At 37.2% G+C, this 288,358-nt stretch overlaps 1 protein-coding gene and 1 long non-coding RNA gene across 2 annotated transcripts; one reads left to right on the top strand and one right to left on the bottom strand.

The window, feature by feature from the left end:
- Window positions 1-60,199: 60,199 nt before the first annotated feature.
- Window positions 60,200-199,545, top strand: GRXCR1 (glutaredoxin and cysteine rich domain containing 1). Its single transcript, XM_050791619.1, has 4 exons — window positions 60,200-61,152; window positions 131,040-131,282; window positions 189,537-189,602; window positions 199,256-199,545. The coding sequence occupies exons 1-4, from the start codon at window positions 60,751-60,753 to the stop codon at window positions 199,433-199,435; spliced, it is 891 nt and encodes a 296-aa protein (XP_050647576.1). The 5' UTR covers window positions 60,200-60,750; the 3' UTR covers window positions 199,436-199,545.
- Window positions 84,073-89,739, bottom strand: LOC126955256 (uncharacterized). Its single transcript, XR_007725856.1, has 2 exons — window positions 89,432-89,739; window positions 84,073-84,182 (listed from the first exon to the last, which is right to left on the bottom strand). It is a non-coding gene; the product is annotated as an uncharacterized LOC126955256 (long non-coding RNA).
- Window positions 199,546-288,358: the final 88,813 nt, after the last annotated feature.

The following is a 288,358-nucleotide window of genomic DNA, read 5'->3' as shown; positions in this document are numbered from 1 at the left end:
GGTATTATAAAGGAGAGTTCCCCTGCACAAGCTCTCTTGCCTGCAGCCATGTAAAATGTGACTTTGCTCCTCATTTGCCTTCTGCCATGATTGTGAGGCCTCCCCAGCCATGTGAAACTGTGAGTCAATTAAACCTCTTTTCTTTATAAATTACCCAGTCTTGGGTATGTCTTTATTATCAGCATGAGAACAGACTAATACACCTTACTTCACAACCCATTAGGGAGCTATTGTCATCCCCACAGCAGCTCAAAGCTATTGAGAAGCACAGCTGATATTCAAAGCCAGATCTCTTTCAAAGCCCATGTTTTTATTCACTTGGGGATGATGCTAGTCTTTCCTAGTCCTATTATTTTTTGATATCCTCTACTTCCATCTTAATTATTTATTTATTTAGTCATGTATGCTTTATGTATCAAAATAGTTATGGGATTCTTAATATGTGCCATGCTCTGTGCTACATGCTCTTCATATAGCAGGAATTTTTTGGATACGTATTTCTTCCATTCACAGAACTTACAGTTGATCAGAGGAGACTGAGAATTTCAGAAGGAGTAATAATCATGAAGCAGCATTTATTAATTAGAAAGTGCCCGGCCCATTTCTAAGTATTTGCTGTACAGTCTCTATAATTTTTGCAGGAACTCTTTACAAGGAACCTGGGACTCAGATAAACTTAGTAAATTGTTCAGATATCAACTAGCTATCAAGTGCCTGACTAGGAATCAAGCCTTGGCCTGCAAGACGTACTGCTGCCTCACAGCTGGCTCATTACCATGCCCCTCAATTCTGCAGTGTGGATTTTTCACCAGGAACATAAGTCCCAGTGCCACCATCTTCTGCATTTTTTTTTTGCCACTGTTTTGTTGCTACTTTTCTTCTAGGTCACTTCCCTTGCCAGAATTTTGCATTCTGCACAGAAAGGGACATTTTTGTACAGAGTTATCTCTAAGAGCCCCTATTTTCATCTTCCACCAGAAACATACACACACACACACACACACACACACACACACACACACACTTTGGCATTAGGGGCAAATATTAGGTAAATTAATATTCAATATGTTAATTAAGCAGTCTCAGGAAAAATCAGACTACAGTAGCTTTTTTCTTTACAAGGCACATACATGCAAACCCAAAGCAATCACCAGTGACATAGTAGCCATATTCCCTCTAAATCAGTCTTCTTTTAGGTTGCCTCATAATCTTTGATGATGTGACACAACTTAGATATATCTTTCTAAATCATTTCAATCATGCCTATAAATGTGTCACAACCATATGCTAGCTCTGGCAAAATGATAAATCTCTACTGTAAGCTATATGCTTAGGCTTGTGGAAGTATCTGTCTAAGGAATACATGGGCTACAGGAGTCAGCTTTCTTTACACTATCAGTTCTTTGAAGAGCATTAAAATATTTCAACATATAGTATCTTAATTTAACAAGTAATGCAGATGCCTTAAGTTTCCCTATCTTGGAGTTGTTGGCTGACACCTTCTCCAGAAAACATAGTTAACCTGCTGCATGGCAAAGGGCAAGTTATTCTATCCCTCTGCAAGTTTGAATTTTTATTTACTTTTAAAATGGGTATGATATCTGAAGCAGATTTAACATCTGGCCACAAATTCTATGACATACCTCCCATCAAAAATGTGGATGTGTGTCCCTTCTGAGCCTAGGTAATGGGAGTGATGTGGCTGCCTTCTTAGTTAGAGAGACTTGTTCTTGGAGCTCTGTGCTTCAGTGTAATAAGTCTTATGACCCCAAGGGAACCAGGTACTCCAGTTGACAGTCTCAGATGAACTTAGCCTTCTGACCATCTTCACCAAGGTGCTAGACATGCAAGTGAGGCCACCTCAGACCCTCCAGACCAGCCTATCTGTCAGCCAAATACCACTCAGTTACTGCTATGGTGAAAATGTTTGAGTTCTGCCCAAATTCATATGTTAGAACCTCACCACCAATGGGATGCAGTTAGGAGGTGAGGTACTTGGGAGATAATTAGGTGATGAGGGAAGAGCCTACATAAATGGGATTAGTGGATTAGTGCCCTTATAAAAGAGGCCCCAGAGAGCTGCCTTGCTTCTTCCACCATGTCAGGACATAGCTAGAAGGCATCATCCATGGATAAGAAAGTGGGTTCTCACCAGAAACTGAATCTGCTGGTGCCTTGCTCTTGAACTTCCCAGCCTCCAGAACTGTGAAAATAAATTTCTATTGTTTATAAGCTACCTCGTTTATGATATTTTGTTGTAGCAGCCCAAACAGACTAAGACTAAGACCTTCATCGACATCATGTGGAAGTTTTACCCTCCCAAGTCCTGCCGAAATTTCCAACACACACAATCATGAAATACAATAACATGATTTTTGCATTAAGCTAGCATGTTAGGGGTTGTGTACTATGCATTAATAAGTAAGTAAAACACTTTTAATGTGAAGGTCAGTAAACACTCAACAAATGTTAGCTATTATTTTTATTTCTTCAACATCTACTATGATCACATAAAATATTTGGGGCACAGAAGAGAAGTGTAAGATATAGTCTTTGCTCTTTTACAGTTTGGGAGTGGCAATAATGCTAGAAAAATCTGAAATATAATCTATGTATTGTTAGAGTGGTAGACATAATTGCTGTAAGAGTTTCAAGAAAGGAGAGGTAAGTCACTGTAAAGAAGTGGCTGTTGCGCTGCATCTGAGGCCTCCATCTTTAGGAAGCTGGATGCAATATCTGTTGGACAGAAACATTACAAGATAGTTTGTTTGACTTTGGATGGGGTTATATTTTAGTTCCTGTTTTATAGATTAGGGGACAAGTCATGGATATGTTTTTTATATGTTTTGATTGCTGCCTATTCACCCTTTTGGTGAGGGAGTGACTCCTGCCCTAGGATTATGAGATGATTGAGCATGTGATATTGACAGTGGACAGATGAGCTCCACAGCAGCTTCTTAGTCACATATGTTCACAGTCCAGGGGAAGAGAGCACTGCATGCCATTTGGGGCCACACAGGCTTGCTCTCAGGAACACAGTGAGCAACCAGGGGCTGTGGGAACCAGGCTTTGTAGCATTAGGAGGGTGGGGTGCCCCCTGGTTTCCCACGGAGGATGTGATTTGGCTTATTTGAATAATTCCCAGGTCTTTCTGGGAACTGAAACTTGCTATTCAGGGATAAGCAGAAACTGTGTCTTGTTCCTTTGATAAGAAGTGTTGTTTGGCTAGGGGGATTTATAACAGAGGAGAAGCAGGGCAGGGAAGGCATCTTACTGTTAGACATTTGAGAACCTCCTGGTTTTACCAGATCCACAAATTTAAAAAGCAGCACATGACCGTGAACCTCAATTTTAGTCCTTATTCCACTATGTAACCTTCCCAAGCTTCCAAAGCCAATGAGAAGTGGGGCTTGGATTTGAACCTAAGTGTGTCAGGCCCAGTCTGTTCGTCTGGCTCAGAGTCCACGCATTAGATGCAAATGAAGGAGAGGACTAAGTTTATGAAGACAACTAAGTATGTTTCTTCTTTCATGCCTCTCCGCCTGTTTCATTGAGTTTACTTCATTCCCAAGACACTCAAAATCCTAAAAATGCTTGTGGGTGTCCCCCTATCATTATATAAGATGCCATCATTGAGGGAAGCTGGATAAAGGGTATATGAGACCTCAATAATTACTTCAAAATTTAAAGAAATGCTTCTGGTATGTAAGGCTCTAAATTGTGGTCCCGGATTTGTAGTCAAGCAGAGTCATGGTAGATCTTGCTATCTCCACTAACACTTTTCACTGTTTCTCATCCATCTTGTGTCCTCATATCCCTTTGTTTCAAGACTAATCGCATGGTACATGGTAATTATTTAAATCACTCTCTTGTGTACATTCCTAATTTCCTTATCTCTCTCCCTCTCTCTTCAGCTTCCTTATAGTTAGGCTAAACCACAGCCCTGGTTAAATCCAATTCTGGCTTCTCTGTATCTTACCTGGAGACCTGGATCTTGCTGGAGAAAAGCACAAAACCAGGCTGACTGATGTCATTTTAAACTCATGATCCTGACTCTGTAATGGTTCCTAAGTGTTACTTCTCTCTGCCTTTTGAACCCAAACCAATCAGACCTTTGACCCAAGCACTCTGGCAAAATACATCTCATGCAAGGTCATTGACGACATCCTCATTGCTAAATTCAGTGGTCAATTCTTGACCTTTCAGCAGCATTTGATAGACTTGATCACTCATTCCTCCTTGAAACACTTTCCCAATGTAGCTTCTAGCACATAAGCTCCTGGTTTTCCTCCTACACCAATGGTTTCTCCCTTCTCAACCTCTTTTGCTAGTTTCTCTTATACTCAACATCCTAATGATGAAATGCTCCAGATCTCAGTTTTTGAACCACTTCTGTCTGCCTATACACACTCTCTTGTGATCTTACATAATTTTTTGGCTTTCAGTACTATGCATGTGCTAGGACTTCCACCATTTATATCTCCATCTCAGATATCGCCACTGAACTCTAACTCTAGAACTATGTATCAAGATCTCCATTTGTCTGTTTAATATGAAGATCAAAGATAACATATTCAAAAACCAAAGATCCCATTGTTTCTTCCAAACCTCATTCTTTTGCAGTTTTCTCCACTCAACAGAAACTATGTTTTTCTAGTGGCTTAGGCTTGATGTTATCCAAAAAATTTCTCTCTCTCTCTCTTTTAAACATCCTTTGTCAAGTCAGTCACCTTGACTTTTTGGCCGTATATTCAAAAATCTACTCTAACCTGACAGTTTGTTGCCAGACTCCACTGTTACCACTCTGTTCAAGCCATCATTGCAGATTACTGCAAAAGCTCTCAGTATGGGAAATATCTTGTGTCCCTCCTCCTATTCTCTCATCTCACCTCTTTACTCCAGCCATTGCTTTAGAAACCCATGCTTCCAAGAGTAGTCTGACAGCACCTTCCTCAACTCACCTCTGGTTTTCCAGCAAGGCTTCTTTGCTACCACTAAGTGTGATGCCTGTATGTACATGCTCAGCCATGCTATCAACAGTGGGAGTTCAAGAGAATTAACTCTCTGTGAGCCAACACTTGACCAATGGGGAATGAAAACCGGAGAAAAACTCCCCTCTCTACTCTTTGGGTAGACAATTCTCAGGCATGTACTGTGTAACTCCTCAGAGGCTTACCTGTATGGAGCCCCAGTTGCCCACAGCAAGTAGCTTCATACAGCACTTTTAACTTGCTTTTTCTATTTTTTCTGTTTCCCTCTTCTCAGCTCTCCAGTTCTGTTCCTTGTGATTATTGTACTTTACACAACAAGCTACCTGGGGTAAGCCACAGTCTCAGGCATTGCTTTTGGGAAAACCAGGCTAAGATACCTTCTCATTGGCCTCTCTTCCACTCTCACGCCATACAGTCTATTCTTAATTGAGAAGTTAAAATGATTCCTTTTAAAACATAGGTCCCATTATATGACTTCTCTGCTTAAAGTCCCAATGGCTTCCCATCTGATGAGAGTAAAATGGATCAGCATTATCATGTCTTCACAGGCCCTAGTCACTCTGGCCTCCCTTAGCTTATCTGACCTTCTGCACTTTTATGTTCTCTATGGTCACTTCACTCTAGCATCTCTGGTTCTTTGCTGTTCCTTGAATGTGCTAAAAATACTTTCACTTTAGGGGTTTTGGTGTTGCTGTTCTCTCTTTCCTCAGTTGCCTTCCAGGCTTATTTTACTCACCTCCTTTAGGTCTTTGCTCAATGTCACCTTGTCAGGAAGGTCTATCCTAGCCACGCTAGTTAACATTGAACTCTATTTACCAGCCCAATGTTCTCTTTGCTTCTTTTATCTTTCTTCATAGCACTCATTTCTCTTCATTCCATCAATTTAATAGTTTTAGCATGCTGTTTTTAAATTTTTAATATTTGCTCTTTCCCCACAAGGATGTAAAATTATAAGAGGTCAAAGGTTTTATATATTTATTGTTTTACTTCTGTAATTTCAGTGCCTGGGATAGTGCACGGCACATAGTAAGCAATTAATATATAGTTGTTTAATGAATGAATGAATAAATAAAAATTCATCTCTTTGGGGCTCCAGGCAACTAGGCAGCCATAAAGACGGTTGTGTTAGGAAAATAGACATTTTCCACCTTCTCTTCTTTACATTTTATTCTGTTTACATTATCTCCCAAATTCAGAAGGCTGAGTAGAGCTAATTCATAACAGAAAATCCTATAGAAGGCTCTGGAATTTATTATCCACTGAGTGAAGTATTTTTATGTGTCACCCTGAGAGGTAAAACTGAGTAGAAGGTGGAGACATTTATTATATACGCTTCTTGATTTAAAGGAACCTTCCACTCAGAGTTGTGTAAACGAAATGGTGGAAGACGATGATTCCATTGTCCAAATGTCTTTATTACTTTCTTAAAACTGAAATACACAAGTAGATATAAATTAATATTACAATTTCTGATAAAATTTAATACCTGGGAGATATAACAAACAATTAACAGTTATTTCCAAGCCATCATGAATTGTTTCAAATAATGTTTCTACTCTAGTTTTCATCACATTTTATTTTAATAACTTTAACAAATTTGTCTTTTGTAATAGTTTGCCTTTTCTTTGAGGAAAGTGAGCACAACTGATTGTTTTGCACTTTTCTAGTTCCTAGGACAGTGCCTGGCACATAACAGGCAGTTCCTAAATGTTTGCTGGAAAAAGCAGAGATGTGAATGACCGCTCATGCCCTCACATGTTATATCCTGCAGTTCTCTCCACAGTCTGGCCACATGGGCATATAATACAATTTGAGATGGGAGGGAGTTATGCCTTTTTTTATATGGTAGGAGAGGGATGGTCATGAAATAGGCATTGTAGAAAGAGAGCCAGCATGATGTCTGGACCACAGTCAGATTCTCAGATAGCACAATTTTCGTGAAGTACATATGGAAGTTGAAAATCTAGAAATTGATATTCTTAAAACCACCCCAGCCCATGTACCTATTGAAAAGTGATCCTGCACTCTCAGAGCTATGATACATCAAACGGAAGACTGCTTTTTAGAGAGTAAGTTCTGTCAAGTCTGTTTTAGCCACCACTGTGTCCTCTGAACTTAGTACAATGCTGGACTCATAGTAATACACAAAAACATTCATTGAATGAACAAATGAGATAGACCTATCACTGATGATGCTTTTATCTCAACTCTGTTTCTGGACCAAATCTGATGCCTGATTGAAAATCCCTTCACTAACTCATCTTAATCCTAGGTGTTTATCCTTAGTGAAATCCCATCATAGTAGGGACACTTTATTGGCTGACATTTTATTGAGTCTCTTTATATTTAAACAAAATGATATAATACCTTTGGCCTTAATTAATGGTCTAAATCAAATTAGGGAAAGTCTGTAAAGTAGACTACCTACTAAAATATTTGAGACTTGGCTTTACTGTTCTATTTTTATTCAGATGACATACTAGGAATTATTTTTTAATATATGCCAATTATCTTTGCTGCCTGCAGAAAAAGTCTTGTTGTTTCAATATCTCCTATAGCTAATTCAAATAACCATTGAAAAAGAAAACTTGCACCACTCATTTTACCCTTGAAAGCTTACTCTATTTTTTTATCAAATTACTATTATTGTATTTGAGCCAGCTATTCCTATAAAAAAAAACTAACATTTTTATGGTGTAATTTTTAAAAAGCTACAGGAACCTTAAATATCAATGATATTGTGGCCAAATCATTTGTATTTATAATTAAATTTCAAAATTAAAGTCAATAATTTGGGTCTGATTTATTTGGGATATTATTATTTATGCCTTCATAATATCCAGGGTATATGTCCAATTCTTCATTTTAAAATCCTTTTCAACATCATTTACCATTGATTGGCAACTTCTGAATTCAGTTTGTTTCACCAATCTAGGCCTACTTTGCAGTGCATTCAAAGTAACTTTATTTTATACAAGTTACATGTAGTGAATGAAAAGCAAGTGTGATTTAATGCTCTTGGTTGGGGTAGAGAATATGTCTTCTGACATTCACAATCAGGTTTTCTAAATGTCTAATTATAATGACATCTGCTGTAATCTAAATGTTTGTCTTCCCAACTTCAAATTCATATGCTGAAATCCTAACTCACAAGGTGATAGTATTAGGGAGTGAGATCTTTGGAAGAGGATTAGGTCATAAGAACAGAGACCCAATTGATGTGATTAGTGCCCTTATAAAAGAGACCCCAGAGACATTTCCCCTTTCTACCATGTGAGGACACAGGAGAAGGCACCATCTATGAACTAGGAAATTAGTCCTCGGTGAACACGGCCAGCACCTTGATCTTGGACTTCCCAGCCTCCAGAACTGTGATAAATAAATTTCTGCTGTTTATAAGCCACTTAGTTTATGTTGTTTTGTTATAGCTGCCTGAACAGACTAAGATGTATCTTAAGATACAGAGGCAGTTATTCGAACAAATGCAAATTTTTCCTGAAGGAAGTAGACTGTAAAAGCAACATCATAAAAATACCTTATATATGTGTGTCCCATAATTTTTCAGATTACATAAGCCTCAGAAATTCTACATAAAAATAGTAAAAGCATTCTTTTGGACTCATGCCTCAGCCACCAAGCAGCAAGAAGCTCCCACCCAGATCTTTTCCATCTAAACTGGAGGTTACATGTGTTTTTCACATGTGCTTTAAATACTCTCTTTCTAGACAGAGAAGAATATCCCATTGAAGGGAAGGAGAAAAGGGAAGAATATAGGAAAATGTACTTAAAAATGGGAACACTTGGCCAGGTACAGTGGCTCACGCCTGTAATCCTAGCACTTTGGGAGGCCGAAGCAGGCAGATCACAAGGTCAGGAGATTGAGACCATCCTGGCTAATAGAGTGAAACTCTGTCTCTACTAAAAATACAAAAAAAACTAGCTGGGCATGGTGGCATGCACCTGTAGTCCAAGCTACTCAGGAGGCTGAGGCAGGAGAATTGCTTGAACCCAGGAGAGGTTGGTTGCAGTGAGCCGAGATTGCACTACTGCGCTCTAGCCTGGGCAACAGAGCGAGACTCTGTCTTAAAAAAAAAAAAAAAAAAAAAAAAAAGGGAACACTTGCTCACTGCTGACATTACAGCATAACAGAGCAAAGTATTATACGTTGCCATTCATTAGTACACATGCAATTCTTAGTAATACTATTATCTCCACTATTTTTCTGCTTCACAATGACCCATAGTTTGCTTTTAAACTTTCTTTTAAAAAAGCATCATCCTATCCTCCATCTAGGGTCAGTCAGTGGTGTGGAAAGCTGGTGGAAGGTGGGGTTAGGCAGAAACCAGGAGCACACAACAGTGGGTACAAAAGTTGGGAGCCAGGTTGCAAGGAGATGGGTGAAACTGATGGAGAACAATCAACGTAAAATGATGGCCATAAAGCCAAAGGGTCCAAACCAGCAATTCACCAGGTCTAGACTTCTCTAAGGCAACACTGAGAAGTAGGCAGAGACTGTGATGTTCATTTCTTTTGCCCTTCACCTCCTGTCCTCTCTGTGACCATTCTCTTGCAGTTCTTCTTTTCTCTCTTGGGTGTCTATGATTTTTCCTGGCCTGCAGCTCTCATTGTCTCATCAAGGCTGATTTCCTGATCTCTTCTTTCACTACAGAATGTCCCTGTTCAAGGTCCTAAGCCTTGTGGGTTTGTTTAAGGTCCTAAGCCTTGTGGATAAGTGATCTGGTGATCAATATTGGCTAAGGGGTCAGGAGCTGCTACAGTGTAATGTGTCATCTTTTCCAAGTCAAGTCCATGAAACTACATTGACTCATAGAAGGAATATGAATTTCAGGCAGATCAGAAAGGGAACACTGGGGGGGAATAATTTGTCTTTGATGCCTGCGAAAGCCCATCTTGTAAGAGGTCTCTCTAAAGTGCTCATCATTTAGAGAAGAGATGTACCACAGCATCATAGGATTTTATAGTTAAGAAGGGATTATCTCTGTAATTATTTCTTAATCCCTAACATGTTACCAGTACATGTTATCTACAATGGCTGCTCACCTAGTGCTTGTTAATAAACAACATTGATAGAAATAGAAAATTTCTGTCCTCTAATGACATCTGCTGTCACTATTTGTGATATGCACAAAATTAACTTGATGAAGCTCATATTTGAAATGTGAAAGTTGTTTTTTATAGATTTTGTGGGTCTGAATTGTTATATTGGTGCTTCAGTCAGCTTAATTCAAATTTGGTTGATATACATGAAGCCTTTTCAGAGCAGGCTCTAACTATGAATGGGAGAAGTAAATTGACTACTTAAGGGATTTTAAGGCTGCTGGGAAAGCCCTCTTCCATCTGGTCCCTGAAATACCTCCCTTGCTTTCTGTTGCCTGAAATTCTACAAATGGGAGTTCCAGATTTTCCTTATGCTTTATTTTCCCCATAAAAATAAAATAACAAAAGAGATTTACCCGGAGAGCTATTAGAAAAATCCCCACACTTGGGCTCTACCCCCAGTGTCCATTTTTATTAATCTGGATAGAAGTCCAGGTATTGGTATTTTTAAAAAAACTCCCCGAGAGATTTTGATGTGTGGGCGGTTTTGACAACACTGTGGGAGTGGGACACTAAACCGTATTCATTTGCACCTGGGATATCTACGTGTGGGCATTTTGTTTTTGTTTTCTTTTAAATCAGGCATCTTTCTGAAAAACAGATTACTGGAGAGGAAAAGGACACCAAGGAAAGAGAACTCTGGGCTGTGGTGGAAACTGAGAGCTCAAACCAAAGTTAGACTGAGAGTGGGAGGCATGGGGATTTCAAAAATAAGCACTGTCTAGTTTGCATTGTTGGAAGGCTGAGTGTTGTTAGTATCAGTTGCAAACAATGAGGAAATGACAAATATTATCATCTCTTTCTTCCTTTCTCTTCCCTTCCCTCTGGCATTTAAGGAGCCATCTGTATGTAGGTCGGGGGCCCTGGGAAATGGTTTGCCGAACACCCTTGATCTGTAGGCAGCAAAAGAAGTTTTAAGATGGGGCTGCTACAGTTGATGCTCCTCTGCAAATGCATCAGGGAGATGCACCGTCTCTCCTTTGATTTGAAGTTCCAGATTAATGGGCCTGAAAATTGAATTAGCTCAGTGACTGCTGAAAGATCCACAGTGGAATGAAAATAAGTCAGAATAGTTACAACCTGTGGCTAGTAGACCCAGAAACTAAATTTTAGCTTGGTGTTTTCAGTGCCAGAGTGAATCTGAAATGGTAATACAACATGGGGCAAAGTTGGGGTTATAGCTCAAATGTCAAAAATATGCTCCAGTGTCAAAATGTCATGGAATGAACAACCAATTAGTAGATATTTTTTCTTTCTTGCTATAAATCCTTTGCTCTTCTTTGCCTAAAAACTCTGCAAATTTTTCAAAGCAACAAAACTGATCAAAGAAGAGTCAATTAAAAGTGGGGTAAAGGTAGTCCTTGTAAGAAGCTATCTCATCCTTCTAAATTGCTTGAGAGTTCTAAAACATATTTCTCCCTTATAAGCAAAAACCAAAGCATCTAATTAAATTGGCTCCCTGACATGGCTTTGGGTTGGGTCTCTCCCTGAGGTGGATTTTCTGTGAAGGGTAGAAAGCTGAGGGAGGCTTCAGGGTCACTCACTTGCACTCATCCCATTTAAGGCCCTGGAAGGAGGTCCCCTGGCAATGACTTCTAATGGTCACAGGTTTTGTAATATTAAACAAGCAAACCTAGAAGATATTTTAACAGCAATTAGTTAGGACTACTCTCTCCACTCTAAAATTTCCTTGTACATACTTCCTGTCATGGTGTGTGGTATTAGAGACACTGCATGCATTATTTGGATCTGGCTGAAAAGATTTATGAGATAATTTGCATGGTTTGCAATCACTTCAGAGTATACCTAAGTTATTGCTAGATATCCCAGTATACATGTAGCTCCCAGGAAAATGCACTTTGTGCTATGTGACTCATTCACCATCATGACCTAAGGGTGCAGTATCATGATAGAAACCTTGCTCCTGAAGTATGTTGATAAGAGAGGTGAAAGTGAAGCAAAGCTTCAAATGTGTGGCGCTAGAAACTACTCTATGAAAAATTCTCCCGATTGTCAGACATGTAAAATTGTAAGTGGGGAATCCAGTCTGTATTAATGACTAATGAAAGCCCAAGTTATCTCTAGTTAGTAACATCCCATCGTTTTTTTTTTTTATGGTTATCACATGAAATAGAACTTATCAGAATTCTTGTATTTATAGGAGACAAATCTGTAGCAGCTTGACAAACTGGTGAGCTTGCTTATTTTATACATTCTAATGCATCGAATGGCACCTTAGAGTATCTGACATCTCTTATCTTAATGCAGTTTGGCAGTTCTAGACCAAACGGCACATACTATAACCTTAAATACAGTAAAACAATCATCAACTATGCTAGATGAATGACCAAATTATTCCAGTAACCTCCATGTTTGAAAAATGTTTCAAAATTGTTATATGAAGTATGCAGCCAAAAAATGTAGAAAAAAAAGTATGATAGAGGTATGTGTAATAGTAAAAGGTTATTTATTATATTATTTTTCTGGATTTAAACAATGTTGTAGTTCTTAGTCAGCTCTTAAAAGTTTATAATTCTTTGTGATTTCTTCTCTCATTCAAAACAAATAGTGCTTTTATACGTGATCCTGAGTCCTCAATTTTGTATTCTTTTCATAAAGAAGGAGCTCCTAAATTGTGTCAGGCTGCATAAAACCTGGGTCGGCCTCTATGTCTCTGCTGGAGAAATTTTCACATGGTATGGGCAAGCCATAAATTATAAACGTAAAAGGAAATGTAGTCTCTGAGTTGACCAAGTTTCTCACTTGGTCAGGAGTCAGAAAAGTTGGGTGCTCTTATGAACTCTGGCATTTATTGGTCAGGTGGTTAGGTCCAGCTTTTTGAGGGAGGAAAAAGGGAGAAAAATGCTATTTATTGAACAAACAGTAGTAAAATGATAGAATCATACCAGTGCTTTATATGCATTACCTAATTTAAACCTCACGACAGGTTTACGAGGTTGGATGAAGCTAAGGTGAATAGAGATTTAGAACCTACATCAAAGGAGTGCCCTGCAATTAGAAACTAGATCTGTCTGACTTTATGGACTATGAATTTGCCATGACTTACAGATTTAAGGCTCCAAGTTTCCTCAGTTGTAAGACGAAACTAATTCTATGTCTTTTTAACCTGCTTCCCAGGATTGTGACAGCCATGAAATGAGGGTGCCAGTGAGAAAATAGGAAATAATATTTATTGCTCTAAATATGAAATAACATTTATGGTCTGCAGCCCATATGATTTGGGGTATTAAATTATTTAACATTAACAGCTCTGATATATTTTAGCAAATAGGGATATTTAAATGTGTTTCATAGGTAGTGACATGGCAGTCTGTTTTGTGCTCTTTGGGATTAGCTAGATGTTTCCTGTTTGGACACCAATAGGAAGGTGTCTTTTCTTACTATAGGAGTTCTTGACTCCACACCAAAGCGGAGAACAGAGGTTCAGAACGATGTTTACAACGGCAAAAAGAGACAAAGAGTTGAGAGCCAAATCTGAATGAAGGAATGACCCTTAATACAAAACACTGGAGGAAGTCATCTTCCACCAAAAGCAATTATTAAAGATTTGGTCATTTAAAGAAACCTTGTATCTTTTCCTTCTCAATTAAAAAAAAAGTATGTATTGTATTACACTTTGTTGAAGCATGACTGACATACAAAAAGTTGTATTGTGTTACAGAGCCTCAGAATAACACGCTAAAAGTATTAGAGGTTCAAATATAAGACTTTGAAAGGAGATAAATTTAAACTAGACCAAAACAGAGTCTCTTCTCTTGACCAGGCTGGGTAAGGAATGTTATTATTTTTTCCTCAAGATCTGCCTTTGCTTTCATGTAATTCATTTATTTTTTATACTTCCAACTTTTATTTTAGATCCAGGGGTACATGTGCAGGTTCCCTTACAAGGGTCTATTGCTTGATGCTGATGTTTGGGTTATGGATGATCCTGTTACCCAGGTAGTGAGCACAGTACCCACTAGGTAGTGTTTTGGCCCCTCCCCTCTCTGCTAGTCCCCAGTGTCTGTTGTTCCCATCTTTGGGTCCATGTAAACACGATGTTCAGCTTCTACTTGTAAGTGAGAATATGTGATGTTTGGTTTTCTGTTCTTGTATTAATTTGCTTGGGATAATGACCTCCAGCTGCACCCATGTTACTGCAAAGAAAATGGTTTCATTCTTTGACTTCATGGCTGTGTACTATTCCATGTTGTGTATGTAGAACATGTTTTTTATCCAGTACACCATTGATGGGCACCTAGGTTGACTCCATATCTTTGCTATTATGAATGGTGCTGTGATGAACATACCAGTGCATGTGCCTTTGTGGGAGAACAATTTATTTCCTTTGGGTATATACCCATTAATGTGATTGCTGGGTCAAATGATAGCTCTGTTTTAAGTTCTTTGAGAAATCTCCAAGCTAGCTAAACTAATTTACGTTCCCATCAGCAGTGTATAAGCATCCTCTTTTCTCCACAGCCTTATCAGCATCTGCTGTTTTTGACTTCTAATAGTGGTCATTCTGACTGGTGTGAGATGGTATCTCAATGTAATTTTGATTTGTATTTCTCTGATGATTAGTGATGCTGAGCATTTTTTCATGTTTGTTGGCCACTTACAAATCTTTTGACAAGTGTCTTTTCATGTTCTGTGTCCATTTTTAAATGAGGTTACTTGTTTTTTCCTTATTGATGTAAGTTCCTTGTAGATGCTATGTATTAGACCTTTGTTGGATGCATAGTTTGTGAATATTTTCTCCATTCTGTAGGTTATCTGTTTACTCTGTTGATAGTTTCTTTTGATGTGCATAAGTTCTTTAGTTTATTTAGGCCTCACTTGTCAATGTTTTTGTTACAATTACTTGTGGAGACAGTCAAAAATTCTTTGCCAAGACCAGTGTTGAGAAGGGTATTTCCTAGGTGTTCTTCTAGAATTTTTATAGTTTGAGGTCCTACATTTAAATCGTTATTAATCCATCTTGAGTTAGTTTTTATAGATGGTGAAATGTAGGGGTCTGGTTTTATTCTTCTGCATATGGCTAGCCAGTTATCCCACCATCATTAATTGAATAGAAAGTCCTTTATTCATTGCTTATTTTTGTCAACTTTGTTGACAATTAGTTGGTTGTAGGTGTGTGACTTTATTTCTGGGTTCTCAGTTCCATTCCATTGGTCTGTGTGTCTGTTTTTTTGTATTAATGCCATGCTGTTTTGATCACAGTAGCCTTATAGTAGTGTAGTTTGAAGTCAAGTAGTGTGATGCCTCCAGCTTTGTTCTTTTTACATAGGAATTATTTGACTATTCATGCTCTTTTTTTGGCTGTATATGCACTTTAGAATAGTTTTTTTCTAATTATGTGAAAAATGATATTTTTAGTTTGGTAGAAATAGCACTGAATTTGTAAATTTATTTAGATAGTATGACCATTTTAATGCTATTGATTTGATGCTTTTAATGCTATGACCATTTTAATGTTATTGACACTCCATGAGCATAGAGTATTTTCCATTTATTTGTGTTGTCTCTGATTTCTTTTGCAGTGTTTTTTAGGTCTCTTTGTAGAGATCTTTCACCTCGTTGGTTAGACGTAATCCTATGTATTTAATTTTTTTTTTGCTGGCTATTGTAAATGGGATTATGTTCTTGATTTGAGTCTCAGTTTGAACATTATTGGTCTACAGAAATACCACTGATTTTCATACTTTGATTTTGTATTCTGAAATTTTACTGAAATTGTTTATCAGTTCCAAGAGACTTTTGGTGGAATCTTTAGGGTTTCCTAAGTATAGAATCATATTGTCTGTGAGGAGAGATAGTTTGACTCCTTATTTTCCTATCTGGATGCCTTTTATTTCTGTCCCTGGCCTGATTCCTCCGGTTAGGACTTCCAGCAATATGTTGGTTAAGAATGGTGAGAGTAGGCATCCTTGTCTTGTTGCAGTTCTCAAGGGGAATGCCTTTTGCCTGCTCAGTACGATGTTCACTATGAGTTTGTCACAGATGGCTCTTATTATTTTGAGGTATGTTCCTTCAGTGCCTAGTCGAGAGTTTTTATTATGAAAGGATTTGGGATTTTATTGAAAACTTTTTGGTGTCTATTGAGGCAATTATATGTTTTTGCCTTTAATTCTGCTTATGTGAGGAATCACATTTATTGATTTGCATATGTTAAACCAGCCTTGCATTCCAGGAATAAAGCATACTTGATCACGGTTTGTTCAATTTTTGATGGGCTGCTGGATCGGATTTGCTAGTATTTTGTTGAAGATTTTTTCATCTATATTCTTTGAGGATATTGGCCTGAAGTTTTCTTTTTTTTCTTTGTGCCTCTGCCTGATTTTGGTATCAGGCTGATGCTAGCCTTGTAGAATGAGTTACTGGGGAGCCCCTCATCCTTGATTTTTGGAATAGTTTCAGTAGGATTGGTACCAGTTTTTCTTTGTACATCTGGTAAAATGCAGCTTTGAATCCATCTGGTCTAGGGTTTGTTTGTTTGTTTGTTTGTTTTGGTTGGTAGATTTTTTAAATTACTGATTCAATTTCACTATTTGTTTCAGGTTGTTCGGGTATTTAGTTTCTTTGTGGTTCAATCTTGGGAGGTTATGTGTTTCTAGAAATTTATCAGTTTCCCTTAGATTTTCTAATTTGTGTGCAAAGAGGTGCTCGGAATGAATCTGGAGGTCTTTTGTATTCTTGTAGGATGTTGTAATGTCATCTTTGTAATTTCTGATTGTACTTATTTGGATCTTCTCTTTTACTTTCTTAATCTAGCTAGCAGTATATCAATCTTGTTTACTCATTAGAAAAACTAATAGCTTCATTGATCTTTTGTATGGATTTTTGTTTCTCAATTTCATTAAGTTATTCCCTAATTTTAGTTATTTAGCATGCTAGCTTTGGGTTTCGTTTGTTCTTTCTTATTCTAGTTCCTCTAGGTATAAAGTTAGATTGTTAATTTGAGATCTTTCAAACTGAATTTTGTTTTTTTAAGACAAGGTTTCACTCCTGTCACCCAGACTGGAGTGCATGGAGTGCAGTGGTGTGATCTTGGTGCACTGCAACCTCCACTTTCCAGGCTCAAGCGATTCTCCTACCTTAGCCTCCTAAGTAGCTGGGACTACAGGCACATGCTACCACACTCAGCTAATTCTTTTGCATTTTTTTGTAGAGACAGCATTTCACTATATTGTCCAGGCTGGTCTTGAATTCCTGGGCTCAAGCAATCTGCACTCCTCGGCCTCCCAAAGTGCTGAGGTTACAGACGTGAGCCACTGCACCTAGCCCAAGATCTTTTGAACTTCTTGATGAAGTTTGAAAGCACTATAAACTTTCCTCTTAACTCTGCTTTAGCTGCATCCCAAATTGACCACATGACTAAGCATATGGTCAATCTTATAATGTTTCATGTGTGCAGATGACAAAACTGTATATTATGTGGTTTTGGGATGGAATATTCTAGAGATGTCTATTAGGTCCAACTGATCAAATGTCAAGTATAAGCCCAGGATTTCCTTGTTAGTTTTCTGCCTCAATGATCTCTAACACTGTCAGTGAGGTGTTGAAGTCTCTCACTATTATGGTGTGGCTGTCTGAGTCTTTTCAAAGATAAAATAAGAAGTTGTTTTATGAATCTGGGTACTGCAACATTAGGTACATATATATTTAGGATAGTTAAGTCTTCTTGTTGAGTTGAACCCTTTATCATTATGAAACTCCCTTCTTTGTCTTTCTTAATTGTTGTTGGTTTAAATTCTGTTTGTGTGTGTGTGTGTGTATGTGTGTGTGGCATAAGAATGGCAACTCTTGCTCTTTTTCGTTTGCATGGTAGATCTTTCTCTGTCCCTTCACGTTGAGCCTGTGTATGTCATTACATGTGAGATGGCTCTCTTGAAGACAGCAGAAGTTGGGTCTTATCTTTTTATCCAGCTTGCTACTCTATGCCTTTTAAGTGGTGTGTTTCAACATTCAGAATTAGTATTGATATGTAAGATTTTGATCCTGTCATTATGTTGGTAGCATGTTGTTTTGTAGACTTGATTGTGTGTGTTTTATGGTGTTTGTGGGCTTAAGTGTGTTTTTGTGGTAGTAGGTGTTATTCTTCTGTTTTCATGTTTAGAAGGAAATGTTAATACTTTATTGCAAAGAAAGTTTTAGTGTTGATTGAAATTGTAGCATTATTTATATAAAGTTGTATCTGTTATTCACATTTACAGTACAGTAATATGTATATATTTTTTATTTTAAAATGTGTGATTAATAATATTCAATCAAATAATTTTTTTAAACAATATTAATTTAAAAATAATTCTAGGTATTTTCATAGTTACATATTTGAACTAGGTAGACCTAATTATTGTAGTCAATAGTCTGGTTTCTGGAAAAGGTAAAACTGAGTTAGAAGAACCGCATTAGCAGGCTTATTACTAAATGTGTTACATGTAAGGCCAGACAGATATTAGAACTTAGGAGGCAGGTTATACAACTTGATGCTTTTTCAAAATGAAATTTAAAAAGTATATTTAAAAACTTTTATATACTGGATGTGGGAGAAATATTTTTTCTAAGCAGTTAGAACAGTTACAGATTTATGTATTCATTCATTAATACTATTCAAAATATTAGTCAAACTAGTTTCTATTTTCTCTAGTTCTTGTCTTTCCCTCTTCTTTTATAATTTTTAAATGTGGAGATATTATAGAATTATAGAATTACAAGATGACTTCTTAGAAGGAATAGTAGTATAAGTTTTCCAATTTAGCAAACTAATTTGCTTATTCCCCCAAAGCAGACCTAGGTCTGACTTTTTTTAGTTTTAGAATCTCAGCTGATTTTATTGATATCTAACTCATTGAAATTACCTGTAAGCAGGGGAAAAAATATCCTAAAAGGTAACGTGGTGTAGTAAGGGCTATTTTGCCTTTTGACTTGGCTCCACCTACCTTAATGAGTAACTTTATTCCAGTGATGCTTTTTATCCACTAGAAATAAGTGTTGTAGGCAACCATCTGGCTAGTTTGCCCATTGATCTAGCTCTAGATAAAAGTTACCGGTTTCATTTTTACTCCTTATCTAAATCTCGTCTTCTAAATTATGTTTTGCTTTGTTCTTTCGATCTCTGTTTACATTTTGCTGTTTCATTGCATTATTTTTCTGTAAGTCATATTAAATCTTTTGTGGAGAGTGATAAAGTATAAAACAAATAAACATTGGCTGTTTTAATCCCTCTTGCATTTTGCTTTTGTTTTTATCTCTTCCATCTACCCAGTAGTTATCAGGATTCTGATGAGATGATGGCCAGAATATACATCCCTGTTGCCCTGATATCCACTTCAAACACTAACCCAACCATCAGCTACATCTCCAGTGGGGGACAGGTGCTTGAACTGAAGAGTTTGTGACCCTGCAAGACCCTGACCCTGTCAAGCTGGAAGCTTAGGATGATTCTCACTTCTGGGCCTGGAGGTTGGCCTGGGCTAAGGATTTGAACTCTTTTTTTCCTAAAGAGATATTGGACATCTAGGACTTGTGGATCCTCAAGAGGAAAAGCCATGCCAGCCCACACATGCGATTTTTTTAAGGTATTCAATGTATTTTTAATAAGCGAACAAAGGAGGGAAGAAACACAGGAGGGAAGAGAGGAAGAATTAATTTTTTAATTAAAAAATCAAGTTCTGAGATGACTTGTTTTAAAAAGACTAAAGCTTATCTTTCTGACCACTACTACCAGCTCATTTTCAATAACCTTCCCCTACACTCTCCCCTCTGTCTCTGGGGCAGAGTGGCAGTCATGTCCCACAAAGCATTTCGCCACACATCCATTTTAGGAGGACTTGCTGATCTTCAAGCCTTCTCCCTTTGCCTATGAAAGCAGTAATCCAGTTCTTCTTGAAGTTTGCTGAAGAGATTGAGGACTCTCCAGTTTTTACATTCCTGTTTGTCAACAGTAGTACTTCCTACCACTTTCAGGTTTTCATCACTCTCGGGTACTTTATTAACTCAGTATGAGAATAGACTGATGGGTATGCAAAGGAAATCAAAGCCTATGGGCTGTGAAGAGGAGTCCCTTTGAAGGAACTGCTCTACTGGATCCCGATAGGCTGTGATTTCCTTTGCATACCCATGAGTCTATCCTCATACTGAGTTAATAAAGTACCCGAGAGTGATGGTGATGAGTTAATAAAGTACCTGAGAGTGAGATATATATATATGTGTATATATATATGCACACACATGAATATACAAATACACACACATATATGTGTGTATATATGTATACACCACACACACATATCTATATATACAGACAAACCACACACACATATATATAGACATACAGAGAGAGAGAAAGTACAAGAGAGAGGAGACAGAGACAAACAGAAAGAGAGAGAGTGCAAGAGAGCACCATCCATGGGAAAGCTTCTTGTGTAATAAAACTGTTACAGTAGACAGATGACTACTAGAATAATCACACTGAAACAAAATACTTTTTAAGGAAGACTCAGGGAGATTCTATTATAGATTGACAGAGACTCCTGAAACTTAAAAAGTATAATTTTTTAATTTATAAATTGAGCAGATGAATTAAGGAGAGATAATTCACTACAGAGATTAGAATTAGCAGCCTGGAGGGTCAAGTGCAAGACACATTTCAAAACATAGAAAAATACAAAGAGAATAAAATCTTGAGGAAAAAGACAAGAGATTTGGAGGACAGCATCAAGAGTTCTACAATCTGGATAATAGGGATTCCAAAAGGAGAAAAAGGAATAGATAGAAGGGAAGATAACAAAAAACGAATGGGAAAAATAACACTTGATTGAAAAAAAGACTTGTGTATTGCAGGTTGAAAGTGCCCAGGCAGGACTGATCGTTATAACTGTGTGTTGGAGGTGAGAGAGAAAGAGACAAAACAGGCTGATGGATACAGGCTTTTCATTCTGTTGACAGTCTTAACTCTAAAAAATTACATTGTGTTTTTGTCATGTGATGGAGAAACTTTGATGTCGCCTGATAACACCACCCTTGGGTTGCACTTTAATTTTTCATGTGACATGTCAGCCCTGTTCCATTGGCTACCGCATCAACTATCATTATCTAGTGGATGAAAAAGTTGTTACATATAAGTAAAACTGCCACAGAAGGAGAGTGGCTCCTGTTAGGTGAATTCTTCTGTACTGCTGTGCACTGTTGTGAGTTTGGATATATACACAAACTTGACCTGAGATCTAGGTTTGGGGTTGGGAAATGTGAGCATGAGTGTCTTTGCAATTAGGGAGAATTTAGCAAGTTAGAAACAATCTGGAAAGGAAGGGCGGGATGGTATGAAGCTTGGTTTTGTATCCAGTAAAAACTCCCACAGGAGGTTGTTTCAAAGACAATAATAGAAGTTAATGTCTAATGCTCGGTTTGAAATTGCATTTCTGTGCCATACACATTTTGACTCTGCTCCTCCCTCATTTTCAGTAAAATCTGCCATACTTATGATTATTACTTCATGTATTTTAAACAGAAAGAGGATTAATACAAGAAAAGAGGAGCTTAGAAAATAATTGGATATTTAAAAGAATAACTAGAGAGATTGAATAAAGAGGTCTAAGTTAGGCCTTTAGAAATGTCTTGAGGGAAAATGCACAGCTGCCTCACTAGGGGAGCCACTACCTCACGAGAAACCTCCACTGTCACTGAACATGCCTCTTAATCCATGGAATGAAGAATGGACACTGGAATGCTGACATAGGAAGGTCTTATAATTCCATGACCTTCCTTGCCAGCAACGATAGCTAAAGTCGGGAATGTAGTGGTCTGTCTTACCTTAATTTCTCTGCCTTACCTTAATTTCTCTGCCTTACCTTAATTTCTCTGCCTTACCTTAATTTGCTTTTAGACTACAGCACCTGGAAGATAATTAGTGCAAAATCTGAGAGAGGCAATGCAGAGAATGAAGCAGAGGGCTGATTTTCACAGGACCAGTGAAGTAGGAAAGAGAGAGATCTAGTGTGGGTCAGGAAGATAATTCATGAACTGAATAAATTAGGGGGAAGCAGGACCTGGGGTCAGAATGATGTAGACCCCAGATCTGATCTAGGTGACAATTGTCTTTTGGAGACTTCAATTGTGTTTAGGTGCTTTAGGGCGACTTAGGGACAGGTGAGTGACTCATGGCATGACTAAGCCACTTTGATCCCAACTAGTGATAGACACTGAAAATCTAAAATCACCTCCTATTCCCATGGACCTAAGTATCTTCAATTAAGCTCTTTAAAATTTAATTCCCCAATTGACTGAAGTGGCACTAAGAGAAAAGTGGACCTGATTTGCTACCCTGCTTGTCAATAGTTGTGAAATTAACTTAAATAGTTTCATTTAATTCAATATCACAAAGCTGTTATTGTTTAAAACTTGATGGTAAAAATCATGTGCACTGTACTGTATGCAGTATTATAGCTGCAGGCTATAAATGATATTTTATATTTATAGAATTTATTAGGAGACAGTGACGGTCTATGTATGACTATAGTTAGAAAGTAGCAGGCAAACAACAAAGTGTACTAGGAAAGGGAGGGTGGGCAGAGACTGTCCCTGTTTCAGTGTGATTGTACAGTCTAGTTCAACAGACACGATAATCTGTAAGAATTAGTTGAACATTAGCCCCACTGAAGTAACTTAACCTTAGCCGTTCCATTTTATTGTTCCACATTGTTTATGGTCTTAAAAATTTTAAGCTTTCATCATATGAAAAAAGGCATGAAGAATGCAAACATAAATGTACTAATAGTATGCTACAAACTTTCTTATGTAGAATTTGTTTTATGGGTTGAATTGTGTCTCGCCAAAATTCATATGTTGAAGTCTTAACCCCTAATAGCTAATAATGTGAGCTTATTTGAAAACAGGGTCTTTGTCAATTTAATTAGTTAAGATGAGGTCATTAGGGTGGACCCTAATCCAATATGACTGTTGTCCTCATTAAAAAAAGGAAACATGGACACAGACATGCACACAGAGAGAACTCTACCTGAAATAAAGGCAGAGATTGGGGTGATATATCTACAAGTCGAGGAACACAAAAAATGACCAACAACCACCAGAAACTAGGGGAGAGGCATGGAACAGGCTGTCTCTCACAGCCTTCAGAAGGAACCAAGCCTGCTGATGCTTCGATCTCAGACTTCCAGCCTTCAGAACTGTGAGCCAATAGAGTTTGGTTGTTTATGCCAACATTTGTGATACTTTGTTATGGCAGCCTGAGCAAACTAATATCAAGTATAGGACTTTTTGAAAGCATATAAAGAATACTAAATTGATAAAGTAAAAATTAAAAAGAATGAACATAATGCCATCATGTATACTCTGTATACACTCAGGGACCAATTAATGACACATCACCTTTCCAGATGGTAGAAACTTTGGCCACAAATTTCAATATGACTGGACCAGCTGTAAGAAATTCTATAATGTTATAAATCAATTTTAAGAGTAATTAAAAAATATATTTAGCCTCTTAGGAGTGATATGAAAAGTTTTGATTAGAAATGGAGCATTTGGAGGCAATTCTCACTGAAGGAATCTGAGGCAATAAAGGAAGACGAATCAGAAGTGGAAGGTTATTGTCGTTTCGAAAAGTATAAATGGGCATATTGCTTCACTCCTGATCTAAAATGTCCCCTGTGGTATCATAATAAAAATATAATCAACTTGAAAGTAGTGTCTAGAATTAAAATTACCTGGACTCTTGACATTTAGATTTTCATGTGAGATTGGATTTGTTTCCTCCAAGTAGATATCAAAAGTAGGCTGCTTCTCACTAGTAGTGGTTCTCACTAATCCTATAAGAAAGGGGAAATTTCAGAAGTAAGAAAGTATTTTAACTTTCCTTATCACACAAGAAAACCATGCGTATATATTTTCTTCTTTGGAAAATTTACATGCTGGTAAAAATTACCATTTCAGTACTGTCAATAAAGGCTTATGTCTAAGTAGGAAATTGCTACATACAGAACAATATTAGGACTATTTGCTGTAATTCTAAGAAAGAAACCAAGAACTCTTGGGTAATTTGAACTAGAACTGAAAAAATCTTTTGAAGTGTAATTTAAGTATTTGTATAATAATAGCTAGTAGTAGCTATCATCTGTGGAATGTTTACCTTGCGCCGATAACTGTTTTAATGCCTTTTTCACTTATCTTACATATGAGATTTTCACAAGGACCCGATGGGACTTGTATGTGAAAAGCTTTGGAAACTTGAAAGTTGCAAAGTTGTGTGGAGTCCAATTTTAGGGCGAGAGTCCTCTGCTCACGAAAACACATACCACAGGTTGTATTCAGAAGTTTGAATGTCTTAATCCACTCATAAATATTATTATTAAAGAAACTCAATAGTTTTTAATATATTAGAAATTAATGGTGGTAAACAATGAGAACTGGAATGGTCTTCTGCTTGGGAATAAGACTTGAAGATAGTATTTTGCTGACATTGAGGCAGGTGGGGTCCTCAGGTATATAATACTATAAGACTCATTTGCCCTGTAGGCGTATTCCTTTAGATGAAAGGTAGGAAATCACAAGGTACAATGTGTGCAGAATATAGTAATTTTGAGTAGTTATTTGTTAAAAAATATTCTGTTAGGTTTACATTTGTGTTTGCTAAAACAAAAATGAGGTACTCAGCATAGTTATTTTGAGATTTATCGAAGTCGATACATGTATCAGTAGCTCATTTCTTTTTATTGCTGAATAGTATTCCACTGTAAGGATAGACCACAATTATTATATTCATACCCTGTTGATGGACATTTGGATTGTTTCTAGTGTTTGGCTAACAAATAAAGCTGCAGTAAGCATTTATGTGCAAGTATTTATGTGAACATATGCCTTTATTTCTTTTGAATATATATTCAGTATTGGAATTACTGGGTTACATGGCATGTGTATATTTAATTTAAGAAACTGTCCTGGCCAGGCGCGGTGGCTCATGCCTGTAATTTCAGCACCTTGGGGGGCCAAGGAGGGTGGATCACGAGGTCAAGTGTTTGAGACCAGCCTGGACACCAGAGTGAAACTCCGTCTCTACTAAAAATACAAAAAATTAGCCAGGCACCTGTAATCCCAGCTACTTGGGATGCTGAGTCAGGAGAATTGCTTGAACCCAGGAGGCAGAGTTGCCGTGAGCTGAGATCGTGCCACTGCACTCCAATCTGGGTGGCAGTGCGAGACTCTGTCTCAAAAAAAGAAAAAATAAACTGTCCTACTGTTTTTCAAAGTAGTTCTGACAACTTATATTTCTATCAACAGACTTTCAGTTGCTCAATGCCCCTGCAAATACTTGGTATGGATTTTAATTTTAGACATTCTAAGAGGTGATTAGTAGTATCATACTATGATTTTAATTTGCATTTTCCTAATGATGGATGATGTTGAGTATTGTTCACGTGCTTACCTACTATCAGTAAATTGTCTTTTTCAAAGTATCTGTTCAAATCATCCACCCATTTTTGAAAACTGGTTGTTTTCTTCTTCTTATGTTATTATAGCTCTTTATGCATTCTGGATAAAAGTTCTTAATCCAGTATGAAATTTCCAGATATTTCCTCCCAATGTGTGGTTTTGTCTTTTCATTCTTTTCACAGTACCTTTTGCTGAGCAGAAATTCTTCACTTTGTTGAAGTCTAATTTATTATTATTTTATGAATGGTGCTTTTGATATCTTATCCAAAAAATATGTACCTAACCCAAGGCACAGAAATTTTGTCCTAAGTTTTATTTTAGAAATGTTACAGTTTGAAATTTTACATTTATAGATATGATCCATTCCAGTGCTAGCTTTTGTATATGGTATGAAGTATGGATTGAAGATTTTTTTTTTTGGTGTATAAATATACAATTGTTCTAATAAAATCTGTTAAAAAGACTATCCTTTCTCCACTGAATTGTGTATGAAGCTTTGTGAAAAATCAATTTACTATATATGGATTGGTTTGTTTCTAGACTCTCTTTTCTATTCCATTCATTCATTTATCTACCTTGAGTTAACAGTTTTGTCTCAGTTATGGTAGTTTTGTAAAAAATCTTGAAGTAAGGTAAAAAACTTTGTTCCTTTTCAAAGTTATTTTGTTATTTTAGGTCCTTTGCATTTCTAAGTGAATTTTAGAATCGCTTATCAACTTCCATAAAAACCTGCTGGGATTTTGATTGATTGTGCTGAATCTTTACATCAATTTTGGAAGAATACCAAGTTAACTAAATTTAGTCTTCTGACCTACAGAGATGTCGTATCTCTCCATTTACTTAGGGCTTCTTTAATTTCTCTCTTCAATACTTAGTAGTTTTCAGTATTAGGTCTTGTGTATACTTTAGCAAATATTTTTATGTTATTATAATGGTATTTAAAAAAAGTTGCTGTTTCTAACTGTTGCTAGTATATAGAAATACAGTTGATATTTTGAACATTGATCTTTTATCCTGGAACTTTGCAAACTCAGTTTTAGTAGCTACACAGATTTTCTTTATATATTTATTATCAGAACATCTGAAAATGACTAGACATGTCTATGGGTAATGAGATTGTGAGGGAAATTTGGAGTGATGATTATGTTTTTGACTTGTATTGCTAGATTGTTTGTGGTGTCATTAATGAGAATTCAAAATATAGAATTAAGAGTATGTTTTGCCAGAAGAAATGTGATTAAATTCAATGCTGGATATGTTGAGTGCCAGGTTCCCATGAGAATACAAAGGAAATGTTTAGCAGGCAGTCAGATCCATGTGCTGGGAGCTATCAGAAATGAAGATACACATTTGGGAGTCATCACCAAGAATGGTGGTCTGCTATGTAGAAATATATAAAGTAAAAAGCAAAAGAAGAGAGTCAGGGATAGAACTCTGGGGAGCATCATTTTTAATTTAGGATGGAGAGACTTGGGTATTTTCCTGGGCTGACAGAAAATAGAGGAAATTAGTTTAGAGGAAAACTCTTCAGTTTCCTCTTCTATAGCACTTTTGTTTTTTCAGAATCACTAATATCTATTTCAATTAAGTGAAGGTATATTGAATGAAAAGGCATTTCTGAAATTGCGAATCTGAAGGATAGATTCCAGATGATTGTGAGTCTGCCTGTACGTTATAATGTTTTAAAAAGCTTTTTAGGCCAGGCACAGTGGCTCACATCTGTAATCCCAGCACTTTGGGAGGCCGAGGTGGGAGGATCACCTGAGGTCAGGAGCTCAAGACCAGCCCGGGCCAATATGGCGAAATCCCATCTCTACTAAAAATACAAAAATTAGTCAGGTGTGGTGGCGTATGCCTGTAATCTCAGCTACTTGCAAGGCTGAGGCAGGGGAATTGCTTGAACCCGGGAGGCAGAGGTTGCAGTGAGCAGAGATCGTGCCACTGTGCTCCAGTCTGTGTGACAGAGCGAGACTTTGTCACAAGGAAAAAAAAAAAGGAATTTCAACATTATTAGTTTAAAGTTCTTATAAAATAAACACAATTCCTTAGTGATATCACTTTTCTTTACTATGGCAAATTGCCTTTTGTTCCTGTGCGTGTCTTCTTAAAGGGAGGATGGTTGAAAACACACCTTTAATTTTGTTTCTACTTTAATGTCTTTGCCTTAGGAAAGTTATAATCTCTTTCTGTGTGTGAATGATGTGAGAATGGAGAGTGAGATGATCCTGGCACAAAGTGGTTCTCACTACTTACAAGTTGGCTTTGCCTGTGATCTGCAGCATATGTGGGAAGATGCCTGCTGCTCTCAGAAGTAATCACGCATTGTAGGGTGCTTAAGATGAGGGGCTTAGATTTACATAGATGGAGGAAGTCATTCCAAAGTGGGCTCATAGGAGTCTTCCTCTTAGGATATCAGGGTGTGCTGAATACTGCAGGGGGTTATATTTTACAAGCATGGAATGCCTGGGTCCTGCAAAGGTCAGATTCCATGAAGCTAGACTTTGGTGGAGAAGGGTATAGAAAACTCTCAAAGCACACTTTGCCTTAGTTCAAAGTCCAGTCGTTTTGTGGGCAGCAGGTCTGCTCCCATTTTAATATTGTGATATTCATTCAGTTCTCATGTTTCTCTTTATTATCAATGTATTTGTCTCCTCTGACATTGGTTTGTATGCTGCACATGGCCTGGGACAACCTCAGCCTTCCCTAGCTCAGCTTTGGGCATTGAGATGCCACTCATTTCCTGAGCCAACATGGCATTGCAGAGACTAAAGCTGGAGATTCTAGTCCAGCAAACAGTGGAGGACAAGACAGTTTTGCTGCTAAAAGCCACAACATTGTACAAGCCCCCACTAGACACTGAATTGTAGCTTTATTCTACATTGTTGGCTCTCTCCAGGCAATTGGGTTTCTACTTGTCTCAAGTTAATTACATCGGTCCCTGCTAGTACTGGAGCTTAGTCCTGAATCCTTATGTACTCTGATGGGCCTCAGAAACTGCCTAGTTTGGGCCTACGTTTTGCAACTTGCTAGCTTTCTCTTTACTATTTATGGCTGAAAACAATCTCCCATTTTCTGGGGCACCTGATGGAGTCTGTTACTAAAGAATGATGATTCAGAATCCTGACCCAGTCCTCTCCCCTACGTCACCCTAGCCTTGCATTTAAAATGACCACTGCCTGGACTCTTCTGCTGCTGGGCCCGCCTGCTCCACTCTTCATTGGATATAGGCATCATTGAATGTCAGATGAATTTGTCACACACTTCTGGAGACTGATTATTCCTCCTGGTCTGTTTCCTCCAACCCCGATGCTGTCCATTCCTAGTTTTGTCTCTTTTATCCCTTCGTCTCTCCTCTCCTCGACAGGTCCCTTGTTTGAGCCAGCCTGAATAATGACATTCTTCCTCGGTCTTGACCTTTTCCTTGGCCTCTATCAGGCTTTACTTTCATTCTTGTCTTGCCAAATAAAAGCACATAAAAGCTTTGCATTGTAATTGGAGAAGGGAGAAAGACAAATGACTAGGTAAATTTGGAGAACCAGATGCTGTAGAGCCCAGCAGGTGTGGAATGGAAGGGAAAATAATAGAGAAACAGGTGACCAGCATTTATCAGGAGAAACTAATAGGAAAGAGGATCTACAACAATACTGATAGCCTCAGGTGACTATATATATTCAACAATGAACAGGGTAGTGCAATAAAGTGAACTTAAAACTTAACCTAAGAGTGTAAATATGATCTCATAGGCACTATCGAGAATTGATACCATGAACCAGTGGTAATGGAACAGTGTCTCCACTAAAGCCAGTCTTAGTTTGGGTGATGTCGCTAGCTATTTTTGTGACCACCCTGATTTTTTCCTTTGAAAATGGATGTGACTAAATTTTACCTCTAAGTGCGTTTCTAGTTCTGATATGTTATGAGCATTGTTCACAGCCCATTCTCACAACTGGGCCAGTACAATATCAGTTTAGCCAAGTGATTTTTTTAAAGGCTTTATAGGTGCAAATGTTTCAGAAATGGCAAACAAATTGTGGTTGTTGGGGATGATGGTATATGAAACCAGCCACATAAATTGTAAAATAGTAGTTATTGCTCTGTAGTATTTAACTTTCGGTTTCATAAATATCACAACATTTTGGCATCCAGCTTATGAAAGGTCTACCACTACCAAGTGAATTTGTGCTGCCGTACTCCATTCTGGGGAGTTTAATTTTATTCCATGTGATACTTCTGAAAGGTTCCTAAGAGATATTTGAATGAAATCTTTTTATTGTACAGAGGTCATGGGAAGATGCTGGTCATAGATAAAGGAAACATTAAGAATAAGAGGCATTTTCTAGTGATGGAAGCAAAAACCTTACTCCAGCCAGACATTTGAGAGAAAGGAACATTAAAGAGTTGATCTTTCAGTTCTGACACCATGAGGTCTATAAGCTGAAACGCAAGCTTCAACCATTTGAATCCTAGCTCTGCTTTAATGATTTTGAGTAAAGTATTAATGGCTCTAATCCTCAGTTTTCTTATATATAAAATGAGGACAATGTTACATATTACCTGGGGTTATTTTAGGTCTATACCTATACAGGCTGGAATGAGTTCCTCACTTCAACTTACACGAAGTATCCAGGTTCTAATCTTCAATTAGACTTCAAAATGTAATATTATAACATTTGACTTCTGAGAAATTAAGAAAAATGTGGTTCACAAATAAAAGGGGCCCAGGCACAGTGGCTCATGCCTGTAACCCCAGCACTTTGAGAGGCTGAGGTGGGCAGATCACGAGGTCAAGAGATCGAGACCATCCCGGCCAACATGGCGAAACTCCATCTCTACTAAAAAAATACAAAAATTAGCTGGGCATGGTGGTGTGTGCCTGTAATCCCAGCTACTCAGGAGGCTGAGGCAGGAGAATTGCTTGAACCTAGGAGGCGGAGCTTGCAGTGAGCTGAGATCGCACCACTGCACTCTAGCCTGGCGACAGAGCAAGACTGTCTCAAAATAATAATAATAAATAAATAAATAAAAATAAAAATAAAATAAGTAATAAATAAATAAATAAATGTAAAGAACAAGAATATTTTGACATTCAAAGTAGTAAACAGCTAAACCATCTAAATAGGCTCCGAGAATGGAATATACTTTTATATCTTTCCGGTATGCGAAGCAACTTCTCAGTCGCATGCTCTAGCTATGATGTTCTTTGTAAAATAACAACAAAAATTAGTAGGAACATTTCTATCTAAAAAACTCCTATTTATTGAACAGTAAGTTGCCACTACTGAGCTTTTAATTTGCCCTCCCACCTACTTTTTATTTGTAAATGGAATAGATAATTAATAAAATTGGTAAAAACATCTATTTGGACAAATGATGCTTTTGAATACACGTATGCTAAGTCGTAGCTATATATCCTTCTTTTATAGAAAGTGAGAAATCCCAGCAGCATATATGGAATATTAACTCTTGAGAAGGAAATACTTGGGTTGTTTTCTAATCTATTGCTTAGCTTGGGAAAAAAATAAAAATGACTTAGAATTATTTAATATGTTATAGTTATTTACAGATATGCAATAAATCCGTATTTATAGATGTTGAAAAAGCATGTTTTTATGTGATTGGACTACTATCCAGTTTTGTTTCCATTGATGATGGAACTAAGAAAAGGAGTAAATCATTTTTCTTTAAATGTGCAAGTGACATTTCTATTTAGATTTATTTTTTCCTCAGTAAAGGGTTTTCTTCAACATTCAGGGGAATTATAACAGCAGTAAATGTGATTAATTTTTGGCAGATGCTCTCCCTGACCACCTATGTCTGCTAGGCATCTTATCTACCTAACTTCCATGTTCCTCTCTACTTCATTGATCTCTGTTATGCTGTCTGTCAAATTATACTAGAAGTTTCTGGAGGGCAGGAGCTTATGGAGTTTCGAATCCCTCCTATTTAACATGACATGAGCTCCATATAATGAGTTCAATGAACAGTTGCAAAAATGAACAGAACCAGCGTCTTGGAGGAGAGGCAAGAGGAGTATGTAGGTCCCTGGTGGGATACTGTTAACAGACATGAGATCAGAATTTCCGTTTGGATGAGACGTACTGGGAAGGTAGGTATTTGAGAATCTTAAAGTACCCCAAATGGCCTGGGTTAGGGTTTAGGCCCAACTTAACCCATTTTCAAAACTCTGCTAAGGCTGGAGTGGTCTGGGAGAAATAGAAGATAAATTCGTTCAACCGTTCTCCGTAAGGAAAGCACTGCCCCCTGGAGGTTATTCTGGAAACTGTCAGCATGTTTTCTGGTTGTGAAAAGATTGGGTAGGTGATTGTGGGAGGGGTGTGTTACGATTGTTAGGTAGTAAAGTAGGATCCAGGCATTTTAGATGTTCTGTCATGTGTGGAAGAGCCCTGAAGAGTAAATAAATATGCTGTAACCTGTACAACTCTGTTAGCCTAGAAAAGAACTCCATGTGACATATAAATACAAAGTGTTTACAACATGCAAATTAAAGAGCACAGCATTTTGTTTTGTTTGGCAATTTACCAAAAGTTAGTCGTCATTTCAGAAAATCATGTCACTGATTGCAGACTGCAATGTTGGACATGCAATTGAGCAGTTGACATGACGCACCTGTTAATTTGCATGGGTACCAGTTTGCAAACCATGACAGTTTGCCTGTCATACCCGGTGATGAGTGGTTCTTTGTACTGGTGCAGGCCATCAGCTCACTATAATACATTTTCCAGTGTAAGTCAAGTCTACGTGCTTACATAATGAAATATATAATATATATTTATTTGCTAGGGCTGCCATGACAAAATACTACAGACTGGATGGTTGAAACAGAAAATTATATTTCTCACAGTTTTTGAAGCTGGAAGTCCAAAATCAAGGTGCCTGCAGGGTTGATTTCCTCTAAGGCTTCTCTCCTTGGCTCATTGATGGCCACCCTCTCATTGTGTGTTCACATGGCTGTCTCTGTGCATGCACCTGTCTAGTGTCTCTCTGTCTCTGTCCTAATCCCGGTTTTTGTAAGGATACCCATCATATTGGGTTAGGGCCCACCTTAAATGCCCCATTTTAATATACCTTTTTAAAGATCTTATCATCAAATGTGGCCACACTCTGGATACTTAGGGTTAGAACTTCAACGTATTCATTTTTTAGTGGGGGAGGTGTCATAATTCAGCCAAAAATATATGGCTTCTTATAAATTAGTATTCATTTATTTCTTCTTTATGGTAAACTTAGAGTGCTAGATTGTGTTTTTGTGTGAAGGTAGGTTATATAATTCCAAGATTCCATTACAGAATCTCTTTGCTAGAAATAGGTTTCATTCTTTTTCAGTTTTTAGAAAGCTAATGAAGTGCATATATGTGATATGGTTTGGCTGTGTCTTCACTTAAATCTCATCTTGAATTGTAGTTCTCATAATCCTCACATAATCCTCCCGGTGGGAGGTAATTGATCATGGGGATGGTTACCTTCATGCTGTTCTTGTGATAGTGAGTTCTCATGAGGTCTGATGGCTTTGTAAGGGACTTTTCCTCTTTCGTTTGGCACTTCTTCCTGTCATCATGTGAAGAAGGACTTGTTTGTTTCCCCTTCCACCATGATTGTAAGTTTCCTAAGGCCTCTCCAGCCATGCTGAACTATGTGTCCATTAAACCTCTAACCTTTATAAGTTACCCATTATTGACTATCTTTATTAGCAGTGTGAGAATGGACTAATACAATACCTAAGATAATGTAACACTCAGTGGAATATGGGAGCACTCTGTAACCAAACACAATGAATTTGCTGTAGCAAATATTTACAAGTAGGTGAGATAAATAGAATAAATTGTCCCCATCAGTTCAGCTGAGGAGATGCAGTCATGTGAGGTTTGGCACCAAACTTAGATAAAAGTTTTCAGTTTTCAGAGCTTATTGGGTTTTAGAATTACAAAGATGAAACTGTGAAAAAAAGTATTATCATTGTGTAGATGGAATATAGTGTCTAGGCAGTTCTTTTCAGAATAGTAAAAAAAGATATTAAAATATTTGGTGTAACAGAGGATTTTGGTTGTGATACAGTTAGGAACCATTGATACAATTGAAGAAACTCAGAGTTTTGAATTACCATATGCAGTGAATTATTGACTGAGCTATGACCTAGACTTAGGGTCTGAAATGGTTCTCTGAGGCGAGAACTCATTTGTAAAATATAGAAATGTAAAAGTTGGGCTATTTATCTTTACTTTCTTTTACAATAAGGGATTGCTTTCAGGGCCACTGGTGCTTTGTTGATATGAGAATGTTATTTAGTTCCCTGAAAAAAAAAAAAAAAAAAAAAAAGGAAACATAAAGCAACAGTCAAAAAAGCCAGATGAGCTCTGCAGATTGTCAAAAGGAGGTTTTGTCCTTTTCCATTTTCCATAAAAGCCCAGCTGTGCCACCTTCTAAAACTGGAACTTGTGCATATGCTCACCAGGTGCCAGGGAACAAAAATCAGAAGTGGAGAAAGCTGAAACAAGATGTTTCACAAATAGAAAGACAAAATGGAAATAGGGAAAGAGGTAAATGAAAAGGTAAAAGAGAAAAAACAATCTAGCCATATGGAAACACTTTGATGGGTAAATGCACTTAGAAGTTTATTAAGCAGGGTGAATTTATTGAATAAGAAACAGTCGTTAATCCACTTAATTGTTTTAATTGGGCTTGCTGCTCTTGGTTCATCTACTCCAAGTCTCTGGCTTATATTTTTACATTTAACAACATAGGAGCCAGAGCCAGTGAGTAAGGAAATTTGGAATAAACCCAGACCTACCAATTGTGAGTGCAGTTCTCCTTTTACAAGGAAGATTGGGCTTAAGTGGATACTCTGAGAATAAAGAGAAAGGACATAACTGAGATTGTTTACAGGGAGCACCAGGGAGTTTAAGCCACAATAGTGCGTTATACTAAGAAAGGGGTGAATTTTGGTGAATTTTCCTCAGTTGGGGTTGTTGGTTGTAAGCAACAGAAAGCTATTCAAACCAGGTTAAGTAAAGAGGAGTATTAACTAGGGGTATACAAGGCAGGACCTAATGCCAGAACATAATGCCAGGACTCATAAGGAGTCGAGAGCTAGAAATCCCAGGAATCGAAGCAGTAGTTTTCTCTATCTTGTTTTCTGTTCTAATTACATGTAATTTGATGGGTCACCCAAAGGGCAAGATTATATGACCCACAGACCACTTGGTAGAGCTGTTGGAACTGATCTGTGAAGAGGCATGACTAAGGCAAGCCAATTAAAAATATGCCAGTTAAAAATACCATGGATGAGTCATTCTATTGACTATGTGAAAGATGGTGGGTCCAGAGCAGGTTGGCAGAAATACATCAAGACAACAAATTGGTGAAAACATAGTGCTTTGTTGCATTATCAAAGCATTTTAAGAAAAGATTGGGTATAGACTTAGTCAATTAAATTTATTATTATTATTTCATTGAATAATTAAAATAAATATTAATATTAATATTTAGAAAGGCAATTTGTCTAATTCCTTCATTTTTAGAATTCATGCAGCAAACACTTTTAGAACATCTTCCAGGTGCCAGTCACTGCTGGGATGTGGCATTTATCAGAGTTGTTTAAGTCTTTGTTCTAGTGCAGCTTGCATTCCAGTAGGGGAATGCAGACCATAAGAGACAAAGATATGTGAAATATGAAGAATAATAAATCAGGTTAAGGGAAATAATGAAAGAGGAATATGATTTTATCTATTTTCAGGGGAAGGCAGTAGTGATATGTAGAGTGACGATATAATTTATTGTCTAATGGGGATACTTTGAGTATGAAAGCAAGCACTATTGAGTAATATCTCTAGGATAACAGGCATCAGTTGGGACTTCCATGGGCAACCTGTAATGCATGGTCCCCCTCCAGAGAGTGTGGCTTTTGAGCAGGGACCAGGAGACACCAGAGAGCAGGAGGTGCATTTATCTGAGGCAAAGTGGTCCAGGAAGACGGAATGCTTGAACCATTCTGCCTGGACTGGGCATTGGATATTTGTAATTTTATAATTGTTAAAACAAGGAGAGGTTGTCTCCATGGCACTGCCTTTTCTAGGAATGCCACTTCAAGGACGAGTCTTATGAGGACCGTCTGGACTGCCCTGTTGGAGCCTGACCACTGATGCAGGTGATTGTTTATAGGAGTAGAAGTCTTGCTGGTCAAATGGCAGCCTTTCCAAACTATATTCGGCAAGAGATGGCTTCATGAGGAGACTGCTTTTAAAAAGGCTGGGCTCAATTGTGGCTCTATTTTGAGAATCACTTTCTGTCTGGTGACTTGGCTTGACCAAATCATGATGGCTGCTGTGGGATAGCTGCTGCCTCTCTTTTCTGGGTGTTCCAATTCCTGTACAAGGGAGTCTCTGCTTCTAGGTGCCCTCAAACAGCTTTGGGTGCTCACTCTGCTGCTGTTGGGTGTCATGATTCATGTTATTGAGCAATCTATGGCTGCTTTCTTGTTGCCTCCTGCTCTACACGTACCCTGCTCAGCCCAGTAAGATCATGTTTTATCAAGAAACCCACTCTGGAGGTAGAAGGCTGGGGATCCTGGCAGTTTGGCTCCTCCTCCTCCTCCTCTTCATCGTCATAAAGCACCTGTGGGCACAAGATATTGTGGCACGTGACAAAAACAGCAACATTTTCAGATTCATAGTCATTATTCATGGGGCATGCATTTACCACCTGTGAGATGGGTCTATGCTATTAGGTGGATCTGTGTGAAGTTACTTAGAGTCTATCATTTTGACTTACAGAAATCACAATTTTCTGTAATTAGATCTAATATTTTTTAGGCAAAGAAAGGGAAGTTCAGGGGGAAACTTTTCAAATTCCGATATCTGGACTCAGAATCAGTATTTTAATGCAAGACAGCTGGCTCCTGAGTTCACGGTTCTTCCACTGTGCCTCACAGACTAGATGCTGTATAAAGTAGATTAATTGGTTCTGTCTTTGGAAAGCTTTCAGGCTAGAAACACGAAGCAGAGAGCTTCGTAGAACCTATAAAATTCTGTAATCCTGTAAAACACTGACCCAGTGCTGGAATATCTGGAATAGAGGATGAGACCCTAACATCCAAACTGTGAACACTAAGAAAGCACTGTGAGTTTGGGAATCAAGAAGGGAAATTAACAAAATAGTCAAATGAGGGTCTGGATAAGAAGAACTGCAAGGACAATGCTGTGGTCTGGATGTGAAACAGAAGTCTGCTTGAAGCTGAGCATTATTTCTCAATGAAGGTTCATTAAATCCCAAGTCTCCCAAGACGTCTAGAGATAAATAGGCTGGGAAACTGCCTTTTACTAGAATGGGACTGGAACCAGTCATAGGAATGAGACCAGGAACTAAGAAATCTCTCTTTGTGCTGCCACCGCCCCTTAAACACTGCTTCTCTTTTCTTCTAGATGTGTGCATCTCCTTTTTCCTCTATTTACAAGCAACTTTCTCAGTTTATCCATGTACATAGTGGAAAATTATCACTCCAGGAAAGTCCCTGAATTCTAGTTGCCCACAAAGACTGATGAAAATCATTGCATCTCAATTAGAAATTCCCTGGAGAGACAAGCGAATTGATGATATGGTCAGAGGTAGGTTCTCTGACCTCTGGCTATGTATCAGGTGATGATATATGCACATACTCTCAGAAGGGGACTTGGTACAGGAGGCAAACTGACATGTTTGCTATAATTGGCATTAAACCAAATTGGGAAGCTAGTGATTTTGTTTTCAGCTTCTGTTCTTTTCTGGTGTGTCTGAGGTCATTCAGGAATCATCACAGCCTACCCCAATGTATTTGGCTGCCAACATTATCACCTCTTTGAAAATTATTTTTTTCTCTCATTAAGAAGTTTTATGGGTGATCCTTTTGCAAAACTGACTTTTTCATATTCTGTTTTTACCACCTGATGTGTAAGACATAGCATATGAGAGCTATTTGGAAACTAAAGCAGAAAACGAATGCCAAATCTCATGATCATAACTTTATAATGAGTTGAATGCCACCTGGATAACTTAGTAGAAAATGCTTCTTAAGATCTTTGTCTCAACTGTGCTTAGTCATCTTCTAGACTGTAGAACATCGCTTGATGATCTTTGCAAATTTCTATCAGAAATAAGAAACCCAAATGAAGGAATAAACTTAAAGTTGACAGCCCAGTTTCTGTGACCTCTCATTGACACTTCTTTGGAGTGTACGTCCTGTGCAGGCTGAGCCTGGGCAGTCTTTGATCTATTTTGAACAGATGCCTGTAACAAAAAGTTAGCTGGGCTTTAGGGACAGCTAATGTCTCCACAGGCTGTAGAATGTTATTAGGGCTTGATTGCAATCTCCTGACATGATAGAACTGAATTAAAGAACAGGAACTGCCTGCTTGGCAGCTCTGAGAGCAATTGGAAAGCTCAGAGAAGGCACAAGCATTAAGGAAGAAAGAACGCTGACAGAAGCTGGGCAGGCAGACAGCGTTCTTTAATTCAAAGGAGTGGATGTTAATTAATTTATTTTGGGTGAGGGAGATCTGATTTCTAAGCTAGACTACAAGCTGTTGCCAGTGTAGTTGAGGACAATGTCCTAACAGCTGTAGGAATATCATGCGTCATCTGGGTGGCTGACCTCGTATCATATCCATCTTCCTGTGTCCAGATTAACCATGCACTGGCAGTTGGACCTGAGCAACTCATTTGTCTTACCCTTCAATGTTACTTTTATTTTACGTGCCTGTCTAGTTGCTTATCTCTGCTTCTAGCTTTTCCAAAAATTTCCCTGGAGCCCCAAAACTATTCATGGCAAGTGAAAAGAAAAACAAACATAAATGAATTGGAAATTGTCACTCCTGCTAGAATGGCAGGATTTTAAATACATAAGTCTTAGCTTTCTATACTTTTAAGATAGGTAAAATGCTATCCAGAAAAAAAGGCTAGGCATTAAAATACACTAAAGAAAATGTCAGGCTTATGTGTGTCCTGATTTCCTGTCTGGTCTTCTGCTCTTTTCACTGCTGAAAATTATTTTCCCTCAATTCCATTGTTTCATCTAACAAAGGACATGTCTAATGATGTCCTCCCACATGCAGTTCTACAGAGGCATTTATTATAGTAATTAATTTTTCAAGGCAAAAAAGAGTGTGATGTATTATGAAACACAAACAGAACTGAACGAAAGTTTTTGAGTGATCTTCCAAAGTATTTTGATGGAGTGGAAAGAACACTATCTTTGGGTATAGAAAATTTGGTTGAAGCAAGTCACTTAACAATTTAAGCAATCTTGTACATGTTTGTTAAAAGTCATCAATCTGTGGCATTAAAAGGGTGAATTTTACTGTATGTAAATTATACCTATGTGACTAGAAAACCCTAAGGAACAACTATGTTTTGTTCATTAAATATAAAAAGAATACATGCTCATTTGAAAATACAGAAAAGTACAAAAAAGTAAAACTTACCCATAACACTGCAACCACAGGTAATCACATATTTATTTTCTGAGCACAGTGGGGTGAATTAATTGTACTTTACTGTTTATGGAAAACTATCATTTCTGGTCCATGGGAATCCCCCTGTTGTCCTTCATTCTTTTTTCTCACTCCTGTTTCTCTCCTCTATTTTACATACACCTACTGGATATACTTTGACTTACATTACCCTTGTAGAATATGTGGCATTGCTTCATGCATGAATCTGTTTTTATTCTATGTAAATGATATGTTATTACCTATAGAACCCATTCTATTTTGAAATCATTTTATTCAATACTAAGTATTAAGGACTTATCTGGGTTTGTGTAAATTTAGTTTATTGAGTCCCATTTCTACAAAGCATTTTACAAATATGTTGTTGGCCAGGTTCCCACAACCCACACAATATTGAAACAAGTATCCTCATACATGTCCCCTCATGGTTCTGTGAGACAACTTCTTTGGGTTACACACCCAGGAGTGGGATTGCTGGGTTGTGGAACCAGAATGTCTACATCAGCGTACATGCCCATCAGTAATTTGGGAAGATTCTCCATTCTCTGACACTTAGGTATTTAATTAGCTTTCCCTGTATTAAAATAGAAATTTTCCTTTTATGTAATTTACTTTTAAAGCTGTTTTACTATGGACATTTCTTCATGTTTTAAAACAGCATTCTGATGTCTATATTTAAGGCTAGACATTCATTATTGTACTGTCATCATTTGTTTTACTGAGATCCTTTTTGTTATATTTAGGTAAAACATACTTCTAATATAGGACACAGATAAGACTACAGTAAAGCAGCGTAATTATCAAATTAATAATTAAATAATTCACTGATACTTGGACATGAATAGGGATCCACTTTTCACGAATCTTGGAGTGTTTCTAAGTATAACTCTTTAGTTAGAAGAAAGTAATGAAATGTTGAATGAAGTAGGATAAATGATTCAATAAATAAAATGATGAACTGACAGGACATGAAAACTTGACTTCCAGAGCAATTACGTATTATGACAGTCATGTTGCTGTGCATACATTTGGTCAATGGAATTAAAAAACAACTGTGAAGAATATCATGTCTCTTATGCAGTGGGAGACCAAACATAAATGCCAAGACTCGTTAGCCAGAATTACCTTAGAATAGAATTGTAAAAATAAAATCCTTCAGTTTTAGCAATACGCTTACTTTTCATACGCTAAACCTCCCTGCAGGTTTCCTTATGCAGTTTAGGGGACTTAAGCCAATATTCACATTCCATTCCATTACATAGTGATTCAATATTTTTAGGTGTTTGATGTACATATTGGTTATTCATACCTTCTCTTATGCCATCTCTGATACAAAGCTTTAAGGGCTAGGATGATACTCTTAGACCATCAATGATTTTCCAGAAATGACTTTGGAGAATTCAATATTGACATGTTGAACGAGATATCTCTATGAAGAAAGATTTATTTTAGCATATACAAGTTAAATAGATTCATACGCTTAGATTAAGAATTGTTCTTTAAAAGAGTCTTTAACATTTAACTTCAAAATTTTCTATTATATTGAATACAAAGTGATATATATAAAAAGAATTCCAAAAACTTAAGTGTACAAAACAAACAAGATGATGGTGTTAACTGTAATTCCTTTCTAAAATGTAACTCTCTGCACTTGTTTGAAATGTAGACTTTTATGGGGGATGAGAAATTTCTGAAAAAGATGAAATAAACTTCCATGAAAATATTACTTTTTGATGATAGGATATAATTTGCTATGCACTGTGCTTTGCATCAGAATAATATAATTTATTTATGAGGGACAATTACATTCCTTAAGAAGGGAGCTGAAAGCAGACTATAGACTAGGAAATATCTCATTCTTTTACTGTGTAGTTACTTGGAGCAAAGAGAATTATTTTCTCTGAAGAAACACTATTTTTAGAATACCACCGTTTTACACACAAATGATTCAAGGTAGGCTTACAAACTTTTGGAGGTTAAAATATTCAAGTTCAAATAGTTCTGTGTTGGTATTTGAACTGCACGCTGACCTGAAGAGGAAAAAGCTGAGCAGGCCACTTGTTGGGTGGGCGAGAATTGACTTTGTTCATATACATATGGGCAGGGCCAAGGGCAATGCTATGTACATGAGATGTGCTTAAAACATGTCTGCTGAATAAATGAATGGGTTGAGAAATTAAACAATTGCGATTGTAAAGGGAAAAGTGAAAGAATAAAGATGAAGATTGATTTTCTAACTTTTTGAAAGGTTACTGGCATTCAACTTCAAGTCAAATACTCCATTTATATAGGACACAGACTGGCAGGAATACCATAATAACTAGGACTAATTTTATCTCGTGGTGCCTCACTTTCACCAATCTTGAAAATGAGTATGTTAATATTTATCTTCTATCTTTATTTTTCCTGTGTCTCCTTTCCTCTAGTTGTTTCATAACATAATTTATTTTTACATTGCTATATAAACTACCTCATATGCATTTTTGTAGGCTTCTTTTAATCCATATTAGAATTGGGTAGAGTAAATCTGAATATAAATAATCATAGCTGTTTTGTTTTAAATCAATTCCCCTATAAGTAAACCTTCATAAACTCTTTGTAAACAAATATTTGTAAACATATATGAAAGGTCATTATTAACGCTCTCTCTGCGTATTACTTACTACTATTTTAAGTAAAATATAAGGTTAGTCCCCCCATTGTAAGTCCACAGCTAATGTGATCCTGGAGATCCTCATTCTGTTAGTCCACGTTGGTGTTAGTATGTGACTCAAACATTTAGTCTCAGTTTTCCCATCTGTAAAATGTGTGTTTCATAATTCGCTATTATCAGGAATATTATGAGGCTAAATAAAGTGACAGGCATTGTTCTTTGTCTATTTCACCTATTTGTTCTTTTCCATCCTCACCCCTGCCAGAAGGGATTTCCCCCACAATAAAACATTGTATTTATGTTGTGAGATGTGGTCAGTATTGGCAAGACTTGAGCCTGTTCCTGTTTAGGGGTGAGTGGAGCCTGATGTAGTGACTTTGGCCCACAGAGCAGCAACAAAATGGAGCTTAAGCCCTGGCAGGAGGGCAGAGAGGCAGAGAAGGAAGAGGGTAGCAGGGAGAAGGAAATCCTGAATGCTTTCCCAAGGCTGGTTTTATTGGAGAGAAAGATGACCCTATGGAGATCACAAAGAAAGGAATGGCCCAGCATCTGGATCCCAGTATGTTCCTGATGATATGCTAAGAATGTGCAGAAATAAATAAAATTATTTATTTCTGGTTCATCTGGATGCTGCATGACACTAAATAAAGATTACATATGTATGAATATTGTGGCATATGCCCATGTTTCAGTGGATCTAAGATGCCATCAGCTAAAAGATGCATCCTTTTTTAATGAACCACTGAGAAAAGAAAAAACTCTACTGACTTAACCGCGAGGCAGTATTTTATTGTCACTTGAAATTTTTATTTTAAACATATGCAAAAAAGCTCTTCTGAATGTATGTATACATAGATTTCCCTCATTTATCACTCTTCAGCCTATATATAAAGGCAAATAAACATAAAGTAAATTGATTCAATGTTCCTAAATGTATTCATATTCAGTCTGAGTTTTCCGAATCACTTTTCCACTTAGAGTTATTGATGTGTGTGCTATTTCCCTCAATGTTGTTGGTTCTTCCTGCATTGATGATGTATCATTTCTTAAAATTGTGCTGTGCCATTGTCTCTGGAATCTTCTTCAAAGCCAGTGACACCCAGTCTAAGCTTTAATGTGCAGGCAATAACAACTATTTCATGACTGTCACTGAGTGATCTGAGGATCAGGTGCACACCAGTTTCAGAGATGTTAAACTGTGAAGACAAAATGCGTGCTTTAGAACTGATAAAATATGGGAATAAATACTCAACAGTGCTAGGATCCTCAGGATTCTCCTTTAAGTACCTGAATAGCATTCTAGATTGAGCTTTTCACATGCATGTGCTGGGGAACATATGTTGCAGGATTCCATAGCCTGGTAGAACAAATGATTCCTAAATTAAAATGGCTCTGAACTTTCAACTGACAGATGGCAGAGCCTCAGGTTCCCCTACTCCAAAGCCTCCATGATTTCAGGAAAGGGAGAGTGCAGTGAGTCTCATATGGGAAACCACATAATATTCTGAGCCCAGTCCCATGTGGCAGGCTTTCTGCATTTGGCTCATGCTTAGCAGTACCCAACACACCTGGAGCTGCCTAGAGATGTCTTATGGATGTCAACTGCTGCCTCTGCCCCTTGCAAGGCTACAATGTCCATGCCAAGGGTGCTGTCTTCCAATGCTCCCAGGGATTGCTAATCCCCAGGGTGTCAGAGATATAGGAGTTTTCATACAGAAGTGGGGGCAATAGTCATCTCCTCAACTCCTTGTCTTATTTTATTCTCTGGGTCCCAAAGCATCAAGGTTTATTCCAAGAGTTTATAGAGTCTTCCAAGAGGCTCTAAATTTCCAGCTGCAATCTTAGGGCTTTAAACCATTCCAAGGTTCCAAGAGGGAGACAGATACAAAATATCATCTTCATTATTGACTTGCACCCCACCATCTGAACTCATCAATACCCTTTTTGCTTCCCTGCCTGACCCAATAATACGGGCTCTGCCATCCCTCTACCAATACTTCTTTTAGCCACAAATAGGAGTGATACCCGTACGTTGTAATTTGTGCAAAGCAAAGAGGCAGAGGAGGTATAATGATTCATGTCCTCTCATGCTTGTTTTTAGCCAACAGGAATGAACTTTTGCTCAATTTGTGCACACTTCCCCTTCTTTGTAATGAATTTAAGATTATAAACTACTTAACAGCAAACATTGTCTCAAATATCCTTTATGAATATTTTCTAATGGTGGGCAGTTAACATAATGAAATTTACTTAGTTTCTAGTATGACTGATATATTCATACTATAAAATGTTCTATTTGTGGCCAGGCACAGTAGCTCACACCCATGATCCCAGCACTTTGGGAAACAGAGAAAATAAAAACCAAATCAGTGAGATTATTTTATAATTCCAAGTTTACATATGCAAAGATTTGGAAATTGTACTAACTTATTTTGCAAGAGGCGCTGCAGGGAGATAAAGATATCTTAATATTCTTCAAAAATCCTCTCTTCAGTGTGTAATTGGAACTTTCTAGAGTTGACTGAAAGCCGTAGTTTCTTGGGTGATGTGCTGTTCCAGGCACAGAGCTCCTAATATTTCATCATGCTTTCTCTTCAGGGGAACTTTCCTCTCACTGGCCTCGTCTGGGTACCTCTCATTGGTCTCTTTTGCATGCTCTCAAAAAAACTTTCTCATTTATTTGTAGACTCAAAATTGCAATTCCACCAAAAAGGCGAAGACATCTCTTGATCTCTAAACGAACACAGGTTTTCTCTGGCTTGCCGGTCCCTATTTTCCCTCTGCTCTCCACTTTTCATCTTCATCTCATATGTCAGAATCAAGTCCCCTACTACCTTGGCAATGATGATAGGATAATAGAATTAGAATATCCCAGGGCGCCATTTGAGCATTATGCTCTTTCAAGAAAAGAAAAACAACACAATTATGAAATATAATCTGTGATTCTTTAAAGGCATAGTGTCTACTAATTTTAAATTTGTGGCACTTATTGAGAAAAATATACATTAAACTCAGCGATTTGAAAAGAAATTCAGCCACAGCAATAAAACAGGAAGCTTGTTTTAGGGTAAGGATTTCTCTATCACGTGTTTTCCAGTTAGCTTTGTGTGTTTCTCTTAACATTCTACTTTTTCATCAATTTAAAAATTATGATTAAGAAAACTTATCAGCAGGGCGGCCCTTGAGAGTATTGCTATTTTATCTCAGTAGCTGTGAAAATTCTTAAGGATATTTACACTTTCTACAATCACATTTTCACTATAGAGAAAGAAATTGACTTGACACTCTAGGGACTTACACTCTCAAGCTACCACATTCAGTACTGACATTCTTTTGAAATCTGCTGTTGATTTGAAAGCTGCTTTTCATTTCGTAGGCTGACATTTCTAATAATGCGACTCTACTCCCTTGTTCTCTTATTTCTGTATTGATTCTGGCAGAAACTCAAGAATGAACCCTAGTCTTCATGATATATAGTAGGATATCTTGAATATCTCTGGGTCTAACTCAATATTTCTGGTGCTTTATTCATTAATCGTTATTGTTTTATGACTTGTTCATTCACCATATATGAACTTTGTCCTAGTCCACGGCAGTTGTATTTACTATTTGTATGGTTCCAAGCAGAATTTTGAGAGGCAAACTTCCCATGTGTAGTATGAAAATATACATAATTCCATTCATTGATCATCTCTTTATTTGGAATTAAGGGATGTGAAACCCATATACTAGTGCCAGCATACTAATATACTGGAGTAATAGTGCAGTTATTTTAAAGGTCTTTTTACAATAAACATATTTATGTCTACATAGTGATAGTCTAAGAAGGACATAAAAGATATATTTCTTTGTTCCTTCCAGTTTGAAGAATCTATGCCACACAATACATGATAATTATTTCATGCTTGAGAATTATGTTTGGGCTTTTAGCTACTTGGTGCTAAGAGGGATGGATATTTAAGCCACTTGGATAATATAAATTATAGGTAGCCAAGTCAAGTTTTCAACACTGAATTAGGTACGCTTGACTCCCTGCTCTTTGATTTTCTGAAACTTGGAATCTATAGGAAGAGTTTACTATTTGCTTTCGAGCATTCAAAAATTTCTAAAGGAGTGTAGGTGGTGACTTTAATGGGACCAATGTTATATGACTCAGTTATTTTGCCTGACAAGTAAATAAATGGCATTTCTCACCCAGTAAGTAAACTGGAAGCGAGACAAAAAAAGACGGATGTGATTATTTCCCTCCCTCTTTAGTGTGGGATCAGTTTGGTTCTGACATTAAAACCTAACTTAGTTCATTTTAATTCAGAAAATATTTTTCTAACTATTGAAATACGTTTTTCTAACTATTTATATGCAAAACACTCTCTAAGATACAATGTAGGATCGAAAGGTGAAAATGAACTGTAAAAGTCTATTTTTGGGGAAGCTGTTGCTTAGGGGACTCTTTATTAATCCTCCTTTATTTGTGGTTGTTAATTTTTAGAGAATTTAGATAATTAGCTAACAGAATTGCTGTGTGCATGTTAAATTCACAGTGGAGCAGCCCCAGGACTCTGCGGCAGTCCATGCCCACTCAGGTTCCACAGTGACAGCCTATAATCCAGTACTGAAATCCCAGCCCCCAGCAAAGCATTTCATGTACAGTAACCACTCAGCACACAGATACACAGAGTAAACGAGGCTGTGGTTAGCTGGAGCACTTCTCTAGGTGATACGTGATGACAGACTGGTTAAACCTTGAAGTCCTAAAAACAGTTAGGAGTGTATCTTTTTTTGTTGTTTGTTTTTTTAAGACAGAAACTCGCTCTGTCACCCTGGCTGGAGTGCAGTGGCGCGATCTCGGCTCACTGCAAGCTCCGCCTCCTGGGTTCAAGAGATTCTCGTGCCTCAACCTCCCAAGTAGCTGGGATTACAGGCATACACTACCATGCCGCCTAGTTTTTGTATTTTTAGTAGAAAGGGGATTTTGCCATGTTGTCCAAAGTGGTCTTGAATTCTTGGCTTCAAGTGATCCACCTGCCATGGCAACCCAAAGTGCTGGAATTACAGGCGTGAGCCACCGTGCCCGGCCAGGAGTGTATCTTGATTCCCTGTTGAAGTTAATTACGCTCACCTAGCTCCGTTCTTCTCACTGTCCTCCAAAGAGTGTGTGTATTTAGCTACTTTAGGTAACTGATTGGAATTATAGCTATTGCCTCTTGAACACCACACTAAGCTCTTCATATACATCATTACATTTAATCCTTCCAAACTCTATGCAGTGGGAACTACTATAGCATAGGTGAGGAAACTAAGGCTTAGGGAGATTAAGCTATTTGCTCAAGATCTCTCAAAGGGTGGCAGATCTAAGATTCAAACCCCGTATTGTGTGTACACAAAGCTCATATTCTTAACCACTCATCTATAAACTAATAATTCGTCCATCTTTCTTATCATATGAACAAAGGGCCTGTCTCCAAAGAATACTTTCTTGAATGTATTTAGCTTCTTTTCATATTAGAAATTCTCTGCACTTTAGATTAACAATTGAGCTATGAATTTTGATGTATGAATGCATATTAATTAAGAAAGGTTCAATCTTCTATAAGCCACAAAGTTTCAGGAAAAGCTTATTTTACCTAGTCTACTGATGGCTAGTAAATCTTTTTCTTCTCTAATGACCAATGTAGTTAGAAAATAAAAATTTATGAGTTCTCCCCATCCATACAGAAGTTGTGAGAACAGCACTTGGGGAGTGAGTCATTACTGCTTCTTCAGTGACAAGTGTTGCTGGAGAAAAGATAAATGCTTTGCCAACTGGCAGAGTTTCTGCTTTACTTTCAATAATCTGTTCTTAATGTTTTCAAGAGTAAAAAACAAAATAATGTGATACATATAAAGTAGTAGCAAATGGAGGAATGTTGCATATATTTAGTATAACTCAAGGGATTTAAAAAATTATACACCAAAGCCAGGAATACAGTTAAAACTAGTTCTCATCATGCAATATGATCACATACAGAATAGCACTGGGGGCCAATATTTTGGAGATGAGATAAATAATCATATTTTGATGTCATACCTTCTTTTCAAATAAATAAATAATTAGATATTCTAATTAGAAAATTGACACCAACAAGAAATATCCAAGTTTAGGTTTAGCTGTTAGGTTACTGTTTACACTGAGAATGGAAGAAAAGATACTTTGTAATCTTTAAATTCATCTTTAATAGTATTTTCCAAAGTAGTTCTAGTTTGATTAACACAGCATCCTACCCTCTATATAGCCTTTGGAATTCTATTTTAAATAAATAGATATCCATTGATGTCAAAACTACCTATAACTGTTTCTGTACTGGTAATATAACTTACAGTTTTTTTTGTTTTATATTTTGAAGGGTTATATAAATTAAGCATTATGTTAGAAAGGAAAAATCTTTCTGGCTTTCCTGTCTTAGAAGAGCTTTGTAGAATGAGAGTCACACTTGTCTTTAGCCACTTACCTTTTTTTTTTTTTTTTTTTTTTTTTTTTTTTTTTTTTAGTTCTTTGAACAAATCTACTGGCTTTCTGCTTCAGAACCTTTGCATATACTCTTTCAGCTAAGAAATTATGTCCAAGTACTCCTGCCCATCTCTTAAAGTTTTACGTGTTCAATCTCTTATAATTTTGGTAGACTCCGGCTTAATGTTTTCTCTTCGGAGAGGCTTACTGTGTTTACTTAGTCTAAAGTATGCTCTTTTCTTTTGTCCTTTCTGATTTTATCCACTGTTTTCTTGACAATTTTTGTAATGATTTTTATTTTATCTTTATTTCTTTTTTTAATGATCCAAATGTTTGTATATATGTTGGGATATATATGATATTTTGTTACATGCATAGAATGTGTAATGATCAAGTGAAGGTATTGAGGGTGTCCAGTACTTCAAATATTTATTATTCTTATGTGGTAGGAAATTTAAAATCCTTTCTTCTAGCTCTTTCAAAATATACATAACATTGTTGTTAACTATAATCACCCTAGTCTATCAAACATTAGAACTTACTCCTTTTATCTAACTATATGTTTGAATCTGTTAACCAGTGTCTTTTCCTCTCCCCCTTCCACCCACCCACCCTTCCTAGCCTCTGGTATCTATCATTCTACTCTATACCTCCATGAGATTATCTTTTTTAGTTCTTAATATGAATGAGAATGTTTGATATTTGTCTTTCTGTTTCTGGCTTATTTTACTTAACATACTGACCCCTAGTTCCATCCATGTTGCTGCAAATGACATGGTTTTATTCTTTTTATAGCCAAATAGTATCCATTGTGTCTATATACCACATTTTCTTTATCCATTTGTTATCTGTTAATTAACACTTAGGTTGAGTTCATATCTTTGCTATTGTGAATACTGCTGTAGTAAACATGGGGGTGCAGGCATCCCGTTGATATCTGATTTCCTCTCCTTTGGATAAATACCCAGGAGTGCTGGATCATATGGTATTTCTGTTTTAGTTTTTTGAGAAATCTTCATATTGTTTTCTATAGTGGTTATACTAATTTACATTCCCACCACCAGTGTATAAGTTTCTTTTTTTTTCTGAATCCTCACCAGCATCTCTTATTTTTATCTTTTTATTAATAGCCATCCTAACAGGGATAAGATGATCCCTTACTATGGTTTTCATTTGCATTTCTCTGATGCTTAGTATGGATATTACACCCTTGTCTGACAAATAGTTTGCAAATATTTTCTCCAATTTAACAGGCTGTCTCTTCACTCTGTTGATTATTTCCTTTGCTGTGCAGAAACTTTGTGGTAATATAGTCCTATTTGTCTATTTTTGCTTTTGTTGCTTGTGCTTTTGAGGTGTTAGTAACAAAAACTTTGCTTAGACCAACGTTCTGAAGTGTTTCTTATGTTTTCTTCTGGTAGTTTTAAAGTTTTAAGTTTTACATTTAAGTCTTTATCCAAATTGAATTGATTTTTATGCATGGTGAGGGTAGGGGTCCAATTTCGTTCTTCTGCACACAGTTTTCCCAGCATCATTTACTGAAGAGGGTGTCCTTTCGTTGATGTATGCTCTTAGCACCTGGTCAAAAATCAGTTGGCTGTAAATATGTGGATTTATTTCTGGGTTCTCTATTGTGTTCCATTGGTCTGTGTCTGTTTTTATACCAAATACCATGCTGTTTGTGTTATTAAGCATTGTCATATTTTGAAGTCAGGTAGTGTGATGCCTCCAGCTTTGTTCTTTTTGCTGAGGGTTGCTTTGGCTATTCTGGCTCTTGTTTTGTTTAATACAAATTTTAGGATTATATTTTCTATTTATGTGAAAAATGACATGGATACTTTGATAGGGATTACATTAGATCTGTAGATTGTTTTGGGACATTTTAACAATATTAAATTCTTCTGATCCAGGAGCATGGAATATCTTTCCATTTGTTTGTGTCCTTTTCAATTTCTTTCATTAGTGCTTTGTAGTTTTCCTTGTAGAGGTCTTTCACCTTCTTGGTTAAATTTATTTCTAGGTATTTCATATTCTTTATAGCTATTGTATATGGGCTTTTTATCTTGATTTATTCTTCAGCTAGTTTGTTAGTGTGTGTAGAAATCCTACTGATCTTTTTTTTTTTTTTTTTCTTCTTCTTTTTTTTTTATTTTTATTTATTTATTATTATTATACTTTAAGTTGTAGGGTACATGTGCATAACGTGCAGGTTTGTTACATATGTATACTTGTGCCATGTTGCTGTGCTGCACCCATCAACTCGTCATTTACATCAGGTATAACTCCCAATGCAATCTCTCCCCCCTCCCCCCTCCCCATGATAGGCCCCGGTGTGTGATGTTCCCCTTCCTGAGTCCGAGTGATCTCATTGTTCAGTTCCCACCTATGAGTGAGAACATGCGGTGTTTGGTTTTCTGTTCTTGTGATAGCATGCTCATGGATAGGAAGAATCAATATTGTGAAAATGGCCATACTGCCCAAGGTAATTTATAGATTCAATGCCATCCCCATCAAGCTACCAATGAGTTTCTTCACAGAATTGGAAAAAACTGCTTTAAAGTTCATATGGAACCAAAAAAGAGCCCGCATCTCCAAGACAATCCTAAGTCAAAAGAACAAAGCTGGAGGCATCACGCTACCTGACTTCAAACTATACTACAAGGCTACAGTAACCAAAACAGCATGGTACTGGTACCAAAACAGAGATATAGACCAATGGAACAGAACAGAGTCCTCAGAAATAATACCACACATCTACAGCCATTTGATCTTTGACAAACCTGAGAGAAACAAGAAATGGGGAAAGGATTCCCTATTTAATAAATGGTGCTGGGAAAATTGGCTAGCCATAAGTAGAAAGCTGAAACTGGATCCTTTCCTTACTCCTTATACGAAAATTAATTCAAGATGGATTAGAGACTTAAATGTTAGACCTAATACCATAAAAATCCTAGAGGAAAACCTAGGTAGTACCATTCAGGACATAGGCATGGGCAAAGATTTCATGTCTAAAACACCAAAAGCAATGGCAGCAAAAGCCAAAATTGACAAATGGGATCTAATTAAACTAAAGAGCTTCTGCACAGCAAAAGACACTACCATCAGAGTGAACAGGCAACCTACAGAATGGGAGAAAATTTTTGCAATCTACTCATCTGACAAAGGGCTAATATCCAGAACCTACAAAGAACTCAAACAAATTTACAAGAAAAAAACAAACAACCCCATCAAAAAGTGGGCAAAGGACATGAACAGACATTTCTCAAAAGAAGACATTCATACAGCCAACAGACACATGAAAAAATGCTCATCATCACTGGCCATCAGAGAAATGCAAATCAAAACCACAATGAGATACCATCTCACACCAGTTAGAATGGCAATCATTAAAAAGTCAGGAAACAACAGGTGCTGGAGAGGATGTGGAGAAATAGGAACACTTTTACACTGTTGGTGGGATTGTAAACTAGTTCAACCTACTGATCTTTGTATGTCGATTTTGTATCCTGCAACTTTACTGAATTTATCAGATCTAAGAGTTTTTGTTGGAGTCTTTAGGTTGTTATAGATATGAGAATATGTCACTTGAAGAGGGAGACAGTTTGACTTTCTCTTTTCTAATTTAGATGACTTTCGTTTTTTTCTTTTGCCTGATTGCTCTGGCTAGGACTTCCAACTATGTTAAATAGGAGTGTTGAATATGGGCATCCTTGTCTTGTTCCAGATTGTAGAGAAAAGACTTTCAGCTTTTCTTCATTCAATATGATATTACCTGTGGGATTGTCATATCTGACCTTTATTATGTTGAGGTATGTTTTGTCTTTGCCTCTATTGTTGAGAAGTTTAATCATGAAGGGATGTTAAATTTTATTAAATTTTTCTGTGTCTATTGAACATGACCTTTGTTCTTCATTCTATATATGTGATATGTCATGTTTATTGATTTGCACATTGAACTGTTCTTGCATTCATGGGATAAACCCCACATAATTGTGGTGTATTATCTTTTCGATGTGTTGTTAAATTTTGTTTGCTAGTATTTTGTTATTTTGTGTCTATGTTCATCAGGAATATTGGCCTATAGTTTTCTTTTTTGTTTCATTTTTACCTAGTTTTAGTATCAGGGTAATGCTGGCCTCATAGAACAACTTAGGGAGAATTTCCTCCCTTCACTTTTTTTTTGAAATTGTGTGAGAGAAGTGATGTTTCTTCTTTGTAAGTTTGGTAGAATTTGGCAGTGAAGCCAGTGAGTCCCAGATTTTTCTTTGTTGGGAGACTTTTTATTACTTATTCAATCCATTACCTACCATTGGTCTGTTCAGGGTTTCTGTTTCTTCCTGATTCAATCTTGGTAGGTTGTGTAGATCCAGAGATGTACACATTTCCTCTAGGTGTTCCAGTTTGTTAGTGAATAGTTGTTCATAATAGTTTCTGAAAATCTTTATATTTCTATGGCACCAGTTGTAATGTTTCCTTTATCATTTCTGATTTTGTTTATTAGGGCCTTCTCTCATGTTTTTCTTGTTAGTCTAGCTAGTGCTTTATTAATTTTGTTTATCTGTTTCTTTTTTTGTTTCTTTTTGAGACAGGGTCTTGCTCTCATCCAGGCTGGAGTGCAGTGGTGGTGATCATAGCTTATTGCAACCTTGAACTCCTGGGCTCAAGTGATCTTCTCACCTCAGACCCCAGAGTGGCTAGGACTACAGGTGTATGCTACCATACTTGTCTAATTTTTAAATTTTTTGTAGAGACAGGGTCTCATTATGTTTCCCAGGCTGGATTTGAATTCCTGGGCTCAAGAATCCTCTCATCTCAGCCTCCCAAAATGCTAGGATTACAGGCATGAGCCATGGTGCTTGGCTTTCATTTATCTTTTCCAAAAACCAATTTGTGTTTCGTTGATTCTTTGTAATTTTTAAGCGTTATTTTTGTTTATTTCTACTCTGATCTTTATTAGTTTTATCCCTCTACTAATATTGGGTTAGTTTGTTCTTGCTTCTCTGTTTTTTTGAGGTTCATTGTTAAATTGTTCATTTGAAAACTTTTACACTTTGAAGTAGGCATTTATTACTATAAATTCATCTCTAAACACTGCTTTTGCTTTATCCCATAGGTTTTGGTATGTTGTGTATGAATTTTCATTTATTTCAAGAAATTTTTGAATTTCTGTCTTAATTTCTTCCTTGACCTAATGGTCATATTAATTTTCATGTATTTGTACTGTTTCCAAAGATCCTCTTGTTATTTTTAGTTTTATTCCACTATGATCTGAGATACTCAGTAAGATTTTGATTTTCAAAATTTTTTTGAGACTTGTTCTATGTTCAAATACATGGTCTATCCTGGAGAATGTTCTATGTACTGATGAGAAAAATGTGTATTCTGTAGCAGTTGGATAAAATGTTTTGTAAATGCCTATAGGTCTCTTTTGTTTAATGTGAAGTTTAAATGCAATGTTTCTTGGCTAATTTTCTCTCTAGATAAGCTGTCTAATGCTGAGTAAGGTGTTGAAGTTCCCAGCTACTATTGTATCAGAGGTTATCTTTCCCTTTATATCTAATAATATCAACTTTATATATCTTGGTGCTCCAATGTTGGGTGCATATGTTTAGGATTGTTATATCCTCTTACTGAATTGATCTCTTTATCATTATATAATGATCTTCTTTGTTTATTTTTACTGTTTTGGACATAAAATCTGTTTTAACTCATATAGGTATAGGTATTCCTGCTCACTTTTCATTTCAGTTTGCTTGCCATCTGTTTTTCCATTGCTTTACTTTCAGTCTTTGTGTTTCTTTACAAGTGAGATGAGTTTCTTGTAGGAACATGTGGTTTTAACCATCCAGGTGATCTATATCTTTTTAGTCAAAACTTTCATTCATTTACACTCAAGGTAATTATTGACATGTAAGAACTTATTCCTGTCATTTTATTAATTGATTCAGGCTATAAACAATATATCTTTTGTTCTTTTATTTCTCTCATTGTTTATAATTGTGGTTTGGTGGTTTTCTGTAGTTAACATTTGAGACCTTCCTCTTTTTTATTTACGTGTTTGTTCTACCAGTGGGTGTTATATACATTTGTGTGCTTACATAACAGTAGATCTCATCCTTTTGCTTTCAGATGTAGGACTCCCTTAAGTAGTTCTTGTGGGGCTGGTCTATTGGTAATGAATTCCCCATCTTGTAGGACTGGTCAAGTGGTAATGAATTCCCAGTTTTTGCTTCCCGGGGAAAGACTATTTCTCCTTCAGTTATGAGGAATAACTCTGGTGTGTATATAGTATCCTTGACTGGCAGTGTTTTATCTTTCAGCACTTTGGATGTATCTATTCTCTTCTGGCTTGTAAGGTTTATGCTGTTAGTCTGATGGAGGTTTGCTTATAAGTGTTTAGTTGCTTTTTTCTCACTGTTTTTAGAATTATCTCATTGTTTTTGACTTTTCACAGTTTGTCTATAATGTGCTGTGGAGAAGACTTTTTGAATTGTGTCTATTTGGGGATAACTGAGCTTTTCGTATTTGGATGTTTAATCTTTTGCTAGACTTCGAAAGTTTTTAGCTATTATTTAGTTAAGAAGATTTTCTCTCCCTTTCATTTTATTCTTTGTGTCTGGGACACCCAAAATTCCAATATTTGCTCACTTTTTGGTGTTTCATAAGTCACATAGACATCATTTATTCTTTCGAATTCTTTTTTCTTTACTTTCATCTGATTGAATTATTTCAAAAGACTCGTCTTCACGTTCTGAGGTTTTGTCCTTCTGTTTTATTTATTCTATTGTGAAATATTTCAAATGAATTTTCTTTTTCCTTCAGTAAATTCTTCAGTTCCAGATTTTCTATATGGTTCTTTAAAAAAAAATTGATCATTTTGGTAAATTTATCATTCATATCTTGAATTGTTTTTCTGATTTCTTTGTATTGCTTATCTATTATCCCTTGTATCTGTGACTGTGAGCTTGGATCATGTGGCAAGCCTTTGTCTTACCATAGTCAGGCTAAAATTAGTTATTTTTATCCCGAGGACACATATTATATAGTATATGTACATGCCATAGTATATGTACATGCTAATTGAGTTATTACAATTAAGTGATTATATGTTCCAGATACTTTGCAAGCACAATCTCTGAGGTATATTATTGTATCCATTATTTTAGCAGGAAAATGGAAAATTTAACTGGTAGAAAGAACATTCTCACTAAGGTATGCTGGGAGATGAACCTAGGTGTTTTTAACTCCAAAATCTTGCCTGTGATAAAACACACTGTTTCCAACTCAAAAGACTATAAAGATGGAACTGGAGCAGATTAAATAGGGGCTTAAGACAAAAAAATTGAGACAAACATAGAATTTTAACTTTTTTCCTTATTAGGCCAATATCCAGGATGTCCCCCTTTCAGATCCCCCTTTCAGAATATACTGCTGTATATTCTGAAAGATCTGGACATTTGGAAAAACAATTACATTATTTTTCTTTTGTCCCAATAAGTGTTTCCTCATTTAGGTTCTCTTGTTATACACTTTGTAGAAGATTATATACTCTTTTACATTACTAAGATAAAGCCACTTACACTGTCATTTAGGTATGTGTGTTATATCTTCCTTTGGTAATAATATTAACCTATCTTCTCTCTCTCTCTCTGTCTGTCTGTCTTTCTTTCTGTGTTACATAGATTTCTCTATCATTTTACTTCCCAATTTATTTGTGAGGGAGAGATTCTCCTTTTTTTCTATTTTTCTCTTCATTGTGAGTTCTTTATGAAAACAATATTTAGAATGAAAGTCATCAATAGTGTTCAAAGTTGGGAAACTATAACATCAATGAAATACTGCTCTTCAATTTGGCAAAATAAAAAGAATTGAAAATTGGTAATGTGGGCATACCTCCTTTTATTGCACTTTGCTTTGTTGTGCTTCATATATATTTCACTTTTTAAAATTGAAAGTTTGTGGCAACCCTGTGTTCAGTGTTTATTGGTGCCATATTTTTCAACAGCATGTGCTCTCTTCATGTCTTTGTGTCACATTTTGGTAATCCTTTCAATATTTCCAACTTCATTATTATTATGTCCATTATGGTGATCTGTGTTCAGTGATCTTTGATGTTAATATTATTGTTTTGGGCCAGCACAAAGTGCAGCCATATGATAGCAAACTTAATGATAAATATTATGTGTGTTCTGACTGCTCCACTGACCAGCAATTCCCAAGTCTTTTCCCCTCTCCTCAGGTCTCTCTATTCTCTGAGACCCAACAATATTGAAATTAGGCTAAAAGCCCTACAGTGGCCTCTAACTGTTCAAGTGAAACAAAGAGTCACATGTATCTCATTTTAAATTCAAACCTAGAAATGATTAGGATTAGTGAAGAAGACAGGATGTAAGATGAGATAGGCTGAAAGTGCAGTGTCTTGCACCAAACAGCCAATTTGAGAATGCAAAAGAAAATTTCCTTCAGGAAATTAAAAGTGCTACTCTAGTGAATAGTGAATGATAAGAAAGCAAAACAACCTAATTGCTGATATGAAGAAAGTTTGAGTGGTTTGGATAGAAGATCAAACCAGACACAACATTCCATTAAACCAAAGCCTAATCCAGAGCAAGGCCCTCGCTCTTCATCTCTATAAAGGCTGAGAGAAGTGAGGAAGCTGCAGAAGAAAAGTTTGAAGCCGGCAGTGGGTTAGTTTGTAAGCTTAAGAAGCTATCTTCATAACATAAAAGTGCAAGGTGAAACAGCAAGTGCTAATGTAGAAGCTGCAGCAAGTTATCCAGAAGATCTAGTTAAGATTATTGATGAAAATGGCTATACTGATCAACAGATTTTTCAATGTGAATAAAACAGCCATCTATTGGAAGACAATACCATCTAGAACTTTCATAGCCAGGGAGGAGAAGCTTCACAGGACAGACTGACTCTCTTGTTAGAATCTAATGACTTTAACTTGAAGCCAATGCTCAATTATTATTTGGAAAATCATAGGACCCTTAAGAATTATGCGAATTCTACCCTTCCCATGCTTTATAAATGGAACAACAAAGCCTGGATGACAGCACATCTGTTTAGAGCATGGTTTATTAAATATTTTAAGTCCACTGTTGGAACCTACTTCTCAGGAAAAAAAAAAAGATTTCTTTAAAAATATTACTGCTCATTTACAATGAACCTGGTCAACCAAGATCTCTGATGGAGATACACAAGGGTATCAATATTTGCATGCCTCCTAACACAACATCTATTCTGCAGCTCATGAATCAAGAAATAATTTTAACTTTCTCCTTTTTTTTTTTTTTTTTTTTTGGAAACAGGGTCTCATGTTATCATGCAGACTGGAATGCAGTGACGTGATCTTGGCTCACCCCAGCCTTGACTGCCTGGGCTCAAGTGATCCTCCTGCCTCAGTTCCCAAGTAGCTGGGATTACAGGCATAAGCCATGACACCTGGCTAATTGTTTTGGTCTTTTTTGTAGAGAGGGGATTTTGGGTTTTGCCATGTTGCTCAGGCTGGTCTCTATCTCCTGAGTTCAAGCAATCTGCATGCCTTGACCTTCCAAAACGCTGGGATTACAAGTGTGAGCCGCTGCACCCAGCCTAATTTGAGCTTTCAAGTCTTATTATTGTAGAAGTACATTTTGTAAAGCTATAGCTGCCATAGATAGTGATTCTTCTGGTGGCTTTGCACAAAGTAAATTAAAAACCTTTTGGAAAGGATTTGCTATTCTGGATGCCATTATGAACATTTGTGATTTATTGAAGGAGGACCAAATATCACCATTAACAGGAGTTTGGAAGTTGATGTAAACCCTTCTGGATAACTCAAGGGGTTCAAGACTTCAGTGGAGGAAGTGACTTCCATGTGGTGGAAATACAAGAGAAACAGAATTACAAGTGAAGCCTGAAGATGAGACTGAATTGCTGCCATCTCATGATAATACTTGAATGGATAAGAAGTTGCTTCCTATGGATGAGCAAACGGTTTCTTGAGATGAAATCTATTCCTGGTGAAGATGCTGTGAACATTGTTAAAATGGAAACAAAGAATTTAGAATATTACAAAATCTTAGTAGATAAAGTGGCGGCAGGGTTTAAGAGGATCAACTCCAATTTTGAAAGAAGATCTACTGTGGATCAAATGCTATCAAACAGCGTTGCATACAGCAGAGAAATCTTTTGTGAAAGATTATTGTTGTCTTATTTTAAGAAATTGCCACAGCCACTCCAACCTTCAGCAACTACCACCCTGATCTGTCAGCAGCCATCAACATTGAGAGAAGACCCCTTATAAACAAAAAGATTATGACTTTCTGAAGGCTAAGGAGATAGTTAGCATTTTCTAGCAGTAAAATATTTTTAAATAAAAATATGTGCATTCTATAAAGACATAATAGTACTGCACATTTAATAGACTATAGTATAGTGTAAACATAACTTTATATGCAATGGGAAACAAAAAATTCATGTGACTGTTTATTGTAATATTTGCTTTATTGCAGCAGTCTTGAACTAAACTCACGATATCTTTGAGGTATGCCTGTATTCAGTGTTGGCACTGGCAACGGTGCAGTAAAACAGGCATTCATATACTAGTAGAAGTGTAAGTCATACAATTTGTCTTAAAAGCAAATCGCAATTTTTATCAAGAACTTAAATTTGTAAAAATTCTTACCTCATCAATTTTACCCAAATAAATTTATGTTAAACAACCATATATATGTACACTGATTTTTAAGCAAGAATATTAATTATAGCATTATTTTACTAAACATTTTAAATAATGAACATCTAGCAATCCAGAAAGAATAAAGTAAAATACAACATGGCCATCAGGAGATTTCTTAATACACACATTAAATTTATGTTTCTCAGAAATAGTCGTATGGGAAATGATTCACGTTATAAGGTTGACTGGAAAAAACTAAGATACTAAATAAATGAAATATGCTTTTATATATGAGAGCATATTAATCAGATTCAGTAACGATATCTGCTCTAACAAACAACTCTTAAATTTCAATCTTCATTGCTTAACACAATAAAGGCTTATTTTTTCCCATGACATCATCTAATGCAGGGTGGTCGTGGTTATTAATTTCTCTGTAACTCTGACAAGCTCAGTATAGTGCTTCCAGATTGCTCTGGGGTCATGCAGCTAGCAGTTGAGGCAGGAAGAAAAATAGCATAGACAGGGCAGGCTCTGTCTCAACTGCCTTGGTGCATAAATGATGCATCACTTTTGCTCACAATCATTGTCAAAAGCTAGGCACTTGTTCCCTTTTCGCTTAAATGCAAGAGTCTGGACAATCTGTTTTTGTGAGCCATGGAGCATCTCTGCTGTATATACTGGAAGAAAATACACAAAATTATTAGCATCTCTAGTGAGATTTTTCATGATTTTGTTTTCAACTTCATGCTATTATTTTTCTGAATTTTCTAAAATAAATGTAAATTAAGTTCATAATGAAACTAAAACTATAAAAATTAAAAACGTGTAGTACTTTGTGCAGGTCAGCTGCTTATCCTCCCTCAGGAGGTGCAGACAGCTTGGGGCACTCACTATAGTGTACATATCAATATGATCTTATATCGTAACAGGTTCCTTAGATGCTTGCCAAAGTGATAGAAAATACGCTGAGCACAGCATGAGGAGCACCTTTCTCTATGCATGGGTGATTTGGATATAATATTTATCAATGCTGATTACCTGGATTGCTTTGGCTGATCTGGCTAGCCTGGAGGGTTTTTCCATTCTTCCCTCACTGTTGCATATGTTTTCTTTCTCAAACCTTTCCTCTGTCAAAGAGAACAAGGTTTTCTACTAGCAGAAGGGGGAAAGCAACAAAGCAAAAGTTCTGTCTTTTCAAAAAAGCTAAAAAATAGCACTTTTATTACCAAGTTTGAACATGAAGATAGATGTAAAACTACTTGAACATGAAGATAGATGTAAGTTGGATATTCATCTTATGCAATGTAGATGAAATCTAATTGATGATTTAATAAGAAGTAATATAGATAGCTCTGTGCAGGCATGTAGCATGTTCACTTCCCTTTTGAAAGATGGTGCAGTGTGAGTGAAAGAAGAAATAAGTGCTGTGAGAAAACCGTGACTTCTCTTATCCTACAAACTTGGTTCCACATTTTACCTCTGACCTCTGGTTTGGACAATGAATATTAGGGACATGTCCACTGCTCAGGTCCTTTTCAATGCCCACCATTGGCTTCAAAGTTCAAGCCTTTCATTTTCTTGCCCCATACATATTTTCGGATTCACTGCATGTCACTTTCTTGCACTTGTCCTGTTAAAGAGTCCACCATGGCTATTTAATATTTAAAGGCTGGGATCATTTTGCAGGTTTTAGTTTAAAGGTAACCATAGCGCACACACACACATACATTATTAATAGCAGAGACGCACTGTAAGTCCTTGGGAATCTTCTTTCCTTCTATGTTAGTTTCACAGGAGTGCTGCCATCACTAGAATTGGCTCTGATATTGCCATCTTGCAAGTGGACTAGTGCAATAACAACGGATCCAGAATGCTATAAGCTGTTCATGTGGGTGGAGGTGACCATGCTGAAAAGGGAGATGAAGCCAGAAAGTGACAGACCACGGAAAGTCCGGTTTCGGATCGCGTCCTCTCACAGTGGGCGAGTTCTGAAGGAAGTGTATGAAGATGGGCAACCGTCAGGCTCTCTGGATTCTGAATGTGCCAGTATCTGTGGGATAGATGGATTAAGTGATTCTGATGGACAGCAGAATGGGCACATAGAATCAGAAGGTGATGAGAATGAGAATGACCAGGATAGCTTGCTTGTGTTAGCAAGGGCTGCCAGTGAGAAGGGTTTTGGTACAAGAAGAGTCAACATTTTAAGCAAAAATGGCACAGTCAGAGGCGTCAAATACAAAGTGAGTGCTGGCCAGGCTCTATTTAACAATTTGACGAAAGTATTACAGGTAAGTCATTGCTGTTTCCTTCTCCTGCTCTTTGTTCCTAACTCACCATCTAAACACCTCTCATTTCTCCAGCTAAAGCAATCCTCTCTTATTTGCAACTCCTACATACTTCAAGAGACACTCTTCCACCTAAGATACTGTGCTAACAGCTGTCAATTAAAAATAGGATCATTATGCTTGGGGAAATAGACTGACTTCTCAAGGCCAAATTTCTAACACGTACGTGGTCTTTTCTTCCAGTGTGTGATGACTAAAATAATATGTCTACTTCTTTGCTAAGGAAAAAGAAAAACGATGCTGTTCAAAGCATTTGAGCAAAGATTAAAAGTTAACTTCTGGTTTATTATCCTTGAAATACCAGTGTAGCATTTATCGTTACTCATGTAGATATTAACACCAGAAAAGGTTGAGTGCATGCATTCAATGAGGTTGGGCTCAACTGGAATGTTGTGCAGCAATAAACTTCCTCGCATTCCTGAGGAGGTTGCAGGCTTCATCCAATATCAATTTCTCTATTAAGTTGCCCATAAAAATTCTAGGATGATGCTTGGAAAAATTGCTCCTCTATAAATGTACCAACTGAGATTCAGATTTTATAGTTCATAATTAGCCTTTAAATGTGATAGATTCTGCAGAGTAATATAGAAATATATTATTCAGGTATTGGGGCTTTTGACAATGATCTAATGTTAACAAGTTTTTGAAAGCATTGGTAAAGTGATTTGTTTTATGTTAAAAACAGATGTCATGTCAGGAATGGAATTCATGATTGCTATCATTAAGGTAGTCAATGTTTTTCATTGTAATTCCTTTTTATATTATTCTCAATTTTTAAATAAAATGATCTCATGATGATTCAATGTCTCTATATTATATAAGAATGTCTGAGTGGTGAAGAGAGAGGATTTCAGTGAAAGTACTTAAATATTTTTTATTTCAAAGAAAGTATTTGAAAATATCACATCGGGAGGATTTAAAAAATTAGTTTTAGTTAAAGGATAAAAGCAGTGGAGAGCAAAGGTTCTTTTAATATATGGCACTTACTGGTAAAGAATTTTACATATTGGGGTGAGGTTGGAGACTGAAAATCAGAAACTGATGATTATGTTCTACTAGGTTGGAAACAATCTAGTATCAGTTTCTAGAGATGTGATTATTAGGTTATGATAATCTTAGTGGCCACTGAGTTTCACCAAATGCAGAAATTTTTATTTCTGAGGAGTAGACCAAGATTTTTTGCAACAATTAAGTTTTAAAATGTTTGCGTTCATTATGATTAGTTTGTCATTATTTGAATTGCCTGATGATTTGGAGGGTTGTTTACAAAACTAAAATTTTAGTACTTTGATTTGCATCTGTTTATTCAAATCTCCCCCCCAATTTATTGTTTATGAGTAAATATCTTAAGTCTTTAAAACCTAAAAGAGAAAAACTTTCTTCTCCCTATGTGTTTATGCTGACAGTGCTTTAAACTCACAAAAAAAGTAGAAAAAATTCCAAAATCAAAATGTTAACACTAGATTAGTTTACAATATTTACTTGTATATTTTTCTATGCATAGTTCCATAGCCCCATTTTGAGGAAAAGCAATACAACTGCCTTTTTCTAATAATTTAGCCCCATTCCATGTATTCTCTGTTTTAGAGCAATAAAGAGCAATAAAGATTATTTGCAGAGGTCCTTCAGGGTATTTGGTACTTAATCAGATCTGTCCCTCCCAACTGCCCACCAATCTGGTCCTTTCTTTAAAATGTTGGCAAAGTCATCAGCCTATTGTAGGTATTCACAAATTTTGGTCATTATCTTTAGTTTCATTGTCATCAGCAGCATCTTCATTGTGTGAATGTCCTCTGGTATCTCCAGGACAAAACATAAGTTAAAGGAGCAACTACACTTGGATCAGGGCTGCCAGTGCATTATTGCCCAAGGAGCTCCATTGCCCATTGTCTGCATGAATGACACTCCTTAAAGTTGTGCAATACACCCCACTCAACAATATGTAGAGATCTGATTTGGATGCTTGCCACATTTTTTAAGGGATATTTATGTCATTTGGGGTAATTTACATCTTAGTCTTATGTCTTAGGATGAGAGTGTATGTAATTCCCATAGGCATCCCACAGAGAAGACCCAGGGACTAGAAGCAGAAGTTATTATTCAGTTACTCCTATACCCTCTACCAGATATGACTTTTCCCCCTATATATTTTCGATATCCCTTGCAAAGTAAGCAGTAAACTTGACTGGATGTAACTTAGTCATCTCCCTCAGGGAGGAAAAAGTGAGCAGTCGGTATCTTGGATATTTGATTAAGGTTTCAATGCACAGCCAATCTTATTGAATCAAGGAACTGTGATTGAAGAAACGGTGAGGCTTTTCTTTTGTTTTAAGTTTTAAAACCTTAAAGCACTTAACCTTAAATGTGAAAGAAAGCCCTAAATATAAATAAAATATTTCAAAGACCCTGTCAATCACTTGCCTCTTCTGTATTAGTTTCCCACTCTTTTATCCCTGTCTCATAAAACATTGGCATATGTCCTGCAAAAATTTCAACTGCACAGAAAAAGTCATTGCAATTTTGCCTTAAAATATTTTTACTTCGTAGCAGCACTTACTTAGAAAGTTGTCTGTTAAAGAAAAATCAGAATGAATTTCCATTTTATTTGTCAATTAGTTTACCTTATATAATTCTGGGTATTTGAGGAAGTGCAATATTAATCAAGGTTGTTGAAGGTAGTGATGAACCAGGAGGCAAAAAGCAGAAGGCCACCTGGCTGCTCAGGTGGGCGTTGTAGAGGGTGGTTAATGGTGAAGCAAAATGTCTCTAGCTGTTCTAGATTATGGTGCTTCAGCTCCAGGTGGCTGAATTTGCCAACTCTCCCAGAGATAACAAGAATACAGAGCTTGAGAGAGGCCAATTCGGAAATCTGAAAACCTAGAATCTAGGCATGACTGTGGCTTGGAAATAGGCATTTACTAGAAATTCTTTAGGTTATTCTTACATACACTGAAGTTTGAGAATCATTGACCTAGAGTGTAAAAGGGAAATTCATCCAGTTCCTAAGGGTAAATAAAAATATTAACATTCCTTCTCTCTTCAATATTTAATAAAGAAAATGAATGAGATATACAATGATTTCTTATTCATCTTTTGATCATGTTATATTACCAAAAAGATTTTTCTGAGCCAAAGATGAATAAAGGTTATCCCGACAGCCATGTTGCCCACGAATATTCAAATTTATCAGTTCATTTGAGAACAGGTCCAGAAATCTTACCAATACACTCTGATGTAGTTGTTCTCTTTTTAATACTCTCTAAGAAATTCTGCTCTTAGAATATCTCTATCTAGATACATAAGTTTATTCCTCATTACTGGAAAATTTTTAAAAATGTTTACTTTCTTTAAAAATTAGCCATTGTTTTTTAGTGCTAAACAAATTGCAAAATCACCATATAGCTCATACCTCTCAGTACACAGTTGACATGATTAGATTTGAGATATACTTTGCTCTTAGCAGCAAAATATTTCCAAATTCTCTTAGAGTGGGTCAATGATGCACATAATTAAGGCTCCTTATTTTTGCTAATTTATTCTTATGAGATTACAGACAGCGATTTTTTTCTTGACCTTATCCTCAAACTGTGTGAGTATACATGTTAGAATATTCTACTGTAAGTTCCAGAATTTTAATTCCTTTTCCTTCTCCAAATTTAAAATTACTGTTTTAGAGATAAATAGGTGCAAAGAAGGAAAATAATTACAGCACGTACTATAATTTGGCATTTCCTTTCTAAGAACTCAAGTTAAACGTAAAACCCCCATCTATGCATGTACATGCATATTTCTGGTTAGTATGATTGTATTTATAAGCATTCTAATATTTCAAGATAAATGAAATAAAAATAGTATGTTTGTGGCAAAACCTGAGGACTCACTCTGAGAGATTTTGGAAATATTTTGCTGCTGAGAACAAAGTATATCTCAAATCTAATGATGTCAACTGGGTACTGAGAGGTATGAGCTATACGGTGATTTTGTAATTTGTTTAGCGTGAAGTAACAATGGCTAAGCTTTAAAGAAAGTAAATAATTTTTCCAAAATTTTCCAGTAATGAGGAATAAAATGTTATTTTGCATTTTACACAGGCATGTCACATATATTATTTTAATTAATTGTACCCCAAAATTTGTAAAGTGAGCAAAAAAAAAAATTATTATTATTATGTCTGTTTTTAGATAACTAAGTGTCAGAGAACTCCAGTCTCTGGTCCAAAGCTAGTAATGCAATAACTCTGCCTTTTGCCGTTTTGGCGTTCACAGTTTTCAAAAGTGTTATACTGTATGCAAAAACTCCCAACTTTAAGTTTTGAAATGTCATGATAACAAACATGAAGACTAAATATATTATGTAATAAGACTAAACATATCCTATTATTATATAATCTGGCCTTTTGAATTTTCAACATTTGGTTAGTAGGTTTTACAATTTATCATTTATCGAACATTTGATTTTCATCTAGAAAAGGTTTTTTTATGCAGAGTTAAATAGCTGCAATTCAGCTTTGACTTGTATTTTAAAAAGGTTTATATCATTTCTATAACATCATTTGATTAAAGTGTCATGAGACTGCAAGGATTGACACTGGAAGATGATGACTTGTTTACCTCAAGTATATTGGTGCTTACAGTGGTTCACTATCTCAGGATGGGTAGTGTTTACAGACCTTTCTAGCAGTATTCATTATCCATCTCTGGTTCACTGAATCAAACTCCGATAATAGAATAATAGTTCAGTAAAAACAAGGTGATATTCTTGATGACTCCTTAGTCCCAGTGGTTTATTTGGACCACTCTGGAAAAATAATTAGCATTAAGTACCTATTGAATATTAGACACTGTTGACATTATTTATGTGCATTGATATTTATTCCTCACAGCAACCCTGTGAGGTATATTACTATTAATCAATTAATTATCAATTATGATCTGAGCTTTTTCTCTGTGTCAGAAACATTAATTTATAGGATTTAAAATGTCATGTATCCCGAGAAATTCTTATGTAGTGTTCTGTCAAGACTATCACGTATTAATGGAAATATTATCTTTTTAGATGTTACTAAGTAGGTAAAGAAGCTCTAGGATTTTTGATACAATCCAAATGATGTGAGAAACTACACTAACAGATTAAGTGACTTATGTAAAAAGCATGAAAGAAAAAGCAGCAAAGATGAGTTGGAACTAGTAATATTTATGTGCAATTAAAGAATTTTAAGCTGATAGAACTTAGAGTCCTGTGATCACCTTGCACATACCATCCTTGGCTCTTCTTGCTTGTGGTATTAGCACACATACTGAGTAGGACTTCAATAAATGCTCTTTCCTTGAGTTAATGAATTAAGTGGACCCTCTTAGTGGTTATTTCCCTCTTCTCCATCTCTTCTGGATTTGGAGATTTCCCATATTGGACAGGACTAGAGTTTGCATGGTGAAGTGTTGTTGGCTTACTTCATTCCATTCTTTCTTTTGATCATTTTCAATCATTCATTAATTACTATTTGTTGCATATCTACCATGAAACAAAAAATATGTCAGATAATGTGAGGACTAACACCCAATTCCTGCCTTCATGGACTATCCAGCAGTGTGTTGTGAATGATTGTGTAAAGCAATTCCTGGAGGAACTCAGATACAAAAGATTTTGTTTTCATCCCCAGAAAATTCTCTCTTTCTGCTTTCTTGTTGGCCTACCAGCCTCTACGCATTCTTTAGGCCAATGCTTATATTTTTCTCCTTTTAGTCTTTCTCTTATTGACCAGCATTTTATTTTGGATCTTTTTCTTTAGCTTGCTCTTGCTTTCTTTCTAGTTGAGCTTTGTCTCAAGGACAACAACTGAAGGCTCATCTGTATAATGACTCATTATGATCCTACAAGTCTCTAGAAGTGAATAACAGTGACTCTGACCATGAGCACTGACTTATCCAAGTTCTATTCATCATGTCAAAACTTTCCTTCTAAAGTTAGTTCAATTAATATCTAAGTTGGAAAAATCACATTTTTTCCCTGGTTCATCAGAATCCTTGTATCATGACATTTTAATTTGTGGAACTTTGGTAATTGCCTGAGCTTAATCCTAAGAATCTGTCTGAATTCTGGCTTTAGAACAACCTGCTGAGCAAAGTCACAGATTCTGCAATATGACTTGAAACTACTTAATGAACGCTTATGGGTGGCCCACGATTACCACATAATTAGGGAATTAGCACCTGATGTTTCTAAAACTTAAAAACGCAATTTAACAGCTGAGCAAGGCAAACATTCTTTTGGTGGCTTGCTCGCGCTGGCAGCTATTGCCCATGCTGATACTTTCTCTGAGACCCAGTGTTTTAAATTTTGTATAAAAGTAATATAAACATTTAATAGTCTATATAAACTGACACAGTGTATAAATGTATCAGTCCTTGAATAATTATCGCCTGGAAGGGATTTACAAAATTATAAACAGAATAAGATGTTGTGCAGAAATTTTCAGCTAAGGACAATTTATTTATGTGCACAAATCTACTCAACTAAGATTTGAGAACTCTTTGCTCAATTTTATTTTTCTAATAATTCATTATCTCATTTAATTGCTGATAAATTATGCCTTAGAACATTGCATCAGGAGTGAAGTAATAGACCCTTTTACATAGCAAATAAAGTAAATACTAGGAGTATTGCTTATTTTTTGATTCTTAAATAACACAGTTAGGCTGTGAAAGAATTAGTTGCTTCTTTTGTATTTTTTATGTAATTAATTATATGAAATTTAAGATCCTTTTTATATGAAAACCCTGTGTAAGCTTGACTAGTCCAAAAGAGGGTAGAGTAGTGAAACCCAAAGGTGTTGATTTGCTAGAGATAGATTTTGTCAGAAGAGAAGGCTCTGGGGAATTGTTATTACAGGTCAGTGGAAAGAGAAGAGGGAAACTTAGAGTACCAAACGGGTGGAGACTAACGAGGGTCATCTTAGTTTAAAAGGGGACAAGAGCTGGGTGGTCTGTGACTTCAGGAACATGTGCGGGGCCTAGAGATTGAGGGGAAGGTTTAGAGCAGGGTCAGCAGGGAGAAGCTACTAGGTAACTCTGGTCATGAGGGTCCCAGAACTAACCCATGCCACAGTGCAACTGTTCTTATTTGTGAGTGCAACTGTTCTCACCTTTGGTGAGGAGCCAGGTTCACATGCCCTCTCATGTGTACCTTCCTTTGACATCTGTCAAATGCACAATGCTTGTGGAGCATCTGGCAGAAAGGTTGCCCTCCAATGTCCCAAGATTCTGTGGCTTAACAGAATCTTGTACTGGGCTTAACACCTAGGTGATGGGATGATCTGTGCAGCAAACCACCATGGCACATATTTACCTATGTAGCAAACCTGCACATCCTGTACGTGTACCCCTGAACTTAAAATAAAAGTTGAAGAAAAATAAAGAGTGACTCTAACACATTATTCCTGTAGTGCCAGAAACTTTGCTCAGAAAAGGAGTCATTTGTACCCAAGGGGTCATCTTAATTCCTATGGTCTGATGGAAATAACTATGATCTCAGAGAAGCGTGTAGCTTGTTGTCAGAGCATAAACATTATTGAATCAATTGAATCAATAATCCAGCTCTGGACCTCTAGAACTCAGGAGGCTTCATGTGAAACCCAGAGGCTACAACTGGAGCCCGAAGACTGAAGATTTGCCTCTCTCAGTGCCTGGTGCTTTAAATAGCAGGCCTTATAATACAGTTATACAATGTTTTATTTAAAATAATATTAGAAAATCTACTACAAAATAACACAAATAAACCAATAATCCTTACCAAGGATGCCACCTCTTTCTAACTACACAGAAAACCAAATAATAAAAATTTGGGCCACAGCTTTGTAGATTTTCTTAATCACAACTTTCAGGGCTCTTCCTCTAATTATGGAATTTCCCTTTTCATACATTTATAAATGCCCCTTCCCGTTTTTCTTTTTTTCCCCTAAATTTGTGCTTGCTTCAGCATTTTCCAAGGCCAATGTTTCCTGCTTCAGCTACTCAGTTACAAGCTGATTTTTTTCAGGGAATATTTTTTATATTTCCATGAAAAATTTCTGGAGATGAAATTGTACACGCCCCTCCCAAAAGGTGTTGGTGCTGAGAGCTTATGAGAACTGAAGCAGACCCAAAGCCTATGTTGGACATTAAGTAGCTGCCTGCCCATCCTGCATAAGAGTCTTTTCCTCTCTCCTTCCCTCCTTTCTGCTGGAGGCTTAAATGTGATATGCAACCAACTACTTCAGGGAACATCATTCACCTTGATGTTTCTAAAGCAGATTAAAAGTGGCTCTTGGATGCTCCATGTAGGAATGGACAGAGAGTTCTGTATTAGTCATCACTCAGGATTCTTTCCCCATACATTGTGATCAGCAAGATACATGGGTTCACAAGGGGCCAGAATGTCTAGAGATGATTTTGGTCCATGGATCCTGGTGTCCATCTACATTGCTGCTCCTTCAGTCCACGTGCTACACAGATGCTGCAGGCAGCACCCAAAGCCCTTCACATAAGATGCCCAACTTTTGCTCTTTCCAGCTCTTGGGACTACTTACCTTCATTGCCTTTATGTCTAGACTCTTGAAAACATTATTCTAACAATTATTCTTAGGAGCAAGAGAAGAATTAAGTTCTAGAAATCAAAGCCCACCTTTTCTTTGTGAGAGAAAGAAGAGAAAAATACCTTGTTCCCCAGTAGTGTCTTAAATAATTACTGTGCTCGCTTTCCTTCCATTTATACAGAAGAGCACTATTCTCTGGAGGGAGATGACCTGGTTTCAGATGCAGTCTAACTTTTCCTAGCTGTGTAATATGGCAAAATGTACTTAACTTCTATAAATCCTAGTTTCTTCATTGGTCAAATGGGGATAACGGTTGTGACTATTTCTATGAAATAAATGAGTTATTGTGTATAAAACATGTTTCTCGATGCCTGGTACCTTATAAGTACTCAATAAATACTGTTATTTTTATTGTCCTTCCTCAAACAAATTGTGAATCAAGTACTACTAAGTATTCTGCTAGTCAATGAGAGTGCAAAGATGAATAAAGCATGATTTCTGTCCTCAGAGAATCTAATTCTTGCTTATGAGATACACAAACACATAGTTACTGTAACATATGGCAAGAACTCAAAAGCTTATTAGGTAACAGAGATGGGATATCTGACCCAATTCTATAAATTTTATAGATATTCTGTTCCTCTCAGGTAACATTTTTTAAAATAAGGCTGCGTGGGAAGTCCTGGGCCACTCTGTAAAAGGCACCTTGGTACCACAAGATTTTTTGGCAGAAATCACTTCACTTTGAAAAATCTCAGCTGCCGCCTCCAAACTTGGCTCCACCCCTGCCACACAAACCTGTTGTCTTGAGGCCAGTTCCTCTCTTGGAGATCCTGTCTTGGCTTTGGCCCCTACCTAGGTCTTTGCCTTGGATCCCCTAATATTAACTACCGTGTCTACTTGGCCAAATATTTGCCAGCCTGGCTCTGCTGCAGTTGGCTCTATACCTGTGAACTCAGCCAACCACCCACATGCCTTGTGTCTGAGTATTCCTTGGTAACACCTGTCATCCTGAAAGCCTTGCTTTCGCCTTCTGTGTAAAAACAGAATCAATCTCTTCTTTAGTAATAGCCTGGATTGATTTTTAATACCTTTCACACCAATGCAAGGAATAATTTGTATCTCTATGGAATATCTTCTGCTATGAGCCACACGGTGGACTGCTAGACATGGCTGAAAATGTGCAGACATGTATTCCATCATTTAGGACATTCAAAAGAGGCTGTTACTGAGGTCTTTTCATGGCTTTATATATGATAAAGGACCCGGACGTTTCCTGTTGTTCTGCTTGGCCATTCTTGGCTTGTTGGTTGATGTCCTCTCAAGGATTCAAAATGGATGCCGTAGCTTACAGCCAGACCAGTGTCAAAACTGAAAGGGAGTGTGGCAAAAGAAAGCATTCCTTATAGGCATGACTCTTTTATCAGAAAGGGAAAGAAAATTCCAGAAAATTACTGATGCATTCTCTTATATTTAGTGTCTTACGTTTCATGTGACCATTCCTTGTCATCGTAAGAGGGCAGGAATGTATCTGGCATTGCTTGTTTGGTAGAAGATAGCATGGGAGGATGGGGTTGGAAATAGCTAGTGAACAAACAAGCAAGAGTGCCTGCCACAAAATTATCCAGGAACTTTGCTATGATGTTAATTTTTGTTGTATGTAATTTGGCTCACATTGGGTCATGCTTCTTGAATGACAAAAGCATTTTATAGTAATCTTATTTCATAAACTGTGTACATTTTCTCTGCCTGTCCTCGAGGATTTTAATCTTTCTATTTTTTTAAATCCATATTTTCTCAAGTCCACAGCTGTTCACCTGTTGGGTTTAATTGTTCTAACACAACAACTTTGGAAACTTCAAAAGACAATAGGGCTGGTGAACAGTTTTTCATTAACAGCAGTAAAAGTGTTAGTATATTACTTATCTATTTTACCTGTTGTTATCTATAGTAGTCATTTATTCTCTGTATAGTAGGATGCTGTGCAATTTTTAAAAGATCTGCACCATATTTCCCCCAAGCTGGGCAATCTAAAACAGAAAGAAACTTCCCAACACAATGCATTTGGCTTTATTTTTCTCTCCTGCTTGCTCCATTACATCAAAAGCAAAAAAAAAGGTATAAAACACAACGACTACAGAGCCACAGCCGTCATTCCCACAGCTCTTTCCTTTACTCTTCGCCTGGGATGCCAGTCACCTCAGGGGCTCCACAGTTAGTGAGCTGGAACTCATTTCACATCTGAGGAAAATAATGTTAGAAAAGCTCACTGCATGCAGAGCAGGGCAGACCCGCTCTCAGCAAGCCTTTCAGTCATGCAACTCCAGCTTTCCTGATTTTACTGGTCACCAGTAAGCTTATTTTTATTTTTGAACTATTTAAAAGGATACTAGTAGTATTAACAATACAAGCAACCCTTCATTGAATGCCTACATGTGATGGAAATTATCTCAGGTGCCTCTCTTATAATACTGTTTCTTTAATCCTCATGGCAAATTTACAAGGTAAATATTAATGCATTTTACATGAGATAAACTGACAACAAACCAAAATAATTTAAAGGACAATGAAAAAACATTTGTCTCCAAATATTTTGGCTTTCATTTTGATCCGCCACCTGAAATTCTTTTTATTATTTTCCCTATTTCCATACTCGAGAGATCTCCTTTGTGTTAAATTGAGTTCCTTAGAAGCAGAACCTGAAATTGGATTCTTGTAAAATGTGATTTATTAAGGGAGGATCTCAGAAGAAAGAGAGTGAAGGAAGCAGATTAGGCAGGAAGAAAGCAAAACAAGGTAGTCATCTTGGCTAGAAGCCAGTATCAGCCCGGACGCTGGAGATGGTCTGGAATACAAATTGTAGCACGGATTTGGCCTCACCTGTCTTTGACCACTGGCTGTGAGCTTTTAGCAGCCAATATTTCAGTAGCTGGGGCGGGGGGGGGGGGGCGGGGGCGGGTAGGTCAGCCAGCATTACAAAGCGGTCTGGGAACATTCACTGCAGTTCACCTCTTGCACTGTTCAGATTTATCTGCTTCCTGCCATTAAGTTTATTGCATCCAAGCACAGCCTTGTCACAGTTAATGGGAGAGCTAGTGGGATAAATTACAGTTCCCACACTGCTGTTGGTTTTGAAATGATAGCTGATAATCTTCCACTATCCATTTTAGACACCTCTCCTCTTAGCTAGCACTTCTACTCAATTAAGTGGCTCACATGGTTGCCCCAAATTTTGGGTCCCTGTAGAGTCTGAGTTCTGAGCATTATGCCCTTCTCAGGAAGTAGCTGCTGTACTTGCTGACTCACTGCTAGACCCATGAATACCAAGAGAGGCCCTGAGTGCCAAACAAACATATTTCTCCCTGCTTCTTATATGTAGCAGCAGTTCTACTTCCTCATGACAATCAGGGTCAATTAACCTTGCCGGTATTGTAACTGCTTTTTAGGCTACCTAGATTACTATCATCATGATCCCAAAGTGACTAGATGTCAACTATAGGTTTAAGTTTAGTGGAACTCTTACTGCATTGCTTGGGGGAAGAGCTCCCTTCTGGGATCAAGGACTTGGACTATGAATGCCTAATGTTGCAGAGAAAATCACAATCCTTCAGGTGGGTGATTGGGAGTAATGGTGAATGGGCTCCTGCAGCTTCCCATTGGTTCCTGGATCCATGAATTCTAACCATTGGCAATGTAGCACCACCTAATAACCATTGGTTTAGGTATAAGTGGCATCCTGAAGAGTGATGCTGCCTTCCCACAGCGGGGTCATCTCCCAAACTGATGCATCAGCCACACCTTCAAGATGCTGCTCTAAAGCTCTAGTGGGTGGCAGGTCTGCATGGCATGATGCCTGGCAGGGCCAGTGTTCCTTCCTGTTTGTGTTGCTCACTTTAGCTCTCTGAACCTGCTTGAGCCTGAGCTTAGATAAACCACCTTTATTTCACACTGAATTGCTGCTATACCTGCCTGACCTTGTGAGTATGACAGTATACATGTTATGGTACTGACAGGTAGTTCTAGTGATCTGGTAGGGTAGATGCTGAGTTTCTACCAGGGCCAAGGTCATGCCAGAAGCTGCTTTTAAATACTGTGTAGCTATCTCCTGCATCTTGCCTGAGCTTGATCCAGAACCCTAGGAGTTGGTGTTGTGACTTTTCGGTTGAAGCTGGCCAGAGACTCCACACGGTGACCTTCTTTACCACAGATAACTTTAGTGACATGGGATTTGCAGAATTGTATGCAGTAAGCTTCAGATTTTCTTGTATTTTAGCCTGCAGCTGTTGCAAAGTCTTTCTATTTGTTGGTTTTACTCAAAACCAGCAATCTTTTATGCCTATTTATAAATGGTTTCTAAAACCTGAAGAGGGATGGGGGATGCACATCAAAACATCTACTACATGGTGTTAACATAAAATTAGATTATCTGGAGACAAGAAGGAATGGCGGTGAGTGGAGAAGGATCACAGTTTAGGATACTGGGATGTCTGAACACACCGCATGAATACAAGCAATGAAAGGCAGACACATTTTGATAGAAATGAGAAAGGAGAATATTGGTTGCCAGGGATTCTAAGTAGCCAGGGCCCTTTCCTTTGGGAATTCGCAGTGGTGTGCTGGAGAGAGGAGTGTTAAATATGAAGAAATTTGGCAAGTGTTGTGCCCAAACCCTACTGAGTCCAGTGGAGATGGCACCAGGTTCAAGAAGCCTATGAAGAGATCCAGAGCCAGTAAACAAGACACAGGGTTTATTGACGACTTACATGCAGGGATGCCCCAGTGGCTGCAAGATGAACAGGAGAATCGCAACTGCTTGTAAAAAGCAAATGATTTATATAGCGTCTTCACTTAGCACCCTTTCCCCAGTAACCTCTACGTGGCAACCCTCGTTTCTTAAGTTATTGCTGCAGGTGCATCTGCCATACAGGGTCATTCTTAAGGAATGCTTAAATTATTGCTGTCAGGTTTGTCTATCATACAGAAAATGAGTTATTAAACCCTTGACAGTTTGGAATGGGCCATGGCAGCAGTTTTATATGTCATAAAAAATTAGCAAAGACTACAAATTAGGGCTCCACCACACCCCGAAGTTAGTTTACCCTCACATCTCTGGAAGTGAGGATACTAGAAAGTTTCTAAAGACAATATCAAAAAAGAAAAAGGAGCAAAACAAACAGAAAACACAAAACAAAACACAAAACAAACTCTACATAGTTAATAATTTATCCTGGAGCCAGAGCTTGTCCCTGCACATTTTCCTTTTTCTAAAATGCAATCAGAAAGTGCCATCTGGTTAGCCAATTTTTAGGATGATTATTGTTATTTTCTCATTAAAAAATCCATTTACCTCCTGGTTAGTAACTTTATGTCTATGTTGCAGTATGAAATATGAAGAAACTCTTCCTATTTTCTTTTCCAGCCTCCAGTCTTGCCCTCAGCTAATCTGTTCATCATCCAATTATAACTCTGATCATGTTACTCCCCTGCTAAAAAACAAACCATGTTTCTCTGTCGCGTTTATATATGAAATCAAACTTCTTAATCCGGTGTATTAGCCTGAGTCCCCCTCAAAAGCCAAGTGTGAATAAAGACTTGTGTAGGGAAGGAGGGAGGGATGAAAGCGTTTTCAAGAGGGAAGCAGGAAAAGCCAATACAGATGTGTATTAGTCTGTTCTCACACTGCTATAAAGATAGTCCCCAAGACTGGGTAATTTAGAAAGGAAAGAGGTTTAATTGACTCATAGTTCCACATGGCTGGGGAGGCCTCAGGAAATTTACAATCATGGCAGAAGGAGAAGCAAGTGCCTCTTACGTGGTGGCAGGAGAGAGAAGAGTGTGAAGGAAGAACTTGCCAAACACTTAAAATAATCAGATCTCATGATGAACTCACTATAATCAGAACGGCATGGGGGAAACCACCCCCAAGATCCAATCACCTCCCATCAGGTTCCTCCCTCAACAGCTGGGGATTACAATTCAAGATGAGATTTGGGTGAGGACACAAAACCTAACCATATCAAAATGTGTATTGATTACTGCTGTGAACCAAACTAAAGAACAAACTGTTTCTCTGTAGCATTTATATACAAAATCAAACTTCTTAATCTGGTGTATCAGGTTTGATCCTGGATCCCTCCAGGGCCTTCTAAGGAATATTTGGAATGACTTTCAGAATCTACACCACCCAGCAATAACAGGGAGCTGCATTTATGGACTTCCCCTCATTTCTCTAAAGAGCTGCCTCAAGAGATCTATACCCACTTATACTCCTGGGCTACATATGCTGAGTGCGCTTCCGTGAATGCCCCATGGAGGAGTTAGAAAAAGCACAGGATAGAAAATAAATGATTCAGGTCATAAGCTCTCGGCAAGTTTCTATTAGTATAAACTGCACATAAAACTGTTTATTGAAGCTGTGGCTGGAATTCAGCATGAGGCCTGGAGGGTGTGAGGTGGAACAAAAGATGCAGCTGACCCACGTGGCATATAAGCTGTCCTTGATTTTCCATTCTGACTCCTTCGGTCTTATCCCTAGATGTACTCTCCCTTACAGCACACATATACCAATACAGATATCCTAACTGTACTTTTCTGTTTTATATTGTCTGATTCTTTCTGGAAGGGGAGTGCATGCTGATTTTGATTCTTGAAATGCTGCCACTTTTTTTCTCTTGGTTAGTTTAATCTTTTAGACTAACTCCAGATGTGACTCTTTGCTGGAAGCTTCCATGGTTCTCCTCTTAGTGTTAAGTGCCCCTATAGCTCTTGTAACACCCATATTATAGTTCTACAAAAGTCCTTATTACAACATACTGTAACTCTAACACAGAAATCTGTTTACTACCCAGCCTTCCCACATGTCTGAGAAGGACTGTAGTTTTTATTTTCATATCCTGAGTGCCTAGCATAGTACTTGGCTACATCATAAATGTTCCATAAATACTTGTGGACTAAATGAATGAATACATTCTGATATGCAATGGATGGCTAAGCTGGTATATTACAAAAAAGGAAAATCCAATCTAATTTTAGGCCATTCTGAAGCAATTGAAGCATGAATATATTTTGAAAGAAGTTGACTAGGTTTCCAAATATGCCTCTAATACATATAATCAAGAAAGCAATAGCAGCAAAACTGTATAAAATCAAACAATAAATCAATACTAATGAACATACAACTTCTGCTGTCAAGAATTCAATAGAGATAAGACACAAACATATCAAATGATGAATAAGAATAAAAGAGGAGGAAATACACTGCAATATGAAAGATTGCAAGATAGTATAGGTGAACAGGAAAATAAGTAGCAGAAAATATATATTCTCTGATATCAGAGGATTCTGAGATTTTTCTGGCGATAGAAGGGCAAGTAGGTTTCCAAGCAGCAGATTGGAGTTGAATTAAACAGTATGTTAGTGATTTACAACAGTGACTATGGGGGAAAAAAATCCCTAGGCTCAAACTTCTAGATCATGTACACCCAGTAGCTGTGAAATGTTGGGCAAAATCTAGTTACCGCATATGTAAATTGATGCTAGTAATTATAACTAATTCATGTGGTTAGTGTGAGGATTAAATTCATTAACACATGTATATAGATTAGAATAGTACCTGGCATATAACACTTGTATTACATATGATATAACTTACACTAAAAATGGGGAAGTTAGTCTTTTAGCAGAAACATAAGGTATGTTTAAGAGCCAGTGAGGGGATTAGTTTACTTGTAGCAAAGGGTTTATGTGGGAAAATGATGGGAGATAAAGTTGAAAAGCTGTTTTGAATTCTTAGTGAGGATTCAAAAAGTGAGCCAGTAACAAGAGCAAACAAAGATAGGGTGAATATATATCTTGGTTTTCCCTGGATAATTGAGATTTAATGATTGTCAATTGTCCAGGTATAGTTATCAGAGCTCCTTTCATTATCCAGTGTCTTGTTTTGATAAAAATATTCAAAAAATGGGTATTTAAACAAGAGTCACGGGGATTTGAGGAGATTATCTGGCATAAATGTGTAAGATGCACTGAAGGAGAGCAGTTTGTAGGTTGGGAAGGAACCACTGCACGTTTATTTAAAATCGTATTTATTTGCATAGAATTACAAAGACTTAGTATTGAAAAGGACCTGAAGACAATCTGGTGGAATTCATGCTTCATTTTTTATACTGACACATTGTGATTTGCTTTCAGTATATTTGGAAATGTTCAAAGAAGTATGTGAACTTGCACCCTTTATGGAAGTAAAACAACCATGGGAGGAAGTCAATGCTCATTGCACATAAACTAGCACAGCTCATGTGTACAGGGAGTTTTTTACTTCATTTTTAAATGATAGCCCTAAACAATTTTCATATGCCAGATTTGGAGTTCTGTTCATTTGTCAATAGTTTAGTTTCAGCAATGACAACACCATTATATATTTATGTATGTGCAGTGATTGCAACATTTTCTATACTTTGCCCTTATTATCTTATAAACAGTATTGGGACATTGGGAAACTAAAGTGCTGATCCTAGTGATATGAAATATAAATCTCATCACTTTAATGAGTAAAAATTTAAAATCATTAATGATATGGTTTGGCTCTATGTCCCCATCTAAATTGCACCTTGAATTGTAATAATCCCCATGTGTCAAGGGTGGGACCACGTGTAGATAATTAAAGCATGGGAACAGTTTCCCCCATAGTGTCTTGTGACAGTGAGTGAGTTCTAATAAGATGTGATGCTTTCATAAGGGGCTTCCCTCTTCACTTGGCACTCATTCTCTGTCCTGCTGCCCTGTGAAGAGGTGTCTTCCACCTTGATTGTAAGTTTCCTGAGGCCTCTCCAGACATGTAGAACTGTGAGTCAATTAAGCCTGGTTTTCTTTATAAATTACCCAGTCTCAGGTATTTCATCGCAGCAGTGCAAGATGAACTAATACAATAAATTGGTACCAGGAGTGGGCGCCGCTGTAAAGATACCCAAATGTGGAAGCAACTTTGGAACTGAGTAACAGGAACAGGTTGGAACACTTTGGAGGGCTCAGAAGAAGACAGGAAGATGTAGGAAAGTTTGGAACTTCTTAGAAACTTGTTGAACGGTTTTGACCAAAATGCTGATAGTGATATGGACGATGAAGTCCAGGATGAGGGGGTCTCAGATGGAGATGAGAAACTTCTTGGGAACTGGAGCAAAGGTGACTCTTGTTATGCTTTAGCAAAGAGACTGGCAGCATTTTGCATGTACTCGAGAGATCTGTGAAACTTTGAATTAAGGAGAAATGATTTAGATTTAGGTTATCTGGCAGAAGAAATTTCTAAGTGGCAAAGCATTCAAGAGGAAGTGGAGCATGAAAGTTTGGAAAATTTGCAGACTGATGAAGTTATAGAAAATAAAAACCCATTTTCTGGGGAGAAATTCAAGACTTCTGTGGAAATTTGCATAAGTAACCAAAAGTCTGAATGTTAATAACCAAGGCAATGGAGAAAATATCACCAGGGCATGTCAGAAACCTTCATGGCAGCCTGTCTCATCACAGGTGCAGAAACCTAGGAGGGAAAAATGGTTTCGTGGGCTGGGCACAGGGCCCCCTTCTCTATACAGCCTCAGGACATTGTGCCCTGCATCCCAGCTGCTTCAGCTCCAATGAGGTTAAAAGGGGCCAATGTATAACTTAGACCATTGCTTCAGAGGATGAAAGCCCCAAGCCATGGTGGCTTACAAGTGGTGTTGGGCCTGCAGGTGCACAGACATCAAGAATTGAGGTTTGGGAATCTCTACCTAGATTTCAGAGGGTGTATGAAAATGCCTGGATTTCCAGGCAGAAGTTTGATGCAGGTGCAGAGTCCTCATGGAGAACCTCTGCTAGGGTAGTGTGGAAGAGAAATGTGGGATGGGAGCCCCCACAGAGAGTCCCCACTGGGGCACTGCCTAGTGGAGCTGTGAGAAGACAGCCACCATCCTCCAATCCCTAGAATAATAGATCCACCTACAGCTTACAATCTGCACCTGGAAACACTCAACACCAGCTTATGAAAGCAGCTGGGAGGGAGGCTGTATTGTACAAAGCCACATGGGTGGAGCTGCCCAAGGCCATGGGAGCCCACCTCTTGCATCAGCATGATCTGGATGTGAAACATGGAGTCAAAGGAGATCATTTTGGAACTTTAAAGTTTAATAACTGCCCTATTGAATTTTGAACTTGCATGGAGCCTGTATCCCCTTTGTTTTGGCCAACTTCTCCCATTTGGAATGGCTGTACTTACCCAACACCTGTACCTTCATTGTATCTGGGAAGTAACTAACTTGCTTTTGATTTTACAGGCTTATAGGCGAAAGGGACTTGCTTTATCTCAGATAGGACTTTGGACTTGGACTTTTGAGTTAATGTTGGCATGAGTTAAGACTTTGGTGGACTGTTGGGAGGGTGGGATTGTGTTTTGAAATGTGAGGTCATGAGAATTGGGAGGGGTTAGGGTTGTAATGATATGGCTTGGGTCTTTGTCTTCACCCAAGTCTCACCTTGAACTGTAATAATCCCCATGTGTAGTGCTTGCTTTGGCAGCACATATAATAATCCCCATGCGTCAAAGGTGGGACCAGGTGGAGATAATTGAATCATGGGGGTGGTTTCTCACATGCTGTTCTCATGATAGTGAGTGAGTTCTAATGTGATCTGATGGTTTTATAAGGGGTTTCTCCCTTTGCTCAACTCTCATTCTTTCCCCTGTCACCCTCTGAAGAAGTGTCTTCCGCCATGATTGTAGGTTTGCTGAGGCCTTGTAAGTTCGCCAGCCATGCAGAACTGTGATTCAATTAAACCTCTTTTCTTTATAAATGATGCAGTCTTGGGATTTCTTCAAAGCAGCATGAGAATGAACTAATACAATTAGCTATGTTCAGAGAAACAAACCTGTAGTCTCAGTCTAGTGTTGAGTGGGCACTCCCTGGGTAGCAGTAAAAATGTGGGGTAAACCTGTGGTAAATCTTGCTAACTTCCACCCACTTAAATCTGGTTGGAACCAATGCACAGCTTGTCATCATAGCAGAGAATGGGATGGGAAAGATGCAAGGCCATGAAAATCTGAAGTGGTATGTGAGAGGCATGTGACACAAAGTCTTCTTCAGATTGCACCAGCATTTTCATTTCACTTGCACTGACTGTTTTTCCTAGAGCTCATTTTCTTCTCAGATTTGGAATCAGTTAGGGTGTGTAGGATTGTCTTTAATGAAAAGATATTTTTCTGTTTGTCTCTTTTTTTCTCCTTTTTTAGTAGTTTTTAGTATCTCTACCAAGTCTGGAACCATATCTTAAATTGTGATTTAAAACTTTTGTTTTGTGGTGATACAGGGCATGTCTTAGATCCTGTTACAAAACAAGGGAGTAGCTTGGCTTGGGTCCTATTTGCAAAGCTCTGCTTGTATCTTGACACATCTCATATAAGATGTATTCGTATATATCCAGTGAGATCATTTTTTTTGTATCTGTCATGAGATGATGAGTCATAGCCCCGTCCCATTTCAAGAAGTGAGTCTGGCTTCAGTCCATTGCTGTGGAGCTTATGTGGCTTCATCCTTGCCTATTACTTTGTTTCTGTTTCATTTCTAATCCCTAACATGAACGTAATATTTGGATTTTTAAAGATTTTACTCTTTTTTATTTTACCTCCCATTTCTAGGTACTTGGAACTTTGGGTTGGAGGCATATCCAAACTTAAAGTTACAATGCTATCTTGACTGGACATCTCTTGGAAAAATGACTTTGAGCAGATAATTTTATTCCCAGCCAAACTACTAATCAAGTATAAGAATAGAACAAAAAATTCCTTATGTTCAAAGATTCAAGAGAGTTTACCTTTCTTACATCATTTCAGAAAAAATAAGATTACCGAAGCATGTGCTTTTGTAAAACAGAAAGTTATAAGCAGAGAAATAAGATTTCGAACTCAAGAAATATTGTATCCAACTCAGGAAAACAGTAAGGGAAGATACCATGATGAAAGCCCTCAGCAGACCTAGAGCACATTTGGTCCAGACCGGATTAATTCATTTAGCCTTCATTAAAGGCTAAATGGTAGTAAAAGGGAAGTTTTTGGGCACAAAGAGGACCACCTAAGAAAACAGTAAATTATAAACACCAGGTAAAACTACACAAGCTAAAAAATAGTCATGATTCAAATGTGAAGCAAATGAATATCTATCAGTTTTCGAGATAATATTGCCTTAACCTTTTGTTGTTTTTCATGCCATTGACATTGTGAAAATCATAGGCTAATTATTTGATAGAATATCTTTTAATTTGGATTTATCTGATATTTCCTTCTAATTAGATTCAGGGCAAATAAACATTCTTGTCTGGAATATTATATGAGTGATGTTGCATTCTTCTGGGGGCATAATATCTGAAGGCACATAATTTCCATTTACTTCCTAGTAATATTAATTTTCTTCATTTTATTATGGTATTATCCAACTTCTCTACTGTACAGCCATTTTCCCCAATGTGATTAATAAATAATTTGTTGGGAGATATTTTAGGCTATGTAAATAACATGTTCCTCATCAAAGTTCTACATCCAAGGTTAAGTATCTATTGATTACTTTTGCCCGTATCAGTTTTTAGAATGATGTTTGCAAAATGATGATTTCTTCCCTATAGTTATTAGTTAGTAATTTTAAGTATATACATACATATTGAGTATACATATTGAGGATCAATAGATTGACAAATAAACTGTTATTTTGCCATAAAGGTCTGTGATTGCTTAGGGTCAAAGGCAATCTGAGAGGAAACAAAACCAATAATTTCCCCCTTAAAAAGAAGACTGATATGAAGATGCTTTACGTAATTTGCTTTTATTCATTGTCTCCAGAGGTTGCTGATGGTTTCCCAATACATTTGGCATTTATCTATCTATCTATCTATCTATCTATCTATCTATCTATCTATCTAGTGGAATCCTTGGCATTTACAAAAGTCTAATCTGATTTTATTGCTGAAAGCAGAAATATATGAGAGAGAAAAAAAGTATCCCATCTCCTCTGGTGTTGATGGCACAAATGAAAGCTTAGTGTTTCATTCCAATGAGGTTGTGGCTTTCATTAATTTCACACCCTCAGTTGATGAATGAAATTGTTTTGTTGTGCTAGGCAGACTGCTCCTGCAGAGTAATTAATCCCAAATGAAAGGTTGGAAAAACTGCCAATGAAAATGCTGTATATCTGCAGCTCAGCTGAGACTCACCAGAGAGGACTTTACTGGCAGCGACTCATGACTTTATTATCTCTCTCCCTTACATAGGGAGAGTGACAAATGGAGCCACTGACACCTGTTTTAATTAAATAGTCACTGAAACAGGTGGCCAGTCAGGATGGAGGTACAGAGGGCTTTTTAGAGTTCCTGAGATAAGCGTTTCTTAGGGTGAATAAATTTTACTGGAAAAGAAGTTCTCCTGGCAGAAAGGCTACCTTAGTATTTCTAGGGGAAACAGGATGAACAGGGGTTATTAAGTACAAACCATAATGTGCTAATAGGACTATTAGAAGACAAGATAAAAATTAGACAATTAAAGTGAAAGAGGGAAGGAAGTCCATGAACAAACACCTTAACATTTAGTTTTTCAATATTATGAGATATGATACAAAACCTAACTGGTGAATAGGCATTTTAGGATTCCAGAAAAGTCAGCACTTACTGATGTCTGTGTATAAAGTGGTTTAGAATCAATTTCATATGCAAGTAATATTTCTCCAAAACTTATTCTGGTGGGTCTGGTGGGTGATGTTCTTGCTTTACCTGTCTCAGCTTCAGGAAAGGTCAAGACTAGGATTACACTCAGGTATTTCCTGAGCTTTGTTCCTAAAAACTATGCAGCCATTCTAGATTGAACAAAGATTTTTTTTTTCTCTTGGAGCACTACAATTTTCAGAAAGAGGCTTTTTTTTTTTTTTTTTTCCAACAAGCCAGCTGAGGAGCAGCAATATTGGCTGCTGGAAGTCTGTTGGAAACATAAAATTACTGGCTTCACCCGGATCTACTGAATCAAAATCTGCATTTATATTTTACCTGGGTAGTTCCTTTGTACATTAAAATTTGAGAAGCACTGCTTGAGAGGACTAGACCTGTCTATTCCTTTGATCTTCCTATATGGAAAATCAAAAAGGGAGTGTAGTCTAGAGTTTTATTCACGCAAGTTAACTGAGATGCCTATTGGGAAAGAACTCATGTATCAAAAGAGAGATCGTCAAAACAAAAGAATTTGTTACAAAAATAATGGAAAGCAGAAGAGATCAGAATAAATACTCTTGGCATTGTCAATGGTCTTCCTCATAGTTCTGGAGGCTGGGAAGTCCAAGATCGATGTGCCAGAAGGTTTGGTGTCTGGTAGTGTCTGGTATCTTCTTCCAATATGGCACCTCACCTAGAGGGGAAGAACACTGTTTCTTACAAGGCAGAAGAGCAAAAAGAGGCAAACTCACTCCTGAAAGCCATTTTTATTTGTGGCATGAACCCATTAATGAGAGTGAAGACTTCATGACCTAAACACCTACCATGAGGCCACACTTACTAGCACTGTTGCATTGGTGATTAAGTTTCCAACATGTGAGTTTTGGAGGGGCCAAACACTCAAACCATAGAGTTTGGCTTCATGGTATGCCCCATTTTCTCCTCTATGTTCCAGTTCCATTTTTTGCTTCCCACTGTGGCTGATGCTTATTCTTGTGAACACCCACTTCTTCTGCTGAACATGAGTGCTGCCTCCACAGGTGAGCTGTGCTCTGTGCTGAAGTCCTTTGTGCTTTGCCTTGAGGGAGCAGATGACAACATCTAGAATATTTATTCTGATCTCTGCTGCTTTCCATTAATTTTGTAACAAATTCCTGTGCTTTGACCATCTCTCTTTTGATACATGAGTTCTTCCTCAATAGGCATCTCAGTTAACTCACACGGATAAAACTCTAGACTATGCTCCCTTTTTGACGTTCCATAAAGGCTCAATTCTAGAGTTAATCTATCCTAGGATCAAGCTGGACAGGATAACATCACTCTATCCTATAGATAGAAGAGCTCCTTTGATCTTCCTGTTTGGAAAATCAAAAAGTGAGTATAGTCTAGAATTTTATTCTTGCGAGCTAACTGAGATGCCTATTGGGAGAGAAGTCATGTATCAAAAGAGAGATGGTCAAAACCAAGAATTTATTACAAAAATAATGCAAAGCAGCAGAAATCAGAATAACCTCTTCTTCTAGTTGTCATGTTAATAATAGCCAGCATAACCATTTAATAATACTTTGGGTTAAAAAAACCCCTGTATTAGTTGCTAATACTTTAAAATCAAGATATTTTATCCAGAATCTGGATTAGTGGCATCTTTTGAGAAAATTGACCAACATGGCAAAATAGGGCCTATATTTCTTCAGGTAATATCAGCTGCAGCTGTGGAAGCTGGCCTGTCAGTCATGCCTTTCAGTTCAGCACTGTCTTTACTCGTCTTTATTATGTCCCTAAATCCATGACCAGGGGTTCTTGTTAGTTATCCTCATATCTACTCTTTTGTTGTTTTATACCTGGCCCATGTCCTTCATGTATACATTGCTTGCTTATCTCCTGTGGGCATCTGAATTTGAGGACATGGGGCAGCTTCTTAGTCTACCTTCTTGGATGTGGTATTTTAAAAGTGTGCCATTCACTTTTGCTTTACATTTTATAATGATGTGCTACAAAACTTTATTCCTTGCCAGGATAAATCTGGGGTGTTTTGATTTCAGAGATAAAAAGATTAAGGCATTTCAGATTACTGCCTTCAGAGTTGAGGGCTCAACAGAGTGTGAAAGAAATACATTTGGATGATACAAAACTCAATTCACCAGGTCATGTTTTCCTCATGTTCTCACTGGACACCTTAAAACACAGTGTCTTTCACTGGTTCAGGGGAACAAGGCCATTTCCAGGAAATGTGTTACATGCTGGGGAAAAGAATAAATTCCCAGAACTCACTCTTTATTTTATATTTTGAGATTAAATTTTTTATTTCTAGAGATGTAAATTTCTATAATATAAATTTCTTCACCATTTATATTATTGATTTGGAAATCTATCAGTGGACTTCATCTCTCAGAGGTCTGATGCATCCTATTATGTGGTTCGCTGGGAGAAATGGAATATAGACTTATGTATGTTTTCAGGATGCCTGTGGAGTTTCTGCTGTGCGCAAAGCATTATGGCCTTTGTGGTAAAAGGAAATGGACCCAAACCTCCTAGAGAGGAGCAACAAGTCTTGCTGGTGTCTGCAGAGCAGGAAGGGGTCTGACATTGCTGACTATTCATTAGCAGAACTTCTTTTAGCATCACTGGCAGACAGAGTTTATTGAAGGACAATAGAAAAATGACAAATGACTTCTAGAACTGGCTGCCCTACTTGGAGTCAGCAATTGACAAGGTGAAGGATGAAGGAAGAGGGATGAGCAGTGAGCATAGGCAGTGAGTATATACCAGAAAGGAGTTACCTCAACTAAAGGGAATGTTTTAATATTTCTAATGATATGCCTGCTCATTCAACCAAGAAGGCTTTTATTTACAACTTATAATGGCCCAATGAGAGAATTAATTTGCTACCTTTGCCACCACATTAAATGCAAACATCAGGAAGAATGGTGCTCAAAGCCAAGTATGAAATAATGATATATGTGTTGGGAAAATGTGTCACACAGAAATAGCAAATAGCATTGTAGTGTATGGTAAGCATGCCTAGAAGGACCTTAGAGCATGTGTTGACACGGCTTGTACAAAGCAGCCATTAGAAAAGTGCAGAGGTTCTACTGCAGATCCTAGGTCTGGGCAGTGCATGTCAGTGGGGCCTTTTCTCTTATCAAGTTGGATAACTCTCGCAGGGTCTAAGTTTTCCCTCCCTGCCTCGCTTCCTTCCTTCCTTTCATTTTTCTTATTTCTTATAAAATGTCTTAAAAATAATTTTGGGGACATCAAGTATGTACATTTTATTCTTCTCTCATTTCCTACACTGAGCCATTACACTAATTCTGATTAAATCCTTATGATAGTGCCCTTAATAGTTCTTCCCTCTGATTTTTCTTCTTTGATCTTCTTTAGTAAGTAGAGGCCAATACATTATTCCCAGTCAACTTTGCTATGGGGCTATCATTCAAGGTTGCAATAGTTTTCTCTTTAATCTCTATTACGGAAAACAAATTCCAGTGAGCCTTCCACACAGGCTCTATTTGTACCTACACTCACTTTTTACTCTGCAATGGTCTGAATGTGTCCCTTTAAAATTCATATGTTGAAATCCTAACCTCCAAGATGATGGCATTAGGGTTGGCTTTTGGGAGGTAACAAGGTCCTGAGGGTGGAGTCATCATAAATGGGATTTGTTTTCTCACTATATAGGAGCAAGGGAGCTTCTACCATGTGAGGATACAGCGAGAAGGCACCTCTATGAGGAACGGTCCCTCACCACACATGGAATGTGCTGGCACCTTGATCTTGGACTTCTCAGCCTCTAGAACTTGGAGATATAAATTTCTGTTATTTATAAGCCACCCCATTTATGGTATTTTGTTATAGCAGCCCAAATGGTCTAAGACACATCCATTTCCAGATTTTCCTTTTTTCTCTAAGAATTTTCTAAATTTGGAAATTCAGAACGCATCATGCTTCTGGTTACTAAATATCCAACTGCAGGAAATACTATGATGGGAGACGTTGAATAATTCTCTAGTTAGAATTCATGGACTGAGTATGGGATACACCCTGTACAGGTATCACAGATATACCTGAGTGTATGCACTCAGTCCATCTCTAAACAGTTTATTAAGTAGCTTGAATTTGGTGAGATTTAAAAAATGAGTGGTTTTATTTTTTTCAGATCACCATATTTAAATATGTCTTATCCAATCTCTTTTTAAAAAACGTTGTCAACATCTCAGACAAATTCCATAATGATACCAGAATGTTCTACCTCTAAAACATTTATTCTTGGCCTGCTGGACATGGTGGTTCACACCTGTAATCCCAGCACTTTGGGAGCCCAAGGCGGGAAGATCATGAGGTCAAGAGATCGAGAACATTCTGGCCAATATGGTGAAACCCTGTCTCTACTAAAAATACCAAAAAATTAGCTGGGCATCGTGATGCATGCCTTTAGTCACAGCTAGTTGGGGGCTGAGGCAGGAGAATCGCTTGAACCCGGGAGGCGGAGGTTGCAGTGAGTTGAGGTCATGCCACTGCACTCCAGCCTGATGACAGAGCACGACTCCATCTCAAAACAAACAAACAAACAAAACAAAACAAAACAAAAAACCCCCATTCATTCTCTGATACCATTCAACCTTTGACTTAGGGCTGGAAGAACTAAGAGAGAGGAGGGACTGTGCCTTGCTCCTGGAACGTGCTGCCTACCTCCTTTTCCTCATCCTCCTCCCCTTCCTAGGTCCCCACGCCTGTGTTGCAGAAAGGAGAAAAGCGATTGGAAGTGACAGTGTTTATTGTTTATCACTTGTCTAGCACTGGTTGGTGGCCACAGATTTCTCTCTGTTGCCTGCTCCAACACCTGTTAGGCCTGGGGTATGAGTACAAGTGGAGGTCTAGATTTCTTCTGTCAAAATATAAGAAGTTATAAATCAACCGGGCGCGGTGGCTCACGCCTGTAATCCCAGCACTTTGGGAGATCGAGGTGGGCAGATCACAAGGTCAGGAGATTGAGACCATCCTGGCTAACACAGTGAAACCCCATCTCTACTAAAAATACAGAAAAATTAGCCGGGTGTGGTTACGGGCACCTGTAGTCCCAGCTACTCTGGAGGCTGAGGCAGGAGAATGGCGTGAACCCAGGAGGCCTAGCTTGCAGTGAACCGAGATTGCACCACTGCACTCCAGCCTGGGCGACAGAGCCAGACTCTGTCTCAAAAAAAAAAAAAAAAAAAGGTTACAAATCAAGGTAACAAAGTACTGAATAAAATATATTCCATACCCTTATTTTGATAGATATATATTCATAATGATCTGCAAAGTCAGGTTGGAGTTTAGACTTCTTGAACTTCTTGGAATTTTGTTGTGTTAGCATGGTGGCATGGGATACACTGCCACTGCCTCTGCTTCCTTGTCTGTCTGTGGCCCAAGGCCTTCTGTCCTTCTCTCTCTAGCCCTAGGTCTGTCTCAGACTAACAGTGACCTCATACACCTATGTGTGGTCATCCTAGCTGACATTTTCAAGCTTCTTACCTCCTGCCATCAGCTGCAAACAGCTATCACTTGGCCACTCTTTGAGTATGAAATTTGCGCTTCTCAAGAGAACAGACCCAGGAAGAAGCCCGGGAGGATCTGGAAGCAGGCTTGGGGCTGTCTGGAGAGATGATTCTGCAGTGCTGGGTACTTAACACATGATTTAAAAGAAGATGCAGGTTTCAGATATGTATGTCCTCTTGTCTCCCAGGAGGGTAAGAATGAAGTCCTCTAGAGAGTAGATTAAAGGTAGTGGCCCCTGTTACCCAGTTTTGAGGGAGCAGCAATGGTGGCACCAGTGAGATCTTGAGGCATCCTTCTAGATGGCTTGCAAATATGGGAAATCTATTCCACCTTGCTGTCTTTTGTTATCAGTTATAACCTCCATGCTAGATACCCCTTCATGGCCTCTTGCTGCTGGAATTTTCTTACCTAAAGACCAATCTTCTTGGATGTGGTGCCAGCAAGACACGTCTGTGGTACTCACTTCACCTACGGGATCCTCCTCTGGCTTCACAGTGCTAAATAGTAGAAAAGTAGGGGACTTCACTGTGCCTTCCGTCACTCTGCCAGCTCTCTCCACTTCTGTTTTCCTTGTTCAAAATAGTCACTGACATCAGATCAGCACAATGATTGCATAAATGAACCGTCAACCCCAAACCTGACATTAGTCTGCTTTCTCACAGACATCTCTCAATCTTGATGAGTGATTCTCTTGGACTTCTCCTGGCTTGGGCTCAGTAGAGGAGTCTTCTTATTCACCCCTCCATAAGGGAGGGAGGAGTGGATAAGAGATAGCCCTGCCTTCATAGGCTAACAGCTGCCTACTCAATGGTCCTCTGTCCCCCTTACCTTCTGCTCATGTAAGCTGCATAATAGCAGTAGGATATGTGATAGCTGAGCTTATTTGTTTCTTAATAAACCCAAGAGAGGCTGTTGACCCACAATTATTAGGTAGCTTATGTGCTTATGTTCTTGGCTTACAATCTCAGTAGTCCATTCCAGGGCCAATAAGCAAATCTCTCAATATCCTAATATGCATGCAAAAAAATATATCTTCTATTAGAGTAGGTAACTTTGCCAATTAAAAAATGGACTATTTATCCAAATGTTTACCTTGATCTTTGCTTTTTGTGTACAGAAATGTTATTTTTACCTCACACTTACACAAATAGCATAATTGTAATTTGACTTTAAAATGTGTCCTGGGCCACATCCAAGTTAACAATTTAATTCCTTTTCTTCCTAGCCTCGCCCCATGCTTCTATGCCTCCATCTGTCACCGGGTAAGGAGAAGCACACACAGTATTCCCACAAAAACCAGATCCTCAAAAAATCTCCAAGGACGCTTCAGAATGCCTCTTTTTTTTTTTTCTTCAGAGACACACATGATAGATATTGCTCACTTGCCAAGCAACATTTCATGGGTAGCACTGAAGGTGATGCATAGCTTCTGGGGTGGTACTTTCACTCCATTCCCTTTTACTCAGGGGGAAGTTTCAAGATGCTGGTGAGGGAGCAGGAAGTGATTATGGAGATAACCTTGGATTCCCTCTATTTTATATTAAAAAGTAAAGCACTCACTAACATCATTTCAGTTATTGGTAATAAATCGCCTGCCACAAATTGCACAACTGATTGTGATACTAAAGTTGACAAGCAATTCCCTAGCTGATCTAAAGTAGAAAAAGCAATAGACAGCAAGATGCTACAATGAAGGGAGAGGCTTTGATGCTTGGGAGATGCCTGAGAGGAATCCTAACTCATCGTAGACCCTACGTACAAGAATTGGGTCTTACAATTCACTTTCAAATTTGACAAGCGCTCATTAACTACTGGTTTACTTTTACATAGTTATGATACTTTCAGATTTACATATGTGAAACAATGCTTGGATTGTATAATAAACACACGTGTCTGTGTGTGTTTGTATGCATGTAGATGTGTGTATAAGGTACCTGGAATGATGATTGATGATTTTACCTATATTGTCACACTTACACTCAAAGTATCTGTGCAGGAGAGGGAAAGTTAATTTCATTTCACAGATAAGAAAGCAGAGGCTCAGAAAATTTACTTAATCTGCCCAAAGTTCTACATTTAAGAAGCAATGAAACTGTGTTGCAGCTCAGTACTTTCTAATTCCAAAATCAATTTTCTAATCACAATTTGCCTCTCTCCCTTTCTTCTTTACTTCCTTCCTTTACTTAACAAAAATGTTTGGAAGACCCGCTATGAATGCCAGGTATGTTTCTGGGTGCTGTGTATACAGCGGAAACTATCCAGTGTTCCTGCCTGCCCTCCTGGAGCTTACTTCCTAATTAGAGGCAAATACTAATCAACCAAATACCATTAATAAATACATAATGTACCATCAAGTAAATAAATGCTCTAAAGCAAACTTTCAAAAGGAAAGGAGATTGAGAATGCAGGATGTAGGTAACAGGTAAGGGCAGGAGTAAGGTGCCATATTATATCTGGCGTCAGGGAAGTCTAAAAACTGACAGGCTTCCCAAGACTTTGGCAGGTTTATTGAAATATCTAAATTCTACCATTTCCCTGTAAACAATATGCATTTGTTAGCAGAAACCTTTAGTTGCTTTCTGCAATTTGTTTGCAGATAATGGTTATATTATATACCAATGTATGCATTGGCCCTAAGCATGAAAGAGAGAGAGAAAAAAGAAAAGCTTATGAGGTGTTTCTAGAAGCATGAGAAGATGTCTGAGTACATTTAAAGAGCACATAGGTCCTTATATGTCAAGTAGGTACAGATCCTGTGATCCTTGGGTGTAAAGGTTGGATGTCCCTTTAGGACCAAGATTACATGTGTTTGCAAGGTGGAAGGAAATTTGATGGAGAGGAGAGAGTTGGTGAGGAATTGGTTGGGGGCATTATTAAGGGCAAATTACCAATGGAAGTAGGATGTTCCAACAACTGAAGGCACTTCATGTTTGTATTACTCAAGGAATGTAAGAAACTTGAAATAATTCAATCCTACAAGCAAATAAGAAGTAAGGTATTTTACAAAGTACATCAGGATTCTGAATGAAAGGTTCATTTTAAGAATAAATTGCAGCAGCCCAATTAACCAAATATTGCTAATTTCAGTTGCCTGCTCTTTTTTTTTCCAGCAATTTGGTTATCATTGCATTTATTTCAGCAATTTTCTTAATGACCTTCTCAGAATGATATTCTCAGATATAACTGTCTTCAAAAAATACACTAAATCCATGTAAAAATGTCACAGTCTATTTCCTTCTTCACAGTTACAGATGAAACAGAATCACTTGGACTTTCACCCTTCCACCATCTTTGCAAGGGACTTAATGAGCTGGAAAGATAGAGTGACATGGAGAGAAATTACTCTGATAGGGGCAGAATATGGAGAAAATCATGTTGTCTTGAAAGACAGCTGATTCAATTAATCCCACCAGCCATTTTACCAGCTCCATAGATCAGACATAAGGTCTAGTTGGACACTTCCTGGAAGTAAATGAGTGAGAACTTCAGTGTAGAAGGAGTCTGGGTGGGGGAAGTTCAGATAACTCTGGATCATTAATGACTTCATTAAATACTGCCATGGGAAAAACTACTTTTACTGAACATTTCTAAGCTCCTTGAGAAAAAAGTTTGTTTCCAGTGAGTTCTAACCTTTTGACATTTTCCACTTGAAGATACTTGACTCATATGTTTCCTACTAGCTGTCACATTGCTGTTAGTGAGTGCACAGTGATTCTGAGTGACTGCGCTATGTTGTAGGATTTCATAAACTCAAGCAATCCTAGCAGTACCAAGTGGAATTTGGTAGTTCTAGGAGACAAACTTATTGTGATGTTCCTTTCTTTTTCTTTTTCTTTTTTTTGTTCAACTCTGGGTGAATACAGGTAAAAATACTTAAAGTGTAAATGAGAATTTTGGCTCCATATGAGCAGAAATTATTTTTTGGTCTGTTTTATTTACTTGTGTATCACCAGTGCACAGAATGGTGCCTGGCATATAGCAGAGGGACAATAACTTTATTTAAGTTGGACTTAAATAAATGAACAATGGAGCTGGTATCACCCAGCTTATAATTTTAAAACTTACCATTCACAGATTTGGGAATACTGTTTTTTTCCCAACTTTTCAAAAGCAATCCCTTGACTCCATGATAATGTGGACTTTCCTGTTACATTTGAATGCTTAGTTGCATTGTGCTGTACAATTTTACTTTTCAAAACTGACGTTACACATATTTCACATTGGATTTTTATATGAAATTGTAAGTTTCTGTTAGTTGCAGATCGTATTTGACACCAAAACCTGTAGCTGATTTATGCTCTAATTGGGGATGATAGCTAAGCTTGTGGTTGAAGATGTCTTTCATTAACGAACTTTTAAATTGTGGTTGAAGATGTTTTCAATCATCCATCAGAAAAATCAGTTCCCAAATAGCATATTGGTTTTCCATGGTTTTCTTTTCATTTCTCCTGAAGTTACTTATTTTTCATTGATTCATGAATTCAACTTATGCATATTGAGCATCTACTAAGTTGTGCAACACAGCTTACAGTGCAGGGAATGAAAAACTGATTGTTGTAGATTATGAGATTTGGAGTTACAAGGGAGACAGAAAATAAAACCAACCATCACCCAAATCATTATTATTATTCTGAGACCTTTTATTTATCTTTGCCCATATGCCACCATTGACATTATCTAGGATCAAATGGGACCTTTTAAAGAGCATTTGTTAGTTCTCCGCCATCCCACAGGATTCAGGAATGGCCTAGTTTAGTTTCTAGGGAAGGGATAAAGCAGCTGGTAGTTTTGCACGAAATACATTGTGACAAACTGTTTCAGCATGCTGGGGCTGGGGCTGAGAACCATGATTAAAATATCTAAGGGGAAACCAAGTATGGAAGACAAATGCTGGAGATAATGCTACCAAAAGTTAGTTAACGAGGCCAAATTCAAGGAGAGAGCATGCTTACTCCCCTGCCAGAACCATGCTTCTAGAGACCTCACAGAAATCCCTCTGAGAATGGCACCTGACAGTGTGTAACCTAGACTATAAATTTGCTATAAATTTACGAACAGATTTTTAGTAGATGTTTAAAATGCTAAACTTTTCACTAGGCATGTTGGGGAAGTAAAACGGTGTTTAAAATTCAGTTTTTTAACCCAACTTCTTTACTTGTTACCTGGGAGAGACAGATAAACATACGGGAAACAACAGCGATAGAATAAGATGATTTAAATGTCTGGACCTAAGAAAGAGAGAACTGCAAGAAAACAGAAAAAAAAAAAAAGTCATTCAGCTAAGATCTTTGGAAAGCCTTGGAGACCCAAGATAACCTTGATTTGAAATTCAAGAACAGAAAATAGAGTAAAAATGTGGGGAGTAGGAAAGTGGGAGAGAAATTTTCCCCATTAAGGGTAAATGTTTTAGGTTGAGTTCCCTAGACAAGAACTTGTGTGCGGGCAATTTATTTGGGAAGTGATCTCAGGAAGCCCCTGTAGGACAGTGGGGATTGAGCAGAGAAGGGAAGAAAATCAATAAAAGAAAACCAAATTTGATCGAGCTTAAACAAGTTCCTGCTCTAGACAGCTAGAGCTCAATCCTATATAGAACACTGTTGCAGGAAGTCAGGGACCCCGAACGGAGGGACTGGCTGAAGCCATGGCAGAAGAACATAAATTGTGAAGATTTCATGGACATTTATTAGTTCCCCAAATTAATACTTTTATAATTTCTTACACCTGTCTTCACTGCAATCTCTGAATGTAAATTGTGAAGATTTCATGGACATTTATCACTTCTCCAATCAATACTCTTGTGATTTCCTATGCCCGTCTTTAATCTCTTAATCCCATCATCTTCATAAACTGAGGATGTATGTGGCCTCAGGACCCTGTGATGATTGCATTAGCTGCACAAATTGTTTGTAGAGCATGTGTTTAAACAATATGAAATCTGGGCACCTTGAAAAAAGAACAGGATAACAGTGATGTTGAGGGAACAAGGGAGATAACCTTAAAGTCTGGCTGCCTCTGGGCCGGGCAGGACAGAGCCGTATTTCTCTTATTACTGAAAATGGGTAAGAGAAATATCGCTGAATTTTTTCCCCAGTAAGGAATATTAATAATTAACAGCCCTGGGAAAAGAATGCATTCTCAGGGTGGGGCGTCTAAAGTGGCCGCCCTACGAGTGTCTGCCTTTATGCAGATGTAGATAGGGATGAAACATGCCCTAGTCTCATGCAACTCCCCCAGGCTTGCTAGGATTAGGAAATTGCGGCCTGGCAAATTCTAGTCAGACTGGTTCTTTTCTCTTGAACCGTGTTAAAATGCTTATCAATGACAATGTATACACAGCAGGACATGGAAGTTCCTTAGTGATTCTAGCTTCTTCCTGACCTTGTGATCTCACCCTGACCTCCTGTCTTGTGATCTTTTGTTGCCCTTAAAGCATGTGATCGCTGTGACCCACCCCCTATTCGTACTCTCCCTCCCCTTTTGAAAATCACTAAAAAACTTGCTGATTTTGCAACTTGGGGGGCATCATGGAACCTGCTGACATGTGATGTCTCCCCTGGACACCCAGCTTTAAAATTTCTCTCTTTTGTACTCTTTCCCTTTATTTCTCAGACTGGCTAACATTTAGGAAAATAGAAAAGAACCTACCTGAAATATTGGGGGCTGGTTTCCCCTGATAGAACACTCTTCAGAGGGGCAAGGAATCTGGGATATTTATCCTCCAGTACTTATCTGGCTAAGGGTTACTTCATGGGGACATTAACTCTCCAGAATTCTAGCTGAGAGCAAGCCTATGGGTAGAGAGTTACAGGCATGTGCAGCAGGATTAGTGACACACCCTGGGATGGCATGAATCGTTGGGGTATTAGGCAGTGCTTCTACGCTTGGAAGCACATATGGAGACATAGTCCTGCACAGGTTTCCAGGCTTGACATTAAAAGCACTCTGATACTAACATGTTTTAGAATTTGGAATTCACTACAATAAGTATAAAGAATACTCATCCAGCAGATGACACGAGGAAATATCAGACCTGAGGATGTTTAGGAAGCTTGGTTCCTTATGTCTGTCCATTTCCTCCTGAGAGAGGTATTAGAGGCAGTGGTCTTCTACCTCCCCAGAGTAAGGTCCTGTTGGCAGGGGCTAATCATAACTTTTATATGAGTAACTGCATTATTCTGTGTTCTGTGTTTTTTATGGGATAGTCAGTCTGGTGTGGCCACAAAAGAAGATGGAAGAGAAGCTCAGGAAAACAAAGGTTGTTATACTCACAGGTTTTAGAGATAGGAGGCACTGCCTGCCATGGAAAAGCACATGGAAACACACCAGAGTGCTCAGGAGGCAGAAGATAGGAGCAAGGGGAGAGATTGGGCCACAGCCTTTACTGGTGTGTCCATGGGAAAGGCAAGGGAGGGTAAACAATTTAGGATTGGCTAGTTTGAATTTGGGGCTCAATGCTATAGGGATGGTCCTTAGTTGCCTGATCCCTGGCCCTTGGATAATTAGAGCAGAACATTATCACAGACATACGAGATGTGTCTCTGGATTGTTTAGTTTGCATATCAAAGGCATAATTTGGGCTTAGTCTTTTGCTGTCTCTAAGAACTGGCCTAGCCCTGGAGGGGCACTTTCTCCCCATCTAGAAAGATTTTTTCTTTATTTTTAAAAAGATGTGTAAACATTACTATATATAGAAAAAGTTATATATACAGTACCATCTGAAACTCCAGATATTACCTTATTTGGTTGCAAAAATTGCACACCTGGACTTAACATCTGAGTTCTGGATATAATTTCTTACTATGTCTTTAGCACTCTCTTATTATATTGGGCATAGGTTATGTAAGGATGACCAGCTGTCACACAAGAGCAGTCACTTTGCAAGTATAAAAATGATGACCTGTCTGTGAACAAGAGGCACCATTTGTCTATGGGATGGTGAGGCCTTCTAAGGATTCATTCCAGCAGGCAAATGTCCCCACAAAGGAGGTTTGCACAGTGGCCTATAATAGGATGCATAGGGATCAGAGAAATCTGGAAAGAAAAGATCACTTTCAGTGGCACTAGCATTAGGGCCTTTATTAACAAAGATGTCACGGAGGCGTCTCAGCAGAAATCTTGTCATCAGAAAGGAGAGACAGAGTTGAAGCAGAAATATGGCAGCCTCAGAGTGCCTGTGGAGAGAATCCCACTCATAAGCATATGTGAGTTCCCTTAGAAACTCCTATATTTATTTGGGGAGGATTTAGAGGTTGGGTCTGTGTTTGTGTGGGTGGGGGAAGTGAGTAGGGTTGAGAAGGTGGAAGTTGGAGAAATGCTACTTAAAGCCACACAAGGGTAGGCTGCCTGAGCCTCGCAAAATGGGTCTAATTTCATGTAGTATTCAAATAGAGTGACCCAAGTCCTCCCCATCCAATGAATGGAGAGGGGCCCACCATTCCTCAAAATAATCCTCGATATAGCAATAATAATAGTTATAACACCAGCACCATAAACATTGTTCTAAGCATTTTTATACCCTCTGCATACATTATCTCATAAAATCTCACAATCACTCCTTTGAGCCAGTTCTATTACTATTTCCATTTTAGGGGTAAGGAAACTGAAGTATAAAAAGGTCGAGCGCATCTCTAAAACCACACTGTTGATTGATGGCAGGACTGAGAGCTGAAGCCAAGCCTTAACATCTATGCTCCGCCTTTTGGCTCTCAGTAGATTCTCTCTGTCCATTCTTGATCTAATTTCTGTTGATCAGCCCTTTTTGCCACACCCTGGCTATTATCACCCTTATACATTTCTTCATTCTCTTAAAATGCTATTAACATCAAAAGGCAGTTCTGTGTCAGAGAGTGTTACCAAAGGTTGGGAGACTAGGGGAAGGGATGCCAGCACAGCAAAAGCACCAAGTTAAGACTTAGTATTAGACAGCACTGTGCTAAAATTCCATTGGCTGTTCTCTATCATGAGGAGTTTCTCTAGACCATTTCCCCATCTCAGTCAGTCCTTTTCCCCTCTTTCTTTAGATTCTTCCTTATACAGATTAGCTTCTAACTTCTAAATCAAGCAGTGGGCCTGTCTTTGAATATCCAGATGTTTATTTAGGATATGTGAATTTTAAGATGTACATTAGGTTATATTCAAAATCTCTGTGCTTCCTCTCTCTCCTCTTCTGTTATCCATCTATGTAGTTCTCTAGCTTCTGGCATCTGTATCACAGTGCTAATATTGATTCCCATTGATCGATTACTGAGACTAATGGCTAAAATAGAGATTCATTTTTTAAAAAAATTGGTTTCCTTAGATTGGAACATAGTGTAGTCATCAAGATCTGGGTTAAAATTTTAGTTCCTCTGTCTATTAGCCACCCACAAATAAATGAATTATTACCTTTTTGAGCTTTGGATTCCTCAGATCAATGATAGACATAGTGATCAGATGATGCATGTGTAAAGTCCTAGCATAGTCCCTGACACATAGAAAAGCACTCAGTTATGCTAATCACTTCCTCCCCATTCTTCTATTTCTTTTCTTTTACTACGACAATAATTATAAATTGATCAAGCTAGTAAATTTTCTTACTAATGTAAGAAATGGCTTATATCACGTGCAAACCCTAAAACAAACAGCCAGTAGGGTTAGTAACAAGAGTTATATCTGAGTGATGACATGGAATATATGCAAGGATAATATTGCATGTTTGAACCAACATTCCTGAAGACAAACAAAAGCTTTTTTTTTTCTTTTTAGAAATGGAACTGGAAAAGGGTATAAATACTCCTTTTGTCTTCTGTCCTTTAAATTTATGGATTATTTCTTTTCAAAATGTTGGGAAAACTTTCAGTAAGGCTGAATAGAAACTAAAAGGTTTTCTGTCCTGGTTACAGGGTGACTTCAATAAGTAAAATGTACAATCAGTAAGTAAAATGTGCAGTATAATAATCAAAGTTTTGAATTTCATTCAAAGTTAACTTCTTCCACCCTCCAGTTGGGGTAATCTTCATTCTGGTGGGCCTGCAGCAGGGATTGGGGTATGAGGGACTTTTCTACTTCCCATCTTGTTTGCCACCTGCCATTAGAATTTCTCTGACTTCTTTGAGTTTTTTGTTGGTGGGGGAGAAGAAGTCTATGGCTGATAAAATGTAACCTTGTGATAGTATCTTCCAGGAGTTTCACCTTTCCAAGCCTGATTCTTCATCTCATTAGATACTTCTGTGTCTGTGATAGGCTCTTTGGGTCCTTTCAATTTTTTTGTTAACAAATTTATTTTTAATTGACAAAAAATTATATATATTTATTCTGTACAACATTGTTTTGAAATATGTATATGTTGTGAAGTGGCTAAATCGAGTGGCATTAAGATATGTACTCCCTCACATTCTTATCAATTTTGTGTGTATAGTGAGAACATTTAAAACTTATTCCCTTAGCAATTTCCAAGAATATGATACATTGTTATCAACTACACTCTCTATATTAGTCTGTTCTCATGCTGCTAATAAAGACATACCCAAGCCTGGGTAATTTATAAAGGAAAGAGGTTTAATTGACCCACAGTTCCACATGGCTGCAGAGGCCTCACAATCATGGTGGAAGAGCAAGGGACGTCTTACATGGTGGTCAGCAATAGAGAGGCAGGGAAACTACCCTTTATAAAACCATCACATCTCATGAGACTTATTCACTATCACGCAAACAGCATGGAAAAGACCCACCCCCATGATTCGGTTACCTCCCACTGGGTCCCTCCCATGACATGTGGGAATTGTGGGAGCTACGATTCAAGATGAGATTTGGGTGGAGACACAGACAAACCATATCAGTCAACAGGCTGTAGAATATATCTCTTAAGCTTATTTCTCCTGTCTTATTGAAATTTTTGTGTCTTTTGACCAACATCTCGCTGCCCTCCTCTTGCTGTATGCATTGCAGTCCTCCTGCCATGCCTGTGCAGATTCCTTCCTTGGCCCCTGGCATCCAGCTGTTTCTGTTCAGTCCCTGGAGTATATTTCCCACAGCAGTATTCTTACACAAGGATTCCCGACAGTTCCAGGTTGCTCCCTGCTTCACGACACACATTTAGTCCCAGGGAGAAAACACATTACTCCTCCAGAATTTGTTTCACCACAGTTTGCTCTCCAATGCCATCTCTTTATCATGCAGCCATGGCCTCTTAGCAGCCTCTTGCCTGTAGACCTTTTCATCAGCTGCAAGAGAAATAGATCAGGTCAAACTCTCTTTGAGTGTTTCTCTTAAAACTCCCTTCCACTCATCTTCCAACTAGATAAAGGACAGAGAAAATGCCACAACAAATGTCCTCTAGTAACATGCTCTGTGGAAATTCACCACCTCTGCCCATTTTTGGATTCCTCCTTTTACTCACTTTGGGTTTGTAAGGTTAGAGATAAAACTACCTTTGTCCCTTTTGCATGCTTTGTGCACCCAGCACTCTTGGGGATGCTATTGCCACTTAAGGTTTATTTGGTAGGTTTGGGTTGCAGCCTGAGATTGTGTCTTTCTAACAAGTTCCCAGGTGATGCTCTTGTTGCTGGTCCATGCAACACATTGGTTTTCTATTCAAGAAAACATGCTTTTAAGACCTGAGGGCCTTTTAGTACCTGTTCATTTATTTCCACTTTTAGGTCACAGTCAAAACTGTGACAGAAAGAGTTTCATGTCACTGTCCTATCAAATGTTGACTGGCAAGACAATGGTCAGGAAAGCCTTCAAGCATGTTATCATATTGGATGAAGTTTCTTTTCCAGCTTCTCTATCAGTCTGTCAGTTAAATTTACTGTGTGCCTACTCTGATTCAAGAACTTTTCTAGAAGCTAGGCATTCTTCTGTGCTTGGATATTTAGACAGGGTTTTAGCACATTCTTTTAACGCTCCACTCCTTTTTAGAATATCAGCACCAAATATTGGAGAACTGGTAGCCAATGACCTTCCTGATTCAGTATCACTCATAGAAGTGTGAAATGTGGTTAAGGGCATCTTGAAATTCATAAATGCAAATTTAATCATGGATCAAAATCTGTGTCTGGCCTGTGAAACATACTGAGAAAGTTTGCTTATCTAAATCACTAGGTGAGCATCTTAAAGATGCAAGGACTATGCTGCATTGTTAAGGATCAAACATGGGTGGCTCTAGAATAAAGAAATAAAGAATAAAGAAATAAATCAGTATAAAAGAATACACATATATATGTATGTATGTGTATATACGTATTATGTATACACATATATACGTATATATGTGTGTGTGTGTGTGTGTGTATATATATATAGTGGCAATCTGTATAGGGCCCTGTGTTATGCAGGGCTTCTAAGAAATATGAAGCATCTCCATCTCCAGAGAGTTTACGGTTTATTTTTTGGGAGAGAATTTACTCCCTTTCATCCTGGAATTATAGCCAAAAGTAAGGCTAATTTTAAAAGAGATTAAGTGTTCCTGAGTTTGAGAGAGTTGGTAATGGTTGGGATAATGTACTCCTCCATTGACTCTCATCCTACGCCTTGAGGTGGAGAGGAAATAAGGGGATCTGGTGTTTTTTATTTTTCAAGCTAAGGAAAGAAGGAGGTCAGTGCGGGGAATGATGAGAGAATCATCTATACGATTCTAAGGAGCATCAGATAAGGAGGCACTACCACTTTACTCAACTGTTGGACCTGTGCTTCATGAGAAAACCTTCTAACTGGCCAATTTATTATTAAAACATAAGTAAAGAGAATTAGGCAGAGATGGCATGGTGACAAATTACTAAGCAGAGAGGAAATCAGGACACATCCCGTGTCTAACGCTCAGTTTAAATAAGTTATAAAAGAGACACTTCCACCTCCTATGCCTGGCTATTGAGGGTAGTGACACAGGAGGCTACAGTTTTTCTAAAACCAGTGCTTTATGGGGGAAAAGGGGACTCATGAGGCAGAGGTATGTTGCTTGAACCCGCTAGCTGGAGAACAGCTGGAAGAAGTGGTCACCTCTTACAAGGAACTACCAACATCAAGGGGAGCTGCCTGGGTCTGTTAGAGTCAGCACCCACACCGTCGTAACTCTCATGTAGCAGCAACAACTGTCATGTTCATCAAGGGGATGACTACTTGCTCAGTGAAGTAAGATGTTTGCCCTCTTCTTCTTCCTCACTGCTATTGACTAAATCAATATCTTCATATCTTCCCCAAATTCATACATTAATACCTAACCTCCAATGGGACGATATTAGGAGGCTGGTTTTTGGAGGTGATTGGGTCATGAGCATGGAGCCCTCATAAATGGGATTTGTGCCTTTATAAAACAGACCCCGGAGCACTTGCCTCCCTTTCACCATGTGAAGATGCAGAGAATATGCCACCTCTGAACCAGGAAATGGGCTCTCACCAGACATCAAATCTAGTAGAACTTTTATCTCAGACATCCCAGCTTTCAGAACTGTTGTTTAAAGCCACCAGTTGATGATATTCTGTTATGGCAGCCTAAACACAGTAAGACACTCTCCACCAAGAAGGAGGAGCTGATGTTCTGAAGACAACAGAAAGGGGAAGTAAAGAGCAGGGCACGCCGCTCCACCTCCTTTCCCCAAGTGAGATGAATCAAGGGGAGATGCAGTCAGAACATGGAGCAGGAGGAAGCTCAGCTTCATGTTCAAGATCAAAGTTTGAAAATTATTAGTACTATTTTAAATATCCAAATGAGGCAGTTCTAAATCAGAAAGGAGCAGACAAGTTGTGGACACTTTAAGGAGGCCTCTTCTTCTTTATGGGATCTCATAAAACACAGGTAGAGACAGTTAACGGAAACCATAAGTTTTACGTTGAGTTGAGACTTCATAATGTAACTGTTACACATGTATGATGTGATATCCACACAGTTTAGCATATCCAAAGTTCTGTTTGAATGTTGGAGATACTAAGCAGTAGAAAGTGTGAAATGGATGCATTGAACAATTTTGTAATGAGAAAATAGAAATTCAATTTAACATCTTGCCTCTGCACCACACACACGCGCGCACGCGCACACACACACCCCCAGAGTTTCTCTCTCTTCTTTTATGCTTGAACACATGGATTAACACTTCTTTTCATATAATTCCATGTGAATTACATGAAAGAACTTCCTATAGAAAGGATTTTCGGTCACACATAAAGGAAGAAATTCATTTTGCATCTTAGCTAACAATACTACATGTTTTTCCAGTTCTGCACTTGCTCTATCATGAAATAGAGTGCCTTTTAAAACCTTGACTTCTATTTTGTGTTTCTACAAAATACTTTCACTTATCTGTTGTCCATGTTTGTATTAAACTTGCCCTGTGAATAGACTTTGCAATAATAAGAACCACATATATAACAGCTAAGACTAGTGACTCATACAGATTCATGTCTGAATAGGAACTTGATAAGTGCTGATTGGTGATGACAAGGCCATGTCAATGAGCTCAGAGAAAGCTTAGGAGCCAGGACAGAAATTATGCTTATGGTCAGTGACACTTTTCTCTGAAGTTTAGTAAACTATGCAATGAACATTTCCTCACCATTATTTGAGTCTGGAATTGGGATTTTGGTTGAAGATTACAGTGGGGGCTCCATAACTCTTGTCTTCTGGTGAGGACAGAAAGTTTCTTTAAGAAGTTCCTTGAATAACCAGAGTATTTTGGAATGCCTGAAACTTTGACTGCTCAGGAATATTTCAAGGCCACAAGTATTTTTCATGTACCATATGTTAAACATTACATTTTCTAGGTTACATATAAGTGAAAGATGTATTTTCTACTTTCAAAGAATTACAGACTCTTAAAGAGAATGATACACACATGCCTGTACTCAGAGACAAAAACAGTAGCAAAGTTAGCACTTTCCTCAATAAGGCATGTAGAATCCTAGCACTGAGAGATAGGAAAGACAAAACCAAATTAAAACTTGGTGGTCCATGGAACACCTTTTGAGAACTACTGAGGGAAATAATTGGATGCTGTGCACTAAGTGGTAAAGTTAGTATTACAGACAGAAGTATAGGAAGGAAGAGGGGAAAGAAATAATTTGGGCCTGGAGAAATCAGGGAGGGTTTTGTGCAACAAATGTGGTTTAAGCTAGTCTTAAAATGGGTAAGAATTTGGAGAGGAGGGAAGGAAGAAGGTGTCTCAGACAGTCAGATGGCACAATGTCTCAGGCAAGTCAGAAATAAAATTAAGATCCAGGTATACAAAGGAGCTCTGTAAGAGTGGGGGTTTGTGGTGAAGAACCTCTGAGATATGGGATGGATGTAAAATGAAGGATAAACAGGCTGTACAATAAAAGGGTGTGAGTGCCAGGCAGAAGCATCCGGCAAGATTAAAAATGTCATTTAAAATTATTTCGATTAAATTTCTTTTTGAATAATCTTAATGTGTTATTATTTGGAAGTCTAGTGTTCATTCAGATGTTAACATATGCCTCCTGAAAAGTTGTATAATGACCATACGAAGTGAGATAATAGGTTTCTTTACTCTGGAATGTTCCAGTCTTTTATACTAAACAACACTGCTTTTTAAAAGGGGGGAATGTAATATTTCATTAAAGAACTCCCATCCTACTTTTTTGTTTCTGTGAAAAAACACTTGTTGACATTTGTCACTTTCTGGAATTTAATTTGGGAAATGCTCTACTAGATATTTATCAGCTATTCTTTGCACATTTGTAGTCCTGGCTTATGTTAATTTGGGCAACAGGGAGGAACAGGTGAGAATTATCCTTCTTTGGAGTGACTTTGTTTCTTTGTCAAATAATATAAATATTAGAAAATGAGATGGTCAATTTTTATTGAAACTGATGTTCAATACAAATTACTGTAGACCAAAATTTGCTGACATTTGTGACCACATACCAAGTTGAAAATTAGTCTTTAAGAAGAAAACAACATCCAATTCTCCAATTTTAATTAATAATCTGAGTTATAGTAAGCTATTAAGATTTCTACATTAATTTGCAGAATTTTATTACTATTACTAGTGTTAGAATTTTTTATGTATGCTGGTCTTTTGCATTTTAAAGAATTATATATTTGAGAATAGTTTTTGATTTACAGAAACATTGCAAAGACAGTACAAGGAGTTTCCATATAACCAACATCCAGTTTTTCCTAATATTAACATGTTAAAATTAGTGTAGTATATTTGTCACAGTTAATGAACCAATATTGATAAATTATTATTAATTAAAGTCCATACTTTATTCAGATTTCCTTAGGATTCATCTACTGTCTTTTTTTCTGTTCCTGGATCTCATCTAGGTTAGATATTGCATTCATTTTCTCAGGATTTTCTTGGTTTTGGTGATCTTGATAGTCATGGAGAGTACTGGTCAGGTTTTTAAAGAATGTTCAATTGGAATTTGTTCAATATTTTCTCCACAATTAGATTATGGTTATGTGTTTTGGAAAGGAAGATAACAGAAGTAATGCTTCATTTTTATATCATTCTATAAAGAGTACATGCTATCAACATGACTTTTCATTGTTGAAGTTAAACTTGATCTTTGGATGAGGTGCTGCTTGCTAGGTTTCTCCACTGTATAGCTACTCTTTTTCCGTACTTTTCACACTGTACTCTTTGGAAAGAAGTCATTCAGCTCACATTTACCACATGAAGAGTTATGCTTTACTGCCTTGAGAGTGAAGTGTCTACATACAGCATTTGAAATTCTTCTCATGGAAGATTTTGCTTAGTCCTTATTTATATTCAATCATTTATTTATATCAGTGTGGACTCATAGGTATTTATTTTATACTTTGATTTATAATCTAATACCACTTTATTTTGTTGCTCAAATTGTTCCAGCTTCGGTCATTGAAAACCCAATTGGTTCTTCAGTTCCATTGACATACTCATATTGAAGTCTTTTTTTTTTTTTTTTTTTTGTTTTTGTGTACTTTCTGGCAATGTAAGGTGATCCAAGCTCACCTTGTGTTTTTTTCTGCCCCAGTGCTAGAATTAGCTGTTCCTCCAAGGAGCTCTGGTTCATTTTATTGAAAAATGGTATTAGCAATATCTGGGAGCCAAGAAAGCTAAGTGTGTTCACTGCTCTGGGGATGTCATTGTTTCTAGGACCTCTCAGCTGACAGAGCAAGGAAATATATGTGGGTAAGCTACCCTGTGTATTTCCACATCTACAAATATTTCCATATGCAACCATTTGTATCTAAATCAAGCTAAACATGAATTCATACTGGTGCCCACGACTCTAATCCACTACCACATGGATGAGTCTAGTCTCCTTCCCTTGCTTATTTCTAAATTCCCACTCTCAACAATAAGAAACTTGGCTCCCAACATCCATCATCTGTTTACTTAATATTTCAAATCTCATATACATGTAGAGCAACTGTAACCTACATTTTTAAAGTTTTTAATGTTTATGGATACATAGTAGGTATGTATATATTAAGATATGATATATTTTGATATAGGCATAAAATGTGTAATAATCACATCAATGTAAATGAGTTGTCCATCACCTGAAGCATTTATCATTTCTTTGTGTTATAAACATTTCAGTTGTATTCTCTAAGTTATTGTAAAATGTATAACAAAGTATTGCTGACTGTAGTCACCCTATTGTGCTGTCAAAAATTAGATCTTATTCATTGCATCTAACTATATTTTTGTACTTATTGACCATCCAAATTTCCCCCACCCCCCACTACTCTTTTCAGCCACTGGTAACCATTATTCTACTCTCTGTCTCCATGAGTACAATTGTTTTAATATTTAGCTTCCATAAATGAGTTATAATATGTGAAGCTTATCTTTCTGTGTCAGCTTATTTCAGTTAACAAAACGTCTTCCAGTTCCATTCATGTCGTAAGTGACAGGATCTCATTCTTTTTTATGGCTGACTAGTACTCCATTGTGTGTATGTGCAACATTTTCTTTATCCAGTCATCTGTTGATGAACACAATAGGTTGCTTCCAGATCTTTCCTATTGTGAATAGCGCTACAATGAATATGGGAGTGCAGATACCTCTTTGATATACATATTTCCTTTCTTTTGTTTATACACCTAGCACAGAGATTGCTACATCTATATGGTAGTTCCATAACAGTTTTAGTCTTTTAGGGAACCTCCACACTGTTCTCTATAGTGGTTGCACTAATGGTTCCCTCTGCTTTGTAGTATTACTCAAGAAGTCTTTGCTTAGACCAATGCACTAGAGATTTTCCCCTATATTTTCTTGTAGAATTTCATAGTTTGAGGTCTTAGATTTGTCTTTAATTCATTTGTATTTTATTTTTGTATAAATAAAATCCAATATTAAAATAAAATGATATACTAAAATACAGAGTGAGAGATACGGGTTTAATTTTATTATTCTGCTTATGGATATTCAGTTTTCTCGGCACCATTAATTAAAGAGACTATTTTTGTTCCAGTGTATGTTTTCCACACATTTGTTGAAAATGAGCTTATTGTAGATGTATGGATTTATTTCTGGGTTTTGTATTCTGTTCCATTCATTGGTCTATGTGTCCGTGTTTTTGCCAGTACCATGCTGTTTTGGGTACTATAGCTCTGTATTATCATTTGAAATTACGTGATGTGATTCCTCCAGTTTTATTCTTTTTGCTTAGGATGACTTTGACTATTCTGGGTCTTTTGTGGTTCCAGATAAATTTTAGAATTGCTTTTTCTACTTCTGTAAAAAATGTCATTAGTATTTTGATAGGAATTGCACTGCATCTGTAGATTGCTTTGGCTAGACATTTTAACAATGTTGATTCTTCCAACCCATGAACATAAAATATGTTTTTATTTTTGTGTGTGTCCTCTTTAATTTCTTGCATCAATGTTTTGTGGTTTTCATTGTGGAGATCCTTCACTTTTTTCGTTAAGTTTATTTCTAGGGTGTTATTTTATTTGTAGCTATTGTAAATGAGATTACTTCCTTGATTTCTTTTTCAGATTGTTCACTCTTGGCATATAGAAATAATACAGATTTTTGTATGTTGATTTTTATCCTTCAACTTTACTGAATTTGTTTATCAGTTCTTACAGGTTTTTGGTGGAATCTTTAGGATTTTCCAAATATAAGATCGTATCATCTGCAGACAAGGATAATTTGACTTCTTTTCCAATTTGGATAAATTTTATTTTTTTCTCTTATCTGATTGCTTTAGCTAGGACTTCCAGTACTATGTTGAATAACTATGGTGAAAGAAGGCATCCTTGTCTTGTTTCATATCTTAGAGGAAAGATTTCCCTCTAATGTTCTTGTTTTTGTCTTGCCTCTTAACTTTGAAATTGCCTAAGTACCCATCCTCAGAAAGAATATTTATCTTTTATTTCTTTCAGTTACAATTCTTTATTATTGTACTGGAGTCCAGATAGTATGGTGGTAATATGTAGGAGAGGGAGAAGATTCCATTATATTATGATTACATCTCAGCCTTTTGATGAGTCTGGGTCTCTGCACTGTGACCTTTGCAGTGTTTCCCCAAGGGTATATCCTCCCCAACCACCACCATCTACATCTGTAGTGCTCCTGATCTAGTTAGTTCCTTGGAGTCCTGTTGTCTGTTTTTTCCCCTTGGTTGAGACAGAAGTATTAGAAGGGCCAGTGTGGGAGCAATGTCCTTTTCTTAATTGAGATAACGCTCTGGCAAAGGCTTTACCCATGGAAAGCAGGCCTCTGTGGTGGAGAAGGCTCTGGGCACGCTGAACAGTGATTATTCTACTTCTGTCCTCTGCCTGCCAGATCCATGGGAGGATATTTCTGAATTCTTCATGGTGAGAATCTGCTGGAATTCCTGGAGGTAAAACCCAGGAATTAAAGTGTGGGAGTCCTCCTAAGACAGTGGCCTCTTGGCCTTTCTTCCTCTCATGCAAGTGCCCACTTCGCCTCCAGCAGCTTATCAAAATTACCATGTAAATATTCTTACCAGTTTATGGCTTCAGTGACTTCTGCTGCAGATGAGCAGATCTTTGGTAGTTTCAATTACCATTACTTGTTATTTTAGAATAATACATGGTTAAAACCAGAAGGTACTGGAAAAATTCTCTAGTTCAGGAATCGTAAGTAACGTGAGGGCTAAGTTTGACTTTCAGAGGTTTGTTTATAACCATGTTTTAAAATTATTTTTAATTTGAATGCCTATTGAGGAGGAATGAAAATCCAGTCCCTCATAGTTGCCACTACTCCCTGTTGAATTACATAATTATTTGGCTTCCCACATTTGTTTCCCACATCAGTTTTCCAGCTCCTGAAAAACTTTTAAATTTGATTCTCCTAATTTAATCCACCCCTCTGATTTAATGGAGAGACAAATGAGTTCCAGAGGGATAATGTAAAGGCTCCAGAGTTGTGACCAAACTAGAAATAAGATCTGGGACTTCTGATTCCTAGACCAATGTTATTCTCATAACACCATGGTGTTGGCCTTAGCTGGCATTGCATAGATCAAGCTTCTCTTTAATGGAAATAAACTGAAGGGCCTAACGTTGATCAGCCATCTTATGATTCATATCAATGAGTGTGTAAGTTTTAGAAGACAAAATTATCCCCACTATTGAAAATCAAAACAAACAAACATAGTTAAGGTATGTGGCAATATCCATTTTCCCTCTTTTAAAAAAATAATATAGAAAGGTCAATTTAGGAAACTATCAAGAAATTTTTTTCCTTATTAATTTGACATGTATGTGAAACTAACACAGCAACTTGAGCACATAATTTCAAAACTTGTTTCTGAGAGTTTCAATTCACAGCTTGTTCTTGTCCTGTCTTTAAAAGAGAGAGTAAAGCTAAAATTATCTGTGTGGGACTAGAGCATTGTAATTGGAAACTATTCTGATAGTAGGCATGGTAACAACAATGAAATCATTTCTACAAAATGCAAGAGGTAGAAATGTGATATAATTAATTTTGAATACTCCAGATATGGTAAACTGGATGCATTGTGAAACATATATACTGAGAAAAGGTGGGGGAGTTGAGGTTTATTTAAAAATCGAATGAGTATTTTTAAAGATAAATTATATTTTTAAATAAGATTTCACTCTATCTTCTCTCACAAAATCAAGGAAATAAGACACAGTAGTTACCTGAAACTGACTCACTGTTAGCTCAGTGGGAGGTTTTAATTAGGAGCTTTTTCAGTGAAAATGAGAAAAAGAAAGTGACAGTCTCATCCCTTGACAGTCATAAGAATAGGCAAACTTTCTGCAGAATGTTTGGTTACTCTCTATGGAGCACAAATAGAATATGCAGTTTAAAAATTCAGTCTTATGGTAAGAACACCGCAAGCCTTCAGGTTTCTGTGATTTGCAATCTGTAGTGTGCCTAATAATCATGAGGGCTTCTTACTGCAACAACAGGGTTACTATAACAAAATTAATGGGACCAGGGTCTGGGACTTGCATCACAGGAGAGCTGATGCTGGTGATCTGTTGACCACATTCTGTAAAAGCATCTTATGTCTCATAGGAATTTCAGAATATTTAACTTTCCTTGCTCTCTCTTTCTATTTCCTTATACTAAGTTTTATTTCAGGAGTGGAAAGTAATAAAAATAGATAACTATAATAATAACTCAAAAGACCTTGAAAACCTGAATCTTGCCTTCATGGTGCTCACAATTTACTTTGTAGATGTAATGCCATTAATAAATGACATAGGAAAGCATGAATGGAAGAGTAAGGAGAGAAGGGAGGATGTTTTAGAGCAGGAGGAAGTCACAAAGCCCTTAATGGAAGGGCTGGATGTGGCAAGTTAATAAATGCATCGCATTCTCAAGTTTGGGATACAGAGGTACCAGAGTTAAATCCTGGTTTTCCACATCATAGCTATGTGAACTAGGACAAATTGTTTTATATCTCTGAGTCTCAGCTTCCACCTTTCTAAAAAGTAACACAAATAGGTAAATTTTCAATAACATGGGAAATCACTTTGCACAATGCCTGATGCATAGTTAATTGTTCAATAAATAGCTATTTTTTTTATCCTTGAAAGAAAAATTGTGTATATAAATTAGAGGGAAATATACTGAAAGTGAAACCTTGAAGTTAAGTTCTCTGTGCCCACCCAGTTAGTTTAGTGGTCCTGGGAAAGGAACTCTGATGTCTTGACTTCCAGTTCAGCGTCCATTCCCAAACTTACACAGTTTTATAGATCACTAGAAGCACTTGCTAACGAATAAGATCCCTGGGCCCAGTTCTAGAGCTTCTGAATCAGAATCACCAGGGCACAGTCCAGGACACTTAATCTTAATAAGCACCTCATGTGAGTCTCAGGTTAAGGTACCAGGCAGGGAGCATCTCCAGCATGGAAAACAACTAAACCAAAGCTATAAAAATGAGAACAACAACAACGACGACGACGACGACGACGACGGCAGATTTATGGAAAAGAGCATGAGCATTACTAAAGTAGAGGTACATATTTATTACTTATTCATTCAATAAATATTTTTTTTTTGTCACCTGCTATGTGCCAGATATTGCCCTAGGTCAGTGGCTCTCAAGTGGGTTAAATTTGCCTTTTAGAAGACATTTATCAATATATAGAGACATTTTTGGTTTTTACATCTGGGGGTTGCTACTGCTATCTAATGGGTAGATGCCATGTATACTTCTAAACACTCTACAGTGTATAGGAAGACACCCCTTCCCTCCAGAAATTAAAAATGTGGTCCAAAATATCAATGGTGCTAAGGTTGAGAAACTGTATTCCAGGTATCAGTGACAAAGAAGACAAATAACATTTGTATCCTAACAAAATGTGTATTTTTATAATTGGAACATGTTTGGCAATAGGAAGGCAATAATAGGAACAGAGCAACACAGATAAGAGAGAACATTTATAAGGATACCACCCCAATATAAATTGGCCTATGACTGAGTCTCATGATGAGAGAAGACTGGATGGAAGGTGACTACAGGGTCTGGTAGAAGATGGACCAACCAAAGGGAAGATCAGAGAAAACATGGAACTGGGGAAAAGTTTGCTTTTAGACTTGTTGAGTTTGAGATAGTATCAGGATTTTAAATGTGCTGTGTCTGTTAGACTATAGCACAAGCGAGAAAAAAAGAAAAGAAGTATTAATCTTGGATCCAGAAGCAGCAAGGTGATAGTTTTATTCAATCAAATAGATGAACCTCCATGGGAGGAAATTCACAGAAAAGATATCAGAGGTTCCAAGACTGTGCCTTGGGGAATGCCAGTAATTAATAACAGCCACTTAAGCATCTTTATACAAGGTATAGTCTTGCCATTCATTTTCTTTGATCCTCATAAGGGCTGCATGGCATGGATATGTAGGTAGGTTTTTGTCTATTTTATGAATATGGGAATCAGTTATAAATCCTCTTACTACAGATTGCCAGAGATGAGATTTAAAACTTAGGTTTCCTACCTCTAAATTCAGAATTCTTAATACCATGTGTACCAGAAGTCAAGAGGAAGGAGCTCAGCCAGCCATGCTTAAGGTCTGCATTAATTCTGTTCAAGTCCAGGTGCTATATGAGATAAATTTACGCCCAAAGCATGTGAAAAATGCTACCTCCTTTATCTCAAAAAAGGATGTTTCGGGAAAGGTTTTTACTTTTGGAGAGCAAAAAAATTAATCAATCTAGCTCACTAAATCTGCTGGAACCTTGGTTGTATCAGTCAGTATCTTGGTTGGTGTCACAGTCTGAATGTTTGTACACTCTCAAAATTCATATATTGAAAACTACCTCCCAAGGTCATGGTAAAGGAGGTGAATCCTTTAGGAGCTGATTAGGTCACTTCCAGTCTTCCCTTATGAATCCGATTACTGCTCTTATAAAAGAGGCCAAGGGGAGCTTGCTTGCCCCTTCAACCATGTGAAGACACGCGGAGAACACGCCATCTCTAAGGTATAGGCCCTCAGCAGACACAGAATCTGCTAATGTCTTGCTTTAGGGCTTCCCAGCTTCCAGAACTGTGAGAAATAAATTTCTGTTGTTCATAAGTCACCCAGTTTAGGATATTTTGTTATAGCCACCCAAGCGGATTCAGACAGTTGCTCATGACAGAAATGTAAAAAAACTCATAAAAAGAAAGAAAGAGGGCCGGGCGCAGTGGCTCACGCCTGTAATCTCAGCACTTTGGGAGGCCGAGGGTGGATCACGAGGTTAGGAGATCGAGACCATCCTAGATAACACAGTGAAACCCCGTCTCCACTGAAAAACAAAAAAATTAGCCGGGGGTGTTGGAGGGCGCCTGTGGTCCCAGCTACACCGGAGGCTGAGGCAGGAGAATGGGGTGAATCCGGGAGGCGGAGCTTGCAGTAAGCGGAGATAGCGCCACCGCACTCCAGCCTGGGCGACAGAGAAAAAAAAAAAAAAAAGAAAAAGAAAGAGAAATTTATTTATGGACTCGTGTAAGTAAATCATGGCTATGGCAAGACAGAGGAGATGTACAGTGAAAGTGGAAACACAGTCAAGTCCCCTTTTCTTTTTTCCTTTCTGCTTCTTCCTTCCTTCTTTTCTTCCTTACCTTTGGGAGTGGTAACACCATGTCTGGCATCTTCTATACTTACATTCTCACAGCTTTGAAAATAGAGAGAAAGATGCTTTCTCCCTCCCAGTTCTGACTGAAGAATTGGCTGTGGCATAGAGGTTTGGATTGTAAGTTGAACTCTACAGAGGGTGGTTATTTTCTTGCAGACTTTTTGGGTACCTTTACAGTAAGTGCTACCGGGTGGAAGGTAGATGATGTGAAGGACACAGGCTTGGCTTTCCTCAGCCATGGCTAACATCTGCACAGCATTTAGCCACATAGTAAAGGAGGATAATGATACTCTCTGTTTTATTTTAGAGGTGGTTAGCTTATTTTATTCCTCCTTCCTCCTCTCACAAATATATATTTTTGAGCATCGCTTTACTGTCTTGCTCTCCAGTGTTTTAAAATAATTAAATTACTGCATTATTTTATTTTAATTGTAAGCAAGTTTTTCAGCCTTTTCCTTCTCTATATGTTGTTAAAATGACAAGATAAGGGCAAGCAAAAGAGTCCTTCTGGTGATTTGTTTGAATGTATCATGTTGTTCAGGGTAGGCAGTTGGCTGCTGTGCAACACTCAGCCTGCAGCTTTTGGCCTGGCAATGTAGTTTCAATTTAATCAGAGGCAAGAGCTATAAAATTATACTGTTCAGAATGATATATACTCAATGGAATAGCCATGCCACAGCAACAACCTGAATTTCCACCTCAAGTATTTGGCTAGGAGCAAATTAGCCATCATCGTTATGTTAAAAATTGTTAATGAGACAGGAAAAAGGTCACTGCAAATGCTTCCTTAAGTGACAATTATTTGATATTATACTAGCGAGATTTTGTTGGCTTGTTTATTTTGAATGAAAACACTATTGGTATTTTTCTTCTTTAAAAAAATTATATTATGTCACATTGTGTTATTACCCTAGTGTGAAAAGTGTATTCGCTTTAGAATCAGACAGCCTTACATTCAAATTTTGGTTTGTTCTTATTCAACGAATATGTCCTTTAGTGTCTGTCTTAGCTTATTCAGGCTGCTATAACAAAATACCCTCGACTGGGCAATTTATAGACAATAAAATTTGTTTTTCACAGTTCTGGAGCCTAGAAAGTTCAAGATCACAGGGCCACCAGATTGCTTCCCTGATGAGGGCTTTTTCCTCATAGATGAGAACTTTTTGCTGTATCCTCACATGGTGAAAGGGAAAACCCAGTTCCCTCTGGCCTCTTTTATAAAGGCACTAATCCCATTGATGAGCATTCTTCCTTCATAACCTAATCGCCTCTCAAAAGCTCCATCTCTTAATACTATTGCACTGAGGATTAAATTTCAACATAGAAATTTTTAGGGGACACAGTCATTTAGACCAAAGTAGTGTCTATGATCATGTTTCAGATATTTTATTAAGTCTAGAGGATGCAAAATTACATACCATACACTTTTTGATCTCAGGAAGTACACAATGGTGCGGAGGTAGTGCTGGGGGTGCAGAAGATGGGCAGCACACATTCCACTGAATGGAGAGTTTTGAAGGACTCCCTAGAGATAGTGCTGCTTGACCTGGTTTTTGTAGGTTTCATGAATTCAAGGTATAGGAAGTGTTTGCAAGTAGAGATATTATGTAGATAGCTGGACTTCAAGTCTGGGTTGTAGGAAAGGAGTCTGAGCTGAGGATGTACATTTAGGGGCTTCAACAGCCTTCAGTTAACTGTTGAAATTTTGGACGAGGTCATCAGAGAGAATGAGGTGGTCAGTGGACAAAACTGAGAGCTTCTGGGAACCAGAAGACTCAGGGGAAAGAGTGACCCTAGCTGAACACAGAGAAGGAGTGACCAGACATGTGAGAGAAAACTTAGGGATGAGGGATGTGGCATTTGCCAATGGGAAAAGAGCCCCATGATTTTGTGACCTTAAGCAAGTTAGCAATGTCCCTGTAACTCATTTTCCTTGCCAGTGAAAAAGAAATAATAGTATCTATTGCATAGTATATTGTGAAGATTATGGCAATACATTCAATTGACATAATGCTTGGAATGCAGACTTCATTCAACGAGTGTTTTTTCCCAATGTTGATTGGGTTACTGATAAAATTGTACGTGATGAAATCTGCCTCTTAATGAGACTTATTATTTTGTTCAATAATTTAGTTAGATTCCCTTTCCTAATGGCTAAATCTCCAAAATCTAACAATTAGCTCCAGTGAGGAGCTCTGGTGACAAACCAAGCAGAGTCTGCTTACATTTCCAGAAACAATTCCCAACACTTCCAGAAATAATTTCGTTTTCTTCCTTCTGATAATGATATAGCAATCAATCTTGTTTTAAAAATCTGCATTTATTTTTAGTTTGAATATACAATCAATAATAAATGTTAAACTTCCTTTACTAAACTACATCAGTCATGCCAAATGGTATAGTACACGTAGTGAAAAAAGATGACTTCTATAATTTTAACCATTATTGCACACATCTACTTGTGTATGTTTCATGTGCCTCACAATTTAGGTGCTTTAATTAAAGCAACCTAATTTGGGGAAATTGCAGAATAGATGGGAAGGTAACGTTTTCTTGCTTTTGAAATCTTGTCATTATTCGGTTTCTTTGAAGCTGAACTGAAAAATTATCTAGATTCATTTGTGGAACACATAGACAAATTCAACCCCTGGCTTTATGCAAAAATTTAAAACATTTTCATTTGTGTCTTCCTTTTCATGTAATGCAAAGTACTTCCCTCATTTGGTCATGCTCTGTGTTTGCTTTTCACAGCAATTTCTATGACTTTTTTTAAATACCTGAAGGGAAAGCATACTGCAAGATAAGAGATAGAAACCAGTAGAAAAGATAGATAAAAAACATGCAAATCATCTCCCCCTCTTTAATGCACTTGCTTCTTTTTTATGCCCTTTCTATTTCTTCAGTAGCAAACTGGAGAAAAGTCCTACACGCAAGTGATTGTATCGAGGGTCTTGGAAGAACAATGTGTTTCATGGTTACCTTATTAGAATTACCATCAGATTGTGTTTCTAGAGCAAGTTGATAAACATGAGAAAGATGTAGTCCAATAAGCCCTTTAGGCCTATGCCTGTGACTTGGTATTTAAAATCCATCTGTCTGTGATAGGCTGCTGAATAATACTGCCTGCCCCCACCCGCACCCTGCTGAAAGGTGTCCCTCTCCTAATCCCTGGAACCCGTGAATATGTTAATTTACAGTTCAAGAGACTTTGTAGATGTGATGAAGTGAGGGATCAGGGATCTTGAGATAGGGATATTATCCTGGATTACTGGATGGGCCCAGTGAAATAACAAGGTCCTTATAAAAAGGAGGCAGGCAGGTCAGAATCAGAAATGGAGGAAGGGACCATGATCCACAGAATGGGGGAACCTCTAGAAGCCAGTAAAGGCAAGACAAGGAATTCTCGCCTGAGCCTTCAAAAGGAGTTTGGGTCTACTGACACCTTGATTTCTGCCCATTGAAACCCATATAAGACTTCTAACCCTGAAATTGTAAGATAAATTTTTTGTTGTTTTAAACTACTAACTTTGTGGTAATTTGTTACAGTGGCAATAGGAAACCAATACATTATTTATTTTAAATCTCTATGTATTTGAGAAACTTTTGGCCGGGTGCAGTGGCTCATGCCTGTAATCCCAGCACTTTGGGAGGCCAAGGTGGGTGGATCATGAGGTCAGGAGATCGAGATCCTCCTGGCCAATATGGTGAAACCCCATCTCCACTAAAAAAATACCAAAAAAAGAAAAAAAAAAAAAAGAAAAAACAACAACAACATAGCCGGGTGTGGAGGCACGTGCCTGTAATCCCAGCTATTTGGGAGGCTGAGTCAGGAGAATCACTTGAGCCTGGGGTGGAGATTTCAGTGTGCTGAGATCAGACCACTGCACTCCAGCCTGGCCATCTCAAAGACTCCATCTCAAAAAGAAAAAAAAAGAAAAAAGAAAGAGACTTTAAAATTAATAAATCCTGTATTAGTCCCTTTAATTTTTTATTGTTTATCACATGAGTTGGGATATAGAGAGAGTCAGAACATGGCTAATAAGGTCATATAAATATTTGAGTTCTATAATTTACTTGAATCAAATACTAGCTCCATCATTTGCTAGTTGCCTGATGTTAGTCCTGTCACATACTTCTCTGTGCCTCAGGTTTTCCATTTGTAAAGCTAAGATAATAACAGTACCTACTTACTTATAGAGTTAAAGGACTCCCTACTTACAAAAAATATTAGCTTCCTGCACCAACCAAGCTTCCATAAATGGCCTCTAGCTGGTACGTCCCTGGAGTTCACTGTATTTAGGTGACACTGGGACCATGATCATTAGTACAGTCAGAGAGACATAAGAGCCAAGCCTGGAAGCCTGAGGAGGAAATGGAAATGGGGGATTTCCCTGAGGCTGTGTCCAATTTTCTCAAATTCTGAATTTTCACTGGCTTTCTTGCCCTCAGTTCTCAGTCTATTCTGGGAATTCTACAGGGACTGAAATAACTTGTCTTCATCACACTGACATTTATGAAAGAATCAGGCTGAGATGAAGTACAGGTATTTCAACCCCTAAAGTAGATTCTTACAGCATCCAAATACACTGAAAGGGACTGGCTGCATTTAGCTGATTATTCAGGTATTTTTCTTGATTTGGAAAATTGAGAAACACTTTAATCTTATATAATATTATAGATATAATATACAAAATAAAGTAGAAGGGAGAGGGCACCTTTCCCTTTAAGAGAAAGCACCGGGGTTCTTGGAGCAAAGATGAAGGGTGTTACGACAATGGTTAGTGCAGGGCTCTCTAGTCCCTTAATACTCTGATGCCATTGTTCAATATTGTAGTCCCTTTTCTTCTGGTTTTGCAACTTGAATATTTTAAGAAATAAGAGGAAAAATATTTTAGCAATTTCTCCATTTGTGAGATGTTCCTGACTTATTTACTGCCTGGCTTTTCACTGTTGTAAGCTCATAATTTTGAGATTAGAGGCTCCTGAATATGGTGATTTTGGTGTTCATCCTCATATCAGTTTTATCTATAGAGATTAGCAAAATGTAAAATGCCAATACACAGTGTTTTTGACAATATGTATAGAAGCCAAGATATTCATATTAGAAGATAGACATTTTTATTTAGTAGGAATGTGGTTACCGGGAGAGATTTCTGAATTAGATTCTAATCCCTCTTTTTTCCGGCTATGACATTTTGGGTAATAGTCATAGATGGCATGTTTGTGAAGATTTATAGTTAGCAATGTGTCTTCATATGGATTTTACATAAAATCCTACAACTCTTTTGTGTGTGAGATTGTAGCTATTCCCATACTAGAGAACAGAAAACCTAGTCCTGGAAAAGTAAATGGACTTCCTCAAATTCATGCCTCTACTATATTAGTCAGTGTTCTCCAGAGAAACAGAACCAATACAATATCTATATTTGCATAATATCTACGTCTATATATCTATGTGTGTGTCTCTCTCTCTCTGTATCCAGATATCTATATATAGGAAGAGATTTATTACATGGTATGGGCTCATGGGATTATGGAGGCTAAGAAGTGTCACAACCTGTAGTCTTCAAGCTGAAGATTCAGGAAAGCCAATGATGCAGTTTGAAGACCTGATTTCCAGAGAACTGATGGTGTAGATTTAAATTTGCGTCTGAAGGCATACGATTCAGAAGCACCAAGGTCAGGAGAAAATTGATGTCTCAGCTCAAGCAGCCAGGTAGAGAGAAGGCAACTCCAACCTTCCTCTGCTTTTTTGTTCTATTCAGTCCCTCAACAGATGGTATGATGACCACCTACATCAGGGAGAACCATCTGCTTCTAAATACTCATTACAATGCAAATGCTCATCTCTTCCAGAAACACCCTCACAGACATACCCAGAGATAATGTTTAATCAGATATCTGAGCATCCCCTAGCCAAGTCAAGTTGACACGTAATATTAACCATCACAGCTACTAACTGTCAAAGCAATGCCTTCAGATTGGTTTTCTTTACATAGAAACATACTGGTTCCTAAAGAAAAGTTTGATTCAAATAATTCAACTGAGTGAGTCTCAGTTTCCTCTAATGCATGTTGCTAAAGAGGTAGATCCCAGTCATCATAATGCTACAATGAACAATATACAATAAACAAGATACAATAAAGTGTGCATGTATCTTTATGATAGAATGATTTGTATTCGTTATGGTATACACTCAGTAATGGGATTTCTGGGTCAAATGGTACTTCTGCTTCTAGATCTTTGAGGAATCATCACACTGTCTTCCACAATGGTTGAGTTAATTTACATTCCCACCAACAGTGTAAAAGCATTCTGTTTTCTCCACATCCTCACTAGCGTCTGTGGTTTCTTGACTTTTTAATAATCACCATCCTTACTGGCATGAGATGGTATCTCATTGTGGTTTTGATTTGCATTTGCCTAATAATCAGCATTTTTTTTTTTGGTGTGGAACATTTATTAGGTTCATTGACTTTTCAGTTAACGTCTAGGCTCATTCAGTAATTGACTTGGACAAATGGATAATTCCTGAGGAAATAACTGAAATTCACTTATTTGAATGATCTGAGAGCATTGAGAAAATAGAAAACACTCTGAAGAAATCTTTGCATGCAAAGATTATGCTTATGCATTTCTGTTATGCCACAAAGTGGGCAATTGAAATTGGAGAGATTTTTATGACATCTGCTATATGCTGATATATGCTTGACTCTGTTGTTTTTTCACTATCAGAATTGATAGCATATCCCAAACAGATGTGAAGAGCAGAGTTGCCTCATTTTGAGAAAAGAGCTCAGGGCCTTATTACCCCAGTATCAGTTAGTTGTTGGTTATAAACTTTATGTTCCCACCACTTTTCTAGCTGAGTGGGCTCCATCGAGTGAGACCAATTCTCCAAAGAAGGCAGCTGAGAGCGGTTAGCAAACAACACTCACACCAGGTGGGGGATTGAGGCACTGACCTGGTGAAGGGGCCTGCGTGGAGCATCAACAAAGCTGACTATACCACCCTGAACCCCTTCCCATTCACTTGACCACCCCCTACCTCACCAACATCACCTTAGTCCAAACCACCTGCTACCACCTTGACTACTGTGAACTCTCTTCTCAGTAGTTGTACTTCTTCCTCCCACAAGAAATAAGAAATAAAAGCATTAAGGTTGCTTTCTGAGATGTAGACTATAAGATCAAGACAAGACAAATTAGAAAATGAAAGTGGAAAGTCATACTTACAGGAGCAGAATGGCTTCCCTCAGCAAACCTAGACTGATGAGGTTGAGTGGAACAGCACACTCAAAGAAAGAACATTCCAAAGGAGTAGTTGATCAGCTAAGGAAGCTACTCAAAGGGGAATCACAGAGGTAAGCATCGAGAGAAACCCCAGAAGTCTCAGTCACTGAATACTAATAATTCATATCCTTTTGACAAATCAAAAATTCAGACATAATTTGACCTGCTGCTATTCAAGCCATTGACTCAAATCCTTTACTCCTTTGTTCTGATTCTATGCTCACCAAGAATATGGAAAGCATAGAGAATTTGAGTGGTCCTACGTCAATGACATGTTCTTTTCACTGTAAATAATAAATAGGCATTCTAGTCTTACATATCAGTATCTCGATTCAAAAAGCCAGCCAATGGTGAATTTCCCAGCTTGTATGTCTGAGGGCCAAGACTCTGGACTATAGCAAATTTACTAGGTTGTATGGAAATTATATTTTCCCCCACCAAAAACAATGGCCACAGCAAGATCTCTGGTTCCACATGGTCTCCAGAACTTTGCCATTTCTCTATCAAGAAGTGGGAGTCTATTTCCTCTCCCCTTGAATCTGTGTGGGTTTTCGTGACTGCTTTCGTGAATAGAGGGCAGCAAAAGTGATTCCAAGTGAAGGCTAGAAAGCAATAAGTCTTCCACCTGGCCCTCGTTCTTTTAGGATGTTTACCCTTTGAACCTGGCACCATGTTACAAGGAAGTACGGGACAAGGCTATGAGTAGGTGTTCTGGAAGACAGCTTCAGCTACAATCCTAGCCACCAGCCAGCATCAGCTGCCAGTCATGTGAGTGAAAGGTTCTTCAGATGATTACAGCCCCAGGCTTCTAGCTCCCCAGCTGGTGGGAAGAATAGAACAGACGGGCTGTCCTCACCTAGCCATAGCCAAATTGCAGATTCATGAGAAAAATAAATGTTGTTGATTTTTTTTTTTAAAGAGCAATTTACCTCAATAAGAGATTGGCTTTTTTGATCATTGTGTAATTATGAGGTTAAAGTTTGCCATTTGAGCTTATGAGGTTGATGACATCTGTGGATTTGGACTTTTTGTTCATAGCAATAATGGTGATGGTGCTGATATGTGTCAATAACATTTTATAATAATAATAATATTGATAAAAATATACCATTTACTGAGAGTTCATGATGCGTTAGTCTTCCTGGTAAGAGTTTTTCTATTCATTTAATCATTTAAACCTCACAAATCCCCATGAAGTAGGCACTAGTGTCTATATTGAAAGATAAGAAAACTAAGAGTGGTCAATAAACTGTCCAGGATTTTCTGGTGACTAAGGGGGAAATTCAAACCAAGTTCTGGCTTAAATGTATGGAAAAGAGGCCAGAAAATATTTATGGAGTATCTATATGTACTTGGTTATATTCTGGGTTCTTAGTTCTAATGAAAAAACTAAGTCCTTGCTTCAGTGAGTTTATGTCTTAATGTGTGTAGATAGACAGTGAACCACTTAACATACACAATCTAACATCCAGCAGTACTAGGAAAGAACTGGGTAAGAGGATAGAGGGGCTGTTTCCCATAGTGCAATGAGGGAAGGCCTGTTTGAGAAGTGACATTTAACCAGAGGTTAGAAGACAGCACAGGGATGAGTAATGGAATTTCTAGGACTGTCCCTGTGACAGCCTCTTCATGGTACATTTTGCCATTATTTTAGAACAGGGTGGTCCTTTGGTCATTTGTATTTAAGAAGATTATATAATGTCTTCTTAAGGAGAGACTAAGGACTTAGAAGGCAGACTCAGGTTCAAATTCTCGTTTTGCTCCCTTTTCCCCCCTGACTTATTTGGGCACCTTAACTTTATTTCTACATCTTAGTTTCCGTGTCTATAAAACCTGGGCCATAATCTTTACCACTATGATAAATGAAAAAGTGCATATGTAGAGTTCCTTTTGCAGTCTCTAGAACTGCATATAAATATGCAACAGTCATGTGATAAATAATTATTTTTTATAATTTGTGTCTTATAGAGGGACATAGAGAAGTTCCTTTTGATGTTTTGTGGTCCAGTTGTGAGGAGGGGAATTTGACGTAAGAAATTACCACTCACCTTCAGAACTGAATAGGGAGTATGGTTAGAATGGAAACAGATCTAGCAAATAAGCTAAGAGAGAAGCCTGGTGTGGGTAAAGTCTGGTGTGGATAAAGCGGATTGACAAATCATATTAAGTGCAAGAATAAAAATTCAAGAGGTGATTTGAGAGCAAGGTGGGCAGAGATTTATTTACTCAGATTTAGTATTAAGAAGCATCTCATAATGCACATTTAACTATAGAGGTTTACAGAATATCATGGAGAGGGAGAGAGAGCGTAATATATGTAAAATGTCTTGCCCTTTACAAGGCCCACAGCCCTGCTTCCAGCCGCATGTGCCTGCTATTTAAAATCGCTGTTCCCAGAGCCAGGTTGGCCCACTGCCTGATAATCAAGAAATCTGGGTCTAGTCCCAGTTTGCCTACTGACATGCTGTATTGCTTTGAGCTAATCACTTTGCCTCTTTGCCTTTTTGTATAGGAAAAATATCTATCCCTTACCCATCTCAAAGGAATCATTTTAGACTGAAAAAAAAATTTTAACATGCCCCCTGTGTGATGTAAGTGACTGATACATGTGGGACCATAATTTAGTAAAGAGGCGAACCTCTTCAATTCACAACTGTTATCTCACCAGCAATGAATTAGGCCCATAACAGTTTGTGGTTTAGTAACAACTTTATCCTGAGGAGTGGGTAGCAAAACAACGTGTGGTTCAGTGTTTCGTCTTGGCTCAGTGGAAAGCACATGGACTTTGGAAGGGTGCACATCTGAGTTCCAATTTTCTAATTTTGCTGAACATCAACTCTGTCTCCTTGTCGAGGATATGAGGATACTTACTCTTTCTGAGTCTATGTTTCTAGATCTGTAGATACAGCAACACTATGTAAGTTATTGTGAGGAATTGATAAATGTAAAGTTATTAGTATTGTCTGCCACTGATATTCAAATGTGTTACTTTTTATTTATTAAAAAATATTGCTTAAGACCTGAATTCTTGCAGCTGTCTGGAGGCCTCTAAGTCCTCAGTGATTTGTGGACTCACTGGGGCAAGGCTAGGAGGCCATTTCAGGAGTCCTTTTTAAATCAGTGTGAGGCTAGAGCTACAAAGGCTCAGCCTGAAATAACCCACTGAATTTGCTTCTGCCTGAGGAGCTGAGCCTGCTCCGTACTGATCTTCTGTGGGGGATGGGTGGATAATAACTCTTGGCCTGAATTCCAGGGTTAGTTCCAGTGGATGTGGAAGCTCCACAATCGTCCCAAGATGAGGGGGTGACTGTACTCATTGTTGTGCTGTGGCTACTGCAGGGCGACGTGCAGGCTGAGGGCATAGGTTAGCTATTTGGTAACTCCTTAGTCTGATTTGCAGTAATTTCCATCCCTTTCCAACACATCTGCGTGTGATGCAGGTTGTTGTAAGGCTTCCAGGCATCCCTAAGATTCATCTTTTTAATAAACAGAAAGGAAAAAATGGCCTATGTTTATTACCATCTAGGTCGGCTCTCTCAGAGCTGGGAGGCTGCAGACCCCAGAGGCTTCTCAGTGCTGTCTCAGATGCTTCCATCCTTCATACGCTATTCCCATGGTAACCCTCAGGAAGGGAGAAGAGGGACAGCCATTAGAGGCTATTTTTAGACTTCTGGCCAGATGCTTTGACAAATCTATTGAGGGAAGGAAAATGTAGCAAATGTAGGAGAGGATGATTTTTTTTTTTTTTTTTTTTGCCAAAGACAATATCATTTAAAATTCATATAAAACTGGAAAAGACCTTGAGAAATCATTCAACTTATCACTCCACCTCTAGAAAGACCTACTTCCAAATCATACAAAAATTGTACAATAAAATCTTTTTTAAGAACATTTTACTGAATAATGTATTTTAATTTATAACCTACTTTCTACCCCGAATTTGCCCCATATTCAGCCTCAGTCTCCTGAGCAAGGGAACTGGCAATGAGACTGAGTATAATGGCTCAAAATGTGGACTACACAACCCTGGGGGAACTGTTTGTTTAGAATATGCTACTAACGGCCCTGCCTAAGTTTGTGCAGTGTGCATCTTGTACAACTACACCCACTGGTCCTTCTTTACTTATCATTTTGAAATGTAAACCAGGTTTAGTGCAACTCCTTCTATCCTTCTTAAAACCCTTTAGGGATTTCTCGTTGCTCTAGGGTAAAAAACCCAAGATCTTTAAAATACAACATGCCTATAAAATACAACATGGTATCAACCCTTCATATCTATCTAGAATCACTTAATACCATTCTGTTTTTCCCTTCTTGTGTATCAAGAAACAAACTTTGAAGAGTATCAAACACGTTATCTTCCTCCCATTTTAAGATCTTTGTACTTGCATGAAATACTTTTCCCCACTCTCTACCTAATTTCTTTGTTAAATTCTATTCTTCCAGATTAACCTCAAATATCAGAAAATAGTTTCTTGATCTCTAAGAAAAGAAGAGAAGGTACCCAGGCACTATGCTTTCCTAATTACTTCTGCATTTCATTAATAGTACCTAGTAGCTTGTAATTCTATATTTATGTGACATTTTGGCTTTCTATTACTTTTAACTATGAACTCCATGTTGATATGGAATTATAGTATTTGCTCACCATTATATACCTAGTGCTTAATACTGTGTTTGGCAAACAAATTATTCTAATTACTGAATGAATGAGTAGCCGTTATTTTGTGCTCTAATATTGCTATCTTTCTTTAGGTTTGGAAAGTTCTCTGTTATTATGTCTTTGAGTAAACTTTCTACCCCAATCCCTCTCTCTTCACCTCCACTTTAAGGCCAATAACTCTTAGAGCTAGCTCTTTGAGGCTATATTGTAGATCCTATAGGTGTGCTTCATTATTTTTTATTCTTTTTCTTTTGCCTCCTCTGACTATGTATTTCAAATAGCCTGTCTTCAAGCTCACTAATTCTTTCTTCTGCTTGATCAATGACGCTGAGAGACCCTGCTGCATTCTTTAGTTTGTCAACTGAATTGTTCAGCTTCAGAATTTCTGCTTGATTCTTTTAAATTATTTCAAACTCTTGGTTAAATTTATCTGATAGAATTCTGAATATCTTCTCTATGTTATCTTAGATTTTGTTGAGCTTCCTCAAAACAGCTATTGTGAATGCTTTGTCTGACAGGTCACTCTGTAATTTGTCACTGGTAACTAATTTTAATTCATTTGATGACATGTTTTCCTAGATGCTTTTAATGCTTATAGATGTGTGTCAATATGTGAGCATTGAAGAGTTAGGTATTTATTCCAGCCTTTGCAGCATGGGCTTATTTGTACCCATCTATCCCGAGAAAGCTTTCCAAGTATTCAAAGGGAATTGAGTGCTGTGATCTAAATCTTTGGTCACTGTAGCCATATGTGCATCAGAGAGCATACCAATGCCAGGAATGCTGTGACTCTTGCAAACTTTGCTGCTTAACCCTTGCTATATGTCTCTTGGCTGGGCTGAATTCTTTCTTCTAAGTTAAATAAGAAATGAGGATTGCTGCACTTCCTGATAACAGAAATAAACCCAACTATACAAGGTAAACTAATTTTAAACAAAGGGACTAAGAAGATGCAATGGGGAAGTGTTAGTTTCTTCAGTAAATGATGTTGGGAATACTGAATATCTACATGCAAAAGAATGAAATTGGACCCTTATCCTATACCACATACTCAAAGTGGATTAAAGATCTAAGTATATGACCCCAAACTGTAAAACTCCTAGAAAACATAGGGGAAAACTCCTTGATATTACCCCTGGCAAGAAATTTTTTAAGTTTTGGATATTTCCCCCAAAGACAGGTAATACAAGGAAAAATAAACAAGTGGGACCACACAACTCTAAAATGCTTCTGTACGGCAAGGAAGATTATCGACAAAATGAAAATGCAGTTAATTGATTGGAAGACAATATTTGTGAGCCATATATAGATAAGGGGTTAGTATCCCAAGTGATTAGGAACATAAATAACTAACTCCATAGCCAAAACCAAATAATCCAATTTAAAAAATGGACGAATGACCACAATAGATATTTCTCTGAAGAAGACACACAAATAGCCAAGAGAGATCTATACAAGTGCTCAACATCAATAATATCAAAACCACAATGGGAAGTGCAAATCAAAACAATAAGATATCACCTTACACTTCTTAGAATGACTGCTATTAAAAAGACAAGAAACAGCAAGTGTAGCACATGTGTGAAGAAAAGGGAACAATCGTACACTGTTGGTGGGAAGTAGATTACTGTAGCCATTATTGACATTATGAATATTCCTAAAGAAATGAAAAACAGAACTATCATGTAACCCAGCAATCCTCATTCTGGGTATATACTCAAAGGAAATGAAATTACCAACTCTTAAAGATATCTGCACTCTCAGGCTTATGTTTATTGCATCATTATTTACAATTGCCAAGATATAGGTACAACCTAAGTATCCTTTAATGGATAAATGAATAAATAAATTGTGGTGTATATATAAACAATGAATATGATTCAGCCTTAAAAATGAAACAGATATTGCTATTTGTGATAACATAGATGAACCTAGGGAATATTATGCTAAGTGAAATAAGCCAGGCAGACAAAGAAAAATACTGCATGATCTCACTTATATGTGGAATCTGAAAAACAAACAAGCAAACAAACAAACAAACAAAAGCAATCTCAAATACACAGCAACAGTTGAATGGTGGCTGTTAGTGGTTGGGGTAGAAGGGGAGAGGGGGATATAATAGGGAGATGTTCTATGTACCACATGAGGATTATAGTTAATAATATTGTATTACATACTCACAATTTGCTAAAATAATAGATTTTAGGCACTTTTACCCAAAAAAATGTAACTATGTGGAATAATATATATATTAATTTACTTGACTGCAGTAATTATTTAACTCCGTATATCAAAACATTATATTATATACCTTAAGTATGTACAACTTAAAAATATATAATATATTTCCAAATTCCAGGAAGCTTTTTAAAATGTAGATTCTGAGTCAGTAGATCTGGAGTGAGGCCTGTGATTCTGCATGTCCAATCTGTATCTAACTAGCTCTAGAACTTGGCTCTACATTAGAATCACATTAAAACTTAAAAAAAAAAAATCGCAATTCAGAGGCCCCACCCTGGTGATTCTTACTTAATTGGTATGGGCTTGGCCTAGGATTTGGGGATTTTCAAAGGCTCCCCCGTTTATTCTAACATTTAACATTCTTGAGATCCACTGATTCCAGACAAAGCTCATCCTCAACAACATGTAAAGGGATATCCATGTGATCTCATACATTAGATAACATCCAATGTGGCTACCTGATAGGGGTCATCTTATTAGTATTTTGAAAATGCGTGTGTCTTAGAGACACAGAAGGGTGGTATACATGGTTTGTTCTGTAATCAGAGAGAATCTTACATCAGTTGGTTAACATGGCAGCAGGTTGGTCCAATCTTAAATTTTTCCACTTTGACACATCTGGGAAAAGTATTTCATAACAAATAATTCAAAAATAAATGCACCTATTTGAAGTAGTGGACCATTTTGGTAGAAAACTAATGCAGTAACAGTAGTTTTTGTATTCAGAGGAAAATGCATAATTACACAGATAATATGATGAGAAAAAAGAAAACTTCGGTGCTCTTCTGAAAGCTGCAGCATCTGTAGTGAGTTTCTGTGCCTTGCTTGCCCATACCTATTAATATGAAGAGGAGCTATAGACCCTAGGGCATTTGGTTACTCCTTCTAAAGATCAGTGTTTCTAAATCAAAACAGAGTAATAATTTCCTTTTTGTCATCAATTGCACTGATTTTTTTCCACTGACTTATATATTTTTTTAATCTTAAAAAATTCCATGATGTGAAGTGCAATATTTTTCTCTGCTTAACTTAGAATAGGAGTGTGTTGCAAGTCCTACACTAGTTTTTTTTTTTTTTTCACATTTTTCTTTCTTAATCGTCTCAGCAAACTTGTTAGGTAGCTATTGTTATTATCACATTCTCATCACTGTCATCACAAATGAGAACACTGAGACAATAGTTCATTAGCTTCCCAAAGATACACAGGTGGCCAGTGGCAGAGCTCAGGTATATCTGATTTTCAAGTTTATGCTCTCCTTTTTTAAAATTTTAAAATTTTTATTTTTATTTTAAGTTCTAGAGTACATGTGCAGGATGTGTGGGTTTGTTATGTAGGTAAACATGTGCCATGGTGGTTTGCTGCACCTATCCACCCATCACCCAGGTATTAAGCCCAGCATGCATTAGCTGTTTTTCCTAATGCTCTCGCTCTCCCCACCACACCCTCTGACAGGCCCCAGTGTGTGTTGTTCCCCTCCCTGTATCCACATCCTCTCATTGTTCACGTCCCACTTATAAGTGAGAAGATGTGGTGTTTGAGAAGATGTGGTGTTTGGTTTTCTGTTCTTGTGTTAGTTTGCTAAGGATAATGTCTTTCAGCTCCATTCATGTCCCTGCAAAGAACATGATCTCATTCATTTTCATGGCTGCATAGTATTCCATTGTGCATATGTACCACATTTTCTTTAACCAGCCTATCATTCATGGGCATTTGGGTTGATTTCATGTCTTTGCTATTGTCAATAGTGCTGCTATGCTCTCTTTATCTTAGTAGGAAATTGGCAGCATATACCAAATCCAGTCTTCAGAAATATTGGTCCACGTGGTCTTTAAAAGCATTTATAGTTAGGTGTCACCATTTATAAATCAGAAAATTTCCTATAAAAATCCAGAATTTAAGTTTCTATATAAAATAATTATGTGTGACCACACTGAAGTCACATGCCTGCAAGACAACAATTGCCTAAGTTGTGTAACATTTCTCTATTTAGATGCTATTCTTAATCTTTCCCTAGTATTTCTTTTACTCTTTACCTGCTTCAGCATTTATGATACCAGCTTAATCCCTCCAGGGCTCTAGGTTTTCAACTTAACCTCTACACTCTATTGAGGAAAGAAATGACTCTTGCATCTTTATTAAATTTTATCATCCAAAAAATCCTCTCTCCATGAGGTGGAGAATTTTGTATTGGCATCTTTATGACATTGGACCTTTGGAGTCCAATTTGCATCTTGGCAGAGTGGTCTGACTTCTCTGCATACAAAGTGGTGGAACTAGTGTCCTACTGGCTTGCTTTAGTATTTAGCTGTCCAGAATTGTTTCCAAAGGTTTGACTCCACAGGAGTTCTGCAAATCGTGTGGTTGTGCTCTAAAAAATTATAGCTTTGTGAAGACTCATGTATCCCATGGTCTCATAGTATAGTTGTGTTTTGTTCAGTTTCCTTCAACTAGGACTGTGATAAGGAAGAAGAGAAGCTTTCTTATTGATTTCAGGACCTACCTGGTATGGCTCTTCAGCACACATTAGCAGTGCTGGGCAGGGTTTCCCAGGAAAGCAGTCACTGATGTCTGAAATGTAGAAAAAGATTCTCACACAGGACAGTCTTCATCTTGTTTTTGAGTGCTGCTTACCTCCACTCCTGTGTCTGATTCCTTGTTTCCTTTTTATACCTGGCTTTGACCCACCATTCACTTTGGCATTGGTTTCTGTGGACTCCCATTCTGGAATATTTACTTTTTTTATTTCTTGTGGCAGAGCTTTCTCACTACATGTGGGAGCCCTGTCATTCAACAGAGCCCTTGAACATATGTTATGCTACTTAAACCTTAGAAAAATCCCATGATATAGGTCTTGTTATTCCCAGGAAATTGTTGCTCCAAAGATGATACAATTTGATAAATTGATAAGTGGAAGAATTTTAACTAGCTAAATGCTAATGTTGACTATTCTGTGGCATAAACTTTAGGTTTATGAAACAGATATAGTGATTGAGTAATGTCTACGAAGCATAAGAAAAATATTCCAGTCATTTATTGTTTTACCACATGGCATCCCATGTGAGACGTCATCAATTTTAACATTAGCCATTACTTGATATGCTACTGAGAAAAGGAAAAAATTAAATTATATCATACAAATTATATTGATTGTTATCTGTATCCCAATTACAGATGTTGTAACTTAAAAGGATAAGTCTTTGAATTGATAAATGAGTTCACTCAACTTTTATTGCATGCTTTTAATGCAATTGTTAATTGTCTTAAAATCATAAGACACAAGAAAGTAAAAGTAAACATTCTTACAACTCAATGTTTTCCCTTCAGCAACCATCAACTGACCTAGAATTTGACCGTGTAGTGATTTATACCACCTGCCTTCGTGTGGTTCGGACAACCTTTGAAAGATGTGAACTGGTTAGAAAGATTTTCCAAAACCATCGCGTAAAATTTGAAGAGAAAAACATAGCCCTGAATGGTGAATATGGAAAAGAGTTAGATGAACGATGCCGACGAGTTTCCGAAGCACCTTCCCTCCCTGTTGTGTTCATTGATGGCCATTACCTTGGGGTAAGTACGCTGCCCAGGAAAGTCTTTTTCATAGAACCCAATCAGGGCGGATAGAAATCTATAACGATCTATAAATTTGCAGCATAACTACTGGAACACTTGCTGGCTTTTTTGGAGCTCAAACCAAAGGGATTGGAGCACTTATTTCTGTCCCAGACAATGAGCTGCCACAGTGCTCCTCCCTGAAGAAGTACAGTGAGATAAAATCAGCAAGAAACTGCATTTTTGAATATAAATAAATGTTTAAAAATATTCAGTTGACTTCAGTTTTGCATTGTGAAGCTTAGCATGTGAGATAAAGACTGCATTTTTAGTGTAGGCAAGAAAAATGGATATATATATATATGATATATATTTATAAATTCTCATATATGGCATTATCAATCAGTTTCCTACCTAATGAACCTCAGATGATAGTCCTGAAATGAAATCAATAAGAAATGGGGCCTGGAGCCAGGATTTGATCCACTTGTTTAAAATTATTTTTGACTTGGGTAATGCAGCAGTTGGAGACATAAATTCAGGCTTATGGAAAGCAGAGAGAACTCCCAGAGCAGCAGCAGAACATGCCTGTTTCATTTCTCTTTGAATAATACTGCTAGTGTAGTTAACTCCCATTGATCTGTGAACATCCTGTGGAAGAAGCCTACAGGGAGGGCTCCAGAGAGTACACTTTGGAAAGGGTGAGAGCAAAGAGCCAAGGGGCACCGGTAACCAGTTTAGGGGCTGACTACATGATCACTTATCACACAATAGAGACCGTCAAACCACAGATGGATCCTTGGATCTTGGTTTCATTTAGCATCTGGTCTTAACCTTCATTTCTCAGAGAAGGTTATAAAAATCTAGAACAGGAGATGCTCACATTTTGTTTCAGGGAATCAATCTGTGTTTTAATATCCTGTCATTTTATAAAAAAGATAAATGCAGAGAAGCTGTGATCAAATAGCGATGACATTATGTGATTGTGCTTTTAACCAGAGCTGGACACACACTACATTCTGTAGTAGAGGAATGCTAATTTGAAGTATTGATCCCTTTTTTGATGTATTTCAACACATACCCTTAGGTTGCAGAAAATTACAGCAGCAGTAATAATCATGTTAAAAAATACATAATAATATAATAATAACACTCTAGTGCACTCACAGCTTTGCATCTATCGTTTCATATAAGCCTCAGGGTAGTCTTAGAAATCAACTTTCATATGGCATACTGGTTAAGAGCAAGCACTGGGGTCAGACAGACCTGTTTTAAATCCCTGCCCTGACACTTACCCTATGACTCTGTGCTTTGGCTTTCTCGTTTGTAAAATGAGAATGAGAATACAACTTACCTCATAGGCTGATTTGTGAGAGTATTGAGCTAATACATATTAAGCACTTGGTTCCTGTACCTGGAACAAAGTATGTTTTTAGGAAATATGAACAGTTATCCCTGTTTTGCAAAAGAAAACATTCATTTCTTTGCTCCAAGTGACAGAGCTGGCTAAGTGGCAAGGCCAGCACTCAAAGTTATGTCTGTCTGACTCCCCAAACCCTTGCTCTTTGGCACATCACCTCGAGGAAAGGGATCTTTGCCTGTTTGTTGGTATAGTTTTGGGACCTCAAACAGGGCTTAATGCAAAGTAAGTGTTCAAGTGAACATATGTTGAATGGATGGATGAATTATGCTATATTTCCTCATCATGTTCTTTCCTTCTCTCTCTAAGACATTCTTTAATAAAGAAGGGATCTGATAAACTCAACCACACTAGGGAGAAAACATAACTTGTAAGGTCTATGAATATTTGCCTTTTTTAACTTGGGAAAATGTCTGACAACGTAAGACATTTCCCATTGTGAAATTTCAACTTCTGTGCAACTGCACGGTTAAAATTAGTGGGCAACTGCCTTCAATGCACAGGTATAAAGTTGGCTGTTCTTATTCAGAAGCCAAACTGCTTATCTTCTCACTACTTCTGAGATAATCTGAGAGGCTGTAATGCCCATCCTGCTATTTGCCCTTTAGTTTGAGGAATCTCACAGGAAGGGTGAAACAGACAAATGAGATAGGGGGCATGCTTCTTTCCCAGTTGCTTTTTTCTGTGATCACTTTATTTACACACATGGTAGCCTAGGGGAAGAAATATCACACAGGTGCTACCTTGCTGTTTCTGTAATTTAAGCTAAAGCTCCAAACCTAGAGTCCAGAAACAGATTTCCCCCTCTTTTTTCGCTTATGAAAGGAAAATTACTTCTAAATCTTTAATTCAAAATGGCAAACACTCCAAAACAACACATTCCCCTCCTATTAAAATAGCCTGCTTATTTAAATTGCAATGCACTTAAATGGAATACATTGCTTGAATTATAGGGCCCTTTTCCTGCACTATGCATGCATCTGAAATGGAAGGATGCCCTCTGCTGGGTTTTGACACCTGGTGAAATGTAATTTTAAGGGAGGAAAAGAAGCTGATGTTGGTAATTTCCTTAACATCTGTGGTGTTTTAAACAGACACATGAAACCATTTGATTTAGTTTAAATTTAGATGGGTGAGAAAAATCAAGATTTGTGAATCATCTGCACAATACAATTTCTTTATAGGAAGGAGAGAGAAAAATAGAAAAACAGACAGAAACAGCCAGAGAATGAGGTAGACAGAGACAGAAAGTGAGGCATCTGGAGGCAGACTGGGGGACATGGGACGGAGAACAAGAGAACATTTTGTAGCTCCCTTTGCATTACTGTCAGTGTTACCCAACCCAGGGTGGGTGGTGCCAGAGGAATTTAGTTATCTTCATTAAAGTGAAAATAACAGAGTTTAATGGACAACAAGAATTACAAGGACACTAAGCTCTTTTTTTCCTGATGTCTCTCTTCCCCAACCAAACTGAAAAATGAAGATGGAAGCAATAAAACAGTCAAGGAAAAAAAGTACTTTAGAAGATAAATCTACACTGCCCTTGGATACTCCATGGTAGGGGGCAGGGGAGCAAATTCAGTTTGGAACTTGCTTAAGGCAATTGTTTCATTATTTTGCATTAGAAAATTTTTTTACACAAAAAAGATTGTGTTCAAATAGTTACAACATAAATTACCTTAGAAATGCCAGTAGCATATAAATTAGAAATAGTGGCTCATATGGACCAATCATAAGCCTCCATGGTAGAAATCCACAAAACCCACATTGGAATGGAGCAATAAAACATAGAATGAACCTAAGTGGGGTCTCTGGTGACAGAGAGAGGAATAGAAGGGCCATTGATACAGACAGATTTCTTAAACTACCTGATATTGAGGTGGGACTGATTGATAATTCTATATGTGTTTAAAGTACTGTATTATTCTATTTAAGAATAAAGACCACTAGTATTGAGCATAGCTAGGTTACAAACTAGAAACACAAACTCTAGGTACATTTCTAAGGAATACTCACAAAATTTCTCAGCAGACATTGGTGCCCAAGGAAGCGTCTGCCATAATCAAGAAGCAGTTGGCTCCAGAAATTCACTGCGTTTGTTGTGATTCACCTGTTGCTCTGCATCCTCGCCAGCATTTAGTGTTGTCAGTCTTCTGGATATTAGCCATTCTAGTAGATGTGTAGAGATATCTCACTGTTGCTTTAATTTGCCTTTCCCTAATGACATATGATGTGGAACATCTTTTTAATATGCTTATTGGTCATTTGCATATCTTATTTTGTTAGATGTCTATTAACATCTTTGGCTCATTTTCAAGTCAAGTTGCTTGTTTTCTTGTTGTTGAGTTTTAAGAGTTCTCTGTATAGTTTAGATAACAGCTCCTTATTAGATATGTCTTTTGCATGTGTTTTCTTAAGTCTGTGGCTTGTCTTTCCATTCTCTTGACAATGTCTCTTAAGAGCAAAAAATGTTTAATATCAATGAAGTTCACTTTATCGCCTTATGCATAATTTCTTTCATGCATCCTACTTTTGATGTTGTATCTAAAAAATCATCACCAAACCCTAGATCATCTAGATTTGCTCCTAAGTTATCTTCTAGGAGTGTTATAGTTAACATGTGACATTTAAGCCTTTAATCTATATTGAGTTCATTTTTGTGAAGGAATAATATTTGTGTCTAGATTAATTTTATTTTGCATGTGGATGCTCAGTTGTTCTAGGCCCATTTGTTGAAAAGACTATCTTTTCTTTATTGAGATGCCTTTGCTGCTTTGTCAAAGATGAGTTGACTGTGTTTATATGGATCTATTTCTGGGTTCTCTATACTGTTCTATTGGCCATTTATCTATTCTTTTACTAATGTAATCCAATTTTTTAGAAATATTTCTTTTATATCTCAATATGCTCTATATTTCTTCTTTTTGAGTATATAAGATACAGGTAAAATAGCTGTTTTAACCTAGTTATTCAACAATTGTATCTGTGTCAGTTCTAGTTGATTTCAATTGATTGATATTTCTCTTCATTTTTAGTCATATTTTTCTACTTTTATGCCTACCTGGTAATTTTTGTTTAGATGTTACATACGGTGAATTTTACCTTGTTAGGTAAAACTATTCATTATTGGGATAATTTTTTATACCTATACATATTCTTCAACTTTTTGCTGAGATACAGTTAAGTTTCTTAGAAAGAGTGTGATCCTTTGGGTTTTGTTTCTTAAGGTTTTCTAGTCAGGGCCAGAGTAGTGTTTGGTCTAAAGCTAACTATTTTCCATTACTGATCAAGATCTTGTGAGCACTTTACTCAATGCCCCACAAATTATGAGGTTTTCCAGTCTTACTGGTGAGAACAGGTACTCTTTTAGGTCCTTTACCTAGATAATGTCTCCTTTAATTCTTTCAGATAGTTATTTTGCTTGCCTTGAGTGGTTTTCTCAGATGAAGATACTGATCAGCACTCTGCTGAGCAGCCAGGCTGGGCCCTGTACTCCTATCCAGAGTTCTCAGTGAAGTTCTTTACTCTCTGAAACTCTATCTTGTCAACTCCAGCCATCTTGGTATTCTGACTCTCAAGTCTGTTTCCTCCACTCAGGAAGTCCCCCAGCCCTCCTGTACACAGCTTGGAAAAGCTGTCATGGCAGTCAGCTTGGGTAGCCATAGAGCTCACCATCTATTTCCTACGTCTCCGAGATCATCATTCATTGTTGTCTGATGTCTAATATTATAAAACTAAAGGTTAAAATTATTATTGTTTATCAAAATAAAACAATTGGTCTACTTTCAGGCAAAATAACAAAGTAAAGTAAAATTTTTAGGCTGCATGAGTATAGCAGTTATAAATTACATTCATTTCTGAGTAATAATGGTTCTTTTACACACACACACTAAACAACAATGAAACTTAAATCTTTAAAATCTAGGAGGTTTGTATTTTATTCTCATATGCATAATGTACAGAAAAGTGCACTGGAGAGAGTATAAAGTTTTATGATACAATCTAGGACCACTTTCTAATTTTTAGTTATGCCATTCTTAGCACAGGACTTCCATCCTCAAGTTCTCCTAATAATATAAGGTAATTACTGAAACTCTTGCCATCATACCTGTATTCCAGACAGAAAGGGAATAAAAAAGAAAAGAAAAAAAGTACATCCTTCTTAAAAGAAGGAAGTTCCTTTTAAAAGGGTTTTTTTATTTTTTCAGAAATCTCACCCAACTTCCCCTTGCATTTTATTGTTAACCTTTAGTAGCAAAGAAGGATAGAAATATAATATTCTAGATGTTACATTGATAGGCTGAAAAAATAAGGTCTTTCTTAGTACTGCAGAGAAAAGAGAGATCATAGATATTGGGTAGGCAGTTAGTGTCTGCCAAGGTGATCAAAGCTCGTTTTGAGTGGTTGACTCAAAACGACCTTCAAGCTGTATGTGTTTCTCATTAGAACAATTCCTTCAAGCTGTATGTGTTTCTCATTAGTTATTTCCATGTAGTCAATGATTCCCTAGTATCTACTCTGTTAATAAGGGCTGCAGAGGTGGTGGGGAGCCTTTGGTAAATTTGTTGTTTCTGTATGGGAGTGTTATTATAATTATATAAAATAATAACTAGTGTCATAAACCATTAACAGAAAGTTAAGTGCTTTGTTATGTTTTGAAACTGTTCTGTTTTAAACCATGTGAAAGTATTTAACGTATGCATGTGAGAAGTAATTTTTAAATTTTGGGATCATAGGAGTCTTTGAATATCTGCTGAAAGATATTGATATTTCTGTTTTAGTCTGTTTTTACACTGCTATAAAGAACTACCTGAGACTGGGTAATTTATGAAGAAAAGAGGTTTAATTGACTCACAGTTCTGCAGGCTTAACAGGAAGCACAGTTGGAAGACCTCTGTAATGTAACCTGGCTGTTTCTGAAAGCGTAGTCATATGCATTCACAAAGAGAACTTACAATCATGGCAGAAGGTGAAGGGAAAGCAAGCATGTCTTTACCATGGTGGAGCAGGGGAGAGAGAGAGATTGAGAGAGCAAAGTGGGGAAATGCCACACACTTTCAAACAACCAGATCTCATGAGAACCTGCCATCATGAGAACAGCAAGGGGGAAGTCTGCCTCTATGATTCAATCACCTCCCATCAGGCCCCTCCCTGGCACACAGGGATTACAAGTTGAGATGAGATTTGGGTGGAGACACAGAGCCAACCATATCATTACAACCCTGGAATCTCCCAAATCTCATGTCCTTCTCACATTTTAAAACACAATCATGCCTTCCCAACAGTTCCCCACAGTCTTAACTCATTCCAGAATTAACCCAAAAGTCCAAGTTCAAAATCTCATCTGAGACAAGGCAACTCCTTTCAATCTATGAGCCTGTAAAATCAAAAACAAGTTAGTTACTTCCAAGATACAAGGATTTGATAAATGCTCCCATTCCAAAAGGGAGAAATTGGCCAAAACCAAGGGACTACAGGTCCCTTGCAAGTCCAAAACCCAGCAGGGCAGTTGTTAAATCTTAAAACTCCAAAATAATCTCCTTTGACTCCATGTCTCACATCCAGGGTATGCTAATGCAAGGGGTGGGCTCCCAATGCCTTGGGCAGTTCTGCCTCTGTGGCTCTGCAGAGTACAGGCCCAGCAGCTGCTTTCATGGGCTGGTGTTGAGTGTCTGCAGCTTTTCCAGGCACATGGTGCAAGCTGTCAGTGGATCTATCATTCTGGGGTCTGGAGAACAATGGCACTCTTCTCATAGCTCCACTGGGCAGTGCTGCAGTGGAGCTATGTGGGGGCTCCAACTGCACATTTCCCCTCAGCACTGCTATAGTAAAGGTTCTCCATGAGGACTCTACCCCTCCAGCAGACTTCTGCCTGGACATCCAGGCATTTCCTTATATCCTCTGAAATCTAAGTGGAGGTTCCCAAACCTGAATTTTTCCTTCTGCACACCTGCAGGCCCAACACCTTGTGGAAGCTGCCAAGGCTTGGGGCTTGCACCCTCTGAAGCCATGGCCCAAGCTATACTTTGTCCCCTTTTAGCCACAGCTGGAACTGGAGTTGCTGGGATGTAGAGCAACATGTCCCAAGACTGTACAGAGCAGTGGGGGCCCTGGGCATGGCCCATGAAATTATTTTTCCCTCCTAGACCTCTGGGTCTGTGATGGGAGGGACTGCTCTGAAAGTCTCTGAAATGCCCTGGAGACATTTTCCTCATTGTCTTGACTATTAACATTCAGGTCCTTTTATGTATGCAAATTTCTTCAGCCAGCAGCTTGAATTTCTCTCCAGAAAGTCCATTTTTCTTTTCTACCACATGGTCAGGCTGCAAATTTTCCAAACTGTTATGCTCTTCTTCCCTTTTAAACATAAGTTCCAATTTCAGACAATCTTTTTGTGAATGCATATGAGTGTATGCTTTCAGAAACAGCTGGGTCACATCTTGAATGCTTTGCTGTTTAGATATTTCTTCTACCCAGATACCCTAAATCAACAATTTCAAGTTAAAAGTTATGCAAATCTCTAGGGCAGGGGAAAGATGCCACCAGTCTCTTTGCTAAAGCATAGCAAGAGTGACTTTTACTCCAGTTCCCAATAAATTCCTTTTGTTCATTTGAGTCCACTTCAGCCTGGACATCATTGTCCATATCACTATCAACATTTTGGTCAAGTCCATTCAATAAGTTTCTAGGAAGTTCCAAACTCTCCCATATCTTTCTGTTTTCTTCTGAGTCCTCCAAACTGCTCCAACCTCTGCCCATTACCCAGTTCCAAAGTGCTTTCCACATTTTCAGATATCTTTATAGCAATGCCCCACTCCCAGTATGAATTTCCTGTATTAGTTCATTTTCAAACTGCTATAAAGAACTACCTGAGACTGGGTAATTTGTGAAAAAAGAGGTTTAGTTGATTCACAGTTCCACAGGCTTAACAGGAAGCATGGTTGGAAGACCTTAGGAAACTAATAATTGTGGCAGAAGGTGAAGGGAAACCAAGCACGTCTTTACCATGGCAGAGCAGGAGAGAGAGAGTGAGCAGAGGGAAAAGTTCCACCCACTTTCAAAAAACCAGATCTCATGAGAACTCACTCACTATCATGAGAACAACAAGGGGAAAATCCACTCCCATGATTCAATCATCTCCCAACAGGTCCCTCCCCTGACCCATGGGAATTACAATTTAAGATGAGATTTGGGTGGGGACACAAGGCCAACCATATCATTATACTCTCGTACCTTTCCAAATCTCGTGTCTCAAAAAATATATAAAAATGCTCGCAGACAGCTAGAAAGCAGGATACACTTCACTAAGAACCATGTCTAAGGTACTTTTTTAAGATGGGAAGTTAGTTTTCTAAGAATAACTTTCAAAAAATAATATCTGATATTGAGACAGGGTTCTTGCCCTGTTGCTCAGGCTGAAGGGCACTTACACAATCTTGGCTTACTCCTGTCTCTGCCTCCACCTCAAGCGATCTTCCCGCCTCAGCCCTTGAAACAGCTGGGACCAGAAGGGTGAGCCACCATGTCTGGCTAATTTTTAAATTTTTTGTAGAGGTGGGGTTTCACCACTTGCCCAGGCTTGTCTTTGAGCATTTTATTTAGCAACATGTGACCCATTTCATCACATGTACTATCATAGCTAATTTTAACTTTTCATTATTTAACTATGGAACTGATTGATGAATTTTAGGTTTTTATTACTCTTCCTTTTTATTTGTTACCTTCATTTCTTTTTGTTCACTTGTTTGATCATTAGAAATTCCACCAGAGATTGGGTTGGAGGAGAGTCTCATGAACATTCAAATCTTCTTTTTTGTTTGGATCTTATTTGGTAATAGGCAAGATAAGTGTTAAGTCTTCAAGCTTTGTTGTTTAAAGCCATGAAGTGTTTGTTCTGACCTTCAGATAGTACAGGGATAGAGAAATTTAAAATTTAGAACTAAAGCCAGACTTTTAGAATTTAAGCAGTGTCTTGTGTGATTACTTCTCTGTCCCTTTTTCCTGGATAACTCAGGATAGTTTTTAGTCGTAAGAACAACAATGACAATGATAGTAAAAGCTAATTTGAATGTCATACTCTGCTAAGCATGTTACATGCATTATCTCTTACTTTTGAAAATAATACTGCGAATGGCACTGTTATCATCTTTCAAAACCGAAATTTTATACTTGAAGTAAACGTAAGCTTATGGAAGCTAAGACACTATTTAAATATCTTCAGATCACAATTGGTGTAGCCATGATTCAAATTTAGGTGTTTCTGTCTATTGCTTGAGTTTTTAAAAGTTGAGGACTCAAAGTTCTAATCAATTGTCAATGGCTTTCGGTTCTACTCTTTAGCAGCATTTTTACATGCTGAACTACTTCACCACTTGAAATGATTCCATATTCAAAATTGTGAACTTAGTAATGTTCTGCTTTGGTCACAATTTTCTGTCCTTTATTCTCTTCCATTTTTTCCCCTATTGAACTTTCTCATCATTGGCAGTTTTTAATTTTTACTCCTTTACAATTTATCTTAGCTTATAGTCACAATTTTGTTTTCACTTGTCTCCTTATCTCATCAGATTCAGAAATATAATAATAGCAAATCTATAGTCACTTGTTGCAGAGGTTCTATAGACTGTCCAAGTTTGCTAGTTCCCAGTTCTGTGTAAACCCCTCCAGTTGTTTTTTCTTTCTTACTGCACATTGCCATGGGCATGATTTTAGAAGATCCCAAACCATAACAAAGAGGTATACAACAGGGTTGTATTGTCAGTATTATCTAGCCCCATTACTTCATATTCCTGTTAATATCTTGTTAGTTTTCTATTGTGATCCACATAAAAAATTGCTCTATATCTTTTCTAATTTCCCTAAACAGAAATTCCATTGCTATTTCCTGTTTCCTCAGTTTCACAACTCTAATCTTGTAAAGTCTTTTCATTTTGGGGGTCCTTGCAGATGTTTTATTTTCTTGACATTAAAAAAATACCACAGAACCACCCTCCAGTATTAGTTTCTTATTCCAATACTCTGCTTTTTATTAATGGTCCCACAATTCCCCCACTTACTCAGTTTTCTTTGACTCCACCTACTTTCTCTTGCCTCATATCTTGTCAGTTGCCAAGATTTGTTGTAGTATATGTGGATCTCTATTTTGCACATTTTAAGAACTCGGCTGGCCGGGGCGCGGTGGCTCACGCCTGTAATCCCAGCACTTTGGGAGGCCGAGGCGGGCGGATCACAAGGTCAGGAGATCGAGACCACGGTGAAACCCCGTCTCTACTAAAAATACAAAAAATTAGCCGGGCGCGGTTGTGGGCGCCTGTAGTCCCAGCTACTCGGGAGGCTGAGGCAGGAGAATGGCGTGAACCCGGGAGGCGGAGCTTGCAGTGAGCTGAGATCCGGCCACTGCACTCCAGCCTGGGCGACAGAGTGAGACTCTGTCTCAAAAAAAAAAAAAAAAAAAAAAAAAAAAAAAAAAAAAAAGAACTCGGCTAAGTGGGTATATCAAAGTAAAGTAAAGGCAGACATATTTGCATGCAAGGAAAAGCTCTTTTTCTTACTGGTTATATTTGATGGATAGGTTATTTGATCCCCTTTCAGTGAAGATAATAGAATACTTACAGCATTGGATATTGTGAAGATGGAATGAGATGAAGCATAGAAACTCACAGTGGCTAGAACATGATGCACACTCAGTAAACATTTGCTAATATTAAATATTACTAAGGCTAGAGCATGTCGTAGGGGTGTGCACACCACAAAGCACAAACAAATTGGTGGCTATCCCCACAACAATGTACCAAAGCACATGCTACAGTTGTTATAGAACCAATAGGTTCATATGCCCACTGCACAGAAACAGACCAATTACACTGAGACAGCAGGGTTTGCAGCAGAGAAAGAGTTTAATGATTGCAAGGTACCAAATGAGGAGATGGAAAAAGACTCTCAAATCCATCTCCTTGAGGAGTCTGGGCAGGGGTTTTTAAGTGGATCATGGAGGGTGAGGGGCTGGAAAATTGGGATTGATTGGTCAGGGTAGGAGGGATGAAATCATCAGAATGTGGAAACTGCATTCTTTGATGAGTTGTCTTCTTGTGGGTTCCTTTAGACTTGCTAAAGTCAGTAGTTTCATTGGTGTGAAGGATCTGAAAGAAAACCTCAAAAGGAAAACTGAACAAGATTTCATAATGTTTAAGTGGTTATCTATGGAGCAGTTAATGGGAACTATAATCTTGTAACAGGGGTCTATGTGATTCTGAGGCAATAGGTACCAAACAATTATGATGAGCAAGGTCAGAGAGCAAGCTGATCTAATGACTACTGCTGAATGTGCTGTGAGCTTGGTTTCATTTCATTTCTTCACCCACCGTCTTTCCTGATTAATTTTACAAAGTTTATAGGGCCAGTTTCTGTCCCTCTGGGCTGGATCATACCTCAATCCTGAAGCAAGAGCTAAGAGCACTCTTACTGCTTCCTGCTTGCAAGGGGCATAGTCAGGGTAACAGTCAGGATTAGAGGACTGAAACTGCCTGGCGGTAACCATTAAGCACTCATGAATGCCTGGTTGGGTATCTTGGGGCTGCTGCATGAACACATTAGTGTTCCTGTCCATTGGCTTAGCATAGCATTTAATTGCACACTAGAGTATAAGATACATTACAAGCCTTACTGTCAGAATTGTGAGCTCAACTTACAAAAGTCCTTGTAAAATAGACTGAAAACCTAGGGGGGTAACTATGAGATCTTATTGCCACAAGTCTGTTCTGTTTGTCTTATGATCTCTGTTTTAACATTAAATCTGGTCAGTTGTGTTTAGACTTCAAAAGGGTGGTATGACTACCTGCCCTGGATTCATCCTGTACCTCAGTGGGGCCCCTATGGCCAAGGGACTTAGAGCCAAAAGACATATAACCATTTAATTTTTCCAAGATAGATGGGAATGGAGGTGGACAGGAATTCATTACTCCATAAAAACCTTTTGAGCATTATAGGAGCCAAAAACCAAAAGCCAAAAATTAAGGTTGCAAAACTGACCCATCTATAAGTCTATGATAGTCCCTGGCCCTAGAGGGATTGAATAGTTTTAATTTCTGGCTCTGTGTCTCATAAAAGCAATTTATTGTCACCTCCTGGGTTTAGAGACAAGGCTGTGGTTAACTTGAGTTTGTCATCAGATATTGGTGTCAATGTCCAAGATTTAGCAGGAATTAGTGCCCTTTTCAGTTATGTGTACCTAGGAGTCAAAACCCCGAGACTTAACAGCACAATGATTAGTTGATAACACCTAATAATGCATCCTTTATTATTTAATAGCACCTAATAAAGGATTCTTTCCAAGGGCTGGAGGGAGGCCTTTAACAGATGTCTCTTCCAGCATATGTAATTATCAGGCTGGAGGCGATGATACCAGAGTCCATGGTCTTACTGGAAACTGAATCCCCCTCATATTTCCGTAGTCACACTCCATCATCTTGTTCCTTCAGTAATCCTATAGCATTACCAGTAACATCTTATCCTTGGTCCATTGGTGAAATCTTTACCTTTGACTTTTTATATTTGTTTGGCTGTCTCCTTTTCCCTCAAGTCTTATTCTCACAGAAGAAATGGAGAAATACTACAACCACATCTTCTTTAACTCATATTTGGTATGAAATGTATAGCAGTAAGTACTTTGAAATCTGTTTATGCACAATTCAATTTTCATTCCAAAAACTTAGTCAGTTAAAGAGAAATAACTTTTGAAGCATGCAGGCATTAAGTATTCCTAAATTATAGACCCAAGGAACAGCTTCACCCACAGTCTTTCCTTAATGTATATTCTGTCTTTATCATTTCACAGATTTAAATTCATTGTCACATTGACTCATGACTTTACCTCTTTGAGTTTTGCCTTCTGTAATTCTGTGTGGCAGGACACTTGTAAAGTGGTCTAGCAGGTCCTGTGTTTAATGATTCTTATGTGTCAAAACCTGAGGCTTTAATTTAGCACTTTGGACCTGGGCACTATAAAAGTATCAAACAGTTCTGTTTATTGGTGACTTGGTCACAAGTTAAATGAAGACTTAGAACATGCCACCTGGTAAAGAACTTGAAGAACCAATTAACCTATATCTGTAGCCATTTATTTATTAATTTAGTTAGTTATGGTCTTCGTTTGAGTAATGGTTCCATGTCATTTATCTGAGTTTAAAGAAATCTTTAAAGATTTTTCTGTATGTTTTATATATTTAAAAGATGTTATCTATATCTTTCTTAAAACCAACTTTATTTTTGAACTATAATGTACACACAGAAAATGCATATATCACAAGAGTATAGGTCAGCAAATTATCACAACATGATCACACCCATGTAACCAGCACCTAGGTTAATAAATAGAACTTTACTGTGCACAAAATCTCCCATTCTTGGTACCCTCATCTTCCTTCCATAGATAGCCAATCTCAAATATTCTTTTGCATGTATGTAGTTTTTCAATGGTTTATTTTACTTCATTATAAATTGACAGATAAAATTGTATGCATTTATCATGTACCACATGATGTTTTGAAGTATATATACACCGTGGAATGGCTAAATCTAGCTAATTAGCATAGTATTATTATTATTAACATAGTTATCATTTTTGTGGTGAGACTATTTAATATCCACTCAGCATTTTTCAAGAATGCAATATATGGTTCTTAACTCTAGTCACCAATAGACTGGATGCAATAGATCTCTTGAAGTTATTCCTTCTGTGTGAAATTTTGTAACCTTTGACCAACATCTCTACAATTATCCATCCCCAACTATGCCAGTGCCTGGTGACCATGATTCTACTCTCTACTTCTGTAAGTTCAACTTTTTTAGATTCCACATATATCTGAGATCATGTGCAATTTGCCTTTCTGTGGCTGAATTATATCACTTGACATAATGTTCTTCAGATTCATCCATGTTGTAACAAATAACAAGATTTTCTTCTTTTCAATGGCTGAATAGCATTCCATTGTGTATATATATTTCACATTTTCTTTATCCATTTATCCACTGATGGACACTTAGATTGATTCTGTATGTTGACTGTTATGAACAATGCTGCACTGAACAAGGGTGTGTAGATATCTCTTTGACTTACTGATTTTATTTTTTTTTGGCTATATTCCCAGCAGTAAGATTGCTGGATCATATGGTAGTTGTATTTTTAATTTTTTGAGGAATCTTTATACCATTTACCATAATGGCTATGTTAATTTACATTTCCACTAATAATGTGCAAGTGTTCCTTTTCTCCACATTCTCACAAACACTTGTCTTTTGCCTTATTAATATTAGCCATTCTAACAGGCATGAGGTGATCTCTTAAAGTGGTTTTAATTTGCATTTTCCTAGCAATCAAAGATGTTGAACATTTAAAAAATGTAACTATTAGTCATTTTTATGTCTTCTTTTGATAAATATCTGTTCATGACCTTTGTTCAGTTTTTAATGGAATTTAAAAAAAATGTTGAGTTGTTTGGGTTCCTTGTATATTCTGGAAATTCATCCCTTGTCAGATGGATAGTTTGCAAATGTTTTCTTCCATTCAACAGGTTGTCCCCTCACTCTATTGATAGCTTTTTGTCTTGTGCAGATGTTTATTAATTCAATGTAACACCAGTTGTCTATTTTTCCTTTTGTTGTCTGTGCTTTCGGAGTCTTATCCAAAAAATTATTGCCCAGACTACTGTGGAGAATTTGCCTTATGTTTTCTGCTAGTAGCTTCATAGTTTTGGGTCCTATGTTTAGGTCTCTAATCCATTTTCAGTTGATTTTTGTATATGGTATATGAAAAGGGTTTAATTTTATTCTACATATGGATATCCAGGTTTCCTAACATTGTTTATTGAAGAAACTGTACTTTCTCCATTGTTTATTCTTGGCACTTTTGTTGAAAATCTGTTGGCTGCAAATGTTTGGATTTATTTCTGGCCTCTGTATTCTGTTCCTTTGGTCTATGTAGCAATTTACTTACTTTTGTGTCAGAACCATGCTGCTTTGGCTACTATAGCTTTGTAGTATAACTTGAATCCAGGTAGTGTGATGCCTCTAGCTTTCTTCTTTTTGCTCAAGATTTATTTGGCTATTTAGGGTCCTTTGTCGTTCCATATAAATGTTAGGATAACTTTTTAATTTCTGTGAAAAATATCATTGGTATTTTGATAGAGGGTGACTTTAATTTGCATTTAGCTTTGATTAGTAGGGACATTTTATTAATATTAATTCCTCTAATCTGTGAACTCAGAATATATGCTTATTTATTTGTGTTTTCAATTTCTTTTGTGATTGTTCTATGATTTTCAGTGTGGAGATCTTTTACTTCCTTCATTAAATTTATTTCCAGGTACTTTATTTTTGTAATTCATATAATTGAGATTGTTTTCTTGATTTCTTATTAAGATAGTTTAGTGTTAATATACATAAATGTGACTAATTTTTGTATGTTGATTTTGTATTTCATAATTTTATCAAATTATTTATTGGTACTAACACATTTTATTAGAGTTTTTTAACAGCAATTTCGGCTTGTGAGATTAAAATGCTTGCAAACAGAGACAATGATATGGCTAGACTTTGTGTCCCTACCCAAATATCATCTTGAATTGTAAGCCTCATAATCCCTATAATCCCCATGTGTCAAGAAAGAGACCAGGTGGAGGTAATTTAATCATGGGGGCAGTTTCTCCCGTACTGTTTTCGTGATAGTGAGTGAGTTCTCATGAGATCTGATGGTTTTGTAAGGGACTCTTCCCTCTTCACTTGGGACTTTTTTTTTCCTGCTGCCTTGCGAAGAAGGTGCCTTGCTTCCCTTTCACCTTCTACCATGATTATAAGTTTTCTGAGGCCTCCCTGGTCATACTGAACTGTGAATCAATCAAACCTCTCTCCTATAAACTACTCTGTCTTAGGCAGTATCTTCATAGCAGTGTAAGAATGGACTAATACAGACAATTTAACTTCTTCCTTTCTGATTTGGATGCCTTTTATTTATTTGTTTCTCTTACCTAATTGTTATGGCTAGGATTTCCAGTACTATGTTGTCTAGATGTAGTGAGAGTAGGCATCCTTGTCTTGTTCTAGATCTTAGAGGGACAGCCTTCAACTTTTCCTCATTGAGTATGATTTTAGCTATGAGTTTGTGATACATGGCTTTTAGTGTTGAGATACATTTCTTCTATACCTAATTTATTGAGAGTTTTTATTATGAAAAGATGTTGAATTTGGTCAAATATTTTCTGCATCTATTGAAATGATAATTTTTTTTCTTTCATTCTGTTAATGTGATATATCACATTTGTCCTTGGGATGAATCTCAATCATGGTGAATTTTTCAATATGCTGTTGAATGTGGTTTGCTAGTATATTGAGGATTTTTGAGGATTGTTACATGTATTTTTATCAGAAATATTGACCTATCGTTTATTTATTTATTTATTTTTATTTTTGGAATGTCCTAGTTTGTCTTCGATATCAGGGTAATACTGGCCTAAAATGAGTTTGAAAGTATTTTCTTCATTTTGAGTTTATTGGAAGAGTTTTTTTTGGTGTGTGGGGCAGGTAGAATTAGTTTTAGTTATTTAAATGTTAGGTAGAATTCAGCAGTAAAGCTGTCAGGTCTTGGGCTTTTGTTTGATGAAATACTTTCTATTACTTATTCAATCTCCTTACTCATTATTGGTCTGTTCAGATATTTTATTTCTTCATAATTTAATCTTGGCAAGTTGTGTATGTCCAGGAATTCATTCATTTCTTCTTAGTTATCCAATTTGTTGGTATATAATTGTTGATAAGTATCTCTTATGACCATTTGTATTTCTCTTGTATCAATTGTAACATCTCCTTTGTCATACCTAATTTTATTTTAGTCCTCTTCTTTTTTTTAGTCTAGATGAAGGTTTGTTGATTTTATTTTTTCAATAAACCAACTCAGTTTAGTTGATTTATTTTTGTCTCTATTTCATTTACTTCTGTTCTCATCTTTATTATTTTCTTCATTCCACTATCTTTGAGTTTACTTTGTTCTTGTACATCTTGTTTCTTGAAATGTAACATTCGGTTGTTTGAGACCTTTCTTCTTATTTGATGTAGGTATTTATTGCTATAAACTCCGCTTTTAGACTTGATTTTGCTGTATTCCATTACGCTTTGGTATGTTGTGTTTCCATTTTTGTTTGCCTCAAGATATTTTTAAAATTTTGTTTTAATTTCTTCATTCAACCATTGATTTTTCAGGAATAATTTTTTAATTTTTGTGTTTTTGTAAATTTTTTGAGGTTTCTCCTGTTATTGGTTTCTATTTTATATCTTTGTAGTAAAGAAAGATACTTGATATGATTTTAATCTTCTTAAATTTCTTAAAACTTATTTTGTGGCCTAACATAAGATCTATCCTGAAGACTGTTCCATGTGCATGAAGAATGTGTATTCTGCAGCTTTTTAATGTTCTATATGTGTCTGTTACGTCTATTTTGTCTAGTGTGCAGTTTAAATACAATATTTTCTTATTGATTTTCTGTCTGGATAATCTTTGTGTTGTTAAAAGTGGGATAGTGAAGTCTCCTACTATTATTGGATTGACATCCATATTTCCCTTCAAATCTATTAATATTTGCTTATATATTTAGGTGCTCTAGTGTTGTGTGCATATACATTTATAATCATTATATCATCTTACTGAATTGATTTATTATTATATAATAATTCTCTTTGTCTCTTTTTGCAGTTTTTGAATTAAAGTCTATTTTATCTGATATAATTATAGCTATTCCTACTATCTTTTGGTTTCCATTTTCATGGAAAATCTTTTAACATCTCTTCGTTTACCAGTCTATATTCACCTTACAGGTGAAATGAGACCCTTGTGTGGAGCATTTAGTTGGATCTTGATTTTTGTGCATGTGTGCGTGTGTTTGTATCCATTCAGCTACTGTATCTTTTGATTGGAGAATTGAATCAATTTACATTAAAGATAACTATTGATAGGTAATACTACTGCCATTTTGCTAGTTATTTTCTAATTATTTTATAGATCTTTTCTCTTTCATTTTCTTTTGCTGTCTTCCTTTGTAGCTAAATGATTTTCTCTAGTGGTATGTGGGTTTTTTTTACTTTTTACTTTTTTATGTATCTACTATACTATGCTTTGTAATTATCATGAGACTTATTTAAAAAGTCTTTATTTATTTATTTATTATTATTACACTTTAAGTTCTAGGGTACATGTGCATAACATGCAGGCTTGTTACATATGTATACTTGTGCCATGTTGGTGTGCTGCACCCATCAACTCGTCAGCACCCATCAACTCGTCATTTACAGCAGGTATAACTCCCAATGCAATCTCTCCCCCCTCCCCCCTCCCCATGATAGGCCCCGGTGTGTGATGTTCCCCTTCCCGAGTCCAAGTGATCTCATTGTTCAGTTCCCACCTATGAGTGAGAACATGCAGTGTTTGGTTTTCTGTTCTTGTGATAGTTTGCTGAGAATGATGGTTTCCAGCTGCATCCATGTCCCTACAAAGGACACAAACTCATCCTTTTTTATGGCTGCATAGTATTCCATGGTGTATATATGCCACATTTTCTTAATCCAGTCTGTCACTGATGACATTTGGGTTGATTCCAAGTCTTTGCTATTGTGAATAGTGCTGCAATAAACATACATGTGCATGTGTCTTTATAGCAGCATGATTTATAATCCTCTGGGTATATACCCAGTAATGGGATGGCTGGGTCATATGGTACATCTAGTTCTAGATGCTTGAGGAATCGCCATACTGTTTTCCATAATGGTTGAACTAGTTTACAATCCCACCAACAGTGTAAAAGTGTTCCTATTTCTCCACATCCTCTCCAGCACCTGTTGTTTCCTGACTTTTTAATGATTGCCATTCTAACTGGCGTGAGATGGTATCTCATTGTGGTTTTGATTTGCATTTCTCTGATGGCCAGTGATGATGAGCATTTTTTCATGTGTCTGTTGGCTGTATGAATGTCTTCTTTTGAGAAATGTCTGTTCATATCCTTTGCCCACTTTTTGATGGGGTTGTTTGTTTTTTTCTTGTAAATTTGTTTGAGTTCTTTGTAGGTTCTGGATATTAGCCCTTTGTCAGATGAGTAGATTGCAAAAATTTTCTCCCATTTTGTAGATTGCCTGTTCACTCTGATGGTAGTTTCGTTTGCTGTGCAGAAGCTCTTTAGTTTCATTAGATTCCATTTGTCAATTTTGGCTTTTGCTGCCGTTGCTTTTGGTGTTTTAGACATGAAGTCTTTGCCCATGCCTATGTCTTGAATGGTACTACCTAGGTTTTCTTCTAGGGTTTTTATGGTATTAGGTCTAACATTTAAGTGTCTAATCCATCTTGAATTAATTTTCGTATAAGGAGAAAGTTAACAAGGACATCCAGGAATTGAACTCATCTCTGCAGCAAGCAGACCTAATAGACATCTATAGAACTCTCCACCCCAAATCAACAGAATATACATTCTTCTCAGCACCACATCGCACTTATTCCAAAATTGACCACATAATTGGAAGTAAAGCACTCATCAGCAAATGTACAAGAACAGAAATTATAACAAACTGTCTCTCAGACCACAGTGCAATCAAACTAGAACTCAGGACTAAGAAACTCAATCAAAACCGCTCAACTCCATGGAAACTGAACAACCTGCTCCTGAATGACTACTAGGTACCTAACGAAATGAAGGCAGAAATAAAGATGTTCTTTGAAACCAGTGAGAACAAAGATACAACATACCAGAATCTCTGGGACACATTTAAAGCAGTGTGTAGAGGGAAATTTATAGCACTAAATGCCCACAAGAGAAAGCTGGAAAGATCTCAAATTGGCACTCTAACATCACAATTAAAAGAACTAGAGAAGCAAGAGCAAACACATTCAAAAGCTAGCAGAAGGCAAGAAATAACTAAGATCAGAGCAGAACTGAAGGAGATAGAGACACAAAAAACCCTCCAAAAAATCAATGAATCTAGGAGCTGGTTTTTTGAAAAGATCAACAAAATTGGCAGACCGCTAGCAAGACTAATAAAGAAGAAAAGAGAGAAGAATGAAATAGATGCAATAAAAAATGATAAAGGGGATATCACCACCGACCCCACAGAAATACAAACTACCATCAGAGAATACTGTAAACACCTCTACGCAAATAAACTAGAAAATCTAGAAGAAATGGATAATTTCCTGGACACTTACACTCTTCCAAGAATAAACCAGGAAGAAGTTGAATCCCTGAATAGACCAGTAGCAGGCTCTGAAATTGAGGCAATAATTAATAGCCTACCAACCAAAAAAAGTCCAGGACCAGATGGATTCATAGCTGAATTCTACCAGAGGTACAAGGAGGAGCTGGTACCATTCCTTCTGAAACTATTCCAATCAATAGAAAAAGAGGGAATCCTCCCTAACTCATTTTATGAGGCCAACATCATCCTGATACCAAAGCCTGGCAGAAACACAACAAAAAAAGAGAATTTTAGACCAATATCCCTGATGAACATCGATGCAAAAATCCTCAATAAAATACTGGCCAACCGGATTCAGCAGCACATCAAAAAGCTTATCCACCATGATCAAGTGGGCTTCATCCCTGGGATGCAAGGCTGGTTCAATATTTGCAAATCAATAAACGTAATCCACCATATAAACAGAACCAAAGACAAGAACCACATGATTATCTCAATAGATGCAGAAAAGGCTTTTGACAAAATTCAACAGCCCTTCATGCTAAAAACGCTCAATAAATTCGGTATTGATGGAACGTACCTCAAAATAATAAGAGCTATCTATGACAAACCCACAGCCAATATCATACTGAATGGGCAAAAACTGGAAAAATTCCCGGGCAAAAACTGGAAAAATTCCCTTTGAAACCTGGCACAAGACAGAGATGCCCTCTCTCACCACTCCTATTCAACCTAGTGTTGGAAGTTCTGGCTAGGGCAATCAGGCAAGAGAAAGAAATCAAGGGTATTCAGTTAGGAAAAGAAGAAGTCAAATTGTCCCTGTTTGCAGATGACATGATTGTATATTTAGAAAACCCCATTGTCTCAGCCCAAAATCTCCTTAAGCTGATAAGCAACTTCAGCAAAGTCTCAGGACACAAAATTAATGTGCAAAAATCACAAGCATTCTTATACACCAGTAACAGACAAACAGAGAGCCAAGTCATGAATGAACTTCCATTCACAATTGCTTCAAAGAGAATAAAATACCTAGGAATCCAACTGACAAGGGATGTAAAGGACCTCTTCAAGGAGAACTACAAACCACTGCTCAGTGAAATAAAAGAGGACACAAACAAATGGAAGAACATACCATGCTCATGGATAGGAAGAATCAATATTGTGAAAATGGCCATACTGCCCAAGGTTATTTATAGATTCAATGCCATCCCCATCAAGCTACCAATGAGTTTCTTCACAGAATTGGAATAAACTGCTTTAAAGTTCATATGGAACCAAAAAAGAGCCCGCATTGCCAAGACAATCCTAAGCCAAAAGAACAAAGCTGGGGGCATCACGCTACCTGACTTCAAACTATACTACAAGGCTACAGTAATCAAAACAGCATGGTACTGGTACCAAAACAGAGATATAGACCAATGGAACAGAACAGAGTCCTCAGAAATAATACCACACATCTACGGCCATCTGATCTTTAACAAACCTGAGAGAAACAAGAAATGGGGAAAGGATTCCCTAATTAATAAATGGTGCTGGGAAAATTGGCTAGCCATAAGTTAAAAAGTCTTATTTTTATAACTAGTTATTTTAAACTGAAAACAATTTTACTTGGTTACAGAAACCCTCTCAAATTTTACTCCGCAATGTGCCCCCCAATATTTTGAATTTTCGATGTTTCAATTTGTCTTTTTATATTGCATGTTCCTTAAAAATTATGGTTGCTTTTATGAATTTTAATAGTTTTGACTTTTAACCTTCATATGAAAGATATAAGTGATGTACACACCACCATTACAGTATTAGAATATCTGAATTTCGTGTGTACTTTTACCAATGAGTTTTATACTTTCAGATGTTCCTGTGTTATTCATTAGTGTTCTTTTCTTTTAGCTTGAAGAATTTTCTTCATCATTTCTTGTAAGACAGATCTGGTGGTGATGAACTTTCTCAGCTTTTGTGCATCTGGGAAAACCTGTCTTCATTTCTGAAGGATAGTTTTGCTGGCTATAGTATTCTTGGATGACAGTTTTATTTTTTCTCTTCAGTATTTTCCATATATCATCCCCACTCTCTCCTTGTCTTATGGTTTCTGCTAGGAAATCTGCTGCTAGCCATCTTGGAACTTCCTTATGTGTTCTTTGCTTATTTTCTTTTGCTTTCAGGATATTCTCTTTATCTTTGATTTTTGATAGTTTGATTATATTATGTTTTGGAATAATCTTGTTTGGATTATGTAATGTATGAATGCTGAGAAGATCTTTGACCTCCCTGTGTCTAGATGTTTATATCTGTCTTCATATTTGGAAAGTGTTCTGCTATTATTGCTTTAAAGAGGCTTTCCACCCTTTCATCTTTCTTTCTCCTTCTTAAAGGAGAAGACTCAAATATTTCCTGTTTTAATGCTCTACCGTAAATCCTGTTAACTTTTTAAAATTCTTTTTTATTCTTTTTTCTTTTTTTTCCTCTAAGTGTATATTTTCAGGTAATCTGTCTTTATGTTCACAGATTTTTTCTTTTCTTTTTTTTTTTTTTAGGCAGAGTCTCACTTTGTCACCTGGCCTGCAGTACAGTGGTGTGATCTCGGCTCACTGGAACTTTCACCTCCCAGGTTCAAGCAATTCTCCTGCCTCAGCCTCCTGAGTAGCTAGGATTATAGGCGCCCACCATCATGCCTGAATAATTTTCATACTTTTAGTAGAGATGTGTTTTTGCCATGTTGGCTAAGCTGGTCTCAAACTCCTGACCTCAGGTGATCCTCCTGCCTCGGTCTCCCAAAGTGCTGGGATTATAGGCATGAGCCACCATGCCCAGCCCACAGATACTGTTTTAAACTTGCTCTATTCTGCTGTCAATGCTTCTATTGCATTTTTCATTTTGTTCATTGTATTTTTCAGCACCAGGGTTTCTGTTTGATATAAAAACATTTAATCTCTCTTTCAAATTTCTTTCTTGACACTTTTTATTTTTCTCATTTCACTAAATTGTTTACGTGTATTTTCTTAAAGTTCATTGACATTCCTTAAAACAGTTATTTTGAATTTTCATCAAGCAGTTCATACATCTTCATTTCTTTAGGGTCAGTCACTGGCACTTTATTTTAGCTCTTTGGTAATGTCATGTTTTTTTCTGACTGTTCTTGATATTTGTGGACATGTGCCAATGTCTGTGCACTTCAAAAAGTAGATACCTATTCTAGTCTTCTACACTGGACTTGTCTGAGTTAGCCCTTCAACAGTCAGCCCCTTCAGAGATTCTTGGCAGGTAGTCTGGCAGAGTCCTGAAGCCTTGGTTCACTGGGGCTGGCACAGTTCTGGGACAGGCTAGAAGCCTGGGGCGGCTGGGACTGGTTTGGCCCTGGGGTGGACCTGAAGCCTGGGATTGCTGTAGTTGGTGCAGCACTGGGGCAGACCAGAAGCTCAGAACTGCTGAGGCCTGCCTGTTGATGAGGGCTGTCCAGAATCTGGGGCTGCTGAAGTTGGTCTGACAGTGGTGTGGACTGGATATCAATTCTGCCTCATAAGCCTAAAGCTAGCAACTGTGGGACTCTGCCTGGTGCTGAAGTGGGTCTGTAGGTTCAGTGCACATGTACCAGCCTGGAGTCTGAGACTGAGGGAAGCTTTGTGGTTCTAAGATTTCGTGTGATGGGCCTGAAGTTGGGTTCTAAGGCAAAGTCTTATGATCACTTCCCTTCCTTTATCCTAAGTGGATGATACCTCACTCTGCACTCTGTCGGCTGGGGTTCAAGGAGGGGTGACATGGATAATGTAAACTCTTTCTTCATTTTTTCTAAATATGAATTTAAAGATATAACCTGTAACATATGTTTTCAAGGATTTTTTCTAGAAAATACATAAAAGTAAATCAATCTGCTATTCTGTAGTTAGGTGAAAGTTAATAAAAATTTTAATAAGCATCTATTTCTAATGGAACTTGCAGTCAGTATCTCAGTAAAGAAGAGCTTTAGTTGACAATAAACACTATTTCTGTTTTGATGAGCATAGAGATTTTGTATTCTCTCAACTACCAGACAGCTTTCACAATAGAAAAACTATATTAAATATATGAAAAATAAAAATAGAAGAAATCTTTTGTGATGTACATTTTTTAGAGTGCAATTTAAAAGTGTCTTAAATATGTGGGTTATAAACAAAGATTCAAATCTAGATTTCCTTTTTAGAAAAGAAAGAATTGGGAGAGCCAATTTTAAATTGATTATCAAAAACTTAAAACAAATACAGTAACTATTTTGCCATTTGTTGCCTAATCCTGAAGCAAACATTTATCTTATTCATTTACAGCTTGACTTGAAAAAAATAAAAGGAAAGTGCATATATTTTCTCTGAGTTTCTAACCCTCAGGATTTATTTTCCATAAACATCTAGTTATTACCATGATGTTATATATGATTACAACTGAGCAAATATCTCACCCAGGGATTTGAGAATGTAAATAGCTCCTGAGCCAAGTCGCAGGCTTCCTTATGCTCAGGTAGGTTTATAATACAGTGTGTTGTGGTTTTGTTTTGTTTTTAATCACTTCTTAGACTCCCAGTTTGGTTGAACATAGCCCAAGATGCCTCTCTTTCCAAAACACAAAAATTAAGCTAAAGATCTAACCATATGTTTGGTCCTGATGGTGCTTATTTTCTGTATTAGATTCAAAGAATGAATAAAATGAATGAAATGAAACAAACCATCTCTCCAGCAATAAGACTTGAAATACTGAAGTGAGGGGCTCATTGTGGGCTTTTTCTCTGAGTGTAACCTATGTCTGACTTGCAGGAAATCAACAAGGTTTAGTGGTCCCAGGGGCAAGTCAATGCTCGTCCATTTCCTTTGACTTTCAGCACCTCTCTCTGACTCATGTTTCTCATCTGAAGTACTGGAGGGCTGGATTAGAATTTGTGGTTTCAAATTAATCTCTGTGGTGCCCTATTGATTTCTTCAATCTTTCTTTAGGGAGTATCTGAAGGGTAGTGATGATGAGAGGAATTTCAAGCTCTCTGCTGAATACTGATCTATACTTTTCACTATATACATTTTATTGTACTCCATGTATGGTTTCTCTTGAATGACTTATAATAAACAGAAAGGTTTCATTTAATAACTTAGGGGAACTCTGAAACAAATGTCTAATGTTATTTTCAGGAATTTTGTCTTATTTGAGATTCTCTGGAACTCAGGTCATATTTCTAACCCAGGGTGGAGTTTGGTATTCCTCTATCAGGTGGGGCAAGTCTAGATATGTCTCCTTGTAGAGCCTCCAGGGTATCTTAAAATTAGTCACCCTAAGCCCGTAAGGAACAAGTCGAACAGTCACTGAACAAACATGGAGCACCTTCTGTGCAATGTTCTAGAGGGTCAAAGATTTTTAAACACAGTCCCTGCCATCTAGACTCAAAATTTTAGAGATATGTGTACGTGTATGTGTGTGTGTTTGGGGGGTGGGGGTTGTGGGTGTCATACAATGCTAGTTGTGCTAAATGCTAAGTTAATGGTGAAAAAAGATTTATTTAGAAGGAAGAGGAGACAGAGACATAGTTTGAACTGTGCTTTGAAAAATGAGTATGATTTCATATTTTTCATTTACATATGTGTGTATGCACGCGTGTGTGTGTGTGTGTGTATATATATATATAGAGAGAGAGAGAGAGAGTCTTGCTCTGTCACCCAGGCTGAAGTGTGGTGGTGTGATCATAGCTTAGGGTAACTTCAATCTCCTGAGATCAAGTGATCCTCCTGCCTCAGCCTCCTGAGTAGCTAGGACCACAAAAGTATGCATTACCATGCTCAGCTAATTTTAATTTTTGTAGAGACAGGGGTCTCACTATGTTGCCCAGGCTGGTCTTAAAATCTTGGCCTCAAATGATTCTCCCACCTTGACCTCCCAAAGTGTTGGAATCCACCACCTGGCCTAAACAATGAGAAGATTTCAATAAGAAGTGGTGAAAATGTACCCTTAATTCCATGCCACGTGTGTTCCTAGCATGAAAGATTTCTGGAGAGAACAAACCTTTGCTATACCTGACATATAACCATGTTTGATTTCCTATCAAACATGTGAGGTGTGGTTCAGTTCAGTTCTGGGAAAGATCTAGGTGATAAAATTCTAGGTAAAATAATTCTAGGGATTCAGTGAAGTTTCCTAAAGGAATTCCAGATCAATTTGGATCTCCACAAAATATCGAGACTAGGGAAGACATTTTTATTAGGCTTCTATGACACAGAACTCAACTCAAAGCAGATTGTAACCAATTTCCTTGCTATCTACCTTCTGCCAAATCAAAGATTAAATGGCATTAGACCAATTTCCTTGCTATCTACCTTCTACTGTGACTGCCAAATCAAAGACTAAATGGCATTAGACCAATTTCCTTGCTATCTACCTTCTACTGTGACTGCCGAATCAAAGACTAAATGGCATTAGAGTCTCCTAAGGGCAGGAGAATCCCTCCTTGCTCTTTTCACTGGGGTCCTCAGATGTCACACAGCTTCTGGAGCATCCTGTGCAGTAGAGCTAAAAATAACCTGATCCCGAGCTTCATTCTTCTGATTTTCTCTTGAGTGATTCAAGAGAAGTTATGAGAAGGTAATCTGAAGGGGCTGGGTAGTGCAGAGTGCTATCTTGGCAGCAATCATACTTGCTGAGAATCCTGGTTTCACTCTGTCTATTGTGTTTTCTCCCTGGAGAAAATAGGCAAGACCTACATTTTCAGATTTTTATAATGCAAAATGAGGAATAAATCAGTCTTCTTCTGTCACCATCTGAGAGCACTGATGCAGAATGACACCACATTTCAGTCATTTCTCAGGCAAAAGACATAATAAAAATAAAAATATAATATATTCTGAAGACTGCCAAGTTCAGCTTACTCTTTCTCTTTGGGTAGGGCAGAAGTCAGATTAAAGGGAAATTATTCACAAAAAATAACCTTTCAAGGTCTCCTTTTTCCTAGGTTCAAAAACACATATTTCAGAACACACTATAATTCATACTATATTATTAGAAAATTGGAATAAAAATAGAATTAAATGTTCAGTTATAAGTATATTTTTCCTTTGTAGAAGAAAACTTGGTGAATTTTCTTGAACTTTTTATTTTTAAATAATTTAGTATTTATGAAGTGGATAATTAATAAATGAATGAGAACCTATAATATGGTGTGCTGGCTGGGCCCTGTGGAAAATTTTGTAGCCATATAAACTGTGGTCTTTGCTACCACAAAATTGTACTGAGACTGAGAAAATGAGGCAAGTGTATATATGGAATTCCTGTATGCAATATAGTTTTTTTCAGACTATAAATCATATATTATCAGAGGATAAAAAGATCAATAAGAGAGTTATCAAGAAAGGCTTATTGGAGCAAGTAAAATTTTACTATATTATAATCATCTCTCCATATATCACAGGCAAAAACTTTCTGACTGGGTGACCTTAAACACTTCAATTTTTCACATCTATAAAAGGGGGTCACCCATAGGCTGTTCTCTGTTACATGAAGCTAATTGCCTTTGCTTATGGGCTTCTAGAGCTAGACTGTGGTGGAAGAAGGTATCAGGAAACACACTTTCTATAATTTCCTCTTTTATATCGCTTATATATTACTCAGCTAGGACTGGCGTAACAAAATACCATAGACTGCATGGCTTAAACAATAGTTCTGGAGGCTGAAAGTCCAAGATCAAAGTGTTGGAAGATTTGGTTTCTCCTGAGGCCTCTCTCCTTGGCTTGCAGGTGGCTGCCTTCTTGGTGTATCCTCACGTGGCCTCTTCTCTGTTCCTATTGTCTCTTCTTCATCTAATAAGGACCCTAATCCTATTGGATTAGGTCCTCACTATTCTGGCCTCATTTAGCCTTAATTACCTCCTTAAAAGCCCTATTTTCAAATATAGTTACACTGAGTATTAGGGCTTAAGCATAAGAATTTTAATTTATTTAAATTTATTTTACTTTAATTCATACCAGCTTATAACAATGCAAAATCTTCCATATAATTTCCATAAATTTACTTCTACCTGTATGCTGTTGAGCTTCTATGGGTTACCCCTATCTTATCCTACAATAACTGGGTGTAGAACTTCATTGTCTTTCACTATCAATCCACTTACATCAAGCATATCAGGGTTTCAGTATACACAGAAGGGTCACATTATGTACTACTTAGCTTTATTTCTTCTTGAAGATGCAATCCCCATTCCATTCCAATCTCACTTTCTATCTCTAGAGCAATAAACAAGTGTTTTTTCTTTCTCTTAGAAAAGTTCCACCAATACCTAAGTCTGTTACGGTATTATCTGTTATCTGCAAGCACCTTTGAAGTAATTTTTTTCTGCTAAATATAGGATTCTTCTTAAACTCTGAAGGAAAGGATTAATATATTATAATTTTCCATATTTATATGTGTGATTTATAAGTATTTCCAAGATTGTGGAAAGTTTTCATTTAATAATTGAAGAAAGTTGCTTGAAAAACTTCAATAGCTTCCAGTTGAGCATAGTATATAGCAGTTCTAAGATTTTTCTGCCTTTTTTGTTTTAGGAATCAATTCTGTTTTGATCTTTATTTGTTCTTCTTGCTTTTGTTGAATACTTTTGATGTTCATTGTGCATTTTCTTGAATTGAATTATTAGTTTATTTATTTTTATTTTTTTCCAAAGGAATCTTAACTAGGCTTGAATTTGTCTCTAAAAATTATTTTCATAGTATGTGTAAATTTAATTTGTAACATCCTAATTTTTATTATAGTTAGAGTTGGTAATTTTAAGTTTTCCTTCATTGACCTAATACTTCTTTGGAGATTTTATCAATTTTCAAGAAACTCAATGTTTTTGTTTTATATTTTGCTATTTATTTCTACTTTTATTGCATTGTCATTAGACAATATGACCCATAATATGCTTATTAATTGGAATTTATTGATTTTTTTGTAGTCTAATATATGATAATTTTTGTAAAATGTTCATAGCTCTTTGGAAAGAATATGTAGTCTCCTTTTTACATATATATATGCATATAAGCATACATAAATGCCACACAGTTGTTAAATTACATCATAATTATGCCATTCAAATATTTTGTATTTTAATCTACTTTTTCATCAAATACATATGGGAAGCTATCAGTAATCTATTATATTTTAGTTTTTATCAATTTTTCTTCATATATTTAAATATGAGAGAGATATTTGTGGAAGGTCTACATTATGATTTAATCTTTTATTCTTGTAATATAATTATCTTTGTTTAGTTAATGCATTTGACTTGGATTCTTCGTAGTTGTAAATGAATACTCAGATGGCCAGCTTCACAGCTGCCAGTATTTTATTTATGCATTTTGTTTTATTTTGCCTTATATTTCTTTGTTCATGTGTTAAATTGTTTTTCTTTTCTTGTTAATTTTGATTTGTCTCTTTTGTAAACAAAAACATAATTGGATTTTTTTTTTTTTTTTTTTTTTGAGACGGAGTCTCGCTTTGTTGCCCAGGCTGGAGTGCAGTGGTGCGATCTCCGCTCACTGCAAGCTCCGCCGCCTCCCGGGTTCACACCATTCTCCTGCCTCAGCCTCCCTAGAAGCTGGGACTACAGGCGCCCACCACCACGCCTGGCTAATTTTTTTGTATTTTTAGTAGAGACGGGGTTTCACTGTGTTCATCAGGATGCTCTCAATCTCTTGACCTCGTGATCCGCCCACCTTGGCCTCCCAAAGTGCTGGGATTACAGGCTTGAGGCACTGCACCCGGCCCATAATTGGATTTTATATATTTGGCAACATCTGTGAATCTTTATGTTTTAATAAATGGAACTTAACCCATTTACATTTATTGTCCTAAAATTTTTTTTCTTACCATTCTTAGGCTATTTTATGCTTTGTGTATTTCCAGTTTTTTAAATTTTATTTTTTATTATACGTGTATACATATATATCTATATATACCTCTCTCTCTCTACATATATATATATATATATGTATCTGTCATTCATTAAATGTACTGTGCTTTCTTTGCAGTTTAAGGGAACAAGGTGGGAGAGATCATGTGAGGTAATTGCAACAATAAACTGCCTCTTTCAGTGAGGCAGTGAGGAGTTCTTTGAAACATTGTGTACCAAGTGTAAATGCCACTGTTATGGCTAAGTATTTCTTGTGTTAGAAGACTTTCTCTGTGTAGTTGGTATTGTACAACATATTTCTCAGTCTTTTTTTTTCATTATCATCCTCTGTTTATATACTATATGTGTATCTGTGATTTATACAGTTAAAAAGTCAGTTTTTTTCACTCCTCCCCACCAGAAGAATCAATTTTCAATCCCTTGGAGACAATATTGCCGTCATTGAGAATGCTTCACAGAGGGGTTTCATTACTGCCAGCCACTTCTACAAGAACAAGTGTTGTTTTGAAGGTATTTTTTTATTTTTTCCTATAGGCATGTGGCTTCTCTATATGGCAGATTTGATGGAACTTTCAGTCCTGGCTGCCCTTCCTTTTGCAGCATTTTCTTAAAACTTCTGACATGTGGATGGTTTTCTAGTTTTTAATCCTTTTCTAATTTTTAATCACTAAATCAAATTTCCCTCCTCTCCTGTATTCCTTTTTCTTTTCAGGGGGAATCTAGTGGTGATGCAAAGAGGGGCTATACTTATAGACTTATACCACCACCTTGCCCAGAAATCCTTGTGGCTGTTTCTTAAGAAGATTATAGAATACAACCATAGGAATGGCATTAAAATGAAAAGCAGCAAATGTTTTTCTTTAGAAAACTAGATAACTTAGTATGGTTGACAATTCATAGGAGAAATAGTAATGCTATATGTCAAACCTGGGATAATCATTCTGTGCGAATGCTACTTTCTCTGCACACCAAAGTCACTATTCATGTTAATTAGAACACAGATGATAATTTAATGTGATTTTATGCCTTATATGTTATGTATAATGTGGAGAGCTATTTTTTTCTGCCTTGAAGATTGCCATCATTTAATGATCCATAGAACTTTAATTTTTGAATCACAGTTGTCTTGCTTAGAACTCCAGTGTAAGTGTGGAAAAGAGTGATAATCAGGTTTGTTTACATTATGTTTCATATACTTATAGTGGGCCATACTATTGCGTCAGGAACCTCAAAGCCATTAGAAACCCATAATGCTTAGTAGCTTGATTCAAGCATATGACATGGTGAGAAAAGGAACTTTTCATTGTTCACAGCTGCCAGTACATTCAAAATACTAAGGTGAGGAAATTGTGAGTGAGGATAAAATTAACATATTTTGGTATGATGTACTTAAATATAATTAAGTGCATTTCTTAAAATGGTTTAAAATGTTTATAAAAATGTTAAAAAGTTTGTAATTCCTTTAGTTTACTTATGCTTTTCTATTTCTTACATTTCATTGTTTACACTAATCAATTTGGGGAGAAAAAAAAAAATCTAGTTTTTCCTGAAGGCTTTTTTCCCTCCCTTCCTTCTTTAGCAAACACCACACATACCTCATTTTATTTCAGATCTGAAATGGCAAATGCTGCTTTAATAAGTGGTGGGATTTCTCCCTTGCTATGTCCCTGCATTCTCCCTCTATCCCTTTTTCCTTCTTTCTTTCTTTTTTATTTCTTCCTTCCATTCAAGTAAACTGTATTTTATCTGTGACAAGTAAACTGTAAGTGAAATAAAAAGATCAGCTGAAAATGTGTTCCTGGCCAGATGGGAGTTATTCACATCTGTAACATCTGAAAAACGCTCCCTTTATTCTTCATTATCAGTCCTCTTTTTGCGTTTTCTGGACATGGGGATATTAATTTCTTGATGCATCTCTGCCCTGAGCTGAAAAAAATGGTAAAATATAATGAGGAACTAGAATTTTAGCTTTAGTTCTTGTGTCAATCTTTAAACTATACTTTCTAGTTTTTAACTGCAGATGCTCTTAGAATTGGAATGGGGTTATGTCTCGGTAAACTCATCATAAGTGGAAAATATCATAAATAAAAATGCATTTAATATACCTAACCTACTGAACATTATAGCTTAGCCTAGCTTACCTCAAACATGCTCAGAACACTTACATTGGCCTGCAGTTGGGCAAACTTGACACAAACCCTATTTTATAATAAACTCTTGAATATCTCATACAATTTATTGAATACTGTACTGAAAGTAAAAAGCATAATGAGGTTGTATGAGTACTTGAAGTATGGTTTCTACTGAATGTGTATCATTTCCACACCATGGAAAAGTCACAAAATTGTAAGTTGAACCATCGTAAATTAAGTCAGGAACTATCTGTATTTACTTTCAGCTAATAAGTTACTTATTAGGATCCAAATAAGTATCAGCAATTGTGCTGGATGCTGTGTACCTGAAGAGTGGAACGGACATATTTTTCCTTCTCTATCTCTTTCATAAATAAACGAGTGTGGAAGAAAATCGACCCGAGCACTGTGATCGTAAGTATTTATTTGATAACGCCAGCACAAGGAGGTTTTGAAGGAGCTTTCTTATTTAGGAAAGGAAGAAATGTTTTATAGGACTGTAGCAAGAGTAGGTCAGCAGAAGTTCATCAGGTTTGAGAAATTTATTGGCCAAAGATGGTTCTTGAAAGAGGATGTACTGTTCTTGCAGATTAGCAACTACTGTTAATCAATTCGTGTTGTATCAAGAAAGGTGGAGAGGACTACAAGTCATGTGCAAGAGGAGATGGGGGCAAACAGCTGCAGGGAACAAAGACAAGGGAGGTCCTAAGTGAAAAGTTATTAGTCTTTCAAAGTCTCTCATTGAAGATAATTATGAAGAATTGATAAATGTGAGGAAATCAAGAATTGGAGATTCTACTTAACTTTGTCACAGAGTGCAAGGTAATCCTAAGAACATCAACACTTTCATGCAGATTGGTGAAAATTGCCAGAATGTTTGAAGGCAACACCCATGCCTTACTCTGCTGCAGCTTCTAGAGGAGTAAAGACAGGAAGTTGTACAAGTTAGTTATCCCATTGAGTGTGTGCTGTTATTCAAACTTACCCCACAAACGTTACTGAGTTCTTCCAATGGACACAGTCTTTCTGTCATAATTTAGTGAAAGAAACAAACCTTACTAATCATGCTAATAAGCATGTAACACAAAGTGAGAGATATATTGTGAAGAATAGGAATAGGGTCTCTGAGAACACCCAGTAACATACCTTTATCCAAACTAGGGAGTGAAGGAAGACTTTCCTGAGGAAGTGACAGGAGGTGTGCTTTGAAAGTGAATAGACATTGGAGAAGAGGACATGATTAGATTTGAATTTTGAAAGTTCACTGTTAGTTTATCCTTACATGTTACTTTAAAATAAACTTGCAATCTAGATATTTTATTTTCTTTAATTTTTTATTGGGTAGGTGAATGAAAAATGCCTAATATTACTGTCTTAAATACAACCATGTTCAATTTTCTGTATTGCCTTCTAATTTGTATGTACATGCATACATATTTTTATGGTGACATTCACAATAAATGGACAATTTTTACTCTGCTTATTAAACTGAATATTTATCAAAAGCATTTTTCATTTTTCCCCTAGTCTATATATATAAACTTGCGAATTACTTTACTATATATCATCACGGTGACACTTTTGAGTTTGTTAAGATATTTTCCTCTTGCTGGAAATAAACGTTTCCAGTGTTGGGGTTCACTGTATATAGATTTTTGTTCCTGTTGAATTATGTTACTAAGACAAAAATCCTATAGATGGGAGCACTGAATTATAGTTTTATCTCAGCAATATTCATCAATACATTTTGGTATTCCTGCTTTGGAGAATTTGCCATGAACCTTTTACTATAAAGAGTTTTAAACCTGTTTATTTGTATGTATTTTATTTGCACTTGTAAAAATTATCCATTAATTTTTTTTTTTGGTGGAAAAAACATTTTTATTTAAAAGGAAAAGAAGCAGCAAATATTTTCCCTATCTCCTTTGCTAGAAATAGATAATTGCACAATTGTGTACCAACCACTAGGAGTCACTAGTTTACCACATCCTCACCGCAAGAGCTTGTACCTACAATCCTATGCCCCTCTACACAAAGCTGAATTGAATGGCATTGAGAAAAGCCACGTGTGGTGATTAAAATGCCAGCACATTTGCTGCCTTAGAAAGAAAATGAAGTAAATGTATGCCACTATTCCGATCAATAAAATAAATTGGGGAATCAGGCAATGACATTTAAAATTTTCAATGTTTTTTATCTTCTAACACAAGAAGCAGCATGTCACAAAAGTGTGGATGGTTTTGTCCATGACAAAGTATTGGGTTTGAAGAACTGAGGTACCCAGCCAGTTCTGGACAAGGTCTGATTGAGTCCGAGGACTTAGAAGTTGTTTACGGCAACTCTGCTGTGTACTTGCTCAGGACTGATGCCATGCGAAAGGCTTTATCTACTACTATGGTTCCTACAGGAGAACACCTCAAATATAAGCTTCCTTGAGTTTTCAGGTTTCTTCATTATGCTACTTTATCATAGGCAGCATTTAATCAATAGAGTGGTTATTATTTTTTTCAGACTAGTGTTACTTTAGAAGCGTGCAGAAAAAATTATGTATTTCTTCAAGTATGTTTTAAAGATGAAATTTAGAGGTCAAAATGATTTTATTAGAAGCAAAATTATTATGGAAGTGAAGTGGAGATTTAATTTTGTCTATAAATCCTGCTTTATATGTAGTGCTACAGAAATCTATCTTGAACATAAATAAAGTTACGATCATCTGTCCTTGTTACTTGTGGTTTGCTCTGCTGTGGCTAATACCATCTGATTAAAAATACACATTATGGTAGGGTAGAAATAACTTTGGATACAAAATGACAGGGAACAAAGCAAAGACATAAATTTACTCCAGCCAGTGATATTTTATGACCTTAATAAGTCATCTTTAACTTTGACCTAAAGTTACTTGGAGAATAAATCAGCCTAGTTTTTGCAACTTGTGCTTTCTGATATGTGGCCTTTTAGTTTGCACAACAAAAAAATCTTAACCAATAATCTATGCATTCTGAAGGTGTATTATGTAATTCTAGTAAAACAACAGCTTTGTCTGTGATCAAGTTTTTTTTCAAATAGTCTATTCCAATTATTGTGAATTTATACAGCAAAACTGTAAATCCTACAAGTGTAGGTTTATTGCAGACAGCTATCATCCTTAATTATCTGAAGATGACTCTGTAGTGAACATGCAAAATTCCATCTATAAAGGAAGATTAAATAACATACTGACAATATAAAATATAAAGTCTAATAAATATTTTAAATTTTATGTTAAAATTTTATATTAATAAAAGATACATTAGTGAATTATATAAGTCTTATAATACGTATGTGTATGCATCTCTGTCTCATCCTTCACAATGGGATGGGCTCTCTTGGTTGCAATCTCTTGGCCATCAAGTACACTATGTTCTACTTCCAGGATATTGTTTACGTCTCTTCCTTTTCCTTAATTCCCACTATATCAGTCCAGGCTCTTATATTTAGTTGGTAGCCATTTTGACAATTGATTGAGAAAATAAATTTTATTCTTTGATGTCATTTATATGTATTTTAATGTGTATATATATACATATATTTGCAAATATTCCATATTAATAGGTTATTACCCATAGGTAAGGTACATTTTGAGTAGATGATGTCTTAAAATAGATCATTGAAAGTTGAAATTTGGTTTACCTTTTTTTCCTTTATTTTTGTCATCTGTAGGACACTTCAAATATTTAGTGAAGGTTATTATTGATCACAGAGTAGATTAGCCAATTGTGATTTTAATGAGCAGAAATGTAGTGTGTCTATTTACATAGGCAGTGTCCTGGCTAATATTCAAACTGTAACTAAAATCTATAGCAGAAGGGAATAATCATACTAAAAATATGTAGCTGAAAATGTATCAACCATGTTTTTTAATTTTCTATATCTTCTGATGCTTTAACATCTGGGGCCTTGCTAACACTGGAGAGACTGCCCCTCCAGAGTCATCTAATTCCTAGAGATAGCAAAGGACTTGCTCAAGAATGAGTCTTGATTGCAAATGAGTTTTGAATGCAAACAAACCCATCAGAGCTCCTACCCACAGTCACCTCCCCTATGGGATTCTCACACTTAGGGTGCCAATATCTCCCTGTCTTAATCACCCCAGGGCCTGGAATCGGAAAACTAGGGACGGCCTTTCTGTCCCAGAGCCCACTGAATTTATTTAAAACAGCCAATCCTAAGCCTGCTCACCCTGCCTTGCTTTTTCCATGGAAAACGCAGTAAAGGCCCTTGCCCTCATTTCCCCCCTTCTCTCTCTGCCTCCTAATGACCCTAGTGCTTCCCTGTGTGGCTCCTGCGTGTCATGGCGCACCTCCTGTCTCCTCTTGGGAACTGTGAGTACAAACTCTCTTTTCCATGTCAATTGTTTTCTCATCTGTTGGCCTCACCATACCTGAGTAATAATAAAACCTACATTTTAAAGTAGAAGAGAATAATACTTTTTAAAAGCGTATATTTATTACTTTGTGTCAGGCACAATGGTAAATGCTTTACACACAGGATCTCTCATTAAGTCCTTCCAGCTTGATGAGGTAAATGCAATTATTATCCCCATTTTCCAGATAAAGGGACTGAGGCTAGGTGAGCCTTATTTCACAGCCAGGAAATGATGGAGCAAAGTTTAAAATGGGGCCTTCTGAACTTGAGTCCATAAAAATATGCTTCCTATCACTTAACTCTGCTCTGTTGAAAAACATCAGCAAATTCATCCACTTCCTTTCCATTCTTACTTTTCTTCTGTTGGCTGATCCGTTTCTTAATAAAGATAAACTTGAAAAGAATACACTAAAACTTCTACCCTATAAATAGAGAGTGCCACATTTTTATTCATGTACAATGTTCCATGCACATGTAATTAAGTAGAGTATAAATACTACCTCCACACATCTGGAAAATAATAGAAAATATGGAAATGACAGTCTCTGAAGACAATATCACAAAAATGCAAGTGAAAGATACATTGTAAAAATGTTAATGATTGACTAACCATCATTAAAACGGCCAGGCTTATAAGGAAAAATGTCTGTGGTTCTTCATAAAAAAGTAAAGAAAACACAGCAGGTTTGCATTTGGGCCAACATGCTCGAATTTCATATTTGTGGTGTTTCCTGACAGGAAATCATCTGTCCCAAACATTTCATGTGTTCTGACTTTTCCATAAGGCAGAGGGTCTTGTTTCAAGGAATAATTACCTCTGAAAATGGACATTTAAACAGAAGAAATGTTTTTCACCTTTTTGATCATTCTTCTTGACTATGGTCAATAGTCGGAATTTCGTGTATCAGAGATAAGTTTTGAGAGTTTACTTTAAAAAATGATTGGCAAATTGGTAGATTTGGCTTTCCCAGGCATACAATACAGCTAACATTGTTGACTTGAGGTCCGGTACCTATATTAGATCCTTCTCGGCTGTCAAAAAGTATTTTAAATCAATAGAACTTAGGAAGAAATGACTTAATAGGTGCACAACCCAGATAACAACTGAGATCCCTGACCACTCAGGATATAGGAAATATTAAAAGCTGCAAAACTGCATTCTTGGTGCATGTTCAAAATTCTCACCAAGATTTTCATGAACTGTTGAGAATGAGGGAGTGATGAGGGCAGGTGGGCTTGCATTCTTATGATCCTTTCTGCCTCGGGTGTATTTCTTCTTTGTACACCCTCTGTCCTGCCTGCACTACAGTCAACCTTGATGTTAAATTCAGCTCATTTCTGGTTTCTCCGCACATCATACCTACAAAGCATGTGTGTATAGAATTTACTCAATGCTCAGAGGTGGGTGTGACAAGAGAAAAAGGAGGGACTTGCTTTGTGCTAAAAAAGACAGCTTCCACTTAAAAATGAGCTTCTTCAAGGTCCTTTGACTGCACAGCCTTTCAGGTTCCTTCATCACACAGCCTTAGTTGTTCCTATCTTATCACTGCACATACTGTCACCTCATCCCCACCTTGCCAAGTCTCTTCCATCCTCTCCCCTGTCTTTGGAAGTAAAAACAAAACATCTTTCTTGATTTCCTATAGAACAGTGAGGCCATTCTCCTTTGCTATCTTTGGCTCCTATGCCTCTCCCATCCTCAGGTCCACTTTTTCCCTCAAGATATCCCAAGATCAGGCAATTCTCCATGACTCAGGTTTTTCCCTTAAAGGCTGATTGCTTGGTGCAACTATTAGGAATTTTTAAAAACTCATTTAAAGTTTATTGCACACTAAATTAAGAAAACCACTTTAATTTACTAACAGTTTCTAAAAAGCAGACAAATTGATGCAGCCTAAAGTACATGGTTGACTCAATTGTTTGTATGCATCAGTAAAAGACAATAAGCCTACTAAATTCCTAAGACTGTTTGCTGTCAGATGGTTGCTGGAATTTAGCTTCTGGTTAATGTGTCTTTGTTCACCTTTTGTGATATACAGTAGTCCCCAAACAACCCAAAAGTTTTGATTTCCATGGTTTCAGTTACCCACAGTCAACTGCAGTTTGAAAATATTAAATGGAAAATTCCAGAAATAAGCAATTCATAAATCTTAAGTTGTGCACCATTCTGAGTAGCATGATGAAATCTTGCACTATCTTGCTTTTTCCCTTGGGATATGAATCATCTCTTTGTCCAGTGTTTCCACACTGTACGTGCTTTCTGCCTGTTACTCACTTCGAAGGCATCTAAGGGGCTGGGCACGGTGGCTCACACCTGTAATCTCAGCACTTTGGGAGGCTGAGGCAGGTGGATCACAAGGTCAAGAGACTGAGACCGTCCTGGTCAACATGGTGTAACTCTGTCTCTACTAAAAATACAAAAATTAGCTGGGCATGCTGGCGCACACCTGTAATCCCAGCTACTCAGGAGGCTGAGGCAAGAGAATCACTTGAACCAGGGAGTCAGAGGTTGCAGTGAGCCAAGAATATGCCATTGCACTCCAGCCTGGCAATAGAGCAAGGCTCGATCTTTAAAAAAAAAAAAAAAGAAGAAGACATCGAAGTGTCATTGTACAGCAGTGCATATGGTCAAGTAATCCTATTCTACTTCACAATGGCCCTGAAATGCGAGAGTTGTGATGCTGGAATATTCTTAAAATTAGTCTATTTTACTATTAATTGTTGATATCTCTTACTGTGCCTAATTTATAAATTATTTGAGGTATGTATATACAGAAAAAACTTCAGTATACATAGGCTTCAGTACCATCTTTGGTTTCAGACATCCACAGGGGGGTCTTGGAATGTATACTCCACAGAGAAGGGAGCACTACTGTATAAGCCTACTCTGATTGTGTCGTTACTAAAATATATGGGGAAAAAAAGTGGTGATGACTATATTACCAATTTGTATATTTTTAGCCATATACTTGGACTATATATATAGCTATAGGTGTTTTTCTCTTTCTTCAACTTCTCTCTTTTTTTTTTTTACTTTTTTCTTGAGAAGGAGCCTCACTCTGTTGCTCAAGCTGGAGTGCAATGGTGCTATCTCGGCTCACTGCAACCCCTACCTCCCGGATTCAAGTCATTCTCCTGCCTCAACCTCCCAAGTAGCTGGGATTACAGGCATCCCCCCATCATGCCCAGCTAATTTTTGTATTTTTTTTTTTTTGGAGAGACAGGGTTTCACCATGTCAACTTCTATCTTTTAAAGATGATAGGATGCCTTTGCAACACTGTAAATTTTTCCCTCCTGGTGTACAATTAGCTATATATGCAGTAAAATATACTTTTAGTGAGTCTCTACTCTTTTCTTGTCTTCAATATGATTATCTTATTATTTTTTGTAGAGGACTACGTGCTCGCAAACAGGGTGTTCCCCATAAGTCCTGCTCTTGCAAACCAAGCAGGGCGTTGGGGGCTTGTTTATGTGTAAACATCTTGAAAATCCAGAAAGTCAGGGAAAGGTCAGAAAAACAACAATGTGTCTTGTGACTTGGCAACATTCCACAAACGACTGTATAAAATAAAGCAGAGCGCACCATTCGTGGCAGCCACCATGTTTGTCTTGTCTTGTATTGTCTTGTGTGTTCATTCCTTTGTTTAGGAAACACGCAGACCCCAACAATTTTTAAATTCACCTTGGGCAGGAGCTAAGTTCCATCATGCCTCAGTAGATAATTTGGCATAGGGCTTGATGCTAGACTTTGCAGAGGGTCAAGTTTGCTCTCTTATTTGAGTTTTTGCCTCTTGGAAAGTATCCAATTTAAAATGCTGAATTCAGGAATCAGTGATAGTTATGTATTCTGCACTGTAAGGAAGGATTTCTAAATTTATGTGGTGTTTTCCTGGAGGAGAAATGTTTTTATTTGTACTCATAGAAACACCTGTCCTTGGTGTGTGTGTCTCATTGGAAGCTTCCAAATGGCATTTTTGTAATTGTGTGTGATACCTCATTATATTTTAGGTGATTTATCCCTGAATACTGGGCTACATGTATCAATGCTATGCTTTTTCCTGCTTCCTTTTTATCCAGCTTAAAATTTCCAGGGACAAAAAGTTGATAATTTATCTTGATATCCTAGAAAAAGTAGGTATTGAAACTTATGAATGATGTAGACAAGACCTGTGTTGAATGATGATATGGTTCGACTCTGTGTCCTCACCCAAATCTCATATCAAATTGTAATCCCCATGTGTCAAGGAAGAAACCTGGTGGGAGCTGATTGGATCATGGGGAGAGGTTTCCCCCATGCTGTTCTCATGATAGTGAGTGAGTGCTTAAGAGATATGGTGGTTTAAAAGTGTGTGGCATTCCAGCCCTCCCCCTGTCTCTCCTGGCACCACATGAAGAAGGTCCTTGCTTCCCCCTTTGCCTTCTGTCATGATTGTAAGCTTTTTGAGGCCTCCTAGTCATGCTTCCTGTTAAGCCTGTAGAACTGTGAGTCACTTAAACTTCTTTTCTTCATATATTACCCATTCTCAAGTAGTTCTCTATAGAAGTGTGAGAATGGACTAATACAGAAAATTGGCAACAGGAAAATGGGGCATTGCTATAAAGATACCGGAAAAAGTGGAAGCAACTTTGGAACTAGGTACAAGTAGAGGTTGGAACAGTTTGAAGGGCTCAGAAGACAGGAAGATTAGGGAAAGTTTGGAGCTTCATAGAGACTTGTTGAATGGTTATGATCAAAATGCTGATAGTGATATGGACAATGAATTTCAGGTTGAGTGGTCTCAGGTGGAGATGAGAAACTTCTTGAGAACTGGGGCAAAGGTCATTATTGTTATGCTTTAGCAAAGAGACTAGTGACATTGTGCCCCTGTTCTAGGGAGCTGTGGAACTTTGAACTTCAAAAATATGATTTAGGGCATCTGGCAGAAGAAATTTCTAAGCAGCAAAGCATTCAAGAAATTGCCTGGCTGCTCCTAAGAGCATATAATCATATGCATTCACAAAGAGAGGGTCTGAAATTGGTACTTATGTTTAAAAGGGAAGCAGAGTATAAAAGTTTGGAAAATTTGCAGCCTGACCATGTGGTAGAAAAGAAGAAAACATTTTCTGGGGGAAAATTCAAGCTGGCTGCAGAAATTTACATAAGTAAAGAGAAGCTGAATGTTAATAGCAAAGGCAATGGGGAAAATGCATTGAGGGCATGCCAGAGACTTTACTGACTACCCCTCATATCACAGGCCTGGAAACCTAGGAGAGAAAATTGCTTTTGTGGGTCAGACCCAGGACCCCACTGCTCTGTGCAGCCTTGGGACATGGCATCCTGCATCCCAACCACTCCAGCTCCAGCCACAACTATAAGGGGACAAGGTACAGCTTCGACCATTGCTTCAGAGCGTGCAAGCCTCAAGCCTTGGTGGCCTCCACATGATGTTGGCCCTGTCAGTGTGCAAGAGATGAGAGTTAAGCCTTGTGAGCTTCTGCCTAGATTTCAGAGGAAGTATGGAAACACCTGGATGTCCAGGAAGAAGTCTGCTGGAGGGGTGGAGCCCCCATGGAGAACCTCTACTAGGGCACTGCAGAAGGGAAATGTAGGGTTGGAGCTCCCACACAGAGTCACTACTGGGGCACTGCCCAGTGGAGCTGTGAGTAGAAGGCCACCATCTTCCAGACCTCAGAATGGTAGATCTACTGACAGCATGCACCATGCACCTGGAAAAGCCACAGGCACTCAACAACAGCCCATGAAATCAGCGGTGGGGGGTAACCCTGCAGAGTCACAGGGGCGGAACTGCTCAAGACCTTGGGAGCTCACCCTTTGCATCACTGTGCCCTGGAGACATGTAGTCAGAGGAGATTATTTTGGAGCTTTAAGATTTAATAACTGCCCTGCTGGGTTTTGGACTTGCATGGGGCCTATAGCTCTTTTGTTTTGCCCAATTTCTCCATTCTACCCTTGCATTGGGTAAATGCAAGGGAGCATTTATTTTGGAAGTTGTATTGGAATGTCACACACTTTTAAACCATCATATCTCTTGAGCACTCACTCACTATCATGAGAACATTGTATTTTGGAAGTAACTAATTTGTTTTTGATTTTACAGGCTCATAGATGGAAAGGACTTGCCTTGTCTCAGATGAGATTTTAGACATGGACATTTGAGTTAATGCTGGAATGAGTTAAGACTTTGAGGGATTGTTGGGAAGGCATGATTGATTTTGAAATGTGAGAAGGACATGAGATTTGGGAGGGTCCAAGGGTGGAATGACATGGTTTGGCTCTGTGTCCCCATCCAAATCTCATATCAAATTGTAATCCTCACATATTGGGGGAGGAACCTGGTGGGAACTGATTGGATCATGGGGGCAGTTTCCCTGATGCTGTTCTCATGAAAGTGAGTGAGTTCTCATGAGATCTGGTGGTTTAAATGTGTTTGGCAGTTCCCCCCTCATTCTCTTTTTCCTGACACCATGTGAAGAAGGTCCTTGCTTCCCCTTCACTTTCTGCCATGATTGTAAGTTTCCTGAGGCCTCCCAGTCATGTTTCCTGTTAATCTCGTGAAATTGTGAGTCAATTAAACCTTTTTTCTTCATCAATTACCGAGTCTCAGGTAGTCTTTATAAAACCTTTATAGCAGTTTGAGAACAGACTAACAGAAACAAGTTTAGTTTCTGGCATTTTTTAGTTTCTAGCATTTTTTAATTGCAAAATATACCTGTTTGTTGTGGTAGCCTTTGAGAAACTGGTTGAAATAATTCTATTATTGTAGCACAATCTTCAGCTTTAATTCTATGCTTACTTTTTAATGGACTCCTGTAAATTGATTAGGTTCTTTTTCCCAATGTTGGATCAGTTTTGACAATGAGGGTAATGCTGTATCATCAAACTCTATGTTGCTCAAGAACAGATTACCACTGCAAGATGACAGACTGTGGCCAGATTGCAAACTATAAACACCAAGGGTTCAAGCCACAAAATTTTGCCTTGCTGTACTGAGTTATTCTAACACTAACATCCAAAGTGGGACGTACTCCTTGGAAAGTGAGACTCCAGATGTGGGTGAAGGACATGGATAACAAGCATCCAGCATCTGTTTCTTGGTGTTCAATCTTGAGAATTTTTGTCCACTGGGGAGGCCAAAGTTTGGAAAGGGACCTACAGCATGGTCTTCATGAAGCAAATGTTTATGAGAAATGAATATGAATCTGGTCCCATGCTAGGCACCAGTTATACAGTGTTGAATTAAATATTCTGTTGTCATGGAGCTTACATCCTATTGTGTGTTGGGAAAGGGGAGCAGTGGAGGAGCAGGTAAATATATACACACTCCTTTACAGATTGAAAACTGAAATGGGGTTAACTAATGGATTCTGGGATTGACAGCAATTAGGAAAATAAGTTAATTAGTTTGGTTATAAGAGAAGATTTACTTGAGCATCTGAAACTTAAAGCATTCCAATGAGACCCCCATAAAGTGATCCTGGGAGTCAGACCTTCTGGCATTGGAGATTTAGTACATTCAAGCATGTGCTGATGCTTTAATGCAAGAAGAAGCTGAGCTTATTGCAGGAGCTGGAAGAAAATGGAAAGGAAGCCCAGTGAGACATTCATGAGCATCAAACAGAGATGGGGTTGTGAGGTAGGGTTGGGTTAGAGAGACAGGGCTATGCTGCACAGGATCCTGTAGATCAGGGTAAAAACTTTGGCGTCTGAGATGAATGGAAACGAAAGGTATTCAATGCTTTTAATCAGGATAATGACAAGTGAAGTGATCATTGTTGAGTTTCTAAAAGATCATTCTGGCGTCTACATAGAGAGGAGGTTGGAGGCAAGCAAGAATACAACTAGGGAGATGGTGGACCCCAGAAATAGTGTGTTAGCAGTAAAAGTGATAAGAAATGGACACATTTAAAATAAACCAACAGGACTTACTGATGAATTGAATGTGGGATGATGAAAAACGAGGAGTCAAGGTCAATGGCTAGAACATTGATTTGAGTAAGAGAATATTCGGTAGTGCCATTTATCATTTAATAGTTATGTGCATTAGCTTAAAAGCCCAAATCACTTCCATATGAGAGTTTTTGTTTTGGATCTTTGAGGCTGCCTCATTCTAATAAATTTCTTTGGCTTTTACTCTCACACCTCATAGTATCTTAACTGGCTAATTTTATATTTTAAAGTGTTTTGCCCATTTTGTTTCATTTTTACAATGTTTCCAAGGCTCTCTTTATCTTAACTTTGTAGTTTTCTGTGACTCTGGTTATAATACCTTATTCACTAACATATTTTTCCTAGTTTTTATTTGGTTAGTTTTATCTAGTTTTCATTGATTATATTAAATTTCTTTTCATTCTTGGAATAAAATCTTTTTAAAATTTTAGTTTTTGCTTCTTTAAGTATATTTTAATTTCTTTTCATTTTTTCATCTTTTTAGTATTTAGTATGCTAATTTTTATCTATGACTGTATTTTACCTCAGTAAGTGGCTAGCAAGATAAATGGTCATTGCATGGATAGGTTTTCTATTAGCCCATCCCTTAAACAAGAGGACCGTATATTTACTTTCTGGATGGTCCCAATACAGACCTGCCTATATCTTTTAACAAACAACCTGTAATTTGCTCCTGTGTTTCATGAGAAAGGAAATAGGAGATGCAAAGATCAGAATTTCTTTACAGCACAAGTTTGCCTTTACAAGTGGCAAAAGCAAAGTGCTGGAAGTGTCTATGAGGCACAAGATCTATGACCAGATTTAAAATCTATGTTCTTAACATATCTTACATCAGTGTGCATTTGATGAATTTAATATATTACTATCATAGTGTGTGATTACAATAATAGTAAACGTAATTTATTCAGCATTTACTATGTTCTATATTGGACTGTGGTTTGACATTACTAGTATCAGGCTTATTCTCATAGTATTCCTAAGAGGTAGATACAATTTTCAATATTCTTATAAATAAATAAAGTGAAATTAAATGAAGAAAAGCATGATCCTTAAAGCTAGTTAGACCTAGATGTGAATTCTGATCCTGCCAACTGTTAGTTGTGTGATCTTGAACAAATATTCCTGTAACACTTGTACTTTTATATCTTTGTGTTTGTTTCCCTATTTTTAAGACTTAAAATCTTAAAAGACAACTTGCAGGGACACAGTGAAGATCAAATAAATACTGCTTGAAAAGCATCTTATTAAATTATTAGAGTTTTCTCTTTAGAGTCTTGTTACTTTGTCATTGCTCAACCTTCCTCCTCCTGCACCTGTTATGACATCTTCCTGGCATTGTCCTATCCATGGAAATATCAAAGGTCCTGAAAAGATCAATCACAGAAACCCTGTATCTTTCAGAAAATCTCAAGCTTGCCTTCTATGGAGGCCACAGAGGCCAAGACCAAGATTATGAAGGAATACCAGGCTTTATTCTCAATCCAGATTTAGAGACCTGGGTTTATTAATCCTCCATGGATAATTAACTCCTTGATTTGGCTCTCCAAATGAGAGACAGATCTGGCAGGTAGACTCCCTGGAGAAATAAAGAAAAAGAGTCTAGAATTATGTACAGGAAATCTTTCTAGACGAGGTTATTATTGATACTCTGTTTTACTTCTTTTCATAAACATTGTAGCTAATATAAATTTTTAAATTTTAGGTATAAGAGTTTATGCTGTCCTCCAACTCTCTCTAATGTCATCTTCATCCTATCTCTATCTACTTGTATTTAAATCTCTATGTATACATATATCTACACATAGATCTATATGTATTAGTCCATTAAGGCTGCTATAAAAATCATAAACTGGTTGGCTTACAAACAACAGAAATTCATTTCTGTCAATTCTGAGGCTGAGGAGTCCAAGATCAAGGTGCCAGAAGATTTGGTGTCTGGTGAGAGCCCACTTCCTGGTTCATAGATGGCCATCTTTTCCCTGTGTCATCACATGGTAGAAGGGACAAAGCAGCTCTCTGAGTTCTCTTTCATAAGGGCATCAATCCTATTCCTCAGGGCTCTGCCTGCATGACCTAATCACCCCCCAAAGACTCCACCTCTTATACTGTCACATTAAGGGTTAGGATTTGAACATATGAATTTTGCTATAGACATTCAGCCTACAGCAATACATTTCTCTCTATATATTTTTCTATATATCTGTCTATGTATCTATGTGTCTATATATTATCCACATGAATCACAAGCTAGTGATTCAAATAAGTTATGCATTTATTTGTCTTTCAAATAAATCTGGGTTGGGAGAATCCAGGGTATACAATTTCTCTGCTTCAGGAGTGACTCTTCTATATTGTTGTACCTCCCTTTAGGTTACACCCTCACTTCATGGTTAAAAATAGTTCAACTCCATCACATATTTTCTGGAAGGTAAAAAGAGGAAGTGAGCAGCTTGCTTTTAAGAGTAGATAGCCTGTAATCCCAGCACTTTGGGAGGCCAAGGTGGGTGGATCACCTGAGGTCAGAAGTTTGAGACCAGCTTGGCCAACATGGTGAAACCCTGCCTCTACTAAAAATACAAAAACTTAGCCAGATGTGGTGGTGAGCACCTGTAATCCCAGCTACTTGGGAGGCTGAGGCGGGAGAATTGCTTGAACCTGGGAGGCGGAGGTTGCAGTGAGCCGAGATTGCACCATTGCACTCTAGCCTGGGTGACAAGAGAGAAACTGCATTTCAAAAAAAAAAAAAAAGTATGGCCTGGAAGTTGTACGCATTACTTTTGCTGACATCTTACTTTCTTACTTGCAAGGACTTTATCACATAGCTATACCTAACCAAATGGGAGACTGAGGAATATCACCTTTCACTAAATGTTACAACCAAATGAATTTTAGAGGATTCTCTAACTAAAAGAAAGAATGAAGAATGGGTGGGGGGGGTGGAGGTAATTACTATTCTCTCTTAATTATTAATAGCAGGAGTATAGTTCCAATAAGAGATCACTGCAGTTGATTTAAAAAAGAAAGAAGTTGACAGCATGGTTTTTTAAAAAGCTCTTTGAAATAGTCTAAAAATTAAGACTAGTATTACTTCCACTAGTCTTCTAAAAACAACAAGTTACTAAGGTGCTATGTGTGCCAAGCACTATGCTAAATACTCAACATACATTATCTCATTTATTTCTTAAAATGCTACATGATAGAAATGTTTTTATCTTTGAAAAGTGAGGTTTTGAGGGGTTAAATATCTTTCCAAAGCTCACACAGCTAATAAGTAGAGGAGACAGGATTTCATATGTGGGTGAGCCCACAATGTTAACCTGAATGTTGCAGCTTCCCAACACATCCTCTTGCCTATCACTTTTCTTCCCTCCAGGATTACAGGAAGATTCTCATTAGCCTTATTCTCTTGTTTTGAAAACACATAATAAATAGACTCAAACAGGCATCTACCACAAAAGAGTGAAATCATTTAATTCATTATCGATTGTGCTGGTTAATTTCTGTTTTCCCTTGCAGGCCCATTTTCTCCCTTTCTCTGACTTACTTATAGTTTCACAAAGGAAAACTTTACAGACTGAATCACACAGGGGCCTTTGCCCTTTGAGTTCCAGATGGGTTTGGTAAGACGGAAGCTGGAGCAGGATAGAGAGGCTGGGGGCATTGCCTCTGCTCCCTTCCTCCTGAGGCAGAGTTTTGGCAGTTGTTGAGTACCTCCTAGTCCTCTTCCCAGAGCTACAGGTCTTGTTTGGTTCTGTAATACCGTACCTTTGCCATGACCCTTAGACCTAGGGGTGGTTAGAGCTTCTCATTGTTGACAGCTCCTGGGTGCTTCATCAAGCTTCTTTATTTAACCTTGTTCACACTTGTACTGTGGCGCTCTTCATTAAACAATTTTTAATAAAATTATTTGAGTATGCCATCTGTTTCCTGCTAGGATCCTAAAAGATAAACCGGGTTATCATCATGAGTTTAAAATGAGCAATTATTGAGCAACATATGACTTGTCAGTGTTGTAGTGCCTTATAAAAATGGGATGCCTGTTTCATTTCTTGCCCATAAGCTTCAGCACATTGTAGGGAGGTCTTTCTTGATGACAACCGGGGATGATGTATTTGATTCCTTGGTCATTTTACTAAGATAGTAGGATGAATAATAAAGGAATTTTTACTAAAGGGAAAAGCTGCAATGATGGATCTTCAGTAACACGCTCATGCCTAAACATCCTTGGTTCCCACCTGGGATGAGAGCCCATTCAAGTTGGAACTCCCTCCTATGAATGGAATTTTAACTGACACTTTGATCAACTAATTATATTTCTCAATTATTCTCACTATGTGAATCTTCTTCAAATATTTTTCCTGCCGAGTGATTAAATATCCATATCGTCCCAGAAAAACAATTGACTCAATTTTCCTTGACAATATTGTTCACTAACTGTCCTCGGTCTTTTGACTCTTTAGAGAGCCTAGCTAGAATGCGGCTTTTTAGCATGAGAGATGTAGCTAGGCTAAAGAATACCTTAGGTATTCTACAATTTAGCTGTGGAATTATATGACTGGAACATCCTCAAATTTCATGCTACCTTTTCTTTTTAACAAGCCATAAAATTAGGTCTTTATTCTCAATATCTTGCATGATAAATAATCATATATTAAGCCCAACTACTCCACTCCCCATTATTTTTTCTATTACATTCTTTTTTACTTTATTGTGACATCATCCAAAGACAATGTAAGACTTTTGTCAAACTCTATTAATCTTTCATTATTTGTTGACTCTAGACAGGAAATGTTTGTGGACCACATTTTGTGTGCTTAGTTGCTCTTTGGGAATTTATTACTACTACTTCTAATTAACAGCTGCTAATTACTGAGTTCATATTATGTGTCATGCAATGTTCTAAACTCTTGTATACTATCACATGTAATCCTTACAACAACCCTGTAGACATTATAATACCTATTTTACAAATGAGGAAATTGAGTCTTTAATAGTTGAAGTTATTTGTCCAAGTTAACTTGTAAACGGAGGAGCTAAGATTTAATCCTGAATTTTATTTTATTTTTTTTAAAAAAACCTTGGTAAGCCTAATCACCACATTCTAAAAATCAGTTTATCAATTGAACTAGCAAAAAACAAATAACCCCATTAAAAATGTGCAAAAGACATGAACACACACTTCTCAAAACAAGACATACAAGCAGCCAACAAACATGAAAAAATGCTCAACATCACTAATTATCAGAGCACAATGAGATAACATCTTACATCAGTCAGAATGGCTAGTATAAGAAAAAAAAAAAAAACCAGATGCTAGTGAGGTTGCAGAGAAAACAGAATGCTTATATTACCGTTGATGGGAAGGTAAATTAGTTCAGGCAGTTTGGGAGAGTTCTCAAAGAATTTAAAACAGATCTTCCATTTGGCCCAATATTCCTATTACTGGGTATTTAGTAAAATAAAAATAAATCATTCTACCAAAAAGACACATGCACTTGTATGTTCATCACAGCACTATTCACAATAGCAAAGACATGAAATCAACATAGATGCCCATCAGCAGCCAAGAAAAGCCATAACTCAGCTCTAAAGAAGAAAATCATGTCCCTTGTTAGCAACATAGATGCTGCTGGGGGCCATTATCCTAAGTGAATTAATGCAGGAACAGAAAATCAAATACCGCATGTTCTCATTTATAAGGGGGAGCTAAACTGTGGGTACTCATGGACATAAAGATGGCAACAATAGACACTGGGGCCTCTTAGAGCGGGGAGGGATGGAGGGGAGCAAGGGTTGAAAAACTATTGGATGTCATGCTCTCTACCTGGGTGGTATGATCAGTTATACCCCAAACTCCAGCATCATGCATTATACCCAGGTAACAAACCTGCACATGTACCCCTGAATCAAAAATACAAGTTAAATTACAAAAAAAAAAGTAAAAAATAAAAATGAAAATCGGTTTATGCAAAGAGACTCTGGGGACACAGCAGACAATAATCTTAATCTTTTAAATAGAACAGTCTTCTGGTTTTATCTAGCCAACTCCCAGCACTACCTGTTTTCTAGCCTAATGACTTGATATTACTTTTATATAATTTGATATTAATTCCGAAGGAATGGGAAAGATGACTTTCTGCCATAGAGAAGCAAATAATACATCCTTGCGATCATCTAGTGTGATAATATGGCTTTATTGTAAAAAATCAGGATTGGCCTCTATGGGAAATTGTTCTTTACAATTCTGCTGAAAAAAGTGCCTCAGCACTAATTATACAAAACTAAAATCACTGTCTTTGGCAGGCATTTTCTGACACCCAAAGGTCTGTATTCCATAATTGCAAAAAAGAAGTCAACTAGTTTATTTAATATTGAAGTTAATTTTTCCTGCCAGGGATACAGAAAAACCATGCTCTTTAGGATAAGATTATCCACAGGAGCCTTTACTGCATTTTTAAAGACACTGGTGGGATATTGTTACACCTGCCTTGAGCATTTTCCAGGCCTAAGTGTTTGGCATAGAGCTCCAGGGACTCAATGGGGTCTGTTCATGCACTGGAAAAGATCCAGAGCTGATTTCTGAAGTAAATTCTTTTTTAGCGGGGCTCAGGTGGCCTATCTCCAAGCAGAGTTGATGTAACCTTCCGTTTTCGATGGGCATGGTAGTCACAGCAACAAACATTTACCGAGCACATCTTTTGGCGGGCATCATGCTAGGTGTGGGTTGAACTCCTTCAATGCCAGCCCTGCCATCTGCTCTCCTGATTACATAGCAGAAGGATTCTTTATCAGCCAGTACTAAAGAGTCTTATGCTCCTGGTCCTCATCTGAGAGTGCAACCTCCAGTGGTTTGCTCTTCAGTTTCCATCAAATGTCCTGCTGAAAGAAGTGATAGAAGTCATTTATATAGTATTCAACCTTCTCAGTCCATGTATCTAGCCTTTTCCTGTCACATCACATCAGCTTGGTCCCTACCGCTTTACAAAGGTGCGTTTTGATATGTGCCTTGGCTTGTTTTTCTATTTGAAATCATCAATCACTAAAAGAAACACCTGTTTGGAATTGAATGCTGTGTTTACTCCAAAAATGCTGAATAAATTAATACAGCAAATACTTACTGATTGATTTTCTATGGTGCACTACACAAAATGCTGTGTGCCTGAAGAAGTCATAACCCCTGAAATCACCACTGGACTAGCTGTGCAGTGGAGCAAAATGTGATCTGAGAGCACAAAGAAGGAAATGACTGATTTTGTCATTTCTCAATCAAGAAAGCTTTATTGAGAAGGTGACATTTCAATTGGGTTTGAAAGGATGCATAGGAGTTTCCCAAGAGGTGGTGGCAGAAAGATAGAAGAAATATCAGGCAAAAAATGGAGCATGTGTAAAGGCATAAAATCTCATGCAAGGACCTAGGATATCCAGGAGAAGGAGAGAAATCCAGGGTGTGAGAAGCTTATTATATCAAAAGACAAGGCTAGGAATATTGGTGCAATCAGATAGTGAAGACATTTGTAGGCCATGCTAAAAAGAGTTTGGGTTTTACCGTAATCACTAGAAGGTACTCTAACAAGTAGTGTCAGGTAAACAATAATATTTATTTATCTTTACAGAAGATAAATAAATGACAGGGAGGCAGTTAAGTGAGAGAGAAAAGGAGCCTGATTTAAGTTAGAAGAAGGAATAAAAACTGGTACTGGTTGGATGTAGGAGCCATTTCTGTAATAGCATTTGTTTGAAAACAATATTTTTACGGTTATCAAAAAAGCAAGAATACTATTTATTATATCAACCAGTCCATCCAAAGTCTTATGCAAGATATTGTTTAGACTACTGTGCTTAGAAAACTGTTTCATCTAAAAAGCTAACTCAGAATCAAATTTAAGGCTCACCCATAGCTACCATTTTGAGATTTATTTAGAATATTTCCTATAAATTCCCATTAAATTTCCATTTTATTATACTATAGTATAGATATTTTATTGCAAGCTACTTTCTTAATAAGATGAGGTGGTTTATGACTAAATATAAATTAAAATAAAATAAAACTATATATTATATATGTATATATGTGCATTCACATATAAATATATGTATGTATATATACATTAAAATTTGTATTTGTTTTTGGTTAATGTGAACTTTATTTTTAGTCCTTCTGGGCTCCTCAGAAATGTTTAAGTTAATAGTTTCAAAAGTTGATGTCCCATGTGGAATTCCAGAGCCTGGATATCCGTATAGAGATAACTAAGATCTGTGTGGCTTTAAAAACTTTTGAGAAAAATTACTTAAATGTTCGATTGTTTTCTTTTTTGATAATAGTGTTTAGAAACTCGTGACTTAGCTACTCTTCCCTGAGACCTAACAGAGTATGCTAAATATAAACTGCTGTATATCACTTTATTGTTTTCTTTAGCTTATTGTGTAAAATAGGTTGCTTATGCCGTGGCATGGTGTCTCACCTATATTCCCTCCAGGGTATCAACCCACAATGCTATGTAGAGACTCTGCTAGGATGTTTTATTGAACGTAGCTTTTCCTCTGATCTTGAATGAAGGGAAATGGTGACTACAAAAGGGCACGTACATATAATAATATTGGTAGCGTTACTGTCCCTATTAATTACCCTCCCTCATTCTGTCTGTGTGCTCGGTCAACTACTATTCTTCCTAAACATAAAAACTTAATGATTGTTTTGTGGAGAGAGCCTTCCTTAGCCTCAATTTTGTTAAATTTGCCTTACTCTTTGTGTTCTTAGCATCTTGTAGCATGCCCCTTTTGTACTATTTTCAACAGTTATAAATAAGTTTACATTTATTTGTGTAATCTTTGTGTAAAGTCTGTCTCCCCCAAAAGTACATTTCCTCGGTAACGGGAAGCAGTTGTGTGTTTGTGTGTGTGTGTGTGTGTGTGTGTGGCTTTTTTGCTTATTGTATAGCTCTAATGCAGCACAGTGCCTAATCCCTAATGGAGACTCATAATAGTGTTGAATGAATGGATAAATGCATGAATGAGTATGGTAGCACACTTTTACACATTCATAGGTCGTATGGTAAGTGGTTTTTTTTTTTGGCAATCTTAGCTGGCAGAGGCCTGATTTCTTTTCCTACCTTTTTCTTATTCCTTGAAGGTATGTGTTTCTTCCTTGGTGATTCATAGATAAGGAAAAATTAAATAGATTATCTTATCTTCATCTGTGAAGTTTGTTACAACAATGTAAAACAAAGTGTCTTGTTCACACGTTCCAGCTCACTGCTCTGAATTTTAAGTTGTAAAGTATTTGAGCGAGGTAGAGATTTTTCATGTATTAAAGCGTAATGAGATAGGTTCTTTCCTGGCATATGCAATTATTCTAAATAACTGATTAAGATGCAATGCTGAGATTTACAAAAACAGAACTTGGACATTTCATAGCTTCTCTAGCACGTTCATTCTGGACGTGGAGTCACTGCAGTAAAAGCCTTCAATTCACTTGCGCTTCTGAGTACCTGGTCAACAGTGAGTTCGAACTACAGACTCTCATATTCCCCAGACTGGGAGTTCTCTGTACCGTTTTTCACTAATACAGTTGTGCTCTATCAGTGAGCAGGCAGCTTGCAGGGTGCAATGGAAAGAGGGTAGGTTTTGGAGTCAGCTCAACCTGAATTCAAGATCAACCCAAGCCTTGTACTGATTAATTGAAAGACTCCGGGCATGCTCTTTATTCTCTTTAGACTTTAGTTTCTTTATGTAAAAAATTGAGATAGTTCCTTTATTAAAAAAAATGCTTATTTTGTGCCAATGTTTAGAAGTGTTCATGTTTGTAAAGCACTTAACACATTACTATTATCATTATTTTCAGGATTATATTAATTTTAAGAAAAAATAGATTCTGAACCAATTGAAATATGGAAGAAATATTTCCATAGGTGTCCTGGAGGTCTTGATAAACTATGCTGAGTAATACAGTAAATAATTTCCACTAGCATAGAATTGAGTAGTGGAGTGTATATAAAAACAAACATGTCTGACATTCTTAGCCAAATACCAACCAGGGAAAGATAATTTCCTAAGAATGTCAATGTGTAAGGAAATGCACTCTCTTTTGTGGACACAGAGGTTTCTTTATATATCAATTAATACTTAGAATGTCTTTGATAAGAAAAAGGGTGGCAATGAGACCTTTGGAATATGCAAATGCAGGGAAAGCAGGGCAGATTGAGATTTACCCTGATAAATGCTCCAAACCTCTGTGTGGGAGTGATCTGTAATGTTTCCCTGACATGTGCCAAGCAGGCTAAAATCTCTATTTTGCTATTGCTGCTGCTGCACTTAGGATCAGAGAAGGCGATCATCTGATTTCCCTGTCCCCTGTAGGATCCTGCTCTTAGGCTTGGTTATGACAGGCTCATGTGGAGGGCAGAGACATGGGACCCAGTAGGGAACAGGAGGCTTTGACTACTGTCAATGCTCAGCATGTGGCACAGGGACCAAAGGGCTGGTTCCAAGGGAAAGACCTGAGGGCAGGGCAGGTAAGGTCGTGGAGGCTGTGTTGTGTAGCAGTGGTCGGATGAGGGAAGTAGGTATTCAGCTGCTTGTCCTCTGTTATGGAGCAGTTTTTTCCAACCTTAAGCACTCATACCACCTCTATACTAGACACCCAGGTGTCCTGAAAATCAGTGACCATTATATCTTTAAGTACTTTGATTAACATAAGCAAAGCCTGCATTTCTCCTGCAATGTGGAATCTCCTCCTGTGGTAGTAATGCTGCAAGTTATTTGGCTGAGACAGAGCAAATTTCATATATCTAAGAATATTGAGACAGGTCCTTTCTTGGCATATGCGTTGTACTCTAAACAACTGACTAAGACACAATGTTTCCATAAGAGAAGAGCCAGGTGGGAGATGTGGACAGCTTTTCTGGTCCATTCATTTTGTTTGGAGTCCTTGTGGGGCATTTTCTTTCGTTTGAGAAAAATGAGGCATGTATTCTCTTTACTGCTTTAGTTCATGTATCAAATTCCCCAGAGTTCTTTCCCATTTTAACTTAGCTATCTCTTAAAAGAAATAGAATATAGCAAAAGTAAAATATTACCAGTTATTACTACATTTAGACTTTAATGTGTTGTCATGGTGCTTTCATTACCTTTGTTCTTACTTTAGAGGTTTCACGTCTGTATTCGTGGCCCAACCAGCAACAAATAAAGAGATATAACTTACCTCACAGAGCAATATATATTCTCTGTAGCCCTGTGTGTTCGTTCATACTGCTTTTGAATGTATCAATTTGACGTTTTTTATTGTGATTGTGATGACATAAATTATACAAGATAAACTGAAATAAAACGAAACCAAGAACTAAATACTCCTATACATCACTATAGGATTGTTTAACCTATTTTAGAAACCTCATCCAGTCTTTGAGGTCCAGATCAAATGCCACCAACCTCAGAAAGCCTTCTCTACCCTCAAAAAGCACAGTTTTCCTCCTGTTGTGATTTCCTGGCTTATCTTTTTTATTCATCATTCATTTGGCACTGATTTTTCATTCTACACTGTGGGTTAGTTTGGGGGGAAAGAAAGAGATCAGCCTGTTACTGTGTCTATATAGAAAGAAGTAGACATAAGAGACTCCATTTTGTTCTGTATTTGAGATGCTGTTAGTCTGTGACCCTACCCCCAACCTTGTCCTTGCAAGAGACATGTGCTGTGGTAACTCAAGGTTTAATGGATTTTGGGCGTGCAGGGTGTGACTTTGTTCCTAGATAAGCTAGGTATTGTCTAAGGTTTCTCCCCATGTGATAGACTGAAACTATGCTGCCAAAAGGTTTATGGAGATGTTTGCATATGCATCTCAAGGCACAGCTTTGTCCTTTGAACTTATTCATGTCACAGAGGTTTTTGTTCATATGTCTTACTGCCGATTTCCTCTTTTTTCTTTGATCCTATTGTCCTGCCACTCCCCTGTCTTTAAGATGGTAAAGATAATTATCAATAAATACTAAGGGAACTCAGAGACCGGGGCCGGCGTGGATCCTCTGTAAGCTGAGTGCCGGTCCCCTGGGCCCCCGCTTTTCTTTCTCTATACTTTGTCTCTGTGTCTTATTTCTTTTCTCAAGTCTCTCGTTCCACCTTATGAGAAACACCCACAGGTGTGGAGGGGCAGGCCACCCCTTCATTAGTTTTTTGTACATTTACAAAAAAAATACTTTTACATAAATGTATATAGTAACCTCCCTAAGAACTAGAACGTTTTTATTTTTTAAATGAGTCCTGCTTGGCACCCTGCTTAGCACAAGTAGGAATAAAAAATGTTTAGTGTGTGATTATATTTCTCCCTGTCTTGCTCATTAATCAAAAATTGATCCAATGTCTATTCTGAGCCAGCAACTGTGCTGAGCGCCTAGGACGCAGTGTCAACAAGGCAGACATGGTCTCCGTCTTTGATTAAAAATAATTACTCCAGTTTTTCCTTCTTCCTTCTCTATGGTTTTACATTGGGAAGTAGAGTGGTAGAATGTAGGAAGCAGCTGGACAGGAGAGAAAAATGGAGTAGTTTGAAGAAACACACATTGTCCCCTTTCTCACTTTCATAGTAATGTTTTAGAAGTTGAAAGCATCAGCTCTGGAGTTCATGCCCAACCTGTGTTTACATTTTCTCTCTGTGTCTTCTCTGGGTGGCCTTGGAATTGTTATTTAATCTCACTGAGGCTCAACTTCTGCAAATAATAGAGTCTGCTACAGCAAAGGAGATGATATTTGTGCCAAACTCAAAATATCTGCTTAAGTTGTGTTGGTAGTTATTATCATTATTGTTGTTGTTGTTATTGTCAGCTGCTGTTATCTTTACATGCATGGCTGTTAAGGAGGGCCATGTCTAGTACTGCTTGGTGTAGGGTAGAGATAACTGAGGGTGGGAATTTGCTCCAAGGATTCCTTTCCCAGATGGTAGACTGGCTCCAGGCTCCCTAAACAACCCTGAAGAGTATGCTGGCCCTTTCTGTATTTGGACTTAAACCTGACAGCTGTGGGTTTCCTGGAGCTTGCCTCCTGTAGGCAGCCTTCCCCTTATCTGAGGTAAGACTTACTAGATGCAAGAGTATGGGGCAGTAAGGAAAAATGTCTTCTCCTCTTTGGTATCCTAGTTGTACATTTACTCAGCTCCAAAGGGAAGAATTGTGTTCAGTATTTTGTGGGTTAAGCTTTCCTGGCTAGAACTTTATTTTCTCAAATACTAACAAAAATGGATTTTTCCCCCTACCCTCTCTTGTTAATAGGGTGCTGAGAAAATTTTGTCAATGAATGAATCAGGGGAACTGCAAGACCTCCTAACCAAAATTGAGGTAAATGTGCTTTCAGCAACTTATTTTTAGTAATCAAAATGTTAAACACATTCTGATTATAATTGAGTTTTCCTAACTGAAATATCTCTCCCCATGCTCTTACAAATATGCAATAGGATACATGTGGCAGTTTTAATTTGATATCTTCTGTTATTAGGTTTGTCGCATCTAGAGTGACTTTAATGTTAACTTCTAATGATCTCATACTATTAGGTGAATGTTATGGTCAGCTTTATTTGAGCCCAACTCTCTGTAATACGGGCATTGATGAGGTGTTTCAAGTCAGGAAATAATCTTGAAGCACATTAAAATTTTTCATTGAAACAACTTTATTTTTCCCATGGATCTTCCTACATATAGAAGATCTTCCTACATCATTTATAAAGATTAAATAACAAGTTATTTCTCCAAAAAGCATGTTTTAATTTGTATTCCTGTGCTTATACATATAGCATCAGAGAAATACTTATTCAAATACTTATAAAATTTACATGCAACCGGAAAGCCCTTATTACCTCACTGCTAAATTATTTTATCAGACTCTTTCTCCCTATTTGTAAGAAGATTATCTACTTTATTGTCCTGATTGGGACACTTTGAGAGTGAAAAGTATGCATTAATAATTGTTCCGGGACGGCAAATGTGAAACAGGACTTTGCCAGGAGAAATAGGTCATATGGTTATCCAGTGTCCATATGTCATTACTGGTTATTATTGTTCTAGTCTTTGGTAACCTAATTTCTGATTCTCTACCATTCCTTCCACTGTAGATAAAGCAAAGGACTATGTGACGTCTTGTGCTTTCTTACTACTATCCCTTTGTGCAGGCATTTCTGTCTGCCTAGAATGATACTGTTCCAATTCCTAATTTCCCTCCACCATTTTAAAGGCCCATCTTCAGTATCAGTTCTTCCAATAGTCATTTCTGATCTCCCCCACCTTTGAATTCCTATAACCCTGTTTTTAGGGGGCTTATAAAAGTCTTTTTTGTATTAGCTTTCTTTGGGTATTTGACTCATGTCCCAAATGAACTATATGCTCCTTGATTGAAGGATTCATGTTTTATTCATATTGTGACCTTTCCCAGAAGGAAAACAATGGATTCATTCATTCAACAAATATTTATTGAGTATCTACTGTTTACAGGTACTTTGCTAAGGGAGACAACGACGTCCTCTCAATGTACTGCAGACCTATAGCAATAACTCAAAATCATTTTTTGTCAGTTTGTGTCATAATACAAACAATAGAGTATGTTTAGACATTGTAGTTCAATGAGGATGATGGCCAGAAATATAGTGCTTATAAAGGAGGAGAACGCTTGGGCTTTAACAAGATAACTTACTATGGTCTGATTCTATATTCAAAAGCCATGCGATATATACAGAGAGTAAACTTGTTTTTGTAAAATGTTTTAAATTTCCTTTTTTTCCATAATTTATAATTTCTGAAGTATTATGATTTGGAAATCAGAGGATTTTTAGCTCCTTCCTCAGCTCTGCTTCTGGCTGTGCGCCTTTGGGCATAACCTTTCACCTGTCAGTATCTTGATTTCTTTAGCTATTAAATCAGGGTGTGTACTTGCTCCTCTTAAAGCTCTTCTTAGCTAAAAAAGCTGTATGAATGGATCTATTTATTTCTTTCTGTTCTTATATACTACTCCAATCCTGTGAAGTCATTCACTTACATTATTATGTATCTTTCTATTTAAACAATTTGGTTTATGTGTATTATTCTCTGTGCACATTTTAAACTTACTTAAATGGTATTATGCAGTATCATTGATCTATTTAATTCTTGTTGCATCAATATCGTACTATTTTAATTCTATGGCTTAAGAGCATCTTTTAGGATCTTACAGGATGAATATCTTTCATTGCTTTTCTTTGTACAGGTTGACGACTGATTTAGTTATTCTGGACTTTTATTCCATTGAGTCTATAATTATTCAATTCTACAACTTGATCAACAGTACCATGTTAGGTAATCTCTCTCTCTCTCCATCAGCTCGAAAATTTTGGAAAATAAGATGTTTTTCTCTTCTTCAAGTCTGTCTCCATTCTACACATGACATAAATAGGGCACAAATACTTTAAGCTATTTTTAATGTTCAAAATAAGGGTATGACATTGGCTTTCTAATGTTATAGGAACTCTGCGATGCCATCACTATGTTTGGCTGCTTTGGCCATATAGTAAAACTGGTGGAGAATTTGTAGCCAATCAAGAAAACCCAGAACTCTGCCTGAGAGGTAGCTGGAGTTTAAGAGGAAGTAAAGAGACCAGGTGAAAAGAAGCACTGGGAAAGCCATGCAAAGAGGATAAGGGATACAAAATGCAGATCCAAACCCATCCCATTTTTCTGGTTGGCTTTTGACAGTAGAGTAGGAGTTAAATATTCATGATGAAGGAAACATTTCAGTCCTTACTAGATAGCAAGATATATTCCTGGCACTTTATACATATTAAATCATTGAAAGCTCACAACTCTGCTAAATGAGTTCTCTTATTATCCCCATTTTTTATATGTATTAAATCATTGAAAGCTCACAACTCTGCTAAATGAGTTCTCTTATTATCCCCATTTTACTGGCAAGGGAATGGAGGTACAGAAAGACAAAAATCACTTGCTCAAGAGTGTTTAGGTAGTCAGTATTTGATTTATGATTCTAATCAGTCTGACTCCAAACCCATAATGTTAATTAACTATGAACCTGTGCTTCCATGACTCTCAAATTAAGTGGCCTGTAGGTATCTAGGAAATCTGACTATATTGTGGCAGGACACAAAACCTGGGTTAGTAGTTTCCTAAGAGGTAAGCTGGTAAAGGTGTTAGGTTCAGGGAATAGGCTGGATTTTGACACAGGGCTCTGACACTAGACAGATCCTGGCAAGATCTAGTTTGCTATTACTTGGGTCACTACATGGTAGTCTATGACCACTGCTGGTCCTCATAATTCAGGTTTCAGTTTCTAGCAGTTATTTCAAGTGATGCTGAAGAGAGACGCTTAGCAGCTGTGGTTGGACCATCAGAAATGGAGTCAGAAAATAATTTCAATTTTTTTCTGCACCAAGAATCTTATCACACATCCCACCCAACTGAAAATTGCTGTGGAAGCTGAGTGGATCTGATTTGTTGATGAAGATTATTTGTAGCCTCAAACGTGAGGAGCTGACCAAAGGCAGCAGAAGCTAGTAACACATATGATAGTTGGTATGGAGATCTGGTCTCAGTAGAGCTGGTTGTGCCAATGGGGACTGTGTTCCTGAATTGACAGTTTGCAGGTAATCCTCCCACTAAGATGTGAACTCCATGTGAACACAGGCGTTCATTTATTTTTATTATTTACCTCTAGTGCCTAGAACAGGGATTGGCATATCCCAGGGACACATAAATATTTACTGAGGGAATAAATAAATGACTTCTCTTTCATCCGAAGCTTTTTTTGGAGGAGGCAACGCATTTAAGAGATGAAAAGAAAGAGAAAATTATTATTTTATATAAAAGAATATGTGGCTGAAAGGATCAATGAAACCACTATTTTTTGGTAAATGATATTTATTTATGTTAATAAATAGGCTAAAAATGAGAAGGAATGAGATGTCTAAGAAGTCCTCAAAAAACAATAACCAAGATGGATAGCTAATCCTGCTGGTGTCCATGCAGGGAGAGCCAGGGGAGTGCTGAGATTTATTATCATACCAGTGGTTCTGGCAGACACTGAATTAAAGATCTCAAATGGCAGAGAAGCTCTAAGTAAGCTTTGCCTTGTTATTTTTTTGAAGATGTGAGTAAATAGTTTTGTTGCCATTTGTACTGAGATTGCCAACATAGTGTCCATTTTCTGTCCTTTTTTTTTTTTTTTTTTTTTTTGGTAAAGCTGATAACAATTACTTAATCTGATTCTCCCCTGAGGACTGGCGACTGCTTATTTGTTCTTGAAGAACTGAGCAAAGATTCCCAAATACACACTTAGGATGTCAAAAATGGCACAGGCTATCTGTGCAAGGCATTGGAGCTATCAGAGACTCTCCTGAGACTCCCTGGAGAAGTATAGCTCTGTGTGATGGTCCTTCCTAGGGGAAAGGGGGTGGCAACACCCTGTTCTGAGGCTACAGCCACAGATACCACCTACCTGCTCACCTGGGGAATCAGGCCATGTCATCTGCCTGTCTCTGAAATCAAAACATCTATTTAAGTAGGTTTATGGCAGTCCATCCCATCTGGTTTAAGAATCAGGCTCCTATATCCAGGCTCATACATTTTGAATTATGAGCTACAAATTTCCCCTGTGTCTGCATTTTGTTCAGTGGCTTCTTTCTCAACTCTGCAAATTAAGGATGCCGGAAACACTGATGATCAGAAAAGATTCTATTTATTTTTTTAGCAGCTTGGTCAGGCAGAGGGGTGTTTGTAGGCATTTAAGCGTTTGCTGAATTAAATTTTTGAATCTAGTTTAAAATAAAATACATAGACCAAGATGAATCATCCAGAAATGATTATAATGCCAAGCGTGTACTCTCTGACAATTTGTTTTATGGGTAATACTACTTCATAGACAATCTGGATGATGAGGTGTATTGTCACAGAGGCTCAAATAAGTTGCTTCCTCTTTGGTCAGATTCTTAAGGGACTTTCAAGCTCTATTGGAATAGGATTTGATGATCTGAGGTTAAAAACAATAAGAGCTTCATTTCCTGATCTTGAAGAAGACATGAAGACTCTTGATCTTAGCGTCCTGTTTTTATATTGCATAACTGGGGGTAAACCTACATTCTTGAAATTTGAGTTTCAAATTTCCTTTGCTACAAAGGAAGTCCATTTCACAGTCATTCGTAAACTTGCCATTATCTTTGTCGTTTGTCGCTTTTGTCCTTTGTTAGAGACACAAGACATTTTGTGTGCTTTAGTTGAGGTGACTGCAATAAGGAGCAGACCTATCCACGACTCAAGGGTGAGGCTGAGATGAACTGTTAGGACAACAGAGAAGTGTCTGGTTCATGGCTATATTCCCATTGCCTTACACAGTGCCTGGCTAGTGAATACTCAATATATATTTGTGGAATGAAATGAATAAGTAGAAGGTCTCACTCACTGAGTATCTGTTTTTTAAAACTCACTCAACAGGAATAAATGAACAGAAAGAAGTAAAGTGGAGGGTGAATTCTCATTCTTTTTTTTCTTGAATTCCACCCCAAAGTGACTTGTCTCAACCCAAACCACTATTCAGAAGAGAGGAGACAGTCAGTAGATTCAGTACTCTGCGTGCTATTCTCAACCAGGTCTGCCTGGATTCTTAATTGCTTGCAGGTCAAAGTTTCCACAGTCAGTCTCTTCACTGAAAGTGGAAGTCAGTTTTTTTTTACTAATAGTAGTGAAGCCTGTTTTGTTACTAGTTAGTAATGTTACTAATAGTAATTAGTAATGCTATAAGTAAAGTGGAAGTCTGTTTCATTAACTTCCATTATTCTTTCTTCCTCCAACTTGAAACTTTGTCCATGTTCTTCAGGAAATTCCTAGCTCTTTTTCCATCTTGATCTGTGGGCAAAACTGTCTACAGAGGGGTTAGACTTTAGAGCAACACTAATATAAGAGCATCTAATATAACCCAACTGGGTTTTCTTTGTACAGAACCCTCTAAATTAGGACCAGACTTCCAGTATAACAAAAGTGCGCTTTGAAAGACGTGGCTAGGCATGACTAAATTATTTATTCTTATTAGAATAACAAATGGTGTAAATTGTGCTGGATGATGCAGCAAGAATGAGATTCCTGGGTGCCGAGGGGGCACTGGGGAGCTTTAGTGGGTTGCCTTGAGACCCACCCCACCTCACTACCACTTTGGTTTTAGTCGTAGCATTTATCCTTTCGACTGCTTTACATTTGGGGATCTCATGTTTAGATTATTTGGGGAAAAATGGATGCAAATAAACATTGAAAACTACTATCATAGAGGGAAGACCATGGATTTTGCTCATAGAGAGACCTCTTCAATATTCAACTTTCTAGTTATAACTTGATAATTAGTTTTTAAAAACCAGCTTAGAGGCTGTGTTTCCTCATTTGTAAAATGGTAGTGTCTATCACGTCAGGCTGGTATGAGAAGGGAGCAAAGACTCCACAAGAGATGTAAGCCATCCCTTTCCTCTCCTACGTTTATGGCTGAAATAGCTAATTTTTCCTGAGAATGGAAGTAGTGGAAGTATTCTTCCACTATCTTGGACAACAGAAATAGCGCATGAATTGAAACACATTTACTCTCTCCTTCTTACAGTGGCAAAACTTTAAACCAGAAAGCGAAGTATTGAACAAGTGTTTAAACTGAACGACTCTGAGAAGTGTAGAAAATGGTTATATCATGTGACCACAAGCAGTTTAGCTTGAGGTAGCAGTTAAAAAAATCATTTCAAATGGAATTTATTAATAAAATAATGGCTAGTAATGACTAACTGTATTGAGTGCCTACTATGTGCCAGGCAATATTCTGTTCACTTCCCATGAATTAGTTCATTGAACCCTCTCAACAATCCTTTGAATGAAAGAGAGGTCTCATCACAGAATTGCACGGACTCTGAGGACGCTATTTTAGAATGGCTTTGTTGTATTTGTGATTATATTTAGAAATAAAAATGTAGCTTTGGTATTTATGTATTAAGTTTATTTTAGGTAATTTATTTGTTCTGACAAGGGGATAAATTATGAAGAAACAGTAGACTCTTGGTATTAGTGAACTTAACATTTGATATTTTAGCCTTTGAAAGTAATATTTGTAAGTCATGTTGTCGGTCCATTACATAAAACAATTTTTAATTGTGTTGAGTTACTATTTTGAATGTTGTGTGCTCAGAGCCTGGTGTCTGAAGTGCCACAGATAGAAAATGAACTCAAGAAGCTGCATAGCACTAACATTTCATTTCAGCTTTGTTGTTCTTTGCTTGTAGTCACAAATACATTTAATGAGAAAACCATACGACCATTCAAGAATCTGGTCATTCACAAGTGTCTTGGGTCATAGCAGGAATTCATATTCACCTAATATGCACTGGTACAGAGGTCGTGGTTGCTGAAAATATTGAACTGTGTTTGTACTCATTAAGATATCAAAATAATTGGGCCAGGCGTGGTAGCTCATGCCTGTAATAGCATTTTGGGAAGCCGAGGCAGACAGATCACTTGAGTCAGGAGTTTGTGACCAGCCTGACCAACATGGTGAAACCTCGTCTCTACTAAAAATACAAAAATGAGCCAGGTGTGGTGACATGCACCTGTAATCCCAGCTACTTGGGAGGCTGAGGCAGTAGAATCGATTGAACCCAGGAGGCGGAGGTTTCAGTGAGCTGCCGAGGTCGCGCCACTGCACTCCAGCCTGGGCAACAGAGTGAGACTCTGTCTCAAAAAAGAAAAAAAAAAAAAGATATTGAAATGATTTATATTGGTTGGTAAATAGCCATTGCCCAAGATGGATTAATATGTCTTTTCTTCTCTGTAAACTCTAACCTATAAACTTTGCCAGATAAAATGCAGGATGCCCACTTACATTTAAATACTAGATAAATTATAAATAATTTTTTGGCTTAAGTATATCTCATACAATATTTAGTACATACTTAAAAAAAATATTTCTGTTCTATCTGAAATTCAAATTTAACTGAGCTTCCCATATTTTTATTTGCAAAATCTGACAACTCTATTTTACTAGGAACTCAGATCTATTTACAATCTAGCAGTAATGAGTAAAAGGCTGGACTCAGGGTCCCTGCAGGTCCTTGCTCTAGGACCTTGGCCAGTCCAGCATTTATTCTGACTTGGTGCACTTATTGTACAAGTCATTAAATATTTTTAGTTTAATCTCCTGTCATAGCAATAGTGAATAACAAGGATTTATCTACATTATATTCTTTCTAATATTTGATAAGAACTCCATTACTTAGAAATTTTCTCATATTTGGCTTATAAAGTACACTGTTTTTCCATCACTGGGTTTGTTTTTACTCAGAGTTTTTCTTTTTTCTATTTTAATATTATGCAAAATTTAAGTGCAGTGCATCCTTTTTTTAGGTCAATTCTTGCACAAAGAAATGACAAAAATCCATCAACAAAGTGACCAAATGGCTGTGCATATTCAATCTATCTTTTTGGAAGAGCTTTAAATTTCTACAGTCTGGACGAAGTTCACTGTTCGTATTATTGAGATTGACAACAACAACTTTCTATGATTCGGTGCCATTAGAAATGAGATATTATATGAGTTCAGCCATCTTGATATAATAGTCAAGTCAAACTATAATTGCAAGTGAATCCTGCTATATACAGAAAATGCCCATTTATATTGCCTTAAAATGTCAATGTTAGGTTGATATTTTATAAATACCAATTCGATCCTAATGTTTGATTACCAAAGTACATCCCACAGGTTACTAATTATGACATAATTATATTATTGACTCTAAAAATTCTCACAGTTGTATGTGCTGGAGCAATCCTGGGTTAAACCCAGTTTATCAGGTTTCTTTTAAGTTGAATATTTTTGAGGTTTTAATATGTGCAATTATAAATCTTTGGAGAAAAGCTGTATGTATGTGTCAGTATGTTAAGCATGTTTGTCTGAGTATGTGTTTGCCTGTGTACGTGTGTATCCACATTTCCTGAGCTCATTGTAGCAATTATTCCCTTCACAAAGCCAGGGTTTCCAAAACTGCTGCAAATTCCTTTTTTGCAAGTTGGAAGCTTAGTATCAATTTACTTATTTTCTCTTTGTATTCATTTTGTAATGGCACCTAATCTCCCCTAAACTGATGGATGCCTCTAGAGGACACCAGTAAAGGTTATATGCTCAGAAAAGCAAAGAGAAATGCATGTAAATGATTTTAAAAATATTACTCTCAACACACTATCTGGTTATTTTCATTGTATTATCAGAGATACTTTACCTTTGCTTGAGATAGAAAGGTTGATAGCTACTGTGGGAAACTAAATAGATTTAGAGAAATGTCTCAAGATTTCTGTGCTTGTTTTCTTAAAAAGAAAATGAGGATAATGATGCTCAAATTAAATCTTTACTGAAAAAGGTATCTGTATGTGTACTCGTTAGTATGGGTGAAGATGCTATACAAAAATGCATTTGAGAGTGCTTTGAAAAAAGAAGCATTAGTCTAAATTTATAATATAATTAGTAATCTTCAGTTGATAGTGGCTTCTGCACACTTCAGCTTTTAGCTTTCTGATTTTTTCAGACTTGTTATTAATATACTATTCTATAAACAAAGACATGAAACTGTTAAATGATACTAATGGGAAAGTTAAAGTATTTTCCCTTAATACAAAAAAAACAGCTTCTGAATTATTTGGTTTGTAAATAGACGTTTTCATATGATGTATTTCTTGAAGTTATATGCCCTTCAACCTAAAATTTACCCACTTTACAAACCAAACCTGTGGTATAGATGGCCATTGGCTGGGGAATGAAGGAGAACTTCAACTAATTACTTCCCTGGGTGTAATGTGTATTAATGGTAGGTGAATTCAAGTGTATAGCCATATTATGCCAATATTGTTTTATGACCACTCACAGTACAGAAAGACCAGGAGGCTGATTGAGTTGTTCCTGCTAACACATCTTCTGTTTTCTCTTATTCCCCTGCCACCTTATACAGAGAGTGCAGCATCCACATGAGTGTCCCTCTTGTGGAGGCTTTGGGTTTCTTCCATGCTCTATGTGCCACGGGAGCAAGATGTCCGTGTTTCGAAATTGCTTCACAGACTCTTTCAAAGCCCTGAAGTGTACGGCTTGCAATGAAAACGGTCTTCAGCGTTGTAAGAACTGTGTTGGTTAATTGGAGCTTCTACCCAGGAAAAGTCTCATTTTATTAATCAAAGGCAATACTTTGGTTTATATATATTTTTTAAATGCTTACATTTATGGATTAACCAATAAACTTGATTTTAATTGTCTTTGTGGTGAATTTTTGCTGCAATCATTTTCGTTGATGTATTAAATAAATGTTTATTTAACAACTATTATGTGCCAAACCCTGTGTTAGACCCTGGTTTCGAATTGGAATTAACAGAATACCCCAAACCACTCGAAGATATCCAAAGTCTGATTCCCTAAATGTATTTACTTGTCTAAAGAAAAGAACAAAATCTAGATAATGGTGCCTATTGCAACATCACCCTGTTGACTAGTATGAGTTAATGCAAGTACCTAGAAGCATAACATATTTCTAGGCATGCTACAAGGAAGAAGAAAGCTCTGGAGAGTGGAAAAAATATGATCACATTTATACTTAGGCAGTAATTTTTTTTAAGCTGTAGAATAGTTGTTGTTTTTTTTTTTTTTTTAAGCTGCAGAATAGTCTCAAAGCTGATGATCTTAATGATAAACCAATAATGTTATCAGGTGGATTTCTTTGTGTCGATACAAAAGCTACCAGAAGACTTATCTGGACATTCATTTATTTATTTAATATTTGGGGGTACATGTGAAGGTTTGTTACATAGAATTGCTTTGTACCACTGTCACTTGAAAGCCATTCAAAAAGGTGGCTCTTTATCGTCCTCTTAGCGGGACACCAGAGTGCTCTACTGTTTGAACACATTCTAGGCATGAATGTGCAAAAAAGAAAATTTGCTGTAATTATTGACTGATGACTACCTTTATACACATATCTGTACTCGGATGGATTTGCTTATCAATGATTTTTAGAAGTTGCCTTCACAGTATTTGTGATAAGGTAATCAAAATATTTTGCTCCTTGGTTTTCTGAAAAGCAACAAATATTTACAGAGTACTTTTTAATTAGCTAGGCCCACTGTAAGCGATGGTTTCTGCTTTCATGGAGCTTACATTTTAAGAAGTAAGGAGTATTCAGCGAATAAATATGAGCAGATGAGTCCTATAATACTACAAAAGGGCGGGGCATGGTGGCTCACGCCTATAATCCCAGCACTTTGGGAAGCCTAGGCAGGTGGATCACGAGGTCAGGATATCAAGACCATCCTGGCTAACATGGTGAAACCCCGTCTCTACTAAAAATACAAAAAATTAGTCGGGTCTGATGGCAGCGCCTGTAGTCTCAGCTACTTGGGAGGCTGAGGCAGGAGAATCGGTTGAACCTGGGAAGCTGAGACTGCAGTGAGTCAAGATCACACCACTGTGTCTCAAAAAAAAAAAAAAAAAAAAAGAAAACTGCAAAAGGAGTACAATGTGTTATGAGAAAGTATCAACATAAGGTAGAAAATGATTAGAAAGACTGCTTAGCAACTGATATTTTAACTGAGACATGAGGGAAATTGGAAACCAGTTAGTCAACAAGCAAGGGGATAGTGCTTCAGGTAGAGAAATAGCATATGTGGTGACCCCAGGTCAGAGGAAAGGTGTGTATTCGAAGAACTGTAAGAAATCCAATATAGGAGTGATTGCCTCGTAATAGTGGAGCAGTTTATAGCAGAATAAGCCTCCTGCTAATAACGTATATACACAGAACAAAATAATAAAAACCAAACACAATTGTTGAAGGTACTAGAAAACAACCCCAAACAAAAAGAAACAGGAGAGGATTCATTCACTGAAAGATTGGAAACACAATGAACCTCACATTTATCCAGCGTTTCCTCTGCAGGTACTTCCCAGTTTTCATAAAATATGCCTCATAAAGAAATTGTAGTCTTACTGGGTGAAAAAGATAGAGGTTGGAATCTGGAGATGCTAGAGTATCTGGAAGTGAGGGGGAAATTCCAAGAAAGGAGGGGATCAAACAGAAGGGAGCCCCATCTGCTCATTAATTTCACCCGAATCCTGGGCTGATTCCTAACCTACACAGGCAGAGGAAAGATACAGCCAAGAGGCCAGAAAGTTGGGCAGAGAGATCAGCTGCTGCCTGTAGAATTCTTGAAACCAAACCTCCATGGTTTTATGGTACCTTTGGTATTTGACTAAATGCTAGAACAAAACTCAACATGCAAATTGGGTATAGAAAGGAACTCCTTGAATATGAAACGCTAGAGCTAATATCATACATAATGGTAAAATATTGGATGCCTTCTCCTTAAGATCAGAAACAGTGAATGAATATGCATTTTCATCACTTCTATTCAATATTGTGATGGAGGTCCTCGCTAGACAAATAAAGCAAGGAAAAAAGTCATAAAAATTGGAAAAAATAAAGCTCACTATTTGTATACAACATGATTGGGATGTAGAAAATCTTTAAAAAGTTATAAACTACTGAACTAAAAACTGAAATTAGCAAAATTATTGGATTCAAGGACATTATATAAAATTTGAAATGTGATGTATAAGAAACACACAATTAAATATGAAATTTCCAATTTAATATCCAATTGGATATTGAATGTCCAATATAAAGCACTATCAGAAAACATCAAATAAGTGGAATACATTTTTCCAAAGATGTGTAAGATTTCACATCAAAAACTAAAATGCAGATTTTGCTGAGAAATTATAGAAGACCATAATACATGGATAAATATATAATGTTTATGTAATGGAAGACTTCACATTTTAATAAATTGAACTTTAAGATTAAAATGTTCTCACAAAAGACATGTAAGAAAATGAAAAAGGAAGCCATAACAGGGAGAAAATATTCACAATCTAATTGTCTACCAAAGGACCAAAATATGTAGAATATGTAAAGAACTCTGAAAAATCAAAAATTAAAAGACAACCTAAAGACAATCTAATGAAGAAATGGGTCACAAGTGCCTGCAAAAGAGGCTATGGCTGGCCAAAAACATTTAGTAAAATATGACATCATTAGTCATTAGAGAAATGCAAATTAAAACCGCAATGTTATATTACTGCACAATATTTAGAATGACTAAAATTTGTTTAAAAAGATTGAAAATACTAAGTGTTGGTGTGGAGGTGGAGTAACTAGAACTCTCCTGCATTGCTAATGTGAATGTTAAATGGTACGACCGCTTGGGAAAACCTCTGACAGTTTCTGATGAGGTAAATATACACCAAACACCAGTTTACTCCTAGTTACTTACTCAATAGAGATAAGAATATATGGCTAGGTACAATGGCTCGTGCCTGTAATACCAGCACTTTGGGAGGCTGAGGTGGGAGGATCATGGGGTCGGGAATTCGAGACCAGCCTGGCCAATATGGTGAAACTCCATCTCTACTAAAAAATACAAAAATCAACAGGGCATGGTGACATGCACCTGTAGTCCCAACTACTCGGGAGTCTGAGGCAGGAGAATTGCTGGAGCCAGAGAGAGGGAGGTTGCAGGGAGCCGAGATTGCAGCACTGTATTCCAGCCTGGGCAGCAGAGCAAGACTCTGTCAAAAAAAAAAAAAAAAAAAAAAGAAAGAAAGAAAGAAAGAAAGAAAGAAAGAAAGAAAGAAAGAAAGAAAGAAAGAAAGAAAGAAAGAAAGAAAGAAAGAAAGAACATATGTCCACACTGTACAAGCATTTTGTGGAAGCTGTACTCGTAATAGCCAAAAGTAGAGGTATCTCAAATGTTCATTGACAGGAGAATTGAGAAACAACTTGTGGTATATTAATAAAGAGTGATGCTGATTAAAATCCCAAAGATACAATTCCTAATGCCACAATTCTAATTGTTGAAATTTTGAAAGATCAATATTCTTAAAGTCTAAATCCCTGAAGTCTATAATCCCTAACATCTAATTCAATCCCCAAACCATAAAGACAGGTGTGGAATTCAGTGATGAACATGGCTTCTAAAAATGAATTTCAAATTGTTACCAATAAAGTTTGCTTTTTCTACTCAGCCCAATGCATTGAGTGGAAAATTTTGTTGAGTGAATTGACTATGTCATATGGCAATAACAAAAACTTCAGTTTAAAAATGCGTCATTTGTCTGCATTGGCATTCCTTCCATCTCATGAAGCTGTAGACAGGTTTAATACATTAAAGCTGAATTTCTTTGAAGATGCCTGCAAAGTCACTGACTGGCTTGAAAATAATTATGTGTATGGTAGGATAAGAAAACACGCATTGGTGTTGTTGAACCGTCATCAGTATTGTTTCTGCCAAATTTGTAGTTTGAATGTGAGTGCCTGCAGAATGGGTTTCTGTGTACCCCTAAAAATATAGAGGCATGGCACATAAAGTGGGAAAATGTAATAGGGAATGCTCATGTTGTTGTATATCAAATCAAGGAAGAATTCAAAAGAGCAACACTATGTGGAAAATAAATGTAGACATATTCTCCAACATGAGCCATGCCCTAATAGAAAAAAAAAAAGCAGCTATTCATCCTAAGACAAGATTTCAAGATTAACAATCATGAAAGTCCACCAGTTATTATGGATTACCTCCATGCAATTGCCCATAATCTAACTCTGTAATACACTTTCTTATATTGAAAAAAATAAAATTAGATTTTTTTTCAAAGGTTTTTTTTTTCTTTTTATTGTTTTATTCCCAGTATTTTAAATTGTCAGTACTTTTTAAAAATTTCACTATGCTATGTATTTTATCTTTGCATCATTTCCAATCCTGGAGTTATAATAATGTAAACAGTTTTATAAATTGATTGTATACTTTTTTTTTGCAAATTTGACTTCACAAAAGTTAAGTCACAGTATTGACTCTGTGTGTAAACATTGTGTGTGAACATAAAAACATTGAAATTTAATAAATGAAGAAATGTTCTTTTTGTACATTTGCATTTGTGAAAGATAAAATTTCTTGAAATCTTGGCTCTTTGGGTGACTCATATGCAGCGGTGACCCATCATGGTTTTTGATGGGTTCTGTCAGAAGACTTAGGTTGTCTGCCATGGTATTTCAGGTAACTCAAGTTATATAAGCTACTTCTTTATGAATATAGTTGTCTGTTCATAACTGTCATACCTCTGCAACTGTCATTAGTGTTCATGCTTACAGAAATGCTTGTGTCATTATTGGATATTGTATTGTGTAAAGTGGCCTATGAAGTTTTCTTTTGTGTTTTTATATATTTGTCAAATAAGTCCCCTTTAAAGATGCAGATAACTGTCTTTTAAATGTTTTTAAAATTATTTTTTCCAGAATTATATTTCTCAGGTTTTGATCTTTCAGGATTTCAGAATTTAGTATTGTGGAGTTTGAGATTGTGTCTTTCAGGATCATGGCCCTAACCTAATAAAGGGGCACACTAACTAGTGATAAAAAGGAACAAGCTTTTGACTCTAGCAATAACATGGATGACTCAAAGATAGTATGTTGAATAAACTAAATCAGGCACAAAAGGTATGCCCTATATGATTCCATTTATATGAAGCTATAGGATAGGCAAAATTAATCTATAGAATGATTGGCCTACAGGGATGGGGGGAAGAAAGTGGTAAGAAATTAAATATGACCAGAGGTAAGACAGTAGAACATAATACAGTTAGTTGAAAGTTGATTTCTTCTTTATCAAGAAACAGGATGATATGATCTGGCTCTGTATCTCCATCCAAATCTCATCTTGTAGCTCCCATAATCCCCATGTGTTGTGGGAGGGATCCAGTGGGAGATAACTGAATCATGAGAGCAGGTCTTTTTCATGCTGTTCTCATGATAGTGAATCTGTCTCACGTGATCTGATGGTTTTAAAAACAGGAGTTTCTCTGCACAAGCTCTCTCTTTGTCTGTTGCCATCCATGTAAGATGTTACTTACTCCTCATTGCTTTCTGCCATGATCATGAGGCCTCCTCAGCCATGTGGAACTGTAACTACAATAAACTTCTTTCTTTTGTATATTTCCCAGTTTCAGGTATGTCTTTATCATCAGCATGAAAATAATGAATACGGTAAATTGGTACCAGTAGAGTGGGGCATTACTGAAAAGATAAACAAAAATGTGGAAGCGACTTTGGAACTGGGTAACAGGCAGAGATTGGAACAGTTTGCAGGGCTCAGAATAAGACAGGTGAATGTGGGAAAGTTTGGAACTTCCTAGAAACTTGTAGAAAGTTTTTGACCAATATGCTGATAGTGATATGAACAATAAAGTCCAGGTTGAGGTGGTATCAGATGGAGATGAGTAAGTTGTTGGAAACTGGAGCAAAGGTGATTCTTGTTATGTTTTAGCAAAGAGACTGGCAGCATTTTGCCCCTGCCCTAAGATTTGTGGAGCTTTGAACTTGAGACAGATGATTTAGGGTGTTTGGTGGATAAAATTTATATGTAGCAAAGCATTCAAGAGGTTATTTGGGTGCTGTTAAAGGCATTCAGTTTTAAAAGGAAAACAGAGCATAAAAGTTTGGAAAATTTGCAGCTTGACAATTGAATAGAAAAGAAAAATCACATTTTCTGAGGAGAAAATTCAAGCTGTCTGCAGAAATTTACTTAAGTAACGAGGAGCCAAATGTTAATCACCAAGACAATGGGGAAAATGTATCCAGAGCATATCAGAAACCTTTGCAGCATCCCCTTCCATCACAGGCCTCGAGGTTTAGGAGTAAAAAATGGTTTTGTGGGCTGGGCCCAGGGTCTCTCTGCTGTATGCAGTCTAGAAACTTGGTGCCCTGTGTCCCAGCTGCTCCAGTCATAACTAAATGGGCAAGGTACAGCTCAGGATGTTGCTTCAGAGTGTGGAAGCCCCAAACCTGTGCAGCTTCTACATAGTATTGAACCTTCAGGTGCACAGAAGTCAAGAACTGAGGTTTGGGACCTCTGCCTAGATTTCAGAGGATGTATGGAAATGCCTGGATGCCCAGGCAGTTTGCTGCAGGGGCGGGGCCCTCATGGAGAACCTCTGCTAGGGCAGTGCAGAAGGAAATGTGGTGTTGGAGCCCCCACACAAAGTCCCTTCTGGCACACCACTTGCTGGAGCTGTGAGAAAAGGGCCACCATCCTCCAGACCCCAGAATGGTGGATCCACTGACAGCTTTGCACTGTGCACCTGGAAAAGCCACAGACACTCAATACCAGCTGGTGAAGGCAGTCAGGAGGGAGGCTGCACTCTGCAAAGTCACAGGGGTGCAGCTGCCCAAAACCATGGGAACCTACCTCTTGCATCAGTGTGACCTAGATGTAAGACAAGGAGTCAGAGATTATTTTGGACCTTTAAGATTTGACTGCCCTTTTGGATTTCAGACTTGCATGGGGCCTGTAGCCCCTTCATTGTGGCCAACTTCTCCCATTTGGAATGGCTGTATTTACCCAATGCCTGTACCCCCATTATATCTAGGAAGTAACTAACTTGCATTTGATTGTACAGGCTCATAGGCAGAACGGACTTACTTGTCTTGTCTCAGATGAGACTTTGAACTTTGGACTTTTGAGTTAATATTGAAATGAGTTGAGACTGTGGGGGACTGTTGGGAAGGCCTGATTGGTTTTGAAATGTGAAGATATGAGATTATGGAGAGTCCAAGGGCAGAATGATATGGTTTTGCTCTTTGTCCCCACCCAAGTCTCATCTTGTAGGTCCCATAATTCCCACACATTGTAGGAGGGACCCAATGGGGGATGACTGAATCATGGGGACAGGTCTTTCCCGTGCTGTTCTCGTGATAGTGAATGGGTCATATGACATTTGATGGTTTTAAAAACAGGTGTTTCTTTGCACAAGCTCTCTCTTTGCCCACTGCCATCCAGGTAAGATGTGACTTGCTGCTCCGTGACTCCTGGAATGATTGTGAGGCCTCCCCAGCCGCGTGGAACTGTAAGTCCAGTAAACCTATTTGTTTTGTAAATTGCCCAGTCTTGGGTATGTCTTTATCAGCAGGGGAAAAATGGGCTACTACCGAGGGAAAGAGTTGCTTGTAACAGGGAGAATTTCTTATCACTGTTCCAACATGGTTGTGAGATTCTAAGTAGAATCTCAAAATTTTCTCACTACTTGAGCCCTGGCTCTGTTTCTGAAAATCCAAACATAGTCTCAATGTCCTCCTTGTCTGAGCTAATAATAATCAAGTTGGAGAATTAGAATAGTACAATGGAATCTAATTTTTAGGCCCTATCCTAAACCGTGGGCTCTGAGGGCAAAAGCTTCTCGACTCTCAATTATGTTAAAAAATTATTTCTATCTTTTATTCCTTTATTGTATGCATTGCTATGAGATTAAAGTGTTGTGTTTTCTGTTGATTATTAGTAAGCCTCTAAGGAAGAACATTATGAAAGAATAATTAAACTTGAAAAAAATAAACTCAGATACCTCCTAGAATTTCAGAAGTTAATGAGAGTAATCAGCTCAGAACGAGCTTAGAATAGGCTTATTTAAACATAAATTTATGTTAACTTTCTGAGATAACTTGCTTTAGACACTTCACATCTATCTATTTCAGTTCTATGATATATATATGGAAAATAATAATAACTGCTATATTAACCTCACACTGTCTTAGTGTGGGATTAATTCAAATATATAGGAAAGTACTTTAAAAAAAGACAAAGCATACTATTGAGGCATAGAATAATTTCATAATTAACACAAAAATTATGCATTAGCAATACATCTTTTTATTGGCCACATTAGAAGAAAGAACTAATAGTTGTTGAACTTTCTTCTGATTGCTGGGTTTTTTTTAGAAGATACCTCATTTATTCTTCACAGTATCCCATAATTTCATAGATGAGGAAACTGTGATTCAGAGTGTTAATTAATTCTCTGAAAGTCTGGAAATTTATGTTAATTTGTTGTATCTTCTGTGTCCATGTGAGTTGCCTTTATGTCTGGTATAAAGTGGGAAAGCAGTCAAGCAAACAATAAACTTGCTCAAAGATAAACCTGACATAAGCAATAAAGTTGAAACGAAAAGTCTGTCCTGAGCTTCTATGCTTTTACAACTTCGTACATTCCTCCTGGCAATTCTTAATTGATTTCAAAAGTCAAAAGTCAATTTGCTAGTTGTTTGCAAAGGACATATAGTAATGCAATCAGGACTGGAATTTGTTCATAAATTTTAAAGAAAGATTAAGGAAGAGATATTAAAAAATGGTATACACCTAAATAATAGAAATGCACTTCTATTTTATAATCTGTCATGATAAGGTCTTTTTTAAAAAGATAAAGTATTAGTATATTGATTAAAGTTTTATCTGGTCTTTCATGCACAAACCTCACACATGTAAAGAGCTGCTCTGAGCTCCTTCAAAGTGGAGTGAAAATTTTAAGACTCTTGTAGAAAGCAATCAGAATATAATACCGTTTTGGATTTTTGTGATTATTTCTTCTGAACTTTTACAGTTTCGTTATCCACAACTAATTTAACAGTACTTTTTCTTAGTATTTGACTTAGGTAGTTATTTACAAGGTATTAAAGTTATTTTTCATAGAAAACACAGCTTTCTTTCTTTTCTTAACTATTACATTTAAGATTAATGTTATTAGGTTATACAATTATATGTATAATTATATATATGTATAATTATAAACACAATTATACAGCTATCGAACTTAGGAAGAAACGAAACTGACTGTTAGGATATTAATATGTCTGCTGCTAGCGGAAGTGAACCAGCAGACAAGAGTGGTTCTATGGGTTGGAGAACATTCAGGAAACAGGAGGCATCAGAAGGAACGTATCACAGAGGGAATGGGGAAAGTCGACCAACCTTGAAAGTATGTGAAGTCTAAGTTGGCTAAGAAAGCTTTAGATAACTTATGTGGCCATGACAGTAACCAAGGGCATTATTGATGATATGTTCAAGGTTATTCATCATTGCATTTCTGACCTCCCTTCAGGCTCATTGGCAACTGGCATCACTTAGGTACCAGCATTTCTAACGCCGACCATGCTTGATGGGAGGCTCAATCACTTTGGAAGACATGTTGCTCTTTGTGCACTTTCTTCACTTAGAAAGACAGTCTCATTGAGGATGCTGCTGCAGCAGCAGCAGACTCATGCTTTACTGAAAATGATTGCAGTGGATTCCCATGAAGAAGCACCTTCTACATTGGGCATTCTTTGACAGGCTATAATAATTCTAGTCAGTAGAGATAAAAATATTTTTCATGTATAAGTATCCATGTCTTAAAGCACAATTCCTCTAGGAAAAGAAGGAGTACTCATTCTGATGGAAACTTTTGTTCTGGTTCTATTTTGAAGTTTTTGAATTCTTCCATTAAACCTAGCACAGAATATATTGAAAAATTTTAAATGTATGATTTGGCGGCAAGGTGACTTTGAGTTGGAACAAAGCTTTCATAGAAGAATATAAGATGTCCTAAAAGCATTGGTCATAGGTAGTAAAACTGGAGCCTACTTTTAACCAATATCTGGAAAATCCATATTGATTCTCTGCACTGCACATGCCTCATTTAGCATTCTGTGCCCCAAAGTTGTTACCTTTCTTTCTTTATATTTTCTGTGGTCTTAATCCTTTACTTTGCACCACCTTGTTAGAGGAATATAAATATAAATGTTATCTGAGCACCCAGAATAGAAGTCATAGATCAGTTAGAAAGCAAAATGTTTGCATAATCTAGAAAATGGTGCTATGGTGCAGTGCTGATTTATTGCAGTAAATGAAGTTAAAACTAATGGAAAACAGTAATCTTTTAATTTTCGTTCTTCTGAATTGCTGATTGCTTTCATTCCTATTTTGAACATTTCATTGGATGAATAAAGACATTGTGAAACCTGAAGACCCTAGAAGAAGCACTGGTACAAAATCTAAGGTGTTGTTTCCTGGAATACCAGATGCCACTTTATTGCTGTGAAGTTTACATGTACCCGTTGACCTTTAAATGTCTGTTCTGAGTTACCTGTTTGCTGTAGATTTTACCTAGAGACAGAATTGTCAAAATATTTTCCATTACATTTTTGTATTTTGGGAAGGAAATATCATAGCAAGCTTTATTTTTAGTAAAAAGAAATACAAACTGTTTTATAGAACATTCTTCCCTAAGGTAAAACTGCTACAATCTTTGTGTTTTTTCAGTAGTTGCTGTACATCCTTTTGCTGTTATAAATATGTCAAGAGCTCCCAGTAGCTGTAATCCCCACCCCATGTGTGCCTCTTCCCATTTTCCTCTCCTTCCCTGTTTGCAAAAAATAGGAACTGGGGATGAATTTTGACTCTATTTATGAGGTAGGAGTACTTTTGTCTCTAAATTAAATATTTGAATTTGTTAGTAATGCTAAGGTGATATGTAATTATAGAAAACTCCCAGAGTTTCTGGAATCAATGATAGCCATGACATTCACTTCAAAAATATATTAGGCATTGTGAGGGAGATGAATATATATAATCTGACACGGTTTTGCCCCTATCATGATTGGGAAGTAAGTCATCTTAAAGATAAGTAGAACACAAACTGTATTATGCAGGTTATTGATTATCAGATGACTGCTAGAGACTATAAACATTACAGAATGCTCAAAGGAGCAGAATATATAAACATGAGAGCCTTTGTTGGTGGAATGAGCTTACAGCAGTGTATGTGATAACAGCTAGGATTTCTACAGCAAAGATATGGGTGGAATGTCATAGCTCAGCTATGGATTCAGACAAGTGGAAAACAAAATGCTTAGAGCAAAGTACTTAGCCTGGGAGATGGCAAGCATTCATTGCATGCTTCAAATGACCCCAAAGATGATGGTCATAGACAGTGTATCCCTGTGGTTAGGCTCTGGATCCTGACTTTCTGGTTTTTAATCCCAGTTCTGCCATTTACTAGCTGTATGTCTTTAAGCAAGTAACTTATACTTTCTGTGCCTCAATTTTCTTATTTGTTAAATGAAAATAATACTAGTATCTAATTAAAAGGGTTTCTTCAATGATTAGGTTATTAAGGATGAATTCTTTAATTCAATACCTGCCATATACAGGTAGAGATAATCTGGGCCTAGATAGTGACTAGCTTTGAAGGTGCAGGCATTTATATTTATCCTGTAGGCAATCAAGGCATTTTCAGTCAAAGTATTTATTCCATGAAATGTTGGTTTAGAAAAAGAAAGTATTATATTTTAAAAGAATTGAGGGGGCTGGGAAAAAATAAGTTGAGATTTGGAGTGCAATATGTACTCTTAACCAATGACAATCTATGGCACTATTTTTGCATAGTCAGAATATTTGAGTCTGGGAACCAAAAGTTAGAAATGGGAATGGATGCTCTAAATATTACTGTTAATATTTTTGCTCAAAATATTTTTGTTCCCCACCCCCATTATATCAGACTATTGATATAGCTATCTTAGTATTCAAAGGAAAAGTTCTTCTAGTAAGGGCAAAAGCAATGGTTCTGTTGACAATGATTCTTTCAGAAGGCCATTTTTAGTTTCAGATGCTATCATTCACACAGAAAAAAAGCTACTGTTTGGTAGAATGATTGATCCTATTTATCAATGCGAGATGTATTGCTGGTATACAATGTGTCCAGGAAGAAGGATGTCTAGATCCCAGACTGTTTCTTAGACACCACCTAGTGCTACGACATCTAGAGATAAAAGCTAATAAGAGATTATAGCACTGCAACAAAAGCAGGACAACCAGAAGGTAAGAGTGTCTAGAAGGAAAGTTTTAGATTTTAGATTATCCTACTAGGAGAAGAACCCATTCCACTGAGGTGCAGGCTTAACATGGAAAAACATAAAAAAGAAGTTTATAAATACAAACCAAATGTGATGATCAGGTGTGGAAATGCAGATGAGAATACTTAGGCATATTATAACTTTCTCAATTATCTTGATATATATATATACGTATCAACCAATATCCCTACTTTTCCCCTCTCACTTTCCACTATTTGTTTTATGGAATATAGAGTTGGTAATTAACTTGATAATTGAGTCCGTATTTAACAGGAAATTCCAATCAAAGCCCCATCAATTATTGTCAGCCATTGTCTCTATCTCTGTGTCAGCTTCATCCTTCTGTAGTTCAGTCACAATTTCATTTTGAATCCAGGGAAAATCTGGGTTAAAATGAAAGATGTATGTTTTTTTACTGTTGAGGGGGATATTTTCAGCACGTGATGTAGCTGATGAGAAAATTTTTTAAACATTGGTGTAGTGTTGTGCTTTGGAGAATACTGTCTGGGGATTGGAGTGTAAGCTAAAAATAGGTATACGTTTGGTTCCTTTTTTTTCTGGCCTGGATGGGAATCTGGAATAGCAAGTTAACCTAGTAGGAAGTGACAAGCATCAGTTATCAAACTGTAGAGGATGTGTCCTCAACAGTGACCTCATGTTGTGGCAAAAAATATACCACTAGTGGAATGATCATATACTAGTTCAGGGAAGCAGGATCCTCTTAGGATTTTGAAAAAATCTATGTGACTGAAGAAACCCTTACATGTGAGAGATTTGCTCCCTGCTAATAAGAAAAATGGAGATTTGAGCAATTGATTGGATAAACCAAAATAAAGTTATAGCAGGCATATGCAGAACATTTTCTTTGCATATCTGAGAAATAGGAGTAATTTTTGATGCATACAATTACTTATTTCTGAATATTAAACTAAAACATCATCGTCGTATCTTTTTTCTTGTAAAATAAAGAAATACAGAAAAAAGAAACCCCAAACCCAGCACAAATGCAGTCCTTGAAATTATTTCCTTCAGGACACACTATGATCTGGATGTTTCTCCACTCCAAATCTCATGTTGAAATGTGACTTCTAATGTTGGAGGTAGGGCCTAGTGGAAGGTATTGAATCATGCAGCACATCCCTCATGAATGACTTGGTGCCCTTCTCATTCTAACAAGTGAGTTCTCACTCTGTTCATTCACATGACAGCTGGTTGTTTAAAGGGACTGGCTCCTCCTCCTGTCTCTCTCTCACTTCCACTCCCACCATGTGTTGTGCCTGCTCCTGCTTGACCTTTTGCCATGATTGTAAGTTTCCTGAGGCTCTTGCTGAAGCAGATCCTGACACCATGTTCCTGTATAGCTTGCAGAACTGAGAGCAATTAAATGTTTTCTTGATAAATAACTGAGTCTCAAGTATTTCTATATTGTGATGCAAAAACAGATTGACACGAGACATTTGCCTACATTTGCATGAGCAGTATAAATTTGGATTATTTCTTCTTACCCATTTTTATTATTCAAATCAAGAAACAGACTGTCTCTTCTTCAACACTTTTTTAAGTGGGGCTCAAATGTCATCTTAGCCAGAGAGCTTCTTGTAGTCTATATTTAGTTGTTTATCGTGGCAGGGGTAAACATTCACTGCCTTATCCTTCAATACTAGAACCATAACAGTTATGCAATAAAAACTCAGTAAATATTTGTTGAATAAATTTATTCAAATGTTTATTTATATAATTCAATAAAACTTTATTAATTTTATGGATGTAGGTAATTCAAATATTTTGTTAATATATTGCTATGTAGTCTGCTTTTTTGGTTATTGTTATTATGGTGGAATTAATTTTATGTGTCCTACTCCTTTATTTTGTTAAACTTATTATGATGAATAATTTTGTTTCCCAATTGTATTTCTGAGTGATTTATAGTTTGCTTTTTAAAAGTTGATTTGTAAAATTACTTTGTATCTGACCAATTTTTGCAATTATTAGTAGTAATTCTAAAAATAATATTCTAAAATAGATATTTAATATCTAAAAATATACTGAACTTTGTAGATATGTAGTAGTATTAGTATGTTGGGTGTTGAAAATGATTGATTGGTAAGCTCATGGAGTCTTCTGAATAGGTTATAACTTTCTTGTTGATATTAATACAGGTTGAATTTCTCTTATCTGAAACGCTTGGGAACAGAAGTGTTTTGAAATTTAATTTTTTGATTTTGTTATATTTGCCTATACATAATGAGATATCTTGGGGATGAGAACCATATTTAAACACTAAATTCATTTATATTTTATATACACCTTATACATACAGCCTAGACTTAATTTTATACAATATTTTAAATAATTTTGTACATGAAGCAAAGTTTTGACTGCATTTTTACTATGACCTGTCACATGAGGTTAGGTGATGGGATTCTTCACTTGTGGCATCATGTTGTTGTTCAAAAATTTTCAGACTTTGAAGCATTTTGGATTTCAGATTCAGATTACAAATCTCGGCCGGTAATATTTTTTAACCTTTATATCAGAAACGACAAGATGATACTTGACTCATGCTGTATTTCTGAGTAAGATTTGTTGAATGACTATTTGATTGCCCACACATCTTTACATCTCTTGCTACCCAAATCCTATCAAGTATGGAAATATAGCACAAGAAAGAAGAGACACGGAGTCGGGCTCTGACAACCGGTTGAAGTCCGTAAATTGACAATTTCCATATGTTTGGTCCCATTCAAATCCTCCTATGGAGTAGGTGGAAGAGAAAGAGTAAATACAGAAGTTAGTTACCTCATATGTGCCCTCGCTGTGCAAATAACTACATTTGTTGTCAGATTGAGGAACTTCAGGCTCCTGTTCTCTTTATTCTCCCCAGTTCCATTCTGAGCAGTGTTTAGTGACTTTGAAAGAGCAGTATAAACTATACTCATGAAGTCAGCAGAATTTATCTAACTTCTTATTCAAATGCAGTCACCCCTCAAAAGGTATAGTGGCCAGGAAATCCACTGTAAAATATACATTGTGTTTGAATACTTTTCAAACATTTTTCAAAGGATAGGTTGGTAGTGGTGACAATGCTTCTCAAGATCTACCACTGAGTGCAAAGTATTAAAGGAATCTTTTAACCACTCAAACTGCACCCACTGATGCATTCAATATAAGAAAAAAGTAGATTCAAGGCTGCAATCTTCTAACCCTTTTAAAGCCCTCAGCTAAACTCCACTTCCGTTGTACTTCAGAATAGCTGAAATGTCTGCCAATAATGTTTGGTATATATTACCTTCCTCGGAACAACAAAAATATTTTATAGCCTGGAGTGCAGCTATAACAACAAGAGTTAAAAAGTGCAATAGAATTATTCACTCTTAAATTTTACTTATTGAATTGGAAAAATTATTACTTTTCTAAGTAGAGATAGAAAAATCCCAATTCAGATTACAAATGAAAGGTTTTCTGACATTACCTAGAATTTCCCACACAAGGGTATAAGTTGTCAACTGAGTTTTTGTTGTTCCTTAGAGAGAATTCTCCCTTTTGTTTGCCAGCTCATTCCTGGTTCCTTGTATGGAAAAAACAGAATGTACATTCTAAACCCCACTGAGATGCTAAAAGGGGGCATATGGATGCAACTCATTGCAATACTCATCGGGAAAATTATTTTAAAATTATAGAACAGAATTAGAAGCATTTAGATTACAAAACAAAAGAAACGATCTCCAAGACCTTTGTGTCTTTAAGTAGCACCAGAAGTAAAATTTTGACACATATCTTGCAGCTTCTGATACCCTGGGCTACTTCTTTGTAGTCAAACATATTGATCAATATTCTAGTTCCTCCATTTTTCTATCCAGATGTTGGAAATGCTCTTTAGAATTCTCACTTTCTGACATGCTCAAAATTGGCATGTGATAAACATGTAATAAATAAAAGGTTGAATTTTAGAATATCAAAATTATCTTTGGAGTTTATTGTTGCATAAGGGTGTTAATATTTTTCTCATTAGTTCTAAGTACACTATGATGCTTGTCTTATACCAGCAATCTTTCAATCTGAAATCCAGGGAGACAGTGCAGATAATACAGAAGATACTCAAAAAGCAAACAAGCAAAAAATAAAGAATAAAAGACAGTTACTGTTATTTGAATTAACTAGACACATCTTAAAAATAAAGAACTGAAATGTTATTCCTTTGTGCATTTTCTAATATCTACCTGTCCTTATTAAGGAAAAGTGATATAGGATTCAAGTATTACTTGGTAGATTGTATTAGTGTTGACATTCAATCTGGTGAAACCAGACAACTTCAAAAGAGGCTTTAAACTGCATTATTTAGTAATTTTTATGGGTGAAATTTTTGTAGGGATAATGATCCAGTGAAAACACATATATAAAGGAGGAATCCACATGTGTAAATATTCTCCCCCTCCATATAATTTCCCTGACTGAATTGGTATAATATTGCTCCAAATAATTATCCCAATTCTCCCTTGCCTAGGAAGTCTTAACACAAAGGATACTAGTATTTCTAGATTTGTGTGTGTATGTGTGTGTGTGTGTGTGGTGGGGTGCTGCAGCATAGATTATGAGCTAAAACATAGAATGAGAGACTTGACAGTCTGAGATCTGAACAAAAATCACATGATTAGGTAATTTTGCCAGGGAAATTAATGGCAAGTTTTTAGCAAAATAGGCTTTCTTTTAAAATTCTTATTGCTTCTTGTATACAGACCGAGAGGGATGACACTAGCTCTTCTTAAAGGACTCTCAGTTTTACTAACTTTTTTTCTGAGCAGTAACAGCCCCCTGCAAGCACCCTGCATTGCTCTGAATTTTTGCTGTTTCCTCTACTTTGAAGATTAGTTCAGAGAATGGGCACAGAAACCTTACATTTTCCTTCATGTCTTCTCCCTCCTCAAGCTGCTGTCTTAAGAAAATCCAGGCGATGAGCTAGAGTGGTTGGTAAAAATGTTGTTTAGCAATGTTCAGAAAATGTACTAAACATTTTCCTGTGGTTTAAAAGATAAATCAGGTTACTAAAAAGTCAAAATCTAGATTTTTGATAAATGAGAATGCCCTACAATTTGTAATAAAATATCTATATAGAGTTACTGAGAAAAGATAATTAAAATCAAAACATATAATTAGGTTCATAACTTTTATCAACAAGTAGTGAACAGGGAAGGTCAATCAACACATTGAAAATGAAATGTAAGTGAAAAAAACACAGTCAGTTTTCTGTTTTTTCAGCCTTAGTGACATTTCTCAAACTCTTGCCAACTCAAAAGTGAAAGGTAGTGACATTTTTCATGGTCTAAAAGAAGGTTGTGGATGTTGGTGAAATATATGCTACTGCTTTTTCACAGCTTAACATACCACATCCTAGAAGTATGTTTTGTTTTAATGTAGAAAGCAAGTTCAGAAAATTACTGCCTTTTGAAAAACAAATTTTCACTTGAAACTTCAGTAGGACTGTAACCATATAACACAAGCAACTGCTAGAGTAAAGAAAGCCACTGATAATTATGAATCTACCCTCATCAACATCTTCCAATTAACTGTAAACTTCATCTCATCACTTTCACAAATTTTAGGGAAGAGAATAATAAACTATCAATGGAGATGTTTATTTCATTGTGTGAAATTCATAGTAGAATCCAATGCCTTTGGTTTCAAAATGAAAAAGAGAGTTTCAACAGCTGGGTTTCAAAGACCATGCAAATTTGAGTCTTATGGGCAACTGAACTGTGAATGCAAGACTTAACTGCCCTTGGCTTGCTCATTTGGAGCCGTTCCCTAGCTGTGCACGTGCTCTTCAAAGCCATTCATCTTGTATCGAATTTCCTGCAAACATACAGACACTTCTGCCCCATTGCACAGCCCACCTAATGCTTTATTCATTTGATTTGATTTATTTATACTGCACCTATTTCTCCCAGTACTCTCATGTGAACTTAATAAAAATTCAATATCCAAGGCAAATCTAGCAGCCAAAACTGGATTTAATGCAAGCAGAAACTTACAAGGAATGTATGGGCAGATGATTATGCTTTCTGCTCTCAGGACCCTATCAGCAGGAAGCAATGAGTGTTTCAAAGGTGTTCCAAAAGTAAAACTACATTTACCTCTGAAATTTTTAGAGAACACAACTGGGTTGGCAGTTATATCCAAAGTACTACATAAGAGAGAAAGGTAGCAATTTTGAAGGCGGTTATTGGATGATAACTAGATAGTTAGTCATTAAGACTAACATAACAATCACCAAGGTTCATTCCCCAAAAATTCTGGGTATTTAAAAAAGTGATAATATTAGAACCTTCTGAAAAGAAATAAAAACAATGAATTGTGAGAATTCTGAGTATATCTGAAACTTTGTTTTTTTCTGAAACTTGTTGCAGATATAAAAATATGAAAACTACTGGCAAATTGGACATGGGAGGGGGAAAATTAGCCACTCAATTTACAAAGTATACGCTACTTTATAAAATGAAAGCTTCATTTTTACACTTGTGTAGACAAAATGTAGAATTCTAGAAGTATAACTTCTGGGTGTTTGGCAAATTACTTTAAGAATTAAAAGTTCAGGCCAGGCGCGGTGGCTCACGCCTGTAATCTCAGCACTTTGGGAGGCTGAGGCGGGCGGATCACAAGGTCAGGAGATCGAGACCATCCTGGCTAACATGGTGAAACACCGTCTCTAGTAAAAACACAAAAGTTAGCTGGGCATGGTGGCGGGAGCCTGTAGTCCCAGCTACTGGGGAGGCTGAGGCAGAAGAATGGCGTGAACCCGGGAGGCGGAGCTTGCAGTGAGTTGAGATCACCCCACTGCACTCCAGCCTGGGCAACAGAGCGAAACCCCATCTCAAAAAAGTTAAAACTTCGGTCACCATAAGTTAGTTAATCAAACTCCACAACAAACAAGTAAAAGTACTGTTTGAGATGGAAATAAAACAACAGAGTCCTTTGAACTTAATTTTAGAGTGATTAAGAGCATAGACTCTGGAGGTCAGTTACATTTGATAGCATAGGATAAAGAATCAAATCTGATGATAAATTTTAATAATCTTTTTATCTGACATCGGTCAATCAGGAATACAGAAGTCTCCCATGTATTCTGGGTATATAAGGTTTAATATATGAGTCAAGGAGGTACATAATTCTTGGAAGAGCTGATATCAAGGGAGCTAACATGGAAAACCTCAACCTGAAATTATAAAATACTTGATAGTTCTGAAGACCTCACCAGGAGGTGCTGTATTTCTCAGGCATCTCCAGGAAGTATTCATCGACATACTCAGTCTACAGTGGCAAGGCTTGTTGTTCTAGAGCTTAGTAGGAAGTCACTGGGTTCCACGTTTGTCCGCACTTCAGACTGCAACTGCCTTGAAAACACAATGGCTTCTCCTTTTTTATATGACAAATCTCATGTGAAGACCTCTTGTTGGCAAACTCTAACCTGGAACCATACAAGAAAGAAGATTGTAGGAACTGTAGCCTGCCTTTATAATCTTACTTGTGCTCCTGAATTCAGCCTTAGAAGTGGGGAGAGGACATGGTAAATTGACGGTGAACTTGCCAGTTACTAAAGGGAATTTCAGGGAAGTACAGGAAATTGTGTTTCAGATAGACAAACATGAAAACTACTGTCAAAGTAGATACTGGAGGCAGAAAAACAATCAATTTACAAAGTACACAACACTTTATAAAATGAAAGTTTAGTTTTTGGACTTGTGTAGACAAAACGTAGAATTCTAGAAGTCTAACTTCTTAGTATTTAGCACATTATTTTAAGGATGCAAGTTACTAAAGGAACTGACTTAAAAGGACAATTAACTTTAAAAGGAATTAGCTGCAAATTTCTGTGATGGGCATATTTTGAGTTTCTGTCCAGCTCATAAAACAATAAAGTCTCCTTTCCTCTGCAGCTTTATTATAACCCCAGTCCCTCAAGCCACATAATATTTATGAAATCCTTGTTCACAGTTGATTTGACCATGAAAAGGCATTTGGCTCAAGCTAAGTTGATAAGATTCTTCTCTCAGAAATTTTAGATGAGTCTGGGCTTCTCTTGACACTTCCAAATCTAACCTTGAGAACTCTGGGCTAGCCAAGTTCTGCATGCTATGCAAAAAGGAAAGGCCATCTACTGAGAGAGGAAAATAAAGAGAAAGTCCAGAGAGAATCAGACTTAGGAAGTGTAGTGAGAGTGCTACAACTTTCCAGCTTCCTGTTGCAGTCTCTTTGGGAGACTTGGAATTGCTTCCTTTGGATTCTACGAGAAATCCCTTTGTCCATGTAACAGATTTATCTTCGCAGCCCATCTAGGGTTCTTTTTTTTCTTTTTCCTTAAAATGTCTTGAGTTGGCTTCTGTTACTTGCAACCGTAAATCTCTAACAAAGGACTGTCATTACATTTAAAATATTTTTGATTCAATTTAATTTGAGTGTCTCTCTTGAACAAAATAATTTTGTTATTGCTTATTCTATTTCTGATTCATTTTTTCATTTTCATAACTTTTAACTGACCTTCCTTCTCCTATTCCCACCTCCCTAACAAGAAAATGAGAAGAGAAATAAAATCTGAAATTCAAATCATGTGGCCTGGACTTGCTAAAAACACCATTAAACGAGAGGCAATTAAATTTAATGACAAAAATGAGGCTCTAGTAAGGCTTCAAAGTAGTCTGTTCCTAAACCTGAGGGGCAAATGAACCACAATGTTATCTTTTAGCAATATAATCAAAGCTACACTCCAGAGAGAATGCATGAGATTTCACATAAAATGACAGACTGCCACTTTCTCTTCAGCAAGGTAATTGGCCACACTGGTAAGTATATTATTGCCAACATAAAATATTGTAATAGGTATGGAAACCTGAGCTAGCAACAGCAGATTTAGCAAGTAAGTTAAAAATTTGGCAGAGGAGCATTTATTGCAATTGGCTTTCATAGAAGATAAAAGACACATGCACATGCAAGCACACACACACACACACACACACAGAAAAAGAGGAATGATTTCTGTTGGTGCAAGGCTTTACTAAAACGTTAAAAATGCATATTATTGCCGATATCTGCTTCATCAGTTTCATAAGAAAAAAAACAGTAACTCACTTCATGTATTATTTCTAGCCATTGCTTTTGTATTATTGCATTAAAGCTAATTTTATTCACTTAGACCAAAACATAAAACGTGACCACAAAAGCATTCAACAGGAAACATTTATGACCTAAATAATTCAGGCAGCAGAAGAATTTAGATTGCTTAGTTTCCTTTAAATAATTTAGGGGTGGCACTTAAGGGCACTGAATAATCAATCCACCCATGAATTGACTAGCAAAATTATGGTGTATAATTCTTGATATTTAAATCTAGAGTTCTTTCGGCTTTTATTCCAGAATAATGAATCTGAAAAAGAATTGTTTTAAAAGGAATGGGTTATGTGTAGAATTTTAAAACATCAGCTCTTAGCAGCTCATCGGTGTCACTTGGGCAGAGTCCTCTGCAATGACCTAAACGATTATAGCCCAATCTAAGGCTCAGCTGGAATAAAGCCTTGTTATTCTTTTCCTGCAATGCTCAGGTCACGTAAGTCATTTTCGTCTTTTTGATACTGTATATCAAAAAGGAGAATAGATTAAGTTGTGCGCAGGTGAACTAGAGTCATGACAAAATGTTCTTGTAGTAAACATTTCAAATAATATAAAATATTTTTGGATAACAAACTCACAGGGTTTCTCTCTGCTATAGTTTGAATATGTTCCCTAACGTTCATGTGTTGGAAACTTATGCCCAGTGCAACAGTTTTGAGAGGTGCTTAGATCATGATGGCCAAGCCCTCATGAATGGATTAATGTCATTATACCAGGAATAGATTCATTAGTGTGAGAAAGGGTTTGTTATAAAGGGGAGTTGGGCCTTCTCTTGCTCTCTCTTGCCATCTGATGCCTTCTCCCATGTTATAAAGGTCCTCATCAGATGTGCCCTCTTAATCTTGAAATTTCCAAACTCCAGAGCCACAGCCAAATAAATTTTTGTTCATCACAAATTACCCAGTCTGTGGTAGTCTGTTGTAGCAGCACAAAATTGCATAAGATGGAAAATTGGTACTGAGAAGTGGGGCTGTTACTGTAAACAAATACAGATGGTGCCCACTTACAGTGGTTCAACTTAGGAGTTTTTGACTTAATGATGGTGTAAAAATAATAAATATTCAGTAGAAACTGTTCTTTGAGTACCCAGACGACCATTCTGTTTTTCAGTTTCAGTACAATATTCAATAAATTCATGAAGTATTAAACACTTTATTATAAAATACACTTTGCATTAGATGATTTTGCCTGACTATAGGCTTATGTGAGTATTCTGAGCGGATTTGAGATAGGCTGGTCTAAGCTATGATGTTCAGTAAGTTAGGTTTATTTTTAAAATTAAACTTAATTTAATTTTTATTAATTTTTATTTTTCTAAAGACAGGATCTGGCTCTGTTGTACAGGCTGGAGTGCAATGGGGCTCGCTGCAGCTTCAACCTCCTAGGCTCAGGGAATCCTCCCACCTCAGCCTCCCAAGTAGCTGGGACCACAGGCATGTGCCACCACGCCTGGCTAACATTTTTAATTTTTGTAGAGACAGGGTCTCCCTGTGTTGCCCAGGCTGCTCTTGAACTCCTGGTCTCAAGCAATCCTCCCACCTTGACCTTCCGAAGTGCTGGGATTATAGATGTGAATCCCGATGCCTGACCAGTTAGGTTCATTTAATAAATTTTTGGGCTTATAATATTTACAATTTATGATGAGTTTATCCAGACATAACCCCATCAGAAGTTGAGAAGCATCTATATCTGAAAATGTGGAAGTGGCTTTAGAACTAAGCAATGAGTAGAGGTTGAAAGAGTTGAGGGGCAAATTAGAAAAAGCCTCAGTTACCATATGTAGAGCATTAAGGATGATTTTGATGAGGGCTCAGAAGATGAGAACTGTAGGGAATGTCGAGAACTTCTTAGAGATGACTTCACATGGTTGTATTCAACATGTAGAAATCTGGATAGTAAAGGCCATCTAATGAGGTCTCAGATGGAACTGTGGAATAAAGTATTGGAAACTGGAGCAAAGGTCATCCTTGTTTACAGTTGCAAAGAACTTGGAAGAATTGTGTCAATTTCCTAGGGTTTTATGGAAGCAGAATTTAGGAGTGATGAACTAGAACATCTGGCAGAAGAAATATCTAAACAGCAAAATGTTCAAAATGCCGCATGGCTTCTTTTGACCACTTAGAGTAAAATGAGAGAAGAGAAAAATGATTTAAAGATGGAATTTGTAATTAAAAAGAAAGTAGAAAGTAAAAAGTTTGAAAATGTTCAACCTGCCATGTAAAGAATAAAAAGAGGTGTTTAGGAGAACAAACTAAGGTTGTATCCAGGATACTGTTTACTAAAGAAATTAATATTAAAAGAAGAAAGCCAGGTTCTATTGACCAAGACAATGGAAAAATGACTCAAAGGCATTTCAGAGATCTTTGAGTCAACCTAGAACACTAAGAATTTCCAGAGAGGTGCCTGGAGAATCTCAGCATTCATTACCCTGCACTGACTTCTGGTCTTTGCTCCCTGAATTCTGACACAGCAATCCTTATCTGTCCCAGTCATAAATCAGATAGGCCCAGGTATGCCTTGACCAGCTGCTCTGGAAGGTATGAGCCTTAAATCTTGGTGATGTCCATGTGGTGCTAATCCTGTAGCCATGCAAACTGCAAAAACTGTGGGGGCAGGGACACCTCCATCTAGATTTTGAAGGATGTTACAAACAACCTGAGGGGCCCAGGCACAGACTTGTCAAAGGGCTGAGCCATTGCAGAAAGTGCCCACTAGGTCAATACATAGTGGAACCATGGAAGTAGGGCAGTCCCTGAGATATCAGAACTGTAAGGCTATCAGTATGCAGCTATAGCCTGGGAGAGCTGCAAGCATGAGTCTCCAATCCAAGACAGTAGCTGGTGGAGTGAGCCCAGTAGCAACACAGAGACAGGACTGCCCGAGGCCTTAGGGACCCAAGCCCTGCCTCAGTGTGTCCAAGATATGGGACACAGTCAAAGGAGATTATTAAGGCATCTTAAAATTTTATATTGTTTTTCTTCTTGGGCTTCAGACTTACCAGAGACCAGATACCCTCTTTTTATTGTCAGTGTTCTCTTTCATGGAAAATAAACATCTATCATATGTCTATCCCACCGCTGTATTTTGGAAGTAGATAACTTACCTTTACAAGCTCAGAGCTAAGGGAGAATTTGCCTCAGAATGAATCGTGTCTTGACTCTCACCCATATATGATTTAGATGAGACTCTTGAGTTTTGAAATTTTGAGTTGACACTGGAATAAGTTAAGACTTTGGGAGTATTGGGATGAAATGTATTTTGCATGTGAGAAGAATGTGGATTGGGGGGATGAATGTGTTCCCCAAAGTTCATGTGTTAGAAACTTAATCCCCAATGCAACAGTGTTGAGAGGTGGGACTTTTAAGAGATGATTAGGTCACAGGCGCTCTGCCTAAGGAATAGATTAATGTCATTATCATGAGCATGAGATCATTATTGGGAGAGCAGGTTTGTTATAAAATTGAGTATGGCCTTTTATTGCTCTCTCTTGCTGTGTGGTGATGTCTTCCATCATGTAATGATACAGCAAGAAGGCCCTAACCAGGTGCATCACCTTAATCTTGGACTTTCCAGCTTCCAGAATCATAAACAATACAAATTGCTATTCATTATAAATCACCTAGACTGTGGTATTTTGTTATAGTAGCACAAATAGATTAAGCAACTCTCCTTGACCAAGCCAAGAAAGGCATTTGCTTGCATATTTATGCTAATTGAATTGTTTAGTTTTAAAACACACCACACTGTTTTTAACAAAGAATAATTAAAATAAATTTAAGCTATGATGATAAGGAACACATTAAATAAACAAATTTACATAATGAAGTGGTTTGGTTTTGAAATTTCAATTTTATAATAAGATTTTATTAAACATGTAGCATTAAAATGAAGAGAGATAAGTAAATTAAATACTTATGAGCCCCTTAAAATTACTAGCTGATTAAGTTTCAGTAAATAAACAGGTAATTCACAATTTCATGACTGTTCATTAAAAATATATCCATAGAGAACAGTTGCACCTGGTTTTTAAAATTTGTTTTTATTATTTTACTTTCTGTTTTATTTCCTTTGTTATTACTTTTTATGATGAGCAATATTTTATTTTAAAACAGGTTTTAATGAGGTGTAATTTACATAAAACAATTTTCACATTAAAAGTGTAGATTGATGACTTTTGACAGCAGTATACACCTGCTTAGTGACCGTCTCCATAAAGACAGAGCACATTTCCATCACCCAGAAGCTTCTTTTGTGTCCTTTTGCTGCCTGTTCCCTGTGACTCCCCATCCTCCAGAGTTAAGCAACTACAAATCTGATTTCTTTGATTATAGGTTAATTTTGTTTGTTCTAGAATTTCTTATACACAAAATCACACAGTAATTATTTTTTGTATCTGCCTTATTTTATTAAGCATTGTACGTGTGAAATTTATCAATGTAATTGTATGCATTAGTGGTTTGTTCCATTTATTTACCAAGTAGTATTATGCTGTATGAATACACTATAAGTTGTTCTTTATCTATTCACCTTTTGATGAACATTTCTGTTCTTTCCAACTTTGGGTTTTTGCGATATTTATGTTATCTTAAGATGATTTCAATTCTGAAATTACATCCAATTTACATAAAAGTTACAATAATAGTGCAAATAATTTAATTTTCCCTTAATCATCAGTCAATAATATGATGCTTCATTACCCCAAATACTTTGATGTGTAATTCCTGTAAACAAGGACATTCCCTTACAAACCCACAATATGACCATCAAAATGAATGCTGATACATTATCATCATTGAATCTACAGATCTCATTTAAATTTCATTAGTTGTCCCAAGGATTCAAACCATGACTGCATGTTGCAATCTCTTTAATGCCCTTCAGTCAGTGTTCCTCAGCCTTTCTTTGCCTTTCATGATCTTAATGTTTTTGGAATTACAACCAATTACTTGGTAGAATGTTCCTCAATTGGGATTTACTTAATGTTTTTCCATGATTAAAGTTACATATTTTTGGCAAGTATATAAGAGAAGTGATATTCCTTTCTTGTCATTGTATCCTATCAGTTACTAAACAATTTTAATTTGTCCATTACTGGTGATGTTAATTTTGATCACTTGATTAAGGTGGCATCTGCTATGCTTTTCCACTGTAAAATTACTCATGTGACCTTTTGTGATTAATAAGTATTTTGTAGGGAGTTACTTTGAGACTGTGTAAATTCCCATTGCTCATCAAAATTTAATCTACTCATTTTAGCATTCCCTGATATGTTTTGGCTAAATGAATATTACTGTGCCAAATTGTGATTTTTCTAATTCTAGCTTTCATTTTACATTTATTAGTTGACTTTATGCCAAAAGCAAATATGTTCTCTTACCTGCACCTATTTTTTTGTTTATTTATATTAGTACGGATTCGTGGATTCTTAATGTTTAAGTGAATTTTGACTGGTAAATTGTCCTAATCTACTCAGTTAAGAGCCCCTTTAAGTTGGTCTTTTTGTTCTTTAACATGTCTTTATTATTTTTGAGTAGCTTTTTCTTTATGCTAAAATATTTTCTACGCTTATTTTGAATTTTTCTTGTCCCTGCTTTAAAACCAGAAATCAGTCATTTCACCAATGAGTCTTGGGGTGAAACAAAATGGCAGAACAGAAAGCTCCATGGATCATCCCCCAGGCAAGGACACCAAGTTAACAACTATCTACAGAGAAAAAAAAAACACCTTATGAGAATAAAAATCAGATGAATGCTCACAGTACCTGGTTTTAATTCATATTTCTGAAAGAGGCACTGAAGAAATAGAAAAACAGTCCTAAATCACCAACACCACTCCTCCTTGATCCCCTGCAGTGTTGGCTCCATGATGTGGAGAGCATCTCTGGGCACTGAGGGAAGGAGAACACAGCAATTGTGAGGCATTGAACTCAGTGCTGTCCAGTTAAAGAAGAAAAGAAAACCTGACCAAACTCAGCCAAAACCCACCCACAGATGGAGAACTTAAACCAGCCTACACAGAGGGGAATCTCCTATCCCAGCTGTCTGAGCTTGAGTGCTCACAAACCTTGTCACCAAGGGCCAAAGTACTCTTGGTTTCTAAGTACATGTAGAAACCAAAAGGCAGCCTAGGTCATAAGGACTGCAACTCTTAGGCGAGTCTTGGGGCTGAACTAGGCCCTGAGACAATAGACTGGGGTAGGGGTGAAGGACATGTGACATACTGAGACCAGCTGAAGCAGCCAAGAGGGTGCTGGCATCACCACTCTTTTGTCCTAGGCTGCACAGCCCATGGATCCAAAAGAGACCCCCTTCCTTCACTTGAGGAAAAGAGAGAGAATAGTGAGAAGGACTTTGTCTTGTATCTTACATACCAGCTCAGCCATAGCAGGATAGGGCACCAATCAGAATTGTGAGATCCCCATTCTGGGTCCTTGCTCCCAGATGACATTTCTAGACACACCCTGGACCAGAATGGAAGCTGCTGTCTTGAGACAAAGGACCCAGTCCTGGCAGCATTCACTACTTGCTAACTGAAGAGCCCCTGGGCCCTGAATAACCAGCAGTGATGAGAGGTGACAACATGCTAGCAGCCCTTGCTTGCTCTCGGCACCTCCTTGGCCTCAGCATCATGCTTGAGGAGCCCTTCAGTCTGCCGCTGCACTGTGGGAGCCCCTCTTTGGGCTGACTGAGGCCAGAGCTGGCTCCCTCTGCTTCCCGGGAGGTGTAGAGGGAGAGGTGCAGGCAGGAACCCGGGAATGCGCGGTGGCGATGGTGGGCCAGTGCAAGTTCCAGGTGGGCGCAGGTTTGGTGGGCCCCAACTAGGAGGGGCTCGGTGGGCCCGCCCTACGAGTGGCTGGCTGGTGCTGCTGGCTCCAGGCAGTGAGGGGCTTAACACCTGGGCCAGCAGCTGCAGAGGGTGCACCGGGTCCCCCAGCACTGCCAGCCTGCCCGTGCCATGCTCGAATTCTCACCAGGCCTCAGCCACCTCCCCACTGGGCAGGGCTCTGGACCTGCAGCCCGCCATGCCCAACTGCCCCCACCTGCTGTAGGCTCCTATGTGGCCCCAGCCTCCCCAAGAGGCACTGCTCGCTGCTCCATGGTGCCCAGTCCCATCAATGGCCCAAGGGCTGAGGAGCGTGGGCCTGTGGCTGGGACTGGCGGGCAGTTCTGCCCATGGCCCCAGGGCAGGATCCACTAGGTGAAGTCAACTGGGCTCCTGAGTCAGGTGGGGACTTTGAAAACTTTTATGTCTAGCTGGAGGATTGTATATGCACCAATATACACATTGTGGATGCACCAATCAGCACTCTGTATCTAGCTAATCTGGTGGGGACTTGCAGAACTTTTATGTCTAGCTAGAGGATTGTAAATGCACCAATCAGCACTCTGTGTCTCACTCAGGGATTGCAAAGGCACCAAACAGCACCCTGTCAAAACAGACCAATCAGCTCTCTGTGAAATGGGGCCAATCAGCTCTCTGTAAAATGGACCAATCAGCAGGATGTGGGTGGGATCAGATAAGGGAATAAAAGCAGGCTACCTGAGTCAGCAGTGATAACCCCTTTGGGTCTCCTTCCACACTGTGGAAGCTTTGTTCTTTTGCTGTTTGCAATAAATCTTGTTGCTGCTCACTTTCTGGGTTCGCACTGCTTTTGAGCTGTAACACTCATGGTGAAGGTCTGCAGCTTCACTCCTGAAGCAAGCGAGACCACGAATTCATCAGAAGGGAGAAACTCTGGAAGCTTCTGAACATCTGAAGGAACAAACTCCAGACACACCATCTTTAAGAACTGTGACACTCACAGCAAGGGTGCATGGCTTCATTCTTGAAGTCAGCGGGACCAAGAACCCACCAATTCCGTACACAGTGACATGCAGATACTAAATTAAGGGCTTTGGGCGAGCCTCTGAAACTTACCGGCTTCAGGTGAGACTCAGCACATTACCAGGTGTGGTGGCTACAGGGCAAAATTCCTTCTGCTTGAGAAAAGCAGGGGAATAAGTAAAAGGGACTTTGTCTTGCACCTTAGGTAGCAGCACTACCACAGGCGGGTAGAATACCAAGTGGGTTCTTAGAGTCCCTGATTCCAGGGCTTGACTCTTGGTTGGCATTTCTGGACCTGCCCTGGGTAGGGAGCCCACTGTCCTGAAGGACAAATCTCAGGCCAGGCAGCATTCACCACAAGCTGAATTAAGAGACCTTGGGCCTTGTCCCATATATACCTAGTGGTGGTAATCTGGTAGTACTCCTGTGTGGCCATGGGTGGTGTTGGCTATAGCGTGAGGCCCCTCTGCCTTTGGAAAGAGGAGGAAAGAGTGGGAAGGACTGTGTCTTGTGGTTTGCCAGCTTAGGTGTGATAAAATAGAATACCAACTAGACTTCTAAGGTTTTTGACGCTAGTCCTTGACTCCTGAACAGCAATTCTGGACCCACCCAGGGCTTGGGGGACCTTGCCATCCTGAAGGGAAGGACACAGATGTGGCTGGCTTTGCCATGTGCTGACTATAGAGACCCAGGGCCTTGAATGAACACAAGCAATAGCCAGGGAGTGGTTACAGCAGGTGATAAGCAAGACCCAGTACTGTGATGGTTTCAGGTCTGACCTAGCACAGTCATAGTGGTGGTAGCCACAGGGGTGCTTATGTCACCCCAAACCCAATGTTAGGTGGCTCAGAACAGAGATAGAGACTCTGTATGTTTGAGAGAAAGTAAAAGAAGAGTCTCTGCTTGGTAATCCAGATAACTCTCCTGGATCTTGTCCAAGACCATCGAGGTGGTACCTCTATGAGTCTGCAAGAACCACAGCATTACTGAGCTTGGGCTGCCCCCTAAAGCAGAAACAGTTTAGGTCCAAACACTCAAGTGCTGTCAGGTATCTGGAAAGTCTTCACAAGAAGGCTGGCTACAAACAAGCGCAGACAGTGAAGACTGTAATAAATACCTAACTCTTCAATGCCCAGACACCAAAGAACACTTACTAGCATCAAGACCATTCAGGAAAACTTGACCTCACCAAGTGAACTAAATAAGGGACCAGAGACCAATCTTGTTGAAATAGAGGTATGTGACATTTCAGATAGAGAACGCAAAAGAGCTGTGCTGAGGAAACTGAAAGAAGTTCAAGATAACACATAGAAGGAATTCAGAATTTTATCAGATACGTTTAATAAACAGATTGAAATAATTACAATGAATCAAGCAGAAATTCTGTGAATCAATCAGAAAACAAGTGAAAAATGCACTTGGCATACTGAAGAATACATCAGAGTTCATTAATAGCAGATTGGACCAACCAGAAGAAAGAATTAGTGAGCTTGAAGACAGACTATTTGAAAATACAGAGTCAAAAGAGAACAGAATAGAAAACCAAGAAGCAAAAGGGCAAACCTAATAGTCATTGACGTTAAAGAGAAGGTAGAGAAAAAGATAGGGGTGGGAAGAGTATTTAAAGGGATAATAAGAGGGAATTTCTCAAACCTAGATTAAGATAACAATATCAATGTATAAGAAGGTTCTAGAACATTAAGCATATTTAACCCAAAGAAGACTACCTCAAGGCATTTCATGATCAAACTCCCAAAGGTCAAGGATAAAGAAAGGCCCCGAAAAGCAGCAAGGTAAAAGAAATAACACACAATGGTGCTCCAATATGCCTGAAGGTAGATTTTTTACTAGAAACCTTACAGGCTAGGAGAGACCAGCGTGACATACTTAAAGTGCTGAAGGAAAAAAACTTTTACCCTAGAGTAGTATATCTGGCTAAAATATACTTTAAACATGAAGGAGAAATAAAGACTTTCTGAGACAAACAAAAGCTGAGGGATTTCATCAATACCAGACCTGACCTAAAAGAAATGCTAAAGGCAGTACTTCCATCAGAAAGTAAAGGATGTTTACGAGCAACAAGTAATCATGTGAAGGTGCAAAACTCATGGGTAATAGTAACTACACAGAAAAATACAGAATATTATCACACTGTGACTGGGGTGTGTAAGCCACTCTTATCCTAAGTAGAAAAACTAACCAGTGAACCAATAAAAATAATAATTACAATTTTTTAAGACATAATCAATACATAAGATATAAATTGAAAAACAAAAAATTAAAAACCAAGGGGATGAAGTTAAGGCAAGTCTTTATTAGTTTTCTTTTTACTTGTTTGTTTATGTAAATAGTTTTAAGTTGTAGGTTAAAATAATTGATTATAAGAGTATTTGCAAGCCTCACGGTAACTTCAAACAAACAAACAAAAAACATACAATGGATACAAAACAAAAGCAAGAAACTAAATAATATCACCAGAGAAAATCATCTTCTCTAGAAGAAAACAGAAATGAAAGTAAGAACGAAGAGAAGACCACAAAACAACTAGAAAACAAGTAAAATGGCAGGAATAAGTCCTACTCATCAATAATAGCTTGAATATAAATGGACTAAACTCTCCAACTAAGATATAGAGTGACTGAATGGATGAAAAGCAAGATCTGTTGATGTGTTTCCTATACAAATCACACTTTACCTATAAAGACACAAAGACTGAAAATAAATGAATGGAAAAATAGATTTGATGCCAATGGAAACCAAAAAAAAGCAAGAGTCACTATAAAAGAGCAAGGAGCACTAAAAAAGAGAAAGGAGCATCATTGTATGTTATTTCTTTTCCGTTGCCGCTTTTAGGAGCCTTTCTTTATCCTTGATCTTTGGGAGTTTGATCATGAAATGCCTTGAGGTAGTCTTCTTTGGGTTAAATATGCTTTAAATATCAGACAAAATAGATTCCAAGACAAAAATTGTAAGAAGAGACAAAGAAGTTCACTATGTGATGTTAAAGGAGTCAATGCATCAATAGGATATAACAGTTTCAAATATATATGCACCCAACACTGGAGCACTCAAATATACAAAGAAAATATTATTAGAGCTAAAGAGAGAGAGAGGCCCCAATACAATAGGCTTCAACACCCCACTGTCAGCATTGGACAGATCTTCCAGACATAAAATAAACAATGAAACCTCAGACTTAATCTGCACTATAGATCGAATAGATATTTAAAGAACATTTCATCCAAGAGCTGCAGAATACACATTCTTTTCCTCAGCACATGGATCATTTTCAAGGATAGATCATATGTCAGGTCAGAAAACAAGTCTTAAAACATTAAAAAAAATTGAAATATCAGGCATCTTCTCTGACCATAATGGAGCAAAACTAGATTTAATTACAAGAGAAATTTAGGAAACTATACAAACACCTGGAAATTGAACAATATGCTCCTGAATGACCAGTGGGTCAATGAAGAAATTCAGAAGGAAGATGAACAATTTCTTGAAACAAATGATAATGGAAACACAACATACCAAAACCTATGGGATAGATCAAAAACAGTACTAAGAGGGAATTTTATAACTATAAGTGCCTACATTATAAAGAGGAAAATCTTTAAATAAACAATCCAATGATGCATCTTAAAGAACTAGAAAAACAAGAGCAAACAAACCCAAAATTAATAGAATAAAAATAATAAATATTGGAGTGGGAAGAAATGAAATTGAAATGAAAAAAAAATACAAAAGATCAATGAAGCAAAAAGATGTTTTTTTGAAAAGTTAAACCTTTAGCCACACTAAGAAAAAAAGAGAGAAGATCCAAATAAATAGAAACAAAAATGAAAAAGAAGGCATTACAACTGATACTACAGAAATTCAAAGGATCATTAGTGGCTACTGTGAGCAACTATATGCCAATAAACTGAAAAATCTAGAAGAAAAGGACAAATTCCTTGATACGTACAACCTATCAAGATTGAACCAAGAAGAAATCTAAAACCTGAACAGACCAATAACAAGCAACAAGATCAAAGCTGTAATGAACAATCTTCTAGTAAAGAAAATCCCGGGATCTGACGGCTTCACAGCTGAATTCTAGCAAACATTTAAAGAAAAACTAACATGAATCCTCCTCAAACTATTCTGAAAAATAGAGGAGAAGGCAATACATCCAAACTCACTTTACAAGACCAGTATTACCCTGATCTCACCAAAGACTCTTGGGTCCTTTTAGTGGACAGGAGTATTTAGAAACCAAGATCCGACCCTAGATGTGTTTATTACCCTTAGGTGTCACTGCTTCCGGCATCTTTTCAGTGGGCAGAATTAGGTAGTATACGTATGTATATGCACATTTAATTATATATATGTTATATGTAATATAACATTATATCTATATAAACTTGAGTTCAGCTGATACTTTTGTTTTTAGAGACAAGGTCTTGCTCTGTTTCTCAGGCTGGAGTGCAGTTGCACAATCGTAGCTCACTGCACCCTTAAATACCTGGGCTCCAACAATTCTCCTGCCTCTGCCTCCTGAGTAGCTGTAACTACAGGCATGCACCATCATGTTTGGCTAGTTTTAAAACATTTTTTAAATTTGTTTTTACATTTTTTAGTAGAGACAGAGACTCACCATTTTCCCCAAGCTGCTGTTGAACTCCTGGGCTCAAGTGATCCTTCTTCAACTACAGCTTCCCAAACTGCTGCGATTACAAGCACAAACCACTGCATCTGGCCTCATCTGATACTTCTAATTTTAGTTCAGTAAGGAAGTATTTATTTGAATTTTTTCCTTTTCCATATTGGTAACTCTTCTCTGGAGAAACATATATCCCATAATCTTCAATATATTACTTAGTAAATTCATTCTCCCATTATGTTACCCATCTCTGTTTGCCACTCTCAGTACCCTCTTACCCCTTTTGTGCCTGTTCTTTTCACCCTACTTAGGCTCTGTCAACGACCTTCAGTACTAGATACCAGTGCAAGGACACGGTCCTCATTTTGTTCTGGCTACAACATCTCATATCAAATGGCTGCCACCTCCCCTAGCCCTGACTGACAGCTACCTTTCTTGATCCCTCCTAATGGACAAATTATTCAGGGAGAAAGGAAGAAAGGAAAGAAGGCAAGCAAGCAGCTGCTATTATAATTAAAACAATTATTATCTCCAAGAGGCTTTTCTTTGGTAAAAACTATTTTCCCAAATTACTCCTTTAAGATAGCTAACCAGGTCAAAAGAATGAGCTATGACTTTTTCATTTTTCCTGTAAGGAGCGTGTTGATTAATATATTTACAAGATTTGATACAAATTCACCTGGAACTGTTCAGTTATATGAATGAATGAATCAGAGGTTTAGAAATAGAAGAGATGCTGATTGACATTCATCTTCCAAACAAACCATTTTAGAGCTGAAGTAATAGGAAGTGAGATGACTTTTCCAAAGCTATACAATTGGTAGCATTGGAATATTTGAATTTATTTAACAAAACCACAAAAATATGTTCTATATTTTTGTTTTTTTCTCACAATTTATATTTAGTTTCTTATGAACACCAATAAGGATTTTCTGAATGGTTCATCATTTCTGTTGTGTAGAAAATAATAACAACAATCACCATTGTTTTTGCATTTTTTTATATAGTTAGTTTTGAGAGACAGAGAGTTTTGCTCTTGTTGCTCAGGCTGGAGTGCAATGGCATAATCTCGGCTCACTGTGGCCCCTGCCTCCTGGGTTCAAGTGAGTCTCCTGCCTCAGCCTCCTGGGTAGCTGGGACTACAGGCATGTGCCACCACACCTGGCTAATTTTGTATTTTTAGTAGTGATGGGGTTTCTCCATGTTGGTCAGGCTGGTCTCGAACTCCCGACCTCAGGTTATCTGCCTGCCTCAGCCTCCCAAAGTGCCGGGACTACAGTTGTGAGCCAGTGCACCCAGCCCAACACATACTGTATTCAAAGCCTTTCACAGATTTGTCATGGATCTTTCAGATTTTACTGTTTGTGTGTTACAGTAAGAAAATTAATGGCACAAAGATTAAGTTACTTACTCGGGGTCATATCTTTAGATAGTGACAGAATTAGGATTCAAATCCAGAGGTGTTGGATTCTAAATCTCCTATACTATGCTAGAGAGCCTCTTTATATTTTGGGTAGAGGTCCATGCATCAGTTAGTACTAATTAAATTGCTTCATAAAAGTGAGGATTTCTTGGTTTATACAATTGATGAATCTCATTTCCGCTGCAGCTTGATGAAGCCACATTGCCAAGCTAGGGCCTTGTTCCATGGTATTTATTTTTTCTTTTTCACTTGTTCTTAGAATGTTCTTTATCTCAGACTCAATGAAGGGCAAGTTGGTTGTAAGAGCTACTGTCTACATTCAACCAAGTTTGAGATGGTGTTTTTTCCCCTAGAAATCCTAGCAAATGCCCCAGTGGTTCAGTGGCTGATGTGTCCATCCCTCTACTAGTTACTGCAACCAGGTAAATCTGCTGAATACAAATCCCCCCAAATATGACAGCATGGCAGTAAAGTAGGTACAAAGTAGCTTTCCATAGGAAATTAAAAGTACTGTTCTGTAAGAAGATTGAAGTGAGGCAGCAAAAACAATAAAGTTTTTCTACATCTCATCATGAAGAATTACTATCAAGTAGAGTTTCTGATTTCTATTATATTTTATCTTCATCAACAACCACAGGGCTAATATTCCTTACACAATATTGTCTTGATTGTGCCTAAGCCTTCATAACTAAATTACGGCTACAGCATGGGTGTCTTGAGGTCAATACATTCTCCAAGAGCAGGCTTTGTCCTGGGAAGTCTTGAATAGTTCTCAAGCTCGCTGATTTTGTCGTTAGCAAAAGTACAAAATTTAACAAGTGTTTAAGTGTAAAATTTGCTTTTTGATGCCTTAATTAACATCAGAGAAATTGAAGAATAAGTTAAGGAAGACTAAATAGAATTATTTGTTCATAAATTGACCTCATGCCAGATGTTGGGGCCAGTGTTTTTGACCTGTTGCTATTGATTCAATAACTTTTTACCTAGGTGTAATTCAATCTTAGCATGTCTCTCCTTTAGTCAAAACAATTTTTTCTTATATGATTATCTCTTTAGTGGCCAACCTTGACTGAAGTTTACCAGATACAGTCATGTGCCGCATAAAGACCTTTTGGTCAATGACAGACTATATAGACAACAATGGTCCCATAAGATGATAATGCAGCTGAAAATTTCTCGCCCCTTGGGACATCGTAGCTGTAGTGCAACACATTACTAAAGATCTTCCTGACCCTCTGTATATCGAGGCTAATGTTTGCATTTATGTTTTAGTTTTTAACAAAAAACACAGCAAGATTTTGTCTCTACAGAAAAAAAAAAAAAAAAGTTAGCCTGGCATGGAGGTACGTGTGCCTGTAGTCCCAGCTACTCAGGAGCCTGAGGTGGAAGGATTGCTTGAGCCCAGGAGTTTGACTCTGTGGTGAGCCGTGACGGCACCACTGCACTGCAGTCTGGATGACAGAGTGAGGCCCTGTCTCAAAAATAAACAAACAAATAAATAATAACAGAAAGAAAAGCTTATAGAATAGGAATATAAAGAAAATATTTTTATACAATGTGTTTGTGTTTTAAGCTAACTGTTATATCAAAACAGAATTAAAATCAAACGTAAACGTTTATGAAGTAAAAAAAATTTTTTTTTTGACACAGAGTCTTGCTCTGTCACCCAGCCTGGAGTGCAGTGGCGTGATCTTGGCTCACTGCAAGCTCTGCCTCCTGGCTTCTGGCCATTCTCCTGCCTCAGCCTCCTGAGTAGCTGGGACTACAGGGGCCCACCACCATGCCTAGCTATTTTTTTTTTGTATTTTTAGTAGAGACAGTGTTTCACCATGTTAGCCAGGATGGTCTCGATCTCCTGACCTCGTGACCCGCCCGCCTCGGCCTCCCAAAGTGCTGGGATTACAGGCGTAAGCCACCGTGCCCAGCCAAGGTAAAAATATTATAGTCAACTAAAGTTAGTATAAGATTAAAGAAAAAATTAAATTGTTAGTGTAGTCTAAGTGTACATTATTTATAAAATCTATAGTAGTGCTACAGTAATTTGCTAGGCCTTAACATTCACCCATCACTCACTGATTCACCCAGAACAATTTCCAGTCCTGTAAGTAAGTACCCTATACAGGTCTACCATTTTAAATCTTTTATTCTGTATTTTTACTAAACCTTTTCTATGTTTAGATATGTTCAGATATACAAATACTTACCATTGTGTTACAATTGCCTATAACATTCAGTATAGTAACATGCTATACAGGTTTGTAGCCTAGGAACCATACACTATACCATGTAACCTAGGTATATAGTAAGCTGTATCATTTAGGTCTGTGTAAGTACACATCGTAGAGGACACAACACAAAATCATCTAATGAAATATTTCTCAGAACCTGTCCCTGTCATTAATGACACATGATTATACAAGGATCAGACATTCACTGATTTTTGGATCTTAGGAGTGTGGTGAATCTTTGAGAAATTATGAGTCACCCATAGGACATTATAGCTCACCTGGCCACCAGCATGTGGACTGTCTGAATGTTAGCCAAATTTTCTTTCACCTCTTTTGCACATGCAAACTAATAGTCTAGGACTTCCCAACCACCTACTCATTAGTAACTTTGTGTCATGCTAATAGTAGATAAATAAATTACTCTAACTAAAGCCATATATTTAACAAATATTTACACCATTTAACTGATGTTTTTCACTTATGCTATGCTCTTACAGCATTAGTAGAGATTATAAGGTCTACAGTAGCATTAGCACTTGGCTCATGTTATGCTTGGCTTCATGACTAAAATACCAAAGGTGAATCCTTTTGACTTACCATTAATAATAAAAAACTTCATATATCAGGGCATTTGAGGATCCACAATCATGTGTTCTGCTACTTAGTTAAAAAATCAGAAACCTTACATTATAATGAATTGCTTAAGCTTCAAAATTCTGAAATAGAGTCTCCAAGGTAACTGAAATGGGATAAGAGCATGGTAAATTCAAGAAATCTTTGGAGAAGCATTTAAAACCCAGTTTATTTTTCCCTCACAAGGTCTGGTAGCTGGGACCAAACTATACCTTACATTTACCATTGTGAAGTATCATATTGTGAATGCTCTTTTGTAAAAACAAACTTCATATAACTTCCAATATTAGTAAAACATCATAAGCTATAAACAGCAACAATTCTTTCAAATTATAACCATGTTAATAAAGTAAATTGAATTTATGTCTAGTTATAATATAAAAAATATTTTTATAGACTTAAAAAAGCATAAATAACAATTATTGCAGAGAAATCCTTTCTGATACGGACACTATACAAAGATAACCCCTTCTGTAGTTGCATTGTGTTTGAAGAATAGTTGGAGTTACCTGTGTCTACTTGTGAGCTAAATCTCTAGGTATCTGTCCACACCCTAGGACATACTCTGATTCACCAATACACAGTGTTACATATTGGCACTGCATTACATCCTGCTAGCAATAGTGCTAGTTTATTTTGTATCCTTATCAGTATTTAGAATATTGGTTGGCACATAGAAGTTGCTTAATAAATGTTTGTGGAGTTAGATCAGTAATTATCCCATATTGAAATTCTTACTGCACTGTGTTGTGATGACTTGCTTACTTTTGATTAATTGCTTAATTATTATACTCACTGAATGTAGGTTCCTGTCTTTTCAAAACTGAATCACTTGAATTAAACTTCAGGCTTTGTGACTACAAAGAGTTCAATAAATATTTTTGCCGCAAATGATTAACAGTTAACTTCGATGCCTTTAAAAAGGACTAGGTGGGAAATGCTCCTAATATGAGATGAAGTAGTTGAAACCAGAAGTTCATGAAGAATTTTCCCAAAGACAGAAAACAAATCACCAGAATCTATTTAGGCATTTGGCTCTTTATTAACATGGCTTATGATCCTTATACATAGATCTATTTTACTTGTTACTTTAAAATCAGAAATGTTTAATTCTTCACCAATGGCTATTGCTGAACAATAATTTGTATGCTGCCATTGCTGATTGTACCAGAATAGCTTTCCGCCCATATCCCCCATGTTAATATCCCTTAATAAAACAGGAAAAAATTGAAAAAGATTTTAGTACTATATTAATTAATCTTACTATTTAAATCCTTACTGTTTTTCCTTGCTTGCTTTGTGATTTTGGTTCTTTCCAGTCAGAAAATCTCTCTCTGGCCAGTAAAACACCTTCATAGCTTCCTGAGGGTGAGTAAACGATTGTAGCTTATGCATATTACCTACAAATGGTCTGTTTAGATCTTTGACAATGTGGAGTGGATACTGGCATATTGCTTCATTTTATTTATTTATTTATTTTTTTGAGATGGAGTCTCACTCTGTCACCCAGACTGGAGTGCAATGGCACAATCTTGGCTCACTGCAACCTCCTGGGTTCAAGTGATTCTCTTGCCTCAGTCTCCCGAGTAGCTGGGATTACCGGTGTGCACCACCACACCTGGCTAATTTTTGTATTTTTGGTAGAGATGGGGTTTCACCATGTTGGCCAGGCTGGTCTTGAACTCCTGACTTCAGGTGATCTGACTGCCTTGGCCTCCCAAAGTCCTGGGATTACAGGTGTGGGCCATTACGTCCAGTGGCATATTGCTTCTTATCCGAAATCTCTAATATTTTCCCAATCTCTGAAGATTACAGAGTCTTAATGGTAGGCTTCTAATGCATCAACATTAACACATTATTCTAGCCACTATGTTTTGGGATAATTTGTGACCCAGAATCTAGAATTATTGCCCCTCCTATAATGTTTACACTGTACTCTGTCCTTATCCTGTTGTCATACTTGTCACAGTGCCTCATTGTTTCTTACTGCATGTTTTCCCCATAGACTTGCAAGTATCTTAAGTGCAGAGATCATGTCTTGTGCACCATCACTTAACACAGTGTGTAGCATGTAGCATGTTCTCAGTAAGTATTTGTGAAGTTAATAAATTTGATATTATTTACCAATTAATACAGGACTGTAGAAAATAAAAATATTCTTTGCATTATTGCCTTATTAATAATAATCTTTTGACTGGGTGTGGTGGCTCACACCTGTAATCCCAACACTTTGGGAGGCTGAGGCGGGTGGAGCACCTGACTTTTGGAGTTTGAGACCAGCCTGGCCAACATGGTGAAACCCTGTCTCTACTAAAAATACAAGAATTAGCTGGGCATGGTGGTGGGCGCCTGTAATCCCAGCCACCAGGGAGGCTGAGGCAGGAGAATCTCTTTAATCCGGGAGGTGGAGGTTGCAGTGAGTCAAGATCGGGCCATTGCACTCCAGCTTGGGCAACAAAAGTGAAATTTCGTCTCAAAAAAATAAAAAAATAAATTAAATAATTTTTTTAAAAAAATAATCTTTTGAGGTTTTCCAAAAGATCCCTGTTATCTTTCTCATTTTCTTATCAAATATTTATGGTGCATATATATTTTAGACATTCTAATGATTGTTAGATATAGAGCAGGGAACAGTAAAACCACAGCTTTTGACTTCATGGAGTAGAGCTTACAATTTTGTTAAGAGAGATAAACAAAACGTACATAGCTAAAGGTATAATTATAAACCATGAAAGTGTATGGTTATATTAGAGCATCTACCAGGAAGAGATCTGGAAGGTTTGCCTGAGGAAGTGCCTTTTGAGCTGACTTAAAGAATAAGTGGAAATTGGCAGGGCGTGGTGGCTCATGCCTGTAATCCCAGCACTTTGGGAGGCTGATGCAGGCAGAGGTCAGGAGCTTGTGACCATCCTGGCTAACATGGTGAAACCCCACATTTACTAAAATACAAAAAATTAGCTGGGCGTGGTGGTGTGCGCCTGTAGTCCCAGCTATTCAGGAGGTGGAGGCAGGAGAATTTCTTGAACCTTGGAGGCAGAGGTTGCGGTGAGCTGAGATAGCGCAACTGTACTCCAGCCTGGTGACAGAGCAAGACTCCATCTCAAAAAAAAAAAAAAAAAAAAAAGTAAATGGAAATCAGGCAGTTAAATAATTGGGTGTGGCTGCCGGTGGGGCAGGCACTCTAAGGAGAGGAGGCAGCTTATGGGAAAACTCTTAGGTGGCAAAAATCTCTGTGTGCTTTTAAGGAACTGGAAAGGATCTGGACTGTAATATTCTTTAGTTGCAAACATTCTAGAAAACCTTAGTTTGATTGTTTAAACCACAGATTTTCTCAGTATCATCCTACAGTTGTTTCCTCCATATCAGAGATCTTCTATTCACCTTGAGAAGTCAACAATTAAAAACAATTAAAATATTAATAAAGTTTGTTCTAGCTGACTCACTTAGAGAAAATTCTTCAAAAGTTCTTAGATTTAAATATTCTTTTGTGAGCTCAGCTTTCATTTCAGGGGTTTTAAAAAAAGAATAATTATATGCAGATTCAGATCTCAAAATGTCACTGAGAAGAATTAACCTGAAAAGAAAGAGGTATTGTATTTAAATATTATGTACCAGAATAAAAGGAAAAATATAGGTCTTGTTCTTTTGGACTTTGAGCACTATCTATAAATGTGTGTCTGTTCATAGTATTTAATGTTTCTAATTATTTAAGTAAAAATCTAAAGAAATTAAAGTTTAATAGCTATATGTGCAATAAAATTCATGTTTCATTGATGTGAGGTATTATTAAAATATTACCAATTTCTAAGGTAAATATGTACAAAGAAATAAGGTTGCTATAATAGCAATAGTTTTATGTTACCCATAAATAAAAAAGTTGAGCTTACTTGTTTCTTATGTTAGAAACAAGTCTCCTTGTTTCTAACGTAAGTTCTTGCTAAAACTTTTGATCAGTTAAATTAAATCAGATAATACATATAAAGTCTTAAGAAAGTACTTAGCACATAGAAAGCATTGATTTTTTTTGTCATTGTCACTTTGCTGCACATCTTTCCTACAGTTTTTTCCAGTCTGCTTCACACGCATCAAGCCACAAGAACATTTAGTAGGCTCCAATATGCAAATAACAAGCTTTTTGTTGTAAATCACAAACTAGGATTGACCATAAAATATAATGTCCCTGAAGCCTCCCTTCTTAGTAAGAGAGCTCAGGATCAACTATGACAAAATAGAAATCACTGGACCCCTTATTTTTGAATCATTCAATTTCAAAGATACTCAAGATACTTCTTTTTCTTTCTTGACATTATTTCTAAAATAAGCAATTTCTATCACTAAGCCAACTTTAGGGGTAGTATAACTGAGTGCAGGCCTGGCTGCCCACCAGTCGCAAAGTCAGTGACAAGGACAAAGTGCAGTGAAAGGAAAGTTAGTTTATTTTCCAAAGCTAGCACTGGGGGAGGCAGCTGGCTTATGCCTCTAGGAATCACTTCAAACTTTAGGCTGGGGAATAGGGCTAAAAAAGGGAGCTAGAAATGGGAGACATGAGGGAGGGATGCTGAGTAAAGGATGTCCATGTTTTGTTCTGGTGGCTATCTGAAGCCATGGTCCACCAGGAGCAAGTGATACAGACAGGAGGCGGGGAAATACTGGGTAGAAGAGGGTGATTCCTCAGCAAAGGCCCCCTCCGCCACCAAGCCTGGATACCTGGAACCCTAAGTGAGAACAGGCATTCCTGTTTTCATGCCCAAAAAGTTGCCTTTTGGCCCATGACGCCCCCTATCCTTTACTCATATAAACCCTGAACCCCAGGCTCCACAAAGGAACAGAGGGGCAGACGAATAGCAGAACAGCACGGCAGAGTACTAGAGAAGAGAAGGAGCATCTGAACGTCAGGAGCAGTTCAGCTGGGTGCGGTCAGAGAATCAGCCACTGGACGGCGAAACTTCAGGGGAAGATCATCTTCTCACTCTATCCCCTGTCCAGCTCTCCATCCATCTCACTAAGCGCCACCTCCACCACTCAATAAAACCCCCACAGTCACTCTTCAAGTCTGTGTGTGACCCGATTCTTCTGGGACACTGGACAAGACCCTTGCAAAAAGACTCACAGTCCACTGAGCTGGCTAACACTTAAGCCATCCATGGACAGCAAGGCTAAAAGAGTGCACTGTAACACATGGCCACCTGGGCTCCTGCACCTGTTCGTCTGTGTGCTCCCCCTCCTGTAAGGGGTTTGAGCAGCGGTGGCGGAATAACTGCCTTGAGATAACCTCTGGAATTTCACGACTGGGTCTCTATGCTTGGTCTGTTTTAAGATTAGCACCTGGAACTTCTAAGTAAGCAAATGATTAGCATACAGTTGGATAAATGTGCATGATGTAAGGGAGTATATGGTGAGAAAAGAGGGACATGATATTTCAAAGAAAGTACATTTCAAGGCTATAATTTAACACTAAGGAGAGGAAAAAAAAAAGGTTTTTGCAGTAAGCTTCAAGGTTACATCTTGAGACTAGTCAAAAAAGAGAAGAAAGAAAATTAAGATTTAAAATGTATTTTTCAGGCAAAACTGTATGGTTACAATAGAATAATATATAGACAAGTTTCCTGCTCTGTTGTAAAAGGTACTCCTCATCACCATGCCTGTAGACAGAAGTACATTTTCTCAGTCATTCATTTTATCTTTCCTTCCTGCAATCCGGGTTCTCTGTACCATATATGACATGATTTCTTTGCCGGGGGTGGATAGAGTAGGAGCTGTATATTTAATATAACAAAATTACCACAGTTGAAAGCTCAGCGTTATCATCTTGTAGAGGTTGTGGTTGAATCCACAAGCCAGGAAGTTCTTTGGTGACCTTATAGAAGGAGTAGATTCAAGAAAGTGTTACTGCTAGATAACAGATAACAAAGTAGCAATTGAGTTTGATTCCTTCTCTGGGGGTGGGTAGGGAGTTAGGTGCTGTACATACAATATAACAATGATCAGGAAGTAGTGTTTTCAGGCAATTTATTCAATATGTTGTTAACAAAACATGTTCTAGAAAAAGGGTAGAAGAGAGTTAGAACCAGGTAAGAATCTTTGTTTGAAAACTAATATAAATAGCACACTCATTGGCTTTTTAAAGTCAATTCACCTTTGAGCTTCCCTTTCCCTGTTATTGGGTGGGCAAGAAATCCAATGCATCATTGCTGCAGCACCCTCTCTCCAGGGAAATACAACACACTGTGTATTTTACATGACTGGCGTCCAGGTCCTGTGTCACTGACACACTCCACTGCTAATATGCCTATGTTTGAAACAAAGGATCAGTTCCTCAAAAATTATATACTTGGTCTATCCTCTACCTTCTCTTCCCTTAAGACTAAAGGCCTCCTAGCACAGGCACTGCCCCTGGAGTTTCCAGCACATCAGCATCAGCCTGGAGACCATGTTCTCATCAAAGGGTGGAAGGAAGGGAAGCTCGAACTAACCTGGGAAGGACCCTACCTAGTGTCCCTAACTACTGAGACTGCAGTCCGGACAGCAGAAAGAGGATGGACTCATCACACCTGAGTCAAGAAGGCGCCACCACCTCCAGAATCATGGAGTGTTACTCCAGGGCCCACCCCCACCAAACTAACTCTAAAAAGAGCTTAATAATCACTTGTTTATTCTCTTTTTTCTTTTCAACAGAAGGTCATCTTGTCATCAACGTAACTGAGGCTAGTCATCCTTTAACCCTTCAGTTCAATGCCTGTTTAGTCATCCCTTGTGGAGACAAGCAAGCTCAAAGGAAACTATCCTGTGCTGATAAGTTTCTGTGCCCATACTGCAAAGAATCAAGCAAGTATAAGTATGGAGTCTTAAAAAGGCCCTGTGGTGGCTGGGCAGATGTTTGGTGGACTACTAAGTACAAAGGAAGGACAGCCAAGACCCCTGTTTCAAATAAGTTACAGGGACTGAAACAAAAACTCTGACTAGTCTGTGGTCCCACCTCACCAAAATGTAAGCCATAACACTGTAACCCCTTGTTGGTGATTATAAATAATCCCTGGACAATGGCCCAAGAGCCCTCTATATTTGAATAGTATGGATTAGGTGCAGATGTTGAAGGACAGGACTCTATAGGAATCTTCTCCCTAAGGTTAATTAAACCACTGGTTAACAATAATAAAGGAGTTCAGATCCAAAGTTCGGGAGAAACGTGGAACCCAACACTCTCCCCAAGTATAGCAAGTCCAACATCCTCCTCCCATCTCCAAAATGACCCAACCAAGGTAACGGTTGTGAAGGTAGAAAACTTAAGGCAAACTATAGCTCTAGAGACAGGGTATCAAGGTGCAAATGCTTGTCTGGAATGGATTAAATATTCCGTCCACACTTTAAACAAAAGTGAATGTTACGCTTGTGCACACAGTAGACCATAGGCCCAGATTGTCCCCTTTCCACTTGGATGGTCTTCCAGCCCACCAGGCATGAGCTGTATGGTAGCTTTCTTCCAAATCCCCTCAGCCTGGGGCAAAAAATCATGCCAAGCTCTTTCTCTGCTGTTCCTTGAAGTTAAACACCCTGTGGGTCAGCCCCCAAGGGCCATTCAGCGTCCATCTCCCAATGCCAATTTTACTTCATGTCTCTCGTGACAAGGAGAGAACTTGGCCTTCCTTGGAGCCTTAATGGGATGCAGTGAGCTTATGCCCTTCCAAGAGCTTACCCATCAGTCTGCCCTTAGCCATCCTCGAGTGGATGTGTGGTGGTATTGTGGTGGACCAATACTGAACACTCAGCCAAGTAACTGGAGTGGAATTTGTGCTCTAATTCAATTGGCCATCCCTTTCACCTTGGCATTTCATCAGCCAGAGAGGGTAGGAACCAAACATCATCAAAGAAGAGAGGCCCCCCATGGGTCCTTCAATTCTCATATTTGTGTAGATGCCATTGGGGTCCCAAGAGGAGTGACAAATGAATTTAAGGAATGAAACCAAATAACCGCCAGATTTGAATCTATGTTCTTCTGGTGGTTAACTGTAAATAAAAATGTGAATTTGATAAATGACATTTATTACAATCGGCAATGATTTATTAATTATACTAGAGATGTTATTAAAGGAATATCTGAATAATTAGGACCTGCCAGTCAAATGGCCTGGGAAAACAGGATTGCATTAGACATGGTACTAGCAAAAGAAGGTGGAGTTTGTGTCATGGTCAGGACCCAATGCTGTACTTATATCCGTAATAACACTGCTCCCAGTGGGACCTTAACTAAAGCATTACAGGGTGTTACCGCCCTATCAAATGAGCTAGTCCAAAATTCTGGACTAAATGATCCTTCACAAATTTAATGGGAAATTGGTTCGGTAGATAGAAGGGACTTATGTCCTTAATCCTCATCTCTCTGGCCATTGGAATAGGGTTGCTTATTCTCATAGGATGCTGCATCATACCTTGTGCCTTGGGATTAATACAAATAATTATTGAAAGAGCTCTCACTAAAACGTCTTATGATCCTCTTCCCCAGGATTCAAATAAGATTTTCCTCCTTGAAAACCAAGTAGAACAACGGAGCCAAATTATGCTAAAAAGATTTGAAGAGAAACAGTTATAACAAAAGGAAAAGAGGGAAACTGTGGGATATGATGAGGTTTCTCTTCAAATAATCTGATCAATCTTTTATTCTTTAATTGATACTACCCCCTCCCTTTTTTCCTTCCCCCCCTTCCTTTTTTTTTCCTTTCTGCCTTTGTTACATGCCCAGGTACTCCACAGTACCAGGCGTTATCAGTACCAGCTCACATTCCTTTCCTTATTTGGAAAGAAGACTAACTTTCTAGCTCATTACAGACACTCCTTCCACTTCTTCTTCACTTTCTTTTATGTGCCCACCTTATCGAAAAAAATTCAAATGGTTAATCAACTGGGATTAGTTTAGATTGTACTACCCAAACCCGGTCAATGGGGAAAGGGTACAGGGGCAGGACTCACATCAGGAATAAAGGCTCTTGTGTCTTTTTTTCAGGTGTGCTCTCATGGAGACTGGTCGAGGAGGCAACCCTCTGTGCAGAAGTAAAATTGCTTTGCTAAGAACCGTTTGTTTGAGTGCTCAATTTCTTTAGGATTTTTAGCATTATTCCTAGCAAGTGGATTTGGTTTTGGGAAACAAGAGCTAAGAAGGGAGATATCTTTCAGATAAAACTTTTGCTTTCAGTGCTGCTACACCATATCCCTTAAGCAAAGACATACAGAACAAGTTGTCTACTACTTAAATGAATGAAGATATAGCGGGATGTACAAGAACATATAAATATATCTGTTTTAGTCCATTTGGGCTGCTATAACAAAATATTATGAACTGGGTGGTTTATAACCATCAGAAATTTATTTCTTACAATTTTGGAAGGTGGAATGTCTAAGATTAAGTTGCTAGTACATTCAGTGTCTATTGAGGGCCAGCTTCCTGGTTTGTGTAGAGCTGTCCTCTTGATGAGTCTTTACATAATAGAAGTGTAGGGGGGCTCTCTGGGGTTTCCTTTATACAGAACTAATCCTACTCAGGAGGGCTCATGACCTCTTGGCCTAAACACTTCCCAAAGCCCCCACCTCCAATATCATCACATGGGGATTAGGCTTCAAGATATGAGTTTTGGTGTTTCCCAGATGACATGTGGTGACTTTTGGTAGATCTGTGTTTACATTGTGAACACAGAATATCTGAGACACGTCTCAGTTAATTTAGAAAGTTTATTTTGGCAAGGTTGAGGTTGCACCCATGACACAGCCTTTGGAGGTCCTGACATGTGCCCATGGTGGTCAGGGCACAGCTTGATTTTATACATTTAGGGAGACATGAGACATCAATCAATATATGCAGGAAGTACCTTGGTTTGGTCCAGAGAGGTGGGACAATTTGAAGCAAAGGCAGGAAGACTCGAAGCCGGGAGGGAGCTTCCAGGTCACAGATAGATAAGTGATACACAAATGGTTACATTCTTTTGAATTTCTGATTAAACTTTCCAAAGGAGGCAAATTAGATATACATCATCTCAGTGAGCAGAGGATGGGAGGCAGGTTTGCCCTAAGCAGTTCCCAGTTTGAGTTTTCCATAGTGATTCTAGGGGCCCAAGATATTTTCCTTTCACATTTCCTCCCTTTTCTTTTAAAAAACCTTTTGGAGAAAGCATTTTACAAGAAAATGAGTCTCTGGTTCCAGGTTTTGTCTGATCTCTCATGGCTAGGGTAGTTTATTTCTAGATGGATAGGTCCAAAAAGCTCATTTTTAGAAGGTTGTGAAGTCTCATGTCCTCTGAGGAGAAAATAGCAGAGGGGGAGGGAGAAACAACAACAAACAAAAGAATAATCCTGGAAGATTTGATATAGGCCACATTATTCTGAGTTCCATACATCAGTAGGCAGGTATGAAAGTGGCTTATGTATGTAAATAGGTTGCTGTTATTTTCTTCTGAAGTTTAATTTGTCTGGCTTCAGTTTGCACGGTTTCAAGAAAGCACAGCTTAGTTTTCAGTGACTCCAAATTAGGAAAAATGCAAAAAAGAAGGAAAAAAATTGAAAACATTATTTTGAAGATCCAGGAAAAATTAGAATTTGGTCCAAACTGTAGAAAATAATGAAAATTGAAAAAGAAAAAAAAAAAAAAAACATTAGGCAAGACTAGAATCTAGTAACAGGTCTACTGTAGTTTTGAAACATAATTTTTCTCTCTCCAGTTTCCCATTTTTACTGAAGACAAATTATGGTAGGACTAGTTTGCTTTATTATACTTGGCCTCATTATTTATATACAGTACAGCAAAAATAATTGCTTTTTATATAGGCTTTTAAATTGACTTTTATGGAACTTTGTTCCATAGAAGGGATCTCAGATAAGATTTTTTACAGCTGAGTCCAGTCATGGATTTGTGCCATCAAATGAGTTGGGTGAATTTCCTCTCCTCTTGAGGTTCCAAGATAAACTTGGGGCTTCTGTGTCTGTCAGAAAGTGACATTCTTTACTTATCACAGGTGAGAAACCCTGTACAGGGACTATGTACACAAATATATGAGGCCAGTTTTTCCAAAGGGCTGTTTTGCCTCCATAAGTTAAGTTTGATTCCTTAAAGGAAAGCACACCATTCCAATCAAAGCCTTGGTAAGGTAACCAATTTCTCCAGTTGTGTCCTGTTACATGTGAAAACAGATTCTTATTGAACTGAAGCAAATAGCTGTATTGCCATAAGTTAAGAATACTCACAAATAGTTTTCAAATTCTTGAGAAATCAGGTAGAGAGAAACAAATATGCTTTGAATTGTGTTCATAGGAGATTACTAAATTATTAAAGGTTGTCGATAGCTCAAAAGAAATGTTTTGAGACTCTGAAAAACAAAGCAAAAGATCAGCAAACATTTTAAGCAAAAAGTAAAAAAGATTACTTTAGTTTTATATTGGTTCAGTTAATTCAGTTAACTCCTGTTTTGTTTGATAGTCATGAACATTTCAGCTCTCCATGAGAGTTCTGAAAGTTTTTTCCTTTATTCCAATGTCACAAGTTCTGAAGTTATCAGAAAACCTGCATTTAACTGCACCTGTTAGAATCCTAAGGCTGATTATAAACCCACCTTTTAAAGAGGGTCTAAAACAAGACAATTGTCTGTGGATAAAAAAAGTTTTAAAACAGCCATAGTTAAAAGACACAATTGACAAAGAAGTTTGTTACCTCTGTGGCACACAATAATTTTAACATAAAAATTATGATTATTACTGACAATGTACACTAGGTTATATCAGAATTGCAGGAGTTTCTAATAATTTTGGAACACATACCAATAGTATATTTAAACTAATACAGTCCAAAGAAAACCAAACACAATTACATATTTGACAATACTTTGTGTATAACTTTTATATAAAATAAGCCAAATTATGTCACTTTTGGACTTTAGGGAACCTAATGTCTTAGAGGATTAATTAGGTTAGAAAAAGACATAATTTATAATTGGATTTTGGGAAGTTTGCCAAATATGAAAGGTTCAAAACACTTGAGATTACAGAATAGGATTACAGATCATTGTAAAGTCATTTATTTAATCAAAGTGATAATTCAAGCACTTCAAAAAAATGCAAAAACCTTCATTCTTTGAGAAAGGAGACTTAACTTTCTAAACAAGAAACCCTAATAAAAGCAGCATAAAGCCAATTACATTTGTTTTTCAAAATTTTGTAAGCCATCTATAAAATTTAATCTTGATTATAAAATATAACCTCCATAAGCCTTGTATAAGCTTTATAACTTTCATTAAGAAGTTGGTTAATGTGGGTGGATGCAGTGGCTCATGCCTGTAATCCCAGCATTTTGGGAGGCCAAGGCAGGCAGATCATGAGGTAAGAAGTTCAAGACCAGCCTGACCAACATGGTGAAACTCTGTCTCTATTAAAAATACAAAAATTAGCAGGCTATGGTGGTGCATGCCTGTAATCCCAACTACTCAGGAGGCTGAGGCAGGAAAATCGCTTGAACTCAGGAGGTGGAGGTGGCAGTGAGCTGATATGCAACTGCACTTCAGCCTGGGTGACAGAGTGAGACTCCATCTTAAAAAAAAAAAAAAAAAAAAAAAAAAAAAAAAAGGTTGGTTAATGTGCTTCTGGAGAACCTTGTTAATCTGACACAGGGGTCCATATACTGGTTTTGCATCAGTATGCCTTTGACATTAATAATTTATAGAGAAACTGAACTTATTTTATCTTACAATCTTACACACCCACCTCCTCTGTGATCATCTCTGGATCTTGAGGAGTTGAATAGCTTTAATTCCTTGCTGTGTCTCAAGGAATGCAGTTTGTTTTGATTGGCATCTTCTATGGGGCCTGAAGATAAGACTTTAATTGCTGTCAGTGTCTAAGATTTAGCAGGACTTGGTGTCCTTTTCAGACCCAGGAGTTAAAACCCTGTAACTCAATGTTACAAGGACTTTAACATATAGAAAGATATGTGAATGTAATAACCTTAATTTTTTAAAATTTTATCTCGGGTTTTTTCTAAGCAAAATAAAACTCAATAATAATATGACAACTTGATTATATAAAAATTTTAAATATATATATATAAATCCTCTTATTGTGACTTACACTGACCATGAGATGGTCAGACTTTCTGATTTGTTCTGAACATCCCTCCTTTTTAAACCACGAGTTACTTTATTTTAGGACTAAATTTACTATACAAGATTCTTTCTTATATAAAATTATTTCTCTTTAAGCTTTTTTACCTCAAAAAACCCTGTTTCTTTTTATAACTTTCTTTACATCTTTTTTTAAATTCCTGGGGTTTTCACCTTATTTTATACATAACTTTTAAAAAAGCTTTGAATTAGACAAAACTTGTTTACCTTTTCAAATTTATTTTTAAGAAAGGACACACTTGGATTTTTCTTTAGCAAAAATGCTTTCCTGCAGTGTATGTTTATTGGAAAATACTCAAATAATGAAATATCTATTATTTGATTTAATATTACTTTATATTCAAAATTATGACCAGTTTGTCTACAAGTATTTATTCCATTACATTTTCCTAAATGTTTTGTTTACCTATTTATGAAAACCATGATAGTCATGATTTAAAGTTATAAAACTGCCATTGCAAAATTATAACTGGACAAGATTTGACCTAACTGACTCCATATTGCTGTTAACCTCCAAGCTGTCCTTGTTCATTCCTAGGCATAGGCCGAACTAACTTTGGGAGGAACTAGTTTACAGTTTGGCTTTGAAACAAAGACGATAACTGTCCTTTTCCAAAACAAACCTCCTTATTGTTTGTGGAGCAGGCTGCTTAGAGCCACAGGATTCCAAGTTATGGTAATCTTACTAAATTCAAGATGTAGCTATTTTCATTAAGCTCATATCAGTGTCTTATTTGCTAAAAATTACACAAGCAAAGATTATTGTGTTTTGGGCTTGGTTTATAGTTTCATAACCCCTATGCCAAATTTTGACACCTTACAGTATTTGGCAGGGATAAGTATGAAATTGCTCAATTAATAAACACAAACAAAAATGTATGCTGGGCAATTCTTAAGACATTTCTAATACTATTTTACCAATAATTGTAAAGCTATCTTATTTTTTAAAGATTTAATTAAGTTACATAAACTTGAAAAAGCATTTTACTAGTCTTTTCTTTTTTTGTGTCAATTTAAGCACTTTTTTTAGCCAATTAATTATAGCTCTTTTATAGATTTTTTTAGTAGTGAAACATTCTGTACACAACACATAAATACATATAAAAGCATGTTAGGCATGCCAATGGAAGTACATTTTATAGATTTATAAAGACCTCCCCCCACTTTTTTTTTCCTATCTTAGATTCTTGATAACTTGTTTCACAACCCTAGGCAGTTATCAGCTAAATAGCCTTAAATTTGCACATTAAAGGAAACAACTCAAGTGAAAATCAAATAGCAAAATTTATACCATAAAGTACAGAGAAGAGAGGATAAAGTCTGGCGGTGCTAGAGGGAGACAATTTGATTTTTCTTTGAGCCAAGTTAATCGTAAAATTAAACTACCTCTTCCTTAAAAACCTAAGAGCAGCCTCTGTTGCAGTAACTTAGTAAAAAAAAAAAAAAGTGAAAACAGAATTCAGTCAACTGAGAAGAAAAAGAAAAAAAAATGTTTTGCTTAAAAAAAAGGCTCTTAGGGGAGAAAAACAAACAAAGAAACAAAACCCCAAAACATGAAGGCCTTTTAAATACAAACATGCACGTATGCACACACACACACATACAAACACACACACACACATATCTTGGATGTCAGCCTTTTAATTAAGCTGACTTTTAACCACTGAACTCCTTAAAAAACATTTTTTTAATCTTATTATCATATTTCAGCTAGGACAAAATGCTAAGGTAACAATGATCACACAAATTATATGATTTCTGAGCGCTTTGTGTAACCTGGAATTAATACCAACTGGTTGTTAAATGTTAACCAGCCATTTAAAAGGAATTTGCAAGACAGAATCCCAAACCAGTTTGTCGCCTAGTGATGGGTCTCAAGCTGTAGACAGATTTCTACCATCCTAGTGTAATACCTAACCTTGTTTCTAGACTCCCTTAGCTTACTAACCTTGTTTCAATATGAATAGGCTCTCCCTTAGTTGAGAAAACTGGACGAACTCCATTTGGCTCCTTCATTTAAAAGACATCAAGGACTCCTTACCCACCCCCTCCTCAAGGAGTTAGCCCATCTAAACTGACTCTCAGCATGTCAAAGAGTCCAATTAACTGATAAAGTACTGTGGCAAGCAATGTCCGTAGTTCCCAGGAATTTGCTCAAGAGGTAGCACCAAAAAGCCCCCATGTTGCTGTCCAGCAGAACTCCCATACCTGTAGCCTTGTGATAAATTTAAAGCCCCTGCACCTGGAACTGTTCGCTTTTCTGTAACCATTTGCCTTTTTAACTTTTTTGCATGTTTGTACTTCTGTAGAATTGCTACAATTAAGCACCCCCTCTCCCCTCTCTAAACCAAAGTATAAAAGAAAATCAAGCTGCTGCTTCAGGGCCGAGAGAATTTCGATTGTTAGCTGTCTCTCCATCGCCGGCTAATAAAGGACTCCTGAATTTGTCTCAAAATGTGGTGTTTCTCTCTAACTCGCTCACGTACGACACTAGAAACAGATAAAAGAAAAAGGAAACTCATTTTCTCTGTTCGAAACGAGCTCAAACTCCCTGAAGGAGTTACCTGCCTTCCATGACAATGGAAGACTTCAAGTAAAACTCCAAAAAAAAAAAAAAAAAAAAAAAAAAAAAAAAAAAAAAGAGGAGTTGTACAGTAAAATAAACTTTAGATCTCTACCAAATTTTGGGAGATGAGGGATTCTTTGGAGGGGGTACTCTCAGACCTCAGTAAATTGTCCTATTGGTTTGAGTCATAAAGTTAGCTCATGCTGGTATCAAGCACCAACAGTGTCAGGCCTCTGGGCCCAAGCTAAGCCATCATATCCCCAGCGACCTGCACCTATACATCCAGATGGCCTGAAGCAACTCAAGATCCACAGAAGTGAAAATAGTTTAACTGAGGACATCCCACCATTGTGATTTGTTTCTGCCCAACCCTGACTGATAGATGTACTTTGTAATCTCCCCCACCCTTAAGAAGTTTCCTCATAATCTCTCCAACCCTTAAGAAGTTTCTTTGTAATTCTCCCCACCCTTGAGAATGTACTTGGTGAACTTCACCCCCTGCCCCCAAAGCATTGCTCTTAACTCCATCGCCTATCCCCAAACCTATAAGAACCAATGATAATCCCATCACCCTTTGCTGACTCCTTTTTCGGACTCAGCCCGCCTGCACCCAAGTGAAATAAATAGCCATGTTGCTCACACAAAGCCTGTTTGGTGATCTCTTCACACGGACTCGTGAAACAAACAGGAGATCTGTCAAAAGTCAAGGGCATCTCCACTCAGAATCCCCCCTGGTTACCAAAATGTGAACCCAGGAAATTTGAGACAGGTTTCAGTTAATATAGAAAGTTTGCCAAGGTTGAGGACACACACATGACACAGCCACAGGAGGTCCTGACAATACTTGCCCAAGGTGGTCAGGGCACCGGTTGGTTTTATACATTTAGGGAGACATGAGACATCAATTAATATATGCAAGAAGTACATTGGCTCGGTCTGGAAAGGCAGGACAACTTGAAGTAAAGGCAGGATATATACTCAGTAATGAGATTGTTGGGTCTAATGGTAGCTCTGTTTTAAGTTCTTTGAGAAACCTCCAAGCTGTTTTCTATAGTGAGGAAACCAGTTTATATTCCCAACAACAGTGTATAAGCATTCCCTTTTCTCTGTAGCCTTACCAATATTTGTTGTTTTTTGACTTTTTAATAATAGCCATTCTGACTGGTGTGAGATAGTGTCTCATCATGATTTTGATTCGCATTTCTCTGATGATTAGTGATACTGAGCATTTTCTTCATATGTTTGTTGGCTGCTGGTATGTCTTCTTTTGAGAAGTGTCTGGTCTTTTGCCAACTTTTTAATGGAATTATTTGTTTTATGCTTGTTGAATTGTTAAGTTTCTTATAGATTTTGGATATTAGACCTTTACAGATGCATAATTTGCAAATATTTCTCCCTTTCTGTAGGTTGTCTATTTGTTGATAGTTTGCTTTGCTGTGCAGAAGCTTTTTAGTCTAATCAGGAATGCTTTATCAATTTTTTTGTTGCAATTGCTTTTGAGGACTCAGCCATAAATTCTTTGCCAAGGCTAATATCCAGAATGGTGTTTCCTGAGTTTTCTTCCAGGATTCTTATAGATTTAGGTCTTAGATCTAAATTGTTAATCCGCTTGAGTTAATTTCTGTGTATTGTGAAAAGTAGGGGTCCAGTTTCAATCATCTGCATGTGGCTAGCCAGTTATCTCAGCACCATTTATTGACAAGGGAGTCTTTCCCTCATTCCTAATTTTTGTTGAAGATCAAATGGCCATAAGTGTGTGGCTTTATTTCTGAGGTTTCTATTCTGTTCTATTTGTCTATGTGTCTGTTTTTGTACCAGTGCCATGCCATTTTGGTTTTACTCTAGCCTTATAGTATAGTTTGAAATCAGGTAATGTGATGCCTCCAGCTGTATTCTTTTTGCTTAGGATTTCCTTGGCCTTTCAGGCTGTTTTTGGTTTCAGATGAAATTTGGAATAGTTCTTTTCTAATCCTGTATAAAATGACATTGGTAGTTTGATAGAAATAGCATTGAATCTACAGATTGCTTTGGGAAGTGTGGCCATTTTATTGATATTGATTCTTCCAACATGACCACAGAATGTTTTATCATTTGTGTCATCTATGATTCCTTTCTGCAGTATTTTGTAGTTCTCTTTGTTGATATCTTTCACCTCCTTGGTTAGACATATTTCTAGATATATTTAAAAATATATATGTTTGTTTCCCCTAATAAATCTAGTAGGAGTTCTAACACATGCCCTGAGACCTGTGAATGGTATTTGTAACATTGAAACCACACGACGGATTGAGGGGGTATAAGTGTAGTTTTGTTATGGAGGTAAATTTTTTAGCTGTAAACACATTACCTCTTTTTATTAATCTTCTATTTTAATTTGCTAAAAAATAAAATTACATGACTGTTGAGTAAAGAAAAGAGGATGGAAGAGAGAGGGATGGTAGCTACCCCCCAAAATAAGAGTAATATTTTCAGAATAAATAGTAAATTCTGAGCAGATGAAAATATTGCAGATGCTCACTATAGTCCCAGTTCTGGAATTTACTAGTGATATGAACTTGGACAGGCAGCCCAGACTTTCTGGATTTAGGTTCTTCAACTATATAATGGGCGTTAATACCTGTTTTGCCTAACTCATTATGTCAGTAAGAGGGTTAAATAATAGAATGTGGGAGCCCTTTGTAAATAGCCCTGTAAGAGCTTGAGGAAGTAATATTATCTTTTGCTTGACTTCCCTTGGGTTTAAAACGTCCATCATCTCCACTATTTCTTCTTCATTTAAATTTATGTAATTGAAAAAACTCCTTCTTGAATTTACTCAGGAAAATATTAAGCCAAATAAAAGGCAGCCTGGACTTCTGTAGATTCTATTAATCACATCACCCCAGCTCAGCACACCATCATTTATCATTACTCTTTGTTGATTACATGTCAGCCAGTCTTCAATCTATTCCATGGGAGCCTTACCAATACTAATTTATTCTAATTAGTGAGATTCTGTATCTCTGTGACATTTTGCTCAAGAACATTTTTCCCCCATAGTGTAACAACCAACAACGTATCTTCTTTTTGTCTATTCTGCTCATTATACTTAAAATGACTCTGAAGTTTACATATCACAATTTGCTTTGTTACAGAACTCTCTCAGGTAAAAGTCTCCTTTTATTCTTTTTTAAATATTCCGTAATTTGGTTAGAAATGAAAATGATATGAGCACATGTGCATCTCAGGAGTACTCTTTTTTACGTTTAAAGGATGAACTCTCACAGCTTGTTATTGTTGTACTCATGATTATAGATCAAAACTGGTTTTCTTGTAGAAAATTGTTTCTGTGTACATCTCTCATTGAATCTTCAACTAACATCTCCCGTGGGGAATGTATTGTATTACCATTCTACAGATAAGAAAAATGAGGTTCTGAGAACCAAAGTTTTTGTCGCAGATATTTAAAGATAGTTTTGGCTATTTTAAGTTCTAACAGATTCCCTTGTGACTTTGAGCCATCTGGTCAATTCTACAAAAGTCTCTGAGAGGATTTTGGTTGAGATTACATTGATACTTTAGATAAGTCTGGAGATAACTGATTTCTTTACTATATTGTATTTTCTATTCCATAAACACATATGTCTTTGTAGTTATTTAGGTCTTTAATTTCTCTCAGCAATATTTTGTATTTGTGTACAGGTGTTTCACTTCTTCTGTTAGATCAACCGTAAGCATTGTACATATTTTTGCGTTTTTTTTCAAAAATTTCAATTTCTGATTGCTAGATTTTTTATGTGAAAATGCAATTAATTTTTGTGTATTAACTATCTCGTGAACTCTAAACATCCTAATACATTCTAGTACCATTTTTGTAGGATTTTCTAGGTAGAGCTGATGTGTCTGTGAATAAGGAGTTTCATGTTTTTCTTTCTAATGTGGTTGCTATTTATTTACTTATTTACAGCTGACTCTTGTTATTCACAGCAATTGTATCCTATAATGGCACCACGGACACTGAATTAACAGTTATTGAACCATTGCTTTTAGGAAAAATACAAAGTTACATGCCTGTAAGCCTCTGGTCACAGCATTTTCATCAACTGATCAATACTCAAACTTGTTTTATGTATATTTCTGTTCAAGCAAACATTACTTAAGATGTCTTATTAATTAATTCACATTGAACTCAGAGCCAACAGTATTATAATTTATGCCTGAAAGAATTGTATGTAGCACTCTTATTTTCTCTGAAAGGCACATCACAGTCCTCTTGTTCTTAGGAACACTAGCCAACACTTCAGCATTATGCTTAGGGGCCATTTTAAGCAAGGGAATCACCAACAAAAAGTACAAAAGTGTGAAAAACATGGTACTGTATAGACCATGACACTTGTTCATGGTATGAGAACTGAAACAAGAAGTCAGAGTGTGTCACCTTGTTCCACCTCAGCTGGGAATGTGCTGGTGTTGAATTTTCTCACATATTTTGGGATTCTCAAGTGCTTTATGTCTTCATTATTCTTCTTTTTAAAGAAAAGATTTCCTCACTGCTTTAGTGCAGAGTTAGCTTCAGATCCATGGAGATTACTTTTGTTTATAGCTGTACCTCTGGTTGGCTTCTTTCTTTTAGGACTGCATCTCCATTTCTGGTCCCAAGAGAATTTATTTTCATATATATATATGTATATATATACATACATAGATATAGGTATGTGTGTATACATGTATATATGTATGTGTGTATATATATAATTTTTCATATATGTGTATATATGAATACGGGTATGAATATATGCATATGTATATATAGCAAACACTTTTGCATTCTAAAGGAGTGGGTGTAATGAAATAAGTTTATAAAGACATGTTCAAAAATTAATTTTGTGATAAATAGTTCTGCATGTCCTTTTAAGGTCAAAAGAGTTCAAGTTGCTGAAGTTATTGTTGTTTGGAAAATAGAAGTATTTCTTCACACTCTAGCATCAACACATATAAAAAGGGCACTGAGAGCCCTGATGCCAATTCCCATGGAAGAAAAATTAGTGGTATATTCCATTCACCAGGCCTTGGAGAGCTTGAACTGTGTCCCTGGAGGTCAGGGGTTACAGAAAACTTTTCTGTGAGCCATCCTCTTGAGACACTGTGTCTAGTTCTGAGAAGAGGTTGTCATTTTGGCAATAATCTGGGCTCCCAGAGTTACTTAAGCTGAACCATTCATTAGCACTTTCTGAGGACCAGATATGAGCCCCATAGACGAGAGAGCTAGTCCATGAGGTCTATGTATAGGCGCATAGTATCTGGGTTCCCAAAGCTGATGAGGAGTCACAAGTATCCTGCCAGAGATGTCAGCGGTCTGCAACAAGACATTTCAGCAACTGGAAATGGTATGGAAGGAATACCTCCCTGAAGCCCACAAATAATCTCTTAAAAAAAGAAAAAGTCAGTTTGACCTATATCAGAGGAAACCAGATTATTCTGATACTGTCACATGAGATCCTGGTATGTTTTTCTCCTGGGCCAGTCTCTTAGAAGGAACAGAACTCTCAGCTAGTGATGTAGGGATTAAGGATTTGATGGCTGAAGAGGGACTAAGAAGAAGTCAGTCACGCAACCCTTTTCCTCTTCAGGCCACCAACTTTAAGCAAGGCTGAGCTTGGGGAGAGAAGAAGCTTGGACTTTGACTGAGTTTAGAGTTTCCATTACTCTGTGAAAATGGAAATTTTACACAGCATAAAGACTATTTTGATGACTAAATATGGCTAGAGGAACTTTTATTACCTGAGAGTGATAAAAACTTTTGATGACTAAATATGGCTAGATGAACTTTTACTACCTGAGAGTGATAAAAAATGTTACAGACTTATTATTTCATTTCTCTTGAGTAAATATCAGGAGTGAAATTGTAGGAATGATACATTTTAAGAAACGATCTAATTGTTTTCCAAAGTGATTATAACAATATTAAATTCCCTCCAGCAGTATATGAGAGTTCTCATTCTACAATCTCTCCAATACTTGGTATGATCCGTCTCTAATTTTAGTCATGCTAGTAAGTATGCAGTGGTATCTCTCTGAGGTTTTGCTTTGAATTTCCCTAATAACTAATAGTGTTTACCAAATTTTCATATGCTTATTTGCCACCCTTAAGCCCTCTTTGAAAATGTGTCTGTTCAAATCTTTTCCCAATTTTAATTTTGTTTTCTTATTATTGAGTTTTGAGATTTAAAAAATATATTCTGCAATTAAGCCATTTATCATGTATATGATTTGCAGATGTTTCTCCCAGTCTTTGTCTTGCTTTTACATGTTCTTTACAGTGTTTCTTTTTAAAAGCAAACATTTTTAATTCATTCTTTTGTAGATTGTGTTTTTAGTTTTATAAGTGAAAAACTTTGTCTTACCCAAAGCTATAAAATATATGTGCATATAAAATATTGTACTTGAATATTCATAGTAATTTTAGTGAAAATCTGGAAACAGCACAAATGCCCGTCAACAGGTAACTGGTTTTACAAAATTATAGTATATTCTTAAAATGAAATACTACTCAACAATAAAAAGGAATGAAATACGAATACACACTACAATATGGATGAATTGCAAAATCATTGTGTGGAATGAAAGATGTACGACAAACAAAATTACATGTTGTATGATTTCATTTACATACTGTTCTAGAAAACTTAACATAGTGAGAGAAGCAGATCAGTGATTGCTTAGGGATGGAGAATGAAAAGGGTGGGTGAGAAAAATTAAAATGGGTCATGAAAAAACGTTTGGTGGAGATTTACCACCTTCATTGAAATAATGGGTTTGAAAGTACATACTTATATATTTGATGTCACAACTTATCACATTATGTGCTTTAAATATATGCAGTCTACTGTAGGCCCATCATTTTTCAAAGCTGTTAGAGATTATAGGAAATCTGACTAAAATTTCTCCCAGACTCAGAGAAAGAAACTGCCAAGCTTGAATGGGCAATTTAATATAAAGAATAGTATTGTTTTCTGAATGTTTTCCAGATAACTTGCTAATTCATTGTATTAGTTATATTAGTTTTGAAACTGAAAACCTACATAAGACTCAGCAGAAAGGTAGAAACATATAGATGTATATGTTTGTATAGTATATAGATATGTGTGTGCACATGTATGTGTATATATATGTGTTTGTGTGTGTGTATATATATATATAAAATATGCTTTATATCTACACTTCTGTATTTTACCTCTCATGGTTCTGCCAAGAACTATCCAGCCATTTGGATGGCAAGGTCACACTTTGATCAGAAGGTCACACTTTGATCAGATAGCAAGGAATCAAGATAGATTAAAGCATAATTGCAATTAGTACAGCCATGAGGACAACACATGATTTTTCTGTGGTATTATGTAGTAATTCATTCACAAACCTCAAACAATTACGTAGTTTTGCAAATGGAGTGGAAATAGAGCTGAGATATATAATATAGTGAAGAAAGTTGGGTAATTTAGAAACAGCCGCTTGAGTGATAATTCAAATTTACTGTACCTTCCCCATCACTATGCAGTTTGACAGCACCAGTGATATTATAGATCAAAAGAGATTTTTTATTTACTACTCTGGTGAAAGCTGAAAAAATTAACCAATGGCCACTGAGGTTAATTAAAAACAACAGATATACAATATTCCATGATAATCAGGGTACTGGTAATGTTTCAATGATCCTTTTTATTTTCACATTAAGCTAGAATCAACTCTGTGTCCTTATCTGTTTGGCAAGAAGTATCGCCCTCTCCTGGCTCCCCATTCTGTAATGATGAAGATCTCAAGGGGCTTATACAATCCAAAAGGGTGATCCATGTGACTTCCCTTTCCTGCAGGAAAAAGCCCTGGAATTCCTCAGTTCTCCACTGCACTTGGTATCTTCTAGTCTAGCTGTCCCAACGCCAGCTAATCCAATTCTGCCCAGTCTGTCTGGCACTAGTGCTCTAGAATGTAATCAAGTCTCCTTCCAGGATTCTGTGTCCAAAGAAGGAGATGTCACAAATAGCCATGTTTCCTCTGAATTTTCTGGCCATGTCCCCGTGACTCAGCTCTGAGTCTCTCCTGGCAGCACCCGCAACAGCCCTTTCCCTTCAAACCCACACACCTCAGGTGTCCTGGACCCAGAGCTGTTTAAATTGCTCACCTGATAAAACCAGCAGAGACTGAGACCTTCCTAATTCTGGGAGGCAAGAAGTGAGTCAGTTTTACGCCAGGGGTTTAGGTAATTTGTTTTTAACTTCTTGAAACATGAAAGGTTTATTTTATATCGTCTCCCACTCTCATAGACATTTAATTTCTAAAACAAAATTTAATGGATTCACCAAAGAAAGGCTGTATTTTGAAAACATCACGGCCTGTTACCCTTCCTGGGAGTAAGAGCAAAGAATATCTTCCCCAGTTCCTTAACCCCCCACCCCTCTCTCCAACCACGCCTTTCCTTGCATTATTAGTAAAATTATATACTTTTAAAAGTGCCTGGCTTGATATCAAATGAAATACTCCAATAGAAAAGTTAAAATGTTTATTAGAAAGCACCCCACAATATCGAAGTGGTATAAAAAGTAGGATTCTAAGTTATACCTGTGCAACAAAAATAAGTAATGTATGGCAATTGGCAATTGGTTAAACCATCCCTTTTGAGATAACTTAGGAACTTAGAGCTTTGGATGGTATAGGCATGTGGAAATATATCCTGCTTACGTTTCATTGAAGTTTAGGGACTTACATAAATAATCAGTCTAGAGTAGGATTTTTCTATCACAGTGGAACAAAAGTCAGTAAAAGGAGAACATGTCCTTCAAATATCGGCTTTCATCTCCTGAGCAATAGTCACGGCCGAACATTTATAATTTGCCTCTTGTTTTCAGGATTCAGCATCTCCAGGAAGTTTGCTGTCTATAATTACCAACATGCATCTTATTCTGATAGAATTACCAGAATTTCACCTATGACAACTTGTTACTTGCTACAAGTAAATGGCCTTTCTAATCAGTGGCTCATCCTACAGGTCTTTTGGAACAAAAGCCTTGACTGTCCTGTCAGGCTTACAAATTCCCTTATCTATCTCTCTTTTTTACCTTCCCATGTCTGGCTGTGCATTTCCTCCTAAGTTGTGTGGATGGTGATGAGGGCAAGAGAGGCTTACTATGCGTGGACTGGAGGAGTAAGTAAAAGAGGGAGGCCAGGCGCAGTGGCTCACGCCTGTAATCCCAGCACTTTGAGAGGCCAAGGCAGGCAGATCACGAGGTCAGGAGATCCAGACCATCCTGGCTAACACGGTAAAACCTCGTCTGTACTAAAAACACAAAAAATTAACCGAGTGTGGTGGCAGGCGCCTATAGTCCCAGCTACTTAGGAGGCTGAGGCAGGAGAATGGCGTGAACCCAGGAGGCGGAGCTTGCCGTGAGCCCAGATCTGGCCACTGCACTGCAGCCTGGGCAACAGAGCGAGACTCCGTCCCACACATACACACACACACACACACACACACACACACAAAGAGGGAGAATTCTATAGACCTTCTAAATAGTTGTTTGCATTAAAATTAGGTGGAGATAGAGATACAGTTAACAGAATAAACGGAAATAAATTAGAATTGCAAATTTGCATATTACTTCGTATTTTCCTCTAATTCATCAAATGGATATATTTATAAAAAGGCAATCCAAGCTTACAAGAGGGAAAATTAACACAGATAATGGTGTGTATGGAACTTATTGGCTTTTATATTAAATATTGAAGGTAGCAGGGAGAAAAGGGTATGAAGTCGAGGGTACTAAGATATACAGAGTGCACATATTGAAAGGAATTTATATATTTTTTCTAAAAAATTCTGTGGAAGAGATAGCATTACACATATTTTGCAAGGGAGGAAATAAACTTTCAAAGAGGTATGTAATTGTCCCAGATAAGAAGCGGAGAATCTGAGATTTGCATCTGAATGTCCCTGACTCCAAAATCCCTACTCTTGCCATAACATTACAAAACATACTTAAAATGAGAATAAAGAGAAGTTGGAAAAAATGAGAGAGGAGGAAGGAAAGAATAAGAAGAAATTCAGGAAATTTTCAGCCAATAAAAAACATCCTTAATGCCATCCTGCTTTCAGCATGAAGAGATACTAAAATGTATTTCCTAACATTGATTGCTGTTTTTGAAAATAAAAAAGGCACTGTGTATTTGTATAAATATTCCTAAAGTTTATATACATGACCTATGATGCATTTTATCTCAAATTTCTGCAGTTTTTTAAAATGAAAAACATATTTTGTAGATAATATATAAAACTGTGTCATGTATAAAATGTGATATATATACATGAAACCATTTTTTACAGAATAAGGCATGTTAGATTCTAAATCTGAAAATGCCTATTGACTATTATTCTTTTTCACTTCAGCATCACATTACAAGTCACATTTGGTTTCTATCTTTGGGAAAGGCAAGAATCCTAAGGGAGGCATTCATATTGTCTTCATGCTGAGTTCTTACTGAGTGTTTAGCTTCAGAATGAGGAAATGGCAGAAAGAGGCTTTTTTCTTTAATTTTCATGTATCATATTTAATTTTGAATTTTCCAGTAATTCTTTGCATCTAAAGGCTAAAACTTTGAAATATGTTTGGTTAAGATGAAATGTATAATGCTTTAAAAGGAAGGTTGGGTTTATTATTTTTTCTATGGAATTTGGCAATCTGTTGTGCTTGAACAGGGTTCAAAGTAAGTGGAAAGTCGTGTGTGTGTGTGTGTGTGTGCGCGCGCGCCTTACAAATTCAATTTATAAGATTGTTCCACTAGTAGTATATTTTTGGAAACATATACTTCATGTAAAAGACTTGGGTAATTAACTCTCACAGGCCTATTTTTTTTTGTAAAGTCATGCTTGACAACCAAATGTTAAGAGGATAGTCTATCTCTAAATATTATACAAAATAGGATTATAATGGTCAATGTCAAACCAAAGTAAAGAACACATTTCAAGAACCCAAAGTAATTAAATGCAGGGGAATGGTTATATAAGAGATGGAAAGTCAACAAAGCCAAATGGAGTGATGAGACAGTCCAGAAATTAGCCATATCAAGAGGCTTGGACCAGAGCGGGGAGAGGATGTTATTAGAATCTGTGAGCTGTAGCCCTGTCTACTACTCCATCATCTAGTAATCTGGAACCACAATAAACCATGGAGTAGGTGCAAGGAAGGCAAGAAATACTTTGACTTTTCCCTACCTCCCCATCTTCCAGAGGCTTCCTGTTGTTGAACTCAGCTGGATGCCATCTGTTTGAGGAATCTCTTAAATATAGGTTGCAGGGATCAGGTCCCCTGCGATAGAGAGCAAAGCACAAGAAGGGGAAAGAATGGATCTGAGAGCAGACTGATTCGAGATCAGCACAAGAAGAAAAAAAGAAAGTCATTTACCTACTACATACGTTAATAAATATGAGATATGAAAGATATTTTAATCAGAGTCAAATCTAGACTTTAATATTACTTATAGATATGAAAATAAAATAAATGCTAACAAAGATTTAAAATTTTGTAAAATGATTGAAAGAAAATGAAATAGATAAGAAAGTTCGCTTGAATGGTTAAAAAAAAAAGGTAAAAAGAATGCCATGTTTTGAATCCTGGCATGGGCAGAATGAATGTGAATACATGTTATCGGTGACAACTTCTCATTATGGATTTACAAGAGGAAGGTTGGAAGAAGACTGATTATTCAAAGAGAAGAAACTTGAGTAGGATTCCTCTAGATCACAAGTCTGCAAACGTTTTCTATAATAGGTAGCATAGTAAATATTTTAAGTTTTGTGGGCCATATAGTCTCTGTGGTAACTACTCAGCTTTGACATTGTAATGTGAAATCAGTCATAGACAAGATGTAATGGATGCATATGGTTGTGTTCCAACAAAACTTTATTTCGAAAACAGAAGGCTAGAATTCACTCATGTACTAGTTTGCTGATACTGCTCTAGAAAAATTAATCTTATTAAAAAATTATCTATTTTCATTTTTACTGGTTAACTCAAAGACAGGAAAATATTTCTCATGTTCAGGCTGATGTGGACTCTGGTTTCAGACTACTTTAGTTCAACCCCCAACTCTGCCATTTGTCAGCTGTGGAAAGTTACTTAATCTCTCCAAGAAATGAGGTTCAGGATGGTGCTGACCTTAAAGGGTTGTTGTGGAAATTATGAGATTATATCTCTAAAGCACTTAAAATAATGTCTGGTGTGTAGAAAGAGCTATAGTTATATTTGCTGATCTTACCATTTTCAACTTTATTTTACAGATATTTAGTTTCCATGGTACAGATTTACTTAACCTAATAGGTATATTTAAACATATTCATGAATAAAATATGAAGTAATAGTTTATTTTAGCACCAATTACTCATAAATCAGTAGCAAATTTTCATTTCATTAACTGTAGTCTACAAAGTTATGAATAAAGAAATACAGCCAAATGTCAATCCAAGACACTAAAAAATTTATCCACATTATCCAGGCAGTGAGAATTACAGGCTTCCTGGGTATAAAACAGGACAATACAACATATCAGTTGCTAAAATCCATGTAATTGGTATATATATGTATATATACACACACACACACACATATATATATATATTTTATATATAATGTGGTAGGTGCATAGAAGAAAGAATAAGACAATTCACAAATGGCCAAGATCTCCCATATATTAACTTATGCTAATAAGCTAAATTGACTCAATTTGTGTTTTTACCTGCCCAATGATCTCTGCAATGAAATCAATTGTAACATAATCAGCTTTAATTGAAGAATTGGGTAAAATAAATGAACAGCAGAACTGTCCATGTAGTCAGGTATTCAATTTAGTACATTTTTGGAGCTTCCAAAAAGATTTAAAATGGAAGAAAAAAAGGGCAATTGAAGATGTAAAAAAAATCTAATCCAACAACCCATTTTATAGGTAAAACAAAGACCCAGTATGCGCCCAATGACACAAAGCCAGGTAGAGAGAGCCAGGATTGGGAGCCTAGTCCCCTAACAACCAAATCCTCTCATTCTCATTTCAATTTACTTTCTATGCCAATACCGAATCTTTCTAGACTCTCCTGAATGTTAACTTTTAGTTTTCCAGATAAATACTACTACTTATTCCCGTATTTCAAGTAAGAGTTTTACCCATGTCCATTCAGTCAAACTGGTTTGCTATCTTCTACCGAGGAATCTATGATTACCCCTTGATTGCTTTTAGTCATAGAAATACAGTGATGCTCTATTCAACCGGATCTGTGCATGATTGTACATGATGCTGGACACCTAAGATATCACAAAGAACTTAGAGCTCATGGCAGAAGCATCATCCAGGTGACCTTAGAAAGGTATTTACACTCTAAAATAAACACAAACACACTGACACATTCTTAATAGAAACTATGCTTGAATTATATATATATACACATTTATATATATATAAAAATGAGTAGCTTTTAGGTGTGACATAGTTGGTCAAGCATAGTATAATGTACAATGTTGAATGAACATAATGTTTAACGAGTATAATGTCTAATGAGTAACATATATATATATACAACTTTTTATATATAAATAAAATTATATATATATAAAACATTTTGGCCAGGCATGGTGGCTCATGCCTGTAATCTCAGCACTTTGGGAAGCCAAGGTGAATGGATCACTTGAGGTCAGGAGTTCGAGACCAGCCTGGCTAACATGGTGAAACTCCGTCTCTACTAAAAATACAAAAATTAGCTGGGTGTGGTGGCAGGTGCCTGTAATCCCAGCTACTCGGGAGGCTGAGGCATGACAATCGCTTGAATCCAAGAGGTGGAGGTTGCCTTGAGCCGAGGTTGTGCCACTGCACTCCAGCCTGAGCAACAGAGTGAGACTCTGTCTCAAAAAGAAAAAAAAAAATTATATATATAAAATACAAGCATATATTTGATATATATTATATAAAATATTTATATATAAACTTTTATTTATATATAAAACATATATATGTTACTCATTGTACACACACAAACACACACTCTCTCACACACATACACGTATTAAACAGCATTTAAACAGCATTTTCTCCTCTTGGTTTGATTGAGTAAATTCAGCCAGGACATGGAGATTTTCTGAACTACTTTACAGAAAGGAAAGGTGTTTGGAATAAACTGAGTAAGAAAAGTTCAAATAAAATTAGAACACTATGATAAACACTCACCCTATTAACTCTAAGACACAAAATAACAGCTTTCATAGTCTTCACATAATTTTTAAAAATAGTTTGTTTCTGGTACCAGGGGAAAAAAGAAGATCAGCTGCCTCAGGGCAATTGAAAAGATAAATTGTGAAATAAACCTTTAACACAGCATATGGCCAAAACAAGGTACACAATAAATAAATAAATAAATTTTGTTACCTTTTATAATTTAGTATTTTGAATCCTCATTCTTTGGAACCCAGTACTATTAGCTGGATTCTGCAAATAAATGTTTTGGATATGAAGCAGACAACAACTAGTCCTAATTATGAGTTAAGTCGATTGAGTCAAGTCGGTATTAAATTTTGAGGATCCGTAAACTTCAGTTTAAAGATCTAACAATGTCTAATGTAAAATTATAAAAAACTCAGAAAATTTAGGTTGAAAAAAAAATCCATCGAAACATCCAGTCTATCACTCATTTAGGGAAGTATTTCTCCCTAAAATATCACTTACACTAAGTGTGAACGTGGGATTTTAAATGGAATTTCAATCCCCATTTCTAGGCAAGTCTCTAGGGTCCTTATTTCCCGACTCTCTCTAGAACTTACTCTGACTAGGAGCCATATTTCAACATGTTAAATAACGAATAGTGTAATGCAAACTGTGCTACTATAATTCCCATTGAAACTCCATTAAGCAAAGAAAAGCTGTCATGTATAAAATCTGCTGATCCTTAGGGATGACTTGGAGGACATATTTCCTTTAATGGCTTCATGCTTTGCCAAGCCATAATTCACTTATATTTCTGTCAACAGCTTCATTACTATGTGTGTTTGACTTTCCTGAAAATGACGTGATGGCAACTTTCCTTACTATGCAAAGTTATTGCCTTGAAACCTCCATGTGGGAAAACGAAAGCATTTAGTTAACTCTGCTGTGAAGGAAGACATTATAGAACTTGGCTTTTGTGTCACAATATACATTGTAGCTTCTTAAGAAACTTCAGGGATGAACTAGACAGCAAAAACTGAGTGATTTTAATCCCAGAAACTGTGATAATTCCGCTAAAGTGTTTTTCTTGGGTTGCTTTCGTAGCATTAAAAATTGAATTTAGTAAAAATGTCTGGTAGATATTCAGAGTTAACAAAATAATGAAATTATTGTTATAGGAAAAGAATAAAAGGGATGAGATTTGTTCTGATCTTTTTTTTTTTTTTTTTTTTTAGACAGAGTCTTGCCCTGTTGCCCAGGCTGGAGTGCAGTGGCAGGATATTGGCTCACTGCAAACTCCACCTCCCAGGTTCATGCCATTCTCCTGCCTCAGCCTCCCGAGTAGCTGGGACTACAGGCATCCGCCACCACGCCCGGCAAATTTTTGTTATTTTTAGTAGAGATGGGGTTTCACCGTGTTAGCCAGGATGGTCTCGACCTTGTGATCCGCCCGCCTCGGCCTCCCAAAGTGCTGGGATTACAGGCGTGAACCACTGCGTCCTGCCCGTTCTGATCTATTTTTAACCTTTTAAAATAAAGAGGGAGATATCAAAGTTATGTTCTATATGTTGTCTATTTATAAAAATGAAAGAAATATCTCCTCCTTCTTCACTGGAGAGTGGGTTTAAGAAAATTAACATTGGAATGGCTCTTTGATATTTACGTTAAAATCTTTACAGAATAAACATAAGTATGTATGTGTATGCACATGTGTATGTATATATATGTGTATATGTGTATGTATATATGTATATGCACATGTGTATGTATATATACCTATACATGTGTGTGAGTGTGTGTGTGGGTGTGTATGTTGGTATATACACCAAAAATGCACAAATGCATACAAATATACAGACACACATACACACATTTGTGTGTTTATCTAAAGGAAAAAGCCAGGCACCAGACTGCCTTTGGGAATATGACGAGTCTAGGGTTTATGACAAGTTTTTAGTTACTTGTACCAGGACCCTTGTGGGAGGGAATACAGACCAAGCTGAAGTTTGGAAATATGTGCCATGACTCTCCTACCCAAATGTAGATGTCTTAGAGTGTGACACATTATGATTCTTTCTGCCATTAAAAAAATTTTTTTTTCTTTTCTCTAAAGTGTTATTCTCAGAGAGAGCCCAATGCCTGCACTAGAGAACTATAAGAGTATTTGAAGCACTATATGAAAGAGAACAGTTGAGGAGCAGATGTTAAGGAGAGAGAATGCTTGCTTGTCAATGGTTTATGAAATAACAATGAACTTATGAAGGGTAAAGGAGAAATGACATATTTAGGACATCAGAAGCTGCCACTACTAAATTGTACTACAATCTAGAGACCACGAGGAAACCCAGACAGGATACTTTCATATGGAGTGTTGCCTCTGTAGTCCTCACTGTGCCTAGAAGAATATAATATTTCCACAGATGGAAAGGCTAGTTTCTCTGAAGGAAGATTTAATAAGACTTTATGGTTAGATTATGGTGAAACGTCTCTTGAATACATTTTTCTCCCACGGTCTCTTCCTCTACATCTAGTACTCATGCTGAGCAGCCTCCTTTCACTGGGTTGGCAGAGTCTCCTGTATCTTCGAAGAGCATTTGCGAAGTCACACTGGTGATCCCTCTTTAAGTCAGCAGCAAGAAAGCTTAGAAATTCCCCAAATGCAATTACCTTTCTATTCTTGACTCAGTGATTCAGAAGTCTAGATTTTTTTTTTATCAGTATCATAGTCTACTTTGAAATAACGTTTAACATACTGTTACTATTATTTTTCAATTGGCTGACTCTCTAGTGATTACTACTCCATGTATACGATCTCATCCAATATCCCCACAGTTTCTCCTACTCCAAGAACTAAGTGGACCATATACTTGTCCAGATATACCTGGTCAACGTTGTCAAATTTCAGTTTGCAACTCATTAGTGCGTCACAAAATCAAACTAGTGGGTCACAACCAAGATTTCTTTGTTTGAAGAATACAATGTATTAGAATAGAAAGACAATATCAGGTCACATAGTATAGAGCATGAGTAAGCACTGCCTTGTGAATCTGTATTGCAATCACATAATAAACACACACACATTGTTATGGGCTGAATTTTGCCCCCTCCACCTTCCCAAAATCCATATGTTGTGGCCTTAATATGGATTGGCTGTGTCCCCACCCAAATCTCGTCTTGAAATGTAGCTCCCCTGATTACCACATGTTGTGGGAGGGACCTGGTGGGAGATAACTGAATCATGGGTGTGGTTTCCGCCGTACTGTTCTCATGGCAGTGAATAAGTCTTACGGAGATCTGATGATTTTATAGGGGGTTTCCCTCTTTGCTTGCCTCTCTCACTCTCTCGTCTGCTGCCATGTAAGACGTTACCTTTCGCCTTCCACTATGATTGTAAGGTGTCCCTGCCACATGGAACTGTGAGTCCATTAAATCTCCTTTTCTTTATAAATTACTCTGTCTTGGGTATGTCTTTATCAGCAGCGTGAAAACGGGCTAATACAGGCCCTAACACTCAATACCTTAGAATGTTACTGTATTTGGAGACAGGGCTTTTAAAGAGGTAATTAACATTAAATGATGTCATAAGGATAGGGCACTAATCAAATAGGACTGATGTTCTTGTAATTAGAGGAAGAGACACTAGAGATGTATGCACACAAAGTAAAGGCCATGCAAGGACACAGTAAAAAGCCAGCCATCTGCAAGCCAAGGGGAGAGGCCTCAGGAGAAAACAAACCTGCTGACGCCTTTATCTGGGACATCTAACCTCGTGAACTGTGAGAAAATAAATTTCTGTGACTTAAGCCACTCAGTCTGTGGTATTTTGTTATGACAGCTCTAAAAAACACAAATGCACATGCACATATGTGGCATATTGGGCCATGTGTAAAATGCTTTCCTGAGAAGACTTCCCTGAGAAGAATGTTGGAATCAGAGAAACTTAAAAATCCCTGAACTAGCTAGGGGTCAGGACAATCACAAAATTGTGTTTTACTTTAATCTTAATAAGGATAATGACTTAATTAATATCTGTCACATTGTCTTTTTAAATACTATTCTTCACTAAGATTGTCCTTATATGATGTACCCATATGTTGGCTCTAATATGTTAATGTTTCTCATAGATATTATATTTCAAAACATTTTATATTTGAAATACAATAAACTCTGAGAAGTGGGCGGGAGTTTAGGCATTTGTACGCATAATGTGGCTCCCTTGTGTTTTATATCTTCACTTATTTTAAAACTACTTTTTGTTTATGAATATACAGCAATTCATGCTCATTGAGATAAGGCCTTATCAGTTGTCACCTGCCTAAAGGGTGGGTGTGGGGTTCTGCAAGTACCTTCCCTAACATACAGACAAGCATCTTTTGAGATTTAAATGCCATCTTGGAACGACGATGTGCTCTTTTTTCTTTTATGTGGAGAGAACTGTGCCAATTTAATAAGAATAAGATCTCTCCAAATGCATTAAGACCAAAATCTGGTATTATTAACAGATAGGTAAATGAGGTATCTGTTGGAGACTTCACTTGTATCCCCACCCATGGTCAAGTTATAAGCAAGGACATTTTGTGTCCAGAACTTGAATCAGTTCTGGTCTGACTGGTGGGCTCCGTTTCCACCAATTGATTGCTTTAACCAACTCCACGGGTAGATTCCTACCTGGATAAGCCCCAAATTATGTGCTCTTTTTGCTGAGGAGAGATGCTTTTCTCCTTTCAAATTTGAGGTCAGTCAGTCTGTTACACAGTCCGACTAGACCTCATGACTGTTTCATCCTTAAACATCTCCAGGTCTGAGGTTTTCTAGCAAATGCTTAAACAAGGATACAGTGGGTTTTATACATGGCTGTTCTACTACCAACCACTTTACCAATGTGTTGAGATACCTATTAAAAGTAATATAATATACTTAGTAATTCAGACTAATGGAGGAACAGAAAACCAAATACCACATGTTCTTACTTATAAGTGGGATCTAAATGATTAGAACACATGGACACAAAGAGGAAATACACACTGCGGCTTGCTTGAGGGTGGCGGATGGGAGAAGTGAGAGGATAAGAAAAAATAACTACTAAGTACCAGGCTTAGTACCTGGGTGACAAAATAATCTGTACAACAAGCCCCTGTGACACATGCTTACCCATATAACAAACCTGCATATGCACCCTTGAACCTAAAATAAAGGTTTTTTTAAAAAAGAGTAATATAATTGTTTGTAAATGTTGTTGAATTTTTTCAGTCTTCAAACTATGGACAGGAATAATGGAGGTTAATCTGCATGAGCTAAAAGTCCATTACCAAGGTATGCAGTATAGCAGGACTGCAAGGGGCAGAGAAGACAGATTATATCACAATACTAAATAGCATAAAATTATAGCCATCTTGGTACAATTTGGATACGTTTCTTCTGATACAGAGAAAACACAGAAAAATGCTTATGATATAGGTTTGTTTTAATGAATTAGAATGGCATTATATATGCTATTAAATTATTTTCATTAATTTGATATGTGTCCTGGTAGCTCCACAGATCAGACAAATAGAGTTTATAATTTATAATGATATTCTTCAATCTATTCAGTTTGGCAAGCGGTTATGTTTAAAACCTGAAGTTCACTAAGATGGAGTTTACATTTATGGCATTAGTTTTAATTGAGGATCTGTGATAAAAGGCCATATTCTAGAGGACTGTTGACCATTTTATCTATCACCTTTCAGGGTTTTATTCTTCACTTGGACATTATGAAACTTTTTAAAAGAAATTTATTCTAGAAATAGCTTTGTTTTCTCTAAGAAATTGGGAGTATTTTCTTATAAAACATGAAAACTATGTGCAGTGTGTCTGGACTTATTTTCCTTTAGTGGTCAGAAATCTTAGAACAAAATTTTAGCCCTTATTTTGAATCTGGGTGAATTCTTGTGAGACATACATTTATATACATATATGTGTTTGTTTTACTTTCTTATTTAATTTGTATTTTGCTTTTTCTCAATTTTTATATGTATAAAATACAAATATAATATGTAGTTTATATAATAAAATAATAATTAGTAGCTATTTTATATATTTTTTCCTGATATATAAATATAATCTTTATATATAAAATATTGATGTTCATATATATATATACACACACACACACACATTTTACTGTTTTACTGCATGTAATTCATGGAGCCATGTAAAATTTATTGATTAAGGTGAGGCATAAATAAAATAACCTAGTGCTAATTTATTTGGTATTTACTAAATAACTCTATATGCATAGCTCAGTTCCAGGGGAAAAATGACTGCAACAGATAATTCCTGATTCCAATACCTTAAAATCCTAGTGGGCGAAAATAGATATAAACCAGTTCAGTAACTAACCCATAGATAAGCAACTATGGCAATACAGCAATTAATGCATAGGCAATAAATTATACAGATGATTACAAAAGGGCCAGATACATTAAATCTAAGATTTTCTGGAAAATGAAACCCTCCATGGTGGAAGGATAGAAATCATTTGGTTAGATAGGGAAAAAAGAAAAATGCATTTAAGTAGAGAAAACAGAACAGAACAGGATTAGGGATAAACCTGAACCAGGTGTGTTTGGGGGACAATACGGAGATAGGTATCTCTCAATTGTAGAAGAGTGGGAGAAAAGTCACATAAATAGATTGAGGTTATGTTGCAGAGCTCCCGGGGAATAACTGAAGGCATGAGATAGAAGAATGTCGTAACAAAATAGTCACTATTGTTCCCATCACTGATCTAACTGACCTCTTTCTTTCTTTCACACATATAATAAGTAGGAGTTGGAAGAGATTGGAAGGTATAGATTGGTTTTACTTATAGTGTTGGTCTAGGTGATTGTGAAATTTCAAGATGTAATGAACTGCTTAAATAGAAAATTGATATTTTTCATAGCATTTCAATCCACAAAAAAAAAAAAAGAAAGAAAGAAAAGAAGGAAAAAAAGGGAGAAAAGAAAATGTTTTAAAAAAGGAAAGACAAGAATCTGACTCTGTACAGGCTAGACAAGATCATGGTGAATTTGGATCTCCTTTCCTGTAAACAGCAATAACTGATAAACATGTTATACCCTCTTAACTTTTTTTTTTTTTTTTTGAGACAGAGTTTTGCTCTTGTTGCCCAGGCTGGAGTGCAGTGGTCCTATCTAGGCTCACTGCAACCTCCACCTTCCAGGGTCAAGTGATTCTCAGGCCTCAGTCCTCTGAGTAGCTGGGATTACGGGTGTGCACCACCACACCCAGCTAGTTCTTGTATTTTTAGTAGAGACGGAGTTTCACCATGCTGGCCAGACTGGTCTTGAACTCCTGACCGCAGGTGATCCACCCGCCTTGCCCTTCCAAAGTGCTGGGATTACAGGCGTGAGCCGCAGAGCCTGGCCTGTACTTTCTTAAATTTTAATCTTGTTTATATAATTGTCAGATTTATTGTATGTGGTTATTATTTTTTAACTTTTCCATGCAGATGAGTAATTAAAATATTTAATTTTAAAAGAATATACTAGAATAATGTAATGATGTCTAATTCTCAGTCATTTATAAACCATTGTCACGATTTCTGCTATATGCATGCAATCCACTGTTATTTACTAAATATCAATTTTTAAAATCAACCTTTTTTAACTCAAATTTTATTAAAAAGGAAACTATTATACTACTGTTGAGGAAAACAGTATAATCGTTAAAAGTAGAATACAATTGTTAAAATATATATTAAACATGATTTTCAAATTAAAATGAGAATAACTATAAAATATAAGTAATATTAGTTCTTAAAAATTTTGCCAACTTTTATCCTGAAAACACTGATTGGTGAGGTGAATGGGGCTGTTTATGCTCAGTTAAAGAAATAAAGAAATATTTAGGTTGGTTCAGTTGAGATGAAGGCAAGTTTTCAAGGTGAAAAAATTGATTCTGTGTTTTAGCTTTAATGGTAATTCCAGCTCAATGGCACAGATAGTTGGAAAGAACTGAAACTATTTAACTGTCTTATTAGTTAGGATTTAATATTGAGAATTAATTTTCAAAGAAAATGATGCAAATGACCTTTCAAAACAAATTTTGTTTGATTAAATCATCTGATACAACTCTTCTGTCTGTTTAGTTTCTGAATAGATCAAGTTTTGGAAAATAAATGACAGTAATGGCAACTTTTTCCTTCTTCATAAATTGCTATTATCTGATTTGGAAAATATTACTACAGACCATTTACACCATCTTTCAAGTGCCTCTGTATAATATTCATAATATATTTAGTGAATTATTCAGATGAGTTCCTTAACAGGCTGTTTAGACACCAAATATCCAAGCCCACTCAATAAAGTGATGCACTTTATAACTGCAGCTTCTCTTATTCCATTTACACATTCTTGCACACAGAATGCTGACATAAGCCTCTCTTGTAAGAATAACTAAATTGTTCAAATGGCAAATATATCTGCAGTATATGCATATTAGCAGAACCGATGGCAGTCAGAGGAAACACCTTGAATTGACAGTTTTCTCCAGAAAGACTTAATGTTCATCTTAAAATTCAAACAGATGAATGAGAATGCCTCTACATAAAAGCTAATGAGCCCAAGTATGAAATAGTAGTTTATATTGACTGTTCTCTTCATAAAGCTGAGAAACAAGTTGGGACTCAGTGATCCATCCCTAAATTGACTTGATGGTTTTAGTAGTTTCACTGAGTGTACCCTCTGGGGCCTGTATGATTTTGTACCCTTGCTCTATTACCATGATCCTATCTTATTAGCTGTGAAAACTTGGGCAAGTTTCCATTTCTGTGCCTAAGTTATCTCATTTGTAAAATATTGGGGATAATATTATCTAACCTGAAGACTTGTTAGAAGGATTAAATATATAGATAAATATTAAGCTTTCAGAACAGTATTTGACATATAGTCTTGTATAAAATATTTGACGTACAGTCTTTTATAAGTGTTTGTAGTTGTTGTTTTAATTATTGTTTTCATTTATTCTTAAAACATCGTTTGTTATGGACTGAACTATGTCCCTTGCCCTCCCCCAAATTCTTATGTTGAAGCCTTAACTCCCAATGTGATTGTATTCCAAGATAGGGCCTTTAGTAAGGTAAGGAAGGTTAAATGAGGTCATTAGGGTGGAGTCCTAATTCCATCAGATTAGTGTCCTCATAAGAAGAGGAGGAGACATCAGAGATGCCTCTCTCTGCACATGCACAGAGGAAAGTCCGTGTGAGGACACAGTGAGAATATAGCTGTCTACAAGCCAAGAAGACAGTCCCTTACAGAAACCGATTTGCTTCCACCTTGATCATGGACTTCTAAACTCCAGATCTGTGAGAAAATAAACCTCTGTTGTTTAAGCCACCCAATTTGTGGTATTTTGTTAAGGCAGTCTCGCAGGCTAACATACTGTTTTGAAGATTGATGCTTCCTTGTGTATACAACAGTAGGTAGATTTTTTTTCACAAGTGACATTTCTGTGTATTAAAACAATATAAAATAAAACACATGTTGATTAAAACACACTACTAAGAATCAATACATAGGGTCTATATCATTTGAAAGCTCTATTTTTTTCTTTCAAATAGCAATGGAGATAGATTATCAAAAGGTTTGGTAGAATTGACCACGGTACAATAATTTAAGCACTTTATGCTTAAATTCACAGGTAGAATTGACCATGATACAATAATTTAAACACTTTATTTAAGCACTTTAGGTAGACTTTATAGAATTTTAGGAACACCTGATAGATTATTTTAAACATATTCTATTGCTCCAATTATCTATACTTTATTAAGTATTATATTTTTTTCTAATGGTTTTATATATTATACATTTTGAGTTATAGAGTTAAAGATTACTATGGCAACCATTTTATTTTTTCCTTGAGGCATATATTAGGCCCACGAAGTATACCTAACTCAAGAGGACACAAGGACAGCTGGTTTAGAACTTGGGAGGAACTCCTTCATTTCCACTTTATATCCTTTACTTTTTCTTAAAAAATTGGTGCAATAGCCAGGCGTGGTGCCTCACACCTGTAATCCCAGCAGTTTGGGAGGCTGAGGTGGGTGGATCATGAGGTCAGGAGATCAAGACCATCCTGGCTAACACGGTGAAACCCAGTCTCTACTAAAAATACAAAAAATTAGCTGCACATGGTGGCAGGCACCTGTAGTCCCAGCTACTTGGGAGGCTGAGGCAGGACAATGGTATGAACCTGAGTGGTGGAACTTGCAGTAAGCCGAGATTACACCACTGCACTCCAGCCTGGGTGACAGAGCAAGACTCTGTCTCAAAAAAAATAAAATAACATAAAAAAATAAATTGATACAATAATAGGAAAAAAGCATTTAATGTATTTTGGTCATTGATAAAGAGATTATTCTTTGAGAACCTAGTATATGTCATGTACTGAGTCAGGAACTGAAAATATAAAGATAAATTAGCAATATTTATCTCTTTTGGACCACTTTTCACAGTTTAACCTGGTCTTATTTTGAGTAATGTTATTAGGATACTTTAAATTATATCTAGGGTTAATTATTTTGTGTTGGAGTTTGCACATTTTTACTCTTGTTTCACCCACTCTGTAGCATTTTAATGAGTAACCTGTTGGTGAAAAGAGATCACACTTACATGCACCTGATAGAAGTTATTGATTTACTGGACCAAAGATCCAGAAAATTAACAAGGGTGAGTTGGAGAAATGCAATTGATAAGCATTTCTTGGCTCAACTTTCCAGAAACGTTAACTCACTTGTGTGTGCGTCTTCTGGTGAGCCACTCCACATATGTAGGATCTTGTTAGAATTGGGAAAATATATAAGTTCTTCTTAATTGGTACTTAGGTCTCACCCAGTGGTGTGCTGAAGCCAGTTCATACTAGCTTGTGAGAAAAAAATTGTTTTAATTTTAGGAAGTATCTGAGCCAGCAAACACACCTATATTAAAAAGATGAATTATGTAAAATTACAAAAATAAGTTATATTAAAATGTTATTTTAGTCACAAAGAGTTGAGAATATTAATACACAGTTATTTTTATTATATATTCCCAGTACAGTGGAATTACAGTATATTTTGACAAAATACTTCTATCTTACAATACATTTTGAATAAATTCACCAAACTCTTGGAACCACAGAGCTACCTCATCTAATGTATGGAAAATATCTACCATAAAACTGAATGAGCAAAGCTGTCCTCACTGTCAAACCAACCATCAAAATCAGACTTGTTATTAGATGAAATCTGATTCTGTTTTCAACAAAGAGGAGTATAGTAATATGCATTTGAAAACACATTTTTAAATCCTGAGAAGTAATTACTGGGTACAACTAATAATAATATATTACAAGCAGAGAGGTAAAACACTACACTTATATCAGACAAAATAGATTTCAAGACAAAAACTATGAGAAAAGAAACCTTTATAATGATAAAAGATCAATTCAACAAAAGGATATTAGGATATAATAATTTAAAATATATATGCACCCAACACTGGAGCACCCAGTTATATAAAGAATATATTATTGGAGTTAAAGAGAGATATAGGCCTGAATACAATAACAGCTGGATACTTCAAAACCCCATTTGCACAGAAAATTAGACAAAAGCCTCAAACTTAATCTGCACTATACACCAAATGGATCATTTCCTCCAAGAGCTCCAGAATACATGTTCTTTTCTTCAGCACATGGATCATTCTGAATGATAGACTATATGTTAGTCACAATACGGGTTTCAGAACATTCAAATAAATTGAAATAATATAATGCCTCCTCTCTGGCCACAATGGAATAAAACTAGAAATTAATAACAGGAGGAATTTTGGAAACTATACAATAAAATGAAAGTTAAACAATATGCTCTTGAATGACCAGAGGGTCAATGAAGAAATTCAGAAGGAAATTGGAAAATTTATTGAAACAAATGATAATGGAAACACAACATACCAAAACCTAAGGGATATATCAAAAACAGTACTAACACGGAAGTATATAGCTAAATGTGCCTACATCAAACAAAAGAAAAATCTTTAAGTAAATAATCTAACAAAGTATTTTAAGGAACTAGAAAAGAAAGAGCAAACCAAACCCCAAATTAGTAGAAGAAAATAAATAATAAATATCAAAACAGAAAGAAATGAAATTGAGATTAAAAAATACAAAAGATTAATGAAGCAAAAAGTTGCTTTATGAAAAGTTAAACAGAATTGGCAAACCTTTAGCCCAACTAAGAAAAAAGAAGGATGATCAAAATAAATAGTATCAGAAATGAAAAAAAAGAGACATTACAACTAATTCTGCAGAAATTTATATGATCATTGGTGACTACTGTGAGCAACGGTGTGCCAATAAATTTGAAAATCTAGAAGAAATGGACAAATTCCAAGATACATACAACCTACCAAAATTGACCCAGGAAGACCAATAACCTGAGCAGACCAATAACAAGTAATGAGTTCAAAGCCATAATAGAAATTCTCCCAATAAAGAAAAGGCTGGGACCTGATGGCTTCACAGTTGAATCCCACCAAACTTTTAAGAATCACACTACACAAACTCTCCCAAAAAAAATGGAGAAGAGAATACTGCCAAACTCATTCTACAAGTTCAGTATTACCCTGATACCAAAACAAGACAAAGATTTATCCAATAAAGAAAATTACAGGCCAATATCTCTGATGAATATTGATGCAAATACTCTCAACAAAATACTAGCAAACCAAATTCAACAATACATTAGAAAGTTTATTAATCATGATGAAGTAGGATTTATCCCTGAGATGGAAGGAAGGTTAATCATATGTAAATCAATCAATATGATATTATATCAACAGAATGAAGGATGACAACTGTATGATCTTTTCAACTGATGCTGAAAAAGCATTCAATAAAATGCAACATTTCTTCATGATAAAAACCCTCAAAAACTGGATATAAATTAGCTTGGCATGGTGGCACATGCCTGTAAACTCAGCTACCTGGGAGACTAACACGGAAGAATCACTAGAACCCGGGAGGCAGAGGCTATAGTAAGCCAGAATCATGCCACTGCACTTCAGCCTGGGCAACAGAGCAAGAATCCATCTCAAAACAAAAAAAGAAAACAAATGAACAAAAACAACAACAAACAATACTGGATATAGAAGAAACTTACCTCAACATAATGAAAGCCAAATTCAACAGACCAGATGGGAAAAAACTGAAAGCCTTTCCTTGAGTATCTAGAACACGAGGATGCCCACTGTCACCACTGTTATTCAACATCGTACTGGAAGTCCTCGCTAGAGCAATCAGACAAGAGAATGATATAAAGGGAATCCAAATTGGAAATGAAGAAGTAAAATTTTCCTTGTTTGTAGATGATATGATCTTACAGTTTGATAAACCTAAAGATTCCACAAGAAAACTATTAGAACTAATGAGCAAAATCATTAAAGTTGTAGAATACAAAATCAACATACAAAAATTAGTGACACTTCTACATTCCACAGTGAACAATGTCTCTACAATGCAAACTATAAAAAAGTAATCCCCTTTACAATAGCCAACATACAATTAAATATCTAGGAATTAACAACCAAATAAGTGAAAGATCTCTACAATATAAACTCTGAAATAAATTGAAGAGGACACCAAAAACAAAAACAAAAACAAAAAACAAATTCCCTGTTCATGGATTGGAAGAATCAATGTAGTTGAAGCATCCATACTACCCAAAGCAATTTACAGATTCAATATAGTCTCTATTAAAATATCAATGACATTCTTCACAGAAGTGGAAAAAAACCACAAAGCTTATGTGGTACTACAAAAAATTTAGAAATCTGATAATAAAATGGGCAAAATATTTGAATAGACATTTCTCAAAAGAAGACATGTATATTATCTGTTTTCATGCTGCTGGAGATGAAAGTTTCAAGACATACCCAAGACATACCCATAGCAGTTTTCATGCTGCTGGACATGAGAGTTTCAAGACATACCCAAAACTGGGAACAAAAAAAAGGTTCAGTTGGACTTACAGTTTCACATGGCTGGGAAGGCCTCAGAATCATAGTGGGAGGTGAAAGGCTCTCCTTACATGATGGCAGCAAGAGAAAAGAGGAAGACGCAAAAGTGGAAACCCCTGATAAACCCATCAGATCTCATGAGATTTACTCACTATCATGAGAACAGCACAGGAAAGACCAGCTCCCATGATTCAATTATCTCCCCCTGGATCCCTCCCACAACATATGAGAATTCTGGGAGATACAATTCAAGTTGAGATTTCGGTGGAGACACAGCAAAACCATATCATTCTACCCCAGGCCCCTCCAAATCTCATGTCCTCACATTTTGAAACCAATGATGCCTTCCCAACAGTCTCAACTCATTTCAGCATTAACCCCAGAGTCCACGTCCAAAATCTCATCTGAGACAAGGCAAGTCCCTTCTGCATATAAGCCTGTGAAATCAAAAGCAAGCTAGTTACTTCCTAGATACAATGAGAGTACAGGTATTAGGTAACTACAGCCATTCCAAATAGGAGAAATTGGCCAAAACAAGGGGTTACAGGGCCCGTACAAGTCTAAAATCCAGTAGGGCAGTCAAATTTGAAAGCTCCAAAATGATCTCCTTTGACTCCAGATCTCACATCCAGGTCACACTGATACAAGAGGTGGGTTCCCATGGTCTTGGGCAGCTCAGCCCCTGTGGCTTTGCAGGGTACATCTTCTCTCTCAGCTACTTTCACAGGCTGGCATTGAGTGTCTGTGGTCTTTCCAGGTGAATGGTGCAAACTGTTGATGAATCTACTATTCTGGGGTCTGGGTGTAGGTGGCCATCTTCACAGCTCTACTAGGCAGTGGCCCAGTAGGGAATCTGTGTGGGGGCTCCAACCCCACATTTCCCTTCCACACTTCCCTAGCAGAGGTTCTCCCTGAGAGCCCTGCCCCTGAAGCAAACTTCTGCCTAAACATCTAGGCGTTTCCATACATCTTCTGAAATCTAGGCAGAGATTCCTAAACCTCAATTTTTGACTTCCATGCACCTGCAGGCTCAACACCATGTGAAAGCTGTGAATGCTTGGGGCTTCTGCCCTCTGAAGTCACAGTCTGAGCTGTATATTGGCTTCCTTCAGCCATGGTTAAAGCAGCTGGGACACAGGACACCAAGTCTCTAGGCTGCACACAGCACAGGGACCCTGGGCTTGGCTCACAAAAACCACTGTTTCCTCCTGGGCCTCCAGGCCTGTGATGGAAGGGGCTGCCGTGAAGGTCTCCGACATAGCCTGGAGACATTTTCCCCATTGTCTTGGGAATTAACATTAGATTCCTTGCTGCTTATGCAAATTTCTGCAGCCAGCTTGAATTTTTTCCTTCAAAAAATGGGGTTTTCTTTTCTACATCATCAGGCTGCAAATTTTCTGAACTTTTATGGTCTGTTTCCCTTTTAAAACAGAATGTTTTTAACAGTACCCAAGTGACCTCTTGAATGGTTTGCTCTTAGAAATTTCTTCTGCCAGATACCCTAAATCATCTCTCTCAAGTTCAAAGTTCCACAAATTTCTAGGGCAGGGGCAAAATGCTGCCAGTCTCTTTGCTAAATGTTATAAAAGTCACCTTTTCTCCAGTTCCCAACAAGTTGCTCATCTCCATCTCAGACCATCTCAGCCTGGACCTTATTGTTCATATCACTATTAGCATTTTCTTCAAAGTCACTCAACAAGTCTCTAGGAAGTTCCAAACTTTCCCACATTTTCCTGTCTTCTTCTGAGCCCTCCCAACTGTTCCAACCTCTGCCTGTTATCCAGTTCTAAAGTCGCTTCCACATTTTCGGGTATCTTTTCAGCAATGCCCCACTCTACTGGACCAATTTACTGCGTTAGTCCATTTTCATGCTGCTGACAAAGATGTACCCGAGACTGGGAAGAAAAAGAGGTTTAATTTACAGTTCCATATGGCTGGGTAGGCCTCAGAATCATGGCAGGAGGCAAAAGGCTCTTCTTAAATGGCGGCAGCAAAAGAAAATGAGAAAGAAGCAAAAGTGGAAACCCCTGATAAACCCATCAGATCTCATGAGACTTATTCACCATTATGAGAATAGCATGGGAAAGGCGGCCCCCATGATTCAATAACCTCCCCCTGGGACCCTCCCACAACATGTGGGAATTCTGGGGAGATACAATTCAAGTTGCCATTTTGGTGGGGACACGGCCAAACCATATCAACGTGCAAATGGCAAACAGGCATGTGAAAAAGTGCTCAACAATACTTATTATCAGAGAAATGTGCATCAAAACTACAATGAGATCTATTGTCACTCCAGTTAAAATGGCTTACATCCAAAAGACAGGCAATAACAAATGCTGGCAAGGATGTGGAGAAAAGGGAACCCTTGTATGCTGTTTATGGAAATGTAAATTAGTACAACCACTATGGAGAACAGTTTGGAGGTTCCTCAGAAAATAAAAACTGAGCTACCATATGATCCAGCAATCCCACTGCTGGGTATATGCCCAAAAGAAAGGAAATAAGTAAATCAAAGAGATATCTGATCTCCTATATTTGTTGCAGGACTGTTTCTAATAGCTAAGACTTGAAAACAATGTAAGCATTCAATAGATGAATGGATTAAAAAATGTGGGACACATACACATGGAGTACTATTTAGCCATAAAAATGAATGAGATCCAGTCATTTGCCACAACATGGATGGAACTGTAAACTGGAAATTATTGCGCTAAGTGCAACAAGCCAGATACAGAGACACAAAAATTGTATGTTCTCAGTTATTTATGGGATCTAAAAATCAAAATAATTGAACTCATGGACAGAGAGTAGAAGGATGGTTACCAAGGGCTGGGAAGGGTTGTAGGGGACTGGGCAGGGAAGCTGGGGATTATTAAGGGGTACAAAAATTTAGTTAGAAAAAAATCAATAAGATTCACTGTTAGACAGTACAACAGGGTGACTATAGTCAATAATAGCTTAATCGTACATTTAAAAAAAACTTAAAGAATGTAATTGGATTGTTTGTAACTCAAAGGATAGATGCTTGAGGGGATGGATACCCCATTCTCCACGATGTGCTTATTCCACATTGCTCGCCTGTATCAAATAATCTCATATATCCCATAAATATACACACTATGTACCCATAAAAATAAAAAATAAAAAAATAAAATTATAGCACTTTAAAATATATATTATAAGCAGTCTAATCAAGGTGGAAATGTAAATGGAATGTAATTAATTTGCATCCATATAACTTAGTCAAAATAAATCAATATGACTTTTCTTACATATATATTATACAATATTTTGTGAAAATCATGGTATTTATAAAATAAGACATATGATAAAAGGCATTGTGTTAGTTTTTTTGTATTACAAACTAGAAGGCTTTTAAAAGAGAAATGTATTGTCTCACAGTTCTGTAGGCTGAAAGTCTGAAATCAAGATGGCAGAAGGACTGATTCCTTCTGAGTGCTGTGAGGGAGAATGTGTTCCACGGCTTGCCCCTAGCTTCTGGTAGCTCCAGGCATTACATAGCTGGTAGATGGACTTTTTCCCGTGCTTTCACATCATCTTTCCTCTATATGTGTTACTATATGTGCCAATATTTTACCTTTTTTATAAGGACACAGGTCATACTGGATTAGGACCCAATCAAGAGACCTCATCTTAACTGGATCATCTACATTGGCCCTATTTCCAAAACAAGTTCAATTCACAGGTACCGGGGGTAAGGATTTCAGAATATTTCTCAGGGACCCAGTCCAACCCACAATAGGCATGCTGTTACTTTAATACATGTGTATATATAGCAAATTCAATTGTTTGGGTTTGGAAATAATACAATAAAAATTAAGGATTTAAAACATAAAGAACCATATTAACTTTGTTAAATACTAGAATCTAATTTTCTTTGTTTTCTATAAAGGAAAAAATATGTACTACTGAAAATTAAGACTCTGATTGTTAGCATATGTTAATTTATTATTATTATTATTGTTATTATTATTATACTTTAAGTTCTAGGGTACATGTGCATAACATGCTGGTTTCTTACATATGTATACTTGTGCTATGTTGGTGAGCTGCACCCATCAACTACTCATTTACATCAGGTATAACTCCCCATACAATCCCTCCCCCTACCCCCTCCCCATGATAGGCCCCAGTGTGTAATGTTCCCCTTCCCGAGGCCAAGTGATCTCATTATTCAGTTCCAACCTATCAGTGAGAACATGCGGTGATTGGTTTTCTGTTCTTGCGATAGTTTGTTGAGAATGATGGTTTCCAGCAGCATCCATGTCCCCACAAAGGACATTAACTCATCCTTTTTTATGGCTACGTATTATTCCATGGTGTATATGTGCCACATTTTCTTAATCCAGTCTGTCACTGATGGACATTTAGGTTGATTCCAAGACTTTGCTATTGTGAATAGTGCCGCAATAAACATACGTGTGCATGTGTCTTTATAGCAGCATGATTTATAATCCTTTGGGTATATACCCAGTAATGGGATGGCTGGGTCATATGGTATTTCTAGTTCTAGATCGTTGAGGAATCGCCATACTGTTTTCCATAATGGTTGAACTAGTTTACAATCCCACCAACAGTGTAAAAGTGTTCCTATTTCTCCATATCCTCTCCAGCACCTGTTGTTTCCTGACTTTTTAATGATCGCCATTCTAACTGGTGTGAGATGGTATCTCATTGTGGTTTTGATTTGCATTTCTCTGATGGCCAGTGGCGATCAGCATTTTATCATGCGTCTGTTGCCTGTATGAATGTCTTCTTTTGAGAAATATCTGCTCATATCCTTTGCCCACTTTTTGATGGGGTTGTTTGTTTGTTTCTTGTAAATGTGTTTGAGTTCTTTGTAGGTTCTGGATATTAGCCCTTTGTCAGATGAGTAGATTGCAAAAATTTTCTCCCATTCTGTAGGTTGCCTGTTCACTCTGATGGTAGTTTCTTTTGCTGTGCAGAAGCTCTTTAGTTTAATTAGATCCCATTTGTCAATTTTGGCTTTTGCTGCCGTTGCTTTTGGTGTTTTAGACATGAAGTCCTTGCCCATGCCTGTGTCCTGAATGGTATTACCTAGGTTTTCTTCTAGGGTTTTTATGGTATTAGGTCTAACATTTAAGTCTCTAATCCATCTTGGATTAATTTTCGTATAAGGAGTAAGGAAAGGATCCAGTTTCAGCTTTCTACTTGAGGCTAGCCAATTTTCCCAGCACCATTTATTAAATAGGGAATCCTTTCCCCATTTCTTGTTTCTCTCAGGTTTGTCAAAGATCAGATGGCTGTAGATGTGTGGTATTATTTCTGAGAGCTCTGTTCTGTTCCATTGGTCTATATCTCTGTTTTGGTACCAGTATCATGCTGTTTTGGTTACTGTAGCTTTGTAGTATAGTTTGAAGTCAGGTAGCATGATGCCTCCAGCTTTGTTCTTTTGACTTAGGATTGTCTTGGCAATGCAGGGTCTTTTTAGGTTCCATATGAACTTTAAAGTAGTTTTTTCCAATTCTGGGAAGAAAGTCATTAGTAGCTTAGTGGGGATGACATTGAATCTGTAAATTACCTTGGGCAGTATGGCCATTTTCATGATATTGATTCTTCCTATCCATGAGCATGGTATGTTCTTCCATTTGTTTGTGTCCTCTTTTAATTCACTGAGCACTGGTTTGTAGTTCTCCTTGAAGAGGTCTTTTACATCCCTTGTAAGTTGGATTCCTAGGTATTTTATTCTCTTTGAAGCAATTGTGAATGGAAGTTCATTCATGATTTGGCTCTCTGTTTGTCTGTTACTGGTGTATAAGAATGCTTGTTATTTTTGCACATTAATTTTGTATTCTGAGACTTTACTGAAGTTTCTTATCAGCTTAAGGAGATTTTGGGCTGAGACAATGGGGTTTTCTAAATATACAATCATGTCATCTGCAAAGAGGGACAATTTGACTTCTTCTTTTCCTAACTGAATACCCTTTATTTCTTTCCCTTGCCTGATTGCCCTAGCCAAAACTTCCAACACTATGTTGAATAGGAGTGGTGAGAGAGGGCATCCTTGTCTTGTGCCAGTTTTCAAAGGGAAGTTTTCCAGTTTTTGCCCATTCAGTATGATACTTGCTGTGGGTTTGTCATAAATAGCTTATTATTTTGAGATATGTTCCATCAATACCGAATTTATTGAGAGTTTTTTTTGTCAGAGGCCTTTTTCTGCATCTATTGAGATAATCATGTGGTTTTTGTCTTTGGTTCTGTTTATATGCTGAATTACATTTATTGATTTGCATATATTGAACCAGCCTTGCATCCCAGGGTTGAAGCCCACTTGATCATGGTGGATAAGCTTTTTGATGTGTTGCTGGATTCAGTTTGCCAGTATTTTATTGAGGATTTTTGCATCGATGTTCATCAGAGATATTGGTCTATAATTCCCTTTTTTTG

Source organism: Macaca thibetana, chromosome 5 (genome assembly GCF_024542745.1).
Source record: "Macaca thibetana thibetana isolate TM-01 chromosome 5, ASM2454274v1, whole genome shotgun sequence".
NCBI classification, from domain to species: Eukaryota; Metazoa; Chordata; class Mammalia; order Primates; family Cercopithecidae; genus Macaca; species Macaca thibetana.
This window is presented reverse-complemented; position numbering and strand designations above follow the sequence as displayed.

Coding starts and splice junctions, on each gene's coding strand:
- GRXCR1 (XM_050791619.1), top strand. CDS start 60,751: ATGTGGGTGGAGGTGACCATGCTGAAAAGGGAGATGAAGCCAGAAAGT. Junction 131,283..189,536: donor TTGATGGCCATTACCTTGGG/GTAAGTACGCTG, acceptor TCTTGTTAATAG/GGTGCTGAGAAAATTTTGTC. Junction 189,603..199,255: donor ACCTCCTAACCAAAATTGAG/GTAAATGTGCTT, acceptor CACCTTATACAG/AGAGTGCAGCATCCACATGA.